At 35.4% G+C, this 243,793-nt stretch overlaps 2 protein-coding genes, 1 long non-coding RNA gene and 1 other non-coding gene across 9 annotated transcripts; 3 read left to right on the forward strand and 1 right to left on the reverse strand.

Moving 5' to 3' along the window:
* Window positions 1-8,061: 8,061 nt before the first annotated feature.
* On the forward strand, window positions 8,062-58,501 carry pdgfd (platelet derived growth factor d). 2 transcript variants are annotated; one of them, XM_088639207.1, is made up of 7 exons: window positions 8,062-8,908; window positions 40,011-40,215; window positions 41,713-41,893; window positions 46,145-46,204; window positions 47,160-47,361; window positions 50,198-50,412; window positions 53,586-58,501. In XM_088639207.1, exons 1-7 carry the CDS (start codon window positions 8,797-8,799, stop codon window positions 53,715-53,717), a joined length of 1,107 nt encoding a protein of 368 aa, XP_088495333.1. In that variant the 5' UTR covers window positions 8,062-8,796; the 3' UTR covers window positions 53,718-58,501. The 2 variants fall into 2 exon arrangements, with proteins under 2 accessions (XP_088495333.1, XP_088495334.1); XM_088639208.1 differs by having other exon boundaries at window positions 40,029-40,215.
* A 35,002-nt stretch (window positions 58,502-93,503) lies between these two features.
* Window positions 93,504-242,937, reverse strand: dync2h1 (dynein cytoplasmic 2 heavy chain 1). 5 transcript variants are annotated; one of them, XM_088639212.1, is made up of 92 exons: window positions 242,718-242,937; window positions 242,218-242,431; window positions 241,829-241,999; window positions 241,295-241,433; window positions 240,837-240,955; window positions 240,449-240,593; window positions 240,115-240,347; window positions 239,551-239,685; window positions 239,161-239,274; window positions 237,864-237,975; window positions 237,396-237,520; window positions 236,995-237,170; window positions 236,461-236,656; window positions 236,213-236,308; window positions 235,753-235,914; window positions 235,351-235,449; window positions 234,812-234,951; window positions 234,364-234,592; window positions 233,514-233,641; window positions 231,440-231,555; window positions 231,138-231,265; window positions 230,584-230,733; window positions 230,202-230,407; window positions 229,878-230,033; window positions 229,104-229,218; window positions 228,699-228,869; window positions 228,073-228,455; window positions 227,730-227,862; window positions 227,289-227,406; window positions 227,025-227,137; window positions 226,828-226,941; window positions 226,393-226,543; window positions 226,092-226,297; window positions 225,618-225,800; window positions 223,311-223,493; window positions 222,899-223,122; window positions 221,931-222,046; window positions 221,181-221,380; window positions 220,198-220,462; window positions 219,849-220,056; window positions 219,549-219,678; window positions 219,228-219,383; window positions 218,744-219,003; window positions 217,075-217,321; window positions 216,745-216,896; window positions 215,862-216,006; window positions 214,814-214,916; window positions 214,228-214,374; window positions 212,874-213,004; window positions 212,174-212,422; window positions 211,788-211,896; window positions 210,671-210,784; window positions 209,261-209,403; window positions 208,748-208,829; window positions 208,394-208,548; window positions 208,046-208,183; window positions 203,380-203,493; window positions 202,777-202,937; window positions 202,333-202,456; window positions 201,854-201,975; window positions 201,559-201,645; window positions 200,709-200,835; window positions 198,490-198,631; window positions 197,508-197,617; window positions 196,846-196,866; window positions 193,574-193,672; window positions 192,690-192,813; window positions 189,489-189,652; window positions 188,976-189,095; window positions 188,131-188,265; window positions 185,958-186,101; window positions 182,192-182,281; window positions 171,376-171,441; window positions 170,954-171,004; window positions 170,657-170,734; window positions 168,471-168,602; window positions 167,715-167,787; window positions 157,944-158,051; window positions 153,045-153,205; window positions 152,486-152,611; window positions 148,490-148,600; window positions 145,988-146,143; window positions 144,019-144,094; window positions 143,383-143,594; window positions 142,268-142,372; window positions 120,840-120,956; window positions 114,619-114,828; window positions 111,102-111,191; window positions 100,302-100,411; window positions 98,699-98,780; window positions 96,421-96,537; window positions 93,504-94,330 (listed from the first exon to the last, which is right to left on the reverse strand). In XM_088639212.1, exons 1-92 carry the CDS (start codon window positions 242,726-242,728, stop codon window positions 94,172-94,174), a joined length of 13,068 nt encoding a protein of 4,355 aa, XP_088495338.1. In that variant the 5' UTR covers window positions 242,729-242,937; the 3' UTR covers window positions 93,504-94,171. The 5 variants fall into 5 exon arrangements, with proteins under 5 accessions (XP_088495338.1, XP_088495336.1, XP_088495337.1 ...); XM_088639210.1 differs by having other exon boundaries at window positions 214,228-214,395; XM_088639211.1 differs by lacking the exon at window positions 196,846-196,866 and having other exon boundaries at window positions 214,228-214,395.
* LOC148658164 (uncharacterized) lies at window positions 114,699-121,162 on the forward strand. The gene is made up of 2 exons (XR_015940034.1): window positions 114,699-114,837; window positions 120,861-121,162. It is a non-coding gene; the product is annotated as an uncharacterized LOC148658164 (long non-coding RNA).
* Window positions 206,399-206,504, forward strand: LOC148658165 (U6 spliceosomal RNA). Its single transcript, XR_015940668.1, has one exon. It is a non-coding gene; the product is annotated as a U6 spliceosomal RNA (small nuclear RNA).
* Window positions 242,938-243,793: the final 856 nt, after the last annotated feature.

Consider the following 243,793-nt stretch of genomic DNA (forward strand, 5'->3'; position numbering starts at 1 on the left):
TGCATGCAATAACCATAAATTAGGCAGAATGGGTGAAACTCACAATTTCATCAAGATAATTATCTTTGCACACAGCTGCATCCCTTTTCTGTCACTCCCTTTCCAACCCCTGTAAATGGTTCAGGCAGAAAAAGCAGTATAAATCAACTGATATATGGCATATAATTTGCAACTGATGACCCAGCAATCAAAGTTCCTACAGCTAGGGAAAGTAATCCCACAAAACATGACATCTGACAAGATTGAAAATGGGAAAGCATGTGAGAAAATGAAAATTGCATTTGAACCTTGGTCTGGTGTCAAAGCTTCATGCACATTTCAAGTCCACATTGTGTAAGGTTCTTCTGTGAGGCTTTACAATTAACAATGCTTCCCAGCATCCAATGTAACAGTGTGCCCTGCTTTTTTGGTTCTTAGACTTTGTCCTTTGCCTGGGAGCAAGGACTAGACTTGTGCCCTGCTGTTTCCCAAAATGACAAGCCATTTTAGGGATGCCTGAATTGCATTAACACAGTGAATGACAACTCTAAACCCCCCAGTTCAGTTTATATCTGGGTGATGGAGAGAGGAGTAGGGAAGACTACTTGCCTGCAGACATGTAATCAATTCAAAAAAAGAATCGATTGAACAAACTCATGGATTATAATAAATAATAGGCAGCAAGGCTAGCACTGGAACTTGGATGTAAGGCACAGCCCCAGAGAAGAACAGGTCTGAGTAACTCACATTAGCATAAATTACAGGTCAAACCAGTGGCTACTCAAAATACACTACCTTTTCAAAATATCAATACACAGAGAGGTTTATCATTGCATACTTCCAGAGAAGAATGCTTTATTAGACTGTGTGGAACAGACCACAAATGCACAGATGGCTTAGAGTGTTATTTTAATATTTAATAGCAACAAAATTTCATAATGTATTACTAAGGAAACTATTTTCTGAGATGTCAGATGCAATATAACCCTTTTCTATCAAGGTTCAATGAGATTTCTATAATCTTTTAAATTTTGTCTTCAAGAATTTGTTTTTTCCAGGAAAAAACAACAATTTTAGTGTTTGTGAAACACTACCAAAAAGTCTATTCCCTGCAAATGCTGCCAAGTGTCTGAAATAACAAACTATACAATGATCTGTATTCCAGATTTAGAACGTGATGTATTCTGTATCATGCTACTTATATGTAAGTAATATGCTTAATGTATAATACTTAATACAGTATGTAAGTATTGATACAAAGAATCATGTTACATTTAGATAATCTGGAGAGTTGGAACAGTTTTTTTTACAAAATCAGATTATATCTATTTTGCCTTTATAAAGATCAGATCAAGTGGAACTACAGTATAGTCATTAATTATGTCAAGGAAATTTTAAAGTATATATTTTATCAAATTAAAAAGTACACCTATAAAAATACCACTGTTCTGCCTGACACTTGACATAGAATTGAATGTTCACTCAAACCAGCAAAGATTCACTGTAAATGTTTTAAAAAAGGTTTAAACTTTAACCCACATTTTCTCATATATAGTACCAGTAAAAATCCAAGGAAAATGTGTTATTTAGTTTCTGCTGCTATTACTACTACTTAGACATGTAATTTTAATTCCTTATATTACAAAGGGCTTGTTGTATACAGAACCAGCAGTATGACACCAGTATTATACTCATTTATAGTGGCGTGAAAAGTAGTGAGTTATGAAGCAGGCTTCTTGACATTCATGGTGTATTGTATGGTGCAGGCTGTATTTCTGAAAACTGTGACATTAAATTTTTCTAAGAAGCCCTTGAGGCTGACAGTATCTTCTAGAGGTCAAGATTTTATTCATTAAATGTAATTTTACAATTATTTAAATGTATATTTACAAGTATAAGCCAGTATACTTTCAAGGATTATCAAACTATTTCTTGCTTTCAGGTTCCGGTTTAATATTGTAGGCTTGTTTAAAATAAGCACTGTAAGAAAAGTTTACAAAATGGTTGCAAGTTTTTTTTGCAAAATCAGAATATATTTAATTTGCCTTGATAAAGCTCAGATTATATTTCAACTGGAACTACTGAATAGTCATTAATTTAAACTTTTAAATTATGAAGAACATATTTAATAACATTAAAAGTGCACCTATAAATATATCACAAAAACATTCTGCTGGACTGTAATTGAAGGGTCTCTCAAACCAACAAAGATTCATTTTATGTTAAGAGTTTTAACTTTAACCCACAAATTATCATATACAGTACCAGTGAAAAAGAGTGGTCAAACTCTAATCTCACACTTCTACAACCCTATGCATAAAATCTCTCTGGCTGAACACAACACTGTAAACATCTTTTCTAGCACTTGGTATTTTGCTTCATTTTTGCACTCTGCATTGCTGGGACCTTAACTTAATCGCCTTCATCCCTTACAAAACCAGGACCAGAGATGCTTTCTTGTCTCTTGAGCCTCTTCCAAAAACTCTAAACAACTGTGGCAGTTTTGTTTCTCCTTATCCTTTCCCTCTTCTTTCTAATCCTGCCCATGCCACTCTTCTTCCTCCTTTCCCCTTCTCACTATTTCTGGTTAAGCATCCAAGCCACAGCACCTACAGCCCCAGCCTATACTATATCTCTTGTTTATTTTCTTTCCTCTACTCAGCACCTTTTTGTTGTCTCCGCAGGGACCCCCAGTCACCGACACCCACTCCTCTGTACGTGTGTGAGCTCACGCTATCCCGTCCGTTACCCCCTACTTTCCAACATAGTTGGTGTCCAACTGATATGGTGTCAGCCCTCGACTCCTCCTCTCCCAAAGATACCAGCCATATTTCAACTGTGCCACAGCCAAACCTTTTAGCTCAGTGCTCAAAATCTATGTTGGCTTTTTGGAGATTCTTTGGGGGGGGGGGGGGGGGGGTGTGATGGCTCTGATCTCTGACCAGCGCTGCCATTTTCTCAGCCAGGCAAGTTAAAGCAAACATATCGAGTGTGCTATTCCTTTACATTTTTGACTGAATTCACAATTTCACTTAACAACAGTTTTTACAAATACTGTATGCCTCCAAGTACAGTACATTGCCAATAAATGCTTGTACAATAATACTGCAATATTTGATTGAGTCAAGCATATTTATATTGTAATGATGCAACAATGAGTGCTGCACATCTCTTCAAGACAATGAAAGAAGATTTTTCATCTCACACCATTAGGTTACTGGGTTTTTACAGTTTTTATAAAACAGAAATTCAGGTGAAGGTCAAATTCAAATCTCACAGTTCCCTTCCTTAGGCATAAAAGCTCCCTGGCAGAACACTGCACACATCTTTTCTAGCACCCCTACCTCCAACCCCAACATCACCATTGGAGCAATTGTTCTCTGGCTCATCCTTCATAAGTGAGGGTGAATGTGACAGTACTGATCTCCAACAAGCACCGTCATTTCCTTAGCCAGGCGATTTAAAGCCAAAGAATGTAGCACAGTATATGCTTATAAAATAATTTTGCAATCATTGATTGATTCAAGCACATTTATGTTGTAATGACAACTATATAGTGCCTCTCTTCACAGCAATGACAAATATTTTTCATCCCACACTGCTTAGTTACTGGGTTTTACAGTCTTACCGTTACTTTAGATGTTTTTTGTTAAGATAAAGATAAAGTACTGAATCAATTGCATGGCTTGTATTTCTGCTGCTAAGAGAACAGCATTCAGTTTTCTAAAAAAGGGGGAATGACAAAAACAGACTTTCAATAATACTCCATGCCTCTAGAAAACTAGAAATGTCTGACCTAACGAAATAAAATCTAGTAATTGAATGTTAGCAATTACAGTACAGGTATATGCTATATTGGCTAAATTGAATCTATTTGGACATTCAAAATTATTCTCCTTCAAAACAACAAATAAACATCAGATCTCCTCTGTACTCATACTGTATGTTACTGAATAGGATAACATTTGCAGTTTTACTCTCACAATAAAGAGTAAAGTGCAACTAAAATACATTGTACTGAGTGTGCCAATGTGCTTGGCAAAAATAATAAAGTTAATATCTCAGTATTCAATCACAGAATTGTAAGATTTGTTTCTTGTTTTGCTTTTATATGCAGCAAAACAAGATGATTTATAGCTCTGTAATCAATAGGTCTCCAAATACTCATCCAAGAACTCCTAACAATCTCTTTAAAAAGGTGTTAAAAATTTCAAAAGATATTTTACATTCACTAATTATCTGTCAATTAATCATATTTATGCAAGATAATATAATAATTGAATTATTTATATGCATAAATATGTCATATAGGTTATGACATCTGTGGTACCACTCTTAAGCCTAATTTGGTCAGATTGCAGGAGATAATCAAGGCTAGCCAGAGTCAGTATTGGGATGGGAGAATTTTCAAGAATACCAGATTACTGCTATAAGCGGCGTTGGTAGTCCAGTAGGTGGCACTCTTCGCTCTGCACCAGAATTTCCAAAACAATGCCTCATAGTGATGGGAGACAATATTGCTTTAGGATTGCTACTTTTGGATGAAAAAGGTCCTTACTTCTTAGTCATGAAGATCTCATGGCATGACTACCTGATGTCTTGGCTACATTTCTGGGCTATATATTAGGCAAGCCTAGGAAATTCCAGGGCTTGCACAATCGGCTTCCCTAAAATGTTCTTCTCAGTTCAGCTGCTGAAGCAATTTGTCACATCACCTGATATGCGGAGCAGCAGGACTGCTGGTGTACAATGGCTGCTCATATAACTTAACACTGTTGCCTGCTAAGCAACTATACTATAAACTGTATACTACAAGTGACTCAGTAAATGCATGAAAGGTTTAGAGATACCCAAGTGCTTAAATGATCAATGAAAGCATTTGAACTTCTTAAGAGCTAATCTGGCAAGTAGCAAATCCTTTCAACCATCTTAATTTTTGCAAGCAAGACTGTAGTACTTGAATGACCAATTCACATTAGTATTCTGATCTGAATAACCATCAGCAACAATACAAATATTGCCACAATGGACAATGAGTATTCTAAAATGTGCACAGTATTTTCCATAGGCTAAGCTGTAACAAATTAAGCATACATTTAGTTGCTTGTTCATTCATTTACTTCTAAAATGCTCGATATATTCAAGTCTCTGCTTGTATATTTGTCTTAAAGCTTGTTATATTTCCAGGTTCTTTTTATGTTACATTTTCAAGCAGCTCACCAGATTTACTTAGACTTCACAATGGGAAGAACTCTTGGAATTCTTTCAAGATATTTGCGATTCATGTTTTTACAAGGGGAAATATCAAGTTATTGAAATGCAAATGATCCACATTTACAGGAAAAATAAGAACATGCAGCTTTTAGAAGTCTTATTCTACAACGTTCCTTTGTTCAGAACTGCCAAAAATGTACAAAAGTCATACAGAGTTCAGAATTCTGTAAAACGAAAGTACACATTCCATTTGCATTTCTTTCTTTTTCGTTTTTTTAATAGCCTTTTGATGTATACTTATTTTGTTGTTCAGGGTCGGTATTTTGAACAAGCCACACTTAAGGAAAGGCAAAGTGTACATTTACTGAACCTTTCAATAGAAATTAATACTACAACATACAGTATATGATTAAGGAATCTGGAAAATGTCTTATCGCTATGCAAGATATCGGCATCAGGAAATTTTAAAGTTAAGCACGAAAGCAGCTTTACAGTATTAATCTTTCAATTATTCAGAGTTCTCAGAAGAAAAATCAATAAATCACCAGTTCTCCTCCTAAAAATCTGCCCAGAGTCAAAGCCAAGGGCATTTTCAGTAGTTTGGTAAAATTCGAATTAATGTAATGAGACAAAAGGCAAAGGCGATGTGTTCTTAATATCTTAATGTTTGGTGTTAACGTGCCAGTCTGAGAAAATGACAACCTTAGCTGTAAAGTCAAGGCTGACAAAACCCCTCCTGCTAGAGAGGAATGAACTAGAGAGGCTGCTACTAGGGTGAAGGTGGGTTAGAGGGAGGGATGCTAGAAACACCATAAAATTGGTGCTCAGCAGGCAAAATATTTGTGTAAGAGAGCAGAAATGGAGGATTACAATTTGACCTCCTCCCAAACTTTACTTTAACAACTCTAAACAGGGAAAGTTCTCTTTTCAACATTCAGAATCATTAATACAAACTTATTTCCTAATTTTATTTTGCGAAATTAACCCAGCCGCCCATTTTCTAACTGCTTTATGCAGCACAGGGTTACAGGATAGGTGGAATTTATCTCAGTAAGCAAGTCAGGATACACCATGGATGGGACACCAGTCCATTGCAGAGCACACACTCACACTAATTTTCCCAGAAGCCAATAAACCTAACAGTATGTCTTTGGACTGTGGGAAGGAACATGAGCACTCAGAGGAAAACCATGCAAACACAGAGAAAACATAAAACTCGACACACATGTAGCCCCAGCACTGCAAGGCAGTAACGATAACTGGTAAAATATATGTAGATATGAAATGTGAACCCTGCAAAACCCATTCTCTAAAAATGTGTAGCCATGTATGTGCTAAAATAATGGATTTCTTCAAAAGATCAATCTTTAAGACTTTATTATAATAGAAAGCTATAGATCAATTGAATAACATTAGTTAAAACTCTTCAGAGCTCATGTGAAGGATAAAATATTTTATAGTTGTACAGTAGCTCTTCTTTACCCATATTTCCTCAGTGCTCTGTTGAGTTTGTTTTTTCCACAGGCATTCAGATGTACATACTGTATCAGTAATGAAATATTCCTACCGGAATTCCTGGATTATTTCATGTATAACCCAATTGAAAGATTATTTACAGTAAATCCAGTTTAACTGCTGGCAAAAAAGGAATTCTTTAGATACTACTTCAAGGGAATATTCCGTTAAACAACAGGGAATGGTAACTATTTTTTCAACAAGGTACTACAGAGTTCTTAGAAAAATAGTTTTATTATATCTAATTTGTCTGGTTCATCATCAACACTTGTTAAAGTATTTACATTTGCTTCCATTTTTAAAAAATGATTGGAATGCAGAATATTGACTTTTAGAGTTTAAAAAACAGAATATTTGGCATGCAGCGCAGGAGGATAACTCTGATGTCAAACTTACAAAATAACAGAAAAAAAGGCTTAAAAGTATCCACACTTCAGTAGAACTACATACAGTACATGTATTAAACATTCTAAAGATGTTTATTTCATCCCTCTTGTTCACATGTGCACAATCACTTGTCAAAGAAGAGCAATTGACATGGGTACTGTATCTATGTACAGTAACTTCGTTGTAGAAGACATCCTACATTCTTTCATAATACAGTACTTGGAATAATATAATATACAGTAGATTGAAAAAATATAGACGCGCAAAAATTCGGAGAATGTGAGCAGTAGCTCAGTTTTCCGAATCACAGCTTCTGGAGGTACGTGTTCGATTGTAACTGCATATTCTACCGCACAGAATTCAGTCTTTTGTAAATAGCAGGACAAGGAAGAAAACTCTGTCAGCATATTAAGAGTCTCAAGAGATTTAACTGAAAAAGAGGTGAGTGGTGGACAGAAAAGTGGGGATGAAAAGGAGCACAGGACAGAAAAATCTATTATAATCGGTAACAAACGAGTAAAATTGACTAGAAGATATTCTATTTATGAGCAGTACTGTACATACTTGTATTTCAATGCTAAAAAAATACAACCTCTACTGCTACTACTGAATTATGATGGTCATATTTCTTAATTATGCTTTGCAAGGCTGTGCACAGTTTCAGTAACAATGTTTTTTTCCAGATGGACCACAAGATACACCACGATACGTTTTTAGTCTCTGACGTTATTAATATTTTTGAACAGTAAGTTTTGTGATCTCACTGACAATTTTGAGACAATAAGGTCCGGACAAGTCCTTAGGTTCATTAACGTTTTTAATAACTTTAAACAGTAATGTGCTTTAAGTTTGTTAAATAAATGATTCCACTACATTAATACTCTAGGCTGCACCGATTCACTGAGCAACACAAATGTCTGATCTAGAAACTTGAGTCTTCTTACAGTATGTGCGGGTCACTTCGGCGAGGTGCCGTCAGTTCATGACGCCCTCCACCACACAAGTCCTACTACGTGAAAGCTTTTCCTTCCATCGAGAAGCACTGCCACGGTCTTTTCCCTGTTGTTTACTTTGTCTCAAGTAAAGTTTCCTCGGGCTGCATTATTTTTTTTTCCCCCCAACCGGCGTGTATTTCCTCGTCTGTATCAGGGAGGGAGCACAGCACAACCTTTGTCAGATCCTTGCTTGAACATCATGCTGCAAACGTGCACACTTTTCAGTGTTGAGACTGGGATCTCTGTGGATGCTGCAGGATTCAGTGACTCAAACTAGGCGCGTTTCGTTTCGTTTCTGGTCTTTTTTTGTGCCTGCGTTAAATGTGCCTGCCTTTTAAAAGGATTTGAATAATGTGATTTTTCCTTTTGGAAAACCACCTTCCAGGACTGACAAGCCAGTTGTGAAAGTCTAACACGCTGTTGCTTCTTTTCTTCCCTGTATGCAGCGGGCAGATAATCAACCTGCTCCTACAGCAGTGGTAGGTTCAAGGCACTGCAATTTTTAAGTACTCAGCGATTTTCCGCAACAAATTCGCTAAGGGGCAATTATGCAAAAAGTTTAATCTAACTTATGAAGACAGCCCGAGCTCTAGCCGAGTAATAAAAGGATTCCAGTGTTCGTTTTTCCCCACTTTTTTTGAAAGAAGATCCATTTGGGATTTACTACAGTATTTAGTAAGCGGCTCACGAGGTGAAAGAATTCCCAATGCAATTGTTACTGCTTTTCCTAATAGTTCTCGTGAACTGTTGCCATCAAGGCAGTGAAGCCCAGGGTGGATCTATAAAAACTTTACGATCTTCAAATATAAGGCGTGAAGGTAAGTTATTTATTCATGCAGTACATTATACCAACACACGCACATTTCTACACGACGTTAATCGTTGTTTTGTTCACCAAATGCGTATCTCGCTTTTCCCTGCTGTTTGGCGACTCCTGTTGGAACATCGACAGTAAGTTTTGTAAAGATTTGAATCTTAATCTAGACTGAATACGGTGGATTCCGACTTCATTTTAACTACAGTATATACACTGTACGCTGTAGCAAATTGCACGAGTTTCACTTTGTTTAGGTGGTGATGGTAAAGCACTGTGATTGCCCATCATGGTTGGACAGTACATGTTCAAAAGGCTCCATGAAGGGGGAAATAGATACTTTGGTGGCACCATTCTGTTTCAAAACGACACGCTTATGAAGTACAGGCCAGGAGGAATGTACTACATGAAACCCACAGCGAACGACAAGTGGAAGTTTTAGAAAGCACTATCAGTAAGCCCCTGTTTATATACGAGAACGACATACCCACGTAGAATTGATCATACAGTACTGTATGTTTATTTAACCGTTTAGCTGTTTAAGCACATTAATAAAGATGTATGTAGTAATGCATTGCTACGGTACATTCAAAAGGCTTTTGCTTTTTGAATGTACTTTAACATTCATACTGTAGGTATATTTAAAGTTATATCAAAAGGAGGGGTTGCCCGTACAACCATAAACATGTACTACACTATACAGTATAAGCCTTGCACACGCGCGCTACTGCTGAGTTACTCGACTTGAACTTTCTTCAAGGAGCAAAAATTCCATTAGCACTCAGATGGAGGAACACACCATACCACCATCCCCCCAAAAAATTAGGAGCGAGTCCCACCTTAAAACTGTCTCGAGCCGCGTCAATCAGAAGCCTCAGCTTTTAGTTGGTCCATATATACAGCGCATGTGTGTTTGCTGTTTACTTACTCATACTGGTTAACAGCTGTGCGCATTTAATTAATTTTGTTGTAATAAACGACAGCTGTTGGATATGACATCTTTGCAATGCGTCTACCAAATCTGACTTTTTGTGAAACATGCTTCACAGACCACAGCATTTGGTGCCAAACTGCAGTATTTCTGAAATGCAGAACGTAGTGTACGCATCTTATTGGGAATGTATAAAATACTATAGATCTGTAAGTTATTTCGTTTCCCCTTTATTGACTTTTAACACCAATGAATGCTAACTGCCTTTAACTTCTGTAAAGTTCTAGGGGGACCCCAAAGCTGTTCCGTTTCTCTCCTGTTTCAGTAGGCTTAAGAATCATATGGCCATGTTTGTCAACTTATTATGTTTGTCAGTAGTATAAAGATGTGAAACAAAGTCACAGGGAACTTGAATGTCTTGTTCAGAAGTACAAAGAACACCATTATTGCCTTTGATCAACATGGTTTCCTAAATTACGTGTGCAAGGGTGTTGAGCATGACCATAGTAGAGGTCCTGGTTCTCCTGTATCAGGCATTCTGCTCTAATGAGGTTTCCAGCTTCACTTTTCAGGAACCAGATTTCTACATTTAGTCTCGATGCTGCTACATTTTTTTTTCTTGGTTTCCAAATACACAATCCTAGTTTCTAATGGAGAAATCTTCTCATTCAAATTACAAGCAAAAGCAGTATACTGTAACTACCTAAAAAAGTATTTGGTAACCAACCAATTTCTAATGATTTAGAAATCATTGCATGTCCATTGTTAACCTTGCTACATCATTAATCAAATTGTTAAAAAAGCAGTTACACTTTAGGAGAAATGCCCCTTATTAGATGTCTGTAAAACTTTTTTAGCATATTATTATTGGTATAAAGTTACAGTATATACAGTATAATAACTTCATACTGTAACTCTATGGTTAGGATTTGTACAGTAGTATGGTTCAGTCTAGAGTTTCATTACTTATAATAGATCCAATTAATTGACACCTTATGCACTCTTCATACTTCATACAGATATACATTTTGTTTCTAAGATGTTAAGGAATGCTACAGTATTTGCAATCTACATTCCACAAATATTCCACAAAATCTATTTCCTTGTATAAAAAGTGCATACTCTGGTTATTTTGAGAATCTAAGACCTATCAACGGCCATACACTGTGGATCACAAATCATGTACATAAACTTGATGATAAGCGTGTCTAAATACTGTTACCACCCCTAGCCAAAAGCTCAGTGGTGTGTCTCCTAAAGTAAAGTGATTTGAATGATATTAGCGTCAAAGAATCTAAACATGTAGCTTGTTTGATGTGAGAATTCAAGTTGGACTGGCCACCTAATGATGATCTTCAGCTTGAACATCATACTGTATAAAGCAACAAGCTAAGCACTCAGGCTGTGCAGGAGTTTAACTGCACATGGGTGATTATTTTCTGCACTGAGTAGTGAGATTGAAATATTCCAGAAGGAATTGGAGTGGAGTGTCAGGGTAGGAAATCATATTTGCTGGCTGCTTGAAGGATGAGTTCATCAACAGCATGCAAAGACATTTAAAGATGAAGGCACAAAAGGCATGTTCCTCTTGCCATGGGCTCCTTATGTCTTTATGACTTTAATGATGAAACAAATCTTCACTTTTGCAGTGCTGAACTGCACAAATATATAATTTGTGGCACAGAGGTTCTTAAATACTTCATCACTACAGATGTTCATGAACATCTAGAATATTCAAATGCAAGAAGCAAGTTTCCGATCTCTTCAGTACAACATGTAAAATGGTTTTGTATCCAGATAGGGATACAGTTTCCCGCTAAGGGTTAAAGAAGAGCCAGAGCTAAGGATTTCATCAAATGGCCATTGTTTCAAATTGATAACTGCTGTTTTGTCAGTAAAAGAGCACAGTAATAATAGCATGCCAGGTTTTCTGGTGCTTACTGGACAAAGATGAATGAAATGTCTTCCGCCAGGGAATGAATCTAAAAAATGTGACCCCTGGATTGTAATCTGTAGCATGTCCTGTTTTATTTAACATTACATTCTTTGTATTCGACTGGGCTATGACAATAGCTCCTATACCTGTAGATGAAATGCTGCTTGAATCATCAGGCTTATGTCCCAACAGTGTAAAACCTTTTTGAACTGTGAGAAAAAAAAAAGTAAATACTATTGTAGGAGGTCTCGGTTCCATTTTTGGTCCTTGTAAAGAAAGGAGCAGGAAATAATGGGTGCACATGTTCTCGCAAGAGTCTGGTAGTGTTTGATATTGGTTATTAGAGCCAGTGTCGATATCAATCAGTCTAGATGGAGAATCTAGAGATTTTGTAACTGCTTGATTGATTTCAATTACAGTCCAAGCTTTCATCAGGCGAGGCAGTGCTACATCGTTTGCTTCTTTCATTTGAAGAGTTGTATCCATCTGAAGGCAAGATATATGAAGGAAGCTGAGATTATGTGCAGATGTCGTCTTGTGATCCGAAACTTTTTCATATGAAAGTATAACACTCTTGGAGGCTTGTTTGTTGGAATTATACCATTATTTTAGAAGGCTAATATGAGTTCTGTGCAGATTTGGGATTTTCTTGTCCATATCTTTGCCATTGGCTGACTATTTCTGGCAAATCTTACATATGTATACAGTATACAGTATGTGGCCTATATGGTATTTTCACTTTTGCAAATTAAACAAAACTCCTTTAGAATAAATCACTTAGATACTTGTTTAAAACCATTTCTACATTGCTAGAGAACAGAACTTTAGCTAAGCTACCTGTATGAAGGGCAAGCAGCGGTGTGTGTCCACTGATGTGTTTTTTCACAGACTGGAAATATTCCAAAAGTATGTCTGCAGAACTATTATCTATAAAATGTTTTTCAAAGGGTCATTTACGGGGTAGTATTCAACATAGGTGGGACAGAATAAAAGCAACAAACAGAAAATGCAAAACTTTCAAGAATATGATATGTATTCACAGGCAAACCTTTTTGTTTTAATTTCAGGTATTCTGTCACACAAAACGATGCAATAAATGATATAATTTGGAACTGTGCTTAATGTGCCAAAATTATTATTCCATGATCAGTATGAGTTTGATGTAATGCATTCGAGAGGAAAAATTATGACAACCTCCAAAAACTGGCTAGTTTAGTTACATCACAGTGCATCCACTTGGACACTAAGCATGCACTAAGCAAATGATGACTGATCATTTCCAGATGGAAGCATTCTAGTTGGAGTTCACTAATTAGATTTGGATGTTATCAGTGAGAAATTTGCTTTCACCACTAGTTTTATGCTGCTTTCTGAATTTGCTCCTGTCCCCCATGAGGAACTAAGTGTCCTGTTTTGTAGCATTGTACAGCCACGTATGCAAAACAATAATGAAGCTAACAGCCATTACAGTGAGATTGCAAGTTTATACAAAAAGTTAACAAAATCTTTTTTCTAGACCATTCTAACTGTGCATGCAGCAGGTTGGGTACATCGGTTATAGTAATAATCATAATATAGTAACTAATAATAAAGTTGATGTTAATATAATTAATCTGTGAGATCCTTACAACTTATAATAATAATTAATAATTCTTTACACTTGTATAGCACTTTTCTGGACACTCCAGCGCTTTACAGGTAATGGGTACTCCCCTCCACCACCACCAGTGTGTAACCCCCACCTGGATTATGCCATAGTGCGCCAGTACACTCGCCACACACCATCTACCAGTGGGGAGAGAACAGAGTGATGAAGCCAATTCATAGATGGGGATTATTAGGAGGCCATGATTGGTAAGGGCCAATGGGAAATGTGGCCAGGATGCTGGGGTAACACCCCTTCTCTTTTTTAGAAACACCCTGGGAATTTTAATGATTTTTAAGGATCTCGGTTTTATGTTTCATCCGAAGGATGGCACCTTTTTACAGAATAGTGTATTATTACAGAATTACAGAATAGTGTCCCCATACTGGGACATTAGGACTCACACAGACTGCAGAGTGAGCGCCCCTTACTGGCCCCCGTAATACCTCTTTCAGCCAGGAGGTCTCCTATCCAGGTACTGACCAGGCTCACACTTGCTTAGCTTCAGTGGGTTGCCAGTTGTGGGTTGCAGAGTGATATGGCTGCTGGGCACATCAAACAGTTCAATTGATTATCAGTTTACCCATGTGAATATAGGACAGATGCAGTGATTACTGATGTTCATTTATTAAGATTGTTGTAGTAGTAAAAAGGAAGATCTGTAGTAATATGTTGGTAGACGTTGCCTTTGAAGAGTGTGATGCAAATGAATATAGCTCTCGCATCAGCAGAACTGGCAGACTGCCATGTCTGATTTGCTGTGGAGAAGAATACACTAGCTGTTAAACACCTGCAAGCACAAGTTGACCCAAGCTAGCCTGTGAGAACATGGGTGTGCCATTTATGCTTCCTGCCTAGATTAATTCTGATTGATCATTAAACACTATTTGATTAACAGGTCTTGTAGGTTTTGCAGATCATCCAGGTTCACATTGTTTTGCTTTAAGCTGGCTTTTTCTGACATGTGTGCTTTGACAGCCTTAGCTTTTTAACTTCTGAGCTAAATTCAAAACAACCATTTCATTCTCCGAAGTACTGTACACACATTGACCTCAATAAATAATACTAGAGACTGCCCTTCCTTCCTGGTGACATGAAGAAAATATACAAACAAAGTTAATCTTATCTAAAGTTTAAACTGTTTTCAACATGTCCTGTATTCAGGTTTGTAATATTCAAGTACTTTGTCCTGATCAGAATGTTTATGATACTATTTAATTGTGTATTTTGTGTATTGCTGTAAGGGGATTGTTTCTAGATTTCAAGTTAGTTTTATCACATTACTAAAATTCCCGGTCTGCATGGCAGTTATTGACTGTTAAAATTCTTCCCTGGAGCCATACCAGAGGAAGTACATGGTCCAATATGGTAATAAGATAATGTATATTCGTTGGCTCAGTCCTACATCTAAATGAATGTACTAAGATAACCCCACCATGGGAAATTGTGAGTATTTTAGTATTTGATGGAGTATATCATAATTCAATTTCGGAATGGATTTGTTTAGTGAATTATTTTCATCCAGCACTATACTGTAGATCCTCTCACAATTATCTAAGAAAATAATTGTTGTCATTTGAAGTCATCTGGCAAAATTGCCAGTCAGACTTCAAAAGTAGTTGAATGCATAGGCTTTAACTATTTTGGTTGCATGATTTTGAGAGATATCCAAATTCTGTGTTTTTATTCAAAGTTGAGATTAGAAAAAAAGCCTACTTTAAACACTTTCAGAGGGGTTGACTGACTTGACTTTCAATTAAAAACACAGTTCAAATTGATTGCTAACACAAATGATATCAAATGGTTGTATTTTACTAGGCTTTATAACCCTTTATCAGTATCAAATATTGCTTTTGCCAGACTACTCTAAGACAGATGTAAATTTTATAAAAATTAGCTTATGATAACTGGATATGAGATTTATAAACTAAAAACTTATTTTATTAAACACTATTTTAGTCTTCCATAAGCAGTCTAGCTGTAAATGAGGTAAATGTATAGGGGTAGATAACACGTTGTTCAGATTTTGAAGATTATTGTTATTGCTATAGTAAAGCCAGTTTTTAAATGGCAAAAACACATTTCAGAAATAAACATTACAGAAGGACATGTGAGGTAAGCCAATGAGTGCAGATGGGGTATATAAAATATTGTCTTTCCAAACCAAAGGATAATGGAAGAAAAGTGGCTATTCAGATTTTGTTTTTCACAAGAGTAGATGATCGCCACGTAGATTTTCCATTCCAGAATCCACAGGGGGTGAACAGTGTGCCTTCGTTTGACATGTTTGTCAGGGAGTTCAGCTCATCTAAGCCAGAGCTAATGGGGGTCCTGGGAGAGTCCCCTTGAATCCCTGTGGAAAAAGACCGTTAGGGAGAGGAGTAACAACTTGGAAATGGTGTTAGAGGCTGAGGTTTGGGAAGGAAAAATAGATGGAAAACTCATGGATTAATTTCCACTAAGGGATGCAGATGCGGAGCATATTACAGTACATGGTGTGGGACGGCAAACTGTTTACTTGGCTTAATCCTTTTCACAGCAGCAAATGCGGCAGCGTGTGTAAATGCTTCTTCTTTCTGCTGTTATTTAGAAGCCTATGAGCAGCTCTGCATTCAGTACATTTGCAGGTGACCTCTTCATATATAAAAGTGTGAAAATGAGCGTTAATAAGACAAGCACAGATTATGATGGGTATATTTTGTTTATATACTGTATGTCTTTATAATATATAAAGGAGTTTTACATTTTTGTTCTGTTTTTCATTTGAATAATTTAAGTAACACCATCTTATTTTTAAGGTCTTTTAATAGCTTTATTCCAAACAAGCCCAGCATTACAGGGAGTTGCTGTTGGCACTAGTTTTAGACACTATATTATGTTGCCACATGCAATAACATGATGCACATTTTCAGCTTTCAGTTACGAACTGCATGAATGCCACCCTAGTATGGCTCTGTTCTGGATTCTGCCCAGCTGAGTAACCTTCAGGTACTGAAGTTGTGCCTTGCTCTTCAATGTAGAAGAACCACCAAGCAGTGTCTACAGACCCAAAATATACTTAAACCTATTATACGATTTCTAATTCTACTTTTGACTCCTAATTCTAATTCCCTGATACTGTATGTAGCCATTTGTGTAAATTAAAGGTTTTATAGTTATATAATAAAGAAGAAAATAAATAAATACAATTATTTTAATTAAATGTTGACAGTCTTATAGCTGTGGTTTACTGTGAAGTAAACAAATTGGAAAGTTATCATCAGCGCGTTATCATGAGGTGCTTTTTATTTGGATAGTGCTGTGTCAGCACATTCTCACACAAGCTTAATAAATTGATCACTCCTATGATTATGTGATGACAAGCTGACTGTCATTTTTAAGATGTTTAAGATCTTCTGTTAAAATCTGTTTTTTGAAAGCCAAAAGGCACTTTGATACCAAGGTTATATTATTTGTTAGATTTGAGCGATAAAACATTCTCAGCAAAAGCGATCAATCACTTTTTATTTTAATTTATAGAGGGATTTGACCTTTTCAGTAAAGAACACTTATGTTCTGTATATGTTCTCCAACTAAAACTTTTTGTTTTAAATAAAGATATTCTCATTTTGAGGATTCATATTCTCTTTTCTATGCTGTTGTCAGCCTTTATTGCATTTGAAAGTAGTGGTGGCTGGTTTTTATCCATAAGGTTTTCAATATTTCAGTGCTTTCAAGTAACAGAAACACTGCTTGGATAAAATATCTAGTAGAACAAATAAGATTGTTCTAATTTCAGTAAATATATTTATTTCTAAGCACAACATTCAGCCTACACATTGTCTTATCAGAAGTGCACTGCTGTTGCTGCACGACAATATGTCCTTCTTTCCTTTTCGTTGTCAAGAAAGATATGCTTGTACTGTATGTCTTGATGATAGAATATTATTGTTATTTTATAATGCTCTGTGCATTCCTAATAAACCTGTACAGAAAGTATCTATATACAAGATATTTCTTGTATCTAAAAATGTCTCTTGCAACCTTCTTGAAGAAACTTGGCAAAGATGAATACCTTCAATATTACTCTGACGTGATAAGCAGAATCCTAAGTGGCTTACTTAACACATTTCTGTGCTGGGAAGGAATGTGGTGTTTTTTCTGCTGATTTTTTTACAATGACTGACAGGGTGTTGAGATTATATAAATAAATGTCAACTACATCACTGCTAATATTTGAACCACTCCTCTTTCACCAAGGATAACAGTGACCCGTTGCTGGAAATGTGTTCATATACACAGTGATAACTTAATCACTTGGGTTCTGTCCTCAAATGCTCGTGTGACTTGATGAGCTCATGAAAAATGGATTCTTTTCTGATTTTTTAAAGAGCAAAAATATGCTCTTTTTTTTCCCAATGTTCTAAGGATATTTCCCAAGAAAACCTCACCAGCCGAGATGACCACATGGATTCTAATTGGAATAAGCCCGTGTTTATGATAATCCACCTCACTTTACCCTGGTTGTAGGGCTAAGTATTAGAACCCGCTGAGCATCAGTGTGTTAGAGCGTGCCAGAATGCACATCCTACTGAGAGCTGGCAGGTCTTCTTTCTACACATGGAAGCAGTCGGGAGCCATCCACAAACTACACTTCTCCTTCACAATAGAGCAGGGAAGGGTATCACAACCTGAGTAATGGAAAGGAAAATGAGGAAATAGGACACGGATGCTAAGCGTTGTGTTGTGTATCTTCCCACTGTAATTCCAATTTGAAAAGCCAAAGAGGTGAAACATTCTGTCACCACTTCATGCAAACCCTCAGTAAATCTAAAGCATAAACATCCACAATCTAAGCTCTTTATGACCATATTGAACTGCCTTTATAATCTTTCTTCTTAAAATCTTTCATAATGTTCCAGTTTTCTGCATGCTGGTCATGTTCAATATTTTCGTTTGAATGTAAGAGAGAATTTACTGTTTTTTTCGTGTGCACAGGAGAGAAAAAAGACACAGTACAAGCCAGGATGCATATATCAGAATGCAATTCAGTAAACGTAATGCTCTTTCTCATTTAAAAATGTAAACATTATTTGTATTGATTCTGAGTTTTCTTTAGAAAATTAGAACGTGTTATCTGCCTATTTTTCTGTTACACATGCACAACAGAGTAAATATCTGTTCTTCTGAGTCATTTGTGCTTGGCTCATGGAAATATTTCTATGAAAGTCTGATGGTTGGTTCAGTTTTTCTTGTTTGCGTGGTTGAAGCGTCTGCAGAAATCTTCCAGTTTGCTTCTTTTTAGTATAAAACAATGCTGTTGTCTCTGGCTGCATGCCTTGTATGCTGTTGAGTTCTCAGTGTTGTTTTAGGATTAGACAGCAAAAAAGAAAAAAAGCATTTGTTTCCTACAATGTCAACCCCACAACTCGCATCAAAAACGTATCATGGCTTATACCTTATGTGTACAGTCCTTTCTGTTATAAAAAAAAACAACTAGACTCACACATGCAAAATATTGACGTAAAGAAGAGAGGTTTTCTTAGTCTTGGCATTTTGGCAAAACAATCATAGGTAGGAAGACAAACTGCCAGTCTTTGTGCACTATGCTTCTGAAAAAAATATTTTAAAAACATTTGACAATGAAAGCCTTTGGATACAGCATCAAAGCACTACTTATTCTTAGAAAGCTGAAAGACTGAATTGAAGGCTGGGAGTTCTCTCATGAAACGGCTTCAACATCCATTTTTAAACGTTTTTGCTTTTCGCTTAAACTTACTGTTGTTGTCACTGACAGAGATGAAATACAGTAGCATGTGTAGTGACCTTTTGCAATTTACCCCAAAGAGTTTTCATCCTATTGGGGTACATTTTCATGGCTGTTTTGATTTAGATCAATATTTTCGTAACTTTCTTTATGCACAAAGTGTGCTATGAAGTATATGTGAACGGTTTTGGAAAATCACAGTAGTATCTTAGAAGGAAGCCTTGATAGTTATAGTATCATATACAGTGCCTTGAAAAAATATTTGGACCCTTTTACAGTTGCTTTTAGTACATTATGCTGCTTTAAAGCTCCTTTCATGACACTTTGAAGAATCAATTAATATTTGTTGCACACAACCTACATTCAAAGCAAAAACTAAATAAAGATGTAAATAGATACTTAATATGACCCCCCAAAAAAATCATGATTGCATACAGTAAGTATTCAAAATAATACTTATTTTATCAATGACTTATTTTATATAAATTAATTTAGGTGCACAGAAATACTTAGCGAGCCACACAATAAGTAGTGTGGCCTTTGTGTGCAGTAATAATGATTCCCATGTTTTTGAATAAATACTGTACATCTGTTTCTATAAAGTCATTATGTCAGGTATTGAAGCACAGATCAAGAAGAAGGTATAAAAAAGTTCAAAGACATTGTATATACATTTGAGCATGAATACAATTATTATTGTAATCATGTTACATGTTAAAAAATAAGATTCAAACATACAAAGAATAGACAAACTTAAAGTGGGTGCAACACAAAAACACCCCAAATGACTACACAATGAATTTCATGTGTTCATCGAGTCACTGACTTTACTGTATGTAGTTTGTGCCATAAAAGGATATCAAACCAAATACTGACCTTTATACTATAAAAATACTTAAAGTGAATGCAGAGTGACACTCACAGTATGGCAACTTATGGAAATCACTGGGTTGCACACAACCTTTGTTTTAGTTCTAATGTGATCAAATGTAAAGTATGCATGGAATTATCAACAAAATATATTTTGTGGTACTTATCATTCATATCGATTTTATGATCACAAATACAATTTGCTTACCTGTAAAGCAAACATAACAGTTCTGACTTTGCAGTCTCTATACTTTTGGAGGGCTGTGTAAATACACACATACTGTATATATATACTGTATCTGGAAGAGGAGTACCCTACTATGCAATCATTTCACAATTGCAGATTGTGGTTCTTCATGCTTGCTGACCCAAACTAAAAAGGTTTTCACATCGCTTCCCTGAAGATGACAGAAGTATATTTTGTACAATTTTTGACTGCTTCTCTAGCTTTGCGACAGATGACCCATTTCATCCATAGATTTAACACATCGATTCCACAGCTCAGCTGACTATAGATTTCTTAAAGCCTGTCTCCAGATGGGGGTACAGCTTAGTAAAAGAAGGAATGTTTTCTTTTATTTGGAATTTTTCATCTTTCATTAAACTATACACAAGCGTATGTGTGCTCTTATGTTATTCCTTATTAATTTAATATTGAACAAGCCATTAAATAGGTTTGTTTGCATATTTCATCCTCGAATGAGGATATCCCATTGAATTGATAATTAAAACCAATTAATGTCAGACACATGTCAATATATAATATCATATCATATCAATATAATATCAAATCAGGTCTGTGTTAATGCATGTTTTAGTATTTGCCCTAATTTTTAGTTGTCAAGTTAGATCATATATATATATATCGCCAATATTATTTAAGGGCAGAACTACAAGCTGTCTCTTAGTAAGATGGGAAAACATACATCAGGAAAGCATATCTTTAGCTATAATTGCAAATTCCCTTCCAACAGTGACAGGTTTTGTGGAACAACAAACCACAATTCTTAGCTATTAATGTGGCCCATGCTATATACAATAAATGGTACTAAACGTTCTTGAGATACTTCTGTCAGGAACCCATTGTTTATCCATTTTGATATGAAATGCTTTAAATTAACCTTGATATCTGAGGTAGCTGTTTATTTCACCATACAATTTCAGATCTGAGAACAAATATGGTTGTTCAGTAAAGAAAACCTAATTTTCTGTGATGTGATCTTTTTCCCCCCATTATAAATAGCATTCATATAATGAATATCAAGTTCACTTTAAGTATGGTGTTTCATCCCATTAGTAATGTTTAGCTTTCAGTCCAACATCATATTCATCCATTATCCATTTTCCCCACTACCATCTGCTGCAACTTAATATAGTGCTTTAATTGTCGAGTTGTATTTATGTTAAGAGGTCCAAAATAAGGAAAATTATTTATGGGTAGTTAAATGCAGCCACTTTCCCATGCTATAGCAAAACTAAATGTTCCGCCCAATTTTAACATTAGAGAAAAAGGCACTGTAAATGACTCTTCTCCATAGTTTTACTCCTGCTTCTCCATAGTTTTTTTAGTAATTTGAATTTTGTTGGCATGAAGGCGGAAATAAAGGTATGTAATCTCAATTTGCACAGAGGCACAAGCCTTTAAGAACATTGCTCTTGTAATGTACATTTGCTTTTAAAATCTGAATGACTCCTTAAGAGCTTTTCACATGCATTTTCTACAGATGAGCAATTATATCGAATTTTGCCACTTCAGTAATATTTCTGGGATTTCATGCAATTTTCAAGACTTTTTCCAAGTTGTGATTAATGGAGTGTCTCATCTAATATTACAGGGACTACATTTCAATTAAGCCCCAGCATTTACTATAGGGATTAACAGAAAATAGTGTCACTAACATGGAATCTCTGTGACTGTTGAGGTGGACTGAAAGAATATACACATTTCTATGCGATCCCTAAGTTAAAAGCTACAGTACCTGTCCCAGTACATTCTGCAAGGAAAGGTGCCCAGGGATTCTTCAGAGACCAAACACTCAGTTTGTGCAGATTTACTAATGGATATTAGAATATATGGAGGAGAGTTAATGAGGTACTGCTTGCAAAATATTTGAAAAACATTGTAACATTCACTTTAAGGTTTTGGTTTGAAAGTGTACATGCAGTGTATGAGATATACTGTAAGTGTAGCTTTTAATGTTTGACATCTTTTTGAAGTTTACAAGTGGCAACCAGCTTTTCAGACACTGCAAAATGCTGATACACTGGTAAAATGGTGGTATCTTAGTCATTTACCTATACAACACAGTCAGATGAGTTAGCACTATGTATAAAATGCTCAATTCACAAATAATAAAGTTTGATGTTTTAAGAAGAAAAGCAGCATGACCACTCTATCACTATATAAAGCTGTTACAGGTGCTCAAATTAAATTTTTTTTTAAAATAATTTCTTAAGAGATTCTGTAAAGTTGCGAAGAGACTGCTTCACCCCCCAAGCCCCCCACTTCCAGTTTCCACTCCTTCTCAAACACCAACACTCTTATTCAATCCACTAAATCTCCTTAGTGCATATTTTTCTTCAGGGCTCGTTTTCTTCATCACATTTACTACAGGTGAAGCATTATACTGTACAGTCAGGACCCGGAGTTCACAATTACTTTTTCGTCTTTTGCACACTTCAGTCATTTCAGCCGCTGTTCAGCTCCAGTTTCTTTTTTGCCACATTTCCTATGCTTTTGTTTTTCTTCCTTACTATTAAACCTCCATGGCTGGCAGCTGGAGTTTATATTGGATGCAGAAGAGTGTGCAACAGACACTCCTACACCTGGACCCTGTTGCAGACTAAGGGGACTGATCTCTTGACTCACCTCTCCCAAAAGGCAACAAATTACACAAGGCCCAAAAAAAGAGCCCAGAATAACACGCTGCACCAGGGTCCACAGAACTGGAGCCCTGGGTCACTAAATTGTTGTACTTCTTATTAATTTCTGTCTTAAAAGGAACAAAACATTTGAAGTAGTGTGATCTCTCCCAAAGTTACAAATGTAAAAAAGGCAGAATGCACACAGGTTTCAGCTGTGCACACCTGTAACGATGACTTCACAGGAATGAAGAGTTTAATTCTACACTGGAAAATAAAATAAGAGAGAAAAATTTTGCTGAGGAGCCTTCCTGACCTCATGCCCAGTGTGACTACTGTATGTCTACTAATGGTAAAATCGAATGCTTTACCATTAATTTATTTGTATACATCCCTTATATTGAAACTAGGTCTACAATATGAAATGCTCCGCACTGCAAAACATATTGTCCTACATTGTGGAACAGATTTACAGCAGAAAACTTTGTATTCTTTCTGGATGGTAACATACCTCATTTACAGTAACTAAACAGTACCTATAATACATTTAGTAGGTATAAAGTTACGTTGCTCTGTATACCATTTTAAAACATGGACAATGCAGTTTTAAAAAGCGGCTCGAGTGTTACTTTGCAGTAAACCGGGTACAGAATGAAGTGTTTGAGTTTGTATCTGTTTGAGCAGCTTTCGTTTTGGATTTCATGTACTGAGCAGCAGGGTGTAAAATGAAATACATACAGAAAAGATCCTTTCTCTGTTGCTCATTTTTATAACCACTGATCTTTTGTCAAAGAAACAATTTTGTTTCTTCTGCTCCAGCAGCTACCCATGTTTAAAACTATCCAGAGGGAAAAACATTTAACTGTGCCTGGCAGTTGTACATTTTTGAATGGCAAGGCAGCAGGAGAAAGAAAACAGAATATTGCAGCTGTGAAACCTGTTGATTTGTTTTGGGACCAGGGACACCTTCAGACAGTTTCACAACCATCTGCTATGTAGGACAAAACTGTAGGACATAGCATTTCAATACAATATATGTAGGTCTATGCAGTTTTTGTAACAAGACTAATGAGAGGTTTAGTGCTACAGTATATGAGGCCCGTCATGCAATGGTAGTTGTACATCATAGTGGTACTCAGCTCCTTTCTTGACACCTATAAGAAGGAAAACGTGGCATTCCCATCTGGTTCATGTTTTATGGAGGTTCATGTGTTGGCTGTCTATTTCCCAGGCAAAACGTAATGGACATTTTTTTCACTGACGTAATTTCTCCCATCTGAATACCATTAAAACAGAGCCCAATTATGATGTACAGGTCTCCGGGAAAGAGACTGCCTCTGTTTCTCTGTTAAAGAGAGCTCCTAGAGTGAAAGTAAGTAGTTCTTTGTGACAACCCATTCTATGTTTGGCATGATATAGAATTACATTTTTTAATGACTTTTTTAGCTATGTGAGTTTATACTGTATGCAGAGAACTTTGTGACCGTGCTACAAGCTCAGCTAATTGATTTTTTTGCCGAGCTGATTTAGTTTGTAAATAAGCCCAGTTTATGTTTAATGTCATCCCTACTATTTTCTCAACAAGCCACAGTTTATTGCAGTAGTAAAACTAAATGTATTGGTTCTTAATGAGCTGTTATCATTAATAATGACTTGCCGCAACTTCCTTTGCAAAGGAATGTTTTCCCCATACTCAAACCATGAGCTTGCATTCCTTCTTGTTTTGTCACACCCTCTAATACTTTACTATATCAATGTATGTTTTACTCTCATTTTACCACAATTCTTTGTAGTTTACTACTCTGTGTCATATACTGTAGTGTCAAACTACAATCTGTTTTATGTGTCATATAACAGAGGAAACCACAGTTTACTATATACTGTACTACAGCTTTTACAATCAAAAAACAAAATACTTGTTTTAGGAATAGATTTTATATTCTAGCTACACAAAGTTGTTGTGTTCAACCTTACTTACAGTAATAGTCTTAAGTGTCCATTTTTATGTTATGCTTTTGAATGCATATGTTTTTTTGGAGAAGAAATAGGAATGAAAACTGGAGACTGAGTTTGGATTTGAATGCTGCAGGCCTTATGAATCCTTATTCTAAAAAAAATGAAATTACTATACTGTACATTCACTCTCTTTTAAAGATGGACAAGTTCTGGCAAGTTAGATTTCATCATACACATCGCAGTGATGAGCACATTGTTTCGACTCTGCTTTTCTTGACAATTAAAAACTACAGGCACACCAGAAAAGAATAATTAGCATCACTTAAACTCCACATACAGTAATTCTACAAGTTCTTTTTTTTACTTGTCCTGTTCTCACCAAACACATGTACAGATGAGTATATCCTGAGTTAGTAGCAGAACTGTGACAACATGACAACCTGTGTGATTTTATCATTCCCATCATAAAAGAAAAGACGTTAAATTAAACTTTTCATAAGAGAATGTTACTAACTTCACATACAGCAGTAAGAGCAAACAATGTACTTTGTAAAGAGACAGATCTTAATTGCCGCCACAAAGCTACACTATTTTGCATTATATTGCAGATCACTACAGTATTTAGGAGAATTTTTCTTTTTTAAGAGAGTATATTTAGTAAAACTAAAAAAGAAGTAATACACATTTATTCAATACTGTACATTGTACAGTTAATAGTTAAGAATTACAGTTAAACTCCTTTACTCTTTTAAGGGCATTTACTACAGAGTAATCAAATCTGACTACAAGCAAGTAAGAGAACATTTTTGTAGGAAGTACTCATATATTGGTTTAAGCATCAACAAATCTAGTATTCTGTAGAGGTTTGTATTGCATTATCAAAGCCCACTAAATTTACTGAGGTTCTTCAAAGCTAAAAGACGTTTGTTATCACAAAGTTGTGGGTGATATATTACATAGGCTTCTGTTCACCCTCAGGCTGAAGAGAAAGACAGCAGACCTCCAGTACCCTCTTGGTTTTATTAACATTTGGCAATACGTTCTGGTAAAATGAAATTGGTGAAAAAAATGACTAAAGAACTGATTCCTTAAGTGAAAAAATAAAATGAATGGGAAAAAAGATGTTACTGGTGCAATAATAAAATTTACTAGATATGTTAAAGTCTCTTACCATGTCTTTTCTCTTTGTGCTTGGATAGAAAGATGCTGAACTGGACTGAGCAAATCACATTTCAACAGCAATGGAAAAATCAGTCTTCTAAATGACCATGCATAGGCTGTAGCTGGCAGATTATACCCAGTGGATGTGATTTATGACCCCTTCTTTACATTCAAAAACATGCAGCTGTTCATGCTGCGTTTCACATAGGTTCTAGCTAGCCAGAGTAAACCTTTCAAGAAGGCTGCCACACTATGGAAGCTTCTTAGCACTCCACCATGGTCCTTGCGATGAAGCTTGTAAAAACACCAGCTCAATAGAGGAAGAAGGACTGTCGATGCCTTAGGCAAAGAAAGATGCAGGCAGTGGGGAAATAAAATAAAATATCTGTGGCACTGGTATGATGTGTCAGCAACGGAACTGAGGTTTTTAGTCTAGGATTTGGTAGGCATTTAGGAATACTGTATACAACGCACTGTATGCAGTGATCCAATATAAAGACACTAAAAGTACTTTCCTCAGAATGTGTTGGATAAAAACAACTGTCCAAACTACATTTGACCTTGACGAACACATTGTTAATACTTAGGCAGAAGGAATTAAGGGGTTGTGTCATGTTCTCTGGGGTCTGAAAAGGTTCTATTCTGCTGGAGGGGATGTAGTCGATAAGGGGGTACTTCCAAGTGCAGTGTAAAGGTCATTCAAAAATGGCAAAATGGTGGGACATCTGTCAGCTACAGTATGATATTAAGGAAGGTTTTGAAAGCGTTCATTGTTACTGTAGCTCAATTTAATGTGTGAGAATGGAGACATGGAACAGTTTTGCTTAAAATATTAGGGAAAAGAGAAAAATCAATTTAACTGCATCAATTAAATTCACCTAAATAGGAATAATGAGTTTTAATTCCTTTTTGTCTTGAAGAAACCATGCATAAAAATTAGGTTTGAAGACAATTTGAGAAATAATCCCTTCCGATTCACTCCATATGCAAGCTATTTATTCCTGTTTACTTTAGCATATCCAATACACTTGGTTAAGAAAAAAAACTACTGTTATAGTATATGTACTGTATCAAAACAGTGGTGAGAGACTAGAACTGGTGGTGGTCTGCATACACAGTCAGGTAGGAGCACACCTGCAGATTAGGTCATTGAAATACGAGAGCACTGACTCACGGACAATTCAGCAAGTGTCAAGCTGAATTATAAAATCAATTTTAAAAACACCTAGGGGGCTCTAAAAGATGGATGAAGCCAAAAGATGAAGAGAACATGGCAGTTTAGAAAAGAAAATGGGGGCTAGTCATGAAAATAATTAGCGAATTTAAGAGGACAGCGAAACGAATACTAATCCTCCCATCTTTTGGATACCAGAAGAAAAGTTGAAACGTGTCAGGATTTCAAAGGTTGCAATGAGAGGTCTTGGTAGGAGACTATCACTTGAAAAGACAGCCAAGGGACGAATATGACAAGTTTTCTGGCAGTAAAATTTAGTACAGGGTAATAGACATCCAGGACTATGGGCAGAGAGGTACTTTAGACCTCCTTAAATGTTCTGACTCAATGTTAACGATTTACATATTCCCTGAATTCAATGGCAAGTGATTGATGTATTTCCAAATCCATTACCAGCCAGGGATAAACAGAGCATTGAAGACAGCTGCATACCAAGATCATTAAAATGAATGTGTGTGCACAAGATGACTGACAACCGTTGCAAGTTTTGTAATTTTTTAACTTTTGTAAACTTTTGTAAACATTGAACCTGAGATGTCTAGTTAAATCTTCCTATGATCAAGAGCCACTGATGACAAAATGACCAAAGAAGTCAATTTCGAGTGTAGTCTGCTAAAATTCAAGGTAGAAACTAAAAGAACTTCACAACGTGAAAGCAAATTTCGTAATATCGTTGTCTGTTTATTTTGCTAGAAGTTTTTTAAGGTTATAAAGTAATGTTTTTACCACATTAAACAGTGTACGCTTGAACAGGAGAGTAAAAAAAAATCTCTGCCTGTATAGTAGATGAAAAAAGTTGAATGTGTGATGCTGTAAATTGAACAAAGCTAAAAGATGCTAGTCAGATGCTATGCCACGTTTTCCCATTATGTAAATGACAACAGCCTTAGAAAACTTCAGTTTTGATGAGAGAAGCATTTTTGAAGCATTACCATATAGCATAACTAGCCTGAATGGTTAAGTCATCTACTAATTTTGAAAATCAATGTATTGTTTTAAGGAGGTAGAAATAATAATGGTTATGTTTCTTATAGTCTTTCTTGGAAAAACTACAGAGTGGGTAGATTAGTGAGATGATTTGAGTAATGTCTTGTTAGGGCATTGTTCAAAAGGCCCAATTAAAAATTAAGGGAATTTTAAATACATTTCTAGAAGTAAGATTGTTTGCTTGTCTGTGTTTAAGTACAGTACATACCACACATTGTGTTCTTAATGAGTTAGATGGACTGAGTGGTCACCTCTGTTTTGTTATATTATTTCCAAACCAGGTCAGCTCCAATACAGAAGTTATCATTGTGCTAAGTTGTGCAAAAATTAATGCACACTTAAATAGAAGATTCTCATTTTCATATCTTATTCATTTATAAGTTGAATTTATAAGAATAGAAGAATTTAGAATACTGGTTATGTGTGCTAATTCATTTCAACTTTTATACATCCAATGGCTGTGTTCCAGCCATTTAAACAAGGAATTTTGATTACTCTGTTGCTATATAGAAAAACTATTGCCCGTGCTCTCTCCTCTTTCATATTACTGGCATATGTTGCAAAACAGACCAAAGCACTTAACCTGCTAACATAGAGCAGAAGAACCAAGGATTCTGGCCAAATATTTAGGAACTGTAGCAGATTAAATAGCTAAGACAAAGGACTTTAAATTCTCTGTTTAATTTTATAAGAATGAAAAGATCTAGAAACCCAAAGATAAGTATCTGTACTCTGTTCTTACATTTTATTGCCTAGGATGATAATGAGATCCACTAAAAAGAAATGTTGCTTGGCTTTTTTGTTTCTCTTTGTATCATACTAAATATTGGTATTTATATTAAGGCATCTGTCTGTCTTTAATGAAATAAAACAAATACAATAAAGTTGGACAGTTCCCAAGCTGTATTCTCCGAACGTATCACAAAAACCATGATAAAATAATTACTGAAATTGCCTGCCTTGCTCTTGCTGTCTTGCTCTGGTGTGGAACGTAATAAAAAGAATGATCAAAGCAATAATGGAAAACACTGGCTGTCCAGCTCTGCCAATAAATAATGTGTACAAGAACAGCAGTTGGTTCTTCTTTGATGTAACCAGTTGTGGTAACACGTCACCAGTTGTCTCCATGGTTTGGAAGCCTGTCAGGAAATGCAATTAGCTATGCCTCAGTGCTAGTCTTAATTTTCCAAAATTCCAAAAGTATTCTACTCGGATTTTGAGGTAAAGGTATTTACAGTAGTATTTATTTACTCTTCAACAATTGAGACATTTCTAATTTAAACTAATATTATACAGCTACACCTCAGAGCTTCTTACTGAAAATGTAAAATATTTGTTATCGAAAATTCCCAACAGATTATTTCTTTTTTTTTTATTTGGTGGGCTTTAAATTAAGATACAACAAATAAAAAACTGAAGTTCACCAATTGTGAACATGGGACATCTCTATTTAAAATACTAGACAAATAAGAAGAGACTTGTTTTCAGAACTTAATCATCTTGTAGCCACTTCAAAAACATAGTGTACTCAGGGGGTATACACAGTATACATTAGGAACTAGCTTCATATGACATGGTCTATGTTCCTTAGGGTCCAGAAATAGGGGTTACCAGATGCTTTTTTATTGCAGGTTTCAAACAAACCTTTAGCAACAAACAGAGGAAGCCAATCCCTTTGTTTTGCCCCTGAGGTCAAACAAATGATATATTGGGTGTGTAGACCTCCCTTCCCAGGGGAAGCCATAGGCACTCATTGCAGAACAGTGACGTAAGTACAGAAATTGAGAAGATCCAGGAAGCTTGTATTGTGATTGTAAGTCCTGGAATGATTGAAGACCATTTTTTATTAGAATGTGAATTCCCTGCATCACCCAAAAATGGAAAAGAGAAAGAAGAAATGTTATGCTAAAATAATGTTATAATCATGAACAATAGGAGAATGGGCAAGCCTTGTTTTCTGTGATTTTGTGAATTCTTTCTGCTGAGTGCCAAGTCTTAATTAATTGTGTAATTACTGTATGACGCCCACATTCAAATTTCAGTGTCTAAGCCCTTGTGAGTAATATATGGAGAAATAATTTCCCCAAAGCATATAAGCCTATTGCAGCTGTGAAAAATGTTTTAATCATTGTCCAATACATTATGAAGAACGTAGAGATTTGAATCGAACAGAAGGACTATATACTAACCATAAAGCTGTCTCCTGAGCCATGTACAATATGGTGGCACTTGGTATTCTACTACAGAGTACCATTCTAAATATAGCTTCTCCATAGCTTTGTGGTTTTAACACTTTTGTGGTTTTAACAGGAGCTGAACACATTGTTGAAGATTGTACTGTACTTGGTTAGGGAGCTCTGTTCTCCCTCATTGTGACACATACAGTAGCAAGAGTCTGTTTGACCCAATACAGTGGTTTGAAAGTTATAAAGTCAGAGGTACAGCAGATTATAATAGACATTGTGGTTAAATCTTTAGTGATGTGCTGAAGAAAAAAAAAACCTGAATACTGCAACCTAGATCAATTTAAAAAGAAAACTTGTTTCTTTCAACCACGTAACAGTTTTCTTAAGGCAATCTGAATATTCAATCCAAAATGACTGTTTCCTTTGGATAGTGATACCTTTTTGTTAGATTCTTTCCCACATTTTAATGATCAGTGGAAATCCCTAGGATGGCACAGTGGTTAGCATTCTGCCTAACAGTGCTGGGGCCCTGGGTTTAATTCTGAAACTAAGGGGACTATGGACTTTGTACAGTATGTTCGCCCCACATTCATGTGGGTTTCCTCCCACAGTCCCAAAAACACACGTTAATTGGCCCTAGGTGTGAGTGTGTGCGGGACTTTGTTTCTGTCTGCCTTGTGATGGGCTTTCCTAATGGACTAATACAAGCACTATGCGAAAGAAAATGGTAGTGAAATATGTCTGAATTAATTTTTGGATTGAAGCTTAAAACTTGTATACTGAAAAGGTATAAAAGACTAAATGACATTTGACAGCTGTTACCAATTCCCTTGATAGTGAAAGAAGTTTTTCTTCAGATGGGCTGTCTTTTAACAACATCAATCCATAAAAGAATAGGTAAATCAACTGACGATGGCACCGCTTCTGCTTCTTGCAGACTACGGCAACGTGCAGGACTTTAAGCACAATGGGGTACATTAGGAAAATATGTACAGTACCCCTTCTTCCCTTGGCATGTCTCTGCTGGATTGTCACTGGACAGTAATTCAGGTAGAAGCACAAGAGCAATTGCTCCACTGAGTCACTCAACAGGGATAGCCTGTTTGTAGGCAACTTGAGCAGAAATACCCACAGCCTCACAGAGTTTGTCACAGCCTCCAAAAGAGCTGCTTCCACATATGCCTTTTGGTATTTATATACAGTATATGTCAAATTCTGTCTGAATTGTAGCCTTAAGATATAATTGAAATTTGGGAGGAAGATTAGATCCTAACCTTGAACACACGTCTGCTCATCTATGCATATCAGTTTTGCACCTGGGATTTCCTTTCGTGTATCTCTCTCGCATTCCCCCTCACCTCCCCAGTACGTCTTTGTAGCCAACTCCCGAGCTCAAGCCTCACACAAGTGAGGGGGAGTTTGGGCTGCCTGTCCAGTCTGGGATACGCTGTCATTCTCTCAACTTTTTTACATATATTTGCCACCTCTCATATTCATTAGGAGCTCACCAAACTACTGAATATGAAAATAGACAAACTGCTGTCAATAGGGGTACACGTTCTTAGTTTGAAGATGTTAATTTATTTTCTTTAATAAAATAATTTCCCTCTTTTCTCAAAACAGGTGACATGCTCACATGTGATTGGTGAGGACTTTTAAAATATTAAAATGTTTTATACAGGGATTTCACATTGTGCAGATCTCACCTTCAAAATGGAACAAGATATTTTCTTCCCCTCTGGTGATGTGGTGGATCACATGTGTTAAAGGACAATTGTATTTTCTCAGCTCAGACCCAAATACCCATTGTTTTTCACTCCTGGTCTTACAGTGTAATCCAATTTCTGTACTCACTGTTCCTGGGTTGCTGAATGTTTATTACTTAATTATGTGCCGCATATTTGTAATCAGAAGGCACTGCTTTTGGGTATTACAGTGCTTGTACTCCCATGTGTAGAAGTTTGAGAGCCAATTTATTTACTGAGTTTATGGACATGCAAACACTATGCTGCAGCAGCTGGACTGGTCTCAGGTGGAATTGGTTCAGGCTGTCTTCGTGTACAAGACTACACAGCACATAACTAATTCTGCCCCGTTGGCTGTCTTTTTCGGAAGCATTTTTGAATCGAATATGCATCCATAATTAATCTGACTGTTTCCTGGTAGAGAGAAGTCCCTGGAGGTCATTGCTTACAGTGAACATGTACAAGTCTCAGTGCTCATTGCTTGTCTTCACAAGTTTCCCCCTTGCTGTGATGCAGTCGCACTGTTTTTTTCAGTGCTGTTCAAGTCTTGAAAATTTAAGAAACAGAGGTCTTCATTATGTGACCTTTGAACCCCAAGCAGCCCTTAGGCTAATGAGAGAATTCAAGGATCCAAGGTGCTATTTACAATGTAAAACAATGTTATTCATTCAGCATTCTATCTTAACTGTTTGAATCTACAATAATTTTGTTTTGAGTAAAACACATTCATTTTTTTAAATATACATATGGGATGTTATTCATTAAAATACGGTATGCCCATATCATCCTGTTAAAAAACAGTGACAGCTTTTTTTAACCTCTTTCATATAATCACTGTCAGGATAACGAATGTGAATAATGTTAAAAGTAACATAACAAATACCTGAGAGTGTCATTCAACAACTAGGAGTCAGAATGGAATGTAAATGAAAATGTCCAAGTTTGATGTCAGAGCTGACAGTAAATTGTGCTGTGGTAATGGTATGCGGTATTCAAATTAATATGACAAAGGCAAAGGAAGCCGAAATGCGCCACTCAAGAACTTATTATTCTAAAAGAGCAGCATGTGGAAAAGACAAATTATCTAGAGGGCCTATAAAAAAAGAGAAAATGCATTTGGCAATATCAGCTAGGAAGATGAACACAATCTTCACGTGATCTGAAAAAATATGAGAGAAACAGGTATTAATATCAAGGCTCCATAATTATTGTCGTTCACTGGAGCGACACAGAGGATATTTACGGCTGAGTTCATATTTTGTTTTTGGATTACACAAGTTAAAAAAAGTGTTTGGGAAATACACCAGGTCCTTATCGTTTCATTTCATTTCAGAAGATGAGTAGATTTTTAGTTGTGTCATTGTGCCTAAAACATGGAATTGGAATATTGAACCATAGACTCAAATTCTTGATCTCTAAGAATGTAATTAGAGCTACAAGAAAACAAGAGTGTAGCAAACAAGCGGAGCCATTTGGCCCATCAAACTGGCACATTGGTTGCTGGTAGCTAATTGATCCTGGGATCTTATCCATTTTTCCTTTAAGCCAGGTTATCAAATGTTACTATGGGAAAAACATCTGGGAAGTGTGTTTTGAAACTCCCACAATCCTTTGTGTTGAAAGGAGCCAAACAATTGTCAGAACAGAAATGGAAAATTAGAAAATGCCAGAATTTTTAGAATTCCAGCTTTAAGTGCTGAAAAACAGAGAAAAAAATGGAACGATGTGTCTCCAATATCAAGTAAATGTACACAACAGTGACCCCCATTAAGCCACAATGCACTGAAACCATATACTGTAACCTCTGAGCATTCAGTTTGTTTCTTACTGGCTTCACTCAGCTGAAAGTGACCACTTGTGAAGGCAGGTGTACATCAATCAACAGCTCTTATAACCCATAGCAGCTCTTATACCTCATTTCAGAAACCTACCTTGTCAGTTATGTTTTATTTTTGTTTCATCTCAAATTCAAAATCATGCAAATGGAAATGTAAACAAGACACAATTACATTTGTGCTGCACTGCTTGATCAATTATGCTGATGCCTGTGTGTAAACTGTGTGTACTTGCACATTTTGTCTTGCAGCGGGCTGGTGAGAAACCATTGACTTTTTTGTACTTAAAAAATTCTAAAAGAAAGGCCCAAGGTTTCAGGGATTATCAACACAGGTATTCAAGAGAGATTAAAGAGGACACGCCAAGGTGTCTAATAATCTCAGCCTTAAATGCAAGAGGTTTTATGACAGACTTGTTTTTCCGGGAGTTTACTTCTTGATCAAAATGATTATTGCGTTTCCACAGGGGCCTCCATTTAAAAATACACGGAAAAATCTAATAACCCTGGGCATCAACCCATTCAGACAGACAAATTGTATGATATTGCTGTAAATTCTGCCCAGGCATTGTAATACAGTTGAATGTTAAATTGACCCTTTCTCCTCAATGTCTAAGTTAGATTTGAACTTACTGTAAGTCACCAAAGGTAAAAGCCTTTAAAAATGTTTATTTTAGTGTTGTATTATTTAGGTCTCCCTCATCCTTCTCCCATTGTTGGAGTGCAGCTTTATTAAATTCAAGATTACAACTTCCACCATCCTGTCTTCCCTCCACATGTATATTAAATTCATATTTATTTGCTTTAGGTTCTTCTTAAGTCAGGGTGTAAGAAAGGTGCATCAAGGGCGCTCCTCCAGAATCTGATTTGAAATTCAAACCACAGATTGCTTTTTTATCATATTTAAATGTCATGTTTATTTTCACCTCCGGTGAGTCTTTGTGCTAAAACACTTGTGTGTTTTGGAAAGTCAGGTGTTCGATGTAGCTGATGTCAGGTAACACTTCTTTAAATATCCCTCCGGTGTAGTACACTTCTCAGCTAAGAATGCAGTTCAGATTTTTCACAAAAAAGTCAGATTGTAACTTCTGAGATGTATTAAAGCTATTAAAACAAAACCAAAAGTTGGAAAAAATTAGCCAGAAAGGCTGAGAAAGCATTTGCAAACTATAAATATATAATATATTCTGACATCAGCACATTAGTTGTCTTACTTAATACTTGAGAGGCATTCTGAGTCTGTTTTATTGGAAACACATTTCACATAGCGCCTTAATATCTGAAGTACTGTATATGAAGAAAAAAACACCAACAACAACCATTTGCACTTCACACATTAAAAAGATGTTAGCTCTGCTTGAGCTGTAGAGTGTGAAAAGTGATCTAATTTATTTTTCAGTCTGTAATTCAGCCATTATATAGCATGTCAGATTATTATCTTTAATCATCTTACTTCAGAGGTATGCAGTAAGGAATATTGTGGCCTGGTAGAAAGAACTAAACAATGCAAGATGCTGACTTCTCAAACCAGATTCTGGTTTCTAGTTACATATACTGTATAAACACAGTATATCAACAGCAGTAGGGTCTGGCAGTTCATACTGAGTGTGACAGAAATAATGCCAATCTGAATATTTGGGGACACAATTAATGGACCCTCCTTTGGAGATTTCTGGATCCATTACATGACCAAGGATGATTAATTGTTACAGAGCATTCATGATATTTTGCTGTCCAGAGCTAATAACATTAAGAGCAGCAGAGCCGGGTTTCCAGAATTCCACAATTGTACCACGACCCCATTATTTACACTGTGCCACAGTATCATGGAATGTCGTATTGCCATTATGGAACTGTTGGCCTATTACTCTCACAGAGGTAGCATTTCATTGCCTGGGCTGCCTGCTGACTGACCAGATTGAATGCACCGTGAGAAAAGAATTACATTAAAGCAGACTACTTCATCTTCTTGACTTCTTTTTTTAATATTAGGAAACAGATCACTGACTAAAATTTTAGAATGAGAAAGGAATAAAAAGCAGGTCAGGCGTAGATGCTGTATGTACTGTGAATGATTTCACATTTCATTTTTTTAAGAGGAGCATTTTTTCTAACCTAACAAAACCTAAGAATATCAAATGGAAGATTATCACCAGAAAATTCGGGGCACATTAAAAATAAGTGATTTTTTCTTAAGCATTCAAAATTTAGCTAGCTAAACTGCTAGTCAAAATACATGGTGAAAAGGAGATAATCAAGAGAATGACTGCCTAGACTGTAATACTTTAAACACAGGGTGCACTGTGAGATATAAAATGTTTTTAATCAACTAAACAATAACAGCTTAAATCTAGAACCCCAAAGAAGTAAATGGTTAAAAAACATACAGATGCAGAAGTAGCATTAGAATTTAGTAAAGCCTAAGACCGTGAAATCTGTGGGTCAGTATGACTAACTGACTATGTTTTTAACTTTTCAATAAGACTGCGTACTATAGCTCATGAATACTAGCCCTCATGAATACAGGCCACTGGCTTAATGCACTCCCACACTTTCCTCTCTGTGGGGACAAGGTTACCTCTAAGTTGACCTACTGCTACACCACTGGGACTATATTATTAATCCATTTACAGTCTAGTGTAATTGACTCCAATTAGTTACAATGCTAAAGGCCATTACTGCAAGAGGTTGTATGGTGTTTGAATAGCACATAATGTCATGGACTTACTTGCCATGCATAACTTAATTGATTAATTCATTACAATGGACAAAAAAAGTTTCTCATTACACCAGTTGTTTCTGTGTAATTCTGAATTACTGTACACTATACTTTACATTTGCAAAAAAACTCTTTATTTCAGAAGCTTAATTTGTTTTCCTGATGGCTTTTAAAATTCTTTTTCACCCTACTGTAATGTGAGCTGTTCATTTTATATGTAATCCCGTTGGACTGTGTTTTTATGCAGGAAGGGTCAGATGTTGTCTCTGGGCAAAGTGCTTTCTGTTTTTGTACTTCTCTGCATCTCTGTATATTTGGTGCCTGATCTTGATTCTATCATACGGGTCTGTTAGTTATGACAAGTGAAGATAAATTATGATTCTGCTCTTCTATAAATAATCTTCATCAATATTCTTATGATATTATACAGATCATACATGGGGATATAGTAATCCTACACCTTATACTTGGAAATGCCAAGTGTTAAATTATGGCATATAGACAGACCTTAATGAATGAACTACAGTACAAATAGTCTCAGAATTGGTAAAGTTTTATTTGTGTACTTTGATGTAATTTACAGTGGAGAAAGGTGAAGAATTTGAAATGGCATTTTACCAAAGCTGGATTTGAAACTCAGTAATGTCAGAGGAGTAAACATGAGTTAGATTTGTCAAATTTACAACAATTGTTTTAATTCAAAATCTGGCAACACTGGAATTAGTTCTCAGTTTTTGATGGTCCAGGTAACCATCTCACTTGAGGCACAGTCTTATGTAAATAGTTAATCCTTTGGCTCACAGTCAGTGAAACAAGAAAATGTGCGCTGTACAGCAGTATTTCTCAACCTGTTTTGTGCTACAGCCAGCTCCCTAAGGTCCTCCTTCTTTGATGTCCTAAAAAGTACAAAAATACAATTTATATCAGAAATTGTACTTCAGGTTACAAAAGGGATACATCAGCACTGCTCTAGGGACCAATGACGGACTGCGTACCAGGGGTTCAAAAATCTGACTATGGCGGCTGTCTAGGAATAGTAGGAGATTAAATCTTTTGATGATTTCATTTTTGCAAAATAAGGGCGGACAAGCAGTTTTTTTACAGAACTGTCTAATGTTAAATTTTCAATGTGAGAGTTTGAAAGCTTCTGTTCATCGCACACCACTTGAGAGATTGGCAGTGTTTAGTTTTTAAATATAGTTCCAAAGCTGTATACATATTTTAACTGGGTTTAAAGACTGATATTAAAGCAAACAGTACATACAGTATCAGCTCCCGAATATAGTGTGGTGCCATGTTTCTCGAATCCAGTCTTCGTTTCCCACTGAGATATTGCCATTGATGCTCAGACAACTCAAAATAGGAGCCTATTGATGCCTTTGGCAGAGGGAGTTTTAATGACCTGCATACTTAAACCACAGAAAGCATCTAAAAAAAAATGCAAAGATGGATTTGTGTTTTATTTTTAATCACACATCTTCCCAAACCCCCTTGGGAATGACAGCAAGACCATAAGACACCATTACCACAGCACTTTGGATTAGAGGCGATCCTTTGGAAGGTTGTGTAAAGAGGCTGATTTCACAGGAATTATTTCTGTATCCCCAAACACAGATTTACTTCAAATGCCATTTTAGAATTTTTCAAGGGCGACTAGAAGAGCTGTCCACATAAAGTACATGGGTCGCATTCCTTTGCCGATATTCAGGACAACTCCTCCTCAACTCAATCACCTGCTTCCCTTCAGTTATCCTTTTTGTAGTTCACTGTGGCTCTAATAAGTATTTTATATTGTAAAATTAGTGTAATTCTAGAATAATTGTATTATTATTGTAAAATATAATTAAACTCCAAACACATAATACAAAAAAAGATGATTAATGAATACTTGCCAAATTCCAAGTTGCTTGCAGGCTACTATTTTGTTAATTTACTAATTTGGTCAATTTATATACTGTTAATAAATTCGAAACTGTTTACGCCATCGTTACACTTTGATTCTAGTCTGGTTCAGCTCTAATAAACAGCAGAGAAGATAGAAATGCTGTGTATGAATTTACTGCTTCATTTGTCCATCTGTTCATTCATTAAGTCATTCACTAATCTTGATTTGTGTGAAATGATGTTCTCCCTTTGTCAGGAGTGATTTATTTGCAAGTTGTGTATTGCCCAGGGGTTCATTTACACTGGGCAAGTGTCATGAAGAACATAAAAGGCTTCATAAATTTTTGCAATCCAGTTTCCAAACTTCAGTGTGCGTGTTGCTTGAAAGGCTGTGCTGGTTGTTTCAAATCTCCTGCATATTTCGTTTATAGAATTCAATTATAGATTACGACTGGATTTTAAATCATAGGTGTTCACTTCATATCCAGAGTTAGTAATGCTGGGAAACAATGGTAAGCGATAAAAGCTTTTGGCTAACTCTGTTTTAAAGAGTACAGGGAAATATTGTAAGAAACGTGCTTCTTTTGATGGAAAATTTAAAATATTTCTTGAAAATACCTCTGTAAATATTCACCTTTCCTCTAAGAAAGAAATATGTGGGGTACCTCTTATAATTATTTTGACATACATTAATCTTATATTCAATAGGATGAACTCACCAAATTATCCGCATACACTGTTATTGCATGTACCGTGACCTGGCATTCAAAACTGGTTTTCTTTGGGTGTTCTATTTTGTATGCAACTTGTCCCCATTTATTATTTTATATGATCAGACTTAGGCAATATTTTCTTAAACGTTTGAATAACAATTTATTGCATGACCACTGGGCAGTAAGCTGGCGCAGTGGTCAGCATTGCTGTCTCGCAGCACTGAGGCCCTGGGTTAATTTCCTGGGGTGCTATCTGCTTGGAGTTTGTACTACTGTATATGTTCTCCCCGTGTTTGCGTGGGTTTCCTCCCACAGTCCAAAGATATTCTGGGAGGTTTTACATCTGTACAGGTGCTGTGTGTTCCCTGCAGTGGACTGGCGTCCCACTCAGGGTGTATCTTGACTTGCACCGATTGTTTGCCGGGATAGGCTCCGGCTCCCCATAACCCTGTATTAGATAAAGTGGTTATAGGTGCGTGACGGCTAAAGAACGTTTTAGGTTCTATTCTGTTTTAGTGATTTCGTTTTCGGACACATTTTGGATTATATTATGTATTGAAATATGAATAATTACGTTGTTTTTCTGTGCTTTAGACTGACTATCCTTATTGTTTGAATGTACAGTTTCTTCATCTATTCTTCTGTTTTGTTCCAACGATTAAACATACTAACTTATACAAGTTGTGACCACTAACAGACAGCAATCACCTCACAGACTTGTACCGGAAAGAAGAAACCATCGTGGTGTCCGAGAATGGCCACATTCAGAGTCCGCGCTACCCTAACAGCTATCCAAGAAACCTTCTGTTGACCTGGAAAATCCTTTCTCCGGAAAACACTCGGATACTACTAGACTTTGACAGACATTTTGGCCTGGAAGAACCAGAAAATGACATCTGTAGGTAAGTGATGCTGGTTCTAAATACATTTTGAGTACGTTGATAGAAAACTTTTGTTTCCTAATAATTCTTGGCTATATCCTGGTGCATTATGATGTACTGAATTGTACCCAGAATGCATAGTTTTCTTTCAGTTAATATCGTTTAAAAAATATGTACAGTAACTATAAAGGGCACATAAGTGCCACAGTCACTACAGGCACTTTTTGTAACACATCAGCTGAATGGAATTGCTCAAGCAATGGTACAAAATCGGTCAGGGGCCACCAGGTTGAGAGGGTTTAGGTTATACAGTCATATGTTGGCTGCACAACTGTGAACTATGTGGTTTTTTGGTGCGTTTCATCTTTGAAAATGTCACTGATGGTCTTCAATGTTAAGGAGAGAGAATAGCTCTGCTTTTGTTTGTGTGTGTCATTTGATGAACGGGAAATAAGCTGAGTGATTTCACAATTCACATTTTGGAGGAAGGTGCACTGTCTTTATTCCTCTTCTTCCGGTAGAAGGATTATTGTTGCAAGGAGTGTTGATTGACATACTGTATGCAGTTTGCGAATTAGGGAAGGAATGTAGACAGAATTAACAGGGAAATCATTTTTTTTTAGAAAAACACTGAAATGTATTCTCTCCAGCTAATAACTATGGATCTTAAACCATTTATATTAAATAGAGAGGAAAAAAGTCTATATCCTTAAAATGCACTTTGTAACTATTTGTTCCAATTAAGAAAAACTGTAAAAATGGTGTCTCTATAGAACCAGTTAAAGTGGAGATCCTTTGGTTGACTGTAATTTTTTATCTGTTCCTCTCAGTAAAGAAAGGTGCTGTACGCAATGAAGAATCTGTCAAATGTGAGGTTAGATGTTCACAGGATTTGAATCTGTTTATTTGGCTCATAACATACTGAGTTTGTTCTGTGTACTCAACAGTTTTGAACTTCTGTAACAGTATCAATTTAACAACCCAATATCATGACTTGATACAACTAGGATATGATGTAGAGGGTGTGACTGCATTTTGGAATTATCTAGAGTGATGTCTTTGGTAATATCAATCTCAGCTTTTTATCTTGTATACAAAGTATTTGCCTGTTCTGGGAAATGGCTGATATAGAGGCAAAACAATAAGTTAGCCATTGCCACAGCCCCTTATTCAAGCACTTCCTTTTTACATTCTGTACTAAAGCCTTGTGAGACCTCTACTGTGTCCATGGGAACCAGTTTAAGAAGCAGAAAAGAAAGGAACTAAGCTGATAAACATTTTAGTCAGATATCTTCCCATTAAGGAAACACCAACTTGATTATTTACTGCAGTTAGGGTAGTAGTAAAAAAAAAAAGCTTTTGTCTTTCATGGAATTCCTTGCTGCTGTTTCTGGGTTTTGACACTCGGGGACTTCATTTTTCTGAGTTGTTAAAAATAAATGCTTCCTTATTTAGAGGAATTCGTTGAAAAAACTCTTTATTATTAAAATGTTTTTGTTTCTGCCCAATGTCTTGCAGATATGATTTTGTGGAAATTGAGGATTTATCAGAGACCAGCACAATTATACGGGGAAGATGGTGTGGACATAAGGAAACCCCTCCAAGGATAACGTCAAAAACAAATACAATTAAAATCACCTTTAAATCTGATGATTATTTTGTGGCCAAACCAGGATTCAAACTGTATTACTCTCTCATGGTAAGTGACAGCAATTGTGAATCCTTTTTCAGGTCTTTGAATTCAGTATAATAATTCAAAACATCTGAGCACAACAGGATTACTCTTGGATTCCCACCAGAAGTAGATACAGTAATTACTAATGGCTGATTATTCTCATGGCAGCTGGGTTAACCCTGCATTATTATTGCTCCCTTGAGGCCTGTGGTTATTTTAAAATATAAAGAAATCACTTTGGAAATACTGTACAATATTTAAATGCTTCAGCAGGATGTGCCAATCATTTGTCCAGGTAATGTTGTTTAATAAATCGCAGATAAAATAATGAGCACAGACTGAGCAAGTTCTGAAAAGGTGCAAAAACAAGATTATACCATATGTTAAGCAGAGAAAAGGTGTCCCAGAGAGCATTTGACAAATCACAAACATATTGTAGATTTGTTAAAACACCATTTTTAACACCAAGAAAACCAAAATGTCAGTTTTAGCATGGAGAGACATTTCACACAAAAGCGAAAACGCCAGTGTTGAGAAATCACAGCCTGTCAGAACTCAATTAGAGGATCAGAATTAGAAGACACTAAAGTCTATTGCCACTGCTTCTGTCAGGTTGCAATGACCTGAGGTAACTGCTCTGAATATATTCAGGTAGTTTTGTCTTTTGTTTGTGAGCGTCTGCAAGCTCACTAAATAATGATGCACCTTAAATATAGAATGATGATGTCATCAAGATCAAACTGACACACAGCAAACAGGACTTTTATGTTTATATTGAATATCTTTAAAAAGATAAGATATTTCTAAGATAAACCACAGTATGTGAGAGACATTCTGCGGTTCATTTACCCATTTTTTTCTCCGGAAACCACAGAACCTTATGAAACTGCATTTTTTGAGAATGTAATTTATTCCACAAAACCTTTAGGTGTAACATGTAGAGATAGCAATGTAGCATGAATCATGCCAAATAATAGGGGCCTCAGGTCTTATCTGCTTGACAGTTGTTTAACTCCTCCAAAGCAACTGTTCAAAAGATAACAGCCCTGGAAAAATAACACATTTTTTATTGATGTTTTATTTGTACTTATCCAGTTGTCACATGAATTCTTCTGCTTTTCAATTTTTAGACATTGTGTAAAATACCATGTGATAGACTGTTGCCTTACTAATTTTTATATATTTTTAGCAGATTACATTTTGTACCGTGTTTGCTTCAGACAAATGGAAAAATAGCCATGCCATGTTTTCTCGTGTTCTGTATAATACACTGAACAAATAACACCTGTTTTTATAGAACAGTGTTTACCAATTGAAAAGTTTCTAGGGAAGAGCTCAGAAAACTGTGATTTTTTAACATTTCAGTCTCTGACAGTATCTGCTGACTTGGTTAGAAAAAAAGTTAGTTATACAGTACTTTTTTCCAGGTTCTTCATAGTCAATCTCTTTGGTTCTTAACTGAAATGTGGAACTGTATCATATAGAACTATATTGTAATAGCTATTTTATATGTATTACTTAACATACGCTTCAAAATCTTGAAGTCATGGATACTAATTTCAGACCGGAGCCATGAATAGACAAAATGGTATCCGGTACCTTTTCATGGTAGGCTGTTGATTATGTTAAGTAGAATACTTTAAAATAAATGTGTGTAATGCAATGTGCCCTTTTGCTGTAAGTTCAAATCAAGATACAGTATATAAAATGCAGCAAAAAAGTGTGTAGGGTATGCCACAAGTACTATTTTGTAGTCTACAGTATGTTACTTTTCTACAAAGGGGAATTCTGGAATAGAATAGGAATAGAACAAATTTTACAGATTTTCAGAAATTTTAAAAGAGATATAGGTAGATCTTCATCTTACCATAGCAGAAGTTTCACTGAATATTTGTAACCATGATGTACCTCTATGTGGACTCTATTGATGTGTGCATTTAACCTTTTTCAATTGAATTTGTGATTCAGGTTTATCAGCTCTCAGAAATTGAATTCCTCTATTATGTGTAATTGTGTTTTACAGGCAACCTCTTTTCCTGGGCTTTGTGATTTAGAGATATGGATCAGAGGTTTCCTTTAGGCGTTGCTTAGTTGGTGCAGGGACTTTCCAAAACAATTGACTGAACAGTGTTCATCCCTCTAAATTAATTTACAAGAAAATTACTCAACAGTGTGCTCATAACGTAAGAAGAAGGCGCCTACTAAAATATTTTATTCTAGAAACCCCAGATGTCATGTTTCCAATTCAGGGCTGTAAATCATAATTTCAATTACTGTATTGCTGTCTTTGAAACACATACAGTATATTTACATTGTGATTGATTGATTGTACTTAATGTGCAAACATTTACCTACAGTATGTTCCAACAAAACTGCAATGTGCAAACTATGGCACTTTGGCTAAGGATCTGTGCCTGTGGCCGGAAGGTCACCGGTTCAAATCCCGCAGCCAGGAGTGGAATCCTACTCCATTGGGCCCCTGAGCAAGGCCCTTAACCCCAACTGCTCCAGGGGCGCTGTACAATGGCTGACCCTGTGCTCTGACCCCAAGCTTCTCTCCTTGTCTGTGTCTCATGGAGAGCAAGCTGGGGTATGCAAAAAGACGAATTCCTAGCTGCGTCAGCATGCGTAGGCTGCAAGTGGAACAAGTAATGGGTTTATTTTATGCTGAAAAGAGAAGAAAGAAAACACAATATACACTGAAGAAGGCTCCACGGCCGAAACGTTGTATTTTCTTTCTTCTCTTTTCAGCATGGAATAAACCTATTACTTGTTCCATTGTACTTAATGTTGCTTGCTTTATTGCTTTTAAAACACAAAGAGTGATTTTGAGAGCCGTAGATCACAACCTTCTGAACACTGTAGTTTCTGACTGATTCTAAAATAAATTCTTCTGGTTTGTGTTAAGGATCAGTTTTGAGTGCCTCATATTAACGTAAAAGGAATCCAAGGTTTTGGTTTACTTTATCTTTTGAAGAGCAAACTTTCATGAAAACTGTGTTGTCCAGTTTAAAAACTGAAGGACGCAATTTTTGTGGGGGTAAAATAATATGCTATACACAAATGATCAAGATATCAGTGTAATTACAGTTGACTATAAATAATGTCTGAGTCTTGGCAGAGAAACTTATGTTGATTCCAATTTTGATTGAACTAGATAATGTTATACAGTAGGTGTGCCCAGGAATTTGAAACACTCGTTTCTTCTAAACTGTGCTTACTTTTTTCCCCAAAACTTTGAACTGGTATACAATTAATCTTGGATAAGTATATTGATTTTAAAACATAATAGAATCTGCTTTCATTTTTCTTATACTGATAAAACATTTTATTAGAAATTGACCATCTGAAATCCTCTAAAAATTGGAAAATGAAAAAAAAGACAGTTTGCAACTGCATAAGTTATTTATTCTTATAACATGATTTTATATCCTTATGACCTCTAGCTGTGACGCAGAAGAATTGCCTTGTGAAGGTTTTTCAGACCAAATGCACTGATGATGATATAGTTTACAGATAGTACTAAAGTAATGCATACTGTAGGTCAGGACATGTAGGATAGTAGGGACAGTTTTTAACTGGGTATTGAAACAATGTGTAGTTATGGTCCTTTCTGTTCTTTCTGTCCTACGAAATTTTACACAAACTTTCTGTGGCACAAAATTCCTGTGTAATATTTAAAAAAATAGTTGGCTAAACATGAAATATATTACTTATGCAAAGCATGAAAAGACACATTAAAAAGCTATATACTATACAAGTACACACTGACATTCCAAACTTTGAAAATTAGTAGAAAAACAAATCAAATTGATTTGTTGGTGTAATGGTATCTCAGAATTTATTTCTCCAGTAATGGAATGGAAAGGGTTTTTAATTTGTTTCATATAATGAATATTTTCTTAAATATTGGACATACAAGAAGGAATGGGCCTACAGTACATGGCTATAAGCAATACCAGTTTGTATTCAGATCGTGAGATTGCCTAGTTGTTCTGTATGCAGTAAGTCCCCTGTTCAAACGAGTGGCATACTGTATGGATTTCTCCTTTTTCAATTAACAAGCAGAGCTGAATCTTTCAGTTGAAAACTTGATATTGTCTTCAATAAACACAATCATTAGTGCCGTATCATTTCCTGTTATGAAGATTATTTAGTTGAATTTCATGAATTATATAAAAATTCATTACTGCAAGTTGTTTTTAAAGGCGACAGAGAAAGTGCATTCAAACTGATCTACCAGTTGTTCAATGTGGATTATGATCTCTTTCTTAGGATGATGTCCAACCTGCAGCATCCGAAACAAATTGGGAAGCAGTCACCAACTCTGTCCCAGTAAGTATTTTGCTACATCAATGACAAATTAAATGACTGATATCAAGGTAAATGCACAATATGTAATATGCTCAAGTAGGTAGCTGTGTCAGCATGCATAGGCTGCAAAGGAACGGGTAAAGATTTATTTCACGCTAGAAAGAAAAGAGACACAACTTTTTGGCTCCACAGCCGAAATGTTGTCTCCTTTCTTTTCAGCATGGAATAAACCTTTAAGGTACATGTTCCGTGATGTTGTAATATATACAGAATGTTCACGTATTGCCCTTTTAAGAAGCATCATGTGTGTGCACCATTCTGTAGAAGTTGCTGGATTCACTAGTCACTCAGCTCCTCAGATTCCTTTTTTTCAGTTCTTAAAAGCTGTAAAAAGTACGAATATAAAATTGAACAAGATACACAGTAATGCATAAAGTAAATATAAAAGAGAAACCATTCAAAAAAGACAGAAAAAAGCCATTTGTGAAAATACAAATGACAAAAAACCAGTGAGGCTGACATGCTAGGAGTACCACACTTGTGCAGAGCTGAGTTGAAAATATCTATCAAGTGGCAAACACGTAGGTAGGAGTCTTGATTGCAGTGTAGAAGGTATTGACTTTCAGTAGAGTGCTCAATTGATGGTGAAAGTTAACAAGATCACAGGTGCTGTCTAAACAGATAAGTCCCGAGGAGATGTCAGAAGGTGGTCAGGCACTGAGCAGTTCTGATTTCAGTGGGTAGTTAATCTCAACACTGTGAAGCCGGGAGACGGGGGAGTAGAGAATAGGGGAGAAGCAAATTTAGCAAAGGAGCTGAAGCATAGAGATGAGGTAGGGATATCACATTACATGAAGACCTCTCAGAGCACTAAACAGTGACAGCTTTTCGTCTACTTATTGAACATAACCATACTTCACGGTATCCTCAAGACTGAAGGAGGATTAACACGCAGATCTGAATCTTGGCTTTCCAGGGACCATCTGTGTTTTCCTCATCAGTGACCGATTCCCCATTGTCGGCTGCAGCTTTGGACCGGACCATCGCTGCGTTTGACACAGTGGAGGAGCTGCTGAAGCACCTCAATCCCGACACGTGGCAGGAGGACCTGGAGAACCTTTACACCGACACTGGTCATTACCGAGCCCGGACCTTTCACCACGAGCGCAGGCACAAGAGTAAGAGATTACTTTATTACCCCAATACAATTTCTTGCATTAGGAATTTGCCTTTTCGCATACCCCAGCCTGCTCTCCACAAGCTGAGACACAGACACATGGATAGAGAGAGAAGCTTGGGGTCAGAGCCTAGGGTCTGCCATTGTACAGCGCCCCTGGAGCAGTTGGGGTTAAGGGCCTTGCTCAGGGGCCCAACAGAGTAGGATTCCTATGCTGGCCGCAGAATACGAACTGGCAACCTTCCAGCCACAGGCACAGATCCTTAGCCACAAAGCCACTGCCCCAATCGACAGTCGCGCCGGAGGAGGGGGGCCCCGACCAACCCCGCAAGCGCAGGTGCCGGAGCGACAGGCCACCTTTCCCCCAGGCCCTTCCAAACTGACCTGGAGCCGGTCGTAGCGCACCACCGCGGAGGAAATGTGCCCTCTTGAACTCTCTAAACTTTCTTAGGGCTCGAAGAGCCCTTTAATAATAATAATAATAATTGCTTACACTTATATAGCGCTTTTTCTGGACACTCCACTCAAAGCGCTTTACAGGTAATGGGGACTCCCCTCCACCATCACCAATGTGCAGCATCCACCTGGATGATGCGACGGCAGCCATAGTGCGCCAGAACGCTCACCACACATCAGCTATCAGTGGGGAGGAGAGCAGAGTAATGAAGCCAATTCACAGAGGGGGATTGTTAGGAGGCCATGATTGATAACAGCCGATGGGGAAATTTTGGCCAGGATGCCGGGGTTACACCCCTACTCTTTTCGAGAAACACCCTGGGATTTTTAATGACCACAGAGAGTCAGGACCTCGGTTTTACGTCTCATCCGAAGGACGGCGCCTGTTTACAGTATAGTGTCCCCGTCACTACACTGGGGCATTAGGACCCACATGAGCCGCAGGGTGAGCGCCCCCTGCTGGCCCCCACTAACGCCTCTTCCAGCAGCAACCTTAGTTTTTCCCAGGAGGTCTCCCATCCAGGTACTGACCAGGCTCACACCTGCTTAGCTTCAGTGGGTTGCCAGTTGTGAGTTGCAGGGCATGTCAAAACCTCAGTCTTGCCTGCTAATTCAAAACCGTAATGGCAGCTTTCCATGTGGTAGGTGCAGGAACCGTTTGGCAAACAGAAAGCTGTCATCAGGTTACATATTTGGATTCGGCAAATAACAGACAGGATGAAGCTGCAATTTAATCCTGGCTTTAGCATAATCATACCTTAAGTGCTGCTCTCCCACATTACGTTAGCAGTGCATAGAAAACTCGTGTCTTGCACTTACGCATGCATTATGAAACAGAATATGGTGTGCCTTTTCAAGAAGATGACTCAGTGGTATTCAGATCACTAATATGGTTTCTACAAATGAAATGTGTTGTCCTTGCATAAAACACTTGAGAAAGAAAAGCAGAATTTGCCATGACAGTAGCAATTCAGAAGAGTTGTCTGCTGGAGAAGGGAATTCCATTTCCATCACAGGTCAGTGCCAACTTATCTCAGGATGGTGAGACTCCAAGTTCTTCAAATTTAGAAGAAACTGGAAAGTAAAGCTATAATCTAAAAAAGTATATATTTAAGTTTGATTTTTGAGTCACTGATGTTTTGAGTAATCATGTGTAAGGTACAATACTTGCAGCTAATTGTACCAGCCTCCTCTTTCTTAAGAAAGTACATTCAACGTCATGGCCTTGCAGTCTTCTTCCAGTATTTGAATTTCGCAAATAAACAATTAAAAAGGCTTTACAAAGTCCCCAGAACTGGTATGATGGAGTAGCTACCATGTTTCTTAATGCAGAATGTACTGTACTCTGGACTCTTAATTGGAAATTCAACCTGACCAGCCAGGCAGAAATGTTACTGTAGTCAGCATTTACTTTTATATTCATTAAAGAAAAAAAAATCAATGTTAAGCAAGATAAATTAATATGCCTGCTCTTCAGTACTTTGGAATTTGGAGGATGTGAATGACACAGACATAAAAAACAGTAGCTGTAGTGATCGCAATGCTATGCATAATCTAGATAGGAAGGGATTAAGAAATGCATTGATGTTTTTAATAGGTTTTGAACTTCCACGATGATTGGAAAAAATAATTTCAAATAAACAGTTAAAACTCTTTATTTAGTGGTTAATAGCAACCACTTTAAATATAAATGTTTACGGAAGCATTCTCTATCTGTAACTGATTTTAAAAAAAGTGCTTTTTGGCAAGCTTCTCAAGCAGAGACAATTTGCAATGTGGCATACTTGACATTTCATGCCCCAGCATAGAGTAGCCATGACCTCTCACTTGTCCGTATCAATTGTAGTCGGCCTCACTTAGCAGGAAATGAGCTCTACCTTTTGTATGTTTTCCCTCCCGTTCTGTGCCCACCCCTCCTGTTAGACTTTCCTCCAGGAACGGATGACATTCGTACTCCAGAGAGGTATGATCATTCTTTGAGGAGGAGGAGGGGGGGGGGATGGGGGGCCCTATGTACTTTAACATGACTGAGAAGCACACACAGACAGCTGTAACCTTCAGAATTTACCACGATTAACCCAGACCTGGTTGTTCAACTTCCATTTTTTTTTTTGTCAGGACATGTAGGAGGCCACCACTAAATAAAACCATACTTTAGAGGTGGCACAACAAACTAGTCTCCTTTTTTTTCTTTCAGCATTATAAAACAGCACTTAATTATATCCATTGTAAGATACAACTGAAAGATACAGTCCAGAATTTGGAAATTAATTATTAGTAGAAGAATCGCGGTTAGTTTTTGAACTTTCTGGAAGGATCTAACCCCTGTGCATTGCACTTGATTTTTGTCATTTTTATTTGGGGACTTTCTTCTTTTCCAGTTGACCTGGACAGGCTGAATGAGGATGTAAAACGATACAGCTGCACACCTAGGAACTATTCGGTCAATCTGAGGGAAGAGCTGAAGGCAACCAATGCGGTTTTCTTTCCCCGGTGTCTCCTCGTTCAGCGGTGTGGGGGAAACTGTGCCTGTGGTACGGAAAACTGGCGTTCCTGCACCTGCTCACCTGGCAAAACTAGTGAGAAGCTTTATGAGGTACTGTGATATTGAGTAACTTTCACAGCTTAACACAGGGGTTACGTGATAGAGTTCTGGGGTGGATCATGTCAATAAATTGTTTGAATAATGGCAAAAAGGCTGGGATCAGAGCTGTCTTTCCAAATCAAGCATCATAGAAGCAGATGCCAAACTGGATCCACCCTGTTAATGAAAAGCATGTCACAATAGTTCAGGCAAACTGTTTTACAGCCTGTTCAGCCCTCCTTATTCAATGTCGTGCTACACTGAAGAATAAACGAAAAGAAGCATTATTCTGGTCTTACTCTACATTCAGCCTCATTTGAGGTCTGTTGCTTATCAGTCACTGCACTCGCAGTGTGCTGCTTTCTCATCATTTTGCGCTCTTCGGTTTATTTTTCCAAGTATCTGCATGATCATAATCCTTAACTAAGACGATAAAAAAGAGTTGCTGCATCCAAAGTTAATGTGAAGCTGAAAGCAATTATTTGTTTTACATTTTCTGACTTTAAAAAATGACACATCGCCATTGCACTGAACAAACCAGACAAACCCTTTGAAGATTAGAGTCACGAGTCAGTGAGAAAAAGCAGTCCAATTTCCATTTTGTTCAAACATTGCTTCCTGTCTTGTCTGGGAATGTGTCTGCCAATTCATTTTCCTTCTCTTATCAGTATTGCACATATAGCTTGTTCATGTTTCTTATTATAAAACACAGGGAAAATCCCCTAGCTGTCCTGCAGTTTAACTATAATATTATCTCAGAATTCCTAAACTACTATACGCCACATTAAAATCAGGCTCCGCTACCTAGTTTTTCTCTAATATTTTTGGCCTGAAAATAAGCTAGTTTTTTTATCATGCTAGCGAGCATTTAGATTCCATTTCTGAAATAATCACTCGGTGGTTTTAAAGTATCTCCAAACAGCAACTGAATTTGCTGTTCAACAGCATTCTGCAACCTGACCTTATGCTGCAGCCAAGAAATTATCCTACAGGCGTTAATCGCAAAATAGAAAACAATAAATGATGAAATGCTGCATATCTGTACCTGCCACTATGCTTACATGAACCTGAACTCAGCGGAATGACGTACTGCATCTACAATTTCTCAGCAAAAGTTTCTGCAAATTAAACTTGCATCACAGTAGTTTAATAATAATAATAATAATAAAATCACTAAGTAATTCTTAAAATGAAAATTCCAATTAAAAACACCAATTCAAGTTAATGTCAAAGTAGTCTAGACACATTTTGTTCTTGTTGGTCTTTCCTTTCAAACACCTACAGTACCTGAGTTTATTGTTCTTCTCTTGAAAAAATCAGTTTTTGTATGACAGATACTGTATACAGTGATTTAGGAAGAGACACAAGACATAAGCACTTAAATTCTACACTTAAAGAACTACAGTTTATTCACATGAATACGTCTATAAACTGACAATGTAAGCTTGTTAATGATAAAGTAATACATCGGCTGCATCAGTATTAAACATTTAACTCCAAGTAAATAGCTCCATTTAGAGTGTTTCTTCAGGTGCCAAAGTCAGTTTATTCAGCCAACATGTCTATTAGTATTGAGCAGATCTGCTAGAAAACAAAGGAATAATAACTTGCTGACATCCAAGCTACTCTGATAGTAGCTTCTTAGTTCTGAAGTATATGCTTCAGTTGGCAGCAGTGTCTGCTCAATAGATCCAGCAATTGAGCCTACAGAAACATGTGCCAGAAAATATTCTTTAATTTTCTGATACGTGTCAATCAACATCCGATTTTGCCTTACGGTAATCACAAATGTCAATATAAAAAGTCAAATCCTAACTACAGATGTTACAATTAACATGATAGTGTACTAAAGGAAGTTGAATTGGTTTGAATTTAGAAATAACTAAATGTTTATGGACACCATATATTAGACATAATTTCTGCATGAAATAACTCTATTGTGTGTGTCTGTACAGTATATGCACTCCATAAGAAGAGTTATTGTATTTCACGTCACGAATCAAGTAAAGTTTAATGATGTAGGCATCAGTCTAGTGCCTTCTTATTTTCTTACAGTATTACATCCTTATAAATTAACGTGAAAAAATAATTTAATGTTCCCTTCCTGTATCGTTGCAATTGCAGCAACTTCAGATGGTATAATGCATGAAGCTGTGAAGAAAATTTAATTAAGAAACAAATAAAAACAAAACCCTCAGATCATTAGTGTTTGATTTTGCTAATCCTGGGAACTGAAAAGAACACTGAAGCTTGAACGGCAATTAATTGAGTCAACTAGCATGTTGCTTTTCATCCCATTTGCTAAATAAAATCTGAATGTGGGGAGGGTGATACCTGATAATAAAAAGACCTCAAATTATTTGCTTTTCACTCTTAGTGACTAATATAGTGTAGTTTAAGATAGTTAAATATGTTTTTTTTTAATTACTACTTTGCTCCTTGTGTAACTATTCTTTTCCCTTGTAGCCTTTGCTGTATAATGTAACAGACCTACTAATAACTTCAATAGAAAATGTAGTTATTTCATCTTTAAATACATGTGCATAATATAGTAAAATGCAAAATACAAAAATCTAAATTTACTAGAAAGTAATGAGGTTTTATTTCCATGAGTGAGGTTGCTGGATATGTGATTGAAAACAAAATGCTGTAACACAGGACTAAAACATCAGCAATAGAATAAATCAAAGATGATTCTGGACAATGGCTACATTGGGTCATAATCTAGCAACGGATAATGCATAATCTTGTGGAACGGTTTACTTAAGGAATAGTAAAAGCCATTTCACACATTTTGTCTAACATTGGTATATTACCAATTATTTGGCAGTGACTGCTTCTGAAACTCTGTACTCTTGCTGCCCAGTATATTTTGAAACATGTCACAAAGAAACAGCATTAACATTAAGCAATGAACAATGTTCTTGATCCACAAAAAGTATTACAGTTAATGGCATAGTTGAATCACAACTTCAGAAGTTTTATTTATTTTCTATCTTTTTCTTTGTTAGTGTGTTTTACAACTGAACAGGGGTTTAGGTTTCTTTTCAAAATGGTCTGTAAAAATATTTCACAACAGTTCACTCAAATGATGCTGTGATGGATAGATGAAAGGCTGTTGCAAATTGTGCATCCAGGAGGTCAAATAAAAACAAAAATTGAGATTTTAACACTGCTTTTTCTAGGTGCTGAAATTCAGTCCTGAACCTGGATTCTTCAGAAGGAAAAGTCGAGGAAGGGGTATGGGCCTCGCGGAAATCTACCTGGAGCACCATGAGCGTTGTGACTGTGTTTGCCACTCACGGCCACCACGATGAAGACCAATGTCAAAGAGACATGAGTATGGGACTTTTAATATACAGTAGTTTGGATCACCATCTCCCACCCCCACCCCCTGCCCCAGTGCAACTGTACTCCATCGCAAATGAATAAGCAGATAGCTGTGTCTGGGTTAAACCTCTTGTTAATCTTGTGTCATCTGTCATCTCCACTAAATGTTATTTTGTCATATAAATATATTTTAAGCACCCTGGAAGTGCAGGCTAAAAAAAGTCTTCCAAAACGTAATCCAAGGTCTGCAGACCTTAATGAAAGAAACAGTATTATTGACTTTATTTGCTTTTACTTTCAGTGTGAAAAGAATAAAAGTATGTTTTTTTTAAGGATGTGTCAGAAGTTTATGATCTAGGGAGGACGGTGGTGAAACAGTTTTCCACAGGCATCCACAGGTACAGTATGTCTGCATCACCATGCTTTACTGATAGTCCAAATGTAACGGTGTTTCAGAGGTGATTGGCCTGTTTTGCAAAGGAAGAATCCTTCATTTACAGTATAACCTCAGAGTGCCACTGTGGTGATGAAATTGTTTCCGTATTCAAGAATAGCCGCAGACTGTCCTGTGCTCATCTTATTTCAGATGGGGTTGTGCAAACAATGAAAATCAAAACTTTGCTAAATATAGCTCAATTAGTGTGATACCCATGTTTAATTATTTTTGATCAGTCTGATCAGTTCACTTTTTTTGTGAACGAAGATTATGAAGTGGAATTATTTACTCAATTGGAATTTATTTCACTAAAGAGAACTCCAGACTGCAAAGAGACTATCATTAAGTTCTCCTACATTCTGACATTTAAGACATGATTATGTGACAATGTATTGTAATATCTACCCTTTCAGTGCCTTTTTTACAGTTAACATGAGCCACAATTTTCTGCTACATTCTGCTGAAAAAGTATGAATAAATGCCCATTGGTACTGTATATGTACAGTCATATGGCTTGAATTAATAAACTAGAACCAGGTCAATTTGTATTGCTTAATAAAAACTCCAGCAACAAAAGAATTTACAGGTAATTAATCAATGTTCCCCTATGAAAAAGCAGTGATATGCACTTTGACTCAATATTGGGTAATTAGTATTTAATTCATTCATATTGAGAGACCTGGGGACATACTTACCAAACCTTCTGCACTTACTGTAATTGTAAATCTTTAGAATGCTTTGATTAAAGGTTTATAATATGCAAAAGTAAACGCATGATTTTCATTTTTTGAAAAATGCCTTTATAAAACTGCCCATATGTGTATACCTTCTCGGAGAAAGAGAAATTGCAATTGATTCTCAGTCAAATCTAGTTGCTGTGCAGGCATTGTATTGGTTATGAAGATTTTAAGTAAAAGAAATTGCCAATATCTAACTGTCAGTCATACTTTCTGCTTAATATTGTATATCTTAACATTTAAGAGACCTGAAAAAAGTTAGTAAGTACAATTGTGTGCTTTTTCAGAAATCTGACTGTTGAGAGACAAATTTACAAAAATAATTTTGTGGCTAAAATATTTTCTGTATTTAATTTTGTTCATTACTGAAATGCAAGACATGTTCCAAATCCTACCCTGAACAAGGTAATAAGAAGAGGCTGTTGACTTTGGCTAACCAAAGTGTCAATTTTTATAATTTTGTAGACACATCATACCAGCTTCTGCTAGGACTGATGTTATACAGAGCATGATAAACATGCATTTTATACAGTTCCACAATCAATATGAAAGAAATGAAAATCCGTCAGTCTGGGTGGGTTGCGATATCAGTACAAACATAGTAAAGCAACAGAAATTGAACAGTGAATAGAGCAATTTTCAGTCCTTTAAAAACCACAGAAAAACCCTCTAGTGTTCTTTCAACCACTTCAGAAGAAGAGAACTGACAATTGCTGCCTTTTTAAACTTGCAGCATCAACATACCATCTAAAATAGATGAGCCTGTGAATGGACAAAGTGGTGCTTTAGTGAACAAATCCCTATTGTCACCATGCACTTCACATACCGGATGTCCTTAACTGTCTGTAGTTCTGACCTTTCAAAAAGAAGGCACAGAAAGAGAAGCCTGTGAAATAGTGACACATCTGTAGTATCTTGAGAAGGGGGCAGTCTTTCAGAACCTTCAGAAAAGCCTCAAGTCTTTGCTTTAGAGAACTTACTTTAGAGAAGCTAAAGTACAGTACTCAGTTTGTGATTTGAAACACAGCTGAAGAAGTGAAAAAATACTTGAAAGAAAAGTATGTATTGTTATTCAACATACATTATGACATTTTCTTTCCATATTAGAAAAGCAATAAGCCTATCAATGCAAATGTGTATATATGTATATAGAGTTTCTTCCAGCTTTATGCTCTTCAGTTGCCTCAGATTCACTTAATCTTTCAAAGTGCCAGAATTATACCATCGTTTGTGTTTTCCTCACCCAAAACTGAAATTTGTGCCATAGGACTGGTTTTTGTCAGTTAACAATTCCTATAGCAGTAATTAACAGTTGTTTTTTATTACAAAGATAACTTTTTCAGTTTATTTTTGTCAACAGCTTTGTATATTAAACATTGCTATGTAAATATTTTATTACAAAACTATATATAATGACTCTTCAATATTATAGCAACAAAAACAAAATGCAACTGGTCATCATTATTTCTTGTCACTATGGAAATAGTAAATAGAAAGTGAAGGCTATCATGTTGCTTTTGTAACTGTACTCAGACAGCTTTTAAAATTCTCCCATCTGTATATGTGGAGTGACCTTAATTTCTTTCTTATGATGTAAATGATTACACAAAATGTCAAAGAAAATGGATTGTCTTTTGAGAGTTATAATAATCATTTTATTTTCCTTGCTACAAGATCCTTGCTCTTTCCCATACAGCAGAAAGCAGAAATGATACGTGATTTTCCTTTAATCAAGATGAGACTACTGTCATGCCTTATTTACTGGGGTATCTTCTAAGGTACTAAATAACGTTTCATTTCCAGAAAGTGTTGGCTTACAGTATGTGTTTACTTAAACACATGTAAACTGTGCATTGTCACAAAGTAAAATGTATAGTCATCCTGCGTGCAGTACATATAAGGCACTTGTGTAGCTTCAGGTTACTGTGGACTAGCTGCATGAGTATAGTCCAGTGCTTCATTTGAGATCTGCTGATCTTGCACAATGAACAATACAGCCTTCTCTTTGTACTGTAACTCCAAGATTTTGGAACACAGTGCCCAGACCCATTAGATACTGTATACTATGGCTGTGGACATGTTTAAAACTACTTTAAGAGCATTTACTGTACCCTATAGATTTCAATGTCTGATTTTGTTTTACTTTTGGCGCTATCTGATCTATAAACTGTGTGACTTGTGTTACTTCGATTTTTTATGCCTGTACTATTGTATAGTGCTCTGAATTCTTTGAAAAGCACTTATAAATAAAACCGATTATAAATAAAATTATTATACAGTATGATGCAAAGAATTGCATTCCAAGGCCCACACAATTAATACACAGCTGCTTTAGATATCTAGTAATTTAATATTTCAAATCACAGCTTCCATGTGCATTTCAATTAAAGGACCACATTCTTCTGTGGCATATGTCATGCTTGGAATGGACATTGTGAGCTGGATCTCAGTACCCTTGGTGACAAACTCCTCCAAGAACAACACATTTGTTGTAGATTTCATTTCAATTTCTGCCTTGAGAAAACAGTGCCTGATGATCACGATGCAGGATCCCAGAATGCAGCAAATAATTTAGTTAAGTCATACTACATTCATCTAATGGAAGAGAAATAAAGTATAATAGCTTTGAAAGCTATTTGTAGCATATCAGCAGTACGTTTTTAATACATTGTGGTAAAACATCGAAGCATGATAAGGGCAACTGGAAATTAAATGTTTAAGAAACAAGTGCTGCCTTTTCCTCACACCCATCCCAAAGGAATCTCCCACCCATTCAGCAGAAAACAATTCTGTACAATTTGATAATGAAATATTGTTTTTTGACTGGCTTTATTCATGTCATCTTTTATACTTTAAAAAAGCGTAAGTTTGTTGTCGAGGAATCGGTAGAGGATAATTCCAGTCTGAAAAGTAAAACAAAGTCATTATGGCCAAGAAGCCTTGTTAAGGTGTGTTGAACAAGGATCTAAATTCCTCCACTTCAAAAATGGTTTTCTTCTTTCACTTAGTTTTCAACATGGAAGTAAATTTTACTTGTACCTTTATAAATTACAGTACATGGGGATGCAGCTGTTTTCTATAAAAAGTCTGTGTTTTTACTTTGCAATAAGCAGTAAGGTTTCTACACATCTCACACTTTCTCTTCTGTTTAAGTACACTTTTCAGTTAGAAAAGCTGAAACTCCACACAGGAAGACACAACTTTTACATCTAAGGCCAATAATGGTTCTAAACTCTTAATCAAGTCACTATGATGCTTCACCTACCTAATTCAAATGTGTTCCGGAAACCAAAATGCGTCAATAAATAATTTATTTTGAACCTCATGTTTTATTAAACCTATCAGCTGTTTGTTCATGAATAAAATATTATGCATGCTTATATATTAAAACATAGGAGGTTTAATTGTAAAATATAGACATTACATGATGGACTTCTTTGACATTTCATATATACAGTATACTGTCATGCAGCTTCAAAATGTGTAGACTTATTTGTAATTCGAATCCTTTGTTGTGACAGAATGTAAAGATTGCTTTTGAAAGGGAATAAGAAATATTTTGTTACAAAAATTCAATAAAAGTAGTATATCTTGTATATCTCTGGATTGTAGATTTTTTGTATCAATTTTGTGTACTGACTGTTTTCCCTTGTTTTAGCAAAAAAAAGTGATAAAACTGTAGGAAATGACAACTAGAGCCCATTGATGTCTTTTCATATACTGTACATACATACAGTACACATACTATTTCCCACTAACTTGTACAAAAGTGTTTTCTTTTATCACAGAATAACCAACTGGTGTGATAATTATAGAAGATTATGGTGAAATAACACTGCAGATGTTTGCCAGTCAAGTTGTGGGAAAATGTTTAGATTTCAGATTTTCACTGTTGAGAAGCAGATGTTGAGGTCTCCCGTAAACATTGAACTGCCAGCATGCGAAGACAACTGTATTTTGGTTGTGGTATTGCCCTTTGGGTTCTTTTATAACTAAGACCGCAAAATTTACTCTTTCCAATACACATTGATGCATACTGCAAATGGTAAATGTTATAAGCAATGTGTTTATTTACTGAACCATTTCATACTGTACATCGAATTTTCCATTTTTTATTGGGTTTCTTCCATTAATTCAAGATCAATGAATAATGCTCATTCAATTGCTTTTAGTAAGATTATGCAGTGTGGAATGAAAATGTTTTCAGTTTGCATTCTGATTTCTTTGCCCGTACTAAATCTTTGACAACTACAGTTTTTGTATTAAATGAGTCTGTTTTGGAAAAGAGGAGCTGTACAGTATAGGCAAAGAAAGAGAGGAAAAAGCAAACAATGGATGATGTGAGACTGGAAGAAAAGTTTACTTTCTTTAATCAGTTTGCATTCTGATTTCTTTGCCCGTCCTAAATCTTTGACAACTACAGTTTTTGTATTAAATGAGTCTGTTTTGGAAAAGAGGAGTTGTACAGTATAGGCAAAGAAAGAGAGGAAAAAGCAAACAATGGATGATGTGAGACTGGAAGAAAAGTTTACTTCCTTTAATGTCATACCCAATATTGAGCTTTCCCAAATATGGTATGCTTATTCTGAATAAGACATTGCTTTCTTTTTCTCGTACAATGAAATGAAATGGAACCACAAATGGAAAAAGGATTTTACGTGGCGGATAGCTGAATTCTCTACCACTCACCAAAACTAGTTCTTCCCCAAATTGTACTGAAAGCAAGTCTTGAAGTATGGAAAGCCAAAAGCCTTCAAAACCACTCAGACAAGACTGAATATAAAATGCAGTATTTGTAATTCAGCCTCCATTTCTTATGCTTTTGCATTATTCTATTTTAAGTAAATTCAGATGCATTAAAACCCATTGTCTGCCAGTGCACTTCCATGTAAAAAATATCCACAGCACTTCAGATTTACTTCAACTAGGTCAAGTTATTCAATGACCAGATGTGATTTTGCTAACCTTTACTATTCGGTGCTTTCAGTGTATTGTAAGTGTTAGATGAGAAACTGCTGGGAAATGATAAGCATGGTTGACTTTAATGGGGTGAATCAAATTGATTTTCTAAGCCATGTTTTGCTTAGATTACATAGTGAGGACACAATTTCATGTAGGTCATTGGAAGGAGGGATTTTGCTTTAGTAGCAGAAGAAGCGTGAGCTAAGTAAAAGGATTTCATGTTTATTTGAATCTATAGAAATGTAAAACACCAAGTGCAAAATGCTCATTTTTCATTTAAATTTCCAAATACCCTATAACTCATGTATACAGACTCATACTGAAATCTGCAGAATTGTCTTTGCATAACCTTGTTTGTGTCTGGTTTTGGTTTATTTAAAAATAACTTTGCTTTCATATTATCCTTAAGAAAATTCTATCCATCACTATAGCAATTCTTAACCTAAAAGCTTTAATATTTATATGTGAAAGCCAAGAAACAATCTTGTTGGGGAGGTGGAAATTGCTGAGCTTATGTAATAAGCACTTGATTCAAATTTAAAATGATTTCACTGTGTCATTTAGTGGTTGGATTCTATTTTAAAAATAAAACAAACATCTCCCAGTGCAGCCACAGGAATTTATGTCGGTGTACCAAGCATTCTGAAAACATGCATTTTTCCTAGTATATTGGTATGAAGAAGTTCTCCCAGTTCTTCCCTATTGGAATCCATATTGGTGTCCTGCTGACATATTCTGTACACTCCAGTATTGACGCACTTGATTTAAAACAAGCAGTAGCTTTTCTGTGTGGAATCCCTTGTTTGCTTCTTTGTGTTTGGACCCATACTTGTCCTTCAATTAATCCCCCAGGATCCCCTCTTATCCCCATCTATCTTTCTTGTGTCTACTCGTCTTTGACTTGGTTTGCTACTTCAGCTTTGACTACTGGAATTCTAGCTCCACTGCTCTCAGCTTTATGACTGCTTGCCCTCTGCAGGTCAGTGTTTAGCTTTGCAAACATGTACTGAAGGACTACTGAAACCGCGACATCAAGGATGGTGATTAAAGTCAATTTTAAGTTTAAGTCAAATTCCTAAAGTTTATAAACACGTGTATTTTTAGTGCAAAAAATGTAATGCTCTAGTGAGTAATTTCCTGATGATATGGATTTACGTACAGTAAACACAGCCCAGCAAGTGAATACAGAACCCAGGGTCTTCAGGACCAGACAACAGCACATTAATGTTAAACCAAATGCCGTTACAAAGAACACCCATCACGTAGAGTCTGAGAAGAAGCAGGGAGCAATTGGAAAGAATTTCTGAACTAAATAAAGTTAGGAGAGACAAAGCTATGTAATGGGTAAGTTTAGCCAAATGGAAAACCCTCTTAAGATTGCATAAAAACGTACACAACAGATGTGCAGGAAGGGAGTAGACTGTAATCTTATGCCCACATGTAACAACACTTGTCTGTTATTGCCACCATAAATACATCTATTAACTTTGAGCACACCACCAGAAAACACATCTTATCTTTGTCCTAAAGTTCATTCCAGCTTTACAAATTTGTGTTTCCATCCAGTTGTACTTATTTCCTGTTATTAACAACAGTATCAGAGGTTTAACTAATGGTGCTTAATAAAACTCAAATAGGCATTCAACATTTAGCTTAAAAAAAACATAGTCCTGTGTGTTTCTTATAAGGCTCAGCAATTATTATTAATTATGAGTTTGAACTGCATTACTGCCTATGGTACCTTCACTGTGTTATGCTGCTTAAACTGTTAGCTTTCCAAAGCCAGTTCTTTCTAAGCTTGATATCAGAGAGGCGCAAGTTTAATTCACCATGGGAACTCCATTACTACAGCCTAATCTCTGCCACTCAAGCAGGATCTCAGGTAAGAGTTAGAGACAAGCCAAAAGCATGAGTCATCAAGAGCAACTACAACAAGATCACTGGAGAGCTGCAGCTTCAACACAAAGGCCATCCATTTAAAAGATACAATAATGTGTAGCAAGTGGTTGGCAATTATCTTGCGTTCCTTCAGAGAGGCAATCTGTTCAGTTTGCAGTGGAATTACAGGGAGCTCTCCTTGCTTCTTTGTCTTGACACATACTGACTTTAACCCTCCAGATCTATCTGTAGTTTAATTCTAACATTGCACATTAACTATGTTATGCAGAACTAAATCACCTTAACAACAGCACCTAAGGACAAGCATAGGTACAGGAAATCACCATTTAAAGTGAAGCACTTGACAATATAGTCTTTATAATTACAGGAAACATTTAGTCTATGATTTCAAGCCATTTCTGAAACTTTTGATTCAAATCCAATTGCGTTGACAGGTTAAATGCCACATGCAACTGATCTGATGTGACTCTATTTTCCAGAGAGTTCATGATGGCTAGGAGGAAAAATTATATATTTCTTTCAACTAAGAAATGCTGAATAATTGAAGAAGGCAATACAATTTCAATGAAAAGGGATAAGATTTTAACTGTGTAATTAAAAAAAATAATAAAATTTAATGCGAAGCACATTCATTTCTACATTATGCTGAACATCTTTTTTTCACTCTCCTGTGTAGTGCACCTGGTGAGTTCACTGGGGAGAGTATTTCATGAAAGCTCCCTAATTCAAGCTTTGCTCACAAGGCACAAAGTTGCCCTAGCTTCATTATTGCCACAGCTTATAAAGAAGATTAAATTGTCAGAGTTCTGTGCATGCTTTGATGACTTTTTAGAAGAAGGCAATAAAAAATGGTTCCTGTTAAATCTTTTTTAAAAATACTATAGAGAAAAAAAAAAGTCAGGACCAACATTTAAAGATTGAGAGTCCACTGTCTGGTCTATTGTGATTCTTTGGTGTGCAAGTACCTTATTAATAAATAATATTTTACCAAACAGATTCTTGAAATTCCTAGTGAATCAAAATCCAAGGTGTGGCATGATAGGTTGCATATATAAAGCTTAAAATAACTTCCACTGATGAGTAATGATGGACAACAAGTTGAAACTCCAGTCTCCAGCTGGTCCATCTTAATTCTCCTGCAGTCTTTAAGCATCACAAATTCTCAGATCAATGTGCCTAGTTGTATGCATGAGAAAGCCAAAGGATATTATTCATTACCATGGAGTGAAGATAACGTGCATGAGAATGATTCAGTGAAACAATTTATTTTCAATCTTTTATACTTTAATCAATTGTTTGCTACTATAAGTTCTTCTAGCTAGTATCTTACTTATTTACCAGCAAATTCATTTTCTGTAAAATGAGAAAGTTACTTCTATCAGTTTTGTTCATTTCAGAACTCTGTAAATATTTCAGTAAAAATAAGAAGATACTAAGATATAATAAAAAAGTAGATATGATTACTGCAATAAGATTAAATGATGAATTTCACCAAGTTATCTACTTATTGTTCTGTCAAAATTCCGGGAGAATCACCATTATCCATTGTGCACATTTTTGTTTGCATTTTAAATCAACACTGTTGATGAACTGGTATATCGTTTTCACTTACAGTATCTAAAATGTGTATGTTAATAAAAGAAATTGGTATGTTAAATTGGAAGTGTATCACTCTTGAAACACTACTGCTTATCATCCTGTCATAACTATCAGAGCTGTACAGACACAAATGTCAGCTTTGATTGAATATGAAAACTTTATTTGTTTATTCATAGTCTTCTGAAGTCTGGGTGAAACACTATTTCATTGCTGTATGGTGACTGTCACAGAGTTATTTATAGCACTCTAAATATTTAAGTATGTTGTCCCTAGAGGTTGTTTTTGCACAATGCTGATTGATTGTAACGCAGACCACTAGCTTTAGTACTGTAAGTTTCAGATCTCTATATTAAACTAATATATTGCATTTTGCCCAGGAGCATCCAGTTGCACTTTGTTCACCTTAAATAGAATAAAAACTTCCAGCAGGTGATGTTACACAAGCATGCCAGATCAGGACATTCATCATCAATTGAGGGAGACTTTACAAAGACGAACTGGAACTTTCAACTTTTAAAAACGAGAAAAAAAAGCTCCAGCTGTAAAGAACTGAACCCCAAACAAACCTGCAGCTTATTCATGGTCAAAACTACATAGGATATTTTACATGAAAAATAAAACAATAATAAATTGGAGAAAATATACAGAAATATAGAAAGAAAATTTTGATATTGTAAATGCAATGCTCTTATGGAAATGTTTTTAGAGATATTTCAGTTATACAAAGCTTTTTTATGTTGGTACAGTAGTTGAAATATATTGTTCTACTTCTAAAGGACAAGGGCATTCAGTCAAGTGATTTTATATTGAATACACCATTTAGCCCTTCAACCCTTCAACCCTCATTGTACAGTAAAGTCTTTAATATAGATGTTAAAAATGTAACCTAAATACAATATTGGACTGGATAATGGAGGTGAGGAAGCAAAGCTTGTCAAAATGATAGGAAGTGAAGCACTCAGGTTTGTGGGAGTGCTTTAGTTTCAAGCAGATTGCATTGAAGGGAATTAATTTGTCAGAGTGAAGGCTAGGACACTACCACTAAAAAAATGACACTCAGGCTGAATTTGCATCAGGGACTTTGATCGAGAAGCATGCATTTTTTGTTATTCAGCATTGTTCTAGTTATACATTTTTAAAAGACATAAATATGTAAGAGAGCAAATAAACTCACATTCTAGATGATGAATTGTACTGATGGAAAAGGGTACTGGCCAAGGAAGTGGAGAAGGAATGATGACAGTATCTTTTAGAAAAGAGCATAAATGATCAAAAAGAGACTGACTACAGGACCTGTGCTGTTGCATAGAAATAGGTTTACTTGAAGCTGAAAACATCTGCCCAACTGATTTGCATTTCAAGTATCTAAATATTATAGTGAAGACCTCTACTTTGAGACTGCCATTCTGACCTCTTATTTGGATGAACCAAGGGTATTCTTCTAATCTGCCAAGGTTGTTGCGTTGGTTCATGTAGAGCCCCCCCTGTCAATCACAATACTAATCTTCTGAGAGAAAATTAGAAGACACTTTGGTTAGTTACATTAATTTAGTTATTTCCAAGGAATGGGGTAAGCACTGAGCTCGATCCATCTCGTCCGCTACCCATATCAGGACATTGTCTTACTCCAGGTAAACTGAATTACTGTACCTGCAACTACAGTGCCAGCCCAATGATATTGCTTTTGTATATTTTAGAAACATGTATTTTACATAGAGTCTAATGACAAAAAAAAGAGAAATGCTTAAAATCACATTATAAATTGATAAATTCATGCACAGAAATATTACATAAAAAATAAAGTGTTTTTTTTAAATAACATATTGCTTTTCACTAGAGTGCCAACAAAATGTCACAAAGCGATATTAACTCTTGTGTATATTAAAGATTGAGTAAAGGTTAATTCATTAAATACATTATTTTGAAAATATGATATGCTTCACTGAATGGAATTTACACAGTTTATGACGGGGATTATTGTTTTATTGTTGGTGAGTAAAGAACACTATGTTACTCAGTGCAATGTGTTTGTTTCTTTCAGGATTCAGATTGGAACATACAGTATGAATGTTATATGACTACCCACTGTCTCTTGTTAAGACTTCAGGCAATGGTGTCAGATGACATTTCCAAGTTAAAGGAATGCTTTAGACTTTATTTGTGAGCTCCCATCCAAAAATATAATCTGACACACTTTGGCATTCAGAAGATGAAGCCAAAAAAGTTTCATTTTTTGGTGAGTTGAATTGCTTCAGTTCTGACTCACATCATTATACACTAAATTCACTGCATAAGAGCAGTGAATTCTGAGCTATAGCAAATAAACCATCGGCCATTGAGGCGTTTTTGTCTATCTTGTGTTAAACTGAATGAGCAATTCCTTTCTTACATTTTTTTGTAAATTTTACAAATATTTTTGGAAATGTGACAGTACCCTGGCTTACACTCTCAAAAAGGGTGAGTGCAGTAAGCTTCTCTCATTCCTTCTGGCGGCCTGACAAATCATGTTTTGGAAATACTCAACAATAACAAACCATTTCGATCAATTTATAACTGATTAATACATTTGTTTCTAAAAAAATCTTTTTTTTTTTGCAATCTTCATCTTCTTGCCAAAAAAAAAACTTTTGACAATGACAATACATTGTGGGGTTACTTTAAATTCTTTTAAAACACTTTACAGTGTATACTGTACTTTAAATCACATTTTAGTGTAGACATTCTCCAGGGGCAACATGATAAAACATACCAATAGCATCTATACGTTCTCTCCATATCCATATTTCTCTTCCCTTTTAACACCTTTACTAGTATTAAAACAACACTGAATTGATTTATATCTTTGGTGTTCAGCCAATGCCTCAAAATTAATAAATGTGTAAAATGACAGTTGGAAATTAAACTTTGCAGCTATTGTAAACCAGGTCAGGGTCCTCACCCCAGACACTTTTAAATATGTGTTTGTATTCAGCAACACGTAAATGTTTGTTGGCAAGAATTACAATGTTTGCATGGGAACTGGAAGGCCTAACTTTAACCATCTTCAACCAGGTTCTGATCTCACAATGTCTTCGTAAAGCAAGGTTAGCCTTTTTATTAATAACACTGCCAAAAATACATATTTTATCAGGAACAGCATTGAGGTGTTAGGTTTCACACCTTTTCACATTGAACAAAGTAGAGTTTTTAATTTTCCTTTTTTCAGGAAGTTACTGGAGCTTGTCCAAAACTAAATGGAAATAGGTTTATAAGTTTTATTACATAAATACCATTTTATTCAGCCAAAATAGAAAAACAACAACAACAACAACAACAAAAACATTATGGTACGCTTAATGTTCTGGTATCTATTAGTCATGAAGGGTGGTGGTGTTGTGTTAGCTTTTTCTGTCACCAGCTGTGGAAAAACCACGCACTCCGGAAGAATGTGAACTGGTAGGTGGAAACACCAGATGGGGGAGAAAAAGATATTTGGTCTTTGAAACCACGAGTACTGCACTTTATGCCTATAATGAGGGGTTTGCATCACCCCTCTCAAAGCAGCTCTGAAGATGACTCATATCACTCTGAATATCACTCTTCACCACTTGACTAAGATTCTCACTTCAGTTTTTAAGGACTGCAATCATGTTTTAACGGATTAACAAATAAACCAGATGGGTATTTTAAGAAGAAAACTGACTAAGGAAGTTAGTTCACTTTTTAGTACAAATACATGTACTGTACATTGCTTCACTATTCAGAGAGAAGGCAGAGGTCAAAGCTCTGATCTTTACCGTAGGTCATCAATAGTTTCAAAGACATGGAGACAATGGTGATTTTCACCTATTAAACACAAAATGGATCCAATTGACTGAAAGCTTGATTGGAAACAAAAATAGACCCTAAGAACACAAGGTTATTTGTGTTATCTACCTCTGTTCACGCTTCTGCCCAGTCACACTAATTTATTGTCCACTCTTATTACCATTGTTGCATTTACCGTCTCATAAAAACATTCCTGTTTATGTACTTCATACTGTATATCTACTGTAGAAGACAGTACAGTTTTTTCTTAGCTATGAATGTTGTTCATCCTAAACAGTTTTGAATGATAAATCTTTTGTCTACATCTCTTTCCTCTTTCTCTCAATATTTTTAACAGCAAGATGCTGAGATATTCTGGCATGGAATTATATCTCATACTGTGTACTTAGGCCCAAAGCAAGTTTCCAAACAGTATATCACCAACATCATTGTAACCAAGGATTTAGATTCTTATTTTAAGATGTTTTAAATGAAAGCAAACAAAAAATACATTATGAGGCTCCATTATCACATCTGCTCTATTTAAAATGTAGAGTAGCAATTAGATTGCAATTTTGTTTTAATAATCACTGTACTGTGTTATTTTTTGATAATTTGTACTCTATTGTGTTTCAGTATATTCCCTGAATCAAGTTAAAGAGTCCTTTTTGTATTCTGGCTAATGACATGAAAATGCTCATATTTTTGTAAAATGTCAATCTAAAACTGAGCTACATTAGGGACAATTATCAGTATGTTGCCATTCTCTCACAAAAATAAGCACTATCATTATGGTTATGATGTAATATTTCAGAAAATGCATTTCGGGACTAATGGGAAACTCTGTGGGGCGTGTGTATTCTTCAAACTTCCAAAGCCTTTAATTTGAACTAACGCTGTTCATTATAATATATCTCTTAATTCACACTTGACAAAAGACAGACCTATTAATTTGTAAGTCGTAGTAAATTTTTAAACCTGAAAAATGCACCAAGGAGATCAAGAAAGATTTTTTTAATGGAAAAAAAAATACTATCTGAAATTGGTTAAACTGGCCTTAATTTCCAGTGCAAACTGCCTCTAGCTTTAACCTTTCAGAACTACTGCATGTACAGTAGTATACATGTTCTGGGCACATACAGTGTTCTTTTCAAGGTAATATAGAAATATTGTGGGTCATTTTAGCAATTGGTTCTACCTCGAATGTGAACTATATTGTAGGTGATGGAATTGAACAAACTCCAGATCACATTCATATTATAATTTACCTTTGTAAGGTGTTAGGGCTCATTGAAAGTTCATGTTCAGCATAATGAAACCTCTAACACATATCTTGTTTCCCGTGCAGGACAATGAGAGAGTCTACAGCAACCTGTATTACATTTTCTTAAAACAATGGAAAAATTTCTTTCAAACACAGGCAGTACAGCTATCTTCTTGCATTCTTTAGTTTGTGCCCAGGTTTCAAGAATGTTTTCTGGATTGAAAAAAAAACTAAGATCACAGATTCTGCCCTCATTCTCATGTCATGCAACTGGACTGAGCCATGTGGCTGCAAGGTAAAGGCTCATTAATCAGTACACACTTAGGAGCAGTGAGAACAAACTGCATGAGCTTAAACGTATCCCAAAATGTCCTTTATCTGCCAGTAAATGTGTAAAATTATGCCTTTTCCCCCATCCATCACCACATTTTCTGTCTCCTATGATTACAAACACATTCCCCATCTGCTGCCTCCCACATTACCCTATAGGTTGACAGATGCAGCATACTGTATATTCCCCCACCAGATCAGGCTATTCAGGCAGTCGATCTCCATTCTCCTTGCTCTGCTGCCTCTCCTATTCCTTTAGGTGCCCAGACATGACAGCTGATCATTGGTTATGCTAGATCAAAAGTACAGACTTTCACTTCACCTGCTGAATAATATATTGTGATTTGAAAAAATATTTTTTCAGCCATCTGCCTGGAAGCAATTAAAAATGTTAAAGTAGACTTTTTTAGTGGGAGTGGGTGTGGAACTTGAACAGCTGTTTCCTAAAACTTGCCTGGAAATTCTGTGTGACATCTCAAAAGAAATATTTAATGAATTTAACTTTGAAGCAGTACTTTGTCAGCCCACTACATCGTTCACAGACGATGCTGTTTGTTAGTTTCTTAACACTGACAAAAACTAAAAACCACAGCATCTCATTAAAAGCCACTTTAAGATAATAGCTGCAATTTTCAGAAAGTCCATCAGACTCTTAATGAAATAAAGGACTGCAATTTGAATAATTTCTACAAGAAAGTGTAGATTTACCATGGTAATTTACCAGAATTACCATAAGTCAGAAATGCCCAGTCTTATTGAAACCCATTCAAAGAAAGTTTAAACAACTTCAACACATACCCATTTAATGTCAGTGGCCAATCAGTGAAAAAAAAATGTTTATTAAAGTAGCATTTTGCCATCATAGTTAACATCTTTAATCCTCTGTTGAATATTTCTTTACCTGCTTTATAATTGATCTTCAATTATTGAGCAAGCTACAGAAAGTAAAACTAAGGATTTGTCATAATTGCCTAATGAAGGTGACCACAAATGATATTTTTTTAATAAACAGTGCTGGAACCTGATCTTTTAATTACCATAATGAAGAAACAGAAATAGGTCACAACTTTAAAAACATAGATTTCTACTAGACTTTCCTGTTTTTATCCAGATCTATATTTTATTTCTCCCATTTAAATGGCTGTCAGGCAAACTGATTGCACAGGTTTTTGGCAAGTTCAATATCCATGCTTCACATTTTGAAGTTAAATCTCATGTTGTTGGAAATGATGTTATAAATAAACCATTACTATAAAGAATGAATGAAAAGAGCTCATAAAATGCTGTACCTAGTCAGCCAATTAATACCTTTAAACCAACAGATGGAATCTGCTGGGTCTTTGGAAGATAACGATGCATCCTTATGTAATTTATTTGCAAAGCAAAGACAGAGTTACAGAAAGACAGAGCAGTATATTTTATAAAATTAACCAAAGTGACAGCCCTTCTACGATAGCAGTCAGACATCATTTATGGCATACACTGTATCATTTGTGAGCCACTTTGCATCAGTGCAAAGTAACGAATATAAACTTTTAGGTTTGAATGTATTTTGGGGGAAACTTGAAACCCTGAGATCAGCACATGGTCAGACAGCAGTCATCTCTTTACTACTTGTATATGCTTTTAAAAAAACTGCAAGTCATTAAGTATAAGCTTTAAAACAAGGAACCACTGTAAAATAGCAGCACTGTTGTCTCACAATACTCAAAGAAATTTCTGAAGAATTCAAAGCTAAGTGAATGCTACTGTATAACCGGGCCAGGATATCTTAACATCTATAAGATAAAACTTTAAAATGTTTTTAAATGGGAAATGAATAACAAAATCTGAAAAACAATGACATATTCTGGATTTCTTCCTCAGTTTAGGACTGCTAAAAGATCAGAATGCATTTAGTCAATTGTATCCTCTCACATTTCTGAAATACCTGAGGCACCCAAACTTGATCTATAAAAAATATGAAGCTAGAAAGACAAACCACAGAGAAGATTAATTTGATCTTTTTTGACAAAATCATCTTTCAAGGAAAACAAAAGATTTACCATGTCATATTAAGGAAAAAATGCTAAAAAGAAAGCTTTTAGTGGAAAGAATACTTCACTTTTGAATATAAATCAGACTAACCTGGCCAACTCTTAATATAAATTACTGTAATTTGTCATTATGATTGTTTACTGTTTTTTTAACATTATAATCCGATCATACTTTTTCTAAGCTGGCTTTATCCATTACAGGGTCAAAGTGGAGATCATTGCAATGACAAGCAATGGGCGCAAGGCAGGATACACCCTGAATGGGACTCTAGTTCGTCACAGGCCATGTACAGACACAAAAATTTTCACACTCGCACCAGGGCCAATTTTACAGAAGTCAGTCACACAGTAACCAACCAATACTGTATGTCTTTAGACTATGGGAGGAAACCAGAGTGCTAGGAGGAAACCCACATGAACACAGGGAGATGATATTTTGATCCTCCTTGTCAATTAGAAATCAGAATGAATTATGAACTTTGTAAACTTAACTCACAGACCTAGTTTTATTACAATTGACATTACGTGACCTCATACAAAAATAGTGGAATGCTAGTAAACTAAAAGAAAACAATCAATTTTTGTCTTTATGAGCTCATTGTTCAATAGATATTTTTAAATTAACGAATAGCTGGATTCTAGAATAATGTAATACATGGGTAGATTCTGGTAGTAATACAGACCTTTTCACTATCAAAGACATTTGCTAAGTACTCAAATATGCATGTTATGATTTTTATAATTATATTTTTTATCCAAATGGGCAGAAAGGGAATTTCTCATATGTGTAAAGTTAAAATGGCAGCAGCACAGTGTAATATAAAGATGTTCTGAGATTAGCTTTAAAAATGACATTCAAGTGAGTAAACATCAAAACGACACTAAATAAACACTTGGCATAAGTCCTTCTTTATCTTTGAAGGACAAAGGAGATCTGTCAGGCACTTGCATATAAGTATGTATATCTATATTATTCACCTCTGATGCCAGTGTGTGCCTTAAGATGCACATTTAATTTCTAACAGTGGTCCTAAAATAAGCTAATACAGGCTTTAGTAGTTGTCTGTCACTGAATTTCATCTCCTTAGAAATCCCAAGGTTTTAAATATATATTAAATATATCTATTTAAATAGTATGCATTTTACAAATCAGAATATGACTTTGAAACGTATCACTTTTTTTAAAAAAAATGACTCCATCCTGTATGCTGGAATAGTAATAATTCAGGCTGAAATTTCAAATTTAGAATCTGTGTTTTTTACTAGATAGAACTAAATGAATTTTTAAACAATAATTATTTGAGATTGTCAAGTTTATAATACTTTTTTAAGAGGGCTGCCTGAAAAGAAATATGTTTTAATAAACTTCAAACCTACACTAGAAGCTCATGCTGATCTTATTTTCTGAAACATTAATTGGATTTTTATGTCATGAAATTGCGGAGCACCTGTGGAAATCTGGTACAACAAAATAGCATTGCGAAACTGATTAAACAAGGTATCTCCAGTGGAACAGTTGGAGTTTTGAAGTTACCTGAAGAGAATTTATGGATTCAATTAGGTGAGGCTTTTTTTCTGTGTAGGACTACAAATAAGTAAAACAATTAGTCAAGCTGCTGTATAGATTCAAAATGAAAAGTAAAACTGATATACAGAAAGCTACACCTGTCAGCATTTTCTTTTACTTCTGAAATTTAAGGTTGTAATTTTAAACTAGATGGTGGGCTACCCATGCTAATTATACAGTTATATTCACCTCAGTATATTAGAGGAGGTCAAAATGTCATTATGGAAAATGAATGTACTATCTTGCCTAACCTCTGATTCTTTGAAGTGCTGAGAGAATGTAAAATAGGCATATAATTTTATAAAATAGGTTGTATTTATTGCCATACCTTGAGGCATGGCATGAGAATACCAAAGTAATCAATTAACATGGTCTGTGTTCAACTATTTCTCCAAATCCACTATTACATTTTACTAATTTAAACAGACAAGCTTCCCATAATTGTTGGGAAGATTCATGCCTTCAGGACACAATGCAAACTAATGGCACTTTCTTTCTTTATGAAGCTTGAGAAATAATTGATCATGCATGAAACATCAGGTTGTAAGAATACAGGTCTCACCAAACATAATATGTTATAATCAAGGGTAATCACAGAGGTAATAATATTTTAGAAACATTATGAATACACTGTAATTTCTAGAATAGGTTTCCTATGAAGTAAACCATGCCTTTTGATGACTCAATTTTCATAAATATCCCTTTACAAAAATACAAATTTCACAAAAATAATTTTGTCGCTATGTTCATGTCAAGACAAATCAGCCTTGTAAAATGTTTTAGGCTTTTAGATTTCATTTTTTCTTTTTTTTTTAATTGCTGTTACAGTAGTTCAGTATCACTTAATCCCATCACACTGTGTGAGAGAAGAAAGGCACAGAGTTTTTAAATTACTTTCTTATAAAAAGAAAATGCATTCACGCTTCCTCCTCCAGAGCAGGATGATGACAGAGAAGAAAAAATAACTGCTGAACATTTACACTGAGATGTTATCCAGACTTCCTACTTGTGAAGTTAATAAATTGTAATATCCCAAACTTCCAGAAAATAGTAACATGAAGAAAAAACAAACTTCTAAAGAATCTTATAGAACCATCCCTTCTCTTTTTCTGCTTTATCCTTTTCATTTTTATTATTGTGAAAATGTTGGCCATGATAAGACATTCAGAAACTGCATCACATTAAGCAAAAAATAAAAAAAATATAATGACCCAATAAAAAATAATAAATAGAAAGCATTGTAGAAAAAAAGGGTTTCCTGTTATATATATAAAAAAACACATTTCAATAAGCATCGCCATTATTAATCTGAAAAAAACAAAACAAATGAATATATTGAAAGAACAGTTTAACACACAAGCAATAGTGTGGAGCTGAGGTTAGGTCTATGAACTGCAAGGCTGTTAGCTCAAATCCTGGAATACTGCAGTTGTACCCATTAATAAGGTACTTCTGTTCAATTGCTTCAGTAAATGTCCTGCTGTATAAATTGGGTACTATCTACTGTAGCTTGATATTATAAAAAAAATATTCTCAATTCTCAATTCACTTATCTATTTAAATAAAGTATTAGATACAAAAATACATGATTTGCAGTACTGTAAAAGCCCCTCTCCCAAAAAATGAATGCCTATATATTGAACTATAGTAGGATGTATTTAGATGCAAAACAATTAACTTGCTTTCCAGTGGAATCAGCTAAGAAGTCACCAAACATGTTGTGAAATTGCAAAATATTGATAACACAGAGGGGATTGTGGTTCATGCAGGAGCACCGTGTGTCTGTGTGAGAACTGTTCTCTTAATTGTAGGGCGATTAGAAAGATGCGACACTTCACGTTTACAAACACATCGAGCACATCAAGAAACCGTCTTAGTTTACACTGATACCTCAAATTCACAAGTTCGTCCTATTCAGCATGAATAGCATTATCATTTTAAAGGTCGGAGGTTTTTGACGAGGTACAGTACCTTTACAGGAGAAGAACTAGCTTTTTAATTCTACCAGTGCTATGGTTTAGAAGATATTTTTGAAAAGGTTTTTAAAGACATGCTTGACCTTCATTTTGGGTGATGCAGAACTACTGTAGTGTCACAAATACTGTATAAGGGCTTACATGTATCTTACCATGGAATTTTGAAAAAGTCACATACTGTATGAGATTTAAAACATGAATAAACACTGTTTATATACTGTATATATGCTACCTTTTCAGTGTACTTGTACTAGCCATACACTTGATACTAAGGTCTAAGGACAGGAAAAACTCTATGTTTGTGAAACTGGGCTGTCGTTTTTTTTCTTTATACAACATTAGCAGGAGCTTCTGGGGACGTTCCAGGAATTAGGTCATGGACATAACAATTTGGCTGATATTAACCCAAATGTAAACTGAAATAAGAGTTTTTTGCATATAATTTCTAAGAAACGACAGTGTGGTCTGAAGACCTACAGTACCACAGGAGGATTGGTGGGTATAAGGCCTGAACTGCCCGTACCCTGTGCTAATGCTGTAAGTGTAACTTTCAAATTGACCTTTGGAACGCCTTGGCAGGATAATTAAGTAGAGAACACAGTACAGCTGCCTGTTATGCAGAAGCTCTGTGCACAGATACTGGAGAGGGTTTTCCATGTTATACATTTGTACTGTCCACTTCTCAATCTCTGTAAACCCCCCCCCCCCCCCAAAAGGTGATGTTGATATAAGGTAACACTACCACTCTGACCTTTGCTGGATAAGAGCCGTGTGCTCTAAAGTCAATGCATCCATTTATTTGCTCTTTTTCCACAGCACTGAAACACATTTTATTTTAGGTTCAGAAACCCCCCAAAATATTAGATGCTAGGACATAAGCTTCATACAGCTTCATTTGCCCCTATTGCAGTTATATTGAACATAAGAGTTCCACTTTACTTATGGCCATTACAGTCAAGTTACTGTATGCCAATCTTTTGTTTGTAATACTTAATTTAATACAGATCATTTAACTCCTATACTTCATGTCCAAAAAGACGCTATGCACACACTGCATTTATTTTGTCTTCGATATGAGCCAAGATGGGCAACACAGTGTCTAACATTCCTGCCTTATAGTACTAGGGCCCTGGGTTCATTTCCAGACCTGGGGTGCTATCTGATTAGGGTTTGTATGTTCTCCCTGTATTCGTGTTGGTTTCCACCACGTGTTCTGGTTTCCTCCCACAGTCTAAAGAGGTTAATTGGCTTCTGTAAAACTGGTCTGTGTGTTTGTGTCTGTGATGGACTGGCATCCCGCCTTGTGTCTGTTGCTTGCCAGTATAGACACTGGCTCATCATGTATTGGATGAAGTACTTTGAAAATGGATGGATGAGCATTTACATTTGGTGTTGTGAAACTACATTTGTAAACTACAAAGTAACTCATTTTTGAAAAATGAATACAATTATAAGAATTCTTGATTCCATCAATTTCATGTGCTATTTGTATTTATGGTGCATAATTGGATGGATTAGTGATTTCAGAGAAAAGATCACTTACCTGAAACTGATTTTCCTCCTCTTAGATGTTCACTCTTTCACTCAATCTTCTCTTCGCCACAACATCCATGTTTACTTCTCATCATGATTTTTTAAGACTTAAAGCAGGAGAATAACTCACGATCAAATTCTAATTTGAAGTTTTTGTAACAAGTTGTAAAATATCTGCCTTTGTGAGGAACTATCTGCTTATAACATTAGAAGATTCAATCTATTTATTCAGACATCCTTTTTTCTTTCACACTAACCTGGTTCTCAGACAAACATGATTGAGATTATAAGTCACAGTTCAACCAATTGAATGTCAGGAAAGCTCAGTTTAAAGGCCCAGTTGTTTCTGCACATGTGCAGGTCAAAATACCCTCTGACCTCTAACTGCCCTGCCCTTCCATGTTCAATGATAATACTAAAACACAAAACGTTCCATGTTTTATGTAACAACCAACTATGCCATATGCAACACTTTCTTGGAAAAGGCACTGGTTAAAGTGACTGTTGTGCTTTAGACTGGTTTATCTGGCAAACTGTCAGTTTTATACATGAGTATACCACACTGCTTAAATAAATATTTATAACCTTTCCCAAGATGGTTTTAAAATTTGCTCTCGTAGTAAGGCAACGGAGGTCTGCCAACCTACCATCTATCATTCTCTACAATCTGAACTGAAGCAATAATAAAGAAGAATATGAGTATTTGTCATTCAATTTCATATGCCTGCTTTTCGATTTGGAGGTTAAACTATTTTTTTTTTCAAGAAACCCATATATATTTTGAGGCTGGTTATGTGGATGACAAGTGACAAACATGAACAGGTTCTATACATAGAACCATATAAAAGGCATTTTACATGAATTTTAAATGGTTTGTGTTAACCGGAGCATAAGGCCACTTTACAAATTTGTCTTTTAGTTCCAATATCAGTTACTTGAAGCTAAAATTAAATGAATCAACTCCAGAAAGATGTGCAATATTTGCAACAACATCCATCTGAATGAAGAAAACACCGTACAGTAGGTATTTTATTTTACATGGAATCCTTGTTGAAAATAACAATAACTTTCATTTGTAAAAGTCTGCTTTTTCAACACCTCTGAAAGCCCTGTGTTTCAGTAAAGTGGAGCTCATAAGATCTGAACATCAACACAGCAGATGCTAGACGAATGCAAACAAAAGAAAAACTTGCAATATCAGTGATATATTTCACAGGTTGTTTCTTCCAATAGCTCCAGCTCTCCTCACCAACAAGCTACACAATGCCTGACTTTGATGAACATCAGGTGTGTTCTTTGAATTCATGAAAATCACTTTGTTGACTATCTTAAACCCCCCTGCCCTTCTGAGACCTGTTGCTTCAGCCACAATTTTCACTGAAACAGGTTTAAGAGCTGGGTTACTCACCCTTGGTAATGCCATTCCATGTCATCATAGTACCTTATGCCTTCCAACAAAGTAACTACTAAATTGAATTTCTGATAACTAAATTACAAGTTAAATTGTACTGGTAACGTGTTGGCAGGTGCTGACAATCACCTTAATAATTAAGGATTAGCTGGAGCAAAGACATGCATGGAATGGAATGAAAATTGTCAAAGCTGGTTACCTCACACAGGAGTAAACATTGTAGCACATTTGTTCTAAAGCAGAAAGTATGAATGTGGGAGGGCAGCAGGAAAGTAGATTTTGCTTTGTTTCTAAAGAGTCACTGGATAAGAATGAGCTAATCTTTTTCACTTTTTTTATTTTGTTAGATATGCTGAGCCTGTGTGATTCTAAACATTGTTAAAGTTTAGGTTATTAAAATAGGGGGCTACAAAAGATACTATATTTTTATTGAATGCAGATATAAAAGATATAGCTCACTTAGCAGAGTGTTACTGATAGGAATTTCACCTTCCTGGATAAGCACCCAGCTAGCAAAAAAGTTTAATACACTTCTGAAGTTACAAATTGTGGTTTGCATGTATAAAAACAAGCTGTGTGACAATAACTGACATTAAGAAACTTCATGATGAAGTTCTATGCTTAAGAAAAAAAAAACTTCTGAATATGAGCAGTTCATTTAATAAAATTGTACACATATTCATACTTGGTTCAGAGCTACCTTTTAAGAGCAACATCTAAATATTTGCATTCTATTCAAGGTAATTTAATTTGAAAGTAAAAAATAGCAACAAGAACTTTTGACAGTTTTTATTAACAGAGTGCTCGTTATTCAAAGAACAAAGATGTGTTTACTTTTGTTCCATGAAGAGAAATTCCAGTCCAGTGGGAACTGCTTTCCTGCACATATGACAAATTGTAATGAATGAGATGTTTGGGGTGTTTAACATGGGCAATCTTCAGCTTTTAATACAGATGAATACACATTCTGGTTCGATCATTCTCACTACTCTCTTTTGACTAGTCAAAACGTATTTGCTGTAGTTTTGTAAGTACTGTAATTTACATTTCCTATAAAATAGCATTTAACAAACGAATACTCATTTTGTAAAGTTGGTAACACAAAATTTAAATCTATAATCAGATTGACAATAAATACATAGATTTAATCTTCAAGATTAAACTAATTGATAGCAAAGATACATGTAATTTTTACATTATCCAGATGTACTACATGTGCAGTACTCTGTCTTTCCTTAGCAAAGACATCTGAAAAGTATTTCATCTGAAAAGCTTTACTAAAATGAATATGCTCCACTTTTTCCGTGTATCTGAAAGGTTTTCTAAAAAATGATTTTTCTGACCCATTTTTTCAGATGAAGTTATTTCAAATTTCCACTTACCATTTGACATGTATATTTTATATCATCATAATTCTCTGCCTCACAAAGATTTTCCCTCAAACATTTCTTTGAAATGAATTCAAAAGTAAATAAACATATTTGAAGGCATATGATGGCTAGGAAAATTAGCTCATGAGCACAATGGTAGAAAGTATTAGAAGACTTGTTTCTCTTAACAGTTTCCTAGTTTTCAGTTGTGCTCTGAAAAAGAAAACTAAGTTGACAGATCCCACACAGTCTTTAAATATACTATATTGCACTTTACAATGGCCAGCAGTTTTTTTTAATAATAATACAAGATTCTGAACATGGAAAGAATTAAAGTTTGTCAATTCTCATTACTTACTGTAGGCTAGAGAGTAAAAGCTGCAGTATATACCTTTACTACTATTTCAGCCTTTGAATATATTTATTAAGACAAAATTGGGAAATGTCGGTATTTGGTTGTGAACTCAGTTCAGGGTGTCAAGGTGACTCTTGAAAATCTGCAATATTGAGTTAAATCATCACAGCTGAGACAGGACCCCAGGAGTAGCCACCATATGTTTCCTGTTTTTATCCTCTAGAAACATGTTTTGAGGTATTTCTTAGAAGGGAGCTTACTGCCTTCTGTTTTAAAGTGGAAAGCAGTGTTGTTCATTATTGCAAAGTTTTATTTTTGCAAAGATGAGTTCCAGTAAGGAACACAAAAGGATTGAACTGAGCAAGATGCTGTTTATATTTGTTAGGAGCTTGATCACGGTTAAAGCAGCCACAAAAATGGAAGTGAGAGATTCCCATGCTCACAGAAAGCTGATTCAGAAAGCCCTCGGATCCCATAACACCTCAAAGCACTAGTCAGTCGAGCCTGTCTTCAAAGAGTCAAGTGTAGCTCTCTATAGCTCTCTTTTATTAAAGGAGTGGATGCCGTTCTGTAGAACCACAGTATTGTGGCACAGTGTCACTTCGACCCATGAAGTACTGTACCTGAGGCAGGATATAAATAACATCATCTAGTTAAATTCCGACAGGAGCAGATTTTTTCTAGATTTTCTTATGCTTCTGGTTATAGTTCCTGCAGAATACCTGGCCAATATGGCACACCTTACTTGCGGAGAACAATGTTTTTGTCACTTTTTTGTAAGACTATTGCTATAGGCACATTACAATACCAAATGTCCATTTCCATCCACATTTCTTAAAATGCTTTACAGCAAATCAACAAGATTTATTTTCTTGGAAATTAATTTATACTGAATTTAAGGAAAATGGCCAGCACTGGGGCAGTGGTTAGCATTGCTGGCAGCCTCGCAGTGTTGGGCCCTGGGTTCAATTCCAGACCCGGGGTCCTATCTGAGTTGGATTTTCTCCTCATGTTTACATGGGTTTCCTCCAGGTGCTCCAGTTTCCTCCCACAGTCTAAAAACATGCTGATAGGTTAATTGGCTCTTGGGAAAATTGGCCCTGGTGTGAGTGCGTGCGTGCCTTGTGTGTGGACTTTACAACTGTTTCATATGTTCCTGAAGGATTTCTTCCAGTGTTCTGGTTTGGTCCCAGCTTCCACAGCCATGCTATCTAGATTAATGGGTGTCTCGAAATTGAACAACCCTTTGCCCTCAGCTTCCAAGATAAGCTTAATGTTGCTACAGTCCTTACAAGACATTTTTTTGTTGATGTTAGCTAATAAAGTTTGTTTTTTTTACCTTAAAACATAATCAATTAAATCAAACACAAACATTTTTTAAACAATAATAATCTGTTAAAATGCATTTTGTAAGTTTTCCACATTTACCTTTTGGAGTCCTTTACTGTCTTGGAATTAATCAGAGGAGAGAAGAACAAGAAACAGGTCAAAGCTGGTTTCAGAAAACCTTAAAGGGTTTATACAAACATTTTAACCTAGTAATAAATGACTTGTTAGGACACCCAAGTGATTTCATATGATTAGCTGAATTTCCTAAATAATTGCTTTCTGGAGGACAATGTAAACGCACACCTTATTTTTTTAGTTTAAGAGATGTATATGATCCTTTAACATTTTGTGTAGACAACATGAGCATGGTTTGAAGACAAAATGTTACAATTTGTATGTTTTTTGTTCTACGTGCTGAGAATATCACATTCATGCTAGTTGAAATACCCATTTCACCTCACTTTGAGGTTAATACCATACCCAAGGCACACATTCCTGTTAATATATGAAGTGTGTCAAAAGGATGTCATGGTGAAATAATTAAACAAACAGAAAGTAAACTGCATTGGCCTGAAGGTCTGACTCTTCCAAGCTGTTATGCTAAGATGAAAACTATTTTTAAAACCTGAAATTCCACAAGCTATTTACTGTACATTTTATGTTCAGATGAATGATTAACATGATGACCTATAACTCAATGTATTTCCACCCAACTCATTGCAATTCTTCCCAATTGGGAATATTGCTTTGCTACTTTATTTTGTCTGTCAGCGAGGGTATAGTATTCATATGGTGAACTATTACCTGAAAATACTGGAAATACTTTGAGTTTCTGGACAAAAAGAGTTTTCAACCATATTTTTCTTTCTCTTCAATTAATGGTGTTTTGTAACAGGTTCAGTAGGACGTCAAATTCAAATATTGCACTTATGCTGTTCTTCATATTAATGCTCACTAGCTGTTATCAACTCTTTGTGCGTCTTTTCTAGAACTCCTCCACCCCAACTTCACTGTTTGAGCATCCTCCCTGGTTCATTCCTCTGTGACAGTGCTGGTGAATTGTTTCCTGGTCGTTTTCTTAGCCAGGTGAGTTAATACCCAACTATTAAGTATACTATTCATTTATATTCAATGACATGTTTCATCGTTTGAATAATTGGCTATGTTGAATGCATTTCTGTATAATAACCTGCTAAGAAACAATTTTCTGAGTCATTATTGCCATTATGATTTAAATGCAATAGAGTTTTCTCCCAAGGTATTCTGGGCTCTTCATTCTTTTTGTTTGGGAATGTTTAGAGCTATTAATTAATTTATACCACCAGATCAATTGAGACATAATTAACCTTGACAATGTTCAGCAGTGAAAATAAAAGGTGACTCTTCATTATGTATCAATGGGCTAGTAGATTAATCGAAATACGCTCTTCAGCTCCATACTAATGATGACAATTTTACAACATACAGAGTATCTTCTATTGCTGTTGGTAAAAGTCTGTTACCAACATTAGAAAACTGATCCTGGAAAGTAATTTCACATAAAATGTAAAGAATTTCTGTTGGTTGTGGTTGCTTATCTTATGTATTTCTGCACAAACTTCCTTTTCATCATGTGGTAGAACTGACACTCACACATTGTATACATGGCATTTTATAGCTGTGACATTGTTTGTTTTAATGTAAGCTTTATCAATTATACTTGTGAAATTTTCCTCATGAATAGCTGTTTTTATATCAACAAGTGTGTTTTATTTAAAATGCATATATACAGCATTTTAAATCAGCTGAGAGAGGTTTTGATTAGGCAGGAAATAGTGATACAGCCACTTTCTAAAATATGCCTTCATATTAGCAATGCAAGAGAATCCCACCTGGTGATAAAATGTTAATCTCTCTAAAGGCATCACATTAGGAAATTAAATAATCTCCTTTGCATTATGGCTGTCAATTAGTTCCCTCCTGATTCAAAGGAAGCTGCAGTATTAAACAGAGCTGGATTTCAGGAACGTCTCAGTTTTCAAGAACAATTCACTAATTTTAAAGAGGACTGCAACTGTGATTGAAATGATTTCATGGTTGCAGACATTTTAAATTTAATGAGCTGTGTCAATCATGCCACTGGCTGTCTTTTGCTTTTATTTTACTTTTCCTTCTGTTTAATTGGTTTTAATGTCACTGAATAGATCCATTTTAATATTTAATATGGGGAATGAACGGGTTTTTTAAATTGTGTACTGAAATATTATCTATATTTAATAATTCAGTGCTGAAAAAAAGGTTAACTTTTTAAAAACACACAAAACTGTAGTAGCTACACAGTGACTAACACATTACTGAAATGAGTCTGGATGAAAATCGTTCTAAACCTTACCTACAGTATGCCAGTGAATTTTTTATTTTCTTATACAGTACAATCATGACCCCAAAGCCAGGAATTTTGTCAGGCCTTTTTTAATTTTGCACTTGCTTAAATTACACGTTTTCCTCTCTATCTGATCTCATTTTCTTTTGCTTCTTTCCTCTTGACACTGACCACTGTTATCTCTACTTTTCACTTTTCCTTGCGAGCAGTAATCCCCAACACTGCTAGATGCCAATGTCATTATTACAGGACTTCTGCACCACTTCATTTTCTCTAGCTGTTTGACTAAACTTTGTACACCCTGATAATTTCACACCACTATTCATTTTACACACATGTAACACCAACTCTTAAGAAACTCTTAAGAAATTCACCACACTGTACATATATCTACAATTTAATTTAAAAAAAAAATCAGAATACTGTATATTGTTCAATAGACACCAGGGTAAATAAGGCTTTCTTACATTGTTATGTATTTCATACTGTGCACTGATTTTCCTTCAGTATTAAAAAAGGTTCAGAGACCCTAATTAGCAATAGTCCTAGACTTCTTTGTCTAAATTAACATCACATATTCCAGGATTTGCATAAATTAGGGCTTGTGAAAGCGTTAGTAGAATTTACTAAAACGCTTGTTAACAGGAATATACAATAGTCTGCAGTAATGTTACCTCAGTTCTGCTCACATACAACAATCAAATACTGTATATACTGTACATACAGATAGTGCACATAAGTCTGCCCCTTGTAACTCCTAGAGTTTCACAGTAATGCCTTTTATCTAATGTCTAATGCCTTCATAAAATAACACCTGTTCTCATCTGGCATAACAAACATTTTAGAGAACAATAAGTTAAACTCTTCCATTTATTTCCAACTGAATTCTATAGTTGAGTCTTATTGAGAGGGATATTTAGCAGGATTATGTTAATATAGTAGTTCAGGTGGGTAGCTGCATCAGAATGCGTAGGCTGCAAAGGAACAATAAATAGGTTTATTCCCTGCTGAAAAGAGAAGAAAGAAAGAAAACACAACGTTTCGGCCGTGGAGCCTTCTTCAGGTGACGTGAATGTTGTGTTTTCTTTCTTCTTTTTTTCAGCATGGAATAAACCTATTACTTCTTAAGTTAATATAGTCTACTGAACGAACAATCTTGTCAACAGCCTCTGTTCCTTCCCTTTGAAGAGATCTGGCTTCATCAAACTTTAGCCAAAGCTGTATTTTTGTGAATAACCTCTGTCTAAAATTTAAAATGTGGAGAATTTCTCCTTTTCAACAAGGTACTTAACCATCAGGATGAAATTTAGGATGAATTGCACCCAAATTCTAATATTAAAAAAAATTGAAGTAATACTCCTTTCTTATCAACTGTGGGATTGTAATAGGACACATGAATGGTATAGAGATCATATTGTAGTAAAACCAAAATAAATCTGTTTTAAATCTTCAAAAGCCTTCTTTATTAGGGAAGGATTGTTAAGTAAATAAGAAATAAACATAATAATAAAAAATCCAGTGGTCAACTAAAACTGCTCCCAATCATTAAGAATTGTTAAAGTCCTTAAAATGTAAAAGCAGAGTGTTCTGATACTCGTGTTTGAAGATAATGATGGTGTTCCGATGGTTTAACCTTTGACATACTTTTCTAGTAGTCCAAATGATGCCACTCAGAAAAAAAACAGTGACGCCAAATTCGGTCTTTGGAGGTTTATTTCATCTTTCATTCTAAGTTTCCATGGCAACCAAGGGAGGTAAGAGCAATGGAGAAGGACATCATTTGAATGAAATATTTCAAAACTCAAGCTATCAAGCAATAAAAGAAAAGCACCTGTTTTTTTGCACACTAAGTTGAACTGCACTATGTGATAAGGCCTTACAACTTCCACTTTTGTTTTTCAAAGCTAATATAGTGAGAAATATTGGCACCCATGGTTAAGAATAAATACATTAACCAAAGTGTCAATACTCCAACTTCACATCAATGTTAAAAGAGAAGAATGTGGCAAACAATAATTGGCTAATGTTGTCTGACTTCAATATGGTGAATACATGGCATGATAAACATACTACTTTATATTTAAAAGTGAATACTTTATATACTGAGAAAAACAATCTGAAAATAGTAAAGGTACAAACAGAGGTAAAACAGTCCTGCTTACACCTGTTTTTGTATTATTAATTAGGAATATAAATCTCTTCAAAGTAAACTTTAAATGCTATTCTTTCTCGGAAACATGAATGAATGGGTAAATCAATAGTCTCCCTTTTGTGTTCCTTGAATAACATTACCTGATAATATTCTGCTGACACAAAAAAAAACTGAGAGACATTCTTGGGAAAATTACTTTTTGTCTTTATTTCCTTTTGTGATTTGCCTCTGGGTACAGATAAAAGATGAAACCAGTAACAGAAACTCAAATCAGCATGCGAACCTAAGTGTTTGTAAGTTACAATGTAGCTTAACAAGTCAGGAGTGTGCTGGAGGAAAAGTGACAGTGTCTGATTGATAAAAGCATGAAGGAGCTGCCATGATACCTTACAGCCACTCACAGGAAAGAGTAATGAAATGCCAGTGCATTTCTAAAGGAACCATACATAAGCTTATAAGCACATACAGTAGACCATGTCCAAACCTCAAACCTTTAATATAAAAATAATTGTGCCACACAGCTGAATTTAATATTAATTTAGGTTTTCTGCTGTTTCTTTAAATCTACTTGTTTTATTTTTGCTACAGGCTAAAACACAGTTTTAACATTGCTTGCTAAAGATAACAAATGTAGTAGGTGATCGCGCAGCACAACTAGGTAAGACTCTGGTAGGTGTCTAAAAGAATATTCCTTTAAGTTTATATTATCTCCTACTGTATATAGCAATGGTTCTTACAACCAGACAGCGCTGGCTTCTGAGAATAAATAATGGCTTTTCCTTGTATGTTCCTCTTTAAGCCGAGGAACATTCCAGCACTGATTGACTAATGCATGACATTTGCATTTTGTAATGGGTGGGCTAGTAATTTAGATTGATCTCCAATATTAAACGAAGAATTATGGAAATCATAACCTAGGTAATTTTACATTCCAGCTTTTTATGAATCAGCAGGTGACAAATCACAGTTATCTGGATTTAAAAAGAATGAAAAGACATTAGAAGTGAGGCCAAACTTCTTGCTAGATAAAAATGACCAGATAGAAATTGGAACAATTCTTAGAATTCCTCTTAAATAAAGAGTTTAAGATCTTGATTACTACTGTAGGTGTTCTGTTATCATTGTCTATTGTTTTTCTTACTATGATAAACTAATTTTCTTTGACAAGAAAGCAAAACAACAATACATAAACAACTCTGTCATCCTAAATAATGATTTCTTGCCAGGTCTGAGGTCACATGGGGCTTTTTATAAATCGAGGATAAGGTCAAAAAGCTTATCCATCATATTTCTCAACATCTGATAACCATTATGAAATAATATGTTCTCAGTTCATGCATCATTGATAAAGTTGGATCATTCCTCATTTTTGTGAGTTTTGAACTAAGGTCTTAGACATGTTTGGATTCTGGAATTTCCTTCTTTAACTGGTCTTGCTATCAATGAGCTCAGAAGATTGAATGATACAAAGTATCACCTATAATAGCACAAAATGATGACTGAACTACAATACTACAGTATTTCTATGAATTGTTCACTGTCTTAAGTGAAGATATGCAAAAGATATGATATCTCTGCCAGCCAGAAATTTCCACTGTTTGATTTTAAACGTTGTCTCCATTGCCTAAGAGCAGTAAGTCTTGAATACTTCACAGACTTCAGTGCTCAAACCCTTTTCAATATTCAAACCAAATTCATTATGTTAGCAGAGTTTGGACAAGATAAAGGCAGTCGCAGAGGAGGTGTCTGTCATATTTAATGCTGCTTAATTTTGGGATTTTAGCTAGGATACAAGAATCTGTCAAAGCCTAACTTACTTTGCTTATCAGACAAAAAACATTTTTGAACCCTTGATATGTAAATTATGCACAGTGAAGTCCCTGTTGAGCTTTGAAGAATGTGTCAAGAGCCGTCAATCGTGTATGACTTTGATTAAATGTACAGGTTTTTACACACTAGTGCTGCAAAGAGATCCATTGTCTAGTTTCTGCCTCCTGAGAGATGAAACTCTCATTACATATATTATGCTCAACAGACACCTTTCTCCCCTGTGCCTTTTCACTTTGCTGATTAAAGCATAGTCACACATTAACCCTGTCATCAAAATGCTGCAGTACTTCCCACCCCCTTTCTTGCAACTGGAAATGGTCTTGATCTGGGAAAAATGATAACCATGTACTTGCTTTCATGTTGGTGAGCAGGAATAATATTATCTTAGATATGAGAGAAATTGCTGCTGCCCATGAACTTTAATTACACTTGTCCAGTTGAGTACATTCTGCAGTACTCATCAGGAAAAGTGGACTTTAAATAGATGGATGGATAGATAGCTGGGTATGTTTAAAAATGCAGTTTGAAACTGAATGAATTTCAGAAAAAGAACTTGAGGGTTTTAAAACATTAAGTTGTCTACGAACATGGAAAGATTAGAAAGTGGTACATGCTTAGTAAATTTTAATATACAGTAATACATTATATTAAATCTATAAGTAAGAGCTCCTTGTGTTTAAAGATGTTTAGTAGTTTAACACATTTAAGTCAATGGCCTAGCAATGGGAAATAATAATTAATACTTGATGTATTTTCCCTAGGTTGCTTTTTGACAGCTGTTCAATACGTTGACTTCAAACTTTTCACAATTAATGAACTGTGATGGCCTCTTTGTATGACCCCCATCATCTTTACATAGAGCAAGGTCAGAAATCCTTAAGTGATAAACCTACAGGTATATTTTGCATTTATTCTGTACAGTAAGTGATTTATATAAGGAGAATTATTACAGACTTTTCAACACTAAAAATTAGTCACAACAGGCTTCACTACCTAATTTCAACTGTGTCTGTTTATTCATCTGCCCAAAATAACAGACTGATAAATAACTATGACAAATGCCTTATTAAACGGTGGGAGATGCTGCTGTAGAGTAATAACTCAGCCTGGCATGGCATGATTTGCTGTTTCTTGGAAACCATAAAGTGCAGTGTAGGATGACATACCCTCCCTCTCAGGCTTATTACCACCAAATATTTGTTCAGCTTTTCAAGGGCACTGACTTTTAGAAGTTTGCAATTATCAAGGAAAGGAAAGATAAAATCACTATTACCACAAATTTCACAAATTTCATCTTTTGTACATGACATTTGTTTTACGGCAGAATGATATATTATAAATATAGTTTCTGATGTTCAAAGATGTTATACATTTGTTATTTTTATTTTCAGCTACCACAATTTCACTTTAGACACATACTGTAATTCCATATTAGCATTCCATATTAAGTTGAAGGCATATTAAGTAGGGAAGCAGACTAATTGAAGCAATCGTTTCACTACCATCTAACACACCTTAAGTGCCCTCCTATCGATTGTCTTTAGCCAAGGAACCACACAGCCAAATAACACAGTGCCATGCTGTAGTACGTCTGACCCAGCAATGAGTGTAAGGCATGTTCTGAGTGGCTGCATCTGTATATGATAAACACATAATTTCCTAAATAGATAATGGGCAGGCTCAGAAAGACTTTAAACACATGCACAGTTCATTGTGATCCTCGTTAGGTAGGTTATACCAGAGCTATTGCTATACACCTCTGAATTCCGACTCCTCAGAATAATTATGACATTTAAAAACACAGAAACTGCTGGTTAACAGCTCTTAGGTTCCTATACTCTATTCTTTTTTTATCTTGGGCTCACATTCATCCAACTTTATGAGTAATATGTGATAAACTAGAACAGTACTCACCTCCCCCATCATTCCCCAGAAAAGAATACTGCAGTGCATTACCACTGGGTGATCTTGAAAATTACATGACGCTTTTGAGAGAATCCATTAAACCATAATATGTCAAATAGGAATGGTGTATATTACACATTGCAAAAGGTATTAGAAAGAGCAAGGACTGACACTGACTACTGCACAAACAAATTTATTGACCCTCTTCCATTTACAATTTATAGGAATATAGAAACCATGACAATGAATCAAGAGAAAACAAATATCATAACTTGGGTTTTGTATTTTACAGGAGCGACTACTGGAGAGAATTTGTTTTCTGTTAAAAGAGATCTCACTGCTGCTTGAAATTGCCAGTTTGTCAAGCTTACAACTGTTTCATACTGGCTTCTTCTGAGAAGCCTGATATCTCCAATTCAGTTCACCATCCCCTTGTCTATATTTACATTTAATTACAGCTCACTATTATTCATGAACGCAAGACTTTGGACTCTAGATAGGGGAAACTGAACAGTTCTGCATTTAGAAACTGGTAAAACTGCCTGTGTAAATTACAAAAGACATTTTAAATAGTTTCCTTATCATAAACACACCCTTTCCACACACAGAGCAGAATGAAATTGCAGAGTCTCAGTAAAGTCACTGGGTACCACATCCAGGAAACAGGAGTTTTGCTGCTGCTGAAGTAGCAAATTTTGCCCCCCACACTTAATTTGATCAAAACTAATCCTGGACGGTTTTTAAAAGAACTGTACAATAAAGAAATTACTTTGAGCAAAAGCGATGCAGAACAGCCATTGAGAAATTTGAGAAACTTGGAAACTGTCTTAAGGATGGTACAAATAATCACAAAATTTGAAATTTAATAGTCCAAGTGGAATATTTATTTTGACTGGGCTTTTCAATGCTGCATCTGGTGACATGTTTGTGAATCAGTTCATATCCCCTTGGTAAATATTTTATACTAATAAAATGTTTGATGATTACATACCTCTTTGTAGCATGTAGCACAGTGAAGAGTCAATTGGTAACATGATTATGGATTATTACTATTTATTTTCAAGTCAATACAATCCAAAATACAGAAATACTGGTACCTCACACTTTTTAAGTCCAGCAGGAAGCCCACTTCTGGTTGTTTTGTTCAACCAGTGAACATTCACCATTTATACTAAAACTATATCCAACTCATAAAAATACACCAAAAAAAAATGTATCCCCTGAGGCTATTTAAAAAAGACAACACCCTCACAGTAACATAATGGCACACACTTAATCATTAGGGAGGGGACTAGGGGTGAAAGTGAAAAGATGTTTTCCATTGTAACAGAGTACATACTGTATGATATATAATGTAATTTATGACAATTACCAAGAACTATACACCCATGTATTCCCACAGAGACCACTATGCACTGTTTGTGCTATGAGGATATGCTCCACTTACTGTACTTTACATCCAGTTCAGAAAAAGAGGGTATTTAACTCATTATGAAATTGATTTAACTCCTGCCTCTCTTTATGAAATTGAGTTTAAGCATTTTAAAGACATCTTTTCCATTGCATCTGTGTTTTAAATGTCCATTTCTTAATAATAATTGACATAATCAGACTAGCATGCATGTCGTATTTCTCCTCCCAAAGTATCCCTAAGTGTTTTTATATAAGTTTTATTTAACCTCTATTGCCTTAAGAGGTCTCCTATCAGTTTTACCCAGGCCCAGCTTTGCTTAGTTATCAATAATGTTAATAATAAAAAAATGATCAAGGTTTATACAGTATGTACACTAAAAAGGTCTATAAACCTTACTTACATAGTCATAATAAATAGGGCTATCTGAGAGGTCCATACATTCATACATAAGTTTAAGTGCTCAAACATTTGCTAGAAATGTAAGAACTATTTACAATCAAGGCATTATTTTTCACTATGGCATCTCTTTACTTGGCTGATTAGAGTGAAACTATAACTCACATCAACTGGTGAACATTTGCTAAGCTGTAAGGAACCCTGAGGTTTATCTGTCATGATTCCATTCTCATTAACATATTGTAACGCTTACGGCCGACAAGCACTGTGTGTAAGAGCCGGCGTACCAGAGCGGGTGACGTCACCGCCCTTCCCTGTGATAGCAGGACCACAGCTACTGGGCTGTGGAGAGATCTCTCTTTGGCTCACGGGGCTAGGTCGCTGCAGAGAGACGCGGAAGTCCTGGGTTCGAGCCCCGGACGGTGCAGGGGCCGACCTAATGCGGCAAGGGCGCCCGCCTGAGCCCCCGTTGCGTTACATTGGTGTCAGAAGCGGGGTGGGATAGCCCTTCGCCGGGGACGGCGATTTAAGCGGGGAAGAGTGTAACGCTTACGGCCGACAGGTACTGTGTAAGAGCCGGCGTACCAGAGCAGGTGACGTCACCGCCCTTCCCTGTGATAGCAGGACTACAGCTACTGGGCTGTAGAGAGATCTCTCTTTGGCTCACGGGGCTAGGTCGCTGCAGAGAGACGCGGAAGTCCCGGGTTCGAGCCCCGGACGGTGCAGGGGCCGACCTAATGCGGCGAGGGCGCCCGCCTGAGCCCCGTTGCGTTACATTGGTGTCAGAAGCGGGGTGGGATAGCCCTTCGCCGGGGACGGCGATTTAAGCGGGGGAGAGTGTAACGCTTACGGCCGACAAGCACTGTGTGTAAGAGCCGGCGTACCAGAGCGGGTGACGTCACCGCCCTTCCCTGTGATAGCAGGACCACAGCTACTGGGCTGTGGAGAGATCTCTCTTTGGCTCACGGGGCTAGGTCGCTGCAGAGAGACGCGGAAGTCCTGGGTTCGAGCCCCGGACGGTGCAGGGGCCGACCTAATGCGGCAAGGGCGCCCGCCTGAGCCCCCGTTGCGTTACATTGGTGTCAGAAGCGGGGTGGGATAGCCCTTCGCCGGGGACGGCGATTTAAGCGGGGAAGAGTGTAACGCTTACGGCCGACAGGTACTGTGTAAGAGCCGGCGTACCAGAGCAGGTGACGTCACCGCCCTTCCCTGTGATAGCAGGACTACAGCTACTGGGCTGTAGAGAGATCTCTCTTTAGCTCACGGGGCTAGGTCGCTGCAGAGAGACGCGGGAGTCCCGGGTTCGAGCCTCCAGTCGGGATGGGGCCGACCAGATGCGGCAAGGGCGCCCGCCTGAGCCCCCGTTGCGTTACAATATGTTTAATGTTTTCCCAAGATTAGTTGTTCTGTTTTAATGCATTACCTTCCACACTAGCAGCTATTACAGTACATTCTTTCCTTCTCTCTATTAAAAAAATAAAGTTTTCTTGCTTTTCACCATTTGGTTTCCTAATTACTAAGGTTATTTTCACTTTCACATGGCTGGAAACCGGTCAGACAGACTAAACAAAACTAGAGTCTTAAGAATTGACATACATCCACCCTTCTGAGCAAAGACCATGCCAGGTGTTAGCCTTCATTTTTCTGAAATACAGGGGTCATCAAGTCAACTAATTATATGTTCCATGGGAGAAAAAAAAACAACCAAAAATCCCAGCCATAGCACACACAAAAATAACTAACATACTAGTGGTCCACAAGCTTGGTCTAGACTTCTAGTTCTTTTTGTGCAGTAAATATTTTAAATTGGACAGCACGCAGGCACAGAGGTTAGGACTGATTTCGATCTAATGTCCAAAAATATACAGTATGTTAATCGGGAACTTAGTCCCTGGTGTGACTGTGTGCATGTTTACTGTATGTCTGTGTTTGTATCTCTATGTCTGCCCAGCAATGGCCTGAAGTCCAGCGTAGAGTTTGTCTAGCCTGTCCGTTGTTTGTCAGGATAGGCTCCGGCTCTGCCACAACCCTGTATTGGATAAAGTGGTCAGAAAATGGCTAAAGGGATAATTTTCAAAAGAAACTAGACAGTTTAAATTATGATGAATAGAGAGGGGAGAGACGGACAACAACGACAAATACATATTCCTAGTAATAGCTTTTTCTCTATTGGGGGGAAAAACAAGATGGCAACATGACTAAACCTTTGTAGCCACATGACTAAAATTTTGTACCAAGATACAATGTCAAATATTGTTTATATTCATTGTTTCTACCCTTGAAGTGCTTTGTTAAATCCAGAATAGTTGAGATTTCTTGGTGAGTCAGCAGCTTCATTAAAAACATGATCCCTCATCTTCCCAGACAAATAGATACACCAAAACACTAGAGAAATGTATTTAAATTTACATGTTTAAGCTGCAGGGTAATAAATCTTTATCTGCCGGGGAGTCGCTAAAACATGTTACCATTAAGACTGCACTGGAAGAGCCCAAAGCAACTGTCAGCTTAGTCTAAGGTCACATGCTTTTATGTTCAGCATGAAAAATATTAATATTGGTTATTTGCATAATGTAACTTATGAACATGATTGCAAAAAACTTTACTTAATGGCACTTAGTTGCAGGGCTGTGGCAATTATTGTCTTAGAAAGGAATCTATGGAAAAAGTTTTTAACTCCCTTACCTAGACATATCTAAGACATGAAAACCCACTCTTCACAAGACAGCAAACTGAACACTCATCTAAAACCTTTTTGGCAGGTGTTGAAATGTAAAAAAAAATTTTTGGGCTATAGTCTTGGTGAGTCAGCAGCTTCATTAAAAACAAGATCCCTCATTATCCCCGACAAACTGAGACACTAAAACACTAGAGAAATGTAATTTAATTTGCATGTACCATATATACTCATTATATATACTTTACACACTATTCTGGCAGTACAGTGAACAAAATATACCTTTCATGCGGTAAATGGTAGATGACACCTTGTAGATTCCTCACCATATATCAGATACTTTATGTGGTGCTAAACTTTTCTGTAGAATATCTGATTAACTTGCTTTTTGTACTAACACATTAAAATACATTTTTGAAAGTACAGTATTAAAAAGAAAGAAGCAGCTCAATAACAAGTAATTTTTTAATATTTTTTTACAATTTTTAAGATATAATTGGGAAATAACAGGAATACATTGAATCTGGTCATAGTTCAAGATACTGTATATACAGTAAAGTAGCACAAAATAAAGAGATATTTTTATAGAGTATAAACAGTATGAAGTGTTTAATTTATTTAGCAGTCTTTTTAACCCAAGACTATGAACAGGTTTGTCATAAATGATATTCCCAATAACTTAACAGTCTTATTAAAAAAAACTGAAAAAGAAGAGTATTGTTTTAATCAGGTCTAAAGAAAAAGGAGAGGACTATTATACAAACTAAGCATCTTGACCTTCTAAGAAAACATTTCACCATACACCAGCTAATACCTTTGGATTTTACAAAAAATAGTCGAACAAATTCAGATATTAATGTTTGCGTAATGTATTGGACAAAACTTTCAAACAATCTTTTATTCAATCTGATCCAAGCTCATCACTGCCATTTCACTGAAATCACATTTTATACATAAAGGAGTCACTATAAACAAATGCAAAAACATGAACACCAGACAGTAATCAATTTGTAAAGTATTAAAACATTAAATTATACATTGGAATCGACATTAATACATGTCTTTCGAACAGATAATATAGTTATTTAGAGTATTATTACCCAGCTGTGCGAATGTTACTGCTGTTTTAAAAACAGTGCTGCCCCACACTGGATCCACTGGTCAGAGTTTCCCCCACAGGGCACATCGATGTTGGTTACCACACGTGTTCGCTCTGCACTTGCGTACAAAGGCAACGAGATGCATTCTTCAGGAGAGTAGCATCCACTGGCACTCTGTTTCAGTATCAAATAATAACACAATAGGAAGAGGAAAAGGAAGAGTATTAAAAATAAATGTAATATGAAAACATGACAAAAGTCCTAGCAGTAATATGTTACCATTACAGCCACTAGAAAATCAAAGACCTGCATTTTAGTCTGATATAACTGATTTTTCAGTTAAAGACTATTAAATCATGAAAGCTCCAGCTGCTGTATACTATAAATGATTGCTGACAATTAGAATAAATCATAAAGTTTTACAAGTGTTTATGAACTACAAGAGTTTACAAGAATTTTCCACTTTCCAACCTTTAATTGGGCTGCAGGATGAAAAGGGTTTAAAGAAATACTATAGGAAAGTTTAGCTTCATTTAAGTTTTTAACTTCCTTACCTAGATATATCTAAGACATGAAAACCCACTTCTCCAACAGCAGTAATGGATACAAACAGAGCACAAAGTTCCTCATAAAAGATTAATTTCCATATTTAAAGAAATGTCTTAAACTGACAGGTCAAAGAACTGAAAGACAATTCTGAGGGGACCTGACTGAAGGATTAAAAATCCTCAAAAGCTCTGACAAACTGAGCCGAATGGCCTTCTTTAGAAACAAGAGTAAAACAGAAACCAGAGGACACAGGTAGAAACTGGGTAAGTGATGGCATTTTTTTGTACAGAGGTGTAGGGGTCTGAATCTGCACACCCAGCCATCTTTGTCAAAGTAGAAAGTAGTAGTTCCAAGCTTATTTCAGGAAAAGCCTAGGTGAGATCCTTAGCTCAATCAGCTGCTAGCAACCAAACTACATTGGCCAAAAGCCCTTTTCTTATATTCTAGGCTTTTACTGAAATTACAGAGCTGTGCGCTCAGAACAGACTTCTTTAAGACTACATCAAACAAAGTCACAAAGGTGAAAACATCAAAGAATGAGATCAAGAATCTGCCACCTGTTTTTTATCTCATTTCCGTGTTAATCAGGTCTCATTAGAGTACACTTCAATAGTAAACCCAAAGGGAGCCCAAAATGGGCTAAATAAATGAAGACAGCAGCTGTAAAAAAATGTAACAGGTGACGGGACTCTGTAAACAAATATTGCTCTTCAAAATGCAAAAGAAACATTTCATGCACTCTTATCAACTCTCTTGTTCTCACTCCACACCTCCATATCATGTAATTTACGTTCTCTTAAAACCGAAACAAAAGGCAATACATTTCCTTGCTAAATCTTATTTATTATTTCCTCTCGAGTTCTTATTGTTATTCCAGTCTCCCTCCTAGCAAATTCCTCCATGGTTGTGGGATATGAGATATGTAAGGAAACTCAAACAGTGGCATTGGTATTTTATTTAAAAAAGAGCAAACTTATATGAGCCAAGACTTCACAGGAACAAATACTTGAAAACAGGAAGTAAAGAGACATGAAAACAATGAACTTTGAACAAACTGTCCTTTTGCTATATTATTGTACCCCTACTGTCTGGAACTTGAAGATACTGAATTGACAAACAGAAAAAACGAGTTATAACTGAAGTATGTAGAGAATGGATCTGTCCTTTAAATGACTTCAGGAGGCTATAATCATTAGATAACATATTGAATGAAAGAATTTCTAAATTCCACCTGTTGGTCAGTTTCAGAAGTATAAATGAAAAAAAAAAAAGTTCTTCTGCATTTTAAGCCCTCACATGCATCAACAATCTGTTACATCACCTGAATATGTTTTGTTCATTTGAGCCAACAAATAAACATTTAGTACTTCTATCAAAGTAGTTCCTTCTGCAAACTACTGAATGTTTTGAATAAGCAATTGCAAAGTCTACATATTTTCCCTGCTTTTTTCAGTCCAGATTTATAAGAACACAATACCGAAACTATAATTGTACATTGATACTGTGCATATATGTTTTTTTTTTTACTAATAATGAGTTTTCTTTTTTAGTACAGAAATAGATGTTTTATTGAAAAGCCTATTAAGGACATCATCAATTGGATTAAGTGGCACTTATGATAGTAGCAGGGCTCTGGGAATGTACTGTGTGAGAGAGATAAGACACTGAGGCCAGTAATGGAAGTTAAAGGTTTAAAAGACTAAATAATTCAGTACCTGAGGAATCCAGGCCATATAACAAGGGGGCACTGGTGACACGCTGGGAGAGTCATGCTGGTTCTCTGAAAGACGGTTTCCGTCAAAACTGCATCCTTCCAATTTCAAGCCATCAATCTGCCATGAAAACATAAAATATTTACAAATGACAGTGAACATTAAATGTCACTATTTATATTAACAAGCCTCACACCAGTTGATTTGTTTTGACTCACGTCCATTGGCACCACAGGAACACCAAAGCAGGGCAAATTCCGCAGGCAAGGTTAGATTACACAGCAAATAATAATACATTTTTATTAAAGGCCAGGCTTACAAATATTACTCCTCCATGGATAACAACCTCAAGCTTCCAGTGGTGGTCACTTTGGGCAATTATAGTGACTTTATAAACAGGTTATTGTGTGGAATATTCAGAGGAATTAGAGAATAATGCTTATCTTCCACAAAATTGTTTCAATATATACTGTTTATGATACTTTAATTTCTTCAGCAATTATATTAATTCAACAACTGTTTAACATAAAATGAAAGAGAAAAACTGAGGCTGAAACATTGACATGACATGTATATCAAAACACTTTATACCTTAGGAAAATCAACAAACAGAAGCATGGGGATTTAAGTTCAGAAAATACATTAATTGTAATTGAACAATTAGAGATTGATTCCGCAGTGAGTAGTAGAGAGTGAAAAGTAAAAAAAAAAATCATTTTGGCTGTGGAGCCTTCCAATAGTGACTTTTTTCTACTCTTCAGAGAAGAATTAATGTCTACTTGTTCATATGCAGCTCACATGCTGATCCCTAATTAAACCTCTTTATTAATACACTTCTTAACAAATAGCAAGTAACTTTGTTAAAAACCAGTCAAAAAACATTTTTTCTACAACGTGAGAGATGGGCACAATTTGAATCCATACAAGATGCTTACATTTAAATTAGACAAAATAGAGAAAATTTCATAATCAAACAAAGGCCTTAAACATAAATACATATTCCATAGTTATTGTTCAGTTCCTGTGGTCAATTTATGGTGCAATGGAACCACTGTAAATGCAATTAGCAATCAGACCACAGGTTTCCAGTCCCGATTAGTGAAAACAATGCACCTTCAGGACACCAGAAGTCCTACAACAATGGGTAATCACAGAAAATGAAGAAAACACATCCCTGTTTCCTCTCAAGAATCAGGAGAGGGAGTGATAAACAGTAAGTTTACACATTTCCATTATCATAAATATCATTATGATGCGTTGTATTTTCCTGTGACCTAAATACCTATGACATATTGGAAATAACCACCCATTAGGAAAACCAAGTGTTCATCCTGCTCTGCTTATTCAAAAATTCCTAAGTTTTTCAAGACAGCGTAGAAGAAAGCATGTGCCAGATTAAAAAGCATTAACAGGAATAATAATGGAAAGCTTGACTAACTGCAGCATACAAGGCAAACCAGATAAACAAAACAAACAATTCTTTCCCTATAAGAGTGCTATAGTTGTATCATCCATATATATTCAGATACAAGAGTTAATATTTTAAGAATAAATTAATGGACTTCAGTTATCATAAACTAATTAGATTAATAGTTTTAACCATCAGATGAAATATTCAATGCATTTTTCAGGAAAGAACACTTTTAGAAAGAAGATATCACAACTTCTGAGTAATATTCCAGATCTCTTAGCAATACAGATTATTGTTTTGTGTTAGAAACAATAAACGATTCATAAATAAGACCCTTCCTTTTTAAAAAGGACAAAAAGGTAAAGATTCAAAATGTGTTACATGAAAAAAAAGTAAGGAGATGGTATCAGAAACCATAATGATAGAGTAACAAAATATTTTAAATGAACACCACATGCCAACTGTCTGTTGCCAAGTCCTGTGACCAATTTGAATTAAAGAGACTGTCTCCAGTTTATATCACAGGATAAACCAACATTTTCAGTGAATGGGAATTCTCCATGCCAGTGGTCATTTCCTTTAATTATCTCCTGAATGTTTTGGTGAAAACTGTAGCCTATGGAGTCTAGGAATACAGAGATGGAATAATAGTCCTTAACAATGAGGTAAACTCAAACAATAACATTAAAACACCCACAGAGGGCCAAGACAAACTTTGTGACCTGAGCTTCTGAACCACAGCTAAAGAAAAACAAAGGCATATGAGGTATTGTGAGAAGAGTGAACAGATATAATTTTATTGAGTTTCCATGACATTTGTTTTTAATTTATTTAGTATATAATTGCAATGTGACCACTTTTTTGTATTACCTTAACCTGCAGCTTTGCCTCCGTGATTCTGCTTTTCCAAGATGCTACAAACTTCAGGCTGTCCATGGAACAACCCATTAATCTTTATATAAAAAATCAAGACATGATACAATTTTACAAAAATTATTTACATTTGTACAAATCAAAAGGAAAGCGTTCAGAACAAAGCAAAGTAAAAGAGAAAAACAAGAAAATATATACATAGATGCAAAACATCTAAGAATCAGAAAGTTATTAAATTATTTTTTGTGGCAGGTGTACTGACATTTTATTTAACAGATACCGTACAGGTTAATGTGGTTATATTGATTCATATTGCAATTAACAGAGCGTATATTTCAATTAAACATAGTTGATTTAAGTTATGAAAGCAGGCAATACACCTGTTGTGAGACACTGTCGATGACAGGATTGCATTTAGGCTATGAGAGATGTGTGACAATGTAAGATTTTCCATGTACTGTATAAAAGAACATAGAATTTGTTGATGCTTTCTGTTCAACTTTCTGGAAGGTCTTTTCATAATAAACTTATTTTAAAACTACATTGAACTGCTCTGTGACTTTGTGCATCCCTACTAGGGGGTCCGTTGTGAAAGTCAAAGACTAGTAGTACATGTTGCGACTGAAGCAAGTAATATAATCATTTGCAATCTAATGTCTTGTGGTATTCTGTCCCATTCCTCTAAACACATGTTCCCAGATCACAGGTCTTTGAGCCCTAGATGCCACACATCATCCCATTCCAACCCATCCAACAAATGTTCAATTGAGTTTAAGCTTGGCAAGTAGGGCGTCTCACAAGAAATTGTTAAATTAAGTTTGTGCAGCAGGAAGATTCAGTACGTCGGGATAAGCCCACAGGAAGGGCAGTATGTGAGGTCTCAGCACTTAACTAATACAGTGCTATGCGGTCACACTGCCATCAATTATTACAAGTGGAGTTCTGTAGTGACTAGATAATCCCGCCCAGATCATCACACTTTGATTGGGCTGCTGTACACAGCAGTGAAGGATATTAGTCTACACATCTGTGCCATACTCATTAATGTCTATCAGGTTGGTCTACACAAAACCTAAATTAATTGCTGAAGAAGATCTGGCTTCACTGTTGGTGAGTCCACCTGAGGTGTGTTTCCAACATACTGATGGCACAGATCATTTTTCTCTTTAAAAGTAGAAAAAAGTATTTTATAATTTTTTCATTGGTTTCTTTGTGCTGTTTTCTTTCTTGATTCTTACCAGGCTTGACATTCAACAAGTTATATCATCCATTAACTGTGCTCAACCAACTTAATGTCTCACCACTTGGGTGCCAAAAGGTTAATAAACCAGGATCTAACTGTCTTAAAGGCCATTTTCACATACTAATTAAGCTAAACAATGGTATTGGGCATTTTGCTTCATGACAGTGTAAGCAAAGATAATTTTTATGGAAGCATTTTTTTTTGCATGGTTCAATAAAAAAGGATGACATGTTGAGATATATTTTTGTTATACTTCATATAACATAATTATGTATAATAGCTTCAAAGATAAAACAGTCTGATCATTAATAAGGAGAAATGGGCAGAATGCACCTCCAAACAAGTCCACAAACTTACCGTGCTGTCTCCTGTCTTAGCGCATTAAGGAAAGTGTCGGGGTGGAAGAGTTCGGACAGGTCCAGAGCATCAGAGAGCAAACTCTGTCTTTCTGCCTTTTCTACCCAGCTCTAGAGTTTCAAAACACAAAATGAAAGGAACTTCATGTAATTTCATGGATTTTATTGCAACATAATTATTACAGATGTTACAATAATCTGTGGCAGTTGAATGTGTCTTATACAATGGTGTAAAGGCACTATTGTAAAGTTATGAGAGAGTAGTACTGCAAGTGAACAGTTCATCTTATACTGAGATAGGCACTTTTACATAATTATTTTTGCTAATTTCTAAACTTGTGAGCTTTCATGTGATTCACAAAGATTAGTAGTATTGCATAATTCTCATGACCCAGATGTCTTCCTCCTAATTTAATATATTAGTTTTATATGTAAACTCCTTTATGGAATGTTTTAAAATATGGTTTTGTCTTGCACATGTTATAAAAATCATACACAGCTTTGTTTGTAAATCACACCTACTGTACATTCCCATGATTAACCCCAATTAACCTTGTAATTGTTTATGCTGAGATATCCAATGCACAGGCATTGATGAACAGTGACAGTGTATCTGGGGACTCAGATTTATAATCTCACCTGTGCCACAAACTTGCTGTGTGCACCTGAGGCACACTGTGACCTAGCCAACTCAATATTGAACACTGACTGCTCACAGAATTACACATTTCACGTTAATACTTATAAAAAAAAACATAACAAAAAGGTTTTATGAAAGTTTGAAAATTATAGCATTCTCTTAATTACATGCTCATACTGTTTGAAGTATTTATAATAAAATATCAACATACAATTCACCATAGCAAATCATTTGCTTTTTCAGTCTTAATAAACAAATAATAAAGATGGAACTACTGTAAATTAGTAAAGCACAAGGTGAAACTGGAAACTGCTTTATGAATTGAATTATTTTTTTCTTGGTTAACTTCCACCTAACGGGTCTGTTGTGTGTGTTAAATATCAAGAAGTTAATTTTTGTCATGGAGCAAAACATCTATGGTATCATTAGAATTTGTGGGAAACCTTCTGTGGCTTTATTTTGGTCAGAAGAATCACTAACAGAAACATTAAACCTGCATATTTATATTATAATTTAAATTGTCTCCTTTATATAAAATGCTACAGATACATGGTAAATACAGTTTTGTTATGCAAACAAAACATGCAAGAATACTGTCTGCAATGCAAAATGAAATTAAGAAACCCATACACTGTAATACAGAAAATACAGTAGTTCTTTTCCATTTGATGAATCTCTGATTCCATGAAGATCAGGATTTAGTGTAACTTATCTTTGGAACGTGGGTCTGTTGACAGTTTCAAGTGTCACGTCTGCAGTTTGTACTTGTCTGGGATCCTATCTGCCGTTTCTTGGACACCTTCAAGTCCACAAAAGCCACACAACACGCAGGGAAAGAAGCCAATCCATTGAGCAAAAAAAAAAAACTGGCCATATAACCCAGAGAGCTTACAATTCATTTGAAGCTCCAAAGGGTCACTTCATCGTAACAGGTTCACACTGATTTAGTTACACTAGGGCACAAGGGCAATCACTGTAACAGATGAACATTGGATACTCCTTTGTGTGCATTCCCAGACTATAAAGGTGACAAGACATCCATCAATGTAAAAATCAGACTCTAGATGGAAAGGGATATTCTCTGAGACTTATAAATTCACATTAAATACATAATGTTAAGTTGGAAATTTGTACATTGAATAGATACAGTAAGCCTTCATCAACGGACCTGATTCAAAGGAGTAAATTATGAACTGAGGAGATAAAATTATACATGATTACTATGTACATTCTTGTACACATTAAATATTTTCTTCAATTAAATATCAGGTATTTTAACACGTATCCCCTTAACATAAATGAAGAGCAGAGCAGAGCACTGCATTGATCTTAACTAGATAATAATAGTATTAATAAATGGATCTACTCATTTCTGGTTTTTATAGTTTGATCAGGTTTTGAAACTTTAAAAATAGGTTGTGAGGCATCGTTTACTGAACTCAGATTTGTATGTGTCATCCTTATACGTGATATAAATTATATAAAGGTCAGAAGATGCAACAAAATAATTACTGTGGGTATTTATATTCATGAAAGAAAAATAAAACATAATACAAAGAACTGTTTTGACAAAAAGTCACAGTGTTTCCTTTCAGGAAACACTGTAATTATCAGAGACAGAAAAGGATGATTGCATTTATTTAGAACTGCCAGTGTCCTCTTTTGCTTAATCTGGTTACAGTAATTACAGGTTGGGATTAAAAGGTTACACTGTAGCAAATTGTTCAGACACTCTGCTTCATAATCACTTTGACACTGAAAATAATAAATTAATTTTGGTGGTCTATAAAAAGAATAATGCTTTCCTTTACAAAACATCTACTGAAGATAATCACTGGCAACTATCCTGCCTTCAGAACTGGCTGCACAGATCAGTTTTGATAATTGGTTACACAGTCATGGCAGAAATGGCCATTAAATTACTGCATTTATTGTTTTGTAGTATACCAAAACAAGAAGTGCAAATCTACAAGATGGATGGAAGACATAATCTTTCATCAAAATTAATGTCTTATGTTGCACCTTGCTTTAGAAAACTGCCTGGAACCATCTTCATCTTATAATCTTGGAGTTCTTTTTGACAACTAGATTTCTTATGTTCTTAAACACTACTAGATTCTGTCCCTATCTTTCCTTATCTGATGTTTGAGGTTCTTTAAAATGCTGTTGTTGTAGACCACTGCAACACTCACTTTATTGGCCTTACAGCACAAGCTATCAATAGACCACAACAAGTATAAAAATACAGCTGCCAGAATCTTGACCAGAAACAATTATTGTGCACATAAATACTCTTCAACTGACCCTGCTGCACTTATTCCTTGTCAAATAAAAGGTTATTTTAAAAATGTTCTTGTTCACATATAAAACCCTCAAAAACTCTGTTCCTGGATACCCTTTCATCCAACTTTATTCCACCAGATGCAACTTAATATCTTCCCAGCCACCTTATTAATTCCAGTCTAAAAATATACTGTAACACTCGGTATTCATAATAAAGTACATTTGTTGTTATTCACACTTACAAACTCTCTTTATTTTTTCTTAAACTACAGTGATTCTGATTTTTTTCATGGTTATTCAGTACAGCACAATCAACATGGGACTCACTGTACGAAACCACCAAATTGTACACATGTAATTGGTCACGTGTGTTACTGCATCTCTCCCCAGAAGTAAGAAATAACACAAAAGTAGCAATAATAGTAGTGGGTGCAGTTATTAAAAGTACAAAAAAAAAAATTTTAATTCAAATTTAAACAAATAACATTTTTAATTCGTTATTTGGATAATCAAAATATTAGCCTTTTCCCTTCCCACCCAAACTGCAAGGATTTAACAAAATATACAAAATATTATAAACTTTATAATATTCCATGCGCCAACACCTGCAGCAGATGAACAATGCTGAGGACTAAACTTCTATCGATTCATTTCAGGTTCAGTGAATGATGGCAACCTGTTTAGCTGTGTGTTTACAATACTACTTGGATGTAAGGTTGGAGTTCGATGTTTTCAAAAAGAATGTAGTGTTGCAAAGAAGACATTTCTTGCCTGTCATGTCATAAACCCATCTTATTGAGTAATACAATCAGTAGGCTAATCTTAGCTGATGGAATTCAATGTTTATAAATGTAATTTACAGTCCACAACCACATTAAGTTGCAAAAGATTTGTGAATTTTCCATTTCAGCAATTTGATCCGTATCTGTCTTAATCCCTGCGGGCAAACTGTGCTTCATGTACCGCATATAATAAAAGAATCATAGAGACTACTGTTTTTTTCACCTTAATGTTTCTAAGATGAATTTGAGTATTACTTTTAACTTTGAATTACTTCCAAATTATGCTCCATCTTGTAGAATACAATTAGCGTATTCAGATGATGAAAGAAATGCTTATGTGTAGGATGAGGACAGAAATTGACAACCCACGTTCCACTGTGTGTTTAACATTATTCTAAGGTACCATTATCAGACTACCCATTTTTCAGTAGTCCTACAGGTTTTTTTTTTTATATTTGTTTCAATTTTTGAGACAGATGAAAAAATATCCTGTTTGCATATTGCAATACTTATTACATGCTAAATTACTTCCATTACTTTTTAAAATAAGAATTCACTGGTATCTAGTAAATTATATCACTATTCTCTTGTAAGCATTGTTCAGTTCCAAATATAATTTTAAATAAATTCTTTGCAAAATACCACTTAGAACGGCTGATCAGACCGCCCTATTTATAATTTTCTAACACATTCAACTGAAATATATAAAATGGCAATTATAAAAGGATTAAAATGGACTGTAGCTAGGAGAGTGGATGGACAGGTACATTGATGGGTAAATGCTGCCAAATTCACTGCATTAAAAATACTTTAACATACCCTTTACATTTGTAAAATGTTATTTTAATAATTGTTTATTAATATTGTAATATTTTAAAATATTTTAATACATTTATTTGAATAATCAATCATTTTTGGATTTAACAGCATGACATTGCAGAGAAGAAACAGCAAAAGCTGGTTTTTCAATAGTCTCAACTGTATCTTATCCTGAGACAAACTTCAGGATCCTTGTCTATAGCACTGATTTTTCACAACTCAGGGTGCATTAGTACTTTGTCAGCTGATGGGACTGAAGCCATAATGCTTTGAGTAGTATCTCATCATAACTTACTACAGAAAGAAAGTTGTGTCTGTGCATTAAATGGATAGTCAGGTCTAAGATATGAAAGTACAATCCAGTTGTACAGATCATTGTGGTATTTGGTCCTTACATAATACAGTGCCCTCCCTTTGTTTGTTTAAAAAGATAGGAAGTGTATTTTAAAGTGTCTGTTATGGCTAAATTCCAGCACAGACAAACAGACTTCCAACTTGGCTGAAGTCCTTTTTCCCTGAGTGTGACAGAGCCAAGGATTTAGTTTTAGCCAGTCTGTGCCTGTTTGCAATGCCTGACAACATTACCCAGTAGTACAATGTAAGTTACTCAAAGTGCCAGTTTGTTTACAAGGTTTCAAGTTCAAAATGGTAAAAGATCATTAGCCAGGCAGATCTCCTGCAAATGTCCACTACAAAGGCACGCCATAGATTCCTACTATAATCAACTGAAAACACTGAAACGATGAAGAATAATTGGATGGGTTGTTGTGTCATGTACAAAATGAACAGAGATAAGAAATTGCTCTTACTATAACAAGATAATATGTTGGTCCACATTAAGTGTGAAGATGATTTGTCTTGATTAAAATAAAGAAATATAACAATATTTCAGAATGAGACAGACAGGGCAATAGTAATAATTTTAACTGACATTGTTCCTCATGTGCTTAGTCAAGGTATGTAGACTTAATAATCATAAACAACAACAACACAGCATATGGCTGCTGTATATATAAACAGCAAGAAGCTTTAACAGCAAATTGTAGTTAAACAGCCAATTCACACAATATTCTCTGCAGACAACAAGTAATCTCTCTCCAGAGCAAGTTGGCTTGTAACAGACCAGGACTGCACAACAGTGGTCAACCATAAGGCCTAGGCTGCAGCAGTATCAGAAAACATTCCCAAAGGCAGTAAATGTACAACACATAGGCAGGCAATGAATCAAAGGATGCAGCACAAAAGCAGTGTGGTAACAAGTGAAATTTTCCATGAACGGTTCTGGAAGCAAAACACGGTTCTGGAGCCCAAATAAAAAGAGCACAACTGACGGAGTTTGTAGAGAGGGAGAGAAGAGCAGAGCAAATATGGAAAACAAATGAAAAGGTTAAAAAGGACCTGAAACTGAGGCTGAAACCATTACTTCTATATTTCACAATATTCACAAAATCAGCTAAACTCAATTAACTGTCAGTCTATTAGATTTGGCTCCCTCATACCAACAACATACTGTTTAAGAGTGCAATTATTTATTATGCCTAAGTAATTTCATGATTTAAGTTTTGTATTCATGAACCTGTATATCAGACTTCAAATTCAGAAATTATATTGAAGTGCTGTGCAATTAAAAAATACTTTCAGAGATTAAATGTTATTTTCTTGAAAGAATTCAAATCCAGGTGAATAAAAATAAGCCATAGTTATGATAAATGTTTCCCAAAGTGTGAACTATTGTATGCATGTTAAAGAGCTATTTGTAAAAAAAACATAATGAACTTGACAGCACTAAAAGGTCTTAATAGGTTTTAAAGGGAAATATTAAATGTGTCATCAACATAATTATCCTGTTATGACCTGTGTAAACACACCTGTTAAATTTATTACTGCATTAAATGTTCTTTTCCAATGCTCTTGCTACAGTACAGTAACACCCACTGGTGACTGAATCCCAGATTAATGGGAAGGAAATTTCTGAACCACTGTAAAGTGATCATTCTTACAATGGAATATTAAAAATTGTATGATTATTCTCAATGGTTAGGGAGAACACTTTTCCTTCCTTTTTAGTTTCGCCCAAGGTTGCTTGACTGCAAACTCAGGAAATATAGCACACCTTAAAAAAATAAAAACTGAAGTGATATTAAGGTATGTGCTGGGCCAGAAATGCTTTTAAAAATAATTCAAGCATCTTTTCACATGAAATGTTTGTATCATATCAGCTAAGGTAGTTTATGTCAAACATTAGATCTAGCATGCTGATAGATTTATCTTGCAAAAGAGCACAACTGAAAAGAGTTAAATGGCTAATTATGTGTGATTGCTGTATGTTGTTGTATGTTCTTAACAGGTGAAAATGAAAGTTAAGACTACACAGATACAGTATGTTCTCTTTTTTAAAGGAAGGATCCACAGTTGTTTAATTAATTGCAATAATTAATTTGCTCTATTCACTAAGTGACAAATATTCAAAACATCTCATTAACATGCAGTACAGAATATAGTACTGGATATGCCATTCTGAAATCAGTATACAAGATTATACAATCCAGGTTTTAAGAGAATGTCCTACAGTACCCTGACAAATTGAAGCAACAGAATATTTTTAGTCTTAGAAAGAAAATTCCATGGAGGCTTCAACAATCAAAATCCTCAAGGGATAAAGATAACCCAGATGACTTCTTCTAAATGAACAGTGAACATGAACATGAGGGCACTACTTATTTTCCCAAAGGATTGTGGGAGTATGGAACAAGCTACTTAACCATGTTGTTGAACCCAATGCATCTTTCATGTTTTCATCTAATGGCTGAGATCATTGGATAACTAACTAGGGTTTAAATGGGCTTTATTGTGTCCTTTTGTTTTTAACCATTCTTATGATACTAAGATGTTGTCAATCAGGTGCAGAGGTATGTAGAGCAGAGTGGCCAGTAAGACACATCGAAGGTGTTACACAAAGTGTTATGTATCAAGAGGCTGAGACAGTCCTGCTTTTACAGAGCATGAGAATTAAATATTAAATGCCTAAACTGAAAATAATGCTATGAGTTTATTTTCATGAAAAAGACGGACCAATTCAGCCCAGAAACAATTTTGGCAAGCATGGTTTATCCTGAGGTTTGCATAAATGTTATCTTGAATGAAAATCAAAGAGCTTCAGCTAATGAACATGCTAATAACACAGCCTTGCAGAATTCTGTGTCCTTGGGGTTTTATTTTCCCCATCATTTAATCAATTAATTAAAATGATAATTAAGTATCAAAAGGAAATAAGGTGTTATAATGGGAGTTATTAAATACTTAGAAATGTAGTGGTTCTTTAGCACCATGATTGTTATTAGAGATTAAATATTCTATTTACGATTACTTCACCATAAGGAGTCCATCATTAATTTCAAGCTGTATGTGTAACCATGTAGTAAATCAAACAAAAACTAGGAGACAAAGTATATACACATACACCTTTGTTTTAACTAATAGGGAGAAGTAGTGTCCACCACTGTCGAATATCCGTTAAGTCATGAATGACATCAAGCCCAAAACACAATATTATACATAAAATATATATCGTCTATCTTATATAAAACTTGGAACATACTTTAAAAAATAAAGACAAAGAGTAGTTGTTTAAATTCTCAGTTAGCCAACACAAATGCCTTACTGTAGCTGTCTGTAAATTATGTAAATTCTGCAGGCAAAAATGTTTCCTTCACCCAATAAATTTGTTTACTGTTTTCAAAGGAAACTAATAGTGATTGCATCTCCCTTAGGTAATATTACCATATACGATCTTCTCAAATGAATAATTCAAGGCGGCCCATTTGAAGTGTTTAATATTCAGAAAGCACTATCTTAGTCAAGGTCAGCATGTTCAATTCAATTGACTTCTTGTTATCTATTTATTTTTTTTAATTTCATGCATCTTTAAGATTTTTAATGCATATGAAAGACTGAATGGATGCTGCCAATCACACAGGATAAAACAGGAATTATATGTTGTGATTTTTTATCTAATCATTTCCAATTAAACTTCTATATACTTTTAACAATAGTTTCACAGACACTGATTAGCAATGCTCTGTGACTACATCATTTCAATTTTAATAAGCGCAGGAGTAGTGTTTAATAGAAAGCTAGTGAAACTAGCTGTAAATGTTAGTCTTTAAGCTTGACAAAACCTAAAATGGACTCATAAAAATGTGTTTTTCTGCTTCTTTAATAGTTAATGAAGAATTGACAAATGAACCGATACTGCTTTAATCCCTTAGGTTGTTCAGGAATTTTGTTAAAAAGGTGTGTAATCCTGACATGGATTAATAAAATACTTCCTAGCTGTGCATGTAATGTTACTTAAACCTGCCTGAAGATGTGCTGTGTTCATAAACATCAAAAAATGACTGCACAATACTGACTGCTTTACCTGTTATAAAAAAGCTGCCCTGCCCCTTGACTGTCCAAACTCATCAGGAGACAGATTAACGTAAACTATTTATCCTGATTTAGATTTATTACACATAAAAGCTGCATACATACAGTACTTCACCAAAAGTCCACAGAAGCTTTTAATATTCAAATGTATAATTTGGGTCTATATATTATGGCTGAGGTACATTATATATTGGATGTACATTTTATTTCAGGTATGTTATAGGTAAATTGTGAGTATCTTGCATAGAGCACCTTCATGTTCATAATGTGCCAAGGAAAATCACTACAAATTATGGGAATGACTATAAGCTCTTGCTGTTTCACAATGCTGAGGAAGCTGAACCATCTAGAGTGACTTCTTATTTTGTTTTTTTCCATATATAAAGTTAACAAACAGAATTGTTACTACAATAAGTAATGATATTTATACCCACAATATACAGTAACCACATACATGGTGTACACAAAACTTTTATTTATCACTAAAGATGATTTGTTTCCACTGCTGGTAATTATTCCACAAAGACATTGTTCTCCTTAAAGTAGAATGTTTGTTCTTTTTTTCCTTCCTGTATTTTCTTTCGTGATTTTCACTAGGCTTGACATTCAGAAGGTTACATTACCTGTGTCAAATCAGCTCTCTCACTAAAGAGGTGATTTAGTGCTCATGCAAGTCAAAGTCATTTAAATGACTTTAAGGAATCAAGAAATGTATTCAGAAACAATGCCCACAATTCTTCCAACTGCAAAGACAGGGGAAGTATCCATGGACTGAAGGATTGCTAATATAGTGCCCTAGGAAAGGTGACAATATGGATAATATGGATAAATAATTACAGAACAATAAGTCTGACTTTGATTAAAAGTATAGTTATATAACAAATTTTCACTATAGAATCATCTGTATAGAAAGAATGTCTTGTAATTTCTAGGATATTTGAAGGGATTAGTCAACATGGATTTAGAAAATGAAGGTGTTGCCTAACAAACTTGTTAGATTTTGTCAAACAAGCAACAACAGCAATGGATACACACAGAACACATGATATGGTATATTTAGATTTTCAGAAGGCCTAGGTAAAACCATGAAAGATGCTCAAATTACAGGTGGTTGGCATTCAATTGATTAATATAAAGAGAGAGTAGAAATAAGGTGTGAATGTTCAAATATAGGAGTACCTCAGGGACCTATCTTAGAAACACTGGTCTTCTATACGTATATCTCAATGAAATAGATTCTGGAATGGTTAGTAAACAATGTCATTTTTGCAGGTCATACCAAATTATGAGGCTAAGTGAACCCTGTATAAGCAGCAAATCAATAAAAAAAGATAAAGACTCAAAGACTGTCAAATGACATTTTATGTAATAACGTGCTGGGTTTTGAGTGGTGGTAGCAAAAACAAACTATAAATCCAAAAACAAGAAACAGTGAACCAGAAGAGGCTACCCGAAAGAAATATATTCCAAAATAAACTGCCTTCATAAATAGAAATGTAAAAAAATGATGCGTCTGATTTACAGGAAATTTGACTGCAAGGTACTCAGGCCATTTTTCCTGGGTTTTTATACTTTGCTTCCATTATAGCAATGCCAAATGGTTTGTCCTATTAACAGACATTACCTTTCTTTTCTTTGACAAAAATGAAATCCCAGTTATTTCTCATTTCAGTTCTGAGCTTTGCAACAAATCAGAAAATATGTCTAACAAGACATGGAACATTATGTTACTACAAGTTTATCCTTTACAGACAGAACTTAAAGATACATTTTTAAAGATGAACATAATTCCATGTGCAGTCTATTTATTCAACGATCACCATAAAATTTATTGAAGACTGTATTTTACCTGTATAGCAAGTGCTCGTGCTACCACTGCTCTGAGGTACTGCATAGGATCTTCTGGGCCTTCCCACTTGCTCTGCCAGCTCTGTGGACACTGAATAGGAGAATCAAAGGTTTTAGGAGTGCACCAAATTGACCTTTTTGAACTTAAATATTATGGCCCCATAGCCCCTGTTCTGAAACACATTTAAATTGTTTCATGGGTTTCATTCATTTTAATTTTTAGTAACAATATTATAATTTTAGGATGGGACAAAGATTAGCAGTGCTTTAGTACTGCTAAGTCTTCCATCTAGATGTTTGCTGTATGTACTCCATTCACTGCAAGGCCCATTTATACCCTGGAAGGATACCCTGGCAGTCCATGGCTGGACACCTGCATAATACAAAGGCAGTAAAATGTCAGGTAAATTGAAATCAAATCAGACTAAATTTAAACCGCTAAAACATTGTTGTTTTTAGGTGGCTTTCCTTCATGGCATATTAAGATAGATGGTACATATTAAAAAGCAATGGTGATATTGAGGGAATATTACAACAAAGCACTACAGTATGTCACTTCTGCCATATACAGTACTCTTCTTTTCACAAAAGAAACCAGGTTGAATTATCAGATAACATTTTGCTTTTGTCTAAATCTCACAGGCCAAGCAAAAAAACCCTACCACAATTGTTCATTACATTAAAAATGCAAGTAATTAACATGAATAAATGTAAATGGTGCAACTAATAAGCAAAGTCTGACATTTCAGAGGAAGTCATTAATCAGCTGTAACTCACTGTGAAGGTGATATGTTTTGACTCTGGTCACAATAAAGTTGATTTGGCTGATACCAGTTATGCACTGCATACGGTGAATGGAAAACAGTTTCATTGATGCCTCACAGCATATCATCTTTTCAATTGTAACAATTATTCTCTAATTAAGAGCTATAATTCAGTAAACTTGAAGAGGTATCCTATTTCATATGTAGAGTCAAGAACCAACTTAATGCAAAATAACCTGGATATGCCTTGTATTTTCTTCAAGTAAAAGTAATAAATAAAAATGTCACTGCAGTACAAGTCATTATGAATTATTTCTGCTTATTCAATAAAGTTGGTCTTTCTGGCAATTATGATCATACTGCAGGATGATACAGTATTACAGCAAGGTAAACCTGTAATTGTCCCTGAAAGCAATACATTTACCTAAATATGAAAAAGAAAAATATTTAAAGCTAAAACTGATCATAATTTTCCACCTGCATGAAAAGGTCAGCATCTGTCAGAATATAAATTAGTCTAATGGAAATTGACAAAAAGCCCCTCACAGAGATGTTTTACATGTTTCAGCTTTGAAAGCCCCCTGGTTTCCACCTGGTAAATGCATTATGCCTCTAGAATAGTAAATAGTTTCTCATTATGTAGCATCACTGAGGAAGTAGAATCAAGAAATATATATGGAAAAAGAATGTGTAAGGAGGAAAACAAACACAGGGCAAGCTGGCACACAAATAAGTGAGGTGAGAGCTACTTCAGTGCTGTATGGGCTCAATCACCCAATATTTCTGATCATATTGTTAAAGCAGGGGTTAGTGCATGTTTACTTTTTACATTTTGAAAGATTACAATAGTATCGTGCTCACTCAGTGTTAAATTACTATTGTGTCATGTCCCATACAGTAATCAATCAATCGATTGATACCTTACACTTACATAATGATTTGGACACTCCACTCAAGCAGTTTACTGGTAATGGGGACTCCCTTCCACTACCACCAATGTGTAGCCCCCACCTGGATGATGCGACGGCAACCAAAGTGCGCCAGTACACTCACCACACATCAGCTATCAGTGGGTAGGAGAACTGAGTGATAAAGCCAATTAATAGATTGGGATTATTAGGTGGCCATGATTGCTAAAGACCAAGGGGAATTTACTCTCCTCGAAATACACCATAGTAGTTTTAATGACTAATCAGTACCTCTCTTTTAAGTCTCATCTGAAGGACAGTAGTCAACTTACCTGGCTGTCAATTATTATGCAGTTGATATAGCAACGACCTATCAGAGAATCATAAGCAACTTTTATCTGAAAATGTGTCCAAGCAGCTTGTAGGAGGACCTCTGCAAATCTAACAGGAGCTACAGTATACACTTTATAGAATTTATAGCTTGGAAAAACCAGCCCTACAAAATAACAAACCCCAGTATCTGTATTTAACTGGATTTCCTGTGACTTGCAGTAACAGAAAGCAATTTTCCAATTAACTTGGAATGGTGGCAAGTAAGCCGCCATGTTTTCCTTAACACATTCTTACTATTAACGAAACCTTCCTTAACAGACAGAAGTGCTTTATTTTGAACCATTGCGGAAGTCAAAATGCTAACTCTATCACCCTATTGGAAGGAAAGGAAAATGAGATATGATGTGGGGCATGAGTTATTTTTAATTTACGAGACGAACAATATGCTTTGGTAATTGCATTCATTGTTATTTGATACAGTAAAACTATTTTAATTATCATTTATTTCTCTAGATTTCTCTAGACATACTGTATTGAATTTCCAGTCCCTGGATGATGTGAGGAACAAAAAAAAATTGTGATATTATCCACTGGAGTGAAGCTGTGGACTACAAAAGTAGTTTTGAATGATTACTTCTTATCCCAAATTATTTAAATATACCTACATAACAACCCCATTTATCCTCCCCGTTCCAATTTAATGATATCCTTCTGTCTGAATACCAGACATACAGTATTCATTTTTAAATGATGTGTTCAGATATTTTTAAAACTCTCCACCAGTTTCTTGAGAAACTGAAGCAATTCCCTTCTCAATTTTGAGAAGCTCCACCAAGTAACATCAAAGTATTCTCTTTTCCAGGGAGAATGGGAAACTAATTTCTTTAAACTTTCTTATTTTCTTGCTTAAACCCTTGAAAGGGGTAACCACTTTGAAGAATTTTCATCTCCATTCACATTTCTTAAGACTGCTAAACGCTGGGTAATGAATGCTAACCTGGGATTTTAATTTTTTTGTCAGCAACACATGAAGCCAGATTAATTCAACATAAAGATCTAACCACATCAGGATTTATCTCTGACTTGGAATGAGTCTCCGACTTGGTCAAGTCACAGAGCAGCTGCTTTCCAAGTGCTATAAAAGACATGTTGGACCCTCTCATTTACAAATAATGTTGCATAACAAAAGCCCAGTCCCCTGGGCACCTTATCCTACTTTAAATTCAACGCTTAAATTCACTTTTTTCATGGCTGTATTTGAAGCCGGAGTGTTAATAGAGCTGTGGTCTTAATCCCTTCAGCTGCACAGCCATTCACCAAATCCCTTTAACAAGGAAAAGCATATCTCTAAATGGAGTCGATTATGATAATTAAGAAGGAAGTAAACAAAAGAACATAGCTTACACTATCATTTTTTTTCAAGAAGATTTGACTGTATTTTATTTTATTTGACTGTATTTAAGGTTCCCCCTCAACCCCCACCAAAAAAAAAAAAAACATCTCAATTTCTTACTTCCTGGTTCAGTAAGGCTGTGGCAAGTTTCTGCACTTCTGATGTCAGTAGGGACGTGCCCCGTATGACTTTACTGAGAGCTGCCAGGGACTGGTGGATACTCTGCACTAAACGAATGGCGTTGAACTGCTCCAGGATGATGAAGGACAAAACAGGGGAGGCCTGGCTCTCGCTGGGAGGTGCTACCTTCTGATGAATCAGTGAAGAACCCTAAAAAAGGTAAAAATCGCATTAATCACAAGAAGCCTCCCACTCAGCATATTAGCAAAAAGAATATTTTACTTATTTTGTGCCAAAGGAACAGTTACATTTTTATTCCACGCACAATTGTGTCTGTCAAACTCTGTGATTTAATAAAAAAAACAAAATAAACACTTTACAGTAACAAGTTTTACAACAAAATGAGTAATTACCTAAAATGACAAATAATGTGTATAGTATTTATAGAGGTCTGCTGCATTTGGTCTCTGTTGCAAAAATGATGCTATATATCAATATTTAAGCAGCTGAAGCAGCAGTAATATATTCAGCTAGAGGAACTACAGCCTTTGTAAGAAAAATTAAATTATAGCTGTAATGTTCAAACTTCTTTTGAAGAATATTGTGAATGTAGCCTAGGCTACATTAATGGGTGAGTAGGGACCAAAAGGGAAAGAAAAACTCATTTTTTTTCACTAATATGCTTTCAAATACATTCTGAACATTCCCCCTCCTTTTCTTTTTCTGTAAGACTTTCTATAGATGAGAAAACCCGGGCTCTGTTCCCTGGCAGTGTTCATTACCTATCATCTTCATAATGTACCACTCTCTCTCAAGTGCTGCACTAAAAAGTCAAAATTGTACCAGTGAACAGAAATGTGTCTTGCAGTGCTGCTCCTCTTTATTGGACTAGAAGCAATCTGGTCAGACAATTGCCACAGTGCACATGTTCTTAGATGTTCTATCACAGCAGTAACCCAGTGTAACAATCAAGTGACCTGTCATTAACAGTATTGTTCATTTAAGTAGAGCGCTTCTCACTCAGTGGTTGAGCTGCTCCAGAAGCAGTGGTTTTAGAATGTTATGTAACAATTTGTTTAAAAATTGTACATGTGTTGTAAACTTTTGCTCTTATGGTTTCTTTCCTCTGCTGCACATGTGTAACTCAGCAATGTCTTCTTTTGAACACAATTATAATGGCAGTCAAATTGCAGGATAATTTGCTGTAAATATGTTCTGTATTCTGTATATAGCCAAGTGGTCAGATCAACCATGATATTACAACAACATTTAATGACGTGCAATGTGAAAAGAATGTTGGTGGAGTGTTTTTCAGAAGCAATTTTACCCCAGGCAATTATAAATCTAACACTGCAGGAGGCAACAACAAACCTGACCTCCATGATGGCTTCTCATTGATCTGACCAAAACATTTTACAACTAAAGAAATAGCAATGGTAGATTAAATAGACCAATCCTATAGAGATGTGATTCAAAAATGAGTCAAACTTTGCAGCTCTTGCCCCTGAAAAGACTGGGCGGATGACAAAAACATTGATTAAACAGCTACAGTAGGTCCTCTTTCTTTACATTACATTTTCCGCTGTAATGAACAAAGAGGAATTAGTCTTCCCTGACTGTAACTTAATTAACTTCATCACATTTATTTTTGTGATTGTACTGTATTTTTCTGTTTTTATAAGAACATACATATATTAAGACATCTATTACCACTTTTCAATTCAAAATACTTTATTCCCCTTTATACGTTTTAAAACACCAGCCAAAAACCATGATTAAGATATAACTGCCAAAATACAGCAAAATAATTCACTAACATTCTAGTGCAATAACTAGGGTAGAATAAACAGGTGTCAATTTCACCTAGAAAATTGATTATTGAGTTGCAGTTTGATCACTAAAAACAGAATACAGCATTCTGGCAGGTTCTCTACATTCTCTTGTATGAGATATGCTAATAGTGTTTGTTAGTGAGAAATTGACAGGGACCACCAATTAATTACAAAGCACTTAGATACCATATATTCTATTAATAGCTCTATGAGCAATTTATGTAAAAGGCCTCCTAATTTTCTGCATCATTTTTATTCTGCAATTAAGCATTACAAAGGTTTATATAAGCTTATACTGTTGATAACATTGCAAATAATGAAGCATTCTTCTTCAGAAATAAATACTGTAATATTCAATCCTTTTGAGATTGTATATAGCCCTTAATTAAGGAGGAAAACTGTAAATTAGGTTCTTTGTCTAATGAGAAATTAACAGATCACTTAACATTTAAGCAAACATACTGTATTGCTAAAAATACATAAGGGAAAAAAGAACTAAAGGAAAACATTTTGCTGTATCGAAATATAACAATAGATTTAATATAAACAGGATGTGCTTCATTTGTTTGTTTAAAAAAAAATAAAACTAATGTAACTGGATATTTTTACAAGGTTACCCAAATTTAATGATAATGATGGGCAATCGTGATTAAAAAACACAAATAGATATGAACAACGATATTCACAAGATTAAATAAATACCATAAATATTAGGGCTGTGAAGTGAGGTTTAGGATTTCACTCCATTTCAGGACTCATCAAGTTAGAACTTTATCACTATTCAGATCACTACCTTATGTCCAAGAAGGAAAAAAAAATCTCTACTACTGTATGTTTACTCTTCCGTACTTGTACAGATACTGTACTTTTCTGTTTCAAGATGCAGTGTATGGATTACTCTTAATTAAGAAGCTTGCTAAATATAGGCATGCTGTGCATGAAAAAGATGCCATGCTGGAAAATATGTAACACTCAAGATATAATCAAGATATGCAAATCAACATAAGTAGACCGAATTGAAGTACTGCTTGGAAAGGCACATTGAAAGTGAGAAACCTCATTTAACTATATTTAATTTCCTAATATCAAGGGAAGAGTTTAACTAGAACAAGAATAGGCAATTTAATATGATATGATCGTATTATTTTCTTTAATAATAAACTGGTAGTCAAAAATGATCATTTACAAATGTCAAATAACAAGAGAAAAGAGAAATGAACTTGATCTGAAGTAAATTAAATCACTAACTCTTACGTAAGTGATGGGACAGAATAGAAATTCCTCCTAACCACTCAACATTTAGTCATAGCACATATTTTAAACCAGAAAATACAGGAAGCTTTCCAGATTTGACACATCTTATGCATGAGCAAAGACATTAGAACAAAAAGCCATCGTTGTCTATTAAATATAAACATACTGCACAAGAAAGAAAAGTTTGAACAGAGTGGTAAATAAGATATTTCAAACTTATCAGTATGAGTCTTGAACCCATCAGGATCAATCATAACAAAATATTAGCACACTCTTGGTGAGAACTGAGTGAATCCCCAGACACCAACAACATGGTTGTGTGCTGTGAATTCACAATGAGTCATCTTAGGTGAGTACAATCGCATTAGGTAACTCAGACATAGCTTTCACTTCAGTAATTTGCTGAATGTAATTAACATAAGGTTAACACAAATTTGAAAAGCCCATATGAGAAATACAGTCTAATGTTGTACAAGCTGCTACAAGCAGAACTGAGAGACCTTTACTGAAAATAAGTCTGAGAAAGACACAAGAATGCCTGTATTGTTTTTTCGCTTGCATGTTTAAATTTTTGTGGTCAAGAGAGTACTTTACAAATATCAAAGGGGCCGATGCTGCTTGAGGCACCTATCTAAACCCGGTTTATCAGCCTCATAGTTGTCATTATTACTATTGATGTTATGCAACCATTATTGCATTACAGAAAGGCCTGGCTTGCTCAGTAACTGGCTACTGATTATGCCTGCAGACCTGCGCCAGAGCATGTGTGTTTCACTACATAAAAACTGCCCCCTGGCATCAGTCGTGAGCATGACCACAGATTCTTAATGTCTAAAACATTCAAATTCATTAAAACCTACTCTGATGGTTTATCCTTCCCACCACAGGCAGGCTGCTGCTTGGACTGTGAAACAAATTGTTATAAGGATATCTTCAGAACAGAGTGAGAGCAGATGAAAAATAGTTTGGAGAATGTATTAACAGCGTTCAGAAAAAGATTAACAAAAATGGAACCCACAAAATATCCAGACACTTCAAACAGGCTTGGTCAGTGTTCAGTACAAGCTCTTACAAGCATATCTATTCACTCTGACTCTCACCTGTGCACAGCCTGTAGTGCCTTATTAACTGTTAACAGATTGTTTATGTCAATTTTACATTAAATGCCACAACATATATACACATACATTAAAATAAATATTAACATGAAAGAAATGCACAAAACATAAATATTAAACATATATTCAACATAGAGCATTAATTTAATTATAGCAATAATTACTTTAACTACAGTATATAAAGGTTAATCAACAAATAGTGTGGCTTATTAAGGTAATTTTGCACACCTAAATTAATTTAGGTTTGCCACAGCAAGGGGTTTAAATATGTATATAATTGTGACTTTTCCTTTTTTTCTTTCAATTAAAGAATTGGTTCTTTCTTTCTGTTTTGCTTTCAATGTATGGAGTAAGTTGGGCACATAAATATTAATTTGTACAGTAAAAAGGAGAATGAAACAAAGATTAAGTTTCAGTTTTGGTATTTCTCAAGTGCTGAAATATAAATTAATGCAGGCAGAGCTGTACTTTATAACCTATCTTGGCTACAAAAAAGAAAAAAAATTAGTACAGAAAAAATACTAATAAAATGTTTGAAATTGTAAGTCTTTTGATTTGATTGTTTTTGTTATGATGTTGGTTGTGTTTAAAACAGACCCAGCGCCACGGGGGGGGGCAAAGGGGGCGTTGCCCCCTCAACTGAATTGCCCCGCCCCCTCGGTTTTTGACAAAAGTATTTTTGAACACTTTCGCTTGCTTAACTTACGCCTTAAAAAAATGTTGTACTTTGTGAATGGTCAGATAACTACACTAATCACGAATTCACAGTTACTACATCGGACTGTTTGATGTGCAAGCAGGCTATCCGTCCAGGAACGGCACATATTACACAGTGTCTACGTTATTGGGTGTCAACATTATCACGATCTTGTTTGCTCAGGTGGACCGATTCCTTGCAGTAGTTTATCCTTATACTTACAATCGTTATATTACTAGAACTGTAGATACAGAAGTTGGTGCTTTCTGTTGGTTTGACAACTATTTTTTCTTGACAATTCAGAACCTCATTACCGTCGATGTAACTGCAAAAATGAACGGATATGGTATTTTGTCGCTCCAGGCAATAATAATCGCAAGAGTGTTTTGGAACATGAAACTGTACTTCATTGCTAAATACCAGATTGCTTGTCGTTATCTTCTATCATGAAGCATCAGTGGCAAGGTTGTGAGATTTCACTTGGGTAGTTGCAACGGCTCTATTTCAACCGAAATTTGACTGCTCTCCTCAGAATTTCAGACGCCTCCCTACAGATTTTTCCCCTGGCGCTGGCCCTGGTTTAAAATATTCATGATTTAAGAGTTAAACTGTTCTATGTCACACTTCAATGAATCTTGATGAAAACTATCTCACTTATACTGTACCTCCTCACCCCTCCCAAAAACGTTCTCAAAGTTATATACAAGATAATACTTTACCTACTCTAATTTTATAGTCACAAAAAAGTCTATCTGAATAAGGGGTACCAGTGAGGGACATTATTCTTTCAGACTCACAATGCAACCTAGCATTGCTGTTCTGTACTTTTTGAAAACTTGAAATATCCTGTAAAGCCAACTGAGCAAACAAAGTATATTATGATAATTAGTAAGAAAAATGACATTGTGTCATATGGGAAGGAATAAATTTGGAAAAGAAATCATCTTGCAATTGAAAATAGAGACATCCATCTTGGTGGGCTCATTACTTTAGCTGCTAAATGACTTATTAAGGGTTTTAACATCTGCAGTCTTAAATATATTTTAGTCTTCTAATACTCAGTTTAGCAATTAGAATAACAATGAAAAAGAAAACAAACTGCTCAATATAACATAAATTTACATAATTTACAACTTTTTGGTAAAGACAAGTTGTATATGCTGTATTACTTTGTATTTTAACGTGGCAGTGGTATTTTGGTCGCTTTTGTTTCAATATTCTAAAATAACGTATCAAAGTGAAAACACAAACACATAACAACTACATAAGGAAAAGACACAAAAAAAAGCAATGTGTCTTTTCATCTGTGTATTATCTTACCTGATTAAGTTTCTTCCACAGGTTGAGGATAGGGGAGAGCTCATTTGACCAGATTTCCCTATCAAACTTAGAACCTGCAGTGATGGATCTGCTCAAGATTCGCAGCTGAGAAATCACCTGGCAGAATGGAGAAATGGGGACAGGACATTAAAGTTTCTTTATGAGCTTTCATTGGACAGCATTCTAAAAAGAAACCACTATGTTTAAGGAAAATTGCTCCATCACTGTTTTTTTTTCAGAGTTGATCATTCTGTGTACTTTTTGTTCCTGTAAATTACCGAATAAGAAAAAAAGGAAATAAAAAATTAAAAAAGTACATCACATCCAATGAAACTCGGAAATTACATTCCTGTTACTTCAAGTTATGATCTCTGATTGGTTCCAGAACTCAAAAATCTTCCCTCAAACACCCAAACATCACCTTAATTTAGCACAGAATGGTACCTAAATATGAAAACATAATATTCCTGGTTAATTTTTCAAGAACACCCCTGGTCATTTACAGTACAGTAGTTACACTGAAAGGATTCTTGGCAATGCTTTATGAGCTCATAAGAGTGAAAATCTACTCTCTGTACATTAGAGAGGGACTCTGTACATTATACTATAATGAAAGATGATTAGTGACAGAACACATTTAAATATCTGAAATTTACTTTTTATTGGAACCTGATTGAGTTGGTTGTTCTGTGGTACGAGATACGGAGGCCTAAGTGCAAAGCATGCTGTTGCCAAAATTATTTCTTTTTTAACATTTAGAATTGACAGTTACATTTGTTAAAGCCACCCAAGTTGGAATAAAGAACTTTGGTCATTCATGTCTCAGCTTGAAGCTATAATCCGCACAATCACAAACAGGAGAATGACAGACCTACCCACATTGGAGTCACTCGTTACTTAGCATGCAACAGGCAGCACAGCCCTCCGCTGGGGGGGGAGGGTAGCACACATTGAAAGAGAGCTGCATTCATAGAAGCCCATACCCCCCCCCAGGAAACCACAGGAGATGGGGTGGAGTTTACGGTTAATCCTGGATGACAAATCCCACTTTACCCTCAGTGGACCTTAGCTAATAGTGCACCACCTTATGGAGCATCCTTGTCATAGTGACATGACTCATACCTGTCACTATAAAGCTCAAGATCAGGTTGTGAAGGGGTGAGTTCAAAAACTATTTTCTTCATCACATTTGCCACTAGAATTTCCTGGTTAATTAGTAAATATGGTAAGCAAAAGGTGTTTAAGGCAACAGTGGTGCTTAAAGAGAAATAAGATAGTCAGGTCTTGAAAGATTGTTTTACTAGCTATTTTTTGATTGATTTTTCCACTCCTCCAAGATTTATGAACACGCAGTGTTTCATTTTCTTTCCTTTCTCTGATAAATTATTTTCATTTGGTTCGGCTGAACCTTACACTAACATTCAATTCATCAGACTTGCCTAAAAAACATCTGTCTTCCAGTTTCCTCATTCAGGTATTTCAACTATCCATTAACTATCAACTACTGTACATCATGATGAAATAATTAAAAACATTTTATAACCACTGACCAAAATACACTAACACAAGAATGGTGGTAGCAAGAATACTATTAATACATAGAATCTATTAGTGTTAGTATTGCAACTGATATTTCAATTTTTATCAGATCATGCAAAAGTGATTCAGCTGATTTTAAGTATACTGTAATTAATCTCATGCCAAACTAAGCTGTTGTACTGTTTGTAAAACTGTTGATGGGTTAAAATGCAGCATGGCTAAACCATTCTTCTACATTCGGACAACATTACCAGGGGCCCCCGCAGTTGTTCGTAACCTTGGTTATGAGGGACTACTGAGACAGGTGGCATTCATTCCAACTAAGCTCTTCATCACCAGTGTTAAATGATGCCTTCAACTGATCCACTTGCTCGTTATAGATGTTATATTCCTATTTCTTTGTTCAATATTAAAACATATTGTTTCCAGTTCCTTCAACATAGAGAACTTTTAAGCAGTCTTTCCTCAGCTTACTTATTAAGAGACTAAACAACTCCCAGCAGAACACAAAGTGGTCCCCTAGGATCAGGTCCAACCACCTAGATTGTATACTAACCTTAACTGCAGTGCAATGTATACATGTGACAGGGGGAGACTGAAGGTCAAACAAAATCCAGTGTGAGTGTTATTCTAACCGGCAATGACAAATGAAATCAAGCAGAAGCCCTGTTTGCAATGTCAGTTTGTAACAACCTCCCTTAATCTGAAGAGGTCTACTATAAATTACATCACAATCAATAGGAGAAACATTCAGTCACAGCTCTTTTTTGACAGCAGTTTTATCCTGAAATCTGAGTGATATATTTGTTCAGAGTTACAGATGGAAACCATAAGAGAGACATGACTTAAAAGACATAACAACACAAGAAAACCACCACATAACACCACACATAGACGTTTAGTTTTTTTCTTTTAATGATTCATGTATTAACACTAGTTGTCAATATAATTCAAATTATTTTCTCTTACAGTACTTTACATTTAGGGTGGCACAGTGGCCAAGTGGTTAGCACTGCTGCCTCGCAGTGCTAATGGCCTGGGCTCAAATTCCTGGGGTGCTATTGGAGTGGAGTTTGGATGTTCTCCCCAATGTGTGGGTTTCCTTCGTGTGCTGTAGTTTCCTCCCACAGTCCAATGATATGCTGGTAGGTATACTGGCTTGTGTCACAATTGGTCCAGCTGTGAGTAAGTTCACGTTTGTGTCTGTGGGTGCCTTATGATGGACTAGCATCCTGTCCAAGCTATATCCCTCTTTGCGCTCAGGGCTTCCCAGGATAGCCTCCAGGACACTATGACACTGAACCGGATAAGAGGTTTTTGAAAGTGATGTAATGATATGAGTATTGTACGCTTTATACACAACAAATGTCAAGGGATTCAGAGGTCAGGCTGTCCAGTCCTTCACTGGCATCATCAACTGAGGAAAGGGCAATCTTTTTATAAACTGTCCCTTCAGAAGCCACATGCTTTTTTCAGTAAACTCCCAGAGTTTCAATGTTTTGTCTGGTCGTGACAGAAGAAGGATAACATGGGCCTAGGCACTGCCCAAAATATAACAGAATCGTGTGACCCATTGAAACGCGAACTAGTGTATGACATCTTGTGATACTGAACACCTTTACATAGCAATGGCAGAGTAACAGAAAAAATATAGTGAAATTTGAATAAGTCAAAATTATTTCTTCTCAGTGTGTCGAACGGCATCACTTAAAACACACCTTTAGCCATTGTAACAGCCTATGGGAGACAGATTATACCAGTATTCTATACTAAGGACAATAATTCACATAATGATGTTTGTCAAACAAATGTACCCTCCATCCATGGAACTATGAGATATTTTTTTTTCTTAGGAATAAAACAAAAAACCTTGTCAATAAGGTGCTAAGTTACAGTACATAGCACAGATTGCAGTTCTTTGGTCATTAGCACCGTGGTGCACACTCGGGTCTAAAAGAAAGCCTAAAGCTTATGGTTTCTATCCACTGACCCTGCACATTTTAAAATTAAAATACAAATGAAGTTAGTCGGACACACTCCAGGAAGCAGGAAGAGTGCCTGTTTCCATGTAAAAATTCAAAAGAATGCAATACAATGCCTAATCTGGAATTGCTTTTAAAGCTTGATTTTCTTACACAATAAATTAAAATATTAAAGGATGCTCAAAAACCCAAGGGTACATTCTATATCACATTTAGGACAGGTAAACAAAGATATACAGGGACTGTATCTCTGGTAGCAATAAAGCTCTAACTATGGAACTTGACAGTTAACAGGTAATAAAACTGGATTGTGAGAGTTGGCTATATATCTAATATTATAGTTCAATGCCGCTTTGAATAATGGTTTTGTTTAAACTATCTGTTTATTAAATTATGTAATCCGTGATATTTTTATTTTTCACTGTGAAAAGCTCTATCTTTCCAGCTTTAGCTATATGACAGTTATGTTTATAGCTATATGAAAATTGTGTTTATATTTACCTGTGCAATGTGGTTATTAATAAGAAATCAAACTAATGTTAAAGTACTTATGTACTGCAGTTACAAACAGACAAATCATGTTTAAAAATAATACTCGTCTTTCTCCAGAAAGATTGATTTAATGGTACTTTTATTTTAAAAAGTGTGACAGAAAAATGTTCTTTTTGCTGTAAATCTATTTATGGGAGCTGGCATATTGAAGTATCATCCACACACATCACTCTCCATGAAAGACGCTATGCAATGCACTTAAAACACTCGCTGATGTGATAAAGACATTTCATGCATTATGCCACTTTAATGACATCCAATTCTATTAAAGAAAATATATGGGATAAATTACTACTTAAAAAGGACAACATTCAAAAATTTCTAATCTACTCAGTAGACCCTGAAATTGACAAGGGAAAAAAAAATATTTCAATTTCTTCTGAAATTGCTTACATTTGGGAAAAAAACTATTAATGACACTTGTCAGTCTTCTTCATTATTATTGTTAATTTAGTTTGCTTCTGATTTATAACACCACATCCATAGTATCCCAACCATATGTTTTCCCATGATTACTATTGGTTTGATTTTCCACTCCTTCCTAAATAAGGATCTTTGAGGATTAGGAAGGTCTTCCTACCCACACAGGTAGGATATTAAATACTGTATGCATTCCAGTATAGCTGATATGCAACAAGACAGTTAAGAGTTGTCTGTTTATACTGTATATAAGCTGCCACAGCAAATGCAATCTTATGGCTGTGAGCTCACTATTTGTCACAAACCAGGACTGCTGCAATCCACATTGATGTACTTAGTGTAGAGTATATTTCAAAATATTTTCAGTATACATGCTAATGTTTAACATCTTCCCAATCTATCCTTTCTTCTTCTTCAGCCATCAGCACTCTGCCCTTTGTAATGAATGTCATATTTCATTTAAATTACATCTGCCACATTCTATAGGCAGCTGGGCTCTCAATAACCTGAGCAAAGATCAGATGCTCTAGTGATTAATACTAAGAGTAGTCTAGCTCACAGCTTCTGCTCTTCCTTTCTTTCTATTTTATGTGCTGTACTCAATGACAGTTCATTGTTTAAAAGGACACGATGGCAGTCCATGCAAGGACATTACTCTTGCCTTTTATTGCTGCCCTGGTGCCAAAATGTGCTGAAATTGACAGTGGCAAACAGCAGAGGAAATTAATCATGAATCAGCAGCCTCACAGAAACCACAAGCAACCTAGACGCCTCCACACTCTGGAAGTTAGTAAAACGCAATGCACTGCTACCACATTATCTATTCTGTAATGTTCCCCACAGATCGGAAATCACAGATTTATTAACAGATATTAATATCAGGTCTCTAAATGACTTAGAGGTGTGATTTACAGTAAAGCAGTTAATTTGCTTTCTGAACAGTAAAAGTGTTTGTATTTCTTTTTGAAGGCACAGTTGCTACAGAGAAGAGACCTAAGTCAAACTGCCATGATTTGCTGTGTGACTACTTCACATTCAAATATTTTAAAAACATGAATAAGACACATCTTTAGAATGTTAATGTATTCTGATTTGTCCTGAAAAATCAGAAACCAAAATAGACCTTTTCATCTAGTTTGAAACTGGTTGATAGCTACAAACGACAAAATTTAATGGAAACTAGTATTATTGTGCAATGAAAATGCATTGTTGGACATTGCGGTTTCCGTTCAGTTGTTGTGGAATGTGCCCTGTTATAATAATAGTGCTCAATTATTTAAGTAATTTAAAGTTAGTTTAAAAGGCTATCATATCAATTATTCTGTATAAAGGTGTACAGGTAGAAAGATGTCAGACTAAGAGGCTCCAGATTTTCTATGAAGGTGTTTTAGAATCCCACAGTGAGAAATACTGTAGAACAGTCTTGTCAAAAAACATCCCACATATTTCAGAAGTAATACTACATACAAGTCTTACCACTCTTTCACAATAAATGTCTTTTTTCCTAATATACAGCTTTTAGATGTATATTTATATTGTAGGTAACATACGTATACAGTATGTTTCACACGTTTGCAGCTTTCAGGGATTTACAGAAAAAAATGATGATTTTAATTTTGTTAAGAACATGTTTCCTTTAGCTGTTCTCCAGCTGAAAAGTAAATGCCAAAGAAGCAGAAAGATAAGCATATTTAAGGTGCTTGCACTTCCATTTATGACAATCAGATGTTCAGCAATGAAATACCACATGGCAGATAGCAACTGCAGGCCCTCGGGGTGCCAGTTATATCCTCATATAACCCATAGGCAGATTTTTATACAGTTTCTTTGCACTGCTTCACACAGAATGTAATCCGAATAGGAAAGAAATAGACCTATAGATTTGTTGGCTTACTATGTTACCTATTAAAGTGCACACTACACTGAACCAAAATTAAAACCAATTGCACACCCAGAGCTAGACAACTAAGTTCTGATTGAACTCGTTTACAGTTGGTTTGACGTTTAGCAATTTCAATCAGTGTAATAATCTATTACATACTAAGCCATTCTAGTTCATTAACACGTCCCTCAAAAATAATATTCAATTGGTGGGAAATGACCCCTCCATAGCTACAATGATGCTCCATAGTGTTAAAAGCATTTATTCAAACTAGTAGTTGATGGAAGCAATGCACTCAAACATGTGATTTATGACATGACTGAACACATTTTTATCTTAAAAGCTACATCTCTAACTCACGTAAACCTTTTCTCTTTCACCCTGATTTCTTCAGCTGCTGGATATGAGAAGGAAAGGTTAAAAAAAAAAGGACAAAGTGATCTCTGCAAACACTGACACAGCACTGGCACAGTAGTTTCTACCCAAACCAGTTTCCACTCAGGCTTAACAATGCCAGTAAGGTCAACAATTTGGACCCACCAATGCTTTCCTAAGAGAAAGGCTTTATGGCTGATTTAAGGCAGACGTAAGCCTGACCTCTTGAAACACAGTTTGTGTAACTTTGACCTTTTTATTAAATAAAATGTCATGCAAAATTAAATGAATGTCTAACAATCACAGTAAGGTATTAAATATTTTATTTTTCAAATGCACTATCTCTGCCACTTTAGTCCTTTTAATCCTCTGATGTTTGAATTTCAGATGCCAGTAATGGCTCTACCTAGAGGTGTTTTCATTAAAAATGGGAAACCTGGCCACTTTCATAAATACTTTGGATAGGTCTGTGCCATAAATTAATCTTAATCTTAACTAATCTTAATGTTCTATTTTTCACTGTTGCCCTGAATATAAGATCTACAAAACAATTATTTTATTTTCGTGTAAATACACAAACCCTAAATAAACTGTTTCCCAAAAATAGGTCACCCCTGGAGCAGTTGGGGTTAAGGGCCTTGCTCAGGGGCCCAACGGAGTAGGATTCCTCTGCCGGCCGTGGGATACGAAACGGCAACCTTCCAGCAACAGGTACAGATCCTTAGCCACAGTCCCTATGTTGGATGAAACATTTCACACTTTTTTTTAAACAAACTCCATTTATTACAGTATATTTCCCTGTGATTCAAAACCTACTGAAAGCTCCCATATTTAATTCCCAAACCAAGAATGTTTCCTACCTTCTCGTACTGTATGTCACTATAATGCACAATTTGTTCATTTTTAAGAAAGGTTCTATGACATTGTGAATTATCAGGCAATATAAATGTATTTTTTCCCAAAAGGATCCAGTAAACTCAATATCACATTGAATGACCTTACCACTTCGGCAAAATGAGATTCTCAAACTTTTTGGATAGAGCACATCTTTAAAGCGTTCAAGTAATTATTAGAAGTGATGTGCCATATGATCAATCAACATCAGAGATAAGCAGCAAATGAAACAATTCTGAGGAACCACATAGTATACAGACATATTCTTTTTTGGACACTGATATGCAGTAATAGGAAACCACTTTGTACAGTGCAGGAAAACAAGAAAAACAAATGATAATATTACACTTCTAAATAAAACCATTTAACTTAATAGAAACAACTATAAATTGTTCATGGGAAAAGTGTGTGCTAAAATAACGAAAGGCCAGCAAGAACTATTAAGTATATAACAAAAGGAGCAATACGTTTCTTTTTCCAAAACAGATCGAGTGAATACAATTCTATACTGTATTGTTAAATCTTTAAGTTATTAAGTTATCAGGAAAATATTATCAGACCAGTATAGTTTTACTGTTTGTAGCTAATGAACTGCGATTACTTTTTTTCACATTTTCAAGGAGTGAACAGAATGAGTTGTACTCATTCATGGTGAACACCATGACTACTCATCCACATTCATGGAATTTTGCATAAATAGAAAGATGAGAAAAAACAGCATTATGTTGTGGCTGAGAGATCAATCACTCACTACTATGCTGCAATAACTGTTGTTTATCTGAATTTATGTTTATAATATCTTACCAAAATAATACAAATCCATAAATGTAAACAGATAAATATGACCTGAACAGATCTAAAGGAAATTAAAAGCAATCCTTCTTTCTCCTTATTTCAAAACAGGGAATTAAATCTTTAAAACTGCTAATTTAATTGCTTAAATACTATCTATAACTAGCCCACTTGGCCTTTTTTATTGGGTTTTCCAGAATATAAGCCAATGTAACCAAGTGGTCTTACGCATAAATCTAACTTTGTGTACCTTTATCATTGTTGTATTTTGCAGACAGTGGTAATGAAGCAAGGCGTCTCCAAATACACTTAAAACTTGGAACAGAGCCCTTTGCTTATCAGGCAAAATCATCAGAGAGAAGCTAGATCAGTGCTAACAAGCCTGTTCAAGGCAGCGTACAAACATAAGAGATACTTTAAAATGACTGTTAAAAACACAAAACTGAAAATACACCGTAGACAGCAAAGGTCAGAGAAAATCAAAAGAAGAGATTATGATAAAATACTCAGTGGTAGTAAGTGTGCAGGTTTTCCTGAGCCCTAATTACAAGGTAAATGTGCTGTCTCTGCACCTCCAGACCCATAATTATCCCCTTCTACAATACAAAGCCACACTTGTCCATCTCTACTGCTCCTGTGTACAATTTATCACCACTAAGCTTTCCCCCCAATAACTCCTGCATCCCTATTTACACATACTATAAAGTTGTTACTTGTGTAAGATGCAGTATAAAACCATATAAAAAGATGAGAAAATGTATTATGCTTATTGGTAATACTGGCAGCAGTCCATACAAAAAATAAAATATTAATACACAGAAAACAGATCTGTAAAATTGAAGACAATCACGAAGGATTTTATGAAAAATAAAAAATTGTGTACAAAACGTCCAGCTCAACATATTGTCCACACTACACTCAAGTACAGTATGACTAGAGAGGAGCCCAAAGTAGAAGCTGCCAAGTCTTTTCTTTATCTCTGTCTTTTAATAGTTTAATGAGGCAGAACCATCCACTGAAGAAGCAACACATGGGAGATTGAGCACGCATTCTGCTTCAGTCCTTGGCAGGACACGCACAAGATGAAAAATCCCGAAGTGACAGAACTGGCAGACAGCAAGTGGTAGATTCTTTGAGAAGTGCACTTACAATGACTGTAACCATCGGTTATCTATGCATTCCAGGGCTGCCAGGTAGTTCCTTCATTTTTCAGGCAGTCACTGAGGTCAAAGGAAAAGTGGTCTCTGGAGCACAAAGTTACTCCTCAGAATCAGACGTGTTTCTTGCAAATAAAGAAGTCAAAAACATGCATCGCTAAAGGTCAAAACAAAAATAGCACGATGGGAATTTAAATGGATGGCTATCTTTTCCTTTTTAAGTAGGGAGCAATTAAAAAAAGACATTAGTTTTTGTAAAATTCCTTGTTTGAACCTGAGGTGTAATCAAACTTCAGCAATCATGCTAAACTGACCAAGATTGCAGATAAGACCAAAGCTGTAGACACTTTAATCAGAACATTGCCATTACCTAAGGGTGAAGACACACTATAGCAACTGAAATAGATGGAGTTTAACTGTGGTTTACCTTCTTCCTCTTCTCTTGGTTTAGCCAACTTGGCTAAACTGTTACCAACTCCAGAAAAGACAGTATCTTAATTATTCTTGCTGAAATTCTAGATGTAACTGATCAAGCTACCCTACCATGATTCATAGGAAGCATCTAAAAAAGAGCATTTTTTTTATTTTCTCAAGGTGCAAATTAAAATACTGATACTAAAGTATAAAGTGAAAAATTACTCAAATTGGATTTTTATGGCAAAAATTCTAATTCCCTCATCAACACTCTTTTGTTACCATACAATGATTAATGAATGTTACATTAATAAAATGTAACTCTTTTTATCTTGTGAAGATTAGCTTTCAGACTAAGTCTCTCAGTAACCTGCATCTTTTAAATCCACTCTGAAGAAATACTGTAACATCTCTTCAAGCTGCTTTATTTACATAATCCATGTGGCACTTGCCTCTTGTATAAAACACATTTTACATCATTATTACGTCCATTATTTTGTAGTTAGAGAGCACAGTGATATAGAGAAATAAAACTCTTCCTGATTAAAAGTTAATGAGAGTGAAGAAAAACAGGTGATAAATAGAAAATAAAAAACTCAGTGTAAATGTTTTCATTAGAACATAGGAAAGATTGAGAGGAGGCCAGCTGGCCCATGGTTAATGTTTTTCCAATGCACTTTACATTTTCTACAGGAAATATAATAATAATTGTAGATTTTTAAGCATTTCCTACATCCCTTTAAATTAGACACTGTGAAGATTTATTATAAGGTATTGTAACATTACCACCATGCTACTCAAGCTCTCTAAAACCAATAAATGACAGATGGTTGCATTGCACTAATGTAAGTGACCACTACCCATTACAGAAGGTCTTGATAAATTTCAATCTGTCAAAGCCTTCATTATCGATGCCTGTAACCACATCTCTTTTTGAGTGCTTTCATTACTAATCATCATGTACAGTAATAAATGGCTTAATAATATCTACCTAGAGGGTAATCTCTGTGACAAAGGACATGGTATTCATTAACGTGTCCAGTGCAACACATCTAAATTAAAGTGCTCTATAGATCACATCACATCTGTAATGCACCAATACAACATGAACAGTGGAAATGATTCTTGAAGATATGGTGAGGTCATGCTAAATCGCCACTTGTAGAGCTTCTCTCTACAGTTTACAGCTCCTTTCTACAACCCAACTCTTTTTGAGAAACGTCCTGGGATTTTTAATGACCACAGAGAGTCAGGACCTCGGTTTTACGTCTCATCCAAAGGACGGCACCTGTTTACAGTATAGTGTCCTCATCGCTATACTGGGGCATTAGGACCCACATGGACCGCAGGGTGAGCGCCCCCTGCTGGCCCCACTAACACCTCTTCCACCTCTTAGTTTTTCCCAGGAGGTCTCCCAACCAGGTACTGACCAAGCTCACACCTGCTTAGCTTCAGTGGGTTGCCAGTTGTGAGTTGCAGGGTGATATGGCTGCTGATTAAATGCCCACAGATGATGCCTGCCATCTCCCACTAAGTGTAAAGGTTGCCTCAAAAGCAATATAAGTAGTAAAATGCTAGTAAAAAATGATATTTTTTCCCATTACTACTCATCTCCTATTTAAGTATTAGTAACTCAAGAGTCAAAAATGAAAAGGGAAAATACATTATTCTGTACCTTACAGTCTGTGTAATGGTATTTTTAAAAAGAAAAGAACATTGTAAAACAAATCAAAATTTTCAACTATAACCTTGAAGTAATATCCACTTAACAGTCAGTTAACCATCACTTTTCCAGTTACTAACTGTAAATCTCTCTTTGAAATAGTCTAGTCATTTCTAGTCATGAAATATATAACATGACTAGAAATGATTAGTCCCAACTCCAAACTTCCTTTTGTCAATAATAAGAAAGTCTGCTATGACCAGTAATTGCTAATCTGTTGGCAACTACAGTATAACACTAAGCACAGAACATTGTTTAAGTCTCTTAATTGTTCTACCTTTAGAAAATTAAGATTTACAGGCATATTCAATTGGTACTGTACACTGCTTTTTGGAGGTGCTCATACACTGCTGCTCATACAATAGATTGGGTCTGTATGTTAATATCCTTGTTAAAACTTTATACATTCCACTTTTAGGTAATGCTTATTATTTGTAAAAACATTTTTTCTATTTCCTTAAATCTTTAAATCCGTATAAACCTATGCACATTTTGCACATATTCTATTGTTCTTACAGTGACTATGATCATCATATTTTGCACACACCTATGTATTTATGTATTTATTTCATTTAATATTTATTTTGCATAATTTTTAGTCTATTCTGATGTCTGTTTTTGCTTGTCTTGGGCTGGACTGCTGTAACACATCAATTTCCCTTCGGGATCAATAAAGTCTTATCTATCTATCTATCTAAATAAACACATAATAACAATGGAGAGCTTCTGTGAAAAGATTTTGGATGAAAAAGAGTGTGAGGAGACAAGAAATATGCTATTCATCCAGCAGTTTAATGAAGTTCTCAGAATCACTCTTTTCATGAAGAGGTACAGTATATTCCATTTAATGTAATGCATGTGTTCCAAAAAAAGAATAATGTATCACAAAAACAAAGACTGAAAGCAAAGCAATTATTTCCATAGGAAATTATTTAACATATCAAGATGGGCAAAAACATAACAAGCTTAAACAAAACAAACATGGAGGTTTTATATACTTAACATATTTAGAATTACATATACTGTATTTAGAATGAATCCTAAAAAGAAACTATTTACAAATGTATTAAAGCAACTGAATGGTGTGAAAATATTTAACGAAGCAGACTTTATTCATTTTCAAGTGGGTAGCTGCTTACAGCATGCGTAGGCTAAAAAGGAACAAGTAATAGTTTTTTTCCGTGCTGAAAAGAGAAGAAAGCAGGTGATAGAGCAACCTCTTTTGCAAAGGAAAGTGCCTGGTGTGGATGGTTGCTCAGGGCGGTCAAGGGAGCTGTGAACAAGAAGGTTACGCAGATTAGGTGGTCGGCGATATGAGATGATGGGGTGGTCAGAAAGTGGTCAGTCTGTGTTCTCAAAGCCGGTTTTCCTAACTCCAACATCAGAAAGACTACAGAAACTAAAATTATCCTGCAGCTAGGATCACACCTTTCCCCTTCTCTCAACGACAGACTAATTTTCTTCTATATTCTCTCTATTCTTTGTAGGTTTCATTTCACACCTCTCTTCACCCATCCTGACTTCACCCTACCTGACTGGCCTCTTTCTGTCTCCCTGCTCCCGCCTCTCGCTCCTCCTCTCTCCCAGCTTTTGTTCTCCTATGCTACATTACCTTTGCTTTCTGCCCTGTCTTTCTCACCCAAAGCAGGCTCCACGGCCGAAACATTGTGGGTTTTTTTCTTCTCTTTTCAGCATGGAATAAACCTATTACCTGCTCATTCATTTTTTACCAAATAATTGAATAGCGCTGTAAAGTAATATGAATGTTAAAATGAAAAAATGGTACAGTAAACTATACAGCACTGCATTCCATGACAACTTTTTCAGTGATTCTTCTGCTCAGCTCAACAACACAGCAACTGATAAGTGACATAAAAATTAATCAGACGATATAGAAAAATGTATTATTTGATAACATACATGCAAAACTACGCTAAACAAGTCAAAGCATAGCAGGGTATACCTGTATCACTCTTCCACACTTGAAGATTGCTTTTTAAAGGTGTTTGGAAGCAGCCTTTACTTTTTCTTTTGTAATTGCCGTTAACTTTGGCTCTGCCTGCTGGCAAAAAGCACTGCATTCACAAAGCACTTTAAAACAAGAAGGTGAACAGTAAAAATCTAAGGTTATACAGTACCATTGGCACTTACAGTATAACTCTGACAACGTAACAAAACTAAAATGAAATCCAGACTGAATTCCAAAGAAGAAAGAATGTATATCTTACAAGGTACAATGCTCCTATTTGCTCGGATTTTTAGTTAACAAATTAGATTTTTAGTTCCTACAATAAATTAAGAAATGACTAGTCCCAATAACAAGTGTATTACTAGCGTAAATGTCAATGCATCACATTTGAGATTCATATCAAAATCCTGACCAAATGCATATAAAGTTTTTTTTTTTACTAAAAAATAATAAGGGGAACATAAAATAACATTTACTTCTGAAAAAGCACAGTTTATTTTATTCAGGATCACCCTTAAAATAGCAATTACTAATGCACTGTACACACCACTGCATTCATTGACTGGTTAATCGCTTTGTATTTCATAAAAAGGTAGTCATAGGTACTGTAGGTTCTGTGTATTGGTAAACCTGCTAATTTAGAGAGATATTTCCACCAGGTGTTGCTGGAGTAATTGGTCCAAAGGGAATCTCTGCATGCACTACAGCTGCTGATGAGCAGTTAAACATCACTAGCAGGCCCTTAAGATTAGCCTTAAGAACACAGCAGCTCTCCCTGTCAGCGCTTTACAAATTCTGTGCAATGAAAGCATATGGCCAGGCTCATTAAGGAAAAGATTAAAGGAAAAAAAAAAGAATACAAAAAAATTGATAGCATAAAAACAGAAAACAAAAAGGAAGCAGAGAAAAACAAACATGATTTTTGGAAGCATGAAAGATAACCTTCTTTATGGTCCACAATTATATTTAGTCTTAGGTTGTGCTTTTGAATAACAAAGGTTACGACAGCTTCCTACATGGAAGGGAGAAAATGTACTAATCTGCACATATACAGTACCACTTATAACAGTGATCATGTAACAGAAAGTCTTAAGCCAGTAACAGTTTTTGAAATGTTCCATAGTAAGTCAAAGTCAGTTTCACTTCTCTGTTAAGTTTTCTCCAACAAGGAATATAATACTGTCTATAAAGTGTTATGATATCACTATCTTTTTATCCATAATTTGTAATTTGAGATCAACATAGGAATACAGTGCACATCTTAATATGCAGTCAATGATTATTAGGAAAATGAACTTGTTTGATCTTGATTCCCTTCCCTTCACTGATTTCTTTCAAACACGTCTCTAAAATTAATAAAACAAAACTGCTGAATTCATTAATCTTTCCAATCACAATGTTAACTCTTCCCTACATACTTCTGCATCTAACAAACTCATTTAGAGCCTTATTTACATTCATGTCTTAAACAGAAAGAAGGAGTAATAAAACGTACCTTTTCCTGTGCAACATAAAATATTGCAGGGTATGCCTGGGATTGTAATTCCATACAGCATGTATCACTCAAAGATGGCACTGACAGCATAACATGAAGCATGATGACTAAATATATCCAACAGCATGATGCCTTTGGATAGATTCACATGAAACTGATATGACTTGACAAACTGCATTAATTATAATTTAGCCTCAATGGAGACTTCACAGGAAGGGATCCAGAAGTACACAACATCATCCTCGTTTTTTTGTAGTACCATATCAGATAAAGATACTTGCTCAAAAATAATAATATTTTAGGTTTGAAGGATGAGTACAACTAATTAACAATATTGATAATCTGGTTCTGTGAGATATTTAATGATACACATTCAGGCTAAAATTGCTGTGTGATGAGCAATGACAAGGTAAAATTATCATTTTCAGTGATGGGTGGTAAATAATATCATTGGTTTCTTTTAAGATTTGAACACTAGCCTGAGTGGTGGGGTGAATAACAAAAAGGAGGTTAAAAATGCGGTCTTCATCGGGCTGGAAGGTACAGGTAAGCTGATACAACCCAGTAACCTTTCACTTTTTCACAATCTCACACAACTTAACTTAGGGCGGTGCGGTGGCTCTGTGGCTAAGGATCTGCGCCTGTGTCTGGAAGGTTGCCGGTAGGATTTCCGTGGCCGGCAGAGAAATCCTACTCCGTTGGGCCCCTGAGAAAGGCCCTTAACCCCAAGTGCTCCAGGGGCCGTATAAATGGCTGACCCTGCGCTCTGACCCCAAGCTTCTCTCCCTGTCTGTGTGGCAAGTTGGGTATGTGAAAAAACAAATTCCTTATACAACAAATTGTATATGGCCAATAAAGTGATCTTATTATTATTAAAACAGCTCAAAACAACTGGTATGAGTTAAGTAAACTCAGCTAAGCTACCAGTTTATAATTCAGGCACATCTCAACAGAATGCTAATTATATTGCTCCACACAACTCAACGTTTCTAATTAAATGATGTTTGCAATCCATTAAAAGGCACAGAGGGTGCATCTTTAATAAGTATGCAGTGATTTCACAGAGCATCAGCTTTATACAGTATGTAGGTGGGTAGATACTCTGTGAGAAATAATGACTTCTTTAGGGTAGGACATTGCTGAAGTGAAAGTAATTCAAAGATGCTCCTTAACTACTACTCGTATCACATTAGATTTGCTAATTATCTTAAGAAATTTTAAGTTTTAATCACCTGAATCAAACGTTTCATGAAATACATCGAAATATAATATTGGGAAACCATATTCACAAGCGGAAGAGTTGGTCAAGCATGTTTCAAAAACTACTTCAGATCAGACAAAACTTTCAGCTCCTAGCCCAAATTAAAGACACAATTTAACTATTGCTGTAAGTCACAAAGTACACATTAAAGAATAGTTTATCCTCTGTTACTATATAAAATATATAATTTCTCTTCATAAGATCCAAATATACTGCATTCACTCTACACACTATACACTGCATGTGCACAAGAACACAAGCATGGGTTAAGAAAATGGAATGGGATTCCAGTACCTTTGATATATTCTCATCAGAGATTCATTGATTTTAGTACATGGAGGTTCACTTTACAGCAGCTCAGATCCAGAACTGCACTGCATCATTTATCTGGCTCTAGCAGTATACAGTGTGTCACACACACATCTCACTGGCCAAACACATTTTAATCAAATATATCTTAATGGAATTAAAGACACTGCTAACATTTTTCAAATATTCCACAAGGACCACTATATGTTACAAAACACAAATAAAAAAAAATCAAAAGAAAAATTGAATTCAATACATTACACATTTTGATAGTTGAGCAGATCATTACTTATAACAACAAAACAGGGAAAATCCGTCCTTCGAACTGAAAAATAAAGGCTTTTATTTAACTTTGTCTGCTCCTTGCATCTTTTACTCCATTCTAAGCCTTTTGTGCCACTTTTGTAGTCTCTTATCCTTGTTAACATTTTTTCTTACTGTGAAGTGCTTTGGGAAGCTACTTTTAAAGGTGCTATATACTGTAAAATAAAATTTATTATATATATTATATATAAAATGCCAAAAACACACTTTAGGTGGATCTGCTTGAAATTTAAAAGATTCCTTTGATGAAAGACAGATTTCCATTGGGCATTTAGAAAATATAACATTCTTTGAATTCTTGGCTTTGGAGACACCCTAATCTGTGAAACTACTACTGAGTGCTTAAGCCTATCAAACAATTAAAAACAAGATTACTAAGTAATAGCTTTATGTATAATATTAAGTTTATGTTATGAAGAATGCAGAATCTAGCTCTTTCTGTGCTGAAGAATGAAAGTTAAAACAATAAATAAGATCTTACTGAAGGGAAAGCATTATTTCCAATGATGAACTGTACATTATAAAGCATAGAATTCACCAATTTTTATGCTGATATATTTATACATGGTTTCCAACATATTAACATTTAAAGAGCAATTTAATTAGTTCTTTACGGTAAACTCACAAAATTATATGCCAAACTCCCTACAGCATCAATTTAAGATTCATGTTAAGATAAATGTGTTCCATTATTTTACAAAGAGAATCAAGGTAAAAATTGTGACTCTATTCTTGTCAAAATGAACATTCTTAAAATCAGTACAGAATTTTTCATCCTTCTTAAATTGCTCTTATGGTATACTATGGGTTTAAATAGGTATATTTTTACCTACAGTTAGCATTGCAATTATTCATCCGTCATCCAAAATTCACAGGATACAAGAACATGCAAATTACACATACACTGGACAAAACTGCAACAAATATTCAGGAACTGAGTGCTTTAGTTGATATACAGCATGCAAATTCCATAGCACCATTAGAATTGCAAAGAAAGTAACCTTAATAAAGGTGACAAATGTCTGAGACTCCAAATGTTTCCCAAGAGCGATATAAGCACGAGAAATGGTCTTAATACAGCATCTCTAATGAAATGTTAATGTATACAATCCACATATATACAGTAGTTCTAAATACCGTGACTCGGAAAATAATCCAAGATGTCTTTGTAGAAATACATTCATGGCACATATCTTCAATGACTTATTAGTTGTAATGAATATAATATTAATTTATTGAAAAAATGCCTTTTGTATTGCCAGATAAAATAAAATGCACAGCTTTTATGTATTTAAAATAATTTGGAGATTACCAAAGTTTTACAGAAATTTTTTTTTAAAAAATAATTGTTCTATATAAAAAAATTGAAATGGTGATCATACATAATGAAGAATCGAATTTGGTCAGGCGTGATGTAATATGCACACAAAACAGAATTGTGTAGTATGAAATCAATATGCAACACTTGATCACATTTCAATCTTATATTTGTTTCCAATTACAAATCACAAGTAAATTAAAATTTGCAGAAAGCTCTTAATGAAACAGAATATTGTTGTGTTAATATAATGCCATTGCCAAAATACCATATAATGCAACTTTTCAGCAAAAGGAAAAAGATGAACATAATTTATGGATCATATCAGAAAAAAATGTACAACTGTTTATTTATGGCTTGACACTTAAACTGAAAATGTAAGAATTAATCTACTGGTAAGAAAATTCTCCCTTAGGAATTTTGGATACATGAAAAAATAATAATGCAGGTTACTAGTTTTTTGTCAGTTAACTTAAAATATGTCATCTAGCACAAAGAAAACATTTATTGTACCCAGCACCAAAAATATTTTAGTGAAAATAAAGTGCATATTTTGATTGTGCATTTTGTTGTGAATTTCAACTCATCTTCAAAAAACAATGAACAACATAAATGAGAAAAAAAGTGAATTCATAAATGTATTACCTTCTGGCTGCTTTCTCGATTAACTGAGTTTCATCAGTGTTTTAAAGATACTAATTACACTAATGAACCCAGATGGAAAAAGTTCTCACAAAATTAAGAACATATGTCTGATGTTCAAAGGTAAAAGACAAAAAGACAGCAATTAATAATGGGAAGAGTACAATTTCTTTTATTTTTATTATATGGTAAACCACAGTTCATATCTGGTGTATGCTTATCCCTGGGGTATTCAGAAGAGGTCAGGATTGCTTTCTGGCAAAATCAAACCTGGTCTAATTACTATTGTTCTTAGTGTGCTGTGTTTATAGGTTCATGTAACATGCAAGATTTTGTAATCCCCCAGAAAGATGTCTGATTTAAAAGTAAACAATATTATGGATCTTTCCTTGAACTTAAATGTAATTCATAATTCATATGCCAGCAGCCACATCACCCTGCAACTCACAACTGGCAACCCACTGAAGCTAAGCAGGTGTGAGCCTGGTCAGTACCTGGATGAGAGACCTCCTGGAAAAACTAAGGATGCTGCTGGAAGAGGTGTTAGTGGGGCCAGCAGGGGGCGCTAGTGATCAGGACACTATACTGTAAACAGGAACCGTAAATGAGCCGTATACTGTAAATGAGATGTAAAACCGAGGTCCTGACTCTCTGTGGTCATTAAAAATCCCAGGGCGTTTCTCGAAAAGAGTAGGGGTGTAACCCCGGCATCCTGGCCAAATTTCCCATTGGCCCTTACCAATCATGGCCTCCTAATAATCCCCATCTATGAATTGGCTTCATTACTCTGCTCTCCTCCCCACTGATAGCTGATGTGTGGTGAGCGTTCTGGCGCACTATGGCTGCCGTCGCATCATCCAGGTGGATACTGCACATTGGTCGTGGAGGGGAGTCCCCATTACCTGTAAAGCGCTTTGAGTGGAGTGTCCAGAAAAGCTCTATATAAGTGTAAGCAATTACTAATTATTACTATTATAACACTGAACACATTTCTACATATGAAGATATTACTTTTTCTACACAGGAAAACTCCATTTGGAAAATAAATGGAAAATTTATAAAGTATGAAAAGAGTTATGGCACTAGCATAGTTTGCAATGATATTACAAAAGTTTATAATACCTGTGGTAGCAATGAGTTGTTAAAAACCATTCCCAAGGCCAGTATTTGAAACAAATGCATTATTGATGGTTGTTACTATAACTAATTATATAATTTTCTGAGACATTGGTTTGGCCACACTGAATTTTAAAGATACATATGCACAGATTAACTCATTATTCATTACAGATAGTATGTTTTAGTGATTCTGTAGTGTTTTTGTCTAGAGCTTAAATTAAGAATTTTTAAATTACAACATACACAGTTGCCCATGACAAAAAAAAGTTTAGATATAAAAAGTTACCTACAAAAGCGAGTGGGCACCAAATAGAATGGTATAATATTGTTATAGTGCAGAAGAAAACAGCTACACTCCAGTATAGAATGGAAAATTCACAATATTTAAACACAAAAACACAAAGGATAGTTTTGTAGCAAGAAATAAAAAGATTAAGATGTATGAAGTGTTTTACATAAAGACCAGAATATCTCATTATCGCCAGAATGGAAGAGATATAAGATTATTAAATATTTGGTTAAATTAAACATTTGATGTTCATGAAAAGATAAGCTTTGCAGCTCTCTCGTGACACTAATCCTTTGCTGGCACTGGTACAGTATGTGCCAAACCCTGTTAAGCAAATTAATGGATAAGGTACAAGTCTACTGAAAACCCTTGTTCCGATAATTTATATGGGCTGGAATCTTTTCTTTCAACATAGCCACTTATTTTATTGCGCTTTTCCTGGTCCCTTGAGTTCAAACAATTCCAAAGCTAAAGTTTCCACAGGAAATCTCAGAATGTTTTTCAGCCTGCAATTCTGTGCAGTCCAAGCTAAAATAATGCTTTGTCAGGGTCAACATATAATTGTTGGCTACATGTTTCCCTCTTCTTTGATGCTCTGGAATGTCAGAGCTCAGCAAATTATCTGTCCACCTTTTGCAGTTTTGGCACATATGTGCTATTATAATTATGAGCTTTACACTGTATAAGCAAAACCTTCCCCATTTTAAGCAGTTTGAGCAGGCAAATGGTGAAAGATCAGCGATGCCCTGGATACCTAAGTCATTCCATATCAAATAATCTTTTTGTAAATAACTAAGCACTGAATCTTTGTCAAAGTAATTTATTTGGAGCATTTAAACTCCTCAATAGTTACTGTCTCTGTAATTTACCAGAATATTAAAATCTGCAGCAAGACGTGAATCCCTTAACTAAAACAAAGACATTGGTTTTTAATTTTCTGAAGTAAAACAACAGTCATCTATAATGTCCTACCTGGGAGCTAATGATGTGCTGGGATGAACGCTCTATATTTGCTGGCAGACCAAAGAAAGATGGTCTGTCATCCTCTGGCAGATTTTCAACAATGTTGCGGTAATCCTAAAATTAATTCAGGATACATATTAGTATCATATCAGTTTGTCATCAAGCCTCTTTGTATTCAATCTTTTTAAATGACCTAAAGGGACTTTTTCTCTACCTTTCTTAAATGCCCAGAAATAAACTGAATAAAAAAAACCAATTGTAAACACATTTAGATTTCTTATCAGGAAGCTATTCTACTATGCAATATTTAATTTCATATTTTAATTTACTGCTACAAAATCATTGTTATTTTTATTTTTCTTCTTTATTGTTTTCTAGGACATTTCTTTGCAGAACTTGAATTTATTACTTTTTAAAAATGGAGTAACCTTTTTTCACCTCCAATCTGGAAATGACAATTATCATCAACTTAGTTAACTATTACGATTCTCACATCTCACAACTACACACATGAGAGGTGAGAACTTAATGCCTTCCTCTGAAGCATGCACAAGCACTTTCAAGACACCTGCTATTTTTCACACTGCAGGTGCTACAGGGCTTATAACAGAGATAGTATTGAGTGAAAGACCTATGCAGCTCTTGCTGAGAGTGCTACACTGTCACAGGTGCCAATCACAAATTACAGACAACCAAAGACAAATAGCAGCACTTGGGTTTCTGTGCACCACAGTATTGGTTATAGTCACAGCTGGTTTGTGATATAGCTCAAACTCTGACTAACAATAAACTGCACTGTAGGGCTTGGACTATTTTGCTTTAAAAATGTGCCTCTTCTGGTTGAGTCCCCAAAGTTTCATTTTCAGTTTCTCATGGAGTTAACCACTGTTTAGATTATCTATTGGGAGGACCAGTAAAATGTCTATTTTAATTACTCTAAATATAGGTAATGTGATTCTACTGCTACTTAACAAATTTAAGACAATTGTCTAATAAATTGTTTCTAATTTATATTATTCTAATTTCTAATTTAATAAATCTTTCCCAATTAGTTTTTTTACTAGAAACATGAAACTCCAATATAAAGTGTCCAAACTCGATATGGAAAAAGCCAGACCACTTACTATAATGCTGCAGGAACTAGGTAGAGAGATTTGGAAAGGAAAGGCCGTCAGTTTCTTGCTGCGTGTCTGGGACCCTGTGATAAGTCTGCAGTTAAAAAACTGCTCCAGGTAGGATCTTAAGATGCGAAGATCAAACAGGTTGTCAATACGACCACCGTAGATGGCATTTTCCAGCAGACCGTGAACGAACTCCCACTGCACATCCCTAGATCCTGTAATCCATAAGCAATAGTTTTTGTCGACATCAGTTAAACATTTGATATTCAAGTTTTAGAGTATCATTAGAAACTATAGAAAACAAATCCATCACTGTTCATGTAGTGATTTTACCGTCTCAAGTTGTTTATATGTATAGTGTGTACTTGGATAGAAAAATACTTAACTTCATAACTGGATTAAAATAGATTGTCCTAGGATGTTTTCAATACCTGAAAAGCACATGTTACATTATATACTTCAGAAAATATTAAATGTATTTACATCTATAATATCTGCATAAACACAAGTAAATTTTGGCACCAACCTAACTGAAAAGTAATACATTAATAAATACTATCCAGTTTAAAAATAGCCTTTTTTTATAAACCAATGGCAGTGCTTCTAAATATCAATTTCTTTCTTGTTTCCTCTACTGACCTTCAAAAAGCCTGTCAATGATATCAAATCCAGCACGAAGATCTGAGAGAGAGAACTCGTAGAATTTTGTCCATCCCTAAAAAAATTCAAGTTAAAATAAAAATTGTCAATTGAAAGGTCTTCTTTTGGTATTTCTATATCTCTGTAAACTCTTCCACCTTTGTAATTTTTTCTTCCACTTGTTTCACATATTTTGAATGTGAGACCAAAGGCAAAACAAAGGCAAAAAAAAGAAAAATACAATGTTGTAATATATAAGGTTCATAAACATAACTTTTAGTTATGAAGACATGTCAGTTAGTGTGATTATATGGTATATGGTTCATTCTTAGAGTCATGCCTGATAGCTAACCTTCTTACATTGGTAAGTAATTTATCATGGATATCAAATCCTTCATTTCCCTTATAGTCTGGTATGGTTATCAATCTGTTGGAAAACCAATGTTTCAAAAAACTGGAATGACCTGTGGTAAATTTAGTACCGGTCTGGGATGATCAATCCTAATATATGGCAATTTCAGAGACTTCTGTTTGAAACTGCTTTAGTGTAGGTCTGAAATACTTTATAATTCCATGAGTGTCACTTGCAACATGCAATTACTACAGTACAAAAATATCTCCTATTATGCATTGTAGATAAAATTTAAATTCAGAGAGGAAATTACAAATATTTACTTTTGTGGTGTTTAGCCATAGGCTTGATGAAAAAGATTAATAAAACACTGGCATCTTGCATACTGCCATTTACACCTTCTTTACAAATAATTTACCAAATTAGAAGAGATTTTTTTTTCAAATGGATTCTACGAATGACCCATCACATTTTTGTTCGATCCATGTGATCCAGATTCTTCTTCAGCTCAATAAACCTATCATATGCTAGTCTTGCAGATGATTCCTTAGATGTAAATTCATCTGTCAGGGATGGGATATTTTAATTTAATTTCATGAAGACCCTTGGGCTATGTGTGGCATTTTCTATCAATCAGTTTTGAAAGCTGAAAATAACCGCTGATTTGACTGGCATGTGTGTTCTCTGCGTGTGGAGATTGAGCTGAAGCAGACTGTTGGCACTGGACCCCCAGAACGCAGAACACAAAGACGAAAAAATAAGCCATTGGAGTAGATTTAATCTTGAACTGATCTCAATTGAAATTCCCCATAGGGTAACAAGAAATGACGTGCCCTTACACATGGAAATATAAAAAAGGCTGCATATGTAAATACAATCATATTTATACAAATCTTAATGCTAATGAATCTTGATCAGTTAAAAGAAAACACATTTAATTGACATTTAAGCTTATTTGAACAGGGAACAATTATAGCGATCATAACGCGACCAAAACTAATTGAACTGTATTTTGGAAAAGATAAAACATTTTCAAGTCAGGAGCAATACTCATTGATTGAAAAACTGCTAATGTGTTGTCCATCAACAAAGATATACTCCAAAATGAGTGACAAAATCGACCCAAGAAATTACAGACCAATAACTCTTCTTTTATACGTAAGACTACGCAAATGAAAACTAGAACTTAAGAGGAGGACCATCTGTATTGCATTAGAATGAAATAGTAAACATTGATTTAGAAAAGTAATGTCTTGCTTAACTATCTTTGATTTTAAACAGAGAATATGATAGTATATTTAGTAATATGATAGTATATGATGTATATACTTTATGTATGATTCATTGGTCAAAGTCAGACATGTCAAACTGAGTCCTATTATGTGTGAAAAAGCTGCTAGTGACAGTTAACTAGAACTGAACAATTCAGTTTGTTCAGTGTTAAGAAACTATAAGAGCTAATGAATATTTGTTCCCATAATGTAGCAAATTCATACTCTTAAAACACACCTAAATACACTGAATATTTTCCTTGTTTGAGATTTTTTAATTTAAAGTGCCAACTCATTAACTATTTTCTTACTTTGATTTTGGTCTTACGGGAGGAAGAATACGTACTTGAGGGATATAATTCCTTCTTTCTTGGCACACTGCATGGAACCATGCCAGGCAAAACAGGGACTGAGCTCGAGGCACCAGACCTTTCTTGCTGATCTGTTCAGGGGACCAGGATTCATATGTCCTCATCAAGTTCTTTTTCAGGCCTGGAGGGGCCTAGGAACAAAATAGTGATTAGAATGTTTACTCTAAATCCATTTTATGGCATATGGAATCTTTTATCATTGACTGGATGCAATAAAATGATTCAGTCACGTCTTTTGAATAAAAAAAAAAAGACTGTGTTCATTAATCCACTTCTGTATCTTTTCAAATCTGTTCTCTATGATTCAAACAAAGGAAGAAATGACATACAATATGGAATGCAAATTAAAAAAAATCTGAATATTTCTTGTAATACACATCAGCGGTTTGAATGCACCTTTCGTAAGGATTGTACTACCCTGAAAAAAAAAAACACCTTAAGATGCATGTTACTATAATGCTATTTCAAGAAATGGCTTCATAACATTATCGACTTTGTATAGAAGACAGCAATTATTTTCTCTATAAATAAAAGATCAGAAATGCATTTTTTTTCAGTAACCCCAGAATTTTTTTTAGTCAAGTGTCTCACACTCTATGATTCTTGACTAGCAAATTTCCTTCTAAAGGGCCCTGTTAGATGCAATATCCATAGTCAATATACTGATCTTATACTGTAGGGGAAATAAATAAAGCCTGCTTGAGCCCTTTGAAGACTCTTGATTCTCAGAATTCAGTATGCACTAAGGAAGTGATAGCATAATTATAGTTATTTTTATTGAGTACCTTAAGTAAAATGGAGATACTGTATAAGATCGTTTAATTTTATATTTTTATATTTAAATTAGAGAGTGAATAATGAGTAGCTTCTTAACTCCTCAATTTGGAATCAACAAGTGTTAATCGTTTGAGCTCAGTGCTAAGATATACAGTCCCAGTTTTTGCAAAAGCTGAACCACCAGGCATTCTGCTTTTTTTCACACTGTAAACCCACATCAAAACACAGGAGAGTTAAGACATTAGAATAAGAATTTAAGGAAGCTCTTAGTAACAGTGCAACCTCATGGGAAACCAGTCAAATACAAGGGAACATTGTTGCATAGTTGTTTGCTGAGGCGAGGAAACCCTGACCACTTTTGTAGCCTCCCAACCCCAACCAGCTGTACACCAGCCACTGGAAGCTCATGGTCACAGACAGCCCAAAGTATAGCTGGCAGTCTCAGAAACACAGGGCCCAGCAACTGCCCTGAATGAAGGCCTAAAACGACTTTATTTTTGTATGTGCTGAGCAAGTTGATTTCACCACATTTAACATATTTAATTTTTTACCATTATTGTTAAAACGAGCATAATAATACCGAATGTCTAATATTTAAAATGCTTAAGCAATTTGATTCCGTAGAATATGTATCAGGATGAAATAAATCCAATAAATATTATGGTTTAACTCGGTGGCACAGTGGTAAGCATCGTTGCCTCATACTTCTTGGGCCCTAGGTTCAGTTCCAGACCTGGGCTGCTACCTGTGTTCACAAGGGTTTCCTCTCATAGCTAAAAACATACTGGTAGGTTAATTGGCTTCTGGGAAAACTGGCTCTGGTGTGACTGTGTGTGTGTGTGTTTGTCTTTGTGTGTGTATGTGTGCCCTGCGATGGACTGGCATCCTATCAAGGGTGGACCCTGCCTGGCACACTTGCTTGCCATGATAGGTTCCAGCTCTCCCACAACAGTGAACTGGCTGGACTGTCTAAATATTACAAAACACTTGTACCAAGTGGATATGCTTTGTTGTCTAATAATAACTTCATAGACGTCAATGTGCTAAAAAAATGCCCCGTGAAAATAATCCCTTTTTGTACATGAAAAGATACAAATATTTATAAAGCGTCAGGTTGGTAGTCCACAACAATCATGTATTCTTGATTTACCTGTACATTGTTCATGTATGACAGTTTGACACCTGTAGTTCTTATTTCTATTGTAAAACCAATACAAAAATTTAATATTTTAGATATAGTTGTAGCCCACAGTAGTAGAGAAAACATGCTATTCCACCACTACAACCAAAAAAAAACCAACATTTTGACTATTTGTTTGGCTCAAGCTGTGAATATTTAAAAGTGAATACAAAAAACAAGTTTAAAGTGAAATACAAAAAAATTGTCAACTGGACACCTTGCTTGCAGTGACAGGTAAACCAATAAATATCAACAGTGCAAAGATGGGCAGTGCATACAGAAAGAAACTGACAGACTGAAATCATGTATGATGGTTAACGCTGTAATGTAACACAAGGAAGGTATAACCAAGTGACATACAGTATTCAGTATCTGGAAAGCATACACTATTGTGCTCACAATACAAAGCTAGAATGTTTGACAAAAGCCTGGGCTTTCCTGTTTTCAAAATGCTACTGCTACTATTACTTTGTTACTTCTGCAAGGCAATGTAAAAAAATGAACATGTTTAAAACCTTACCTCATACGTAATCTTCAAACTGGACTGAAGTAGTATGGGAGTGAACTTTGGATGGACTTCAGCTGTAAGCCAGAGGCGAAAGCTAGCTTTGGGTTGAAGAGCATTTAATTCCTGAGACAAAAGGGTAAAATTAAATGAAAGAAGCAATCACTGTAATTATATTTACATATTGTTCTCATTTTTACGTTTCTTTGGCCTACTTTTACACACCTACAGTAGGATTCTTTGCATGCCTTTGAACTGTGCACTTGCAGATGCGTTCCGTTTCATGTGGTTGTTTCTCTAAGCATTTTAACATACAATTAATATATAAAAATATGCTTTAGTATAAAATTAATTTTGTTTGTATTGCAGAAAAGGAGGAAACGTCAAACATCAGTTTTAGTTTAATTGTAGGGCATCCAGTTGACTATTTTCTGTTTGTAAAAACAGATAAAATCTATTCATTCATAAGGTAGAGAACTGCAGCATCTTGCCACTATATAGTAGCACATCTTCCAAAGAATACCACATTATTATTTGCACTACTGCAGAAAAAAAACTATGTATTCATGTTCAAAATGCAGCCTGGTCACTGAAACTAGAACATGAGAAACTACAAAATGAGGTAAATGGAGAAATGGAAGCTCAGATATGTGCAGTGCCAAAATACTGAAAATAAATCAAAATAAGTTTTTGTGCCTGAAACATCCTGTTCAAGGTTAAATAAAACAAATCTGGTAGATGATTGCCCATACAAATATGAACTTAAATATAAATTATATAATACTTTAAAGGAACAAATAAAAGTTTATTCCAAGCTGAAAAAGAGAAGAAAGGGAACACAATGTTTTGGCTGTGGAGCCTTCTTCGGGTGTGAAATGTTTCTTTCTTTTCAGCATGGAATAAACCTTTACTTGTTCCTTTGTAGCCTACGCAATGCTGACGCAGCTACCTACTTGAACTATTTCATACTGCATAGTACATAAAGAGATTATATTCCTATATAAGTGTTATAATAAAATCTATGTTAATAACAGAGAAACAACATACAAAAGCAATTGCTCCAGAAAACACCACTGCACATTACTTTAGGGTGGAGGAGAGTATTAAATCAGCCAGCACAGACTGCCAATATACTTTTATTGCTTCAGTAGGCCTGAGAGATCCTAGCTGACACCATGCCATGGATCCCAATGCATAATTAAACAGGTAGCATTGATTACAACTACTTTATTATAAGATATAAATTTGGCAATTCTGTTCATCTTGGGATAATAATTTTATAATATTTCAGTGATAATACTAATTAAAATGAGCAAAGCTAAAAAATTGATTCAATGACATTTAAGGCCTCTGCAAATTTCTAAAACCAAAGCAAGTGTTATTTTTGTCAGGTGCATTTTGAAATGCAAATTAAACAAAGGATAATATTCTGAAAGGTGAGAATGATAGAGTGGTTATTTGCCTAACTACAGCAAACAACTCAGAGGCCTCCCAAAGCAGAAGAAGATGGAGATATTTTATTCATAATAATCATTTCTGGCTATAAAGCAGATAATTCCCCTGAACATTCATATTCACTGTAACACTAGACATGTCATTCAAAATTAGTCAAGGTATTTAATGTTTTTTCACATACTGTATGTAAACATCTGTATTTCCTACATTCTTGACAGCTGATGGTACAGCAGTGTACTATGACCATTAATTAAGTTACTCAAATGTTTTCATTTTTACCTATTTTTATTAATTTCTAAATCCCTCATTGATACCATTGCACTTTTTCAAACACAAACGCAGAGATCGATCATTGATTTGAGGAAACAAAGACAAGCTTCTTTAAAGAAATACAGTATTTACTAAACTCATTAGAAACATGATTCATCTTAAAACAGTTTAACTTTCAACTAAGTGGTAAGAATCCACTTTGATTAGATAAAAAAAGCATGGGATTATCATGGAATAATGAACCAAATACTTTTCCTTGTTTATTTGTATTCAAAGAGGTCTGACATGTACCTTCATGACAGAATAATACAGAATGTGCTTGATTGATTCTTTATAGTTTTTCCTTCCTCGTGAAAGACTAACATCTCTGAAGATTTTTTAAGTTATACATGTCGCGTTATCCCACAACAATAGGGGGAAACACAAAGAGTGTTTCTATTATTCAATTGTGTATATACTGTGAAACCCACATGCAAACTCCATGCTGATAGCTCCCCAGGTCTAGAATTGAACCCAGAGCCCCAGAGATTAAATGTTAACCACTACACCACCATGTCGACCCTTTAGAGAAAAATATTATTCTAACTCATATTAAAGGAAAGAAAACCTCTTCCCTCAGTAAACCTCTTTAAAGCAAGAGTAGCTTCCCCTCATGGAATTAGCCTGTGGTGACTAACCATGTCCTCCTTGTACTATACTGTATTCTTCAAATTGTTACGCTTTCATTTTCCTTTACAATGAAATGAAATAAAGTGTTAAAATACTTAAGAGGGTTCAGTGGAGGTAACTATTTCCTCTGAACTTAAAAAAAAAACATTTTAGTAGCTAAAACACAAGATATTCTGATGGTAGAAAAGGCTTCATCCAGTAAATTTATTGGAATTTGGAATCTAGATACAGATTTCAGTTCAGCACTTATAATGGCTTCATGTTTTACATTTTACTAAGGACTAAATATTGTTTTAACTGTAAAAGATCCCCAGGGAAATTGCTGTCTGCAAAAGCAGAAGGCACTTTTTGCTCTCCCCCCCCTCCCCCTATCATCTTCATCTTATTCCCCCTTTTGGCAGACTTGTTATTTACACTGCACTTTTTTGTTTTCGCTTTTATCATGTTTCTTCACAGATTCACCCTTGGTTGCACAGAGGTGACACCTACTTTTCTGTGTTGTAATCTTTCTGAGGCAGAAATAGTCCAGAGTAGCTGCTCACTCCCCCTTGACCAGTGTTTGAAAATGCCAGACCTGAAATCTTTGCACAAGCCTTCCTTCAGCAAAACTGGTCTTAGTTATAGCAGACTTTTTTACTTCTAATATGGAAGCGAAGTTCAAAATAGTTCAAAAGCCTCAAGCTTCCGTGAGTATAAACGAGAGCAAAGTTCATATAACATTGGATGAAACCATAAAATCATTTCAGTCAGACACAATGGTAACTAATGAGTTACCATATACCTGTGTTATTTTATATTTAAATATGAACCACAATGTTAACCCTCTCCGTTTGGCTAAAGTAACACATTTCTTTGCACAAATATTCAGTTCTCACTGATTTTCAGGAATCACCTTTAAACACTGCCCTAGCATGAACTTTCATTCCTTCAGCTAAAGAAAATGATACTTTTTGAAGTTATATTAATAACCATAAAAACAGAACTGCACTGCCAAGTTTTGGAGTTCTGGTAAGGATCATGCCTTAGCATATTCCTTTGCACTACACACAATAAATAACATAAGCTTTCCTGTCAAAGACAATGACCTTCTGTATAATTAGGTGTACAGTTGTTTGGTTTTTAATTCTTTCAAATCTGAGCTACTAATTAAAAAAATACAAAACTTATCTTGCATTGAGACATTTCTACGTAGTCCTTAATGCTAACATGACTGAACTGCGTTTTAGATATGAAAAAATCACTGCAACAAAATGTTAATCCATGAAGGTATCAGCATTGTGATCGTTAAATTGCGCATTGGTTTGTAATTTGTCTTTTGTTTACTGTAACCAAAGACAATGAAATGTAGAAACTACTGTACTGTACTGTAGAAAGGTACTGTAGTTTGACAGCAGATTTTCTTTAAAAGACCAAGGCTAGCAATATAGCATACAAGATGCTTCTCTTGAAATGGTACTTAAAACACAGAACAGTGACTAAAATGGAAGGATAACGATACTAAATTGGAGCATGTCTTAATATAAGAAATAAACACATATCTATCATATTTATTTATTATTGGTGCATTTGCGACTGTTTTAGTCTCAGTCTGGAGACTTGACTCAGCGACACACTCACCTTTTCTAGCAGGGGAAGCCAGGCTGTAACCAGATGTAGATTTTTTAAACAAAGCCATTCTCCATTGCGTGCACATTCTTTAAGAGCCTGAATGGCTATGTCAGCTTGGCCCTGGCCCATAGCCACCTGCACAAAAGGAAAGAAAAAATTGAAAAAAAAAATCACTCAATGTCCAATTTAAGTTGCTGTAAGAAAAGGTAATCTATATCAATCTTTGAAATCAGGGCAAAAAATGCAAAGCATGTTCATATTCAATTGTTTATAGGTAAAGCTGAGCCTACCAGTTTACTGATACTGCAGAGATAGAGAGCTAATCAAAAAATTAATGGTGCCTCATTAACTTTCAGAACTGTTTTATTCTCTCCCTCATGCTGTTGTGAGGATTACACAGATTGGAGTAGGAAATGATGGTATCGACCACAGCTCTTAATAATATGGGTATTTTTCTCATCAGCTTTCATTTAGAAAAGGAACCCCAAACCAACAGCCTCCTCTTGCTATCTTCCTGCAGGCCTGAGATAAGCAGTGCTGTTTGCCTTGACTCAGAACACAGATTTACCTCATGGTAGCTCTCCTTGCCAACTGTCTCGCTGGCTAGCTCCAGGAGCTCCTGGGAAGGATCAGCCCCAGGTGAAATGATGATCAGGACTGGCTCAATTTCCAGTGTTTCCTTATACATTCTCTTCAGATTCAAAGGTGGTGGAGAAAGCTCTTTCATGCCTTACAGAAAGAAATGAAGCAAAACAGGGGCTAGAATGCACTTTAATGCCAACCTCACTTCCTAAAATGTAAAAATAAAAAAAAAACAATAGAAATCACAAAGTAAATTCATCAACAAAAAAGGAGCCAGTGCATTGGATCAATATCAAACCACTCAAACTCCTCTCTTATCCTTGTGATTTCTGTTTCAAATCACTGAAAAAAAGTACACCTGTAGCATCACCTGATTACAACCCAAGTTACCTTTTTAATGTCAAACTGAAAATTTGGTTTAATAAATAACTGATATATTTTTCACAAATTTAAAGAATTGGAATACCTCATTCATTTTAGAATTTTCAGCAGATTTCTTGTTAACACAAAAAACTTAAATAGAGAAAACTAAAACTGGAACATATTTTGACATTTCACTATAACATCTTTTAGAAACAGTCCCTCACTGGGTATAAAAACCATTACGGGCTTATAAGCTAAATCCATTCAGAAAATATTGACATGCTTTAGAAGTGTTAAAATTTGTTCATCTTCAGATGTGATAATTGTGTAATAACTCTTTAATTACATCCACCCTTACTGTATATATGTAATACTTCTAATGTGAAATTTATTTTTTAAGTAAAAGTTGTGTTCCACTTCCTATACAAATTTACAAAAACATTGTGCAGCGTATATGTCATTCCCAAGACTCCAAAGATATTGTAATCACAGCAATAATAAAACATTGTCTGTTGCAACACTGGACAGTAATACTCAGACCATTGCTGAGCTGCAGTACTATAATTGCTAAGGCAAAAAGTGCATACTATAGATAGTATAGATTTATTACAACTACAGTATAGCCATCACTTTGCTAAATAAATTTCAATCTTTAGGCATATTTGCATTTATAAATCATTTAAAATAACCTGCCAGAGTGTGAAACATCTGAAAAACCGCTAGATCCGATTAGGCCATTTGGGGATCCTGACATGTTAGGTATTTATTACAGTATTAAGAGGATTATACAGTATCTACTATTTAATGTGTACAGTGCCTTGCGAAGATATTCACTCCCCTAAAAGTTTCAGATAGGATTTTATAGTTGGATTCTACTCCACACTGCCAAAGCAAAACAATGATGGTAGTCTATAAATAAATTTGATTTTTAAAGACAATTAGAAGATTCTCAACTGCTTAAGTAGTCTATCCTAAATTGGACAGAAATATAGTATAATAGCCTCTGTCTGAATAATTAAAAGCAGTTTAACTTGACTTCAGAGTAAATACATCTTTCCCATTAATTTCTTTAAAAAAATATTGAATTTGGAGATTTATCTCACACAGTGATACGACAAATTGACCAAGTTGAAACAAAACAGGGATAAAGTGATAGATCAGGAGGAGGTTACTTATGCCTCTGAGAACAGTGATGTCCATCATTAACAAGTGGAATGTGCATCTTATCATCCAGATACTACAGTACATACAGTAGATCAGACTGCCCATCCAAACAGAGCAGCTGGACAAGAGGAAATTGGTTAGGGATGCCACTGTAAAGCCAACAGTGACTTTGAAAGGTTTTCAAAGTTGCACGTCTGAAATGGGATTCACTGTTCATACTGTACACTGACAATACCCCAGTCGCTGCATAAAGCTGGGCTATATGGGATAGGAAGAAGAAAGAGAGAAGAAAGAAGCCTTTACTCCAAAAGATTAATCTTAAATAATGTGGCAGAAGGTTTAACGGTCAGACAAGATAAAATTGAACTTTTGGGCCAAAATACAATGATTACTGTGCATCAAAATAACGGTGCAGGCAAAATAAAGGACATCACCCAGTCCAATACATCACAACTGTCAAGCATGGTGGTAACAGTATGTTATGGGAATGTTTCTCATCAGCAGGAACTGGGAATCTTGTCAGGACTGAAGGACAAATGAATGGTGAAAAGTACAGATGAATCCTACAAGAAATTGAGTCGCCAAAGAATTGAAAAGAATCAAACCTGGGTTAAAACTTCACGCTTCAGCATGACAAAGACCTGAAGCAGAATACCAAAACCCAGTCAAAGTTGTGACAATTTATTAGACAATTGCTATTCATAAACTACCCCCTACATATTTGTCAGAACTGAAGTAAATTTAACAGGAATGGACAAAATTATACCATCTCACTTGTATGGCATAACTGCAAAGATTGCAAAGTGCAAAGATGGCCGAGAAATTCACGAGCACAGTAATTGCTACTAGAGGTACATAACATATTGGGAGAACAATTTATACAGTATATAGAAATTCTTATGCAACTGGTAAATTTAACTTTGTATATCTTTCTTGCAGGTTTTGTTGACATTCTGCCTTCTTCACCATTTAAAACTGCTCAATTTAATTATTACAGTGGTAAATAAAACTGATTACTTGAAAAAGGATCTACACCTGTGGCTGGAAGGTTGGCAGTTCAAATCTCGCGGCCGGCAGAGGAATCCTACTCTGTTGGGCCCCTGAGCAAAGCCCTTAACCCCAACTGCTCCAGGGGCGCCGTATAAATGGCTGACCCTGCACTCTGACCCCAAGCTTCTCTCCCTGTCTGTGTGCCTGTGTGTCTCATGGAGAGTAAGCCAGGGTATGTGAAAAGACAAATTCCTAATACAAGAAATTGTATATGGCTAATAAAGTGATCTTATCTTATATTCATTACTTGTAACTGAAATATGATATGATTGGTAGTGGATGAATACTTTTGCAAGGCTCTGTACATTGAGATGATGATAATTTTAGTAGTACTGTTAAGTATTTAATTTCAGGTGTTTTGTACAAATCTCAGTATTTGTACAATTTAGTACTGTATATGGGGAATCTCATAAACTAAATGAGATACAGAAATCACTAAAGTGATACAGAATTCACAGATTCACAGAATTAGCTTGAAATTGTTTGGCTAAGGCCATAAAAATGAGACCAAGGGAGGATACATCAGGAATCTACTGCAAGGGTGATGTTGGTCTAGAGGAGGGATGCAAAAAAGTAAAACATTAATAAGGAAAGAGATGAGTGTTACCTATATTTGTACTTACCTAAACTATCAATTTGCTCCTGAACATCTCAACTTCAGTTATTTAAACATATATGAGATACGAATGTGAAAAGTTGTTCTACAAAGCAACAGAACACTAATCACTGCAGCTTATTAATGAAAAGTTGTACTACCAGATTAGAAGTTGCTTTCACTCTCAAAAGATTATTGAGAGTGATGTTATTCATATTTAAGTTCCAAATGTGGTCCTCAGATTGTAGGTGTTGGCATAGAGTACCTTCAATTACCTTTTCTCTGTTTCTATAGCAACAGTAATGAAAGCAGCAGTTTTGCAATCCATTTAAGTATCACTTGTTACCAAATGGGTCACACAGAAACATCACTTTATTTACTGCGACTTATTTGTGTCAATTAATATTTGTCCAAGGTGAAGCTGCCAGTCAAGGCAGTCGATACAGATACAGAACACAGACTGGCTGGAAGCAGTCTCTCAAAAAAAAGTTTAACAGTGGATGCAGTATAAAAATAAAAATTGGTACTACTCTCTATTTAGAAAGAGTTTGAGTTACCCAGCTATTACGTTCCCCTTATGCTGTTTGGTTAACCAAGGCAAAGCAAATCCTAGAAATTTAAAACCTTGCTATAAACCTGCCTTTAACCATTTCGCCCTAGATTCTAATCTTGTCAGATGATGGTAACTACAGATTGCAATTCTGGCTCTTGACAGCAGTTGCATGAGAAACTTTCAGTTGACAGCTGAGGTACAGTTAAATGAGATGTGTGTGTTTTAATGCAATGAGATTTGTTCCCAGGCCACAACTCACCCTTTGCCCCTCCAGCATATAGCCAGCTGACTGCTGTCCTTTTTTTGAACAACAGATATTCTGAATTAATAGATTCGAATTTCTTCCCGTTTAACATAAGACATAAGTCTAACACAAGGGGATTAGCATGCTGCTGATTATCTGCAATTGCTGTAGCAAACTGAAATGGCATTCCTGGATTGGTCTGAAAATATGGTTAAGTACTGCTGGGTATAAAGAGGTTTAAATGCAAATCTTTCATTGGCATATAATGCATGAGCCATAAATGGGACAGCTGAACAGGTTTTTTGTTTTCCATTCATAACTACCACTGTATAAGCCATTATGGTTTGGCTAAAATCTGTTACAAAATAATATTCACTTGATTATGATGATTATTATAATAATTATATTATTATTATTATTATTATTATTATTATTTATGAGATTGGTTATATTCAAAACTGTATGAATTGCTCTGTATTAAACAATAGGTATAGTAAAAAAATAAAGCGAGTTTAAAATGATTCCTTGACAGTCATTCAGAATGATGGGATCTGAAATACAATTTTAATTACACAGGATTTGTATGCAGCATATAACAAAAAAAAAAACCAAAGATTCAGATCCTTTTGAAGTTACATTATAATGAAAACTGTATTTTCCATTAGAACACATTTGGCCTTAAACTTTTAAAAGCAAGAAGCATCATAATTAAAATTTAATTAACTGGAAGTTTTTACCCCTTGTTCATTCTTTTCTTTTTTGCCTAAAATAATTAAGGTTCTGATAATCACTGTTTCAGAATCAGTAGCTTTCATACAAAGAAATACAATACAATACAAAAAAGTCCTACAGACTTACATGTAAGGTCATGGGTAAAACTATAATACAGAATTTGGGGCCTACATGACTAACTCACCTTCCACTCCTGATTTTACTCGATCTGCAACCGACTGTGGTTTACTTGTATCCCTGAGCTTCGTGTCACCTAAACCTCTCATAGCCATCTGCCTTGACCTGCAAACACCTTAAAATGAAAGGCACAGCTAAAACAATCTGTAGATTCCATGAAGAAAGATTAAGAACTCTCCAAGGCCATATTTAAGGTTAATTTTGCAACAAAGCTCTTCAAAATAAGGAGTGTTTCAAAGATATTTATAGCACTAGCTCTTAAATGTAGCTTTTATCGCTCTTTATGTTGGCTATAGCCAAAGGCCTGGATGGATGCAGTGGGATTTGAAAAATGTGTGGGGGTTAGAAACTGGAGACGGGTCAGTAACACAAGGATTAAACTTGCTCCCTGGCACAGGGTGATGCCAGGAAAGAGATTTGTGATCTCTTTGTTATGCAAGACAATTCTTCACATAGTCAGAATATTCTATTCTTCCAAGGGTCATTAACTCCATAAAGCTGAGCTGGTAGCTCAGAAAAGAACCTAAAGCTCTCCACAAGTCTTTCAGTATCTTGATATGAATGCATTAAAAATTCTGGTGACTTTGCTCATTTCTTAAAAATATGCATCATACAGCTTATTTTAGAGTTAAATCTCAGACTTACATTAGGTTTAGAAACCTCAGGCCATTATGTAGATGAAACCAGATATGAACTTACAACTCTTGTATGTATTTTGAAATTTCTAAAATAGTGGCATTAAAAGGTTTAAACAGTCATACCGAATATTGCTTATACAGTAGCTTGGTTCAGCATATTAGTGAAACAGTTCTATGTACTCAAATCTGACGGATAATGTTGTGCAAAGATTCATCGTAACATTGACTGACAAAGGTATGGTGAGAAGCCATACTTTGTAAATAACTTAATTTGTAAGATACGCGTGTAGCTGCATACACATTAAGTCAGGCAAGACATTTTACTATGGTTCTTCGGTGAACAATTCATGGAAAAAACAAAGCAAATAACATACATCTGCTGGTTGTATATTATTCTACTATTATTCTATTCTAAACCCACGTACATTTCGAAAAATTCATCCAAAATTCTGAAATACACTGTCAGTGCAAAGGATACGATTAAATCACAATTCACAATTGGAGAGCAGAGTTGAACACTCCAACACCATCAAACAGAAGACCTTTGTGGCATGATAAATCAATAGTCAATTTCAGAGAAAGCAATCTGACTGCGTCTTACATGATTTAAGACTGTGCAGTAAAACGTGTAAAAAGGGAAATGATAATGCCCATTGCTGATTGATATTTGACTTGCAAAAGGTGGTGGTGGGGGGTGGAATTATTTGATTCTTGAAGCCATACTTTCTCATACTTTTAAACACTGGTTTCATACAGCCATTTCTAAATAAATGATACATAACTATTTAGATTCTAGACAAAGGGTGCCTGCATATACAGTGCCTTGCGAAAGTATTCGGCCCCCTTGAACTTTTCAACCTTTTGCCACATTTCAGGCTTCAAACATAAAGATATAATTTTTTTATTTTATGTGAAGAATCACCAACAAGTGGGACACAATTGTGAAGTGGAACGAAATCTATTGGATTTTTGAAACTTTTTTAACTAATAAAAAAATGAAAAGTGGGGCGTGCAAAATTATTCGGCCCCTTTACTTTCAGTGCAGCAAACTCACTCCAGAAGTTCAGCGAGGATCTCTGAATGATCCAATGTTGTCCTAAATGACTGATGGTGATAAATAGAATCCACCTGTGTGTAATCAAGTCTCTGTATAAATGCACCTGCTCTGTGATAGTCTCAAGGTTCTGTTGAAAGCGCAGAGAGCATCATGAAGACCAAGGAACACACCAGGCAGGTCCGTAATACTGTTGTGGAGAAGTTTAAAGCCGGATTTGGATACAAAAAGATTTCCCAAGCTTCAAACATCCCAAGGAGCACTGTGCAAGCGATCATCTTGAAATGGAAGGAGTATCAGACCACTGCAAATCTACCAAGACCTGGCCGTCCCTCTAAACTTTCAGCTCAGACAAGGAGAAGACTGATCAGAGATGCAGCCAAGAGGCCCATGATCACTCTGGATGAACTGCAGAGAACTAAAGCTGAGGTGGGAGAGTCTGTCCATAGGACAACAATCAGTCTTACACTGCACAAATCTGGCCTTTATGGAAGAGTGGCAAGAAGAAAGCCATTTCTCAAAGATATCCATAAAAAGTCTCGTCTAAAGTTTGCCACAAGCCACCTGGGAGACACCCCAAACATGTGGAAGAAGGTGCTCTGGTCAGATGAAACCAAAATCGAACTTTTTGGCCACAATGCAAAACGATATGTTTGGCGTAAAAGCAACACAGCTCATCACCCTCAACACACCATCCCCACTGTCAAACATGGTGGTGGCAGCATCATGGTTTGGGCCTGCTTTTCTTCAGCAGGGACAGGGAAGATGGTTAAAATTGAGGGGAAGATGGATGCAGCCAAATACAGGACCATTCTGGATGAAAACCTGTTGGAGTCTGCAAAAGACCTGAAACTGGGACGGAGATTTATCTTCCAACAAGACAATGATCCCAAACATACAGCAAAATCTACAAAGGAATGGTTCACAAATAAACGTATCCAGGTGTTTGAATGGCCAAGTCAAAGTCCAGACCTGAATCCAATCGAGAATCTGTGGAAAGAGCTGAAAACTGCTGTTCACAAACGCTCTCCATCCAACCTCACTGAGCTCGAGCCGTTTTGCAAGGAAGAATGGGCAAGAATTTCAGTCTCTCGATGTGCAAAACTGATAGAGAGATACCCCAAGCGACTTGCAGCTGTAATCGCAGCAAAAGGTGGCTCTACAAAGTATTAACGCAAGGGGGCCGAATAATTTTGCACGCCCCACTTTTCATTTTTTTATTAGTTAAAAAAGTTTCAAAAATCCAATAGATTTCGTTCCACTTCACAATTGTGTCCCACTTGTTGGTGATTCTTCACATAAAATAAAAAATTTATATCTTTATGTTTGAAGCCTGAAATGTGGCAAAAGGTTGAAAAGTTCAAGGGGGCCGAATACTTTCGCAAGGCACTGTACATAGAAAAGGCAATATCCATTTAGAACACGGTAAATACCCCAAAAAATGTTCAACATGAATAGCATTCCATAATGACCACAAACACAGCCCAATGCCTGCTGCTGATCATCGGGATAAGGTAAGGTACGCAGGTCCCTTTTCAGGCTATAAAGGCCCATTGGGGAATGGGGGGCGAGGGCCACCATTTTTCTTGACCATCCATCACTGGAGGTGGAGGTGATGTGGTCAGCATCACGCTCCGGCCAGCCTATTACCCCGGAAGGATTAACCCCCGGTACTCATTTGGAAAGCAGGCTGAGTGGACCTGGGAGCCATCTGGAAGGAATTAGACCAAGCTACATCACTTGCCCCTACCTGGGACCTTCTCGTCAGGAGCTAAACGCCCTTGCTGTCTAAGCTACCACGGCTCCCACAGGATACAATACAGAATGCATATATTCAGTTTAATGCCAGGCCCACAATATTCATTTATTTCGTTTCTAGTTATGTTTTAATTGGTCCAAAAGTGCAGAAAGTGAGGCTTTTCAGGAGTGAGGGTGCTGTAATTCCAATTAACAGTTTTGTTTATTGAGCAATATCCCCCAGATAATTTGGTTGCAAATAGACTTTTAGAGAGGTAAGAGAGCAGAAAAAAATTAAAGATCTTGATTGGTCATCGCAATCTTCTTTACAAAATGTATAGTAAGAGCTAAAGAAGATGATCACAACGAGACGCTGGAGATGTTCTGCATGGAGGTGTGGTGAGCCCTTCTGAGAAGATTCGGAACCTATCAAGGCCACAGGAAGCACTTCCTGCTATCCAAGACAAACGAGGGTCTACAAAATACCGATTACATGTAATTACATGTTACAGTATGAATAAATCTGAATGTCATGTATTTAAAAATACATGTTACTATTTTTGACAGATACTCCATTACATAGGCTAAAATTCTGAAAGCAACACAAAACCCTTGTGAATTTACAAAGAAAAACCTGAATGTACACCTGGAAACCACCTTTTAGTTACAATTCAACAAAAGTATGAAAATATTTGACAAGAACTGATACATGGTAAATACCTAGCAGAAAGCTACCAGAGCATCCAAGATGTTTTTCTTTAAAGAAGTGTTTAGAAAATTAAATCAGTCAATAAAGTCAGGTTAGTGGTCTTTCACTTCCTGACAGAAATAAATGTTTTCTTCACCACAAAATCCTCCAAACAAAACAAAATATGCTCACGTTATTTGTATAAAATATTTTAGTTTGAGCAATGAATATTTTGTTTACTTATATTTATAATGCAGATTTCAGCTGGTAAGTAACTCTGCAAACACAGAGAATGACACATCTAACAGGATGTCAGGCTTTCATTAGTTTGTGGTAAAAAATGTGTGAACACCTTGAAAAGATCATATTGATTAGCTTAGCTACTTTAAACACCGATATGTTTTGTTATACACATTTTTCACATTTTTGAGGAGCTTTAGTTGTATATTCTTCAACACTGTCTCAACATGCACAAAATCAATGACAAATCCAAAACATGAAATGTCCAGAAATCATAATGCTTCCAAAACCCACAATATTTACAAAAGGGGGGGGGGGAGGAATATTCCTGTGGTATTGGTTGTTGATTGTTGACACCAAAGAGCACTGCCTATGTGACTGTGAATAGGAGTGACTAAAGAATGTTTCCTTTGTAAGTGATTCCAATTGAACTTACAGTACGTATATGGGGCATGTCAATATTCAGCCCCAATTAAAAAGAATACCAGGCTGATTTATAAGTATTACCTCAGATTTACATGCAACACACTTCTTACAAATGGCAAAATCAATTTTCCCTTAATTAGGGCTCACTGTCCATTAGACAATGATTCATACTATTCTTCAGCAGTTATCTACATTTTTTCTCATACAAAAGAACAATATTTATACACACTGCATATGGAGAAAACAGCATATTGTGATGAATGTACTAATAGGCAAAATTGAAATAATTACTGTTCAAAGCCTATTAATATGAGTTACTACTAGTTCTTTGCATCAAAACATGATTGATCATTTCTAAAATACTAGCCCTCTTTATTGGAATTTAGCAGAACTGAAAAAATGAAAAAGTTAAACACACTAAATTGGTCATAGGGAACTTCAAGCTTTGAATTCTATTTGAACCCAGATATCTCAATAAAGAAGACATTAGCTTTTTTTAGTCACTTATCATTTAGGACAGGGACAATTTGTGTCCCATAGGGCTGCAGCCAAATAAGCTTTAAAGGTTGTTTTAAACTGTCAGCACTTTACAAATTGAATAAGGCGCTAAACTGCTCTAGGTAAGCAAATAATTAGCTACATTATTCTATTAAAAGGGGTAAAAAATCCTGAATAAGCTCATTTCTATATTCCCAAATTCAATTTATATATAGGAAACCTGCAGGATTGTACAGCCCAAGACATTAAGATGGTCATCCATGCAATAAGGGGTTCTAGCCATTATATGTGGGTAGAGCTAATACAAGATCTGTTTCCTATTTTTATTAATAAAACATGGACAATTTAAAAACATTTTAGTGTTCAAGAATTTTGATAGGTTTAATGATAACTGATTTATTATTCCATTATAGATTTGCACTGCGTGAATTAATGCAACATTAACACCCTTTTGTTTTCTTCTTGCACATTTGCTTACATTTTTAAATTCAAGAATAAAAACATTGAACATAAAGGGAAATGAGACCTTGGAAATATCTGGACTACAAACAGCAGCTCTTTTCTGAACAGAGCATTTCTCATGAGTACTGTACGATACATTTGAAATTTAAAATTGTTAAACAAGCCTCATCCACTAACTGAAAACAGAATAAAATTGGAGGTAGCCGATATCTCTGGTTTCTAGATAAGGCAGAAAAATGTATAAAATATTTGTTGGTCATAATCCAAAGAAACTGAATGTACAAGTAATGCGCTATGCTGTGGAAAAGATGGGCCTTGGCACAAACATATTTGTTATAACATGTCTGCCAACAAATGTACAAAAGTACTCCATTTTCAGCTAGTATGGACTGCACAGCACAAGCTTGATAATTATTACTTGAATGATAATTATTATAGCAAATCTGTACAGATAGATAAAAGTCTAAATATGTATAGAAGGTGTACTATATTTAAAAGACCACATCCTCATGAGATTTCAGAAGATTGTTGAACAGCTATAAAATGAATGAAAGATACTTTTTTATAACTTAACTACCTAGTCCAAAAGCAGTAGTAGTCTCTGTTAGAAACTTAATAATTGCCTCATCACATTTACTCCTTCTGCAGTTCCTTGGGGAAGGTCATTAAAAATGATGCCATTTTTATATATAATACATTAGCACAGTGCATTTAGAGCCATGTTTAAAAGCATGTGCAAGTTGAAGTTTATTTTCTTTAATTGCAGTGGTATGTGGTCCCAAGGATTGGGGACATTATTTTGCACAGAAACTTTAATATTTTTCAGGCATTATGTATTATGCTTTATTTTATTTATCGGTCTCTTTTGTGCAACATAGGAGAAATAAATGTAATGTAAAATGGGCTTGCATGCCATGCAAACGTCTACACTTTGAGGTGAGCTAGGGATTGCCGACCCCTGTACTAGAACATAGCATGCTTCTCTGCGATGGTCTGTAAGCCATAAATAGTGCTATTGTTGGGAAGCCATATTTTATTTGGTTCTTGTAAGCTGTATCACCATTAAAACTGTCTCAAAGAAAGAGCAAAAAGTGGGTCCACTGAATTTTCCTGTGATGGTCTAATGCTGTTTGACACACATCCCAGTCAATGGTGAAAAGAAACAGGAAAATAATTTGGGCCTGCTGCACTCAAGACTTCACTTTAAACCACTAAGTGTATTGAAATAGGGAAGGACTGCACATAAGATGTTGCTTGTCTTAGAAAGGAGTGTGATTTCTCAGTTGTCAAAGTTACAGTTTTGGCAGTTAAATAATGGTGTTTTTACTCCAGGCTTCTGGTATGACTTTGCCACTTTTCTATGAAATTGAGGGCTACAATAGACAGGTTGGTATCAATGTCAACAATGTCATTGAAAAGATTAGCTGGACCATCAGTTACAATTTAGAACCTCTGCAAAGTGCAGGAAGCATCTTTTAGCTTGTTCTCTTTCTAGTGTTATTAATCTTTTCTTATTTATTCTCGGCCGGCGTGGTATGATTAATATTATACACTAGAACTGAATAGTGATTTTATATATGAGATTAAATTTTGCTCCTGCTGTAGCCAGGTCTGCCACTCTTGCAAATTCCTGGACAAAGGCTCTCTTATCTTGTTTTACACTTTTCTCTGCTTACCTTCTATTGGTTTTCAGCCTGTTCAATCAGCCTGGTTGGTTTAGTATTCAGTTTTCCTAAGCCATCTCTTTTCTCCTTCCACATTTCGATTGTAAACCACTGCTTGTCCTTACTCAATAACTTCCTTAGCTTTTTGTGTATGTTCATTTTGTTTAAGATGTCTTGATATTCTACATTGGCTAATACACTGAAGTGATTCCTGACCTTGATGATAACATATCCTTCTTCAGATCAACAGAACTGAGCTTGGCAATGTCAAAGACCCATTGTCTTTGGTGGTTGGTACAGATCAGCAGCAATTTCAACTTGACCATAGCGATCATCAGGTAGGACATCACTGTTGACATCTGCACCTCAGTGATTAAAAGACATACACTATTTGAACTTAATTATGATTGGTAATACACTGCAGTTAGATATTTAAAAGATTCAGCCAGAGTTAATTCAAAATTAATGTTAATTCAAAATTGTACTCTCTATAAGTTATGTATTTTAACTGTCCTGCTTAGTAACTAATGTGTCATTTCTTTTGGTTTACAACTGGGAATACAAGGTACTTGCACTTCTTTCACTGCTCTGTACTTCACTTTGAATTCATTTATATGAAGTTGTATTAATTTAAAATCTGATCAGTGCTATAAAATATCAACTACAATGTTCATGATCATTCCCCTTAAATGTATACTGTGTTCAGCTACAGTAAGTAACCACATACATTGGCCTCTTTCTTTGTCTGACATGTCAACACCTTGAAAGTAGAGATTGCAAATTCTTGGCATACTGCCTGCAAATGTTGCCAACCCCTCCTCTAGTATATGAGCTTAATCATAATGAATCCTTTTAAGTAAACCAATAATCCAATGGCTACATTGTATTTGTACTGTATGCCTTATTATAAAATTAAATATTACGTTTCAGTTTTAAGAAAACTTAGTTTCAAGTCAAATTTCTGAATCTTAACATGTAAAAGTATGGTTTCTTTTAGGCACCAGTTGCAAAGGTATGTATTAATGATTAATCAATAACATGACTTGTAAAACAGGAAAATGTGTTATATTACACAGCAATATCACAGAAAATAATCATGGATAACCAATAATAAGTAACATTCACAACAAGGTGGGAAGGATTAGCTTTTGAACCAGAGGTCAAAAGCACAAGAATGCAGGTCAATTAAATCAAAAGCGTTAAATCCTAAGGTCTCATACTACATACAGTAAACATGTCACAGTAGTGAAAGATTTCAGTATTCCAGGTATTTCACAAAGATGAACATGGGATTCACAACCTTAGATATGCAAAAAAAAAACAGAAATATCACAATGTACCTGCTGCAGAACAACCAGATCTTCAGCTAACAAAGACTGGACAGTGTTAATTCTGACTGTGATCAATGACCTCTTGTGACAGATCCCTCGGTAATGCTGACTCATTAGGTTAAAATCAATAGCAGTAAGCCAAACACTGTTTGTTTATTTTGTTTCTAATTTAGTCGAAGTTGTAACAAATCACCAAATACATAAATCAGTAGTAATCATCATACTCATAAGAAGATTTATTATAAGGCAAAAAAATAACCTAAATATATGGTTCTTTTTACCCAATATGACCATACTTTACAAGTGAATGAATTACTTCACAATTCAGATAATTAATGTGTACAAAAGCATGAAGTAATGTATTCACAAACACTAAATGCATATTTAAAATAACAGCTACTTCAGTAGAACACTATTTTGTTGTTGTTACAGCGGTAAAATGTTCATTTATTTTTAAGAAAGTCACTAGAATTGTTTAGAATGGGAATACAAACAATTCCCACTGCTAGAATTCCAGCTGTTATTTCAGTTTTATTTATAAATTGAAGGATATAACACAAAACATCACATCTTTATGTATTGCAGTGGAACCATATGGCTCAGAAATGATCACTAACAATTAAATTAGACTGCAATAGTGTGTAACAAACTCCTATTCTATGACTTTCTTTTAACTCTAAATTCTAAAATGCGTTTAATTCTAAAATGAATGAGTGTAAACTTTGCAGTAAAATATATGAATATGGCTATAAGTGAAGTGCTGCATAAACAAATGAAAATAAAGCAAAAAATGTGTGCATGGGGAGACCAGAATAAGCTTTAACTACTGTATCTACTGTGGAAACAATATGACATCCTGGTGTTAGGCATCCTGGAACGGAAATTACATGCAGTCTGAGATAACGATATAATTTGGTTCACAACAAGTACCCAGATCAAATGCACAACAGAAAAAAATCCAATGAATCTACAAGATGTAAGGTGAAAATAAAACCCTTTGTGCAGCTGCCAAAATGTTCCAGGAAAGCAAAACAACTCACCCAGAGCCTGGGATGCAAAGAAAGCCATAGCACTTTGAAGTCTGTCTGGTCGGATTGCTTGGACAGTGAGGACCTTTTATGAAAAGGAACAGGAAGAACAAACAAAAACATTTTCTAAACTCTTATAGAACGTGTGAATCGATTCTCTGTCAAAAAGACTTGTCAAGAAACTTCCTTGAGGGAACTATTAAATTTAACTTTTGCCAAGGGCATCCAAGTGGCTCAGCCAGTAAATGAGCCTGTTTAGACAACAGGTCAAATCCCATACTGGACAAGAATTTTCAGTGACAGTGAAAGACACACCCCTCCAACAGTCTATGCCAACTCAATTAGAGAATGTGGAGCTTGCATATTCTCCCTGTGTTGGCAGTGGTTTTCACTGGGTGCTCTGGTTTCCTCCCAAAGTCCATAGACATACTTGCAGGTTAAGTGGCTTCAGGGAAAATTGCCCTGTGTCTGCCCTCTGTGTTTGGCGTATGAGTTTGTGTCTGAGTCTGCCCTGAAATGGACTGACATCCTGTCCATGGTCTAAGCTGCCTTGCACACATTGCTCAAAAATGAAAAGGTGCGACAGGTGAGCATGCTGGAGAAGCATATCTGCAGGTCTTCATTCCATGTGTAGTATATAAGACTAAGCTGTAAAGCCAAGTCTTAAATAACTGACAATTCTAAATTGAGTGGGTGTATCATAAAAACATAATCGTATATAATCAGCATTTCAAACCTTTAAAATCTGTCTTAAAATTTAAGACTCACCTGCTGAAACGGTGATATTTTCTTTACAACAGAAGGTGGGAAGTCCTGTTCACAGGCTGAACCGCGGGAGAATGTAACCCAGAGATCTGCATCATCCAGATATAAATTCTGATACAAGGATGGGAAAGTGTTCTGAAACAGAGTTTGAAAAAAAAGAATTAGATGCATACAATTCAGAAATATGCAATTCAATATGTACAATCAAAAACTGAGTGGAATTCAGGACCTGGGACTGAGATGTTATTCAAATTCTGTTAACCTTCAGAAAACAAACCAGCCAAAAACCTTCAGAAAATTAAAGCCTAAAAAATGCTATCAAAACCTTCCAAGACAAACTTTCAATCATGCAGTCAAAGTCCATGACTGAGGAAAAAAAACTACACAAAAGAAAGCTTATCCTGTTACATCAGTTAAATTGTAGCAAAGTAAAATACTTTTTTTAGAACAAAAGAACATGAAGGCATAAGATAAGGTTTTAGGAATTTTATTTTTTGCTTGAATGCAGCAAGTAGTGGTAGAATTAGATTCAACGTATAGACTTCTAAAAATAGTTCTTAAATAACATTTTACTTTTTGCAATTAATTAGCATTTCTTGGTATTTGGAGTCTAAAGATTCAAGCTATTAAAAAAGAGGATCATTCCTTATAAAAAATAGTGTAGAAATCCTTTGTGTATTTCTGCGTTGATCTGTCAACTCTCAGAAGCCCTATAAATACCTATCTTATGCACCTGCAAGCTAATAAAGGTCTCTAAGGTGCTTTTTTAGTCCTCCCCCACTTCGCAACAGCTGGAGCAGAAACTGAGCAGTTTATATTTTTATATTCCCAGAAAGAAATGGTGCCAGAAAAATTGGATGTGCAACCAAATGGTGAAGATGCTATCAGGGTTTGACAGACCATCAAGACAGCATACTTAATTAACAAAACACAAAAATTACACTTCAGAATAAAGCTTTTTAAAATTTTACTTAATATTTGTTGGTATCAAAATGAAACAATACATCTTTATGCAAATATATATATACTGTATATGAAGTGGTAAACTGATTGTGAACATGTTTAGATGTGATCTTCTCCCCAGACATTTTTATACTACCAAAGGAGAACTTTTTAAAAAGCAGCTTGTGCAATATAAATTTGTCTTACAGATTTCACATTTTTACTAGAGTTCCTTTTCATATTGGTGATAAAATAAACACAAATATGAAAACAGACGGAAGCTTTCCATAAAACTGAGAAATTCTTTCCAGGGCCATATCCCAGCTGTTGACCTTCAGATAAGAATCACTACAGCTATGAGTTAACCTCTGAAGACAGGCCAAAAAATGTCAGGACAGCAGCAAAAACATTCTATTTCTTGTCAGAGACTTTCAGTGAGACAACAAGGAAGATGAAATCCAATTGTCACTTTTCTTATCAGTGCTGATTTTCAATAACTTGTTTAAAAATTAGACACAAAGGGACACAATTAGTCACATAGTTATTGTGGTATTGACTAGTATTAGTTCTTTAGCGATACCATGCACATACTAAATTGCAGGATTAGACTGCAAGCATCTTAATCAAATATCTTTTACTGAGATTAACCTCATTACTCACATCTGAATTTAAACTTGGACCTGCATCTATATTTTAATATGCTGGGGCAGGACTATTCAGGGGGCAGAATTGTCAATGTGAGGCTTCCAAAGTTAAACATACATTTATAGCTGCAATCACAGCTACCAGGAACACTATTATTTTTGTACCAATGTACTGTACGGTGTGTTACTTTAAGACTGTTAGCATACCAATTCCTTACATTCGCTAATTTAAAACTAAAATGTTCTGAAAGCAAATTAACTCCTAGAACGATGTGGATAATTAACACTGTTTTACACTTAAACACAAGTTTCCATTTGCACGCAAATGCGTCAATTAGTTGCAAATATCGTAGACTGTACATCAAGTTAACACAACTTTGAATTTAATAAAATATGCATAACAAATTGGTGTTAAAATACTAATTCATTTGATAAGTAACTAACATTTCCATTTGAAATACCAAATTGAAATTGACTGATAAATACAATAGATAATAATCATAATATAATGGAAGAACAATGTAGTAGCCTTTTTTACCTGATTGACACTTGTTTCAAAGTATAATTGCAAAATAATAGTTTTTGCTGTTCCAGTTTCAGTACCTTGAATAATGCCACTGCTCCTACTCTGTCCTGGTCAATCCATGATGGGATCTGTTCTCTCAGAGATTTGTGTGTATCCTTAACACAGCAAGAAACAAAACAAAAATAAATATGTTGGATAAAACTTTTTGCTCCTTATCAGTTTATGCAATTATTGCATCTTTTATCAGTCACAAAGATCATTTCTTCATTGGTTGTATTGCAACAATGATTATTTGTAAGAATATGTTTGGACAGACTACAATGCAAAATATAACAGTTAAAAAATAAAACTCAGGTAAGCAGTACTGTACATACTGTTTTTCTGATCGTATCACCAACAATCAATCCTGTGAAGGCATCCCATTCCTAAATGAAGAAAAAAAAGTTTTAAAGAACAAGGTGCTTTTATTTGCAGTTTTTGTCTGTAGTTAAATTGTTAAATTGTTTTCTGCAGTTAAATTGCATAGGATACATTATGAGTGAAGATATGCTTGGGAATAAAAATGTGTTAGTCTACTTAGTGGTACAGCAATCTCAGCTATCATGAAATACTGAGATGCTGGTCATCATCATTGTATTATTACTGATACTATTGATAAGAGTGACTACCATTGAAAATCTATTCCACTCAATAGGGACAATTACATGGTTGTAAAAGGTTCCTGTGTTGTGCATTAATGAAGTGAGCAACATGAAATGGACTATCATTGCTTATGTACCCATCACATTGTACTTACATTTTCTTGGAAAAGCTCAGGATGCATCCCTTTCACAAAGTGTAGAGCAAACATGAGTTGATCTGCCTGCGAGACACAAATGTAGTACACTGAAGTAGGGCTGGGCGATATACCGAATAATTTCGCTTATGTCGGTATGTTCGGTAAAAACTTTCCCCACTGTGTACTTTAATGAGCGGTCCCCTTAAAAAACTACAACACCCAGTCCTCATATCCAGTCACATGCTTCTGCCTCGTCCAACCTTTATAGTATTCACCACATGCTACTAAAAACCGGGTTGTGTGTAATGAGACTGCAACCCTACATTTACCACCACCTGCTTAATACACTGGAAAGCACTACAATATACCTGTTGTGTTTGTTGTCTGTACACCAACAATTGTTGATCAATATTAAAAAATGACTGGTTCAAATACAGTAGGTACCTAATATACGTTTGTCCAGAGATTTGACTGTGGCAAATTCAGTAAATTAATTGCTATAATTGTCCTTCATTACAGGATTAAAGGAGACATGACCCAAGACCCATGACCCATGATTCCAGAAGGAATCAACAACCTGAAGGCCTTTTTAGTATGGGAAAGCAAGCATGACCCCACACAAAAAGGAAATGAATTGGAGAGATCCTGCCCTTTTGGTCAAAGTAGATAAGCAACAATAGCTACTAATCAAGATTGTTATCTTTTTGCATGCCAGTGTTATCTTGCCAATCCAATTAAATCAGTGAAATTGAGAAATTCCTTTATAATGTACCAGTGTTCACCATTAAAAGCACAAACTCACAAAGTACTTCACTGCAGGTAGTTTCTGCATGCTAAGGCATTTTTTAAAATAATGGATTCATTTTCTTTATGTCCGCAGTATCAGAGTAACATTTGTTTTAAAGAGATAAAGAGCTCTAAACACTACAGTATTATTATCCGACCAAATCTTTTTCCATACAGGAGTTTGTCTACTCTATTGCCTCAAAATATTCTTGTGATACGGTATATTATAGATTTCTTCATTGTTATAACATGGCAATTAAAGTGTATTAAATAAAACAAAAACATTACCAAATTTAAATATATATATATTTACAAATACTGCATTCTTAAAATCACAGTAATCATAAACTGTGAAATTCCTATCTTATGAGAGTTAAATCCTCATATCATTAACACTCAATTCCAAAACTACGTTTAAAAATCCCTCTAAAAAATGGAAACAAGCTTTAGCTTTAAATGTCATTTCTTGATTTACACCATTGCAAATAAAGCCTTCTGTAGTTCAGTTAGGAAGACTTTGATCTGGCACAAAGTAAGGGCACTGCAACATTAACACAAAGCTTACAGTGTCAACGAGTTCAAATATCACTCAGTTCTCACTCACAGATCTGATTCATTTGAAAGACAGAGAGAGAGAGAGAATGATCAACAGAGGAAGTCAACAGCTGGGTTTTCCGCAACTTGTTGAGCTTTGGAAGTCTCCCTTTGTCAAATACATCAACAGTACTGATTAAGTGAAATCTCTCCAGCTGTATGACATCAGGGTTGCCAGGCATCAAGAGATGTCTGAGCAGCACAAAGCCCACGTCTCTTGTATAATGCCAACGTTCCAGTTTGCCTGTTTTGCTTTTCATGGTGAAAGATAGGAGCACTTATAACTTGACTGTCTCTTACAAAAATATTCTAAAATCAAGGGACATACCTTTTGCATAATTCATGTTTCCTCATAGATAAATTAAGTCTATGGCAACAATAATTTGACAGAAAAGAGTGCTTAAAATGCAACTGTGACAACAAAACAAAAACAATGGGAGAGAATATTATAAGAGAAGAGAAAAATATTGCAATTATTTGTTCAAGAATGATGTAGGCATTTCAAGAGCACATTTCATTCACAACATCAACTATCCAATAGATTTGGGGATCTACCCCCATTAACCTCAAGCAAGACATGTCTCCTGCTGAAAAAAAATAGCCTTCTAAACTATAACTTTTAAAAGATCTTATTTCTTTCACCAATGGAATTAGTGCTCTTTTTTGTAAAAGCCCAGCCTTGGGAAAGTGTTGAAAAAGCAGTATTCCAACACGCAATAGCCTCAGGAATTGCTTTGTCAGTGCATACAAGAACTGAACATGGGATAATGTTATGACTGATGATTTGAAACATGTTTACAGATCAGATATATCATTAAATAAATATATCTTGGTGAATGCACTTTCCCATCCATCACTCTTCTCCATCATACCTGAAGAGTCACCAATTTGGTTATCAATGGAAAAAAAAAAATACACTTCAGATTAATATACTTTTTTACACTAAAAGTCTTATGAGAAATCCAGTCCCTATTAATATTAGGACAGTCATCCTGCAGCATGGTATATTTGCAGTAACTATTCTTTTTTCCCCGTATATAATTAAACAATGTTTTACACAACACTAGCAGAGCACTGGCAGTACTGCTTCCATCTTTCACTACCAGGGTTCAAGTATAGTACAGTTTCTGGCCATGTGGGAATTCATTTGCTGATTTAAGCCAAATATGTCTGTAGAAAACACTTAAAATAACTTAGACCTCAAAACTGAAAACCTAAAAGATTGCTTTGTCATATACACACACAGAAAAGCACACAAAAAGAAAAATTAAGTTAATGAAAAATAACATCACAATGAAAAGAAAATGGTTTAAACAAAACTTTGCAGTGCTACTATTTGCACAATTTGTACTCTACAAAATTGAATTCAGTTACTGTTTATAACTACTATGCTAACATCTTCAAATGTATGATAGTGTGAACATTAATCCGGCTTTAAAAAAATTGTTTCCTTTTCAGTGACTCGGAATTTAATACTGTTTTGATTTTCTTAACTGAAAGGTTCATGGAGAGATGTTTTTAATTTTAAACATACCATCAATAAAGTAATATTATGATGAACATTAATACAGCCCTGAGAGAAGATCATTGTTAGATACTAAACAATTAGTCCAGGTTGGTAGCTGCATCAGTTTATTCCACGCTGAAAAGAGAAGAAAGAAAACATAACATTTCGGCTGTTGAGCCTTCTTCAGGTGTGAGAAAGACAGGACAGACAGCAAAGATTAAAAAGCATAGGAGAACAAAAGCTGGGAGAGTGGAGGATGTGGGAGCAGGGGAGAGGGAAAGAGGCCACTCAGGATAGCCTTTCCTTTCTACAGGCTGATCCCTCCACTTGGGCCCTCTTTTCTGACCACCCCATCATCTCATACTGCCGACCACCTAATCTGCGTACCCTTCTTGTTCACAGCTCCCTTGACCGCCCTCAACAACATCCACAGCAGGCACTTTCCCCTGAAACAGAGCTCTTGTACCTCTAGCAACATCATTTACTGGATCTGTTGCAGGATATGCCCAGCTATCTACGTTGGGGAAACTGGAAGGGAATTAGGAGACTGCTTCAGAGGACATGTCAGGGCTGTAAAGATTAAAGATTTCTCCCAAGATTTCTCCGGCCATGATCACACTGATCTCTCCGCCTGCGTTCTCAAAGAAGGGTTTCTTTGGTTCCATAGCAGAAAGACATCAGAAACAAGTTATCCTGAAACTTGGTTCACACCTTCCCCCTTCTCTCAATGACAAACTTGTTTTCGTGTAATCTTCTCTATTCACATGCAGGTTTAGACTTCACCCCTCTCTTCACCTCCCTCCACTAGACACCACCTGAGTGGCCTCTCTGCCTCTCCCCTGCTCCCACCTCTTCCACTCTCCCAGCTTTTCTCCCGTGCTTTTTAATCTTTGCTGTCTGTTCGGTCTGCTCGGAAGGCTCCACACCTGAAACGTTGTGTTTTCTTCTCTTTTCAGAATGGAATAAACCTATTACGTGTTCTTCTAAACAATTACTTCACCTCCAGAGTTCCAGAATTTCAAAGGATTGGTTTTTCCTCATTTCACTCTGCTTAAATACTCTTTGAACTATAAATCAGATCTGGGAAACATGCTATAGATTCAAATATCATTGAAAAGCATTCAGAAGAAATTTCTGCATTTCACCTACTTGTGACTAACTTCAGTGCTGTATTTTGAAGGGACATTGGTAATGTTGAACAAGCAAATTTACCATGAAGTGTGATGCACTATGAGGAGAAATTTGCTGAGAAAAGGAAAAACAAGCTGTTCTATCATCCAGGCACTAAAAAGAAACTGGTTTAACCAGAAAGAGGATTATACAGAAATCAGTAATCTGTGGGTTAGGCTTCAGCATTTTAATTATATAGTTAAATACTCCCTCTTTCAGGCCTTGATGAACAGCATAATAAATTCTAACACTTTAAGAATGATAACAGTTCCATCAGCCATAAGGCAACACATTTTTATACATACAGTTTAAAATAAATGTCTAACTTCTATGTCTCTTTATTAGCTGTGTTTATACACTATAAAAACAAAGTCATTCTTATACTACAAAATAAGTTAAAAGGAGGGATTATTAATTTGAAGTTAAAATGTTTAATGGTTATAGAGAGAACTGATCCATACAATCTGATATTTTCTTGGTGTCTTTAATAAGTGTGTGTTTTAGTTTGGTTTGAGAGTGAAAAAACTTCAAAGCACATCCAATCCAAATCCATGAAATGCACAAGTCTGTATGACTGCACCACATTTACAAAATAAAATTTACAGCATTTTGCCTTTTTAAATAAAAAATATACTATCACACATATGTGAATTTAAGAACATACCAAATAGTGTCAAGACATATCATAATTATGTCAAAGACTTAAACAAAATGTGCATTAAACAGTAAGCATTAAATGGTTATACAACGAAACGCAATATTTCTGTTGGATTAAAAGAGATGTACAGTATTCACAAGCCTGCTTGTTTACAATGTAACAGGGACAGTTCATGTCACTGGAGGTTTTGTTGCCTCGTTCTAAATCACAGATAATGATAGCAATATCGTGCTGTGCATACCTGGAAATTTGGTCAAATTGAAGGTATTACACGTGCTAGGTACATTTTATTTTAATTGTGGTTTGAAATGCACTCACCAATGCCAATTCTTTTATAACCTCAAATTACTGTATTAAAATAGTGCTGCAGTTCCCCTTTAAGGGACATATGTTAAATTTAGGGACACGTCCTGTATTCTTATTTTGGCATTTTGGTGTAACTATTTAAGCTTTGTTGGTTGCCTGAGTTTGTCTTGTTTATTTGAATGCATTTTTCTGAAGGATTAAAAAATCTTTAGAAGGCAAGATCACCTGTAGAGAATTACTTATTTAGTATCTAGAACTTTTGATTTCTGGTACTCAATATGGTGTCAGGACTCAGTATAATTATGTTCAAACACTTAACTCTCATTTAACTGCCTCTTTTGTTGATCACCCCTCCCACCCTTTTATAACAATACCAAAATATGCATGCAGAGAAGATAACCCTTACTGTATATTACAGTTAATATGAATGGCAGTATTGTCTCTCTTCTCTGGAAGATTAAAAGGCTCCTAGACTTCCTCTTTCTTGGCACATCTGAGACTTGATTGACAATAATATTTTTCCTCTGAGAAGTATGAAAGAATCTGGCTTTTTTGTCTCATGGAAACAAAAACAATCATAACATGCTGTTTCTAAAGTCTAAATTGCTCCAGTTCATATAGATTCCAACCCCAGTGATGACAGATGATTTAAATACCATCACTATATTCTTCTTCTTTTATGTGTATGTAATATACAAACCATGAAACGAAATCTGAATATGGCAATACAAAACACAACCTTTATTTATAATTTTATATTAATAAACCACCCAGTGAAAATGAAAACAATATACTATACTTCATTGTAATCGAAAAGTGAGATGATTATCACTGTATATTTTCCACTGTCAATTAAAATAGCATGAGCTGTTTCGATGCACTTTTTTCTTTTTTTTCTGCCTGAATATTGAAAGTTGATAAAATAGTAGATTGTGTAAATACAGCAACAAATCAGAAGTATTCCATATTATCATGAAAACTAAAGAGATGGAATTATAGAAGTTTTCTTTCTTTTGGGGGGGCCGATGCAAATTTGACTTTCACTAAGTTAAGGCTTATTATCCTTTTTAATCTTTCTTAATTTAAGGTAACAGATGTGTTTAATTTCTAGATCAAGAAGTGGCAGAGCTCAATATGAATGGGAGAGTGGGATACACAATGAGCACTGAAGCACTTAACCATGATGTGTGCATAACCTCAATGTAATGCATTTTCAAGCCACCACTGTCGATACCATGCTAACAATAAGAAACAATATTTAATTAGACATTTTTAAATACCGCAGTGGCCATACTAGGTCAGCTCTATTTTTCATGTCACCCCCTTGAAGCTGAGACAGTGCGCTGTTCTGCAGCAGCCATGATCGTATTTCCTCAGGGGAAAGCATAGCTACACGTGTTGCATATGAAACCTTTTGCATATGACAATAATATAATTGTATTACAAAGATAAAAGTATTGTCTTCCTCATTAATTTCATAAAACTATTATTGTATTGTACATTTTTTTCTTCTATATTACAGCTGTATGAGATGTTGGTAAAGAATGCAAAGGGCTGTCATATGATGGAGCAGTGCCATAAGCTAATATAAACTGATTTATCATGGCATATTCCACTTCACAGTGATAAAGAAAGAAATCATTTTAATGGATTTAGAGAAAACCCTTTAAAACCTTTTCTAAGTCTTTTTCAACAAATTATTGTAAAGCTAAAAACATTGCAACACCTCAAACCTTACATGCCTAATGCAGGGGACACCGATGCCACTAAAAATAAACGTAGCTCTAGAAGTAATATGTCTTGCACTAATAAGCCTGCAATTTTAGGTTAGGTCTATATTAAACTTTATGCCAGCCATGGAATTATGAGGCATTTTATAAACCCTGCTGTCTTAGGGACTAAAGGAGCAACAGATATGGCAACACATCTATCCAGTGAAACAACCTCCACAACATAAATTTCAGTGGCTGGCATGGAACTGCTTTTAAATGTAGAATTTATTGAGGATCAAAATTTTCTAAACACTCTTTTAAATTGCTGTTTTATTTTTAATACAATTGCTCTCAGATTTACAAAATAGAATCATTTTAGATATTACTTAAAAATAAGATGTTAAAAAATAGCAGTGAGTTGAATAATCAAAGCTCTGCGTGGAGTGACAGATGGAAAGAGCACATGCAAACTGTTTATGTGTCTTATTACACACACATGCATATTTCTCTAAACATGGCCAATTACTTCAGCAGCACAAACTGCAGTCCAAGACATTCAGGTCTTTTACGGTTTTCATCAGTCCAAAGATCTGGCATAAATGAGTTCAAGAACCGTATTCAGTGATCTGTGCTGTCATGGGCAATGGCACACTGCTAATCAACACCTGGAAAGGTCAGAACTTGACATGACCTCTAATCTTGTAAATCATAAAACGTTCGCAATCCCATAGTTCAAGCCTCTTTGTTTTACAAAACTAAACTTTAGGAAAACAGGTAAGTCTGGATATCCTTTATGAAAACAGTCTTGTAAATTGTCATCAGATTGTACTGATTAATTTGGTGTAGATTCAGCGGCTTAGTTTAATACCTCGTGTTCTGGCTGAAGGATACAGTACATTTATCACAATACTAAATAACTGAATTAACGCTGAGGCTCAAAAATGTACCGTATGAACTTAAACAAAAATCAAATGTAAGAGCAATTTCTCACAGAATATTCAGAATGCAGAATAGTGTGGTGCATTGTTTTACAGGTACTAATATGTGCATTCAATTTTTATATAATAAACTTACTAATTGGTATTCTTCAAAGATGTATGTTACAGCAGCAATTTGTAATTGCTAAGTAACTGTAAGCCAAAGACTCCCATACTGTTTATCAATATTCCAATACAACCACATTACTGTCAAGTGATTTACAATATAGCCAAAGTCACTGTCTGTACAGAAATCATATAGCCAAGTCAGTGTCGGTACAATACTGTATTGTAGCACTGACTACACGTATAAGAACTCTATAAAATATTGTATCTAGTTATTCTCACAAAACAAAGAATAATGTACAAACTATGTTCTATATTAAGCATGGCTGTTTATGCTTTAGTTAAACAATAAGCACTGATATTTGACTGCAAAATCCAAGGTTTATATTCTTTCTTTATAGTTAATAATTAGATTCACATGAATAATAAAACCAAAAGCTGATTTTTACCAGTATCACTATAGTTAGTCAACAACTTAAAAATACCTTTAAACATGCTTTCTCATACATTAACATTAGTTGATTCCCAAAAAGAAAACCACCTGAATTAATGTGATAGAAGCTGCTATCATACATTGTTTCTAACTTACATTCTAACTTATCATACATTGTTTCTAAAATTCTCTATGGTAGACATTGTGTCATGGGCACTTGGTACAAATTTAAGGAAAACAAACACCACAAAAAACAAAGACACATTCCGAAATGATGTTACCCATAAAAAAACCCATTGCTATTTTATAGCTACTAACAAGTACCTCCATCACTTAAAATCCAAAACAGCTTCTCCATATTCTTACCTTATGAAAAAGGCTTCACATACCACACCACAAAGAACAGATTGCCAATTCAGTATTAATTGCAAATGCCCAAAAAGTGAGATGCATACTAAGTGGTCTATATCACATTACCTTGTGGAAAACAGACAAGAATGCATTTGGTGTGATATACTACTCATATTGTGATATTCTACATACTCTACTTATGGTGTTAGGAAGTTGAGTTTTACACTTGATGCCCAAGAATCTATGTCTTGTCCTTCTCAGGATTCTTACTTGTCTTACCTGAATGAATATTTTACCCTTATTCACAATCCAGTCATATGTGACTATGGAAATACATTTTTAATACGCAAGTAAAAATAAATATGATTTGAATAAGGTTTTAATTTAAGAGATTGTATGTGCAGAGTGTATCTGCTGTCTTGTTGTCTGACTAAGCATGCAAGAGAGTAAAAATTAGTCAGTCTAGGCATGTTGAAAATTAGTCAGTTTAATTATAGTTGTGTATTATGTATTCCAGTTATTCACTCCTCCAGAAGGATTGAAGTGGGGCTTTTTTAGTTTCCATGCCATTGATTCAATACTACTGCTTTCTTGGAAAAGGCATACCAGTTTAGATGTAGCCCAAGCCTTATATACCAGCTACTAAATGTGAATAAAAGCAGAAAAATCTGCTAGAAGGTTTATTAAGACAGCTTTAATATAGGTGGGTGGCATGGCATCAAATTTAAAGAAAATGTGGGTTAACATGCACTATTCTTAGTTGGAGCTATCCTTCAACTCAAAAACCAGCTGCTATTAATTGCAATCAGTTTCATATTGATTGTAATGAGTTAAGATATAAAACCACATTAGTAAGATTAATCCGCTATTGCACATAACTCTGCGGGACCAGCAAGATGGCAGCCACATAGCCAATATTTACTGATGCATGTGTGGAAAATGAAAAGAAAAGGGATATATAGAATCACAGAGCTTATCTCATATTTATTACATGGCAACCAAGGTGTTCAGGACGATCAAGAAAAAAAGAAAATCACAAACACTGATGACTATCTACACTTCAATCATGGCTTTATATAAGAAAGCACCAATACCTGGATCAACCCTGATTTGTTTTAAACTCACACAGATTTTTGCTTTTAGATGCTTTTACTTCCCCAAAACAGATTCAAACAACATTGTACTGTATACTATAGACACATTTCTCTGGGTTTTCACTAATGGAACCTTTGTCAAATCAATTCCATGTTTTGGACAGACACCATTCAATCTAATGAGGAAAAAATAATATCAATGCAGATGAGGACAAATTAACTATCTATAAATCTTAAAAAGATAAGTTAACCACTATGACTTTGTTTACTTAAAACAAAAAGCTCTAAGGTTTATTAGAACCTGAACACAGTTCAATTTTAATGACACATGTTTCTAAGAACCCTCAGATTCCCCTAAAAGAATACACACCTATGTACGGGTAATACAAGGAATAAATAATGGTTTCGCCAAAAACATGCATATTTTACATAGAATATTAATTTATACACAAGGCTTTTTGAAGACAATTTTTAAATACATTTTCTGTTGTTCTGAGCCAAATATTGTGAAAGTGTTTCTAATGTGATTGTAAAAGCATTTTTAAAAAATCTTTATCCCTTCAAATGGATAATGCGGTTATTCCACTCATGTCTGCATCCTGCAGACAGTAATCCAAACTGGAAAAGGTCCACACTGTACTTTATATTTTATGTGTGAATCTTAATCTATGTAGACAATATTTACTGTACAAAGAGAGTAATAAATCAGATCCAAAATCCCAAAAAATCTCAATTAAGATGGCTAAGACAATAAACTCATTATACCAATTAATAATTCAACCTAACAATACAAGCTGCAGCTGTTAAAATTATCAGTTAAGACCAGTGTTATTAAATAGCATTGAACAGCATGTTGAGCACAGTGCCAATGCACACTTAATTTGCTCCTTTTCACTATCAAGGCACAAATGAAATGCAGTTTTCAAGTGATGAATCCCTAATTTCTCCCTATCTTAATAAGTCTCCAATTATTCTAGAATAATTAAAAATGCAATGCTTAATTAAGGTAAAATGATTGTTAAAATCAATAAAACTGAGAATAAAATGTACATATTATTACATATTGTTTGATACATATGAGGTTATTTCATTCATGTTTATTTAATAAATCACACTGTACGCAATGATAATAAACTATTCATTTTCTCACATCAAAAAATGTGCTTCTTTAAACCCTTACCTTAAACAGTGAACGACAGACATATTCGTATACCATTGTCTTCAGAGAAGCTTTCAAGGATGTGATTCTAACTTCGGTGTTTTCAGACTCCTAAAAATGTAATATTATGTTATCATTAGCAATGTTTTTGTCTTTTAGAAAATGTAAGATAATTGTTAACAGATAAAGTAACATTTAGAACTAGAACTGTTTTTCAAATATTTTGTGATCAGTACTTGAATGGGCTCATTGATTAAATTTAAAATACTTTCATATAAAATGTCTCTATCTTGGCACATTTATTTATTTCTAGTTGCATGTCCAGTGATACATACTTTATGTAACTGTTTATTAGGATTCCACTTTGCTGTAACTGACTATAAATAAAGTTGCAAAGTTACAAGTAATAGGTTTATTCCATGCTGAAAAAAAGAAGAAAGAAAACAACGTTTTTGGCCGTGGAGCCTTCTTCAGGTGTGAAGCATGGAATAAACCTATTACTTGCTCCTTTGCAGCCTACGCATGCTGACCTAGCTACCCACCTAAATTATAAATAAAGTTATTAACATAGACAGAGAACAAATTTCAATACCATTATGGCTTATAATATTTGTGACCTGATCCATAAAAAAAAACATTTTAAAAATAAAAACTTAAACACATACTGCACCATGACTGTAAGGCAAAAGTAACATACTGTAGGTAAAACATTTTAAATCCTAGACTATTGCTTCTTTAAAGCTTGTCTGTAACACTCCATTTAACAAGTGTATGTATTTTTTTCCCCAATTGTAACACTGTACATTACCCTGGATACAATTAAATATTGATAGTAAAAGAATGCCGAGAATCAAATCTGTTTGTTATAATGGGGAAAAAAGAACACAACATAATACACTGTAAGTCTTCTAAAATATGTTCTTCACTACATTTGGAACAGGCAATGTTTACTACTAAATTGTTAATGCATGACATTGTAATGTTGTTTCCCAACAAAAACACCTTGGAGAAGTCTATCCAGTGGAATTACTTTGCATGGAAAATGTTTTATATTTCTACAGGCCATATGCAGCACAAGCAACATGTAAAAAAACCATGAAAAAGTAGGAATTTATATTTATTATTAGTAAATACATAAATTTAATATTTATATAGGAAGCCATCCATCCATTCTATCCTGTTTGATTCTTACCAGCTAATAAATCTGAGGATTCTAATGAATCCAAGGTATTGCTTACAAGAACATGGCTGGGTAACTTGGAAGGCTTGACACTCACAACCTTCTGCATAATATAGTGTCCTCTGGTTTGTGTTGCACTGTTGATTCCAAAGAACTCCATTAAGTTAACTTGGGTGATTGCTTTTTAGAATTTTAAATACTTGAAGTGTCTCCCCTTCTGTTCCACACTAAAACAAATCTATAAAATCTATTATTTTTATAGTTACAGACCTGAACTAACTGGTTATTTATTTCTTACAGTTAAGAAAAAATCAATTAGTGCAGGAATTGAATTATTTCTTAAAACCCACTCTCAACCCTATGTTACGGAAATTCAGTGCAGATTAATGTATTAATTTATTCATATATGGCTATCCTCACTTTGAATAAACAAGCCAAATGCATTAAAATAATAATAACAGTATCTCTCATGAACACTGACAGGAGATCGTGCTATAAGACTTTACTAATAATGCAACTAGAAAAATACAAATCTGCACCTCTTTTAGTGGTGCACCTTGCTAAGCCCACAGGACCATGTGCAATGAGCACAGTGACCTGTTTTGCTTCCTTCCACCTCAGGCACAACATGTAGTCAGTCAATGGAACTTCATGCCCCGATAATCCACCACAGAAAAGGTCAGTTACATATCTCTGCAGAAGTGCTTGGTGGTCTTCGATCACACAAAAGCATGAAGTATGAAAACCATTACAATGTTAGATGGTTTCCTCTGGCTCTGTACTGACAATTTCTGTGGTTTCCTTTCAGTAGAAAGGAATTTTTAAACAGAGGTGGTTCCAGAGGTGGTTTCCACTATGTTATTTTTAATAAGATACATGACATAGCAAATCAGTCAAAATTTAAATATACTAACAGAACATTAACCATGTCTGTAGCCTGCATCTGAAAATACTTTTAATACAATCAGTTAAGATGGATAAGATTGCTGTTTTGCTTACTAAATTACTGAAATATCTTAAACCAAAAAAATAGCACTGAACTCAAACATCCATACATTTTTAACCATTTTTATTTCTTCTACTAATGTCCTTATAAATGATCATATGTTCACCAGAGGTGGTGTTTCCTTTTTGCTATAAAATCCTCAGCTCATATTTAGTAGAGTGACAAAATCAGATATGGCTCTGTATTTTTAGTGAGCCTCATGGTGGTATAGTAGTTGAGGCTGCTGCCACAAAGTTCTTGGGTCCTGGATTTGATTTAAGAGTAGGGGTTTTCAGATTGTTTGTGCTTCCTGTATTTGTGTGGGTTTTCTACTGGTGCTGTGGTTTCCTCCAAAAGTATCAGTTTGCTGTGCACACGCACCCGGAGATGGACAGGCGAACTGTCCATGATATGGTCTTAAACTCCTGGTTGCCATGACCCTTAGCAGGGATAAATACGTTTTCTGATAATGGATGGAGTGAACCTTTTGAGCGATAAAAAAGAATACCATCTCTGGCCTCTGTAGAAATCTTGACTTGGCATATACCATGCAAGGTAGTCCTTAATGGGTACAGATGATGTTATTGCTATTTTGTGAAGAACTGATAGAGATGGACTCTGAGGCACAAACTGAAATCAACAGAAGTGGTTTGGGGGCAATAGCAGTTCAAGCCATCACTGTGTTTCATTCCATCTGTGTCTCTTTCCATCCCAGAAGGGCAAGTGCTGTGCTGAAATAAAAGGCAGGGCTACCACATGTTTTATTTTAGCACATCCTTGGTACCGAAATTAAAAAAAAAACTATGGCTCCCAAATCAGTGATGTACCAAGAGCAGCTTAAATTCAAATCAGGCAAAATATGGTATTACAGTTACATAAGGTTAATATTAATATAGGTAATAGGTACGTAATAGGTATAGGTAATATTCCTATTGATAATCAAGGAGCATGTTGCATGCTGACAGGAGAAAAAAAAATTGCATTTCATTGCTTGTTCCAGATATAGTCCAAAAAGATACATTATGTAAGACGTAATAAAATCCCGAGACACCTTGTTGTAATTTTGCATTGATCTTAAGGGAGACCTTGAACAGGTGGCCATCTTAGTCACGGCATATGCTAGTGTGTTTGCCAAACAAATCCTTGATAATCTATTCCCAGATTTATCCATGACTGTCATCTGTGAAGGTGGGTCTATAACTTAGACAACTACACTGGGAGCAGGCTTGAGATCATAGAAAGAAAAAAAATACCCAAACCATCCAAAATGGCTTGAAGTCATCGCCATCCCTGGAATCAAACCAGCAGTCCAGAGGTAAACAGCTTTATACAGTGCTGCCAATTCCCTTATCCCCTTATGCGAAACACATGTTTAATTAGGGGCATAAAAAATCAGGCTAATGGAGAAGAAGGAGATGATAAGCCACTCTAAAAATCCAGAGAGACTTAATTTCAGAGAGACTTCACCTATACTGTATTAGCTACATATGCAACTTAAAAAAAACACAAGATGCAAAAATAACAGAAAAAAAAGAAGAGATCATGTGAAAATGTGGTATGAAGGAATAATTATCTGTTTCAAATTCTTAATACCAGCTGCAGGGCTGTAACGCAGACAGTACCTTTTTGCTTTGCAGGGCTCTCTGAAAGAGTCTCAGAAATGCTGCAAGGCTGAAGCGGTACATGTTATTAATTTTGGATAAGTCAGTTATAATGAAGTACATCTTGCTGGCACTTTCTGCTAATGGAAGATAGGCATCTCGTTCCTGCAGAGGAGAAAGGAGAAAACAAGTAAAATTGGGACTGGTATGATATTGCCCTCTAGAGCATAGACAGTTCATTACTGATTTTTTTCTTTGAAAGACATGGGACTTTTAAAAAAGGGACAAAAATAATTTATTTGGAAAAAATGTTCTAAACATTCTTCACAATTGTTTTACAAAAAAACTGGAAAAAGAGGAAAACCGAAATTTGTAATTACTAAAAATTGATAAATACCATGTTCATTTCTTTAAATAAGCAAAATTAATTGAAAACATTATGGAATTCCATGTAGCCTAGAATTTATATGGAATATACAATTAGTTTTGAAAAGACTGTGGTTAGATAAGAAAATGTTATCTTAAAAATAAACATCCTATTCAGTGGCAATGTTGTTGCTTTGTAGACAGCTTAGAAAGACAGTTTATGAAGCATCAATAAAATACAGTATGTCTCTATGTATTAGCTCTACAGAATGCCGATTTCTACAGATATCAGCTAAGAACATCTGTAAACAATACCAATCAAGGCACTGCTAACCAAGAAAGGGTGATATTTATTCAAGCCTTGTTGTGTACGTAAAAAAAACATTTAACAAGTGTACACTCTTATACACTCTTTCAGTTCATATATGCTCTTTACACACATACTGTACAGATGCAGCCATTCAGAATGCATGTCAATATTCCTGTCCGTGGTAAGCAAGTACCACAGTATGATTCGCTTTGCCGAATTAAGCTTTTCACTGCCTAAAGAAGATTGATAGGTGACACTTGTGATGCATTATATGTTAGATGAAACGGTAGCATCATCTGTTGTACTACTACTTAAAATCCACTTAACATGGAATATTACTACGCTCACTGCAGTGCCTCAGCATGCGTCAGGCTGACACAGTACTTCTACAGACAACAGCCATCACTCTCTCTGTAGTGCCAGACCTGCTGTATCTTTTTGCACATGTTAAACGCAAGACCTGATCTGCTTATGTCTGCTTTTCTCTGCAGCTAGCCTAAAGTATTTTGACTACCAGACCAACAATTTCCTGGATGCTCACAAACAGTATCGGGAAATTAAAGATGCCATTAAATGAAAATTGAATTTAGAGGTTTTTATGTGTATATTTGCTTTTAAATAATAATCATTTAAGCCAATATATTAAATATTTTTATAATAGTCTAAAATATTTTTATATATGTTTGTTTTTTGGGGGCCTTTTTTCTTATTGTTTATTTTCTTTATGATTCTGCATTGAGGTGTAATTGAAAATGTAACTCCTTGTCAATATAGTGACCACGAAGCCAGGTAGATAAATTAATTTTAATAAAAAAGGTTTTCTCAGTTTAATATCTGACGCGTCCCCAATACAAATGGTGGTGCAATAGTTTGAAAAGCTGGGCAGATGCTATTCGACTGCGGTGGAATCAATCCTGAAATCCTGACACCTTGCATATTTTAAATGGGTCCATTTGTGTTTTAATATAAACACAAAATGAATTTCTTTTTAAATCTAGAATCAATGGCTTTTTTAGTTTTACCACCCGATCCGGAATCATGTCTCAGATTATTACTATGAAGCCCACAGCCGTACACAGGTGAGAATGGGGTAGTATAGGCAGGCAACTTTAAACCACTTGTTTTAACACGTCACCAGCAACAGAGCCCCAGACCAGCGGTTCAGAGCAGACCGGAAGAGAGGCGAATACCTCGGAGGTTGAGGGGTTCGTGTCTCTTTCAACGGAGAGAGCCCTGGCCAACTAATCCCACCTTACCCTTGACAACATTCAGCCACATATGAGCTCCAATGTGGAGGTATATTACTGACTAGTGAGCTGACCCAAGCTCAAACTCACAATTACAGAGCTAAGGCAGGACTTTTTACCATCTGACACACTTAAGAGCACAGTAAACCAAATTTTGACCCCAGGTATGACCTGGTATGAGGTACTCTCACTGACTACAATCTTAGCTGGTATAAGCCCAGGTATGACCTTGTATGAGGTACTCTTACTAACGTACTGTACTATGACTTACCTGGTCCAAAGAGACCTGCAACCTGTGCGACTCTGTGAGAGACTCCTGGATAAGTGCACTGCTTGCCTTGGTCTTGTTCAGGGACTCAATAAGGATCTTGTTTTCCAAGATGTTCCCCTGGGCAGTGGCAAGAGTCTGAAGAAAGAAGTAAAGACTTTTACCCTTTAGAACAAAACTGAGTAATTTAAACAAAATACGTGGCAACAGTGATTTCTGTGCAAAACTTCAGGAAAATGTCAGTTTTTCTATATTTCTCCAGGAACAAATTCAGTATTTAGTTTTGTTTCTGTTAAATTTCTCAAACAGTCCAATTTCTTTAAAAAGTCATTCCAAAAGAGTGAGGGAGAACAGAAAGTTCATCAAAGAAACCAATTGTCATTTGCTGTAGCCGAACAAAAGACACTTCTTCCCAATTGCAACTGTAACAAAAAATACAAATATTTAAAAGTTATATAAAAAGGCTAATTAAATCTGATACACTATATTGTAATGAAAGTGTATATTTGTGTTTATAGTATTAACAGTAAAGGGAAGGGTTTTCCTTAAATCTGGAATTTCTTAAATTGAGAAACTGAAGATTAATCATAGAAAATTCTAGTAAAGTTTAGTTTGCTCTTAATTCCTATCCTACCTGTAGTTTAAGACAGCAGTGTACAATCAGTTAGGATTCTAAATTCATAACTGGAAGATTGTAGGATTTAGTTTAGTTAAGTACTGCTGGTGTACCTACATGTAAACAAAATTGCTCCAGTTTAGGATTAAAGTATCAGATCTAAACAGCCATGAAGTACTACTTACATCATCATCATAATAATAAGAAGAAGAATTTAAGAATTTTACGGCACCTCTAAAAGAGATTCTTCCAGTTTAGCCAACTGGATCTTCTTATCTTCCTCCTGTTGCAGGAGCTTAGTCTTCTGTGTTTCCAAGTCTGGTTTCTCATGCTGGATTGTTAAAGCCAAAAGCTACAGCGGCACAAACAGATAAAGAGAGCTGCTTTAAAACACCCAGAAGTGGACATATTCACCAACGGTGTATTCTGAATTTCTTAATTCTGACTTTCAAAAATAGAACATATATGGTCTCTCTCAGATGATATAAGAAAATTAAAATAACATTAGAAATACCAATATTTTCATAACTTCAGATATAACTTCACATATTGTGAAATAAGAACATTTCTACAGACTGCATAAGAACCTTGGCAAGGAAAACATCCATGCTTCCATTATAGCGGGCAACAGGTTCAACTGACATTAAATAAATGACATTTATTAATTATTTATTCTTTGAACATCACGACATATATGTCTAAACACACATATTATGTGAAAGTAAATTTCTGCACTTTACTGTACCTGTCCCCGAAGGCCAGCTCTGGTGGTAGTGAAGTTCACTTCAGTCACAATAGAAGCAGCATCAGGTGGAATAAAGGGATTTGGGTTCCGTGTGGCAAGAAACATGCGAAATTCTTCATTGTAGTCAATAATTTTGTCTCCAATTTGAACAACATATCGAGGACCTGTAAATAACAGGGAAGAAATTTAAGGTGGGTTGTGATACCAGATATAGACAACAGATTGTAAAAACAACATGTTTTATTTTTTTATTTTACTACCAGCAAATAGAAACAACTTTCATATTTTAAATCATCAACACTACATTGCCTCTGATGTACTAATCATTACTTACAGACCTTCATCACTGAATAGGTTTCTAGCATTAGAAAGAGTCAACATAAAATATTTCTCTTTACTGTATTCCATTTTGCTTTTAATTAAATATAATAAGTTTCACAAGTGTGGAGAAACTTGGCTAATGATTAATAGTGGCTTAACATCAGTGATGTTTTATGAGGCATCCAGATCAGTAGGCAGAGCTGTCCAGGATTTCAAATGGAAGACAAATTGGAATGGGAAGTCTCCATTCACAAAGCCCAGCTGCCTCTGCAAACAGTGCTGCAAGACAAGCCATGCACCTGCAGAAGGCTTGACGCGCTTCAGAGGCTGGACACTGTTTATTCTTGGCAAACTGTAATCATATGCAGGCTGCTGTATTTTTCTTCAGGCTGTCTGTGTCTTCCCTAAGATTTATGCTTCATCACTGTCTGCTCCAGCAAATCACATGACGCAGATGTTAGCTGCATGCATAGTATTAATGATCCAATTTACTTTAGCAATACAGTTCTAAGGTTAAAAGTAGGGTTGAGCATTTCAAATTAAATAAATAATAATACACTTAATGAGGGAACCATTGCAAAGGACAAATTTTAAGGTATGTGAAAAAATATTGACCTATTTCTGAAGCTATTAGAGCTTAATCAGAAAGGTGTCAAGTATGTTCAATGCTGTGGCCTACATAATCACAAAAAATGCAATCTAATCATAAAGTACCATATTTGGGATCATAAATACCTTCAGCATCACAGAAAACAAACTGCATTATTCCATACAAGATAATATTGTGTTAACTATAATTGCCCTATTTCTCTATAAATGCTGTGCTACTCATTTATTATTTCTTCATTTTATATTTACTGATTTACTGAAAGTTCTTAATAATAACTAAATAAAGCTTAGTGTTTTATTTATGTAATGCAAGTAGCCCTTTGTTATGCCCGATGATGAGCCAGAGATTATACTAAATCATCCCTTTTCCAAAGGGATATATTTTAAAGCTTGTACAAAACTAATCAGACTTGGAAAACAACAACAACAGCATTTTAGTTGCAAATTTCCAAAGTTTTGTTTTTAATACATTTTCAAAATGGCTTTGGAGTTACAAGCATGGTGTTGGGCAGGTATAGAGCTATGGCACTATTATGGTGATATAGTTGAACTTTTATGTTAAGTTAGAATAGGAGCCATTTTTTTTTACTAGACTAAAATTCTTAACCATTAGTTTTTGCTAAGAGGCTAGGTGCGATTAATTTAAAAGAAAAAAAAGGTGTTGAAGGTAGATTGATATTTTTCTACATGAAAAAGCTTTTTTAAATTAAAAAAAAATGTTGTGTAGTATCTATACAACCACTGCCCGATACCATGAAATAAATTGAATAATTAGTGCATGCCAACAAAACTTTGGCAAATATATTATAGGTATAGAATAGATATAGAAATAGGTTAAATGTAAAGATTTGTCATCATTAAATGTTTATAGCAAAATTACAGATAAGAATGAAAGTGACTTAAAAATGGTACAAATTGAAAGAATCCAGTGATATTCAAAATTTATTTTTTACTACAACAGTTTGCAGAATACAAGACACTTCTTAGGTTTTTCCTTAAGATTCAGAAATATTTTTATGCTTCATCTTATTTTCCATTCTTACATAAAGCCTCTGTTGTACAAACCCATTCTGTCTCAACTTATAAGCTCTGTTAATTTTTTCTCAGCATACTTAAGGTGATAGTCTGTCAGAGGTCTTTTGGTGTTCTTTTTCAGGAATCGCTAGTGTTTCTATAAATTCACTAGTGAAGAGATTGTCACCTTAATTTTTTTGAAGCACATTCCTCTCCCTAAACATGCACTGTATTTTTAACTCTCGACTGGTCCCATTTTTATGAGAAATGACCCTAATAATTGTTAAAGCTTTTCAAACTTAACCAAAGCTCCCCCAAAAAATAGAATTGAAGCACATCTTACAAGCAAAAATTATATGTGAATTTAATACTGTTTTATATGATGACTCAAAAATAAAATAAACAGCCAAACTAATCAGACAAGGTGCCACTTTAACGGCTTTTGAAAATATGGTCGCAATATTAATCGTGAAAGCTTTCACCTAGATTAGTCCAAACAGACACCTTCAATTAACTTATTACACACATACTCCAAAATACTGTATGCCTAAAAAACATCATATCATGGCATTTACATACAGAACTCTCTCCCTCAGTGCTATGCTCATATGAGCTTCAGCTCTGAGCTGGACACGGTGAGAACACCAATTTCAGGGAGAGAAGAAAAAAACCCACTTTCAGTTATAACCTTGACTTTAATTAACTGAAACAAAATAGCAGCTGAGCACCTTCGTATCTTTAGACATTTTAAACAAAAGATTAACATTAATTTGACAGCATAAATGCGTTAAAGTATAATTTCTAAACTTGTGTGATTGTCCCAAAGGAACCAACACTTTGTTCTGATTGATCTTTATTATATTTTCGTAGCTAGAGACAACATATTTTAAAGAAGATGCTTCAAGTGCCTCTGCATGTAAGGACTGAAGTTTTACTGTGTTCATTTCTACAAATCCTAAAACATTCATGAAAGAAAAGGTAAAACCAGACTGGTAACTATTAAAAATGAAAAGCATGTGTGGTGACTGCAATGTGTTTAATTCCCTGAAGTACACATTGTATAAATGGTAGCCCAACAGAAAGGAAAATTGCTTTTGGGAATTCATTTTTTAAGGTATGCTATTAGCTCTGCATTCTTTTCATTGTCATATTCATTTTGTTCCTTGGTGCCAAGTCGATTTAAGGCACCAATTTCCATGTCATTTAATGAGATCATCCATAATGCTGTCACCTGCACAAAAACGGTGAGAGTCCTACCTTGAGCAATAAGATCCCTTCTTAAGAGAGGGTAAAGGACTGGCTCCACTCCATCCATCTCCTGGATAATAAGCGTCTTTCCAAAACGGACAGCTAGCTCAAGTGCCGTGATAAAATTTGAGTCCTACAATGAAAAATATATGCTGTATATATATCACGTAGTCAATATGGTTCCATCAAAAAGACTTTAAATGAATATGATTTTTATAATTATGAAATAAAAACTATAATGATACAGGTAAATAGTAATTGTACAGCATAAGAGCTACGTGGCTATAATAACATTTACAAAACTGACACAAAGCCCTACTAATTCAAAATTCAAAGGAGATTGGAAACACTGTAAAGAATATTACTTCAGAAATAACTTTATATGTGCAGACACAGTGGCTATAGTTCTCTGATTTTAGATTTTTTTCTATGTAGCTATTTAGATTTTAGTCAATGTTAGTTCTGAAAAAGAAAAATGCTATCGTTTGTTATAGGTAAGTTCCATTGCATTTCCAAGCCACATTTGCTCATCGGGCCAATTTATTATGACTTCCATGGCGCAGAGCACACAAAAGAGCATGTGACTATCTGGACAGGACACTAGTCCATTACAGGGATTACCCCCAGCAATGCTAGTCCCCCTATACACAGCTGTCTGGACAGGAGCAATTGGGATTAAGTATCTTGCTCTAGCAGGTCTGCAGCAGGGACTTGTACTCACAAACCATCAGTTATGAGACCAGAGACTAATAGTTTTTTGTTCCACTGACTAATTGTAGTGATATGCTTAGTTCTGAAGTAAATGACACAAAGCAAATTACTAATTCATTTGCCTTTTGTTTTACTAAGGCACACTGTCTTTAACTGACTCCAGCTCGTACAGCCATCAATACCTGCTGGTTTATAACCTCCAGGCGAGACTCCTTGAGATGTGTCCTCAGCCACTCAGTGGCACGTGAAGAGGGATCTATCAAGAATGGACACGCACAACTCTGGAAGAGAAAGTATTCTGTCCTTCACATCTAACAAAAACAATTATGAAAGGGTTACCAAGGTTTAGCCTCTCAAGCTTGCAGTTGTCATGATGATTTGGAAGGCTGTCATTTTGTCTGACAGAATCAAAAAAAAATTAAAAAGAGGGACACTAAGATAATTTAAAATGAAGGGAAACAAATCACAAGAATATGAATAAACTCTTCAAAAAAGCTATTTGAAAAGCTTTAGGTTTGTGCCTTGAGCATCAGATGTAAATAATATATTGCACATCAGAGGGCATTACTTTTAATTGATGTTAAAAAGAGCAGGTAACATGCCACTTTAAGGATGTAATAATGTTTCTTATTATAGTGGCACTATAGAGTAATATCTTAGCACCTGGACTACAACTGTGTAAACAGTTAATCAAATAAGTTCTTTAAAGTCTAATATTTTCCTTATTTCAATACTTTTTCTGTATTCATCTAGACACAAACCTTTAATCAGATAAAATAGTTCCCATCAGAGAAGTACATTACAGATCCAGCCATTCAGAATGCGCAAGGGATACTACAGTAGTTTGCAGTTCAGTGCCTGTGGGGTACCTCAGCTTTTTGGAAATACTCAGTTTTATGCACTGCTTTGTAAAACTGCCAGGTGGAGCCGTAAAAGCTTAACATGGCGTGTGGAGCATTTGGGATGTTGCCAGAAAACGTCTGGTTTTGAATTCCGGTCAATGTTGTGGGAGAATTTTTTTCCAATTACAGAATTTAAGTTGTATACTGTTTAGACTTTTATTCATTTTAAACTGTGTATTAAGTGTGTGTATAGTGGTAATAGACAATGGAAAGCTCATGGACTGTAATGTGGCACACTGCACCCAGGCGGTTCAAAACGTGATCAGAGCATTACTTTTGTTTTTTTCTTAAATAGCTGAATATATAAAAATAGTCCACTATTATAGCTTGTTGTATAGCTTGATGTGAACGCGATGTGCTCTTTCAGGTTTTCATCCGAATTGAGAAAATCTATATTTTGTCTTAATCCAAATTTCAACACCCAGTAATCAGCCAACAATTTAACTTTAAAACTTTAAACTAGATTGTACTGTACAGAACTGCGCAGTCCAAAGACTTACTGGGAGGTTGTTTCTGACAAAATTGGCTCTGACATGAGTGTGTGTGTGTATCTGGATGAATTATTATAAGTGATGGTTTAGAGCGATCGTTTTGGCTATATTTTTTACATAGCCGGATGTGTAAAAATAGTTATCATAGCTTGTTGCGAACATGATGTGCCTCTTTCTGGTTTACATCCACATTAAGAAAACCTATATTTTGTCTTAATACAAATTTCAGCAACGAGTAATTTAACTTTAAATATTTATTCAGAAAAATATTTCACACATACTGCACTGTAGTGGCTTTGAAACCACACGGTATCATACTGTATATACAGTATACGAACACACTGCCATTCATTGCCATGTGAGCTACTGTTTCGGTATATCTGTAGATCTGACTTCATGGGATTCACATGTGTGGAACAGCAGAAGACAAGACCCGGCGGGAAGGGTTGTTTTGATTATACTATGAATGGGTCCCTGAGGCATATTGTCTAAGTTTCGGAATTATAAAAAATAAAATCGATGAGTTTGCACGAGAGAAAAAAGTACCTTTTCAAATGGCGTTTCCTGTGCAAAGCAGGTGAATTTGACAAACAGCTAATGTTTAAAGAATTTAAAAACTCTCATGTAACAGAGCAGAAAGTCACCTTGCTCTCACAAGCGGCACTGTTAAGACTTCAGAACGCTTCAACTGATGCATAACAAATGTAGCATATCTTTAGCAGTCTTTGTTAGAAGAAAAATGTGCCCTATTAAACTCAGATCTTCTAGATAGAGCCCTATTGACAAACCCGCTGCACCAACAGGCCACTCGGAAACACATTTACAAAGAAAGTGGAGTACAGTAATACTACCAGCTATAAATATAAATATAATATAAAATAGATTATATTTAGATCCTTAAATTAATATCGTTATTCATTTCTTTAGTTACGATATTTCCATATTATATTCCTTATTAAGCAGATTCTAAAAAGTATGTTTGTATAATATATTTATATTCCTAAATTAATAGTTTATGGTGATATGACACTCAGAGATATTATGCTCCTGTTATTTTTATGCTCAGCTACCAAAATTTCCCTTTAGTTGTAAAATTCCATATTAATATTCCATATTAAGAGGATGTAAACATGTACAGTAGAGAGATTAAATGAAACAATTGGCCAGCAAATCACATACTGCGGCCGTCTTTGGCTCCAAACCCACAGTATGGGGTTTTACTGTGCATTTTGAATGGCTACATCTGTACAAAACAAAGATATTTTCATTAAATTGATTTGGGTATATATAACATGAAGCACTATGAAAGCATGAGTAAATACATTTTGGGAATAAAAGGTGATAATCTCATGCTTTGATGATAATTTACATTGATAAGAATATTTTACTCTTCATATTATGTACTGTTTAAAACTACTGAATATTTAAAAAGCTCATCATTAGCCAGGGACCAAGACTGTAACAATTCCAGTCACTCACAAAGAATTACTTTAACCATCACCAGTAAAAAGAAAGAAAAGGTTGGTTCTTCAAAGTGAACAGACAGCATGAAACAAGGGAATCTATAAAAATAAATCCTCTGAGAAATGAATCAGTCTTCTATTATGTATATTTTCAAACTGGGACATTTTTATTGTAATAACCACCTACATACTTGAACCCATCAACAACTACAGAATGACTATATGGTAGGTTTTTCACATATTATTCATGTTAAATGAAAGACAACACATAATTATAAAATAAAAAGATGTTTCCAAAGTTTTAAATGTCAGCAATAATTAGTAGTCTTAATGTGATACAGCTCTACACTCCACAGGAATGAGGTCTTATCAATTTTGCTTGGCACAGTCATTGGTTTTTCTATGGCTATTATCAATCATTGACAATGTCAATTTTCATAACACACATGAAGGGGATCTAAATGAGGATAATAAAGTCATGGGATATTGTGTTGTTTTGGTATTCTTTTGGATAGGGTGTAAAATACACAAAACCACACAGTCTAGCTACAGCTGAAGTTGAAGAGGAGACGAGGTTTGAAATGAAGGGAACTCTTACCCGGGACTTCAAGGCATTGATCTAGTGCAGCAAATAACAGTTTAGGGAAACAAAAATGAATAATGATTAAAGGAACAATGATATGAAAAAGAAAAAAGTGTCTTTTGTGGTTGCAGATGAAGTGAGTCAACGGTTTATACATTGATTTTAGGTTAATTTCCTGTTCTATTTTTAATATTATCATTCATATTCATCACAGTCCATTGGATCTGTGCATCTGTTTGGATGTTACTGATGTGACGTTTCTTACATTATTGAACTTTTAGGAGCACACATCATGCTAGAGGCAGGATCTGGGATTTTCTGTTCAAAAGACCAATTTTGCTACACAATGCAGAAATGTATTCTACAGTCACCCTAAGTCTAATTATCTATTGTTTTTTACATAAATATTTCATTTACTGTATTGAAGCATTCAAATACCAAAATATTTTCTCCAAGTTTAATAATCATTTACATCAAACTGTATCTCAGAAAAAAAAGTCATGAAACCATCCAATCATTTGTAGTTGATACTTAAAAACCAAATATTTTTTTACATATGCATGTTAAAATATAAATAAAATCGAACTGATCCTCATCACTGTTATTCATGTCAAGAATAATGGTTTATGACTGCTGTTTCTTGGTAGTTTTTACATAGTGCATGTGTACCGTCATACCTGTAAAATGACAAGAGCATTCTCCATGGAAAGGTCATCAGAAGGTAGCCCTTGACTCTTCCAGATAAGTTGCTCACTCTCAGAGCACAGAAAATGTCGCATATCAAACTCTATAATAAGTAGGAATATTCATTATAATGTGAATAACATACAAAATATAAAATAAAACCTGTACCATTTTTTAAACAAAACATGCTTTTACATATACTAATTATTTTGTCTTTATTATTTTTACAATTATTACAATTAATTAAAATTTTAACCTCAAGTGGCTAACTAGTACCAAAATTAATGTTCAGCATTTCAAGTTAATCAGATAAAACCACCAGCCATACCACCCTACAACTCACTTCTGGTAACCCACTGAAGCTAAGCAGGTATGATCCTGGTCAGCACCAGGATGGGAGACCTCCTGGGAAAGCTAAGGTTGCTGCTGGAAAAGGTGTTAGTGGGGCCGGTTGGGGGTGCTCAACCTGTGGTCTGTGTGGATCCTAATTTCCCAATATAGTGACAGGGACACTGTATTGTAAAAAGGCACTGTCCTTGATGGTTTTATGTCTCATCCAGGACAAGGTCCTGACTCTATGTGGTCATTAAAAATCCCAGGGCATTTCACAAAAGAAGTAGAGGTGTTACCCTGGCATTCTGGCCATGGGCCTCCTAATAATCCCCATCTATGAACTGGCTTCATCACTCTGATCGCCTCCCCATTGAGCTGATGTGTGGTGAGGGTACTGATGCACTATGGCTGCCATCACAACATCCAGGTGAATGCTGCACATTGCTAGTGGTGAAGGAGAGACCTCCTTATCTGTAAAGCACTTTGAGTGTCCAGAAAATGCTATATACTGTATGTGTAAGGAATTATTATTATTATTATTATTATTATTATTATTAAAACATTTTAAAAGCAATATATTTTTGACCTAATTAAGACTATCCAGTTTCATCCTGCATAAGATATTGATAGATTCTACTTTACTTTGAAGGCCAGATGAATTCATCCACTCCTGTAAGCTAGCTTTCCTCTGGTCCTCCGGAGCAGCAGACAGATAAGTAATAAAGGCAGCAGCCAGCTGGGCTCTCTTAGGCAATGTGTCCAGCTCCTCAGTTATCTGTGCCACCTAGACAACACAAACACACAGTGCTACAGAGACACATTCCTTACATTCATTTATAAAGAATTATATTCATATGTTTCAAATTCCATCTTACATAAAACGCGACTAGCAAAAGCTGTGGAATATGCCAGTTATTAAATTATACTATTGTAATTTTGTTCTGATTGACCTCATTCAGTTTCCTTCCCTAGTACTCATATTGTTTCTGCCTCACGAGTGTTTGCTTCTTCTGTGAAACTGTCTTTTACTGGTAATCAACAAGCCCTGTTGTAGGTATTCATGTTATTAAAAATACTACCAAGGATCTGGTACTGTTGCATCCACAGTCAGAAAAAATGTATTTTTATATCTTATTCTTAAAAAAACATGTACAACTGACACAAGTCATTTCAAAATGATCATGCAAACCATTTTACTTTAACTATAAAGCACTGTCATTTATTCTGCAAAAATATAAGGTATGAGCAAGTTTAATGTATCCAGCTCCATGTTTGTGCCAGTTGCATTTAGCTCCTAGTTTTAAACCAATCTTCCAGCACTTTAAATACTTCTTGGTAAGAAACGAAACATTTTCAACCAAAATGAAAGCTAAATATCTGGTGTATTAAACCCAATACATCTGACAAATAAGCTTTAACAGCATATTAAATTAATTAGCATTTCATGCCCATTTAACATTTGCAAGACCTCAGGTGGTGAGCTGAAAATCGTGCAGCTTGAGCTACTGGCATGTATTCCTCCTAGTGGAACTATGCCAACTCAATGACATCTGTGGCATGTAGAACAAAACACTTCACACCACTGATCAATCTGTTAGCAATATGAGCTACGCTAATCCTTTAATTCCATTACAGAGGAGAATTAAGAAAAAAACATGCATCGCACCAAACATTGAGAACCTCAGTCAATTGGGCATGTAAAAGTTTATATTTAAATGAAAGAAACAAACTATTAGTTTACTTGAAAAATCCTTTTGGATGCTGTTGTAAAACAAAAGAAAACTAGATTACAGAACCTTTAAATCATTATTTATTATTAATAATTTATATGCCATTAGCAGCCAGTAAAATGGTGATAATATTGGCAGTTCTGAAACTCATTCAGTTACTTTATAAAAAATATTCATACAATACTTGCTTGCATTTGTATAAGATGTTTCATCCCACATTATTGTGTGTATTATGTACACAGAAGACTTAGTAGAGAAGTCAAATTTAGAAAAAAAGTTATTTCACCAATTGATTAAAGGGGAAATGTAGGGATGCCAGATTGTGCAAGCTCAGGGTGGAATTTAGCCAAGATACCTATTGCAAATATTAGGATATCTAATAATCAAGTAGTCAGACCTTGTTTTTAAAGTCTCCTCTGAAGGATAGTACTTATCTATAGCACTTTGTTCCCTGTCATGCTAGGTTTAGAAATTTTAACAGTCCTAACAGTCCAAATCTCTGTTATGGCAACAACCAGGTCTTCCATCACAGTTCTAGACAGGCCCAAAGTTATTAAGTTTGGTTAGATGGAGCTACAAGGTGATACAACTTAGTAACTTGCCCCATACACATTCAGATCAGGCATAAGAATTCCACTACTTATGCCAGCAACCATATCACCCTACAACTCACAACTGGCAACCCACTGAAGCCAAGCAGGTGTGAGCCTGGATGGGAGACCGCCTGGGAAAAACTAAGGTTGATGCTGGAAGGTGTTAGTGGGGTTGAGTGGTTGAGGTGATAGTGGGGCCAGCAGGGGGCGCTCACCCAGCGGTCTATGTATGTCCTAATGCTCCAGTATAGTGACGGGATACTATACTATAAAAAGGTGGTGTCCTTTGGATGAGACGCCAAGCTAACCTGAGATTTAAAATATTCCCCTAAAGCATGGTCATATTTTTGTATGTGCTCCACACATCAGTTGCTCCCAAGACGTATTTCCCAACAAGATTACACTGAGGAATTACAGGAAGTCCATAGATTTTCTCCCCTCACTGCCAGGCGAGCAAGTAAAAAAAATACAAAAGGTCCTTCAACAGACAAGAACGTTTCTTTGTAACTCAGGGAAAAACATACTATACCAACAGTACCTGTGCATTCCATCTCTTATGTTCGCCATCAAGTTGATGGATCAATTTTTCTGCAGCTTCAATAGTTTCTTGAGCTTTGCTAACTTCAGCTTCCAGTTTTGCAGCTTCTGTTGTCCTAGATTGGAACCTTTGAAAGAAATCAAAGTCCTAAGTTAGGTCCTAAACAGAGACTAATCATCATATAAAATATCAGTGCTGATGATTTATAATTGGCAAAGCTGCATTGTCTTACAGTCATGCTTAGTTTTACGCTCAGCTTTAATGCTGTCTCATGTGTTTACTGTTCTTCCTGCTGCTTCAGTATCCCTGGCACTCCCCGACGCTTTTTCATGACAGTGATGTTTGTTTGCATCCCCTGAAGTTAAAATTAGCGCTAAAGACAGAAGCTCCCTTTTTGCCTCCATGTCAGTGAGCTGAACAATCATGTTTTTGCAGCTGCTTGTAGCAGAATGATACAAATGGTGTTGTCATAAGCTGTCTAATAGCAATATAACTCAGGTAATTGCCTATTTATTCCATTACAGAGAAAGTCTAAGTTTAATGTGAGTGATAACAGTTATATCTTTACATGCGACTTTTAATCTTTATGTTTCAATTTTTTTTCCAAGGCAGAACATTTTCTGCCAAAGCAAAATTTCATATAAATGCATTCTATGTATATAGAAGTACAAGTGAAAATGAAAATGAAAAGTGACAAAGCTTGTATTTCCTTCTGCCCTGATCACACATTAATCCTCATATAGATTTATAAAACAAACTATAAATGTTATAATAAACAACACATTCAGTCATTTTGAATATTATATGATATTAATACGCCACAAACATTAAGAGACAAAAGAACAATTACTTTTCCTTTAGTTCATTCACTTTCTGACCCACAGAGTTCAGCTGGTCTTCCAATTTGTTTTTTCTACTTTCAGTCTTACGCAGGTTTCTGCATAAAAAATAAACAAAATAAAGATAATTGTTGCTTTCAAAGCATAACAGCAAGGATAACAAACAGATTTGGAAAACTACCCACATCCAGTGCATCGCCATATGTCACAGGTCTCAAATTTCTGATAACATAAAAAAAGAGAGACCTTTTCATGTGGCATGGGCATACAACTGATAAATTAAATGAAATCCACTGCAGTGCTTACTCCACTAATCCTGCCTGCTCCTTCTCCAAAGGTTGGATTCTCTCCAGGACATGTGAATATTGTACATTTGCCTTCACCCAGGCTGCTAGTGGGGCTGCTGCAGCACTTGCTCTTTTTGCATTCTGTGAAGAGCAACAACATACATTTATGCATTGCAGCAGGTTTTAACACAACTGAGGATCTCAAGGACTTTATCAGAACTCTGCTGCACCAGCAATTACTACAGAAGCCACATCAGAAAGGGAAGGTGGACACTGGCAGGACAGAATACCACACATGAGCTAGGAAAGAGTTGGGACTAGCAGACTCAAAAGAGGTGTGATTATTGGAACCTAACTCATGCTAACTTTCCACAGCTGATGCGTACGAGGTTGACATTGACTTTGTAATAATAATGCAAATACATTTGTTAATTGCTGCAGACATCACTATCGTGTAAACAATGTATTTCTGCATTGCCTCTCTCCAAGAAAACATACCTTAGGGTCAAATGAAGCCTTATTTCTTCGAAGAAGTTCTTCAACACTTTCACGAATTTCATGCGTTATGTTTCGAGCATCAAATGTTGCTATATCTTCTCTTACCCCCCTTTTTGCCAAGAAACTGTTTGAAAAATATACGAAATGTATGTATTATTGTTACCAAACAGAAATAAAATACCACCCTTCACCACCATTGGACACATCCTATAGCAATCATTGAAACGCACAATCATTCATAGTTCTTTTCACAACATCTCCCTAGTTTTATTTTGCTTGAAGCTATTGATCATACAATTGATGTTTTCAACATATCAGACACAAAGCAGGACCATGGAAAAGGCACCAAAGCGCAAAGCCCATTAAATCTGAAGTTAAAACTGCAAAAGAATTGGATTTCGGCAAAATGTGCTGACATTATACATTTGTGCTATTCAGAATTACCTCTTCATGCTAACCCATGAAGTGTCAAAAATCCCCATCAGTCTCAGAACACCTTCCAGAATATCCCTGATGACATCAGGTGGCATGCGCAGCGAGCGGATCTCAGAGAGCGATTCAGGTTTTATATTTCCAACAGCTTGTTTAGCTTCATCTACAAGAGGCTATGAGAAAGAACAAGGATCTTTCATTACTCAGAAAGAAAGATTTTACTCCGAGGTGCACGATATTAACTGCTGGGCTGATGTAGGCTTTTATGGCATTGTTCAGATGATAATGTAAAGGAAGTCTAGTTTAGCTGTCAGAATTGGAGAAGAATCTTTTTTTTTTCTATATTACTGATTGAATTCAGAAAAATATTTTAAAACAATAAGGAAATAGAAAAAGAAAATATTTAAAATGCATCATACTGTTGCTATGTTGTAAATGATCCCATTAAGCCACAAAATATATTGGACTATATAATTATGCAACTAAAGCTGCTATCAGGACTGTAATGATTTTTATATAGCTTACACATTTCCTATACAATTCGGTGAAAATAAATCTCTTAACCATCAAATAACAAAACACAATGGCAGACGTTATATAACATTTGGTTCTTACCTGTACTTCCTTAAGCTCGTCTTCAATTTTTGCCTTTCTTTCTTCGATTTTTGACACCTCTTCAGCAATCTTATATTGTATCTTTTCCATTTCAGTCTTTTGATCACTTGCATTCTGACAGACAAAATCACATTAATAATCGTGTTGTTCAAAAGCTTAAATTGCTGCAAAATGTCTGTCACTACACAATAATTAAAGTACATTAGGTGATTTTAGTGAACCTTATTCAATTTTTGTACTTTCCATCACTTACAATTTAATTCTATGTTAAGAAAAGAACATTGTACAAGAAAGGTGTCTTGGACCTTTTTGCAGTAAATTCGAATTTCTGGAAAACCTTTATATAATTTTTCTCAGTATGAAAGTATTTGAATTTTGGATTTCTCAAGTAAAATTTTCTTTTGAAAGTTTGGGAAAATAAGTGTTTCTTTAGGGAAATTGTGGGGTTAAATCCCATTACTTATGATTTTAGTGTTTATGAACACTGGCACACAATGACAATAGTAATAATAATCTGCAGTGCCAGTAAGTGCCACAAGTGCTTTGCTAACAACTTTCTGAATTCTGCCCTGTCCTAACTTGAACCCTATACTAGGCAGTGATGCAAGCCTTAAGACACAACTAGCCAGAGCATAAATAACCACTTGCAGATGAGCATCTACTTTTCTTTTTTTTTAAATGTCCTTGAAATCATACTGCACTAAAGGAGGAAAAACAAACATTTGCCGTTCTGAACCAGGAAATTTCAGCAAACCTTCTGAGCAATTCTGTAACATGAACCTTCTACTCAGATAGCTGTCACAGGCAAATCACTTTAGAAGACATTAGCCACAATTATAATCTTATTTACACCTGTCGTATCTGTGTAGATTTTAACTCCCCAAATGAATTAGAGGAATACAACTTGTTCTTTTCATAAGGGACAGAACTGTCATTCAATTTAATGCTCTAATGCTCTAAAATGTCAGGACTGATTTAGATTAAGACTTTTATTTTCACAGTCACTATACATTTGTTTATATAATTAATGAAAATATATTTTTTCTACACTTAATCCAAGTAAAGTATAAGTCTTTTTACAATACAGATATTTGGACAAAGAATCACTATTACATGATCATTTAAATCCTCCTGGTTTTACCACCTGGTGACATCTAAACTAAAATAGTATAAGGAAAGTTAAGTTACAGTAATTGTATCAATACAAGGAGTCAAATTTCCAAAACATTACAGGATTGATGGAATTTTAATAATTATTATAGAATTGCTTAATCCTACCAAAGGATATTACATGAAATACTTTCTTGCCTTAGGATAAATACAAGACAAAATAAACCTGATACTATTTATCTGGTACATTTTTGTCTTTTATAACACAAACAGAAAACCACCCTGTATGACGTTCACAATGCAGCATCAGGAACAGAATCAAAGGAACCTTGAATTGCATCACAGGTTTTGGTTAGTAAAAATGTTTTAAATACAATTTCTATCACAAAATGAATCTCTTATGTTTTGGTATCGCAACTAAGCTACATTATTTTATATTAACACTGTCCCCAAAGACTGAAGCTTATTTTATTTATTTTTTTACAAAAAGCCTCCAACCAACTCTTTAAGATAATAAATGGTTGCATTTTCTTGTCTTTGCAATTTCCTGCATAACCATCATTAGACGTAAAGCAAGCAAATTAGACACCAAAGACTTTTTATTAAGCATGCAGAGATGTGTCAAAATAGATAATCACACTATGGTGTTCAGAGGGAAACCCAGACACTAACGACCAGGGTAAGAAGGGAGGGTTAATTAGCAATTAATATGAATGTTGCAAGAGTAACCAGTTTGATATTTAACCACAATGACAGTGATAAGTCAACATTTGAAAACACAAATGCATAATTAAAAACAAGGTCACTATAAGGGCAAGAAGCTATCCGTTATTTGTGCAAGGTACATTAGTGATTTAATACACACTTTAAAGCACATTTAGAATGGAACACAATGTATAATTGAAAAATTACATTTCCCTTTTGTTTATATAGTTTGAAAAAAAATATTTCCCCTGGCAGTATTTTTACTGTTTACAGTTATAAAGTTATAATCTGATATTAAAAAAATTAAATGACAATTCCAGAGGGTTTAAACTAATCTTTATACAAGGCATTTTAAGAAATATGTTGTTAAGAGGCAACTTCTGGCTTCTGAGTGCTTTGTAATAAATATGAATATTGGAAAAAGTAAAACAAAAATATTCAGTATAAAATTGACAGTATATTATTGACAAATAATTGACAAATGCTTTCAAGTCATGCTAGAAGACGATCTCTTGTATAACTATCTAGAAAACCTAGATATTCTACAGCGCTTTCCAAAAGCTGCTTGTAAACTATAATTAAACATCAATATAGATTTTAATCAAAATTATTTATTCATTTAACAGAATGTAATGAAAACTCCAAGAGCAGTAAGTGAAATGCATATACTGCACTGCACTTTATGTATTTTTTCATCAAAATGCTAGATGTAAAAATCAAGGGGGAGATTGAGAAATAGTAACAGCATTCAACATTTGTTTAAGCCTCAGATTTTACCAGTTTATTTTTTATTTTAATGTTGTAAATGGCCAAATGCAAAAGGCTTAACTTTAAATACTATGCCTTCCAGATGTACAAGTACAATAAACATTACATAGCAGAATGAGTTCTATAAGGCAATAGTAGCAACATGTATCATCATGGTTAAGGGCAGAGAGCTCAACAAAGACTGCAAGGAAATGGTCACTGACCTCCACCAATTGGGGGATGGCTATAAAAAAAACATAAAAAGAATCTGCCACTTCCCACTGCAGTATCCATTAAGAAAGGTGAAAGTTACTGGCATAGTGGCAACCCTGCCAGAAGGAGGAGGCAAGTTTATTGTGCCACCATGGGCTTTGAGACAAGTGGTTCTGAGAATAACCGTAAATCCAAAGGCTACAGTTGGAGAACCCAAAACAAACTAGTATCTGCAGGGTACAGGGTACAGTATCGGCAGCACATATACTAAAATTGGAACGATACAGAGAAGATTAGCATGGCCCCTGTGCAAGGATGACACGCAAATTCGTGAAGCGTTCATGTGTCAAAAACTACCATTCAACGTCACAAGCTTTATTGTGACATTCATGGTCTGTTTGCAAGAAAGAATCTTGCAGTGAGAGCAAATCACAAAAGAGACTCGAATTTGCCAAACTCATCTGAATGTGAACTATCTACCATGTCTCTCAATTCAATGAAAAGACAAACTGAGCTTTTTGGACATACTCAGAGTTATGTTTGATGTAAAAAAGGTTAGACAATGTCACGTAAATCTTTATGCCCATCGTGAAATACAGCCAGAGATTGATGATATTTTGAGTTTGTGTTCCATCTACAGATCCCAGAGTCCTTATTAACATAATGGGAATCATGATCTTCAACATGTACCAGCAGAGTTTGGCCAAACACCTTGTTTCCCTCTGCCAAACAGCTCAGGTTTGGCAACCGAAACGTATATCCCAATATGAAAACAATCCAAAGCATACAGTACATCCAAACTGACAAATAAATGATTAAATGCACACAAATTAAATGTTTTCCCCCAGCCATCCCACTCTACAAACCTCAATCCAATCAGGCATTTGTGGTTTAAATTGAAGACAGTTCAGAAGAGGAAACCAAAGGGTCTGAAAGATCTACAACAGATCCACCTGGAAGAACTGTCAAATGCCTCTACCAAGAAGTGTCTCTTGGTAGACTACAGGAAACAACTTGTTAGTGCAATCTATAGTATACAGGAAGATCTACAAAAGATCTACAAAATAATTAATTACTATACACCATACTGTAAATGTGGCCCTCAGATGTATATTATAAGTAATAGGTTTATTCCATGCCGAAAAGAAGAAAGGAAACAACGTTTTGGCTGTGGATGCTGTGGTGGGTAGCTGACAGAGTTACCCACCTGAACTACTTATTCTAACCAATCTAACTTTTTTTCTGTTAAGTACTGGCTTTTTTACAGAAGGACACATGAACCAATCTGTAAATCTTTCTGTGATGAAATCAAGTTTTTATTCCTATTTCATCAGGAATATCAATACATCTAGAAGGCTCTGGAGCTGTAATTCTAGGAGGTTGGAGAGAAGCAATTTGAAACTTAGAAGAGACTTTAACACAGAGTCATTTCCAATTTTGTAACCTTATGTGATTAAATTTTAGAATATTTTTAGATAAGAAAAATCCCTTTTCATATAGATCTACTGAGGAGGGGGTTTGCCATAAATGCTATGAAATAACTGCAAGGTCTAATTTAAACCAAAACCTTAACGCATTTGCTTTTTGCAAATTGCAAACCCAGTAACCCCTTTTTATTTCCAGGAATTTGATTCCTTATACCTAATGGAAAACTGTCATCCAATACCAGATTTTCAATTTGGCAGTAACGCATATGGGCTGAAGCCTACATCTTTTAAAACAGCATTTACTGGAATGGCTGGTACTTTCACAACTAAAATTTACAGGCTGGTCAGGTCATGATTGTTCCAGATGAGAGCAAAATGAGGAGATTTCATGATACCTGTAGCACAGTGTAATTGCTTGCTAGACACATGGGACTTCAATATACCGAATACTATTGGCACCTCACCTGCATGGATACTGTAATCTCCTGCAGTGCTGCATCTGCCTCCGTTTGCTTCATTCTCAGCAAGGTGCTCTGATCTGCAGCTTTACTCTTAAGCTCATCCACTAAAGCTTTGGCTTCATTTAATTTAGATACACCAGCCTGTATTAAAAAAAGTGATGGAGAGTGATACATCAGTTTATAAAATGTACTAATTTATACTTTTAAGAAAGAGATCTAGAAGAAGTTACAAATTAAGTTACAAAACTGATAAACTGATTTAATTTGGACTACCAAAACATAAAAACTTGCCAATTCTAAGTACTAAAAATTCACAGATCCATTGATGATGAAGAAATACTGGTTTCCTACCTGTAAGTGACTCTGCCTTTTTATTAGTTCCATTTTCTTGCTACTGTATATAGAACTGTAAATGTGGAGGAAACTCATGTATTGACTTGGGGTAGCACTGTACTCTTTGCAAGATTCATGGATCATAAGGAAAGATTTTGTTATATCAGCATGTTCTGTAAGATAAAATGCATTATAAGATGGCATTACAACAACAATTAAAGACATGCCTGCAATAATAGGTGAATGTTTAAGGATATAACGTGTAAGGAGATTCTTTTAAAAGATTAAAATTCCAAAGATACCCCTTTTGCTATGTGCCGCATTGTCAGAGCAAATTCTATCAGAAGTGTGGTGAAATACAAAGATAGGTACCTGACACTTTCTTTTTATGTCCTTGTTTACTAGTATTTTTCTCATCATCTCCACTTAGTTTAGAAAGCAGCATTTCAGGAATCTAAATAAAGAAAGGGAAAGTATTTTACATTTTGTATTGTAGTATAACTAATATACACTCAGCATTTCTAAGAACAAGATTAAATTAGACATATCTAACTAATCACACTAATCACTCATTTAACACCATAAGAAGCAAAAACTAGAGTGAAAATAAATATACTAAAAGTGTATTATTGTGAAAGCTTTATTACAGCTAGACAAGACAAAGTCATGAAACATTAGCTTATTTTTTAGCATTCACTGCAGTAGAACCAAACCTAAATTGACTACAGCAAAAATACTGACAACTGTAATGACAGGAACAAATTCAAAATGTGTTAACAGTACGATATTCTGAAAATACAGATAAATTATGCAAAGCCTAGTTAGTATCTTTCTTATCTGTCCCTCTCTCGAAAAATTTAAGAGATTCATAAAATATTAACATACTTTTCTCATGCTGCTGTCAGACCAGCCTTCCATCCATTGCACAGAACACTTTCGATAAAGTGCAGGGTTACTCTCACAGTTAATGGTGAAGTTAGAATTGGTACAATCCATTATTAACACCATGTGAAGATTCTGCTGAATTCCTACAACAAAAATGACAACCTTCTATTAATAAATGTAGCTCTACACATATAGATAGAAACACATACAATTAATCAATTTTACCCTTATGTCATGGTATACATTTGTTATTAATTATTTTTATGTCTTTGTTTTAACAAAGGCAATATAACATCTGTAAAAAGTGACAAACTACTAATTGTCACTTTTGCATAAATTCATATATTGATTTCAGTATAAAAGCCTTTAGTAGTACAGGATATATCTAACTGTTCTAGCATGGATCAAAATTGTTATAAAATTTATACAAATGTATCTTTTAACAATGGAGCAAAAATTACTTTTCTGAGCTAACAGAGATACTAAAATCTTCAGTGTTTTGGAAAATATGTTTCCAAGAAAAAAGGCAAGGGAACGTAATTCAATTGACAAGGTTTACGGTTTATTTATTTGGTTTCATTCATTTTAATAGGCAAAATCAGAAAGGACAAAGGAAGTCCCTTCTGCACATACTGATGTTCTCTGAATTTGAGAGGTTAGAGATGCCCAGTCTGCCAGAAAGTACTGAAGTGCTGCATTGCAGATGCCCAACATGTACTGAGGGTAATCGTTTCTGACCTTTCTATCACTGACATCACACTCCTCTGTGAGCTCAAATCAAAATGCCACAATACGAAAAAGAAGAATAGAGCACATTGTTTTAAATGTTACCTACAAATATGGGTGTTAGTTTGGATTCTCTGAAATATGCAAATGAGACACAATGTCATCTAGAACTTACAATGTCTCAGAGCTAGGAAAAGAGTATAAGTTTTATCCTTTTTATTCAGTGCTTGGCAGTCTCTATCCACTAGAGTAAAAAAATATGAATGGCTTATTGTCCCTATCTACAGGTGTGGAAGCAAGCCAATTAGGTAAACAAAATTGATATCAATTACCTTGATGTAATGAAACAATAAACAAGTGAACATCATTATGTTCATGCAACAAGCCTATTTCTTTTATCTAAAACTATTTCCCATAAGACCGCAGACACTACAAAAAACACATTTTTCATGCACGGATATAAACAGATATTTTATTGACTCAGAATACCCAGGAATGCATATTATGTATGAACTGAAATTGAATATCATAAAAATCAGATTTTATTCCATGAAGATGGTGATCCTTCTGCTTAAATAAGTCTGAATATCAAAATATTCAAAATGGGCGAAGTACTGCATTGTATACCAAGGAAATTATTAAAGGCAGTAAATCATCAAATACAGTGTGATAATATATGCTTACGGTATGCAAAATAGTTAAAAATGGGGCCAGTGAAGCCATCTTGAGAGGCCTGGTCTTTTAAAGTTGACAGCAACGGTTCCAGTTCTTCTATTGTGTACAAACCTGGAACTTCTCCTGAAAAGATATTCAATCAATTTCAAGTACATTCTATAGAAATAAAGCTGATTTCTGTAAAATTAATTTTACAAGAGATGTATGACCATGTTTTTTATCTTTCTTTGCTGATGAAGAGAAAAAATAGCATATCCAAATCAAGAGGGAATCACATTTTAGCAACAGTACAGTTTTGCAGAATTGTTCAATCTTGGATTAATTCTAAAAAAATCAGTTAGGCTTCTTTAACAAATCTACTGATGGGAAAGGTCTTTTGGTAAATTAGGCTGATTATGAAGAGTGCTGAGAAATTCACACTTTTGGAAAATAAAGTCAGGTCAGTACCTGGAAATGAGAATAGGTTTTGTAGTTATTTTTTCATTCTTGAAATTTTACTTTAATGCTTTGATTTTAAAATTATTATGAAATACAGAAAAGATTGTAGTAATTCATATAACTGTTTGCATTTGCACATTATAGGAACAGGCAACCCTGTTCTCATTCTTATTCTAATTTCTCTTATCCAAAGCGGTAAAATTACACATTGTTATATAGAAGAAGAACCAGAAACAAATGTGGCACTAAGGACCATTTATAGTGCTTTTTATCCCAAAGCACTCTACAGATAATTACATATAAAGTGCATCCACTTCATCCAACAGTGAAGCACCCACCTAGGTGACACATGCCATATGTACCAGCTGCACCACAGCACAGGAGATGAGGTGAAGAAGTGAAGCATGGCAAAGAGATAATTCTCCATTTAAATCGCAGGGGCAATTTACTGAAGTCAGATTCTGCCAACTCTAAATTTAGTAAGGACACTGGGGTTAATATCCCAACTCCTACAAGGAGTGTCAAGGGATTTTCAATAACCCTGATTGACGAATGGAAATGACCAGGACAGTATTGCTTCTGTCAATTCTTATCAGCTGTTTTAGCTTTCGACATCTCTCTTGTAGATGGCTCGATTCAGAACAAAACCAATTCTTTTTTTTGACTGAAAAACGCTGAGTGCACTGACCAGATGACAGCAGGCTGTTGACCATTTCCAGAAAAGAAGGATGTACAAACTGATAGTCTTCAAGAAGCAGTAAAACCTGCTGTCCTTCAATTCCAGCCATCTGCATCACCTATAGGTAGGACATTAAATAAAACAAAATTCTTAAAATAAACATTAGTTAAGCAAATTTTTATTATATTCCATTGAAATATCTGCTCTCTACACAATTTTCAAAAGTAATGAATAATCTGAAAATTTAAATTAGACACATTTATAGAATATGTACAGTAAAGAATTGGTGGTCGTCGAGAATTCACCTTAAATAATATTCCATTGAAGAAGAAGAATTTGGTCAAAAAGAGTTAATACACCAGATAGAAGATTATACTTATCATCTAGGAACCTACATTTTTCAGGTCATTTTTAAATTGTTTGAGCCCGTAGCCTCTGGATATCTTCGGTGTGAAGAGTGTAGCTCCATGCATATGGCTGACCACACAGGTGGCAGTCCGCCGGCCCACACCAGCACGCCCCGCCAAGAGGAGAGAGCCTCCTGGGTAACTCAGTACCCTGTCCACTCGAGACATGTACTCCAGCACCTCATGAAACAACAGTATGTCCAGCTCTCTGTTGTCTCTGCCATATAGCACTACACCCTGTGGGGGAAAAAAAAGACAAACCAATGTTTTTTTCATATTTTGCATATACTAGAACAGTGCAGTCATCCGTCAGGAGCAATTTAATGTTTCTCAAGTCAGAGGCACAGATGAATTGACCTAGAGGGTACTCTCTCTTTTGAATACTTTTCCATTTCCCACAAGTGGAATTAAATGTTTGCATTGTTTATCATTGTCTCTACGAAAAACCTGCAAAACATTATAACACGATAACATAAAACACACCTCAATGAAATATCCACGATAAGGAGAAACTCTACCTTGCTCCAAGGAGAAAGCATAGAAATAAGCAGGCGTTGGCAAATAAATAAAGATTAAATAAGCCTCGATAAATTCTAATAATGAAGGTAGGATTCTACAAAGCAAACCTTAACCAAGCAATTACAACTCAGAACAGTGCACATACTGACAAAAGTCGGTCCTGCCTTACCTTGTGGATGACCTCTCTCAGGTCAGTGGAATTCAATCTGCCCAGTGGCTTGCCATGGGGGGGGAGGGACTGTCCAGGAGCAATTACTGAGCCAGCCTCATGTGCAGCCCCCCAGGTTACATAGAAAGCATCTGTAAATTTGGTTACACGAAGGAAGGTAACATTTATATGCTCTTTATTTTTATATACAGACATACACAAGTGCCAAACTAACACTTGCTAGAACATCTAACATGCATATTGGAACATTTCAGTTTCATTTCAAACAGCACTACTATGGCTGTACCATATATAAAAAAAAGGTTTACCACTTAAAAAACAGTGATAGTAGAAGACCAATAAAAAAGGTTGTGCCTGTAATTGCTATGATAAAAGAGTTTCCTACTACTCTCGTGTTCATGTACCACATTTAAAACCTGCCCGCTCCTTCTGTCACTTATCAAAATCCTGTATGTGCATTAACTGATAACTTCGGAATTTTGGATTTTTCAAGAAAAGAAAAACAAAAGTATCCAATTTATCTTTGAAATTCAATAATTCATGGACAATTCTAGGAAAGATGAGATTACATGAATGTTGAAGATGGTAGAATGATCTTCATGAAGTCCAGGGGGAACAGACTAACAATTTCCAGTTACTTCGTTATTTCCAGTTATTACTGTCACAGTGTGTTCTGCCTTCTTAATAAGAGGACATTCAAAATGCAAAAAGTTTCTTTTATATTTATACCTACCAAGCTACAGTACATGATAGAAAGTCTATAGACATTTTTAAGGTGGAAATGGTAGTAAACAAAGGTCTCCAGGTAAGGTTACCAATTGTGTTGGACTTCAAGAAAGTAGTCTATTCCCAATCATAAAATGCAAAGGAACTCTTGGCGATTCACCCAGATTTATAAAAGTTTTAATACATTTTCATTTCAACCTCAGCCTTAACATATACAGCACATTAACACATTCATGTATTCATATGGATTAAAATTGAAATTCAATGACCCTCTAAAGTTTTAAGCAAAAGCACACATAAACCAGACTATGCTAATTGCCCATAGGTTTCACAGTACAAACAGTTGCTATAAAAACCTATTTAATCAATCTTCTGGGCTATCAAACCAAAGTTTGGAAGTTTTTAAAGAGGAGTTCTCTTATCCTGTAATTCAATGCTTTGTTATTAAAGTGGGGCAATCGAGCATCTGGCTATGTCCTGTTAAATTTTTATGACTGCACAGCCAACCAGTTAAAGAGGGGGGAAAACAATTAGCCAAAGCTTTTGCATCCAGTTCTGTACTGAAATTCTCATTGCAGAAATTAATGACAGTGCAAGTGTCCTTTCTTAAATTGCTCCTATGAATTACCTGACATGTTCTCCAAGATGTCTGAGCCCCAGTCTCCACGAATCACTGACTGCAAAATATTATCAAATGTGCTAATATCCTTTGCAGTGACAAGACGGTCACGGAACAGGCGTCGTGCTTCATAAGCAATGATCTCCAAAACATGGTCTGTGGTGTTTTGAGATTTTTCTAAAAATATAAACGTTCATAAAAATGTAAAACATAGCAAACAAAAATAATGAGGTTTATTTAGAAATGTGCGTATTACTTATTAAGTAGAAAAAATATAGCACTGAAATGTTACATACCATTTTTATAGTGTTTGGAAGGAAAGGTGAATAGAAAGAAAGAAAAGGAATTATTACAGTGAGAAACGAAAAAAATATATTTCAAAGTGACAGAAATTACTTGGTGTACAATGCAAATAAATTTCATACATTGCAATGGCCTGGAAGAAGAAAGAATACTATTACAGAGTATCTCTGGAAAATAATGTGCAGCCTATATTTCAGTAAACTGTCAAAATGTCAGCAAAATCCCACAAATAACAATACTTGTCGAGTTATAACTCTGGCAGTTAGGACATTAAAATACACTTATATCTCACCTCCAGTCAAGTCATATCTAAAGAGACTCAGCACCCACTGTGTGAGAATGCAAGGAGTAAAAAGATAGTGGCTGTAGTCATCCACTGTAAACTTGGCTCTGACCTGAACACAAAAGAAATATGTAAGTAAGAAATGAAAAACATCCAACTAAAACTGACCTTAAATTTTTAAAGTCAGTCTCTTGAAATCTTCTGCACAGGTTCCATAAATCAGAATTCATGCACTGCTGCTCATCCTTTCTAATCAAACATTAAATCCTTGCCCTCTAAATAATGAGTTGTACTGCTAATAACTAAGCCACATTTTATGGTGCATAGGATTTCTGATTTAAGTTTCCACCTTCCTAATAAGCTATATTTGGAAGCCTTTAAGTAAAATGAATTAGATATAGAAGGCTGGTAATAGAAACAGATAAGGCATGGACTTATACACATAATACAATTTGAATCTGTAGTTTTATTTGTCAAGCAGCTAAAGCTTAAGGTAAAGCAATTTCAGCTAAAAATTGCACATCTAAACAAATGATAATGGAAATCAGTCAAATGGTTATGGAAATGCCAGGAGACATTGACGTGCTGATCGAGAGACTTACATAAGGTACTTTTATCAAGTTCTCTTTTATTTTGCACTAATGGGAATTTTTATTATCAATAATAATCACCATCATCATCAGTATAAGCAGTATACTTTAAATGTATGTGAATAAATTCAAATTTAGTATGAGCTGGAGTATTAGAACCATGACCCTCACCAGGAAAAGAGGAGTATTATATATAGGAAATAATAATAATAATAATATGTATTATAGGAAAAAATGGACGGATGGATGGGAGTATTATATAATTAAACCATCATAACTACTGTATGTTTCTCTATTTTCTTAAAACACCCTTAAAAACCAAACGATAACAAAAGTAAGGGAGATGCTTTCATGTCTAGCTAAAAAGTTAAAACAAGATAAAAGGTCTCTTTGGAGATGCCCCACAGTATAACTACATTTGTTTAAAAAGGACCTGGAGAGGAACCATGCTATCCTGCTTGCCTGACCTGCTCATACACCTGCACCATGGATCCTGCCAGCTGGTGGATTTTGCCTGCTGATCCCCAGGCCCCATGGTTCTTTAAGCTTCTGTGCAGCACTGGCTGAAGGTAGGCACTGTAGATAGTCTGCAACTGCTCCCTGTCTGGGTAACTACAGATATGACAAATGCCAAAAATATACAATGAAGAATAAACTTTACTGATTTTTTTACATTTATGTTAGGACATGAAAACTGAAAAATACTGACCATTAAAGTAAATTACACTACGGAAAAATTCAAATACTCGATTTGTATTCCCCTTCACCTTCACTGTTAAGTTATGTTCTCAGGAAATGTTTCCTGGTGCACAGTCAATGAAAAATAATTGTATGGTCTTCAAATTCATTGTTATATCCATTCCTCAATAAAAAACAAAATGTTCTAGCATGCAGATTTATTTGCATTATTTGATTGATAAGACAGTGATACATTTGAAATGATTTTAATGATAAAATTTATTGAATGTCTGAGAGCTTTACTGGCACATGCTGCTATTATTAATGAAGTATTTTCATTCAATGTTTTAAAGGGATAAATTACAGAACGTATTGTACAGAGCAGGGAATTCAAATTAATTTGATGAACAACATTTAGGATTTAGAAAACAAGCTAATATATATACCAGAGTGTGCTTATTAAAATTGTATTAATATCTGCTTTTCTAAAGGCTATATATCCACAGAAATAACATTTTTCATATCTGGAAGATGGCATCTGGGTAGTTATAACAGAAAAACAAACCATGCACAAGTATATATAATGCTAATTTTATGCATGTTTAGGACATTCAGTAATGCAGAAAATTAAACACTAATTGTAGATGCTGAATGTGCATTGTAGGTACTTACTCAATCGTACAAATTCGAACTATTGATGTAAATCTTGATGTGAGAGCATGCCTCCCCACTGTACCTCCTGCAGACATTGAAGCCACAATCTGTATATTCTCCAGTCCAACCCACTCCAGATTTTCATCATAGAAACCATGGTACGTCAGCACCTTGAGAAAATAAAATAAGACATTTAGATACAATGCATATGAGAACTACTGGTCAACCGTACAAAACTGCCATGATTTCTAAAAAAGGCATCAGTTGAATGGATATTAAAATGTATGTAATCCTCAATAATGTATATATAAAACAGATTTAAATCCTCCTTAGAAACGCAGGCCATACCTGCTGAAGAAAGGCAATAAGATTACTGGTTCCCCACTTGTCTGGTTTTGGAAGGTTGATGTCCTTTAGGTACAAAATAAGACGTTCGCAATCTTTAGGCCTGTAAACTCTTCCTGTGTTGGAGCTGATAACCAGGCAGGTCTGTGTTAATTTTTGGAGAACATGTCGAGAAGAGGTTTGTGCACTACAGTGCACAGTGGCAACCTGGGTTGATCTGAGCTGGGAGAAGGCATAATGCAAGAGCATCCTGGAAACACATTGAAAAATGTACAATAAGTCAGATACTGTTCTGTGAAAGATCATTCAGTGGCAAAAGAGGTAAGCCTTACACCTTAAATTGTTTTACTTTTTCCACTGGGAAGTAAGGAAACTTTAAACTTGCAAACACTATAAGACTCCAGGATTATACAGACAAGGGACGTCTGCAAGACACATTTAACATTCATCTAACAAATGCCAAGGGCAAAATGTTCTAAAATAAAATAATGAAGACAAAACGCACAAAAGATCTGTTCCAAATTAATAAGATATTCTGTCAATTACAGAAAATATCACACATTTCTTACAATTCTTTTTCTTTGACTCAATGTGTTAATATGTAAAAAACCGATCTCAAGTATAAAGCACACAAAGGTTAAGCTCTAAAGGGATCATAATCACCCAAGAATTTATAAAATATTGTCTACTAATCAGGATGCCCATTCTAGGCTGCCCATCTGTCATTCACTGTGGGAGGAATAATAAACATTCTATGTAAAATTCCCCAGTTGAAATGCTCTGTGTAACCAATGTACATCACCTCTGCTGAAAAACAAACCACATATAAAATACTCCTAGGAAAACACAAATCCATTAAATACTTATAGGCAAAGTGTTTGTAGCAATTATTGCATTAAGATTTAACATTATTTTGCAAGATGTAATATTAACAAATTGTACTGTAATGATCACGGATGAGGAAGACAACTATTTTAGCAAAAGTTCATTCCCTCCATTTCCCTTTAGCTCTGTGTCCATGCTGTGACTGTCAAAGGACAGGAGGGCACTGCTGTCGCAGTGTACGGTCAGTGCATGGGCCCTGCTCTATGAGTCAAGTGGAATATTCAGGGCTCACATGGCACCCTTAAGAGGAGAGAAGATGCCAGTGGAGGGACCCCAAGGGGAAACTAGACTGCGCATTTCAAGATATTTAATCCCTTAGTGGCAATCAATGGAGGGTGGATAAATATGGGCAGGTGTTTTATTAGGAATCCAGAGGCAGCTCTAGACTGCACGTCTTTTTCCTTATTATCCTGTTTTGTCTTTTACCCAACTTTTGCACTAAATCATTTGCAGTCAGGTCTTACTAAGACTTGTTACATTATCATTGACATACAGTATTATATTATAATTTCTTGATTAGCAGGTTGCAATATGTTTTCATCAATTCATTGGGATTTACAGATGCCCTTTAAGGCACGATACAAAATTGCTCATGACAATCTTGTCTACTTTTATAACTTCTTTATGAAACGGCACCACTTGAAATATATGAAACTAATACAGGAATTCAATTAATAAGCAGAAATAAACCTGGATTACAAAGGTGACACTGATATTTTGAAATTGAAATATAATCCAACTTTTCAGTTATTTAAATTTAGCATACAGAATAACGTAAAACATTTACCCTTTTCCACAGCCTTCAGGACCTACTAATATAAAAGGCTGTCTGTTTTCACTGCAGAGCCACTGTCTGAAGTAATCCAAGCCTCTCTGCATGTCAGGTGTCTGAACGACAGGGAGTTTTTGAGGATTAATAAAATCCTCTGCAGACAAGTTCTCTGGCTTCTGCAGCTGATATACTGCCAAACGTCCAGTCCCGGGATCATAGAAAGTGTCAAGGGGCTTGCGGAGATCAGGTGGACTTTCCCTTGCCCAGCTGAGAACCTAAAATGTTTTGGAAAATGTAAGTTATTTTTGGTTAATGATTTTATGACTACAATATATTTTGAAGAGTTGTGACTGCATTTGGCAAAACAATAATGAAATAACATGCGTTGATCAGTGTCATATAAGATGATGTCTAGAATCAAAACACATGCTCTTCAGCAAATGGCTAATGTTAAATAGTGAGCTTTATAAACCATTAGAACTCATGTTGTCAGTCTTACCTGTTTTGCAAATTCCTGCCGGGATTTAAAATTCAGGTTTCCACCAAGACCCCTAATTAAATTGACCACAAACTGGCCTCGTTCTCGGACACCACTGAGATGAGATAAGCCGTTCAAAACTGTGCCCACCAGACTTGTATCCACAACAAAATCATTCTACAGGACCACAGGGAGAAAAGGAATTAAAATTACTGAAAGTGAAATATACATTGGGAAGTTCTAATAATGTACATTGTGTTGTCATTGTCAGTACTCTGAAGGTTTGTGAACTTAGAAAGATGGACGGTATTTTCTCAAAACCTTTTTTGCAGCTGAAAATACCTGCTTTAGAACCCAGTCCAAACCCTTTTCAAAGTAGTCTCCAATCCAGTTTTCAAGATTACTTCTACATTCATCAGTCTGTGTCTTCAACCAAGATTTCACCAAAGAATTTATATCTGTATCTTCATCACTAGATCAAGAAGACAGAAAATGTATTTTAACTTACGGTAAGTGCAACTTCTTCACTGTTTTTGACTTCATTATATGACTGACTAATAAAAGGAGCAAAAGTTTGTATAGGGTATATAGTAAAATTGCTAATGGTACACAATGTTTTTTTTTAAAAAAAAGATGTCACACCTCAGAAAAATCATTCCCATTCTTGATATAGTAGCTGGGGATGCACAGCTCAGGTCATGGGTCTCAAACACAAAATTAACATTAGGTCCAAACTGAATCCTTTCCCCACTGGGCATGGTGAGAAGCCTGTTATCATCCAGCACTGAGTTCAATGACTCAATCCACTCGGGGTCAATATCACCATCACAGATAATCCAGGAGCTGACCTCTGAAAATAGCAAGAAACCTAATAACAGAACCAGTCCAGAAAAACTCCAAGAAACTCAAAATCCTGCATACTGGTTTTATCATATTTATATATTGGAGGTCCTAAAGACCTAATAATAGTGCATTATGTCAAGGCTCTTACCTTGTGCCTCACGAACAACCTGCCTGGCACTGTTGGTCAAGACTCCATCTGACCACTCCCTAGTGTCCATGTCAATGTGTCCTAAGAGCTGCTGTCTAGCCATAGCTTTGGGGTTCATGGTGTATTGCTTCACGACTCTGCCTATCCTGCCGAGAGCTGCCCTCAGCGTGCGCCACAGGGTTGACTTCCCTGCACCACTAGGGCCCACAATGACGACCCCCATTCTCTGCCGGAGCTGTTCATCAAGCTCGAGGGCTTTCTTGATCTGGAGACAAAAAAGAAAAAGCAAACAATCAGTAGTTTGATTCATATGATGCAGAAAAGTAAAGAAGGTAGGGCTAAAAATGGCATAGCATTCTGATTAAAACAACTCTTCTGGCACAAAGTCAATGATTCCTTTCAGACATGATTATGTTCAGACTTCATAAACGCCAGATGGCATGTAAGCAACAGCACTTTGCTTAGGATACAACGCTGCATACATAGATGAAGACAGAAATTTTAAAACCTATATAAAATCAGTATTACTGTGAAGGACATGTTGGTGTCCTTCCAATATTCATTCATAGCCCTTTCAGCTATTCTTGATCTTGTGTCCTGGATGAAGGCAACCCTGAAAGCCCAGGCTCAATCCCACCACAACAATGTGGAAATCACAATTTTATTTCATGTCCAAAATCCTATATTGCTTTGCTAGCAATTTCATTTCAAATATAAGTGATGAGCCCAAATATATTCAAATACTGTTTAAATTAAAACTTTACCTTAAAAAGTGATTGGAAATTATAAAAATTCACATTGACAAATCAATGACAAATATGATGAAACTTAACATTTACATATTTAGAATAATCCCTCCCTGCATCATGTAGGTATTTTGAAGTGAGCCTGAGGAATATTTAACAATTACAATTTGATGCACTTGCAGTTTGCAGCCTTCTTAATGTGTTTCTTCTGTCCCTTTTCAGTATTCAGATCCGTACCTGATTTGGGATTATTTCCAGCTTTGCCTCCTCAAAGACAGCTTGTAAGGCAGCAGTGAGCTTTTCATATTCCACATCTGTAAAGTCCACACCAGGGAACACATCTCTCACCAGGGCATCAAAGCGAGAGCTGTCGGCAAATGTCAGTTTGGACATGGTATTCAGACGCAAGGCCTGAACCACAATGTGACTTTCCTTAACTTCAGAAAAAAGAGAAATATAAACAATTTTTAAAACACAAACACTTTAAACAAGATAGGATGTACAGAACATGCTGGAACAAAATTGTTTTACAGATGTTAAGATGTGAAGACAGAAATCAATGCCTTACAAAGCTTACCATTTAAAAGTACACTGTGGTAAAGAAAGTACAGTGTAGTGGTCATGATAGTTATGTTAGTTTTACTGAACTTTTATTTAAATCTCCAACGTTGTGATTTTACAATTTTGAAAGTTATTGCATGTTAGATATTTAAGCATCTTAATTTTTTGTAGAACTTGAACTATTCTCAATAGAACTAAGTAACACTGAAATTCTGGTCAGCAGGTAGAATTTGTAATTTTTTTTAATTTCACTTATGTAGATTTATCTGCCTTCTAGGTTAAAAAAATATTTCACTAAAGTTACAAAACAGATTTAGAACAACTTCCCAATGATCCATGGAAGGAAAAAAAAAAGAGGAAAAAAACAGCATCTAAGAAAAATTGCTAAGGACAAAACCTATGAAGAAGACTATTGATCACACTTACTTTTCTCTTTGCTTTCATTTTTCCTCTGTTGTTGCAGCAGACTTCCACATCCCCGAAGAACAGTCTTCAGAGCTCTCAGCCCCCAGTCATAGTGCTGCTGGGGGGTTAAAAGCTCCCTGTGCAACAAGAGAACGACAACAGATGTGAATTTAAAATGTGCATTAAAGTTTTTCTTTATAACCTTAAGAACTCAAGAGAGCTAGAAAAATTAGGGGACACATGCCAGATGCCCATGCTGCAGGATATTGATTTTAAAAAACCTAACTTTATCTTCACAGAGGAAGGAAATCGGTTCAATGGCTTAAAGCTGATGCCTCAGACCCCCTAGGGTAAAGGTCTGAAGCACTGTTGTAACATAAATCTAAACTTGATTTTCGGTTCATGTAGCTTTAAATCCGAATTGCTTTAGGGATAGTTTTTTTGCTTCTGCAAAATCAAGAATTCCTGGGACTCACCTTCCCAATTCTTTTCTAAACACAGATTATACATTTAAACCATGAACTCTAGACAGTATCAGGTTGTTGCAGGGCACACCACACTGGAGCAGACCACCAACGTAGGGAAAATAATATATGTAAAAACAGAAATTAAGGGGACTCATGCACCTAAGTGGAACTTTACTGCTATGAAAATTATTCAGCTGAGGAAATTCAAATTTGTGAAATGGAGAAAAGATTCTAAAATAGTGAAACAATAAAATCTTTAAGTCATTAAACAATAGAAAATGGTAAAATGATTTTATAAAATACAACACTGATTCACTTTCATTTTAAAATAATTAAAAATGGCTTTTCAAATCATTTCCCATTATCTCTTATGGGATATTAGACCCCATGCTGCTAACTACATAATAATTTATAATCATGTCTGCCTTAGAAAAAGTAACAAACAGCAACTGCAGGAACAATTACTAGTTGCAACAGAAGACTAAATTATAATCACAGTGTCTTTAGCACTCATTTACTCACCTGGAGAGATTAAAGATGGCAACTAGTTTTCGGCCTAAAATCTTGCCATCTTTAAAGCCCTCCGAGTACAAAATGACTTCGGCAATGAGTTCATTGTCAGGGCGAGACATGGCCACAGGCCTGAAAAGCTGTTTCAGATTATCAGGCAGTTTCTGTCTTCCTCCATAACCTTTCCCTGCAGGGTTCAAGGTTATGAAAATGCCGGAGTTGGGATCAAGTTCCACCTATGAAGGGAAAAAATGATAATTTACTGTTGTGCATTCTATTAAAAAGAACAAACCATAAATTAATGTAGTATAATTTAAATACAAGTATCCATTGAAAGAACCATCCGTATATCATTTAGCTTGAAAAAAAGATAAGAAGGTTAGTCTGTTCTATAAAGTCTGATGGAGCAGTGGAGAAAACCTACCTCTTTGCCCAGAAGTTCACATGTGCTCCTTTGGTTTTTTAAAGAGTTTTGAATGGCCTGAATTTGCATGGAGACAGCCGACAGCACAGCCTCTTCCAGCCGATTGAATTCATCAAAGCAGCCCCAGGCTCCACACTTCACCAGACCAACAAAGATGCGCCCCATAGACTTCACATCTATGCCCTTTTCAAACATAAATTCTGTATTAGTTACCTCCCCTTACATAAAACACAAACAAAAGATATTTGAATAATATCAATTACCAGTTATGGTGCACATTATTGTATTCATTTTATTTTTGGGCAATGTAGATTTTCATATAATCTCAGAATTTCAGATCCTGTTGGATGGATACAAAATAATTCAATATTTAAGCCTGCCAGGGCTGTAAACTTCATGCTGATACATTTGCAAGTTGGCATGTCCATGCACCAGATTTGATGATTAAATTGGACAAAACCCAGCCCTTCATACTCATTTGGCTATTCAATGTCAACATCCCAGTATACTTTGTTAGACCTAAACACCAAGTTACCATCGAAAAACAGAAAAGTCATTCTGAGGGTCTTTTCTGAGGCACTTTTACAACCACATATGGAGGTATAAAACATGATGCTCTCAGAAATTCCAAATTGTGTAGTATATATAAAAACACGCTGGCCACCTCGTTCAAACAGGAGTCTATGAAATCTGTAGGGCTTCAGCTTTAATGCAAATGGAAATTGACTAGATTAACCATGTTCTATGAGGCCTGGAAACAACATCAATCACAATACAGCTGCTTTATGGAATGTCAGAAATGCATACTACTCCAAATTGATTGGTAGTGAATAGAATAATCTAAGACTTTTTCAGATCATAAATGGTTTGTCAGGCTCCTTCTGTCCCTGTACATACCACTAAAGCAACAACTGAAGTGTGTAATGAGTTTTTTTTACATTTTTCAAAGTCACATATTAGGTGGCATACAGTATTTCGTCTAAGGATATTGAGGTGATGCATTTAGAACCTGTAGCAAATCCCTCCCTTTCAGACCTTAAATTTTCTAATTTCTACCACGTCACGCCATCTGAGGTGGCTGATTTGATATTTAAAAGTCCACCACTTGTTGCTTTGATCTCACAAAGCGATCAGAAAGGAAATTTATAAAAAGATCATTATAGAATTCAATTAAGGGCAAACACCTAGCAGATGAAGATTAATGTAGACAAGGGCAGATGTTTTAGCTCCATTCAGGTAGCAAAAACAACCTAGATGAAAAGTGAGAAACACTGAGCTTGAAAAAGTTAAACATTTTTTCATATGTTGATACTGTACATCATGTACTTTTTCTAGACCATGTGGGAAAGCACTAAAATATGCCTTCATATTCTTAGAAATACACTTTCATTTTAGACTCATTGTATTAGCAGTCATATGATTGGTTTCTGAGTCATTTGTTAGCCCATACTCAGAAAAGAAGAAACTGCATTCTAAAAGTAAGCACGGCTTTGTCACTTATAATACCTACATGAGCTTTTATCCTTGTATTTTCTAGCTCATATAATTCTAGTTTCTTATCTTTAACAGATTCTAACTATGATTTTGGGAGTACAGAGCAAGCTACCCAGCTATGATGTTGAAGCCAAATCCATGGCCTCTTTGAAAAACAGCTATTCAGGATCACCAAATCAAACAGTTACTAACTACAAACTGTTACTAACAGTTACTAACTCAACACACACTGGTCTACTGCTTGCCACTTAAAACATGTTGAAAACTGTAAGTTTATCGATTTATGTACCTAAGTTGTAGAACTCTGGTCTGTGTCTGTAAGAAATTCAGAAGTGTGTAAATATTTTTAAAACTGGTCTAAGTAAAGTGTTATTTATGCACAACCTTAGCATTAATTACATTTTTTTCTATTTTTAAAACCTCTGCCTTTTATTCAAGTAGGTAGCTGCTTTAGCATGCGTAGGCTGCAAAGAAACAGGTAACGGGTTTATTCCATGCTGAAAAGAAAGGAAACACAACGTTTTGGCTGTGGAGCCTTCTTCAGGTGGGTGTTCTTCAGGTCTGAGCCTTCTTCATGCACCTGAAGAAGGCTCCACAGCCAAAACGCTGTTTCTCCTTTTTTTTCTTTTCAGCATGGAATAAACCCATTACCTGTTCCTTTAAGATTTATAGCTTCCTAAGGAAAAAATACTTTCCATACAAACAAGTTGCTCACATAATTTTTCTCAATTCTTTTTAGCAAAAGAAGTGTAAACGAGATTTATTCTTTCTGTCTTGAGAATAAAAATACTGTACACTAATGGATGTGTTTACCTCGTCACAGTTAAAAACAAGTACTTGTCTCCCAAACAATCCACCCAATGCTTTCACAGACTCGGTCTTGCCAGTACCAGCAGGTCCATAGGGATTTCCTCCTAAGCCCATCTTCATGGCTTGTGTTAGAGTAAGATAACACTTATCTGTCAGAGGAGTGTGAACCAGCTTGGGTGCATTTCCCTGCTCAGGAAAAACCATATGAAAAAGGGATTTTTACAGTTAACCTTTCAAAGAAAAGGCAATACCAGAAAACATAAAACTGCTCAAGCAATATGCAATTGTTCTGTACAATATATAAAACATGCACTGCATATACAAATGCACTTGGGTATAACCATAAACATCATAATGTACACACATACACAAACGTACTAGAGGGCATGAGGTGGGAAAGAAAGATAAATTATATCTCTGAATACACACTGCCACCTATTGGGCATTTTGATATTTGATAGGCACAGGATCACATACCTGGTATTCATAGGTATAATGGAATTCAGCATCCACCATTTGAACATAGCATCTCTTGTCCTGTTTCAGATAGAACCGGAGCTGCTTTTTCCAGACCCAGGCCTCACAGTTATGTATTTGTGCTTCTTTAAGCTGCTTCACAACTTCAATGTTATGAATAACATCTAGAATGAGAGCTTTCAATTTCAACTGAAGAACACTAGCATCTAAAAAAAAACAACCAAAATGAATTAAAAGTTGCTAAAACCCCCTTTAGGATAACAAATACAAACATATATGCTACATCTATCTAAAGACTTACAAGTGCTTCCTGAATCCTCATTGCTGGTATCCACATTTGTGTAATTCTCCAACTTAGCCATCAATTCAACCTCCAGTTGCTGAAGGTTTTGATTTTTAATGGCATTCTCGACATCTTCTGTGAACTGTATCTGCTCAGCCAAGCACAAAATCTACACACAAAAACATTAACCTGCTTGCAAATAGCAGTTATGAACCAAAAAAAGCATAGCACATACTCTGTTAAATGTAATATTATGACTTGTGAATTATAAATTATTCAGAAGAAATACATTAGTTGTTTTCCCATCTCTACTTTCACTAGTTATACTGGAATAACAAATTCCGTAGTTGAAGTCGGTTCTTCCCAGAAATGTGAAACTAGCTAGATAGCTTTATAGTATCCGTGTAATACAAAACACATTACAAGAAAACTGCAAATAAACAAGTCTAGTACCTGTGATGGAAAGCTTGAAGGATCAATACCAGACCTCCTCCCAGCAGAAACACACTCGTACAGCAGTTGTTTCAATGTTTCTTTCATTTCTACAGATAAATCACTCAGCCAGACCTAAAAAAAAGTTTCACAAATGTATTCAGGGAACAAAAAATATTTTGACCTGAAAGATAACCTATTGCTATTTTGTCACTCACCTCTACATCATTTGAAATGCGGATTTTGTTTTTTAAAGGAACAACTTCACCCTCTAGGGATTTCATTGCAGTAATGTGCTGAAAACCTTCATCAAAGTCGACACTGCAGATACCTACACGAAAACACAAAAAAATAAGAGCATATTACAATGTCAAAAATGGTACAGCTAGATGTCTATCTAGAAAATACTGAAAACATCCATTCTATGATGAAATGACAATGTACATTTTTCTTACACAAGAAAACGAAATACCAAAACATACCAGCGAACAGCTTCTTTAAGTGCGTTTGAATTACAGCAGGGTTTGTGGCTTGTCCAAGGATCTCCAGTAAGTCATCATCCCCAATGAAATAGAACCGTGGGAATGCAGAACGTTTCTCCTGCAATTACAAATGGTAACCTCAAATTCACCTTCTTAAATTGCTAGTTTTTAGGCTACATAAATGTAATTACTTTTATCATTAAGCAGCTTTTTCAGGAAAGCATTTTTATTTTAGATACTATGCTCCTTTTGAATTTACAATTAGTAAAAAAGTCTTGAATGTGGGACATATTCTTTAGTACATTGACTGTTAGATTCCTTTCTGAAAAGCAAATGAGTGAATAAACATTTTATATGAACTATTCACTTTCATTACACATAGTCTCACAGGTACCATTCAATGAGTATTCTTTAGAAAATACACTGAAAACAAATCTGTACCTCCAGAAATTCATTCAGTGATTTTTGGCACCTCTGCAGCTGATCCAGTATGTTGATCAGAGAATTCCTGATCCCTGCTCTGGCATTCAGTGATGTGACCCTACTGTCCCTTTGCACATCTGCCATGATAGACCTACAATAGGCACAGGGTGTTATTTTAATTATTTTCACGAAGAGAGACCGCGTTTCAGATAATTTAAATAATTGCAACAAACACCTGTAAAAGTACATCCATAATTCATGTCAGCGATACTTAATGCAGTACATCATGCACCGTCACACAGTTTTGTCAGGTCTTACTCTCAGAGAAAACTATCTACATAAAATAATTTATATAATAAACCTGAAATCTTCATCCACTCTCCTGAACCGTGCCTGTTCCTTAGGCAAGGCTCCACGTCCAAAAATTGGCTCTAAATACACCCATTTCCTCTGAATGGCATTCAAGTTGTGCAGGTACTCATCTAGATCAGCTAGCTTGGTCTCCCAGATGGACACTTTGTCCTCAAAACTCCTGTAATATGGGGAATCCTTCAGGGACTGCAGCAGGCAGCGATTGTCCCCCACCTGGTTTACAATATCCTTCCAGTCCTTAATAAGCTTAATGGATCTGTTCTGACTATCCATATAGTCAGTGAGTGTAAAAACAGCTCCTATTCCCCACAAGTCCAATTCCCTTAAAGCCTCTCGAATGGTGACTTCTGCCTGAGCCCGGCTATTGAGGTCCTGCAAAAGTAAAGCATGTGTGGGTTTTTTTTACATACAGGCCTTTTAAATTAAATTAATGAACACATTTCTATTTATGGAATTCATTTGATCTCATAAGATACAGACTTTTTTATTTTAGCAGTGAGACACTGTCTTCTTCATTCTGTTTTAAAATATTTTTTAATGTATAACAATATGAAATCCATACTAAATCTGCTGCACATAAATTGAAAGCAAAATCCACAGAATAAAACTTCATACTTTCAGTTCTGAAGCCTTCTCCACAATTGAGTCAGCAACTTTAAGCAAATCCCCAAACACAAGCTTTTCTAGTGTGCTGCCCCTGGGAAGCCCAAGAAGACGAAACAGATCTAGCCAGTGATCCTGAGAAAGATGCTCTCCACGCACATACTTTAAAACAGGAACCACCATCTACACAAGAACAATGAAGAACAATGAACAGGACAAGTTAAGACATTCATTCACTCTTTATGCACAGAGAAAAGTCCAAATATTTTAAAATGAAAAAAAAAACATTTTTTCCAAGGTTTTTAAATAAAACCAATTTTTAGCCATTCAAAAACTGCTCAATGAAGTTACAGTGAAGTTACTGCTAAATCAATTTTACATGCTCATAGTTAGCCCTGAAACAAAACTGATTACTACCTTGTATTTGTCAATCTCTTTCTGCAGTTTTACAGTCATTGTTGTGTGCTCCTCTAGCTTTCGAAGTCTGTCATGCCACATAAACAGAAATTCTTCAAAAATAAACGTCTTGCTCCTGTAGAAGTACAAAAAGTTACGTTTCAATATATATTCAAAGGTCTAGGCATGGGAATATTCAAACTACAACATAATATTTTAGAATAAACAAACACTTGCATTCTTTAGTATTAGGGAAAAGAAAGTATATGCTAATATATGAATGAAAATGCTTCCATTCATCCATTTGCTAAACAATTAATCCAATATAGGATATCATGAATGTTCGCAATTATTTTGAAGATTTTGTCAGAGTACTTAGAAATTTTTCAATGCATATGGAAAACGTCTTTTGGAATATAGCATTTTTTTAAAATGAGGAAGAAGGAGACTGACAGTCAAAGAACAGGTCAGGTTATGTACAAGAGCATAAAGCAATGGATGCAGCAGAAGACGTAAACTGAAGTAAAAATATGAGAAGATAGGATGAGGCGCACAGAGACTATATAAAAATGAACAACTCTTTAAGTCTTTAAAATAAACTGCATTTAACATAAATAGAATTGTTACCATTTGACACACCTCTAACAATGGACACAAAATTCAGTGTATTAATATATAATACATTTCAACATGATAGTTTGAACTAAGTTTTCCATAATGCACAATTCAAGAATGCAACGATTGCATTAAAGCAGAACTGACTGCATATAGTTATACACAATCTGTACATCAGACCTGAAACTGATCCAGTCTTCCTTTGCTTTCTCCTGGAGCCCTTCATGATATTCTTCATAAAGTGACCACATCTGCACAAATTCCTCAATATCTTTGATTATTTCATGTGCAAGAGAAAACTCTGGCTCTTCCAAATCAAAGTGATGGCAGTCCTCACTAAAAACATAAGAAAAAACTGGATGAAAGAAAAAGAAATCTGCTTTCTTGCTAGAATCACTGTATTAGCAGTCACACAATTCCTTCTAGAATTATTAGCTAGCCCAGATTTATGAGTGTAAATAGCACTCTACAAGCAAGCATTTCTTAGTCACTTATAATACATACAGTAGCTTTTTCCTTGTATTTTCCAGTTCGTCAAATTCGAGCTTCTTATCTTTAATGGTCTGAACACACTTTTGAAGGGCCTCCTGATCTCCGAATTCAATTATGTCATCATTTGGCTTCAGTTGGTCCCAACGGGCTTTAAATTTCTCAACCTCATTCTGGTATACCTTAATCCGAGACTCCGCATTTGATTTCATGACTTCTACCTAAAACACAAAACAGAAATAAAAAAAGACTTGTATGGAAAATGTCTATGGAATTGAGGTTTTAGTGTTTTGAAATATAAATATGAATAAGTGATTACAATACTGGAAAGTGGGAGGAAAACATTTTTCCCCTCTTACTTACAATGTTGCTTTATTGAACTTGAAAACTCCCATACCTGCTCTTTGATCATAAGCTGATGGCTCTCCATCATTAATTCAAACTTGTCCCATTTAGCTCTCAAAGTACTGATCGTATCAAGACCTCCACCGGCAACAGACCGCAGCAATCGGTTTTTATCTTCAGATTCTTGGAAAAGGGGTAAAATCTGGAAAATCAAAGATAATTCAGTAGTAATGCATTACACCCATTTGGAAACAAGACTTAAATAGATATGCTACAGCTGTATCTCATACATTATGCAAAAGGATTAAGGGGGGCTAGGAATCCGTTTTAATTTACTGTACTTTTTTCATAATAGATATATCCAAAGCTAAAAACAAAACAATAAGGCTAAAAGGTTCAAGCACCTAAGAGCTATGTCACACATTTTAATTATACACCAGTTAATAAAATATGTCTTTCAAAGTTCTACTACATTAGAGCAATAAAACTGACAATTAAGTATATAGGCATTTGTTTGGGATTAAAACATACAAGTGACAGTTAACTAACAATTTAGCAAAAATGCATTCTAGCAATAAACAAAATCGTAAAACAATAAGGTTTTACTTCTGGCTTCTTAGCTTTCAGCTCTCCATGTTTCATATTGGCCTCGCCAATTTCATCAATGCTTTCTGGTCTGGTTGATAAGATTTCCATCGCTTCAGTAAGAAAGCTGTCAATATCCTGTGCATGGGCTAATGTGAATAAAATAGTGAAGAAATAATAAATGAAATCCCAAGGACAAGATGCTCAAAAACCGAGCAAGCAACCAAATATAAACCAATTACTATGGTTTTCAATACCCTCATGAATTATACATATTTGGTATTTTCAGTATTGTATTCAATTATTGTGCCAGTGTTTTTTACCTTGAATAGATTTCCTCAAAGACATGAGGAGCGCATCAAACAGTCTCTGAATTAAATCATCAATCACTGCCTTCACGGGATCACAATTGATTGTTATACAATCCACCTTCTCTGTGCTGCAAAATGTAAAATTGAGGATAAAATAAATTAGGGGCCACAGAAAACTTAGCTAAATTTAAAGCAATCGCCCTAAACATAAATCAATACGAAGCAGGTAGGTTAATCCCATGTGGGGGCTTGAACGCAAACCGCAATTACTTTGAAAACAGATGCTGATATCAATCTGCTTAATACTTTAAAGTGGGATGAATCTGCACAAATGGTTTCGCATTCTAATGATTCTCAATAACTTCACCACTCTCTCTCACTCACTCAAAATTACAGTCCCTTGCCTGGCCAACCAATTTCAAACAATGGCAAGGCATTTTCTAACACCATTTGCTATTTCACTGAGGCACTATTTGTGCATTGAGCATCAAAAGAAAATGTGATTTATATAAACTGCAACAAGTTCATTAAATTATTGGAAAAATGGAACAGTAGGTGCAATGACATTTTATTTAACAGATATGGTAAGAGGTGAATTCATTATACTGATTAACATTTTTTTACAGCACGTCTCCTGTGGAAGTCAAAGGCTACTAGCATGTGGCCCATCATCAGAAGCCATACAAGTTGTACGTCTGTAACGCATGATTCCACACACAGCGCCCAGACAAGCATATGCCTGTTCACTGGTATTTGATCCCTAGTTGCCACATCCTCTCAGGTCATCACATCCCATGTTTCAGATCTGGCAATCAAGGCATCCACAGCATAATTGCTCCAAAGGAAGCCATCATTACACGAGTACCATGAGGATAAGTGTTGTCTGGCTAGAATGTTGTCACATCAGGATTAATCTAGGAAGAGCAATAAATGAGGCCTCCTGGGATTTGATCGATGTACAGTGAGGTTGTCCATAATACCTACTAATTGATCATAACACCTGAACATCCTAATCAATCGGTGTGTTGTGCACAACAAGCCATATCACCATGCAACTCACAACTGGCAACCAACTGAAGCTAAGCAGGTGTGAGCCTGGTAAGTACCTGGATGGGAGACCTCATGGGAAAAACTAAGGTTGTTGCTGGAAGAGGTGTTAGTGGGGCCAGCAGTGGGCGCTCACCCTGCGGTCCATGTGGGTCCTAATGCCCCAGTATAGTGATGGGGTCACTATACTGTAAAAAAGGCACTGTCCTTCAGATGAGACGTAAAGCCGTGGTCCTGACTCTCTGTGGTCATTAAAAATCCCAGGGCGTTTCTCGAAAAGAGTAGGGGTGTAACCATGGCGTCCTGGCCAAATTTCCCATTGGCCCTTACCAATCATGGCCTCCTAATAATCCCTATTGATGAACTGGCTTCATTACTCTGTTCTCCTCCCTACTTATAGCTGATGTTGTGGTGAGCGTTCTGGTGCACTATAGCTGCCGTCGCATCATCCAGGTGGATGCTGCACATTGGTGGTTGTGGAGGGGAGTCCCTATTACCTGTAAAGCACTTTGAGAGGAGTGTCCAGAAAAGTGCTATATAAGTGTAAGCAATTATTATTATAATTACTCTCCAACGAGCATGATCCATGTCACCAGCTGATAGTGACTGAAATTCCCAAATGACAGTGCACTACTGGTTCAGTGTTAGTCAGGGCTCTCTTGGAATCTAGCAAGATACTGTAGCAACCGCAAGCTTGAGATGCTGTTGATGAGAGATGCTGAGCAACGCATGATGCGTTAAAAGATTAGTTTCTTTTGATTCTCAGCATATTAGAGCAGTTCAAAATAAGCAATATAAAGTCAAGTGAAAAAACAGACATTAGAAAAAAGTTAAGAAGGCATTAGAATATTTCAATGTCTCTTGTAAAAGATGCAGTACTTCTGATGTGAAAGATACTGTATCTCAGACCACATTTCTTCAGCACCATTTTCATGCACACATTTATGTACCTGTAGTTCCAAATCAGATGTACTTTACTGATGGTGTGCACTTAATCTGTTTTAGAATAAGAAAACATTAAAATGACAGATTCGAATACCTTGGCAATCGTTCTGATTCTTTTCCTCTGGCTTTCAGTGCTTTAAAATTCCTTTCCCAATCCTGGGCAGTGTGGAGATGTTTTTCTACTAAAGCTTCAATATCCACTTGACCGAACACAACCCATTCCTGACAAGAAAACCTTATTTCAGTAAATGAAATTTAATCAAGACATTGGAAAATCATAAATATTAAAATGAGATATTTTAATACAACAGCAGAAGATTATTTTGAAAAAAACATACTATAACCACAAATGTGTGTGCATATAGATTCAAATGTTATATGACAGAAAAAAGTGCAAAAATGCATGAGCATGAAACAATTATTTTTCTGTTAAAAATGTAAAAGATATCTAGAGCAGCGGCAGAAATGGTGTTTTTTCTACAGTTGCTTTCAGTTATGTTTTTGCCTAAAACTAAATTTGATCAGCATGTGGATGGACTTTATTAAAACACAAGCAGACCATATTAACCAAATAGTAATTGAAAAAAGCAATACTTTGCTCATTATTAAAGTGGATTACAGAAAATAACCTTGAAACTATAATTCTTAACTAAATAATAAATAATAAATAAATTAAGGGATTAATATATTTCTTGAAAAGGCCTGGCCAATTATTTAATGTTCGAAAATGTATGTTGGAGAAATGTCCAGAAAAAATAAATTAATTAAGGGCCCTGAATATTGAAATAATTAAAAATGTGTTTTGGATCATGCCTTTGTTTTTTATATTTTTGAAAATAACCTATCTAAAAAGTGAAGAAATTAAGATTAAGATCACTATAGTCTTTTGTTTCACACAAATAGGGTACTAATTCATAAATCAAAGACCTTTGAATTGAACACACCTTGAACTTATCCTGCACTCGTGCCAGCCTTCTGAAGAGGTCTTCTGCTTTACTGAAGATGGTGATAAAGCCGCTAGCATTTCTGTCAATCATAATTGAGAAGATAAGCTCCTCTCCAGGTTCACTCACTCCCTTGAATTGATTTGGAATTGAGATAAACCTCTTCATCTCTCTAAAGTACTTGGCACGGACTTCTTCAAAGGGAGGCTTAAACTGCAGTCTCCCCTGCCTATGGAATTTAAGAAGGAAAAAAAGTTACACTGTATATAGCTCATTACATTTTACAATGCGTGAACCCCTACAATTTATTCTGTTAACAGCAGAAGAAAAGCTCTAAACTAAACATTACAGATATGACCATTTTAATTTGATTTTAATCAAAACAAACTTCAAACAACATTCTTTTCTGCACTGGAAATTGACTACTTACTGAACTTTAACTACTTACTTGAAGGTCAAGTCAATATTTATTTCTGGCAGATTTTTATTGAGTGCCTCCAGCCCAACTTGGTATTGATGCTCCAAAGCTTTGTACAGCTGATGGTTCCAGTGCTGCCTCCAAGGTTTCATATCACCCAAACGAAAACCCTAAACACAGAACAGAGACATGTTTTCTTATTTATGGTTGTCTTTGTTCTGGCAGGAATAATAAAACAAATAATCATGTTTTAATAATGTCACATTTTTTATTATTTTGGTAGAAACTTTGCTTTTGACCGAAAAGAATAAACACTTCAGTACCTCAACAAAGCTCCTTCTTCAGTTAAAATTCACACATACTCGACAACTGTCCTAATCTGCTTGACACCAACCATTTTTCAAACCAGAATTAAGATAAATCAAACTAAAACACACTGTAGGGTTAGACTAGACTAGAACTGCTTAAGAGTTAACCTCCAATGGGGAATACAACAGATTAAAATATTAGGTATGTCCACTCTTGTTGGAACAACATGAAAAACACACATTGTATTAATCATATTACACCTGTGATTCCAAAGTGGCAAACCCTGTGCGCAGTTCCTGTAACCCATCTTTCCATCGTTGCTGGTGCCGAAGGAGATCCACATTCATCAATGTGACAACCTATTGAGGAACAGGAGAGTTGTTTAAACTGACTGGGAAAAAAAAGAAAAACAGCACAGCATCCTGCAAAAATCCACACCAACACCAAGCAAACCCCACATGGAGAAGACGTTCAGCAAAGGTGAGAATCAGAGTCGGGACCCTTCTGCTGTGTAGCAGCAGTAGTAACCACCATTCAACCACTATGCATTCCATAAGTCACGAAGAGCTTCAATTACTAAAATAAACCACACAATTTCATTCAAATTGTTGCCCTCTTTGTTTTACACATTGGTTATACAAAATGTCTGTTGAAAAACATACCTTTTCCATGAAGTCCACATGCCACTTCCTCAACTTTCTATTCTCAGTAGAAAGGCGCTCAGCAGCAGTTTGTAGCTTAGTGATATATACCTCCAGTTCTTTAGGATTATCCCAGGTGATCTGCACTTTTCCCCCAGAGTCACGCGAATGAGCTTTAGGATTCTGTAATTTTACAAAGTACATCACAACTACAATACCAGATATATTTTCTAAAAATAAAAGATTTAAAGCATTTACCCTTCACCTAAAATATACATTTATTGCAGACCAATAATTTGCAAAGGTCATAGCATTCAACTACACATCTACTGTATTTTTTCTAAATTAATTTACTGTATTGCAAGTGAAACTTATGATAGAAAAAATGTTTTGTTTCCATAAGAGGAAAACTAGGTACAAATTTAGTGTAGTGGTAAAGTTTCATGGATGTGGACCGTGACTTCTAACTCATTTGTATCACCTTAATCACTTGTTCAAAGGCCAATGCATAGTTCAACATCATCGGTCGTTGGGAAGGTATCATCTGCTGATCTATGGTGTTGTAAAAATGTGCAACCTACAATAAAACAAGAATGGAAAACTTGGTTAATTTATGAAGTCACAAAACGTAATTGAAAATACTTCAAACTAAATTAGCAATGTCACATAATTTAATGTTAATCTAAAGCTTTAAAAGTCGTTGTTTATTTTTTTATCTGAAGCACATGCCTGTTTGAGGATTAGAGCTTGTCTGTAAAACTTCTCTGCTGTGCTGGAGGCCTGCTGGATTTTAGCAGGAACAGCATATCCTAGTGCAGAGAGCTGTCGAACTTCTCGCAAAAGAGTCGCCAGGCGATCTGAATAGTGGATCTTCAGCTTGCCATCAGTATGATCCAGTTCCATGACACGATTACTGGCTTGTAAGCTAAAACAATACGAAAACAATAAACCTCAATGGAAAAAGATAATGTTGTGTGTTGTCCTATAGACATTTTAGGTTCTATATATCTGCTCCAAGCTACACAATAATAAAGTCTCCAGACCTTTGCTGTGCACCACTAGCAGCAGTTTGAAAACAGCACATATATATAAGCATACAGGACATAAAAGGAAACATAAAAATACAAAAAATATTTGAGTTTGTTTTCTTAGGATTTAAGGTCTATCTTTTGAAACAATTAAACCATATGTGATGAACAGTAGTTACAGGGTTATTATAATATAGTGATAAACAGATTGAGGATATTCCCATTCTCTGATCACCTGATGCCAGATTTTGGATCAGATAGTCTTGATTGGACCTCTCTGGACCAATCATCAAACTGATCCTGCTCATAGATTCTGAGCTGCTCCTGAAGATCATCTGAATATCTTACAAAAGAACGAAACCCAGACAGGTCGGATAATAGGGCTCCCGCAATTTTGATGGAATCCTCCACCTAGAGCACATGGAAAATTAATTAAAAGACTTTGAAGGTTTTGCATGATGTGTTACATTGAAATAAAACTACTGCAAAGTATGCAAAAGCATCTAGAATACATACTTTTAATAATAGAGCTGTACTATATTTCAATACATACTTTACATATTTTATCTTCTCCTAAAGCAAACACTCTATGGCCCTATAGTGATGCATTAGGAAAAATGACTGTATAGGCACTACCTTTAAAACCAGATGCCTGACCCACACAATGTTGTTAACAACTTCAGGGAGATTTCTGCCAGCCAGGGGCCCCGATTTCTCGCCTGGCACTCCATGACATCGATTCTCAAAATCCGTGCGGAGCCCTGACCCAGAAACAAAGTTACACTTATTATCACAAAGTAAACTTGAGTTATGTGTGTTTTTTGTGCTGCTCCTCAGTTTAATGTTGCCACAGACATTCTCATCACAGCTCTGTATTTTTGAAAATGTGCACAATTTTTGGTGATATTTGTGATTCTTGTGATTTTTGTGAGCTCGCAGAAAAAGAAAAAGACATTTCATTGTCAGCAACTACTGCTGCACACCGTATTTTTGTGCATTTGATAAATAAACTTTGATTTGATTTGATAACTGAAAGACTAAAACATGTTAAGGAAACTATTCAAAGTTCCCCCAATAAGGTACTGTATGTGAACACATTCTTACCTTTGGTATAGTCCAGAAGTCTTGCCAGTAATGTTTCTCTTTCAGAAATCAGATCCTTACTAATATTTGGTCTTTTGATAAGTTCTTTGTATTTCCGAAAAGCTTGCAGAAGCTGAAACAAATAAAATAGTCTCTTTTTTTAGAATGATTATGTGGAGTTTGGTTAAGACCCATAATTAAATTCAAATCATAAAAAAAACATCCAACCATTCACATTCCTGCTTCAGTAATGCCTACATTTTTCACATTGATCATGTCTTACATATCTTGGATCTTGATTAACATTTCTTTTAGTGCTACAAGAGACTTAGAATTTGTCATTAAAGTAATGTATACAGTAAATTGCAGACTGCTTCTTGAAACACAAACTCTTATAACAAATCAAACCCTAATATAACAGAATTCGGTTATAACACACAAAGTTGTGTCAAAGTCAAATTTGTCTAAAAAAAAAAAATCTATCCAGACTATTTGCAGACATGTTGGTCTATAACTATTGTAAGTGACGCATGTCCACTCAGTTTGCAACAATTTGGCCCTTTTACTTTTAAGTTCTGTGCTATATTTGGGCACTTTCGTTTATTAACTATATCTTGCATTATAAAAAATGGTATAAACTGTACTGTAACAGGATATAAAAGTGAATAAAAATACATACTAAAAATGTTACGGTGGTTTTAATATAAACATTTCACTTATGTTATACAGTGCAGACATCAAGAATAAGGTAAAAAACAAGTGTCTTTAATGTGTACATAGCACATAGTGTAAGCATAGTGCAAGAGACTGTTGCCAGATACACTGAGCTACCATGCAGTTTCCTTTAAATTACTGAATGGGCTGCATTCGATATTAACAGTAACACATACGGTCATATATGATTTTCAAGCCATAGGTTAGATAGGATATAGGATACTCCAGGCATCTTCTCTTATTGGACAACACTTCCCTTCTATTAGCCCATTATAATTAAGGGTTAGCGTACAGTAGTTCAAAACGTAGAGGGCTATATACAAAGTGCTATATAACATTCCTAACAGGGCTTTTTTAAAAGAGTTTAATTCATTATGGGATGGCATACCTCAGCTTTCCCTTAAGATGGGGAAGACATTCCATTATGTTTGTTGATGTATGTTATTGCATACATGCTAAATATTGAGTAGGCAAGACATATTTTTCTTATAGATATTATTTACTTCACCATCTCTGTTAAAAAATAGTTTTGCCAATGGGCCCAAATACCACCTGTCTTATCAAAAAGTCGAATACACCATGGGAAGAAATGATAAACGTCTACCTGCTGTGGGCTGTCCTGAACATCCAAAATGCAGGCTTTTAACTTGCTAGCAATTTCTTGTTCTGCAGGTGCAATGGCTCGCTCAAACTGTGACACTGCAGCCCTCCATAATTGCTACAAAAATATAATAAGGTCTTTTAATACCACAGGAAAAACAAAGTATAAAGTGCTATGACTCCCATTCCATCTCCAAAGGTTTGTCACTTCAGTGACACTTAAGGTTCTTTCTGTTGTCCACTAAACTGGTTACTGACTCTCAAAGACAAAAAAACGTCTTTGAAAACCAATACTTGATTTGCTCCTTACTTACTTAAACACATGCAAAAGGTTTTAAATGACATAAAATAAGGTCATATTTTGTTAACGTATACAATATAGACAAATTCTCACCTCAGTGTATGGGTTATAGTGCAAAGCATTGAGCCCAGCAAAAGGTTCAAAAGCACAGGCTGTGGAAAGCAATTGCTGTTTACCAGGTGGCAAAAGACGAAGTAACTTCTCATGCACAGTGCGAACTGTTAAGACCTGCAGAGATAATCATAGTGCATCAGATATGCACTACCAAATACAGTAGAACACAAAAAGGTTCTCTCTAGTGAAACATATTACAATTCCTTTAACCGCTACTTCAACATAATGCACTAGTTCAAAAATAAACTTTAAGTGAGGCAGATAATATAAAAATCTTTAAACACTGATGAAAACAGATATCTAGAAATATATGTTGATCAAAACAAAATGCTGTTAGATAGATGAAAACATTTCATTAGCATGTATCTTCTCAATTAGTTTTTAACTACAAACAAAAGTAAACTTATCATCAGAAACTGAATGATTGAATTCGAATTATATATGTGCTTTTGTCGAATACCAAACAGGAGCGAGAAAAAATCCATCAGTATATATAAGAAGTATAATAACATCAAAACAAAAACAATATATAGGTCACAAAACCTCTTCAAGACGTTTAGCCAGCTTCCCAAGTCTTTCTGGGTAGTACTGTTCACCCTGCCACTGATGAGGGGTGTAACGTTTCCACAGCTGTCCAGTCAGATGTTCGCAAGCCCCTACCCACTGCTCACAGACAGAAATGCCTGCTTGGAGGCTCTCTTTAACAGAGAGGAAGGGGTCATCCCACAGCTTCACAGAGCCCAGCTTCTTTTGCACATACCTCCCCAGGGCAGAACCTGAAATAAAATATCCAACAGGTACTGTAGACACTGTAGAACAGAGACAAAAACAAGTTGACTCTCCATCCAACGTTCAATGCGTAATGCTAGTTTCATACCAATGACATCCATCAAACGTTGCATCCGTGTTTGTGGGTAAGGGTCGTGCTCAGTCTGTCTCCAAACATCATCCACTGTTTCCCTTGTGGCATTTACCAAACTCACTGCATCATCCAGTGAAACATTATCCAGACAGCTGTAATCCTGTCATCACACAACAAAGGAAAAAGTGTTCTTGTGATATTTGGCACTGCATAATGTAATTTTATCTCTTGTGAACAGAATACCATCACTTACAGGTCTACAGTGCTGAAAAGAAACCTATGTTAATGTATGATCTACAATTCTTATCAGTCAATTATGATTTGCTGTTTCAAGCAAATACAAAAATGAAGACATGTAGATAAACCAATACTTAATTAGTAAGCATAAGTTAATTTTGAGTACCTTTTCAACTGGTTGAAACAGATCATTGAAATGTGCAGCTCTGTCTTTCATATTAGACTTCACAGCAGATCGAGAAAGCTCTGCCCAATAGTTAAATTCATCACATGGTGTCATAATACCTACAGCAAAGGGAAAACCATGGTAGAATGTAAAATCACACTGTATGCTAATACAATCCAGTCTCTATTTCAAAATATTAACTTTAAAATATATTACATGTAATATATTTTAAAATAGATTAACTCTTAAAAGAGTTTCCTCTTCAAACATTACCAATGAAAACAGAATGGCAGAAAAAAGTAATTTAAAAGTAAGCATTTTTAACCTGGACAAATAACAGGAAGAAATGTATTGCATGCACTGACACAGCAACAGAAGGGCATGACTAAGCACAGTCCTAAAACTAATGCTTCTAACATTAGTCACATATTATAGTTGTACACATGTGGCCTTATTACCCAAAACATCATCATCTTTCAAGCCTCTCTTTCCAGTGTAATATGGATCAGTTCTCCTGACAGCTGAGCCCAATCCCATCTCCAGCTCTGTCAGGAGGTTCTGTAGTTTGGGATCAAAGTTCTGACTCCACTTCTCATCCTTCAAAATTACAAATAAAACATATGTATTTATACTAACTAATAACAAGCAGGGGTGCATTATTTTTATTCTTTAATCAACACAATAAAGGACCATTTCAGTCTTTAAAATATCTCCTTACTCTACAACACAGATTTGTAGGCATGTGAATAGTATTGTAAACGTCGGCCTTTTGAAGGAAAAATCCCTTCCAAGTGTTATAGCTTTAATGATAGAAGAGCCATTATAAAACTGCTCATCTCAGGTCCTAGAATTCCAGGCACAACAGAACTTCACAATACAGCGCATAATCTTTCACTTCATTAGTCATGATAGTGAATTCTGAATTTTAGCATAAAGAAAATATAGATGTCATTCAGATTTAATTCACATGACAATATAAACCACACACACACCTTTAAAAGTACAGGTGCAAACACCTGCCGAACAGCCTGATAGAGTGTGTTGATGGGAGAGTCTATCATCGAAGAGACCAGAATATTACTGTGGAGATTGTCTTCTGTTATAACATCAGGACACAACTTGAAAAAAACCAGCACTTTGTCTTCAGTGTCACCTGAATCCACCTGTAAGGTAACATAAAAACAAAGTATGCCTACATGAATTACAATGACAAAAAAAGATACATTTGGATAGTAATACAAAACAAAGGTTAAGACTTTGATTAGACTAGTAGGCAAGCTTTTATTGCATCATGTAACACAGGATTATAGGTTATCCTGTAGAACTGTATGTAATCTTTAGTTACACTGTTATTTCTAGATTCACACAGAGAACCTCTTACCTTGTTAGATATGAGCAGATCGGTTCCATGCTTTTGCACACAGAGCACAAATTCATTTCCATCATCTAAAAAATTGTTCAGCTCTCGGCTCTGACCACCTGATGACACAACTGGGTCCGATGGCTTAAACCCAAAATAATTTGTTGCTGTAGTGAGGATAAAATCCTTCCGGGTATCTTCTAATCCAAGTGGCATCTTTCCCTTCTTGACTTGACTAAGAAAAACACAGAATTATCATATAAAGCCTTAGATTATGTACCTTTTATATTAATGGGGCAAAACGTTTTGTAGACTGTATAGATAACGGTGTAATTATATACAGTAACAAAATTTCGTTCACATACAGTAGCTACGTAAAACGTAACCAATACACGACAAAGCTAAATATTTCCGTTTTTCAATCAGCCTAATCACATATGCAGATAGATATAACAGTGAAGAAAACACGCAGCTCGGATTTAAAGCGAGATAACCTATGCGCGAAAGAAACAAAAACTAACTTACCGAACATTATACGTTTAGAAAAAATGGCACATGTGCTCTAGCCTTTAAATAAAAACGTATGTGAGATGGAAAATAACCATAAACACAACACTGAAAATTAAATCGTTCTGGCAACTGCATCTGCAGAAGATCACTCTGTTGGTTATGTAGATCGCCACGGAAGCTTTCGTTGTTACCAGTGCAACACGTCCTATTCCTTACCATTCACAATACCTTTTAGAGTCTTTTCACTGCGTAGACGCTAGAGAATACAAGTCTTTTACGTCTAAGCTAATACCGAGGGCGACTAAAGCCCTTAAATCAGGGAAGGACCCTGCAATTAAGAAATCAAACTGAATAAATATACGAATCGATATTCAGTATGTTTTTATCTTTTTAAGTTTGTTTATTGCAGCAAAAATCAGACTTAACAATAGAATTGCAGATTTGCTTTGGTTTTTTTTAATCAGGCATAATATTAGACAGGTGGGTAGCTGCGTCAGCATGCGTAGTCTGCAAAGGAAAAATCTGCAAACTACAGGAACGATGACGAAAACCTGTAGGGGTCTGCGCATGTATTTCCTTGTAGCTTGTGGTTTGGTCGGCGTTTGAGATCGATTGTAAGTCTTGTTAACATGATTGGAAAATCTAGTTAATGAAAGAGAAGGCGTAACTTAAACACCGAGGGTGTCTTGGTCTAAATATTTACGTTTAATGATTTTTAAAAAGCGTGAGGCGCCTTAAGGAGTTGGTACGCAGTGGTTTCAGTAGGAGCTTCCTAAATTTCTTACTGTATGAGAACTTTTATGCGTAGTCGAGTGAGCTCCTCAGCTTCGGACTTAATATACAAAAAGACAAAACACATTCACTGAATGGTGACTTACCTAACTCCCCTTTACATGTTGTTTTGTATAGTGTATTTAAAAATTAATAATGCATCAGTTTAAGCATGTTACATTGCTAGTTTGCCAATTTTGAAATAATTATCGAATCGGTCTTTGTTACTGCATTTAAATACTTAAGTATTTTCGTAAGTTTGTCTTTGTTTTTTTATATTTTCTACTATAATATTAAATTAGCAAGAAGTGTTTCA

The sequence above is a fragment of the Lepisosteus platostomus genome, chromosome 7, assembly GCF_059453375.1.
Source record: "Lepisosteus platostomus isolate fLepPlt1 chromosome 7, fLepPlt1.hap1, whole genome shotgun sequence".
Taxonomy (NCBI): domain Eukaryota; kingdom Metazoa; phylum Chordata; class Actinopteri; order Semionotiformes; family Lepisosteidae; genus Lepisosteus; species Lepisosteus platostomus.

Excerpts from the sequence above, each read along its gene's own strand:
- pdgfd (XM_088639207.1), top strand. The coding sequence starts at position 8,797 with ATGCAATTGTTACTGCTTTTCCTAATAGTTCTCGTGAACTGTTGCCAT. Across the intron at positions 8,909-40,010 it reads TTCAAATATAAGGCGTGAAG|ACAGCAATCACCTCACAGAC; the intron begins GTAAGTTATTTA and ends GACCACTAACAG. Across the intron at positions 47,362-50,197 it reads CCACGAGCGCAGGCACAAGA|TTGACCTGGACAGGCTGAAT; the intron begins GTAAGAGATTAC and ends CTTCTTTTCCAG.
- dync2h1 (XM_088639210.1), bottom strand. Across the intron at positions 200,836-201,558 it reads GTGAATGAACTAAAGGAAAA|GTTCCAATCTAGGACAACAG; the intron begins GTAATTGTTCTT and ends TTTCTTTCAAAG. Across the intron at positions 170,735-170,953 it reads GTGATACGATCAGAAAAACA|GATACACACAAATCTCTGAG; the intron begins GTATGTACAGTA and ends TGCTGTGTTAAG.